The sequence below is a fragment of the Elephas maximus genome, chromosome 1 (assembly GCF_024166365.1).
Source record: "Elephas maximus indicus isolate mEleMax1 chromosome 1, mEleMax1 primary haplotype, whole genome shotgun sequence".
Classification (NCBI taxonomy): domain Eukaryota; kingdom Metazoa; phylum Chordata; class Mammalia; order Proboscidea; family Elephantidae; genus Elephas; species Elephas maximus.
This window is the reverse complement of record NC_064819.1, coordinates 13007906-13253550: the sequence shown is the minus strand read 5'-3', so window position 1 is coordinate 13253550 and position 245645 is coordinate 13007906. Positions and strand designations below refer to the sequence as shown.

The 245645-nt window shown below is 41.0% G+C and overlaps 5 protein-coding genes across 15 annotated transcripts; 3 read left to right on the top strand and 2 right to left on the bottom strand.

Moving 5' to 3' along the window:
* Positions 1-25551: 25551 nt before the first annotated feature.
* PARP15 (poly(ADP-ribose) polymerase family member 15) lies at positions 25552-90425 on the bottom strand. The gene is made up of 12 exons (XM_049878121.1): positions 90261-90425; positions 55672-55750; positions 54747-54867; positions 52788-52817; positions 48131-48340; positions 43685-43834; positions 41268-41330; positions 39662-39829; positions 35402-35608; positions 31535-31668; positions 27619-27793; positions 25552-27306 (listed from the first exon to the last, which is right to left on the bottom strand). The coding sequence occupies exons 2-12, from the start codon at positions 55684-55686 to the stop codon at positions 27017-27019; spliced, it is 1563 nt and encodes a 520-aa protein (XP_049734078.1). The 5' UTR covers positions 55687-55750; positions 90261-90425; the 3' UTR covers positions 25552-27016.
* LOC126072606 (E3 ubiquitin-protein ligase DTX3L-like) lies at positions 61129-77614 on the top strand. The gene is made up of 5 exons (XM_049878015.1): positions 61129-61357; positions 62300-62511; positions 72099-73652; positions 74063-74280; positions 75433-77614. The coding sequence occupies exons 1-5, from the start codon at positions 61174-61176 to the stop codon at positions 75500-75502; spliced, it is 2238 nt and encodes a 745-aa protein (XP_049733972.1). The 5' UTR covers positions 61129-61173; the 3' UTR covers positions 75503-77614.
* A 24439-nt stretch (positions 90426-114864) lies between the features above and the next one.
* On the bottom strand, positions 114865-123662 carry LOC126072600 (E3 ubiquitin-protein ligase DTX3L-like). Its single transcript, XM_049878001.1, has 5 exons — positions 123443-123662; positions 122278-122489; positions 118818-120371; positions 118196-118413; positions 114865-117047 (listed from the first exon to the last, which is right to left on the bottom strand). The coding sequence occupies exons 1-5, from the start codon at positions 123624-123626 to the stop codon at positions 116978-116980; spliced, it is 2238 nt and encodes a 745-aa protein (XP_049733958.1). The 5' UTR covers positions 123627-123662; the 3' UTR covers positions 114865-116977.
* Positions 123663-123722: 60 nt separating this feature from the next.
* PARP9 (poly(ADP-ribose) polymerase family member 9) lies at positions 123723-157125 on the top strand. 11 transcript variants are annotated; one of them, XM_049878038.1, is made up of 11 exons: positions 123735-123818; positions 124217-124385; positions 125927-126096; positions 128280-128391; positions 129191-129227; positions 131590-132347; positions 137894-137954; positions 142145-142525; positions 146440-146582; positions 147211-147385; positions 154031-157125. In XM_049878038.1, the coding sequence occupies exons 4-11, from the start codon at positions 128368-128370 to the stop codon at positions 154321-154323; spliced, it is 1872 nt and encodes a 623-aa protein (XP_049733995.1). In that variant the 5' UTR covers positions 123735-123818; positions 124217-124385; positions 125927-126096; positions 128280-128367; the 3' UTR covers positions 154324-157125. The 11 variants fall into 11 exon arrangements, 9 of the variants coding, with proteins under 9 accessions (XP_049734024.1, XP_049733995.1, XP_049733983.1 ...); XM_049878026.1 differs by lacking the exon at positions 123735-123818 and adding an exon at positions 123825-123990; XR_007516544.1 differs by lacking the exon at positions 123735-123818 and adding an exon at positions 148868-149088 and having other exon boundaries at positions 124075-124385; positions 154031-154110.
* A 5436-nt stretch (positions 157126-162561) lies between these two features.
* On the top strand, positions 162562-241657 carry KPNA1 (karyopherin subunit alpha 1). Its single transcript, XM_049877975.1, has 14 exons — positions 162562-162739; positions 188988-189121; positions 203614-203718; positions 211932-212031; positions 213960-214054; positions 220798-220929; positions 221898-221986; positions 222333-222432; positions 223004-223167; positions 224629-224707; positions 230947-231072; positions 232944-233071; positions 236708-236886; positions 238494-241657. Exons 2-14 carry the CDS (start codon positions 188993-188995, stop codon positions 238679-238681), a joined length of 1614 nt encoding a protein of 537 aa, XP_049733932.1. The 5' UTR covers positions 162562-162739; positions 188988-188992; the 3' UTR covers positions 238682-241657.
* Positions 241658-245645: the final 3988 nt, after the last annotated feature.

Genomic DNA, 245645 nt, shown 5'->3' with positions numbered 1-245645 from the left:
ACTCAGCATAATGCCTTCCAGATTCCTCCATGTTATGAAATGTTTCACATTGTTCTTTATCAATGCGTAGTATTCCATTGTGTGAATATACCATAATTTATCTACCCATTCATCTGTTGATGGGCACCTTGGTTGCTTCCATCTTTTTACTATGTAAACAGTGCTGCAATGAACATGGGTGTGCATATATCTGTTCATGTAAAGGCTCTTATTTCTCTAGGATATATTCCAGTGACTGGAATTGCTGGATCCTATGGTAGTTCTATTTCTAGCTTTTTAGGGAACCACCAAATCCATTTCCAAAATGGTTGTACCATTTTACGTTCCCACCAGCGGTGTATAAGGGTTCCAGTCTCTCCACAACCTCTCCAACATTTATTATTTTGGGTTTTTTGGATTAATGCCAGCCTTGTTGGAGTGAGATGGAATCTCATTGTAGTTTTAATTTGCATTTCTCTAATGGCTAATGTTCGTGAGTATTTCCTCATGTATCTGTTAGCTACCTGAATGTCATCTCTAGTGAAGCACCTGTTCATATCCTTTGCCCATTTTTTCATTGGGTTATTTGTCTTTTTGTTGTTGAGTTTTTGCAGTATCACGCAGATTTTAGACATCAGACGCTGATCGGAAATGTCATAACTAAAGACTTTTTCGCAGTCTGTGGGTAATCTTTTTATTCTTTTACTGAAGTCTTTGGATGAGCATAGGTGTTTGATTTTTAGGAGCTCCCAGTTATCTGGTTTCTCTTCTGGTGTTTGTGCATTGTTAGTAATATTTTATATACTGTTTATGCCATGTATTAGGGCTCCTAGCATTGTCCCTATTTTTTCTTCCACGATCTTTATCATTTTAGATTTAGTATTTAGGTCTTTGATCCATTTTGAGTTAGTGAGAGGTATGGATCTTGTTTCATTTTTTTTGCAGATGGATATCCAGTTATGCCAGTACCATTTGATAAAGAGACTGTCTTTTCCCCAACTGATGGACTTTGGGCATTTGTCAAATACCAGTTACTCATATGTGGATGGATTTATGTCTGGATTCTCAATTCTGTTCCATTGGTCTGTGTATCTGTTGTTGTACCAGTACCAGGCTGTGTGACTAGTGTGGCAGTATAATAGGTTCTAAAATCAGGTAGAATGAGACCTCCCACTTTGTTCTTCTTTTTCAGTAGTGCTTTTTTTACTTATGCGGGCCTCTTTCTCTTCCATATGAAGTTGATGATTTGTTTCTCCGTCTCATTAAAAAATTGCCTTTGGAATTGGGAGTGGAATTACGTTGTATCTATAGATCACTTTTGGTAGAATAGATATTCTTACACTGTTAAGTCTTCCTGTCAATGAGCAAGGTATGTTTTTCCACTTATGTAGGCCGCTTTTGGTTTCTTGCAGCAGTGTCTCATAGTTTTCTTTGTACAGGTATTTTATGTCTCTGGAAAGATTTATTTCTAAGTATTTTATCTTCTTGGGGGCTACTGTACATAGTATTGATTTGATGATTTCCTCTTGGATGTTCTTTTTGTTGGTGTAGAGGAATCCAACTGATTTTTGTATGTTTATCTTGTATCCTGACACTCTGCTGAACTCTTCTATTAGTTTCAGTAGCTTTCTTAAGGATTCCGTAGGGTTTTCTGTGTACAAAATCATGTCATCTGCAAATAGAGATACTTTTACTTCTTCCTTACCAATCTGGATGCCCTTTATTTCTTTATCTAGCCTAATTGCTCTGGCTAGGACCTCCAGCACAATATTGAATAAGAGTGGTGATAAAGGGCATCCTTGTCTGGTTCCTGTTCTAAAGAGGAATGCTTTCAGACTCGCTCCATTTAGGATGATGTTGGCTATTGGCTTTCTATAAATGCCCTTTATTTTGTTGAGGGATTCTGCTATTCCTATCTTGCTGAGAGTTTTTATCATGAATGGGTGTTGAACTTTATCAAATGCCTTCTCTGTATCAATTGATAAGATCATGTGGTTCTTGTCTTTTATTTATATGATGGATTGCATTAATTGTTTTCCTAATGTTGAACCATCCCTTCGTACCTGGTATGAATCCCACTTGGTCATGGTGAGTTATTTTTTTGATATGTTGTTGAATTCTATTGGCTAGAATTTTGTTGAGGATTTTTGCACCTACGTTCCTGAGGAATATAGGTCTGTAATTTTCTTTTTTTTTTTCTTTCTTTTTTTTTTTGTGGTGTCTTTACCTGGTTTTGGTATCAGGGTTTTGCTGGCTTCATAGAATGAGTTTGGGAGTATTCCATCCTTTTCTATGCTCTGAAATATCTTTAGTAGTAGTGGTGTTAACTCTTCTCTGAAAGTTTGGTAGAACTCTCCAGTGAAGCCATCCGGGCCAGGGCTTTTTTTGGGGGAGTGAGCTTTTTAATTACCTTTGCAATCTCTTCTTTTGTTATGGGTTTATTTAGTTGTTCTGCCTCTGTTTGTGTTAGTTTAGGTAGGTAGTGTGTTTCTAGGAATTCATCCATTTCTTCTAGATTTTCAACTTTGTTAGAGTACAATTTTTCATAGTAATTTGATACAACTCTTTTAATTTCAGTTGGGTCTGTTGTGATATTGCCCATATCATTTCTTATTCGGGTTATTTCCTTCCTCTCCTGTTTTTCTCTTGTCGGTTTGGCCAGTGGTTTATCCATTTTGTTAATTTTTTCGAAGAACAAGCTTTTGGTCTTGTTAACTATTTTGGTTGCTTTTCTGTTCTCTATTTCATTTAATTTTGCTCTAATTTTTATTATTTTCTTTCTTCTGGTGCCTGAGCGTTTCTATTTTTGCTCTCTATTTGTTCAAGTTGTAGGGATAATTCGTTGATTTTGGTCTGTTCTTTTTGGATGTGTGCATGTATTGATATAAATTGACTCTGAGCACTGTTTTACCTATCTCCCAAAGGTTCTGATAGGAAGTATTTTCATTGTCATTGGATTCTATGAATTTCTTTATTCCCTCCTTAATATCTTCTGTAACCTAGTTCTTTTTGAGCAGGGTATTGTTCAGTTTCCAAATGTTTGATTTCTTTTTCTTACTTTTTCTGTTATTGATTTCTACTTTTATGGCCTTATGGTCAGAGAAGATGCTTTGTAATATTTCAAAGTTTTGGATCCTGCTAAGGCTTGCTTTATGACCTAATATGTGGTCTACTCTAGAGGATGTTCTATGTGCGCTGGAAAAGAAAGTACACTTGGCTGCTGTTGGGTGGAGTGTTCTGTATATGTCTATGAGGTCAAGTTGGTTCATTGTGGTGTTTACATCTTCTGTGTCTTTATTGAGCTTCTTTCTGGATGTTCTGTCCTTCACCCAAAGCGATGTGTTGAAGTCTCCTACTGTTATTGTGGAGCTATTTCACTTTTCAATGCTGTTAGAGTTTGTTTTATGAATCTTGAAGCCCTGTCATTGGGTGTATAAATATTTAATTTGGTTGTATCTTCTTGGTATATTGTCCCTTTAATCATTATGTAGTGTCCTTTCTTATCCCTTGTGGTGGATTTAACTTTAAAGTCTATTTTGTCAGAAATGAATATTGCCACTCCTGTTCTTTTTTGATTGTTGTTTGCTTGATGCATTTTTTTCCATCCTTTGAGTTTTAGTTTGTTTGTGTCTCTAAGTCTAAGGTGTGTCTTTTGTAGGCAGGATATAGACAGATCATGTTTTTTTATCCATTCTGCCACTCTCTGTCTCTTTATTGGTACATTTAGTCCATTTACACTCAGCATAATTATGGATAGGTATGAGTTTAGTGCTGTCATTTAGATGTCTTTTTTTTGTGTGTTGTTGACAGTTTCTTTTTCCCACTTAATTTTTTGTGCTGAGTAGTTTATCTTTATATATTGTCTTTTCTTCTTAATCATTGTTATTGACTTTGTTTCTGCTGAGTCTTTATTTTTTTTCTTGTATTTTATTTTGATGAGTAGGATTGTTAGTCTCCTTTGTGGTTACCTTAATATTTACCCCTATTTTTCTAAGTTGAAACCTAACTTTTATTTCTTTACATTGCCTTGACTTCCTCTCCATATGAAAGATCTATGACTATGTTTCTTAGTCCCTCTTTATTGTTTTAATGTTGTCTTCTTTTATATAATGACATCTCTGTTCCTGTTTTGAGTATTTTTTTTCTTTTACCTTGATTTAATTTTGTGATTTCCCTATCTGGGTTGATATCTGGTTGCTCTGTACTGTGTTCTAGTCTTGGGTTGATATCTGATATTATTGGTTTTCTAACCAGAGAACTCACTTTAGTATTTCTTGTAGTTTCCGTTTGGTTTTTATGAATTTCCTAAACTTCTGTTTATCTGGAAATGTTCTAATTTTGCCTCCGTATTTGAGAGACATTTTTGCTGGATATGTGATTCTTGGCTGGCAATTTTTTTCCTTCAATGCTTTGTATAAGTCATCCCATTGCCTTCTTGCCTGCGTGGTTTCTGCCAAGTAGTCCAAGCTTATTCTTATTGACTCTGCTTTGGAGGTGACTTTTTGTTTATCCCTAGCCACTCTTAAAATTCTCTCTTTATCTTTGGTTTTGGCAAGTTTGATTATAATATGGCTTGGTGACTTTCTTTTAAGATTTACCTTATGTGGAGTTTGATGAGCGTCTTGGATAGATATCTTCTCATCTTTCACGATATCAGGGAAGTTTTCTACCATCAAATCTTCAACAGTTCTCTCTGTATTTTCTCTTATCCCTCTCTGTTCTGGTACTGCAATCACGGGTAGGTTATTTCTCTTGATAGAGTCCCATATAATTCTTAGGATTTCTTCATTTTTTTTTAATTTTTTCTGATTTTTCTTCAAATCTATTGGTGCCAAGTGTTTTATCTTCAATCTCACTAATTCTGCCTTGCACTTCCTCAATTCTGCTCCTCTGACTTTCTATTGAGTTGTCTAATTCTGTAATTTTATTATTAATCTTCTGAATTTCTGGTTGCTGTTACTGTATGGATTCTTGCAACTTATTAAAATTGTCATTATATTCCTGAATAGCCTTTTTAATTTCTTCAACTGCTTTATCTATGTGTTCCTTGGCTTGTTCTGTGTTTTGCCTGATCTCCTTCCTAATCTCATTCCTGATGTCTTGAAGAGCTCATATTAATCTTTTGTATTCTGCATCTGGTAATTCCAGGTTGTATCTTCATCCAGAAGATTCCTTGATTCTTTGTTTTCAGAGCTTGGTGATTATGATCTGCTTCTTTATGTGGTTTGATATTGACTGTTGTCTCTGAGCCTTCTATTACTTATTGTATTAGTTTTTTTTATGTTTGCTTACTGTATCCTAGCTTTTTACTTTGTTTTGATAAGTCCAAATTGGCTGCTTGAGTGAGCTAGCTTAATTATTTTCATCTTTGAAGCTCTAGTGTCCTGTCACCAGATGGCTAGAGCTGTTACCAGGTATGTGAATCTAGGAGTCCATTCACTTTTCTTGTATGGATTCAGCTCAGGAGTCCACATAGCTGATCATCAAGTGTGTGGAACAGCCTCTATCCTACAGTCTATGAGGGGCAGGGGTGATTGGTGTAAGTACAGGTATCTGGTTGCAGCATGGGGTCATGCCCTGAACAAGGTAGGGGGCTGACAACCATCCCCTGAGTATCTGTGAGGGAAGCACATTCCTGTTCCCTAGAGCACACAGGTGAGTGGGTTCTGCAGATAGACCATGGGCACCCAGTGCTTTTGGTTGTAAGGACTAGGAGGTACCAGTTATCCTTGAACCTCTGTCGCAGGTGGCTAGGTGACATAGGTAGAACCACCAGTCCCTTAGGCCCCTAATGTGGGTAAATGAGGACGCTTTTTAATGGGCAAAGCGATGTCAAACATCAAACACCCACCTCTCCACTACACAGCTGAAACAGTTGCAATCTGCCAACAATGGCCTATTCTCCTGAAATGGGTACAGAGGTGCATGCAGGGGGAAAGGTATTCAAAGTCCACAGACTATTTATGCCTGGACAGGAGCTGCTTCTGTTTTGAGCTCCCCAGCTTAGTGGAGCTGGCAGATTATCCTTTCCCCCTGTTGTGAATTTATTCCTTCTCCAAGGCTGAGAGAACGGCTCAGAGCGTGCAGCAGAACCTATCTCAGGTCCAGGGAAATTGACAGCCACTGAAGCTGGCTTGGGAACTGGGGGCACAATAAAATAAACGCAAGTACTTAGCTTTTGCCGAGAGTACTGTTCTTGTCTGGTTCCAGAGGTGTGAGTAGGCTATGTGGCTAGCTGTGTCTCCCTGAGGGAACTGCATCCAGAACTCCACATGCCAGCCCCACCACAGTCGCTCCAGGCAGTGGTGCCTGAGGGTTGCCCGCAATTCAGGTCTGGCAGTTCCTCTCCGCTTCTGAACCATGTCTCTCTCCCCTTGCCACTCAGTCCATTTCCTAACTTTGCCTTTGATGTTCAGGGCTCCTAGCTTGTGGTAAATATGATCGTTTCACTTGTTTTTCAGGTCTTTTTCGTAAGAGGGATCACCAGAAACGTCTGATTAGTCTGTCATCTTGGTCCCACCTCTACATATTGCCTCTTAATCACAATGAAACTGAAGTTTCAAGATGAAGAGATTCAGAGATGGATCAAAGAGACTTTATTGTTGTGGTAGTTGTTGTCAGTTGCCACTGAGTCAGCTCTGAGTCATGGCAAACTTATGTGTAACAGAATGAAATATTGCCTGGTCCTGCGCCATCTTCATGATCACTGGTACATTTGAGCCCAGTGTTGTGGCTGTTTTCTCAATCCATTTCTTTGAGGTTCCCTTCATTTTTACTCACCAGCTAATTTACCAAACACGATGTCCTTTTTTTTTTTTTTTTTTTCTAGTGATTGGTCTTTCCTGATGATGTATGTGTCCAAAGTAAGCAAAAGGAAATTTTGACATACTTACTGGACTTTTATGCATGACCCATACTAATGCTGAACAGTATTCAGATATTTTCTCCTGCCTCCAGCTTTCTACATGCAGTTGGTGCTTGTCACCTGGTTCAAATTGCCCCGGTCCCCAGTAAGTGAAGCCAGAAGGACTCAGGAGGGCCAATCACAGTCCTCAGCCAAGCTGTGGTGACCGTTTACCTCCAGGGCATTGCCTCCCTTTCATCCTAAACCACAGCCAAAATCAGCATCCCCTTCTCCCCAGAGTTGGGAGGTCCAGAGTTGGGCAAAAAATCTCTTTTTCCTTAGACCATCATTTTACAAGGAATAAAATAACAGTGAAACTGATCCCCTTTATTTATAAAACAAGTTTCACTTGGCCATTTCTGAATTTCTTTCAAGGATTCATTTAATTATCAGTATGTGCCTTGCCACCCACGCTCTGGTCATCAATTCTGAATGGACTGGGAAGGAGGACCAAGAAGAGGTCAGAATGGTAGAATCAGGACAGCAGGTCTCAAAAGCCAAGGAAAGAAAGTCCTACAACAAATAAGTAGTTGATCATCAGCCTCTGCAATATTTTGTCTTCTCTCTTAAGTTCTTTTAGCCTATTTACTCGTTGAATCCCTCCCCTCTGTGCCCCTCCTCCACTCCCAAAGTGTTTAAGGTCTTTTAATTCTCAAATCTCTGTGACTGTCTGCCTCCTACAACTGACTTCCTTCCAGGAGGCAGGTCTTCTCTCAGAGCCTGGGAGGCAGTGGCCTTCCAACAAAGAAGCCGCCTCATTCATCTGAGAGCAGCCATGTTCACCATCACTATTCCTTGGTCTTCCTTCACTTCATAGCCAGTTAGTATAGCACAACCCATGTCTGCATTTGAGGGGGCTAAACTTCTGTTTCTGTACTTCATCCAAGTTCTTCCTTTGGACTTCTCTATAAACATCTGTAACCTAGCATTTGCTCCCCATTTCTCCCATTGAAGTGTATACTGGGGACAGGGTTGCTTTCCCACCTATCAAGTCAGAAGTTGTGGGTACCACATGCCCACAACGCCACCTCACTCTGCTCCTGGAACTCAGGCCCATTCCCCTAAAATAGGATGTGGCTCCCTTTGCATGGGGCATCAAAATTTAAAAAAAAAAAAGTGGAGCAGACTTCCCGTTACCTCTCCCTATTACCACCTGAGCCATAAACCACTGAAAAGCCACTCAAAGAAATTCACCCCTCAAAGGGAGTCACCTTATGGCGGACACACCCCAGATTCTAGGCTTACGCCCTGTGCTTAGGTCCTTTTCAGGACCTTTATCTTCAAACCTCCACAGACAAAGTCTCCAATATCCCCCTCATTCTGCCAGTAAAATAGTCCCTAATGGTACATTTTCCCATATAGGAAGAATTTAGACTTACTAAGGCTGCTAACCAAAAGGTCAACTGTTCGAATCCACCAGCTGCTCCTTGTAAGCCCTCTGAGGCAGTTCTGCTCTGTCCTATAGGGTCACTACGAGTCAGAATCGACTGGATAGCAACCAGCTAACACCACAGTAGGGAGAAGACTTCTGCAGAAGAGTCCAGAGTAGACTTGATCTTTCCAAGTTTGTGTGAGGTGGAAAGTAAAGCAGAGTAAAGGTTCTCCCTAGTCATCCAGAGGGTAACCATTGAATCAGACACACACATGCCCATGTCTCAAGACAAACACTCTCAGAGAGTACAATCTAGGTCTGTATTAAGGAAGAAAAAAATATTATTTTACTAATGTATCACACCATAACACCAGGGACATGTTGTTAAATATTTAAAAACCATATCTCCAAAGAAAAAAAAATTTGCATGTTTGCATATGTGTTTATTTAAATCTCACTGATACAAAAGATGTGTAGCACACAATTTACAAAATATAAAATACTCTTCATTGTAAATTCCAAACAGAAAATTGATTCTCACAGAATGCTTTCAAAGATCTTTGCCAAACTCTTGTTACCTGTAGCCAACCCATGGTTGCAACTGATGAATGAGTGTAGTTCTAGCATAAGTGTTAGTTATCTAGTGCTACTATAACTATAACAGAGATACCATAAATGGATGGCTTTTATAAACAGGAATTTGTTTTCTCACAGTTTAGGAGGTTAGATGTCTAAATTTAGGGTGCTGGCTCTTGGGGAAGGCTTTCTCTCTCTCTGGGCTCTGAGGAAGGTCCTTTTCTCTTCTGAGCTTCTGCTCCTGGGTGATCTTCACATGGCTTGAAATCTCTTTTCCCCCATCTTTGCTTCCAGCATGATTGTTTAATCTCTTTTACATCTCAAAAGGGGTTGAATCAAGACACACCCTACACTAAACTGTGAGAAAATTAATTTCTGTTTATAAAAGCCACACCCTACACCAATCATACCTTGATAACATAACAAAGACAACCCATTCTCAAATGGGATTATAACGACAGGTCCTAGAGGTTAGGATTTACAATAGATCATGGCGGGGAGGGGGCACAATTCAATCCATAACAACACCTCTGGGCGGATTCAAACCTCCAACCTTTCTTTTAGCAACCTATGGCATTACTATTTGCACACTGGGAGCCTCACCCTTACCTGTCACTGTTGGGTGGATTCCAACTCACAGAGACCCTAAAGGACAGAGTAGAACTGCCCCATACGGTTTCCAAGGAGTGCCTGGTGGATTCGAACTGCCAACCTTTTGGTTAGCAGCCATAGCCCTTAACCACTACGCCACCAGAGTTTCCATCCTGCCCTTACACAGCCTTAAGCAAATGAACATGGCTGTGTTCCAGTGAGACTTTGTTATGGACGCTGAAGCTTGAATTTCATATAATTTTCATGTGGCACGTTTTGATTTTTTTCAACCACTCAAAAATATCAAGAACCATTCTTAGCTTGTGGGCACTACAAAAACAGGCAGTGGGATGGATTTGGCTGTAGGCTATAGTTTGCTAAACTTTGACCTACACTATGAGGGGAGGGACTCTAAAAACCATGAACCATAGATTTTGCCACTGTCTTGGAAGCCAGTAGTCAGCTTCAATCAGTTTTTGTTTTAACTAGCATTTCTCCCAGGCTACACGCGTTTAGGTTTCACTTCCCAAATTACTTACTGGCAGGTGGCTAGGGTCTAACAGTTCCCTTCTGCTCCTTGACTCAGGAACATTCCTTTTTGCTATTACTCTGTTGTAACATTCCCCTGGAGTGGAGTGGGTCATTTTGACCATTGTTTGCCTCTGAACTTTGAGTTATCTGGATTAACCCTCCTTCCCACTGATTCATATGAATAAATTGGGCATTCCTTTAGATTTAGTTATCCACCAGCTACTCCTTGGAAACCCTATGGGGCAGTTCTGCTCTGTCCTATAGGGTCTCCATGTGTCGGAATCCACTCAATGGCAATGGGTTTTTTAGATTTAGTTGGGGATTGGAGACAGGAAATGCAAAGGCACAGTTAGTTTTTTTAATTTGAAAAAACAAAAACATAGGTTATAGACCAAATGAACTAGCATTCACTGTCGTTGTCAGGTACCGTAGAGTCGGTTCCAACTCATAACGACCCTATGTGCAACAGCACGAAACACTGTCCGGTTCTGCAACATCCTGACAATCGATGCTATGTTTGAGCTCTTTGTTGTAGCCACTATGCCAGTCCATCTTATTGAGGGTCTTTCTCTTTTTTACTGACCCTCTACCATACCAAGCATGATGTCCTTGTCCAAGGACTGGTCCTCCTAAAAACATGTCCAAAGTATGTGAAACAAAGTCTCACTATCCTTGCTTCTAAAAAGCATTCTGGCTGTACTTCTTCCAAGACAGATTTGTTCATTCTTCTGGCAGTCCACGGTATATTCACCATTCTTCACCAACACCATGATTCAAAGGCATCAGTTCTTCTTTGGACTACTTTCATCATTGTCCAGCTTTCACATGCATATGAGGCAACTGGAAAAATACCATGGCTTGGGTCAGGCATGCCTTATCCATCAAAGTGACATCTTTGCTTTTCAACACTTTAAAGAGGTCTTTTGCAGCAAATTTACCCAATGCAATGCATAGGTTGATTTCTTGACTGCTGCTTCCATGGGCATTGATTGTGGATCCAAGTAAATGAAACCCTTGACAAGTTCAAACTTTTCTCCATTTATCATAATGTTGCTTATTGGTCCGTTTGTGAGGATTTTTGTTTTCTTTATGTTGAGGTGTAATCCATACTGAAGGTTGTCCTTAAGTGCTTTAAGTTCTCTTCACTTTCAGCAAGCAAGGTTGTGTCATCTGCATATCATAGGTTGTTAATGAGCCCTCCTCCAATCCTGATGCCACATTCTGAGTCAGATAGTCCAGCTTCTTGGGTATTTGCTCAGCAAACAGATTGAATAAGTATAGCGAAAGGATACAGCCCTGACGCACATCTTTCCAGACTTTATGCATTATCCCTTTCTTCTCTTTGAATCCAGACTGCCTCTTGGTCTACACACAGGTTCCTCGTGAGCATAATTAAGTGTTCTGAAACTCACGTTCACATTCTTCTCAGTGTTATTCTTAATTTGTTATCATCCACACAGTTGAATGCCTTTGCATAGTCAATAAAACATAGGTAAACATCTTTCTGTGAGTCGGAATCGACTCGATGGCACTGGGCACTGGGTAAACATCTTTCTGGTATTCTCTGCTTTCAACCAAGCTCCATCCGACATCAACAATGATATCCCTCATTCTACATCCTCTCCTAAATCCTGCTTGAATTTCTGGCAGTTCCCAGTCAATATACCACTTGTCTTAGTCATCTACTGCTGCTATAACAGAAATAGCGCAAGCGGATGGCTTTAACAAAGAGAAGTTTATTCTCTCACAGTCACCCAGGCTGGAAGCCCGAAGTCAGGGTGCCAGTTCCAAGGGAAGGCTTTCTCTCTGTCATCTCTGGAAGAAGCTCCTTGTCATCAGTCTTCCCTTGGTCTGGGAGCATCTCAGCACAGGAGCCTCAGGTCCAAAGGACTCGCTCTGCTCCCGGCACTGCTTTCTTGGTGATATGAAGTCCCCCTGTCTATCTGCTTTCTTCTCTCTTTTATATCTCAAAAGAGATTGGCTTAAGACACGATCTGATCTTGTAGATCTCATCGATATAACTGCCGGTAATCCATCTTATTAACATCATAGAGGTGGGATTTACAACACATAGGAAAATCTCATCAAATGACAAAATGCTGGACAATCACACAATACTGGGAATCATGGCCTAACCAAGTGGAGACATATTTTTGGGGGATGTAATTCAATCCATGACACTGTTGCAAGCATTTTTGAATGACTTTCAGCAAAATTTTACTTGTGTGTGATATTACTGGTATTAATTTTTATTTTTTATTTACTAATTTCCTCATTCTGTTGAATCACCTTTCTTTGGAATCGGCACAAATATGGATCTCTTCCAATCAGTTGTCCAGGTAGCTGTCTTCCAAATCTCTTGGCATAGATTAGTGAGTGCTTCCAGCCTTGCATTTGTTTGGTAGCATTGACTAAGAGAAGAAAAAAATAAAATTTTCTTTTTGCCAATGTATAGTTTCAATAGCATTCACATAACTAAATGGAAATACCCTAATCTTCCCACCTGTCCAGCTTAGGAAGACATAAATTAGCTCTATTTCTATAAGCCAGATCAATACACTGCAATGAAAATCTGGCTCTCGTTGTAGCAGTATTAAAAAACTTTTAAATATCTAATGTTTTAACTTTTTAATATGTATATAAAACAAAAAAACCATTGTCATTGAGTCAATTCCAACTCATAGCAACCCTATAGTACAGGGTAGAACTTCCCCATAGGGTTTCCAAGGAGCAGCTGGTGGATTGGAAATGCTGGCCTTTTGGCTAGTAGCTATAGCTCTTAACCACTGTGCCACCAGGGCTCCATATATAAATATATATATACCAAAAAATCCCACTGCTGTCGAGTCAATTCCAACTTATAGTGACCCCATAGGGCTTCTAAGGCTGTAAATCTCTATGGAAGCAGACTGCCACATCTTTCTCCCATGGAGCTGAAACAGATAGGGTTAACTGTGCTGGCAAAACAAAAGAGCTGTTAAAAGATTGCCCTCTAGAAGTTGGGTAAACAGGAACCACACCCTGTCAACCTGAAATAAGGTTAAAACAACCCCTGAATTACTACCTCCTTCTCAGTGTTTTTTTCTCAGTGTTTTTCTAGTCCTTTCCTCCTTTACAGGCTCCACATGTGCAGAAGAACAAAGTGTGACCGCTGTTTGACCTTCCTTAGCCCAGAAAAGAGGGCGATGTAGTGCAGAAAATCAGCGTGCCTGCACTATATCCTATAATAACTGATGCCAAGGGCTGCCTAGAGGACTCCATCTTGAATATCAGCGGGTTCCATCTTGGATTCCAGATGTGCTCACAACCTAATTAGTATGCACCGCCACTCTGAGAAGTACACGCCCTTTGAAAGAAACCCAGTAAATATTACTTTCTTGTCTCCACCGAACCCATATAAGCCCTAGCCTTGCTTCCCTTTTCGGGTCAGTCTTTTGGAGTGGCAGGAACCCCCATTGACTCCTTCTACTTGTCACAAGTGAAATAAACCTTTTAGAGCTGAACTCAAAATTGTCTCCTCTGTGTTCTTACAAGAGAAAGACAAGGACCTGTTGAGTCTGGAGGGCATCCGTGCCCACAGCGGTAACAGAGCTGCTAGTGGTTTCAAACTGCCAGCCTTTTGACTAGCAGTTGATCACTTTAACCACTGCACCACCAGGGCTCCTACATATATGTAAATATATGTGTGTGTGTGTGTATATATGTATGTATATGTATATCTTGTATTTTATTAAACATTTCCTAGTGAAAATTTCTGTTACTTGGTCAGAGGTTAGACATATTTATGATTCTTTCAGTAAGGTACTATTTTGCCCTTCAGAAAGACTGGATCAATTTACATTGCTATCATTAATGCATGAGCAGATCTGCTTTCCTAAAGCCTTGTAGGTTTGGGGCTTAATAACTTTTAAAAAGTTTTCCTAACTAGCCAACCAACTGGAAGAGATTGTATTTGTACCCATTCCAAAGAAAGGTAATCCAATAGAATGTGGAAATTATTGAGCAATATCATTAATATCACACACAAGTAAAATTTTGCTGAAGATCATTCTAAAGCTCTTTCAGCAGTACATTGACAGGGAACTGCCAGAAACTCAAGCTGGATTCTGAAGAGGACTTGGAACAAGGGATATAACTGCTGATGTCAGATGGATCCTGGCTGAAAGCAGAGAATACCAGAAAGACATTTACCTGTTTTAATGACTATGCAAAGGCATTCGACTGTGGGATCATAACAAATTATGGATAACATTGCAAAGAATGGGAGTTTCGGAACACTTTAGTTGTGCTCATGAGGACCCTCTACTTAGACAAAGAGGCAGCCATGCAAAGAGAAGAAAGGGATAATACATGGTTTAAAGTCTGGAAAGATGTGCGTCAGGTTTGTATCCTTTCACCATACTTATTCAGTCTGTATCCGAGAAGCTGTACTATCTGACAAAGAATGCTGCATCAGGATTGGAGGAAGACTCATTAACAACCTGTGTTATGCAGATGACACAACCTTGCTTGCTGAAAGTGAAGAGGACTTAAAGCACTTAATGGTAAAGATCAAAGACCACAGCCTTCAGTATGGATTACACCTCAACATAAAGAAAACAAAAATCCTCACAACTGGACCAATGAGCAACATCATGATAAACGGAGAAAAGACTGAAGTTATCAAGGATTTCGTTTTACTTGGATCCACAATCAACAGCCATGGAAGCAGCAGTCAAGAAATCAAAAGACGCATTCCATTGGGCAAATCTGCTGCAAACGACCTCTTTAAAGTGTTAAAAAGCAAAGATGTCACTTTGATGGGCATGGTATTTTCAATTGCCTCATATGCATATGAAAGCTGAACAATGAATAGAAGACTGAAGAAGAATTGATGCCTTTGAATCATGGTGTTCGTGAAGAATACTGAATATACCATGAACTTTCAGAAGAACAAACAAATCTGTCTTAGAATAAGTACAGCCAGAATGTTCCTTAAAAGCAAGGATGGCAAAACTTCATTTCCCATACTTTAGACACGTTATAAGGAGGAACAAGTCCCTGGAGAAGGACCTCATGCTCTGAAAAGTAGAAGGCTAGTGAAAAAGAAGACCCTCAAGGAGGTGGATTGACACAATGGCCGCAACAATGGGCTCAAGCATAACAATGATTGTGAGGATGGCCCAGGACTCATTTTAACTGTAAAATGAAACTTTACAGTTGGGTTAATTTGATGTTATTTTACCAGCAAGCATTTTGCCTGAAGATTTTTAAAATAACGATTTACCGATTGTGTTTCTTCTTATATAAACTGCCTTTTAAGCATTTAAGGGACAGTTGGCATTTTTACTTATTTATGTGAACTCTTTATATATTTTAGTTATTGAACTTTTGTCTTTATGTGCAAGCGTTTTCTCCATTCTTCTGAATTTTGAAATCTTGGCTTTATTGGTATTCATTCCACTAGAGCTAAACATATTTAAGGAATGAACCTGTCCCCCTTTTTTTCATTTCTATTTCATCAATAGTCAAAAACTGATTTCCCCTTGTGCTAGTCTGTTCATGTATATGTGATTGTGTTATTTTCATTTTTAAAGTATTTAATCTCTCAATCCACCTAGTTTTTTTTTTTTTTTTGTAGTGTATGGTGGATAGTGTAGGTTTCTAAAGTATTTTCATTATTGATATTTCTGTATACCAGAGGTCCACTAGAACAAATTATTCTCATGACCCCCTTTGTATCTAGAACACTCTTTGATAATCTTGCCCATTATATTAATTTTATGAACCATCTTATTTCTCATCAGCTTCTGGTCACCTGACTCCAATGATGGACTGTGCTGACTTGAGGCTGAGTGGCAGCCCTGATAAGGCTCAGTCTACTTGGGTTTTACTCTAGTCTCTCCAGGATTTTCAGTAGAGATCCTGGTATATTCTTTCCTGGTGAATCTTAAATTCTAATCTGTTTCTCACAAGACTGCTGAAGACCTTACTTTGCTTTCAGAGGTTTTCTGCTTCTCTTTTTTGACTCCAGCCCTGTGCACCACCAGAATTCAACAGATGTTCTGAGGTCAAAACTATATGCTTGACACCTTCCAAATTTTCACCCAAAGTCCTCTGTGCTCTGTCTCCCGGCGTCTTCTATGCTGCAAAGCCTGGGATTACCAGCCACCTGCCTGTGCCCAGAATCAACAAATGACCCCTCGTTATGTGACTGCAGAAGTCAGTTCTTAGAGGTTCTTTCTCTGTCATGGATTGAATTGTGTCCCCAAAAAATGCATGTCAACTTGGCTAGTCCATGATTCCCAATATTGTGTGATTGTCTACCATTTTGTCATTTGATGTGATTTTCCCATGCGTTGTAAATCCTACCTCTATGATATTAATGAGACAGAATTAGTGAAAGTTATGTGAGTGAGGCAGGACTCAATCTACAAGATTAGGTTGTTTTAAGTCAATCTCTTCTGAGATATAAAAGAGAGAAGCAAGCAGAGAGACAGGGGGACCTCATACCACCAAGAAAGTAAAGCCAGGAGCACGTGTCCTTTGGACCCAGGTCCCTGTGTGGAGAAGATCTTAGTCCAGAGGAAGATTGATGACAAGGACCTTCCTCCAGAGCCAACGGAGAGAGAAAGCCTTCCCCTGGAGCTGACACCCTGAATTTGGTTGGACTCCTAGTCTACTAGACTGTGAGAGAATAAACTTCTGTTTGTTAAGCCATCCACTTGTAGTATTTCTGTTATAGCAGCACGAGATAACTAAGATGCCCTCTCTGGGGTCTTCGCCCTTCCAGTTCTCATTGACTCAACAGCTCTCCCCTGCTGTAAAATAGATGATTTCTCTATTTTGTTCAAGTTTTTTGGTGAGAGTGTGGGTCTGTCACTAGGTAATCCATTCCATTTGGAAACAGAATTTCACGTCAACTTAAACATTTTCATTTTATGTTATCATGTTTTAAAACCAAGAAATGTTATTATTCCTGTTTGCCATGTTCCTCAGGAAAGTGACCCTGACCTCAAGACTCAGTTGTTTTTAGTTAAATAGATCTGTAGCACCTTCTACCAAAATCAAGCCAAACTTGTTGCAGTTGAGTCAATTCCAACTCATAGCGACCCTATAGAACAGGGTAGAACTGCTGCCTAGAGTTTTCAAAGCTGTAATCTTTACAGAAGATGACCGCCACATCTTTCTCCCTCAGAGTAGCTGGTGGGTTTGAACAACCAACCTTTCGATTAGCAGCCAACCACCGTCTCCTTCTCCTTTCATGCCTACTGCAATTTCAGTTAATTAATTTTGTAATTATTTGTTTACTGTCTCTCTGCTCTTAAAGGGCAAAAGGAAACCCTGGGTGGTGCAAACAGTTAAGCACTCGGCTACTAACAAAAACGTTAGCCTGTGCCAACATACCCAAAGGAACCTTGAAAGAAAGGCCTGGTTATCTACTTCCTAAACATCACAGTCATTGAAGAGTCATTGAAGCACAGTTCTACTCTGAAACACATGGGGTCTCTGGTAGAGGGCAAGAACCCTATACCCACAGTCTTGTTTATTGCTCTATCTACCCACTGCCATCCAGTCGATTCCGACTCATAGTGACCCTATAGGACAGAGTAGAACTGCCCAATAGTTTCCAAGGAGCGCCTGGCAGATTCAAACTGCTGATCTCTTGGTTAGCAGCCATAGCACTTAACCACTACACCACCAGGGTTTCCATTGCTCTGTCTAGCACCTGGTAAAATGTCAGATATATATTCAATAATTAATTGTTGAATGAATGAATATCATTTGTTGAATGAATGAATGATACTTAGGAATTTCAAGATTTTAACTGCGTGTCTATCAAGTTTTCATGCACTTTTGGAAATTTTCTTCTTTGTCTATTTTACTACATTGTATTTTTTGTTTTTATAAATTTAATAAATACATGCATTTATAAAATTTAATTTTGTAAATTTAAAATATATATTTTATATTGTAAGTATAAACACTTTGTTTTTATAAATTTTATAAGTTTAAGCTGTCTTCATTATTTTCCTTGCCTCATATATTTGTTGTTGGTGTTGTGTGTGGTAGTCAATTCCTACTCCCAGTGGACGTATATAACAGAGTAGAACTGCCCCATGGGCTTTTCTAGGTTTTAATCTTTGCTGGAGTAGGTCACCAGGTATTTGAGCCACTGGTGGATTCAAACCTCCGACCTTTTGGTTAGCAGCCGTGCATTTAACCATTGCACTACCAGGGCTCCTTCTGATATATCATTAAAGATCTAGTTGACTACTTTTTGACCTAAAAATATACTTGCAATAGGTTGCTATATCCTGTTCAACTTTTAAATTTTGATGTCACTTTTCTTTTTATTTATGCAAACCCCTAGCAACATATCAACTGGTTATGTGTGTGACAGGAAACCCTGGTGGCATAGGGATTAAGTGCTACGGCTGCTAACTGAAAGGTCAGCAGTTCAAATTCACCAGGCATGCCTTGGAAACCCTATGGGGCAGTTCTACTCTGTCTCATAGGGTCACTATGAGTCAGGATCAACTCAAGGGCAAAGGGTTTGGTTTTTGGTGACAGGGCAGTCTTTCTCCCAAACATCGCAGTAAGAGGGGGCAAACTCAGGAATTAGAATGAACGATTAGTTACGTACCTCCCAGGCCGTGTTAATATAAAAGGACCTTTTAACGTTTATAACTGAAATGTAGAAATAACCCAGAAGCTCTTTTAGTAAAATATGGTCTAAAGGTTATATTCTTTTTTATAGCATTCTGATTCCAGTGATAGTTTTTTAAACCTCTTTATACTAAATTAAATGCTTTCCTCTACCACTCATCTGTCAGTTTGTTGTACTGTGGTGGCTTGGATGTTGCTGTGATGCTGGAACCTATGCCACTGTGTTTCAAATACCAGCAGGGTCACACATGGTGGACAGGTTTCAGCAGAGCTTCCAGACTAAGACAGACTAGAAAGAAGATCCTGGAGGTCTACTTCTGAAAAAATTGGCCTTATGAATAGCAGCGGAACACTGTCTGATATAGTGCCAGAAGATGAGTCCCTCAGGTCGGAAGGCACTCAAAATATGACAGGGGGAGAGCTGCCTCCTCAAAGTAGAGTCAACCTTAATGATGTGGTTGGAGTCAAGCTTTCAGGACCTTCATTTGCTTATGTGGCCCAACTCAAAATGAAAGGAAAAGCTGCAAAAATCCATTAATAATCAGAATGTAGAATGTGCAAAGTATGAATCTAGGCAAACTGGAAGTCTTCAAAAATTAAATGGGACACATAAAGATCAGTATTCTAGGCATTAGTGAGCTGAGATGGATTGATATTGGCCATTTTGAATTGGACAATCATATGGTCTACTACTCTGGGAATGAAAAATTGAAGAGGAATGGTGTTGCCTTCATTGTCGAAAAGAACATTTCAAGATTTATTCTGAAGTACAACCCTGCCAGTGATATGCCTACAAGGAAGGCCAGTTAATACGATCATTATCCAAATTTATGCACCAACCACTAAGGCCAAAGATGAAGAAATTAAAGATTTTTACCAACTTCTGTGGTCTGAATGTGATCAAACATTATCAATGCAATCAATATGCATTGATAATTACCGGTCATTGGAATGCAAAAGTTGGAAACAAAGAAGAGGAAAACCAAAAGAGAAGAACACGCTTGGCATTTCTCAAGCGAAAGAACTGAAGAAAAAATTCAGGCCTCAAGTTGCAATATGGAAGGATATTACAGGGAAAATATTGAACGATGCAGGAAGCATCAAAAAAAGATGATTGAAGTTGTCAAGGATTTCATTTTACTTGGATCCACAATCAATGCCCATGGAGGCAGCAGTCAAGAAATCAAATGACGCATTGCATAGGGCAAATAGGCTGTAAAAGACCTCTTTAAAATGTGAAAAAGCAAAGATGTCAGTTTGAGGACTAAGGTGCACCTGACTCAAGCCATGGTATTTTCAATTGCTTCACATGCATGTGAAAGCTGCACCACGAATAAGGAAGACTGAGGAAGAATTGATGCGTTTGAATTATGGTGTTGGTGAAGAATATTAAGTATATCATGGACTGCCAGAAGAACGAACAAATCTGTCTCAGAAGTACAGCCAGAATGCTCCTTAGAAGCAAGGATGACGAGACTTAGTCCCATGTACTTTGGACAGGTTGTCAGGAAGGACTAGTCCCTGGACAAGGACATCATGATGATTGGCAAAGTAGAGGGTCAACGAAAAAGAGAAAGACCCTCAATGAGATGGATTGACACAGTGGCTACAACAATGGGCTCAGACATAGCAAGGATTGTGAGGATGGAGCAGGAGTGGGCAGCATTTCATTCTGTTGTACTGAGGGTCACTGTGAGTTGGAACACACTCAAAGGCACCTAAGAACAGATACTTTCCTTGAATGTCTGATAATCTTTCATTGTCTGTTCACAAGATTCTAAAAAGTTATTGGAAGCTCTGAGCTAGTGAGTGGGGTTTATCGATTTTGAGTATAATCAATATACATGATTTAAGGTGCCCCGGTGGAGCAGTGATTAAACATTTGGATGCTAATGGAGAGGTCAGCTGTTTGAACCCACCAGCTGCTCTGTGGGAGAAAGATGTGGCAGTCTACTTTCATAAAGATTGACAGCTTTGGTTGCGAGCAGCCATCTAAGATGCATCAATTCATCCCATCCCACTTGGAGCAAAGGACAATGACGAAAACCAAAGACCTGGAAAATACCAGCCCAAGAGACTAAAGAACCACATAAATCAGAGACTCCACCAGCCTGAGACCAGAAGAACTAGAGGGTACTCGGCTACCACCAATAACTGCCCTGACAGGGAACACAACAGAGAGTTCCAGAGAGAGCAGGAGAAAAGCGTGGAGCAGAACTCAAATTCACATAAAAAGACCAGGCTAAATCGTCTGACAGAGACTGGACGGACACCCAAAACTATGGCCCCTGGACACTCTGTTAACCCAGAACTGAAACTATTCCCGAAGCCTACTCTTCAGACAAAAATTAGACAGGACTATAACACAAAAAATAATACATGAGAGAAGTGTGCTTCTTAGTTCAATCAGATACACGAGACCATATGGGTGACTTCTGTCCAGAGGCAGGAAAGAACAAGAACTGGTTGAATGGGCACAGGGAATCCGGGGTGGAAAGGTGGACTGTGCTGTCACATTGTGGGGACTGCAACTGATATTACAAAACAATATGTGTATAAATTCTCGTATGAGAGATTAACTTCAGCTGTAAATTTTCACCTAAGCACAATAAAAAAAATAAAATAAAAAAAAAGATTTACAGGCTTGGAAACCCTCTGGGGCAGTTCTACTCTGCCCTGTAGGGTCACTGTGAATTGGAATTCAACTGAAAGGCAATGAGTTTTTTGCTTTTTTGGGGGGAGGGGAGCTATACATAATTTAGGAGTTCCTGTGTGGCTTAAACCCTTAAGCACTCTACTACCAGCAAAAACTTTGGTGATTCGAATCCACCGCGAGGCACATCAGAAGACAGGCCCGGTAATCTATTTTTGAAAGGTCACTGCTTCGAAAATCCTATGCAACACAGTTCTACTCTGCACATATGGGGTCACCAGGAGTCAGAGCCGACTAGACAACAACATACATGATTTGGTGGTCTGTGCACTATGGAAACTCTGATATCAGTATCTTTAGGTAAACTTTTCTCTTGACCTGGACACGTTCTGCAAAAAAGAGATTTCTGATCTCTTCCCTGGAGGGTAAAAGTCTGGCTGTCATTGTACTGGGAGCCAATGGGGGAAGAAAGTTTTTGGAGCAGGAAGGGGTAGTCTCAGAATTATTTACTATTTTGGTACAGGACCCAAGATCTACCTGTGCCTGGTGTCTTATCCAGAGACCTATTTTACCTTCTACAGGAAATAGTCTCCAGATTTCTGCCAGGTCAGTTGAAAGGCAGCCATTCTGGGTAAGGAGCAGGGAAGGGATCAAGGAACTTCACTGTTTCTCAAACAGTTTTCACACTGTCCTTTTCATTTTATTTTATCTGAATATACATGCCCTATTTTCTAAGTTAATTATGTTCCCTTGACTTATTTGATAGGACTAGTTAATAATCTTTTATTTTTTCAGTAAATCGCTTCTACTTCTCTTTCTGCTTCCAGCTATTCGGGGTGGAGCCCAGCAACAACTCAGATTCAGTTGTCAGAGAACTGACATCACTCTTGGCACCACCACTAACTACCTGAAGGAGATAGGTATGGCCCCCTTGGGGAATCAGCATTCTCTCAGTCAAAGTGAGCTCCATGATAGAACTGCCATGAAGAGCAAGGGAGCCACTCTGCTTTGTTGACAAGGGCATCAAACAAAGACCATTAGGTTGATTTGAAAAAATGCTGCTGCCTTTGTGTTACAATTCTTAGAGTTCAGTTCTTCCCTAAATTACATTTATAGTTCTTATTGTCTTCCAGGTTCTAATGTTTTATTTTTTGCCAGGTGTCTTGTTGATTTTTTTTTTTTTCCCCTTCATTTACACTGAAATTTCGTTTTTGTTGTTGACCTCAGAGCTGTTTAGGTAGTTGTTTGTGATAATGAAGATTTTCCTTATCTCAGTCTCTTTTAAATGGCTTGCTAGTACAGTTAATAGGAAAAAGAAACCACCATCCTGGACTATAAACCACAAAGGCCAATAGAGGAACACTTTCATTACTTGGCAGAAAGTTTATTCATGCATGGTGTAATCCTCTCCAGTGTGTTCTAGTTGTCTAAACCAAGTGTGAAGAGTGTATTGTGTGGTGAGGTGGCGCCAGGCTTGGGAGTGATGAGATGGGAATACGATGAGCACATAAAGGAAAGGCTCAGATTGAAGAGGTGGGGCTGGGTTTTGTGGAAGCCAGAATTATGTATTTGATGAGTCTAACTCATGGAATTATAATTTTAGGTAACAAGAGGCCTTGGGGAATTAAATTTATGTGTTGAAAATCCCCTTCTATACAAGGTAAGGAAAAGGTTGGAGGATATTTACATCCTGGGGACTGAAAACAATAATATACACCAGGAAGGAGGTGGGGCACGAAGTCTTTTAAGATGCAGGTATGTACACTCTGTGAGCTCGGAAACAAAACACTCTCCCTATATTTACAAATAGTTGTGGGAAAATCCACAGCCCATGGCTTGTAAATATAATAAATGAATCAATTAAGCTTGTAAGGCATGTTTACTGTAAGGGAAAATTTGTTCTAGTGTTTAGCAGATATTGAATCTGTCAATATTAGCTGTAAATAATCCCACCAGCCTTGTGGTAATTAACCCACCACACTGTAAATATCCCCTAACTTTGCATTCACATAATGTATCACCATGTGCACTGCATGGATTCTGATGGCTCTCTGCTATAGATGCCGAAAGAAATGGCAATACTTCTGTGGTATAGTGAATTTACCATTACATGGCCCTTTTAGCCAAGGTCTGGTAGCACCCACATAAGATCGACTATGCAAATAAGGTGCATGGAACCCTTGCAGGGAATCGTTCAGTTTTGCCATTCTGCTAGGCTTAAAGAAAGCCAATCCCAGAGGCACAGGTAGCCTCACTACCATCAAGAAGAAGAGCCAGGCATGGAGCGCGTCCTTTGGACCCAGGTCCCTGTGCTGAGAACCTCCTAAGACCCAGGAGACAGCTGTAACACCAGAAACTGCAAGAGATGGTGAGAAGCAGCGACAAGCATGGCAGAGTCCAGTAGCAGAGAAAGGGCAGCAGCGGAACTATGAGACCGGCACAGGATGGCACAGTGGGCTTCCCAGCCCACTGAGCAAAGTGGCTACAGTGGGTGTGCCGGGCCACTGAGCAAGAAAGTTGAGCGCCTTCAGGAAGGAGGCTTCCTGGCGGAGTGGGGTACCTCCAGGCACTTAACAGCAGAGCTAAAGAGCTTTGTAACACTTGCCCAAGCAGGCCGGAGCAGGGGCCCAGGCGAAGAGCAGAGGGCCTAGGCCGATAGGAGTACCCAGAGGCAACAACCGAAAAGCTGTCCTGATCAAAGAACTGTATCCTGACTTGTTCCTGTTGGCTCCAATTTGATCCTGATCCTGAATTGTACATAACTTGTTACTTCCCTAATAAATCCCATAATCGTGAGTATGGTCTGTGAGTTCTGTGTGTCCACTGCAACAAATTAATGAACGCAACAGAGAAGTAGAAAGTGCTATGGGCAGGAAGGCAGTGTTAGAATTGGTAAAAATATTGGAGAGTGGAATTTTGTCTGACCTCGACCTCTCAGGAATGAGCTTTTTGCTAACGTTGATGGTGATTCTCTTTCCTCCCCGTGAAGTTAGATGAGGTCTGATGCCACACCATTTTCATACTTCCTCTGACTGATTCAAGCTGAGTGTGTGGCTTCGTTCTTCCACAACTGAAGGAAAGGACTGGAGGGGAAAAAAAGGAACGAGAAAGAGAAAAAGCTAAAAGAAATAACAAGAGATGATATATGAGATAGTAAAGCCCTCCATGAAAGCAGTCCACCAGTCCAGATTATTAACCCATGGTATCAGTTAGGTATCACTTGACTGATCCACAGAAAAGGGACCCCTTTCTTCAGTAATTGGCAAAGTTGGAGAAAGACTTTCAACTTTGATTAAGTTCAAGCAGTGGGTTCTTGGGAGAGAGAACATCAACCCAACGGGAAGGAACAGACGTGATTTAGCTTCAGAAAAGGATGGAAAGACATGATTTAGCTTCAGGCTGAAGGAAGGTAGAATTTCTAGTAACTATAGTGTTAATTGGTTTATTTTTGTTCCGTAAGAAACCATCACAACTTTAATAAAATGGGTGTTGTGCACTCAAGATGTCTAAGTCTTACTAGTAAAGTAAGGATACAGAAAAATAAATCAAGGACTCCTTGTGTAACAGCATCTATAGAGACAGCAAGTCAGCAGTTGACACTGCCAAGTAAAAGCCTACCTAACCTAAGTAAATAGAATCCTTCCCTCCAACCTTCCTCAACAGAATTCAACATTGGGGTTGGGAGCTAAAGCTCAGGTTGTAACTGAGCATTATTTAACTTTGCTTTGTTCTCTAGGGTTATCTTTCCCTCAGGCACCTTAGGGAGTGGTGTCTTGTGGAAGGTAGGTTATGGTCTTTGCATCTCATGTTCCAATCATATATTTAGCTAGACGCACAGGCATCCTAGAAGGACAAGACATGTAGGTATAAACACACAATGAAATACCATGCAACCATTAAAAATGATATATATTTCATGACATGGGGAAAATGACACAGATATGCTGAAAATTCAGATTAATAAGATTATCACTTTTTTAAAAAAACTCCATACACATATATAATTAGAATAACTCAGCTATTACAATTATGTTTACTGATTAATAACATGAGAGAAATATTTATATTGTAATATTAAATGAAAACAGTAGATACAATAGTGTATAATTAATTAAAAAAAAGTATAATTAGTGACTGAATAAAAGGGGTGATCTTGAGTTTGTTGACTATGGATAGAGAAGGAACTAGGAGAGAGTACATGAGAAAATTGGCAGTGGTTTACTTAGTGTTGGAATTATGGGTGACGAAATTTGGTGAGAAAGTTATTTTCTTTGTTTTCCTGTATTCTTCGTATATAAAAAAAAAAACAGTGTAAACATTTTTAAATGTTTAAAAGTCCTCCAAAGTGAGACTTCAGGATAAATATGCTGCTACATATATTAAGAACTTACATAACTCTTAGATAGTAGAGGAACATATAGATCTGAAGGGTTTTCATCTATAAGACAAATGGGACTTGTTTGTGTCCTCCATAAGTCACGGCAGTAATCAATAGGTAAAAGACATAGAAGGACAGATTTCAACTCAGTGTAAAGAGGAGATTTCCAATAATTAGAGTGGTTGCATGATAGTGTCATTTTGCTCATGATGCTGAGTGCTGGAAGTGTTAAAACAGACAAGGAGTCTTCTTGCACTGAGGACAGGGGTGTGGAAGGAGAGGGAAGAGGAGATGATGAGACTAGTATGCTTTTCACTGTTAGCATGCTATACCATTCATTCACATATTCATGTGTGTGGTAGGCAGTCTTCAAGATGGCCCCAAATGGTCCTTGCCTGCTGATACCCACAATGTTGTGTAGTTCCTCCCACACTGAGTGGGCTGATTCATATAATCAATAGGATATTTTGGAAATGATGGCATATGAGTTCACAAAAGACATAAAAGACATTGTGGCTTCCAACTTGCCTTTCTCTTGAACTGCTTGCTCTAGAGTAAATTGGCCACCATGTCATAAAGACACTCTAGTAGCCTGTTGAGAAGCTCATGTGGAGAAGAACCTAGGACTCCTGTCTCCAACCAGCAAAAACTTGCCAGCTATGTGAGTGATTCATTCACCTTGGAAACAGATCCTCCAGCCCCAGTCAAGCCTTCAGATAACTGCAGCCCAGGTGATATTGTGACGACAACTTCACGAGAGACCCCAAGTTACAACAATCCAGTAACCCTTCACATGAATTCCTGACCCACAAAGAATATTTGGGATTTACTCCCTAATTTAGTAGTAATTTGTTTTGAAACCTTAGATAACCATACAGTACATTTTACCTGGTTTGTTCCACAAAAGATTTGAGGTAATACTTTTTGATTTGGTTATTCTGCTGAGCTATTGATAAGTATGTCTTAAATAGGCACAATCCCCAGCTGTTACAGATGCACAACAGAAGCCTATCCACTTCACAGCACAGTTTAGCGAGCCACAGTCTGATGTCTTCGCATATTCCAATAGGAATGATCACATCTTGGCTTTAACATGATTCATCATATTACTTTTCCCACAGAAAAAAGGAATGGGTTCTTTCCTCTCCAGATTCTGTGTCTGTGGATAGTTGTAGCTATAGCTACACCACCGACATTCCTCGGCTTCTACCCATAAATCTCAGAAGTAGAGGTAAGCTACAACCTTGCAGCAGCACAGCATTTTAAAAAGGCTCTTTTCAGTATTTCAGCACATAAAAAGGATAATTTCATCTGCAGAAGCAAATCAAAAGCAAGCACAAGGAATTTGCAAATTGTTCTTAGAACTATATGACTAAGTCATATTTAATGTTTGAAAGTTATGAGATATTCGGGGTAAGCGTGGTTATCGGAGAACACCACAAATATCTTTGGGTGATATGGGTCATCTGTGACAGAATCATACAGATCTGTAGGATCGTGAGGGTTCTTCGCTGGAGGGGCAAGTAATCCTGCACACCCACGTGTGGAGATTCCAGTAAGAACTCGCGCAACATACATATGCTTTCTCCCATTCTCATCTGGTTTGGAGTACACATCATTGGCAGAATAACTGGCATCAACAGCAAAATAGGTTCCTTTTCCATAGTGTGCCGCTGTAAAGAGAAAGACAAAAGCCTTCCTAAGCACATGGAATAAAAATTACATAATATGTAGAGTCACACCCAAATCTGACAAAATAAAACATTACATTCCTGCCCACCAAAGCCACTTTTCATCATTTCTAAAATTCACCCCATCTGGCTTCAGAAGGTTGCCAGTCTTATTTTAGAGTGAAACACAGTGAGCTCTAGCTGACAAAGACAATATGGTGCCATCTAGGATTCTGTGTTGCTTGGGAGTGAACAGTCAACACTAGAACTACCTGTTCACCTCATTCTCAGCCATCAGATGGCTCTCTTCCTTACCATTCTTCCCAGCATAACTTCGATTAAAGCCGTGCTGATTGACATGTGGCACTGAGCCTGCATCTGTTCCATGGAAGAGGAATCTCTCGTTAGTTATATGGCCATTCTTGGTGTCCATGTGAACTTTCCTTAACTGGTAGCTATCCCACAAGAATGTATTTTGAATCCGCTCAATCTGCAAATGACAAAAGGCAAAATATTTTGGAAATCACCTTGTTGTTGTCAGGTGCCATCAAGTTGATTTCCAACTCATAGCAACGCTATGTAACAGGGTAGAACTGCCCCATAGGGTGATCTTCACTGTAATCTTTACAGAAGCAGATCGCCAGGTCTTTCTCTCACAGAGCCACTATGTGGGTTTCAATCGCCAACCTTTTGGTTAACTGAGTGCTTAACCGTTGTGCCATCAGGGATCCTTTGGAAACGACCTTAGAGTTTGGTATATTGTCTTTGCTGTGGATCTAAAATAAGCAATATGAAGAAGGAGGAGAAAAAAAGGAGGATCAAATGCAAATGGCAGCAAATTCTGAGAGAAAAAGGGTATGTTAAATGTATTTATTAGCATCATAATTCAAGTTGAAGCTGAAGAACATTAAAAACAAGTCCACCAGAGCCAAAGTACAACCTTAAGTACATCCCACCTGAATTGTGAGACCATCTCGAGAACAGATTTGATACAATGAACACTAATGACTGAAGACCAGACAAGTCATGGGATGACATCAAATATGAAGAAAGCAAAAGGGCATTAAAAAGACAGGAAAGAAAGAAAAGACCAAAATGGATGTCAGAAGAGATTCTGAAACTTGCTCTTAAACACAGAGTAGCTAAAGTGAATGGAAGAAATGATGAAGTAAAAGAGCTGAACAGAAGATTTCAAAGGGTGGCTCGAGAAGACAAAGTAAAATATTATAATAAAATGTGCAAAGACCTGGACTTAGAAAACCAAAAGGTAAGAACACGTTTGGCATTTCTCAAGCTGAAAGAACTAAAGAAAAAATTCAAGGCTTGACTTGCAATACTGAAGGATACTAAGGGGAAAATACTGAAAAACAGCAGGAAGCATCAAAAGAAGATGGAAGGAATATACAGAGTCACTGTACTGAAAAGAATTGGTTGACGTTCCAAACAGTTCAGTCGAGATAGCATATGATTAATAGCTGATGGTACTGAAGAAAGAAATCTAAGCTACACCGAAGGCACTGGCAAAAAACAAGGCTCCAGGAATTGACAGAATACCAATTGAGATGTTTCAACAAATGAATGGAACACTGGAAGCATTCACTCATGTATGCTAAAGAAATTTGGAAGACAGCTACCTGGCCAACTGACTGGAAGAGATCCACATTTGTGCCCATTCCAAAGAAAGGTGATCCAACAGAATGTAGAAATTATCGAACAATATTAATATCACACTCAAGTAAATTTTTTTGAAGATAATTCAAAAATGGTCGTGGCAGTACATGACAGGGAACTTCCAGAAATTCAAGCCAGATTCAGGAGAGGATATGGAACAAGGGATATCATTGCTGATGTCCATCTGACATCTGGTATTCCCTGGAGGGAGGGAATACCAGAAGATGTTTACCAGTGTTTTATTGACTATGAAAAGGCAATCAAATGTGTGGACCATGACAAATTATGGAGAACATTGTGAAGAATGGGAATTCCAGTTAATTGTGCACATGAGGAATCTGTACATAGACCAAGTGGCAGTCATTTGAACAGAACTAAGGGATACTGCATGGTTTAAAATCAAGAAAGGTATGTATCAGGGTGGTATCCTTTTACCACACTTATTCAGTCTGTATGCTGAGCAAATAATTCCAGAAGCTGAACTCTATGAAGAAGAATGTGGCATCAAGGTTGGAGGAAGACTCATTAACAACTTGTGATACGCCAACGACACAACCTTGCTTGCTGCAAGTGAAGAGAACTTGAAGCACTTACTGATGAAGATCGAAGACTACAGCCTTCAGTATAGACTACACCTCAACATAAAGAAAACAAAAAACCTGACAACTGGACCAATAAGCAACACCATGATAAATGGAAAAAAGACTGATGTTGTCAAGAATTTCATTTTACTTGGATCCACAATAAATGCCCATGGAAGCAGCAGTCAAGAAATCAAACAAAATATTGCATTGGGCAAATCTGCTGTCTTTTAGACATCTCTGAAGTACTAAAAGGGAAATACATCACTTTGAGGACTAAGGCATGCCTAACCCAAGCCATGGTATTTTCAATTGCCTCATATGCATGTGAAAGCCAGAGAATGAATAGGGAAGTCCAAAGAAGAATTGATGTCTTTGAATTAAGGTGTTCCTGAAGAACACTGAATATACCATGGAGTTCCAGAAGAACGAACAAATCTGTCTTGGAAGAAGTACAGCCAGAATGCTCCTTTGAATAGAGGATGGCGAGACCTTGTCTCATGGACACATTATCAGGAGGGACCAGTCCCTGGAGAAGGACATCGCACTTGGTAAAGTAGAGGGTCAGAGAAAAAGAGGAAGACCCTCTGCAAGAAGGGCCATCAGAGTGGCTGCAACAATGGGCTCAAATACAGCAATGATTGTGAGGATGGCACACCACTGAGCAGTGTGTTGTTCTACTGTACACAGGGTCACTAAGAGTCAGAACTGACTCGACACACCTAGTAGTAACAACAATTATCATCTATACTTTGTAACAGTGTGTATTAATATCTACTTTACATAACAGAACTTATATATTTTATATCAAAATGCTTACCTATATATATTCTCTATATACATATGGTAGGACAAAAGCCAAGAAAGCTGCAGATATTGGAAAACACAAGTGAAGTTTCTTGCTCTTCTTGTACTCTCAACAACTCTTAATACCATGAATCTCCTCTTACTCAGTTCTGTCCTTTCTGCAAGAAGAGTCCTTCTTCTGGTTCTCCTTCCATCTCAGGAATTAAGTTCATCCATTCCCTATGTATTGTGTCCTACTATGTGTTAGACACTGTGATGGGTTCTGTGAATGCAGAGATGAATAGAATAGGATGCAACTCCTACCTTAAGAAGCTCACTGTCTAATGGTGGAGTCAGGCAGGTTATCAAAGTACAATTTTAGAAATGTTATAAGGTACGTATGTGCACAATTATATGGGAGAAGCTGCTACATTTTAAATTATTAGAATGCCACCACTCTTCTCTGACACAGGTAGAACAACAATAACCTTCTGATACACTCTTACACTTCATTGGCTAATGTCTTTATGCAGCATAGCAGACCTTTTGGGGATCTCCTGAAAATCCACTCTACCCCACCTCCAATGTGCACAAACTTCCTGTTTGGGGGGAATTGGCTTACACAAAAATTTAGGGTGGAGCCTAATTGGGTTAAAGCAGTCAGGGTAACCTCATGATGGGAATCACATACTGATTGGATCAGGTGACCCGGCCTCAGGCCTATCAGCACACGGCACTTCCCAGGCTTGGAGGTTGGTCGAAGTGGTCCATTCAATACAAGGCTCAGGACTTTTGTCCAAGGATGGTGGGACAGAGCTCAGTTTCTCTTCTGTAGGATGTAAATGAGGAAGCACAGAATCCCTCGTTATTGCCAGAAGCCATCCTACAACCACTAGGGAACTCCAGCCTTAAGATGAAGCGGACATGGCTGACAGCAAAGCCAGTTAATATTCTTTAGGCAGTTTGAGTGAATATTTTTGTGAATTACAACTGAAAGTGTCCTAACATACACATTTAACCTTGGACTCTCCTTCATTACTGCTAATGACCATGTGATTCGAAGTCTACAGAACTGGGGTGAATCCAATTGGAATGAATAGGAACATAATAAGGTATTAAGGAAGGAAAAGTTTTTTTTTTCATGTTAGTTCCTTCAACATTTTTTATAAAGTAATTTTTAAACACAACATTACCTTCTCTATTTTGTAGAAAAAACAAGTCTGATTGAACATGCCCATTACAGTGTTATATTCTGGTTGCCCAGGTTGGAGCCAGACCAAGCAGAGACCCTGCTGATTCATGTCAGTCCAGTGTCCAGCAACATCACCTGGAAAGTCAGCATTTAGTGAAAACACAATACCCAGTCCAGGCACTTCTGAAAACCAGGGCACTTCCTGTGCTCCTGTTTCCCATTCATCTAACGCTGGTCTATGAAAAATGGCTACACATTCTATAGTTGCCTTCTTTTATTAGCTTCAATTTTGTAAACACAGATGAAGTGAATGGTTCTGATGCCAATACGACACCTAATATCTTTATTAATGGTCTAGCTAAAATATTAGGCAAACTTAGACTTACTGTATCTTCATATTAAAATCTCCCTGGAAATTCCAGAAGAAACTGGTATATAAACATGAAAGCAAATTTCACTTCACTTATCTGTTCACTTTTATGTTTTATTTAATGTGACTCTTTATTATTTTTCTCTGGAAGCCTGACTGCCCTGCTAAAGATAGTTAAAGCCCATTGTTCTGTATCCCACCTTCAACACTAAGCAGAGAAAGCGCCATATACAGAAAATGGCAGGAATGCTTAGAGAATGCTTCCGCAGAAGGTGATGGTGCCCAGAGTTTTCCTTTTCTTTCCAATGATTTCTGGGAATTTCTAAAACGCTGAAGCTAGACATCGGATTGCCATGATGACATGACTAGTATAAATATGGCCAGGTTGCGTTAATGAGGAAAATTCCACAAGATGGTACAACACTGTAGATTTCTTCCTTAGAAAGAAAACTGCAATTCACTTATTTTTAGTGAAACGTATACCAGACCTGGGAGAGGGATCCAGGGTATTCCTTTCCTGTTCAGCAAGTCTGTGTAGGGAGTTAGGTTCTGGTGTCACAGCTAGGCACCTAACCCTAATCATTATACTTTTTAAATTCCATCTTCAAAGAGTTCTTCTGGAGAAGTTTCCCACCAATACGATGTGTAGTTTCTTCAAATTATATTCTTTCTTTTTCCCACTGTGCACTCCCTTCAGGATCTTTTGGCCTAGTGATTTTTAGTCCTAGGTCTTGGGGTCCTTTTGCAACTGCTGCTTGCTTTCCTCTTACTACAGCAGGCAACACTGTGAAGTGAATAACTGAAGTTTTTCTTCTTGCCCCTACCCTTTCCATGCCAAGAAGTTGCAGAGTAGAAAGCTGCCAGGGCTTGAAATCAGAAGACCTGATCAGTCTCACTCTGTTACCAGCCATGGGACACTGAACAAGTAATACTACTTCCGAGTAAGTCTTTATTTTCTTCTCTCTAAAGAGAAATTACAGTATCTGCTCCATCTACCAACTCACAGGATTATTACAAGGATAACATATAACAAAGGATGTGAAAGCACTTTAGGGAATGCCGAGTCCTTTATAAATATACGGTTATTATTTTAAAAGTGGAGGGTCAGTGAAAGAGAAGAAGACCCTCAACAAGATGGATTGACAACAGTGGCTGCAATAATGGGCTCAAATATAGCAACACTGTGAGGATGGTGCAGGGCCGGGCAGTGTTTCGTTCTGTTATATATGGGGTTGCCTTTGGCACAGCCAACTCAATGGCACATAAAGATACTAACAACATTTGAAAACCTGGTTAAGCTTGTTATTTTTTTACATCCTAGAGCTATTTGCATTTAAAAAGGGAGTAGAGGCTAAAGCTAAGAGTATTGAAAGGCAAGACTTCTAAATCATACCCGCAAGCCACACCAAATTCTGCTACCTACTCTGTCTGTGTACAAAAAGTGATCCGGGCTAGACAGTTTACAGATGAGGAAACTGAGTTCCAGGAAACTCATCCAGTGTCACAGGGAAGGTCACCATTAAAGTAAGGAACAGAATCTTGGTGTAGAGACTTACAGCCCAGTGCCTCATGGAAAATAACACAGTAGCTACCTTTCTTTAAGTTTTTGCCATGTGCCACGCACCTTCCTGAGCTCTTCACCATATATCTCTTTTAAAAGATAAGTGTCCCTCCACTTTCCCATTTCTGGCATTCAGGATAAATGCCCTCCCTTACCCTTCCCTGTGCACTACCATAGTCTCTTCTCCAGCAATGGGATTAAAAAACAAGAATCGTGGCCTGGCCCTCAGTCTTTGCTCTCCTCACCCTTCGTGCTCGCCAAGAATAATTCCATCCACACTCAGTGGCTTCAACTCCCACCTATTTATAAACCAATAACCAAACCCACTGCCTTCGAGTGGATTCTGACTCATAGCAACCCAGCAGGAGAGAGGAGAACTGGCCCATGGGTTTCCAAGGCTTGTAATCTTTATGCAAGCAGGCTGCCACAACATCTCCCCTGGAGCAGCTGGTGGGTTCAAACCACCAACTTTCAGTTAGCAGCTGAGTCCTTAACCCTGTGCCACCAGGGCTCCTAGATGCTATACTTGGGGTGTATTATTTTCTCCTTTCCTGCGTTCTTTTCCACTTCTTCTAGCCAATGTATCCTGAACTTTGGGGAGAGATAACCCTTCCCTGGCTCTTAGTCCATGTGCAGCAGATAGTGATTCCCTCTGCTTGCCATGTGGTACATGCGACTCTGGCCTGGCCAATCAGTGTTATTCTAGTTTCCTAGCTGCTGCGATGACTTAACTGATCCAATCAGAAGGAATCTCAGGGCTCGTGTGAGACTTCTGTTCCCAGGTATCAATTTCCTGATAGCCAGTATGTATCTCCTCTAGATATTCCCTCTTCTGTCAGACTTGACCATGAAAAAACATGGGCCTGATGCTGCAAGCAGCTGTTTTTCACCATGTGGAGTTTGAGAATAAAAACAATACAACTGAGAAGAGGGTGAAGGGTAAAGAAAACCTAGATGGGTCTAGATGACCTCATATGAGCCCCTAGATCAAACTACATCTAAAGCCATATACACCTGGACCTTTATGCCATTAAAAAGTAAAAGAGTCGATGAATTCCATTTTTATTAAGCTAATGTAAACTGGATTTTCTATTACTTGCAACTGCAAGAATCTTCACTATTATAACTGTTATTTTCATTTTTACTTACTTTTTGTGTGTGTACTATTTGTTGTGACACATTGAGGAGAATAGTTGACAGGGGACACGTGTAGAGAATGGAAATTCCTACTGGCAGCAGGTGGCACACAACAGTTCTCAGTTTAGTGAGGCCATGTATACCTACAGGGCTGCTAGCAAAATCACAGTGCTTTATGGGGTAAAAACTGTGATTCCAAGAGTGGGTTGGATTTTTAGTTATTTTAACAGCGGTGCAGAGGCCACAATATGGAGGAAAGCTGGAGGAACAGGTCAGCACAGGTACTTGCATATAATGTCTAAGCACACACCTTACAGAGTAGCAACCTGGAATCTGCCTGCTTGTGGTGTAGTACAGCCAGCTGACCCTGGTCATTCCCTTCCTGTATCAGCTTCTAATCTCAGGCTAACTTATCTAGAGATGGCTGGTCAATAAACCAGTGTTGGTCAGCTAGTTCATAGCTACAGGGGGACTGAAGGTCAATAGCAATCACTAAGTAAACAACAAGACCTTTGGATAGACTTCTCAAAGCCTAATCTCCTCCTTCTGCCTTCTCCTCTCTTCTATTTTCTTCCTGTTTATTTGCTGCTCCTGTCTCCCAGGTATCATTTTGCCCCTCAGAAAAATAATCATTCCACAGAAAACTGTGTTCTGTAATTCTTGTACTTTTCCCATACCTACGGGATGTTGTCTGTAAAGTTCAGAAAGTGATGGAAAAGTAAAATGAGCATTCACATACAAACATTTTCTAAGTGATGTCAAAGAGAATCACATGATTATTATTTAAATGAACAACTTACATGAGGTCCTGGAGAATGTGGGCTGAAAGGCAGGTGACATGAGGCTTTCTCTTTTTTTCATGCTGTTATAGAATACATTTAGCAGATGAGGTGGAAAGACAACAACTTTAACGATTTTTAATGATCCAGTGGAATGTTCCCCTACAAAATCTTCAATAGCACTGATTATGTCATCAGCCACCACGGCTGGGTTTTTTCCGGCATTTCCTGGGAAAAAAAGCATTAAAAAGTGACAAAAAGAAGTTTCAGCTGGTGTTGGTAATGTCATGAGATTTGGCAAATGCAGTTCTTGGCGCTGTGAGGGAGGAAAGCAGCCCCTGACAGGCAGGAGCTGATCTGGGACTCAAAGCTAGGTCTTAGTGTTCTCTGGTCGAACACAAACAATTTCACAGATCATCATCAAACATGGGCCCTAGTGACCACGATGAATTAAGACAAAAACAAGACTACCCCATAATGTTTTTTGTCTGGCCACAGACAAAAACATAGACATTGTACAAACTGGAAAAATAACCAAACATCCTCATATCCTGATTGACAGGAGCAACTTCATTACCTCTCGCAACTTTAGCCTCACTCCATTCTTCTTACCTTCTACATACCCAATCATAAAAGTATACCCACTTCCTGAAAGTATCCAGTCCAGAGCAGAATCCCTCTTCCTTAAGGCTGCCACATATCACCTAACAGAAGCCCAAATCCATTAAGTCCTTTCTAACATCCTCTTACTGAGATGCTTGCCTGGGTCCTCCTAGTGTGTGTTCCTGAGGACATCAGCAGTGCAGAGGAAAGAACACGTGATTTGTGTATAGAAGATCCAGATTTATGTTCTGGTCCTGCCACGTATTAGCTGCGTGATCTTGGGTAAGTCATAGAATCCCTTGAAACTTCACTATACTCAGCTATAAAATTGGAGTGATAATAGAAGGTAATAGATAATAGAGTTTAGAATGTGGTAGCTAAGAATATAGTGATTAAAAGCATAATGGTAAAAAAAAAAAAATCATGTAATGCTTTAAAATGTACAGGTTTTGGGACCAAACTGCCTGGTTTTGAACCTAGTTCTGTCATTTACTATCTGTATGACCTTGTGCTTTAATACCTCAAGTTCCTCAACTGCAAAATAGGGAAACTAATAGTCAGGGGTAGGTCTAGGTTTTGTAGAGCCTGAACCTTATACATCTCAGAAAAAGAATACAAAATGACATATAAAGTTATGTGTAAAAATGAATATAGTAAGAAAAGAAATCACAACAAAGGATAAACTTCAAAAAGCTGAAAATTGTATTCTCAACTCAACTTGCTTTTAGCTGGGTCCCAACAATTCTTGCAGCAATTCCACCATCATCCAACGTGAAGGGAAGTCTCATGAGAAGTCAGAGTGGAAGGAGACAGTGGTCTTCATTGATGGGGGTTAAAATACCTGACTTTTGAAGTTTCACTAAATCATATAACCATGTGAAGATGTTAGAGCCTCTCTCAGGGCCTTTAAAAAGGTCTGTGCAAGTGAAGTCCCAATGCCTAAACTTCATTAGCCTCAGAGTAAACTCCCTTTGCTGACCAGGATCTATGTCACAGGTGACTAGCCCTCCCAGTTTGCCCTCCACTGAGAGGGTGCCCAGGATGCAGTACTTTCAGTGCCAAAACCAGGAAAATCCCGGGCAAATTTGGACAAGGTGATCACCTGATATAAGGTTATGGTGAGGAATGAGTTTTTACATGTAAATCACTTGGAACACGTAGTAAACAATTACTACATAAGTAACCTCAATAAAGGATAGCAATTATTATTACTACTACTACAGCAAATATAACTGTCCCAGCTACTTCATGGGCGTTTGGTGATGCTCAAAATAGATACTATCTGGGAAACATTTTGAAAGTGTAAATCACCACACAAATGTTGTCTATTGAATCACTGAGAAAAGAGAATGTATCCTCAAAATCACCTTTATTCATAAAATCCTTCAGCAAAATTAATGAGCAATGATTCTGCACTCAAAATAGGGCAGAGAACAGGTATAAGAGACTCGGTGTGGTATGTGTTGGGCCTCAAATGGCCTAACTGCAAATTTCCCTCCCAAATCTGCTCCCCGAGGTGAGGCCCCTTAGCCAAACAACCCCTCTTATCACAGGGACTGGGCACAGTTCCTACTTATCCCTGAGTAGCAGGTTTCAGTTCCCTGTCAGCCTGTGGAATTATTCAAACAAGCCAATCATATCCTTCTGTGGAAACCAGGGGGGACCCCAACCTCTTGGTACTACAAAGCCTGCCTCCCACAGCCCTTCTTCACTCTGTTCCTCAGTGCGGCCCCTGTGTGGTATACAGTGTCCTCCTCCTCCAGGCTGTGTCTGTGAGTAGTAAACTCCTTTTAATCTCATCTGTCCAGAGTCAGGTGTCACATGTTTGGCCACTCCCTAACTAGGGTGGTAATTCACCAGTGGTGAATAGGAGGTGATTAAAACACACGGTTTTTCTCTTGAGCATGTCATAACGTATTCATAATTGAGGAGGCAAGATACAAGCATTTCACAGACCCTCACAGTTCCTCCTCTGGGACTTCGCAGTCGCTCTCCTTCTCCGCTACTGCCTAAGATTATTTGTTTGGTTCTTTTGCTGACTTTCCCTCCTTTTTTGCTCACAGTCAGAACGTAGGTGTTTTTCTCTGTTCTGGCTTCAGCCTTCTTCTGTCTATGCAGTCCCTTGGCAAGCTCATTCTACCTACCTAGTTGCAGTCCTTCTCATGATATGGCTGATTATAGTACCTACATCCATGGCCTCCACTTGGTGTGTCATTCTTGGTTACCATGTCCTGCATATATTACTAAATCACGAGCTCCTCGCGCAAACGGGGCTTAATCCACCCTGTTTCCCCAGAGTAGTAGAGTGCTGGTACCAGGTGAAAGGAATGAACCAACTAGAGTTCTAGAAACGATTGTAAACGTCTGATGGTAACAATGGAGAAGATGATTTCTAATCTGGGTCTTGAAAAAAGTAGTAACTGTAATTTGCAAGATGGTGGTGGGAAAGGACCCCAGATGAGGAGAATAATATAAACAAAAGGAGTAAAAAGGAAGACAAAGAAGATTATGAATGACAGGTGGTAATGAGAGCAGTAGGAAAACCAGGGAAGAGTGTGCTGCAAACACTGGATGGGCGTCCTGGGATTCATGCAGGGAGGGCCTGGAATGCCTGGTGAAGGCATTCAGTCTTAATCTGGAAAGCAGAATGAAGTCAACAGAGTTGGGCTAAGATAGTAACAATGACTCTAAGGCCAGGAGTTTCTAAAAGAACCTCTTAGATTAATAGTAACCTGTGGCTGCAGATACTGCCCAACCCCTAACTTCCCACATGCCCATGAAAATGACAGTGACATGAGTGTGAATTAATTACGGGGTCAGCAGCATCATTCTCAACTAAAAAGAGCAAGTTATGGTATGATATACAGATGATAAGGACAGTGTTCCTGGAAACTGTGAATAGGATGAACCCGAGCTTGTTCTTAAGGGTAAGGAATGTTCCTTACTCTTGATTTTATTCCCTGCGCCGTGCACAGGGCCTCAGTGATAGTATTTCAGTTTACTGAACGCATGAACTACGAGATAACTGAGACACTGCAGTAAACCAGGTGGGAGGTGTATGAAGGGTTCTGAGATGAGAAAGAAGGCTGAAACTGAACAACGCTCTGGAAAATTCATCAGGACTTGCTACCTGTAGGGATCTGGGGACACAAAAAAGCAAGGGAGACAGGCCAGGGGAACTGGGAGGATCATGGCACCACCAAGGAAAGGAAGCTAGAAAACTAAAGAACTCCATTGTGTCTATTTAGGGAGGAGGATGATGAGCTTGGATTCTGATGTCATTAAGTTTCTGGCAACAGGAAAACCTCACAGAGTAGATCCCAGAGAGGCATAAAAATGCTGATTTGGGAATGGGTGCAGAAATCGTCACTGACGCAATGAAAGCAAACGAATCCCGCAAAGGCAAAAAGAAAACAAAAAAAAAGGAAAAGTGAGAAAACCATGAAGCTAAAGACCAAACATGAAAAAAATACTTAGGGAACATATAATAAAGAAGAAAGATGGATGAAAGAGGCTGAGACCCCACAGATGAGGCCCTCGGGATCTAAATGATTGCCCATTCTCCGAGTTACATCACTATTGCTACCTTCAAATTGACTCAGTATTAATTTCATTAAGGGTGAAATGCAGTCTAAAAGAGTCTGATTTAGAATTTTAGGTTGATAAGAGACTACAGACCTGTTCCGATGGCTGGAAGGCAAACTGACGCGTAGTGCCTCTTTTTACACTCCCATAGAACGCTACAGACCGTCTTCTTCACATCGTTGTCCCCAATAACATGAATTATCCTCTTACACATTAAGCATCCCCCTTGTGTAACTATAAAATCACGGCGAGTCTGTGCAGCTGAAAAAAAAAGACAGACAATAAAGCAAATTGTTACTCGAAGCAACACTGTGATTACGGGAAAATGATAATAGCTGACATCAGAAAAAGCAGAGATTTCTGATCAAGCCCAGCTGCCCTCGCTCCCGCTGGTTTTCATTCACTGGACCTGGGAAAGATCCATTCTCTTTACAATCACATTCTTTTTTTTTTTTCCTGGATAAAGGTTGGTTTCCACATGAAGGTACTAGTGTCCACTTACATGTCCATTTATTTGTTTAAAGTTTTTGTTTGTATTTTTTTTACACTTTTTTAAAATTGTGCTTTAGGTGAAAGTTTACAGAGCAAATCAGTTTCTCATTTAACAATTTCTACACAAACTGTTTTGTGACACTGGCTGCAATCCCCAAGATGTGTCAACACTCTCCCCTTCTCCACCCCAATTTCCCTGTTTCCATTTGTCCCGTTTTCCTGTCCCTTCCTGCTTTTTGTCTTTGCTTTTGGGCAGGTGTTGCCCGTTTGGTCTCATTTACATGATCGAGCTATTTTTTGTTTTATAGGCCTGTGTAATCTTTGGCTAAAGGGTGAACATTGTGGGGATACAACACATTCTTTAACTCAATAAATACGTTGTAGAGTATTCTGGGTACTTTTCAAAAGCACTCTACCTGCATTACTAATTCACTTCACCCTCAAAACAAGCCTACGAGGGAGATAGTGTTTTCTCCATATCACAGATTAAACTGAGGCACAGAGAAGTAAAGTAAGTAGCACAAGATTGCCCAGGATGTGAACCCAGGCAGTCAGTCTCCATGGTCTGTAACTCTCACTCCACCAGGCCAGAAGAATAGTCTCTACTTATTCAGCCAGATTAATTTTTCAAGGAGGTAAAAGCTAAGTACTCTGTGGTGCAGAGATTGAAAGGATAGTAACTTCTCCCTCTCTCAGGGCCTTGGGAGATCTTGGGCACATGGAATTACCAGAGCAGTTGGAAGGCTCTGCCCAGTTGGTTCAGGCTTCTCTCAGTACAGCAGGGCCCCAGCAAAACGACAGGGGAGGGGAGTGGATCCCTGCCTGCCTCACCCTGCTGTCCTTGTGAGCACCCAGTTTTCCTTGTTGACCCTTGGATGTCCCACTTGCTTTCCCCTTTCAGGCAGCCTCCTTAGCCTTTTCCAACTAGCCCAACCCCGGCTTCATTCTCTGCTCTGCCTTCCAACCCCAGCTCTTCCAATATACTGTTGTTGTTATGTGCCGTCGAGTCGAATCTGACTCATAGTGACCCTATAGGACAGAGTAGAATTGCCCCATAGAGTTTCCAAGGAGCACCTAGTGGATTTGAACTGCCCACCCTTAGGATAGCACCTGTAGCACTTAACCACTATGCCACCAGGGTTTCCCTAGTTCCCATAGGTCCTCTAATTTTCAGCAGGTTGTAGCCAAAAGTAACATGTGACCATACCTTTTATAGCACATTCATTTTCCACAGCTGGTCCAGCACCTTCTAAAATTGCCTTGGACACCCCTAAATAAGACATGTCGATGGTAACAAGCATCAGTTAGAATTCAATGAGTGCCTCTTGTATATTCGACTTTTGTTCAACTCACCCTTTTGAACGCCATTAGACCACCCTTTCTATAACAATGTTCATTTGCTGGCTGATGGGTAAACAATTTGATCCATATTCTGATGGCACTACATAGTTGCTGAAAGTCCAGGGTCTGCAACTTTACTGTTACTGTTTGTACAGTGGTATTTTTACAGTTGTTTGAAAATTTTTGCATTCTACTCAATTAAATTATAAATATAAGTGAAAAATATATTTTTTTTTTTTACTAACAAGAAGCATGGATCCAAAACCGTAACAAAATACAGCATGGTACTTAAGTTCTTTAATTTTATTTAATTTTATTGTTTTCTTTCACAAGTAAACAAATAGTTGGCTGGCTTCAGGTCAATGACTCTTCCGATGCGACTAGTCACATCTAATGACGGCTAGGTTGAATGGCCGAAATCATGGACTTTACATTTTGACAGATGACTTGGAGTGCTAAATTCACCATTTATTAGCTAAAGTGTGACTAAGCAGTTCCTCATCCATCACACACAGACTGCTGTAATACCTCGCTCACAGGGAGATAATGCAATGAAAAGTGCTTAGCACAGAACCTGGCACACTGCAAGTACTGAATAAATGTTAGTTATTTGACCATCCCAAAAATTGTATGTATGTGTGTTGTATATATGTCATTGTTAGTTTCTATCAAGTCAGTTCCGACTCATGGCAACCCCAAATGTGCAGAATAGAATGGCTCCATAGGGTTTTCAAGGCTGTGAACTTTCAGAAGCATATCGCCAGGGCTGTCTTCCAAGGTGCCTCTGAGTAGGTTCGAATTGTCAGCCTTTTGGCTAAGTAGTGGAGCGCTTAACTGTTTGCATCACCCAGGGAAAAAGTTCTAAGTAAGCAGACATATGTTGGGAGGCTCAAAATTGTCACACCAACGGGGGCAGCCCAACGTTTTTTTTTTTTTCCATTTTTTTATGCTTTAAATGAAAGTTTACAAATCAAGTCAGTCTCTTGTACAAAAATTTATATACACCTTGCTATGTACTCCTAGTTGCTCTCCCCCTAATGAAACAGCACACTCCTTCTCTCCACCCTGTGTTCCCATGTCCATTCAGCCACGCTCTGTCCCCTCTGCCTTCTCATCTCCCCTCCAGACAGGAGCTGCCCACAAAGTCTCATGTGTCTACTTGAGCCAAGAGGCTCACTCCTCACCAGTATCATTTTCTATCCCATAGTCCAGTCCAATCCCTGTCTGAAGAGTTGGCTTTGGGAATGGTTCCAGTCTTGGGCAAACAGAAGGTCTGGGGACCATGACCTCTGGGGTCCTTCTAGTCTCAGTCAGACCATTAAGTCTGGTCTTTTTATGAGAATTTGAGGTCCGCATCCCACTGCTCTCCTGCTGTGTCAGGGAATCTCTATTGTGTTCCCTGTCAGGATAGTCATCAGTTGTAGCCAGGCACTGTCTAGTTCTTCTGGTCTCAAGCTGATGTAGTCTCTGATTTATGTGGCCCTTTCTGTCTCTTGGGCTCATAATTACCTTGTTCTTTGGTATTCTTCATTCTCCATTGCTCCAGGTGGGTTGAGACCAATTGATGCATCTTGGATGGCCACTTGCTAACGTTTAAGACCCCAGGTGCCACTCACCAAAGTGGGATGCTGAATGTTTTCTTAATATATTTTATTATGCCAATTGACCTAGATGTCCCCCGAAACCATGGTCCCCAGACCCATGCCCCTGCTACTCTGGCCTTCAAAGCATTCATTGGGTTTTTTTCAGGAAACTAATTTGCTTTTCAGCTCAACATTTTTTTTGAAAATTAAGGAAAACGGGTTTTGCCTTTGGGTCAGCATATTGTAGAGAAGTGAATCGTTACAGGAGATGAGATGTGTATGTCAACTGAGATATATAAAAAGGGATATAAAAGTAGAGGAACTTAAAACTTACTAAGTTATAAGTATGGCAGTTTTAATAGTTCAGAGCTGTAGAGGGAATGAGAGCAGACACTGACTAAGTGCCTACTGTGGTCCAACATAGTATGATGCCCTTTACATCAGTTATACCCCATTTATTCCTCCTCTCGGAGCTAGGCATTTGAAGAGAAACCGAGACTCAGAGAGCTTAAGTGGCTTGTCCAAGACCAGACAATACAAAAGGCATAGCTGGGATTCAAACCCAGTTCTTTGTGATTCCAGGGCCCATGTATATTCTACAACACTCTCTGACTACTCAGGGCAGTATTAGTCATAATTTGCTTTCCAGATTTTAGTCATGTGAATAGTTACAGTAAAGTAAATTGCTTAAAGAAAATACCTGATTTCAAATTAAATGTTCTAGTTGTTGAATTCACAATTACATCGGCTCTTTCATTGGTGATATCTCCAATAGCAACTTGGAAAGCAATGGCACCAATTTTCATTTCATGTGTTCCAAACTGAGTGCTAGAGACAGTCCCAAAGATACCTGAAAAGAAAGAAAATGGATTAAAAAAAATAGGCTGGCTCCTGGAGAAAAGGCAAACATAAGGACCTACTCTCTTCCCACTCCTCTTTCTTTCCCTCTGAGAGAATCCAGATATCACTATGTCTTCTATACTGTTATACTGCTGGGTTTTCTTTCTTAAGTTAAAAGGATGAGGCAGAAACACCTGTTTTGGACCAATCCATTTGTTTATAAAACAGAGATGGGAAAGCCTGTAGACAGAACAAGTTGGTGGAGTAGAGAGTGGAAGGCAAAGAACCTTGTTTTACACATGTTATGTTTATATGTCATATGTTTGTAGAGAACCAGGCGAAGACACCTAGTGGGCAGTGAATGCGTTGGAGTTCAGGAGAGGGTCCCACCTGGAGATACAAATTGGCAATCATGAGCACATTGTTGTTGTTAGTTGCCACTGAATCGGCTCTGACTCATGGTGACTTTATGAGCAAAAGAACAAAACATTGTCCGGTCCTGTGCCATCTTTATGATCATTGGTATGTTTGAGCCCACTGTTGTGGGTACTGTGTTAATCTATCTCATTGAGGGTTTCCCTTGTTTTTGGTGGCCCTCTTCTTTACTAAACATGATGTCCATTTCTAGCAATTGGTCTTTCCTGATGGCATGTCCAAAGTAAGCAAATTGAAGTCTTGCCATCCTTGCTTCTAAGGAACATTGTAGCTGTATTTCTTCTAAGACTAATTGGTTCATGCTTCTGGAAGTCCACAGTATATCAATATTCTTTATCACCACCACAATCTGAATGCATCAGTTCCTCTTCTGTCTTCCTTTCTCATTATCTATCTTTGCATGTATATGAGGCAACAGAAAATACCATGGTGGGTCAGATGCACCTTAGTCATCAAAATGACATCTTCGCTTTTTAAATTTTTAAAGAGGTCTTTTGCAGCAAATTTGCCCAATGATGAGCACAAAGATGATATTTGAACACATTAGATTATACTAGATCTCCAAGGGACTGAATATAGACCAAGAGGGGAAAAGAAGCAAGGACAAAGTCCAGCATTAAAAAGTCAGGGGAAAGAAGATGAACAAGGAAAGAAGACTCAGAATGAACAGTCAATGAGGGAAGAGAAAAAACCAGAGTAGTGTCCTAGCAGCAAATGAAAAGGTGTATCTACAACGAAGAGTCCTTGATGGAGCAGCAGAAAAGTGGGGTGCAGACCTCAAATTCTAGTAAAAAGACCAGACTTAATGGTCTGACTGAGGCTGGAGGGACCTCAGAGGCCATGGCCCCTGGACTCTCCATTAGCCCAAAACTAAAAACATTCCTGACTCTTCAGACAAAGATTAAGCTGGACTATAAGACATAAAATGATACTGGTGAGGAGTGTGCTTCTTAACTCAAGTAGACACATGAGACTATGTGGGCAACTCCTGCCTAGAGGAGAGATGAGAAGGCAGAGGGGGACAGGAGCTGATTGAGTGCACATGGGAAATACAGGGTGGAGAGAAAGAGTGTGCTGTCACGTTGTAGAGAGAGCAAGTAGGATCACATAACAATGTGTATATAAGTTTTTATATGAGAAACTGACTTGAATTGTAAACTTTCACTTAAAGCAAAATTAAAAAAAAAAAAAAGCTATATCTAGGAGGCAGGAACCACCAGTTATGTCCAATGCTGCTAAGAGATCAAGTAAAATGAGGGCTGAGAAGTGGTTATTGAGCTTAGCAACGTAGAGGTCATTGATGACTTTGACAAGGGCAGTTTTGGTGGAATGGTGGAGGTGAAAGCTTGTCCGGAGTGGATGTAAGAAATAATGAGAAGAGAGGAAATGCGGATGAGTATAGACTAACTCAGTCAAGAAATTTTGCTGCAAAGGAAAGCAAAGAGATAAAGAAGGAGCTGACGGGGACTTGGGGGCCAAGGGAAATTTTATAGTTGCCTGATTTTTTTTGTTACCGCAAAACAAAACAAAACAGAAAACACAATTATTTCAGTTAGATCTGTTCAAAGCCTCAAGTTAATTCATAGCATATCCCAGTACATGTGTGGATTTCTTAACCATCTGTGTGACCCCTAATCTGACTTCATTCATGCATCAAATGGTTAACAATCACTTTAAACGTCAAGGGAAAAGAAAAATCGCTGTTACATTTGTAGTTGGAAAACTCAACCAAGGCTGAACTCTCCTCTGGGAAATCCTGGACATGGGATACTAGTTCTCCTTTGGGGATTTTCAAAGAAAGTTGGTATGTAATTGTTACCAGCATAGGTGGTAGGTTTTTAACCCTGATGGTTCTTGTTTGTTCCAGGAGTTGTAGAAAAATCTGAAGTTTCTGAACTCTACGGCGTTTACCCACAAGCCTTAAGAAATGTCATGACATCTACGATAAAAATCAGTTTACTGGGACTGTAGTTTCATTTCATGTTAGAAGAAAACACATTTTGAAAAGTAATTAGAATTACAAAGACTCAGTAGAAGAATCCTGATCAAAGGGGAGCAGATTGAAAGAGAATTTGAAATTCTCAATGAAATGCTGATTTTCTGGAGCTGCTGAGGCTGCATCAACCCCCAAAACTACTGCCTGTGATAAGCTATCAACTTCAAATCTTAAACCAAAACTATCCCCTGAAATCTGCTTTGAAGCAAAAAACAGTTTATCTTAATTAGTAAAGTCTATCTGCTGTTGGCGAAGAATATTGAATACACCAAGAACTGCCAAAAGAACGAACAAATCTGTCTTAGAAGAAGTACAACCAGAATGCTCCTTAGAGGCAAAGATGGCGAGACTGTGCCTTACATACTTTGGACATGTTGTCAGGAGGGATCAGTCCCTGGAGAAGGACATCATGCTTGGCAGAGTACAGGGTCAGCGGAAAAGAGGAAGACCCTCAGTGAGGTGGATTGGCACAGTGGCTGCAACAGTGAGCTGAAGCATAACGATTGTAAGGATGGCTCAGGACCAGGCAGTGTTTCACTCTGTTGTGCACAGGGTCGCTATGAGTAGGAAGCGACTGGACGGCACCTAACAACAACATCTGCTTTGAGCATGTTCTTTAATGAATTATCTATGTGAGACTGAAACAGGCTGCTCAGCCATACTGAAAACCCTAATCAACACCCCTTACCCCCCTCTTTGTCTTGCTAACCACAAGCTTGTTTTGAGCAGGAAGTCGCAGCAGGTAGTGGCTCCATCCACTGACTAGCCCTAGCTACACCTTGAAGCATGCACAGATTGAAATCATATCCTTCAACTGACACCCCCGCCCCCCTGCAAATACAGGCATGGGAGGGCTAAAGGCAGAAAATTCCGGGTACCAAACCCAACCTCCTGGCGCCATTGGAAACAAAAAGCTCCCCAGCCCCCTTAGTCAGCGAGCACGTGGCCTTAAGGTCACTAGACCCCACGCGCTCCTTGTATGGGCAGACAATAAACTTGCCACTTTCTGTTTCCATTGCAATCACTGTCCGTCTTATTTCAATTGGCTAGTAGGACAAGAACCCGAGCGGCGTTTGGTTACAAGATCAAATTGACAACAGCAACTCAAAAGGTTGGATGGGAAACTAAGGGGGAAGTGAGTTTAAGATAATGGTGGTAGAATAATTTGGAAAAGGATAGCAAGAATGGTAGCAGATCTTGAAGAACGTAATCAGTGTCCCTGAATTGTACATGTAGAAATTGTTGACATGGTATAGCTTTGGCTGTGTATACCGCCACCAAAATAAAAACATTTTAAAAAAGTAATTGGATTTAGAGGTTATAGCTAAAAATTAAAATTTAGTGCTAAATTTGTATGCAAAGTTAGATTTCACAATGTCAAATTCTATTTGCCCCAAGTTCTATTTATCCTACTTACCTTATCTGACCATGGACATATACGCTGTTGGATGTAAGTTATTTACAACCCATAGTTACAAACCAACCCCCATAAAGCCTATTATATTAAAAACCTGAGGTACATACAATGCTTCATAATAACAAATGGGCACTCCTTTGTAATACACATCAAAACACTATTATTATTATTACTGTATTATTATATTAAAGATGTTTTAGTGTATCTGGAAGTATTTCTTTAATGTTTTTTATGCAGGGAAAGGTACACTATGTAGTATACACTAAGAAAAACACTTGACTAATGTATAATGTTACATACAAACCTCACAGAACTGTTTCGACTTCCATACAAATCCAATTTAAAGACAGATTTAGGAACGGAACTCTTTTGTAATCTGGGGACTTGTCTGCATAGGAAATTCAGAGTTCCACATTATCCTGCTCCCATGATAACTATCTCACCATTTGGTACTTTACCATTTCTGGGAACAAAGCTCTGGCTCTCCTCTTGGATTTCGGGGCTGTAAGGGTTCACCAGGGCCTGCGCTCCCACATATGGGTCTTCATCAGATGGGTTCACTACAACATCAACATGTCTGGTGAGGTCATTCTTCAAAACCCATACCCTTATTTCAGGAGTCGGTATTTTTATGAAGATTTTCTGAGACTTAGTATGACCTTCCAGCTCTGGAGAGACCAGGGTAGAGATACAAACAAATTTATTATGGAGGACCTTATACAACAGACTCTCATTTTTAAAAATGTTGAAGTCATTGTGGTTAAGAGAAATTTGAGAACAATGTTCACTAGTGGTCACCAGCGGCAGCAGGAAGAGGGAAAGGGGGGTTAACGGTGATGGAAGTATCGCATTGATTAAGGGTAGGGTTGCACAACCAATTATTGTAATTGCTGTCAATAAATTGTACACTTTGGGGTATGGGCAGGAGGGCAAACTGTCAAAAATTTTACCTTTCGGTGCAGGAAAGCAGTGGGATGTAGACCCAAAATTCTCATAAAAAGACCAGACTTAATGGTCAGACTGGGACTAGAAGGACCTTGGAGGCCATGGTCCCCAGACCTTCTGTTAGCCCAAGACAGGAACCATTCCCGGGGCCAGCTCTTCAGATAGGGATTGGACTGGAACATGGGATGGAAAATGATACTGGTGAAGAACGAGCTTCTTGGATCAAGTGGTCACATGAGACTATGTTGGCATCTCCTGTCTGGAGGGGAGATGAGAGGGCAGAGGGGGCCAGAAGCTGCCCAAATGGAGAGGAGGAGAGAGAGTGGAGGGAAGGACTGTGTTATCTCATTAGGGGGAGAGCAATTAGGAGTGTATAGCAAGTTGTATGTAAATTTTTTTGTGAGACTGACCTGATTTGTAAACTTTCACTTAAAACACAATTAAAAAAAATTTTTTTCACTTCTCTCCGTGGTCTCATTTTTATCATTCATTTCGCCCTTGATCTTTTGGGTTTTGTCTTTAGAATCCAGTGCATTCCCCAAAGAACTTTTAGCGACAGGCAGCCATCCTCTCTTCCTGCTTCTTTCCCTTTCTGTTGTTGCAGTTGCTCCGCCTCCTGTTTGTCCTGTTGGTGACTCCAATACCCCCAGCAAAATTTCTTCTTTTTCAAAATGGGCAACTGAGAGCTTAACATAACTAAGGCCACGATAAACCTAAAAATTGTTCTTCCTCTGCCTGCCTCCTTCACATACCTCTGTTAATGACTTCGTTTTGACCAAATGTTAATGACGTTGTTCTTTGTTTTAAACTGATGCAAATAGCCTTTTGTTCTGTCCAGGCTACCTGTGGCCTACAACCCCCACAGGAAAGTTGGACCAGGTATCAGATATGTGTATCTTCAGCCTAATAAAGAAATGTCTGGCAGGGAACTACAAAGACACTTGTAACCCTTGTGACAACATTCTATATAAGCTCTAATGTAAACTTGCTCTTGGGGACTCCATAGAGACAGCCGGTGTTGCTGCCGGGTCCCTGGTAATGCATGCGTCTCCTTAATAAACTTTCTTACTCTTTCTGACTTAGAGTATGTTTCATTGGCTCAGCAGCTCCAGGGCACAGACCCTAATCAAGTAACAATGGAAACATCTACTTTGGAAAAAAAAGTACAGGCATGCCTCAGAGATATGATAGGCTCAGTTCCAAGCCACTGCAATAAAGTGAGTCACGCTAATGTTCTGGTTTCCCAATGCATAGAAAAGTTATGTTTATACTATACTATAGTCTATTAAGTGTGCAATAGCATTGTGTCTCAAAAAACAATGTACATACCTTAATTTAAAAAATACCTTATTACTAAAAAATGCTACCCATCATCTGAGCCTTTAGCGAGTCATAACCTTTTTCCTGGCGGAGGGTCTTGCCTTGACATTGATGGCTGCTGACTGATCAGGGTGGTGGTTATTGAAGGTTGGGTGGCTGTGGCAATTTCTTAAAATAAGACAAAAATGAAGTTTGCTGCATCGGTTGACGCTTCCTTTCATGAAAGATTTCTCTGTAGCATGTGATTCTGTTTGATAACATTTTACCCACAAAACTTCTTTCAAAATTGGAGTCAATCCTCTCAAACCCTACTGCTGCTTTACCAACTAAGTTGATGTAGTATTCTAAATTTTTTGTGTCATTTCAACAACGTTCACGGCATCTTCACCAAGAGTAGATTCCATCTCAGAGAACTACTTTCTTTGCATAAGAAGCAACTTCTCACCCATTCATGAGATGGCAGCAATTCGGACCCACCTTCAGGGTCCACTTCTAATTCTGTTTCTCTTGCTATTTCTACTACATCTGCAGTTACCTCCTCCACTGAAGTCTTGAACACCTCAAAGTCATCCACGAGGATTGGAATCAACTTCTTCCTAACGCCTGTTAATGTTTATATTTTGACCTCCTCTCATGAATCATAAATATATTTAACAGCATTTTTTTTTTTTTTTGTAGAATGGTGAATCTGTTCCAGAAGATTTTCAATTTACTTTGCCCAGATCCATCAGAGGAATCACTATCTATGGCAGCTATAGCCTTACAAAATGTATTTCTTAAATAATAAGACTTGGAAGTCAAAATTACACCTTGATTCATGGGCTGCAGAATGGATGTTGTGTTAACAGGCTTGAAAACAACATTAATCTCCCTGTACATCTCTATCAAAGCACTTGGGTGACCAGGTGCATTGTCAATGAGCAATAATGTTTTGAAAGCAATCTTTTTTTTTTCTCAGAGTGGGCTTAAAATATTCAGTAAACCATGTTGTAAACGGATGTACTGTCATCCAGGCTTTGTTGTTCCATATATAGAGCACAGGCAGAGTAGATTTAGCATAATCCTTAAGGATCCTAGGATTTTCAGAATGGTAAATGAGCATTGGCGTCAACTTAAAGTCAACAGCTGCATTAGCGCCTAACAAGAGAGTCAGCCTGTCCTTTGAAGTTTTGAAACCAGGCATTGACTTTTCCTATCTAGCTATGAAAAGCCTAGATGGCATCTTCTTTCAATACAAGGGTGTTTCTCATTTACATTGAAAATCTGTTGTTTAACGTAGCCACTTTCATCAATTCTTAGCTAGGTCTTCTGGATAACTTGCTGCGGCTTCTGCTTTACCTTGCACTTTTATATTATGGTGACAGCTTCTTTCCTTAACCCGCGTGAACCAACCTCTGCTAGCTTCAAACTTTTCTTCTGCAGCTTCCTCGCCTCTCTCAGCCTTCATAGAACTGAAGAGAGGAGGGCCTTGCTCTGGACTTGGCTTTGGTTTAAGGGAGTGTTGTGGCTGATCTGACCTTCTATTCCAACCATTAAAATTTTCTCCATAACAGCAATAAGGCTGTTTCGCTTTCTTATTATCATTTGTGTGTTCACCGGAGTAGCACTTTAAATTGCCTTCAAGAACTTTTCCTTTGCATTCACAACTTGGCTAACTGTTTGGCACAAGAGGCCTAGCTTTCAGCCTGTCCCAGCTTTCGGCGAGCTTTCCTCACTAAGCTTAATCATTTCTAGCTTTTGATTGAAAGCGAGAGATGTGCAACTCTTCCTTTCACTTGAACACTTAGAGGTCATTGTAGGGTTCCTAATTGGCCTAATTTCAATATTGTCCTGTCTCAGGGAATAGAGAGGCCTGAGGATAGGGAGAGAGACGGGAACATTTGGTCAGCAGAGCAGTCAAAACACACACAACATTTATCAATTAAGTTCACCATCTTATACAGGCGTGGCTCATGACACTCCAAAACAATTACAGTAGTAACATCAAAGATCACTAATCACAGATTACCATAACAGATACAATAATAATGAAAAAGCTTGAAATATTGTGAAAATTACCAAAATGTGGTAAGAGACATGAAGTGAGCACATACTGTTGGAAAAATGGTGCCGATAGATTAGCTCGACACAGGGTTGCCAGAAACTTTCAGTTTGCAAAAAACACAATATCTGCAAAGCGCAGTAAAACAAAGTATGCCTGTACTTCTTTCTTCTCTATTCCAGCAAAAGCTAGTGCAGTTCAGGCTTTCTAATTTTTTTTTCCAAAACAAAGAAAAGAAGTATTTTATGTTAGAACACGTTCATCTACAAGTAACAGAAATTTTGGCTAGAAGTGGTTTCAACAATAGTCGCCCCAAATAACAGGACATCCAGAGAGTTCCAAGCTGGATAATGCCAGTCAGTGACTAAGAAAATGATCTTACTGTGGTAAAATATATATAACAATTTGCCATTTTAACCATTTTGGAGGGCGGAGCTGAAATGGAACTTTCTTTTTTTTCCCTTTTTTTATTACTGTACTTTAGATGATAGTTTACAGAACAAACTAGCTTCTCACTAAATGATTAGTACACATATTGTTTTGTGACATTGGTTACCAACTCCACAACATGTCAACACTCTCCCTTCTTGACCTCGGGTTCCCTACTACCAGCTTTCCTGTCCTCTCCTGCCTTCTAGTCCTTGTCCCTGGGGTGGTGTGCCTCTTCAGTCTTGTTTTGTTTTATGGGCCTAATCTTTGGCTGAATGGTGAACCTCCGGGGTGACTTCATCACTGAGCTAAAAGAGTGTCCAAGGACCATACTCCTATTTTAAAAATTTTTGAAGTCATTTTAATTAATAGAAATTTACCAAGTATAATTTTCTCCGAAAGCGTCATGTCTAGAAAAAAAGAGAAGATATAAAATAAAGAAATGAGCATGAGTTCCTCTGAAAAGGACGTAATTCCACTTCACATAAGGAGACTGAATTTCCTATTTGCAGAAGAGATATGAATTTCCTCTAGTCTCCTTCTTGACTCTCCCTCTCATCTAGACATATAACTAGACCATGGATACCCAATGGCAGGCCACCCGTAAAGTTTTAGCCTTGTGCCCGGCATATAGTAAGCACTCAATAAATGGTAGCTACTATGGCATAATGACTGTGGTGAGAAACCTGTAGGTATGGAGGCTCATGCATTTTCATAATTTGTATTAAAATGGTGAGGTTGGGAGGATTCATGGTTAATGAACAAATATTGGGAAAGACTTACTTATGAGTCAAAAACATGTGAATGTTTTATTCAGACCTTTTAATTTTATCAGTATCTTAGTTTAGGTTCTCTTAGAGGCAATCCCTGAGACAAGGATTTAAGTGGAGCAGTTTATTTGCAAAGTGACCCCTAAAACACTAGGGGTATGCAAGCATGAGGAGGAAAATTAAGACAACAAAAGGAAGACAGTGAATAAAGGGTGTGTTACGAAGCAAATGGAGCTGTACTCCATCGGGGGAACATCAGAAGCAGGTGTAGATCATGAGCCTCAGAGTTGGACCACCATAGGGGTAAAGGAGCTGGGATATTTTTCCAAGTTTTACCAGTCATTGGTTGAGGGCTCCCCCTGGGTACCTTGGGGCAGCAAATGAGGAGAGCATTTACAATGACTGCTACAGGGAGTCATTCTTCATAATACTTTGGTTTTGTGGCACAATTTTGTTGTTGTTGTTGTTAGGTGCCATGGAGTCGGTTCTGACTCGTAGTGACCCTAGAGGACAGAGTAGAACTGCCCATATGGTTTCCAAGGAGCAGCTGGTGGATTTGAACTGCTGACCTTTTGGTTAGCAGCTGAGTTCTTAATCACTGCGCTACCAGGGCTCTGGCACAATTTTAGTGGAATTAAAATTTATGGACTAAAATTAATTCATTATATGTAGCAGACAAGAAGTTGTACTGCTCAGATCTGCCTTCACTTTGGTAATGAAGGGGGAAAGATGACCATATGACAGCCTCCATCTGACAGACCTTTCAGGGTCCACCTCAGCTTTTGAGCCAAGGTCACATATTATCAGGGCAGTCCCTATCTGTGGCTGAGAAAGACCATTAATGTCCAACATGGGAGTCCTCTCCTGGGCAGTCTTGGGATGGTAGGAACTTTGTCAGGTTTTCATTGCAGGTAATGGCTGTGCCTGTCCAGCCCTGCTTCCTCACATTTCCTTTCACAATAAACCCTTGCACTCCTAACTCTGTCTCAGCTTCTGCTTCTTGGAGAAGCCAGCCTGTGACATTGTATTCTATGGAGTCCAAGGTATCGTTATTACCTGCCATTGTAAAAGGAAAAATGATGCAAATTAAACCAAGACATGCCATCAATTGATAAGGCCTTAGTTAAGAGATATTAAAATGTGAAAAATGTGCATTCTAAAATAGATTAAATGTGGAAATTAGTTACATTTTATTTGAACTACCTTCTCTAAACTGAACAACATATAAAGAGCTCTGGTAGCCTTGACTACCCGAGAGAAGCTGCAAGCTGGTTATCAGGTCTTTTTGAACTTTGGTTGAAAATCTCAAGAGAGCCATCTCCTAGGAGTAAACAGTTTCCATTTGGCTCTTACAGACCTTTTTGAGCAAAGTGACAATCAAGTAGGTCACCACTTGAGGCCAAATTCAGCTGCAGACATACTGTCTAAAAAGAGTCCCACATCTTGAAGCCAAAGGAAGGAATCAGAGGGGGCCCTAAGAAAACATGCCTGCTGGTGTCTCAGTGCTTCTGAAGCAGCTCCCTTTCTGACACATGTGCTGGGGTCTCTATGAGGTCTAGAGCCACACACCTGAGCACCTGTGTATCCCCTCTGTCCACTGAGGAAAGGCCTGAGCCGAGCTGTTGTGAAACGAGAGCGATAGCGAGGCAATCCTACCTGATATATCATCATAATCTGCTGCTTCAGCACCCTATGAGAAATGAAAATGGTTTAAAGAAAATTGAAATCAAAGTCTGCAGATCACTGTAACAATATCAACTAATAACACAAAACAGCAGAAATCTAGCTAAAAGCACTAAGTCGGGGTGAGGGTGCTTTTTCCTCTGTGTATCTGAAACCCTTGATATACTAAATATTAGCACACACAATGACCCTACCCACTTCCCAAGAGGCAGATACACTTCCATTCAGGATGAGACAAAGGGCTGCAGTTTAACAGTGCCCAAAGGTCACAGGCCAAAATGATCCAAAGACTGGCCAAGACTGATCTCCGATCTCCAAAGACCTGTAGAGTTTCTTTAGACAGAGGCCATGAAGACATGAACGCATCACCTACCCCTACCCACCCACCAGTAAGGACCCACTCTCAGTTGCCTATTTCATGGCACAAGCTTTAATGTGGAACTTTCAGCTTTAACAATCAAGGTGTCTCTTCTCTATTCCCTTGTTTTTATTCCTCCCCCTTCACTCTCCTTCTCTATTTCACAAAAGCCAAATCTGTGAATGAGTGGAGAGAATCAACATGATACTGAGGTGACATTTAAAAAATTATCCATCCTCAAGTTGACATTGCTGACTATATTAGCATATTCTTGATTTACCATTTTCCACATGGTGCAAATAAAAAAATAACAGGGATAAAACTTTTATTGGGCTACTAAGCCCAAATGAGAATGCCAGGTGTAACGGAAACACCAGGATTTCTTGGTGTTACAGGAAGAACTAATCACCTGCTGATCCAGGTTTATGATTTATATGCATTTATGCTTTTTACCATGAAAGGGTCCATCCTGAAGCCTTTTGATGTCTGTACTGTTGTTTGTGTTTCCAAACATAGACTGTCCTTCCCACTTCTAGGAATGAATAGAAAGAATGCAATGAGCAGCATCTTAGGGAACTGGGTAAGAATACACAGTCAGAAGGAGTCCCTGGATGGTACTCCTTCTGTGTTAAGTGCTTGACTACTAGCTGACAGGTTGGCAGTTCAAACCCACCCAGAGGTGCCTTAGAAGACAAGCCCGCTAATCTGCTTCCAAAAGGTCACAGCCTTGAAAACTCTATGGAGCAGTTCTGCTCCGCACACATGGAGTTGCCATGAGTTGGAATCAGCTTAATGGCAACTAAAAATGGCACACCGTCTGTCTTAGGCTGGGTTCTCTAGAGAAGGAAAACCAGAAAGTATGTAAATGTATACGAAGTAAATGGCTCACACGGTTGTAGAGGCTGGAATGTCCCAAGTCTGTGGGTCGGGCTGGAGGCTTCTCCTGATTCACACAGCCACAGGGGCTGGCAAAACCAAGATCAGCAGGTCAGAAAGCAGGGCTCTTGCTCACAGGCTGTGAAGACCAACAAATCCCCAAATCAGCATGCAAGATGGCAGGTAAGATGCTAGCTCAAGCCCCAAGAACCCAAGGTCAGATGAACAGGAGCCAGCTGCAGAATCCAAAGTGAGCAAAAGCCCACCAGAGCCTTACCAGAAAATCCACCTATATTAGATGCAGGCCACACCCTCAAGGAAACTCCCTTTCAACTGATTGGCAACTCACAGGAAATCCCATCACAGAGGTGATCACACTACATCAAATCTCATGATGGAAACGATCACATCATCATTCGACTGCCAAACTCCATCACAACTGCTGAGAATCATGGCCCAGGCAAGTTGACACACATGATTTCTGATCTCTAGTAGTTTTCAGTTTCACTGGTGAAGAATCACACATTGTTTTTCTGTTATTACTACTGTTATACCCTCTATCTTCTACAGGAGAAGTTCCAGTTGAAATCATCACAGCTCAGAGACGGGAATGAGCTTATGGGATGGAGCAAGGAAAGCTTCATGGAGAAGGTGACACTAGAGCCAGGCTTTGAAGGTTGAAGCAGACTTTTACATATTTAGCAAAGGACGATGATACAGAGTGGTGAGACTGAGCACAGTGACCTAAAACAGTGAGGAACCAGGCTCGTGAGTAAATGAAGACCACCAGAGGGTTTGAAGAAAGAGGAAACTGGACTGCACCTGTGAGGTATGTATATTATTGGGTTTGTGATAAATATCCTTGATCGAACTAGGAAAGGTGAATATCTGAATAAAAATCAGAAACTCCAGGAAAACTTATATTTTAATGATTTTCCATACAATAGATAGGAAGTTTTAGAAGAATGCTGATGGAAATGCTTAAAGATAGAGATGCTCACACATATTGCTATCTTTAGTCCTCTGAAATGATTTCCGGCTTTGCAATAGAAACATTTTGTAAAACTATCTACAACATTACAGCACTATTCTTACCTGTTGAGGAAAAGCTTCAGGTCTACTATAATCCTAAAATGTAAGTACAAGAGGCATATTTGCCTCCAGAAGGCACTGCTGTTTTCACCAAAGAAGGAAGACTTCCGTGTCTGCTTTGGCTGTCGGCTTCTGGTGGACTTTCCTTTAGATGTAGTTGCACTTGTTATTTTCGGACCAGGCTCAAAAGTCCAGGAATACACCGGGCAGTGGTAGTGACACCCATTTAACCCAAAGAAATTAGAAACAAGAGGCATATAGCCCAAAACATTCAACCTCTTCCATTTTACAAAACAATAACAAGAAAAGTCTTCCCAACTTTCCATCACTGTTTCCTTCTTTTTATAGGCAGGCAAATTTCTAAAGAGAATAGTTGACTCTCCTCCTATCCCTCTGCCCACTCTGACCATTATAGTCTGGCTCCGCATCTCACCCCCAAATTCCTCTGAAAGGGCTCATCAGTGGCCTCCAGGTGGTTAACCCCAATGAACTACCCTGTATCCTAATCTTTATCTGCCCCTGTATTTCACTCCTTGATTCCTGAAACTGCTTTCTTGGCTTTGCTGTGCCATCCTTCCTTGGCTCTTCTGTTGCTTGTCATTTTGCATTCATAGACCCTTCTCCTGGGCTCTTTTGCCCTGGGATTCCGTCTGATGGTCATTTCTCATCTCAAAAATACTCTCCAGGGCTGATCTCATCCACTCCCATGGCTTCAATTCTACCTGTACACATGACTCCCATATCTGCATCTCTAGGCAATGACTCTCCCGAGCATCACATTTCAACTCCACCTGGATGTCACACAGACCCCTCAAACTCAGCTTATACATAACTAAATCCATCGTTCCCTCGTCCTCATCCACCTCACCACAAAATAAAAAAAAAGCATGCTCTATTCCCCAGATTTCACTGTCCAGTAAATAATACGTCACTTACCCACTCAAGTGGGCAACCTAGAAATTGGCCTTGAACCATCTCTTTTCTCTCAGGTGCAACTGGTCCTACCATTTAAGTCACTTACAAATACGCCCCTACCCTCCTTGCTCAGGAGGCTGCCTCCCTTCAGCGCCTCAGTGCCTCTTGCCTGGGCTATGGCAGTACACTATTTAGAAAGATTTAAATGACTCTGATTTTACATCTCATCATTTGTAAGGTATGACATTTGTTGTCTAAATAGCATGACATTCAAAAAGTGAAAATGGCTCCCTCTAGCCCTACTCCCAATCCCCTCACCAAATTTCCCTTACTGGAGATAACCAATGTTATTAGTTATTTCCATATCCTTCCAGAGGTATTTTTACACAAAAGGTAGCACTGTATACCTACTCTTCAGCAGCTTGACTTTTCCCCTTAATGTATCCTAGAAATCTTTCCATATTAGTACACAGTGAGCTTCCTCATCATTCCTACAGCTCATGGTATTCTATTGCATAAATATGCTAGAAGTTATTTAACTGTTAGTCTGCTATGGATGGACATTGAGGGTGTCTTAGGTTGGGCTCTCCACAGAAGCAAAACCAGTGCAGCATATAAATGCACAGAGAGATTTACATAAAAGAAATGGCTCACACAGTTGGAGAGGCTGGAAAGTCACAAGTTCATGGGTCGGGCTGGAGGCATCTCCTGACTCACGTAGCCACAAGTGCTGGCGAATCCAAAATCAGAAGGTTAGACAGGAGGCCTCTGGCTCACAGGCTGCGGAGGCCGACAAATCCCAGGAACACCCCATAAGACAGCAGGTGAGTTACTAGCTCAAGTTCCAAGGATCAGAGGTCAGATGAAGAGGATACAGAGTGAGCACAAGCCAGAGTGAGCCTTGCCAGGAAGTCCACACACCCAAGGAAACTCCCTTTCAAATGACTGGCTGTTCACAACAGATCTCATCCAGGAGGTGATCATACTATATATATCATATCTCATTATTAAGTTTACTATGTCATTAAAAAGCCATCAAATTGCCAAACCACTGAGGATCATGACCCAACCAAGTTGACACACAACCTTAACCATCAAAGAGGGGGTTCCCATTTTTTACCTTTTATAAATACGGCTGTAATGTACAACCTCATATATAGGTAACCACAGGCAGGTACTACCATATTGATAGGGGAAATTCATAGAAATGGGAAAGCAGAATCATAAAGTAACTGTATATGCAATTATAATTATGATAAACCAAATGAAAAACCAAACCCATTGCAGTAGAGTAATTCTGACTCACAGAGACCCTTTTGGACAGAGTAGAAACTTGGGTTTCCAAGGAGCAGCGAGGAGATTTGAACCAGCGACCTTTTGGTTAGCAGCTGAGCACTTACCCACTGTGCCACCAAAAACAAACAAACAAAAAAACCCATTGCCAGTTGATTCCGACTCATAGCGACCCCATAGGACAGAGTAGAACTGCCCCATTGAGTTTCCGAGGAGCGCCTGGTGGATTTGAACTGCTTACCTTTTGGTTAGCAGCCGTAGCACTTAACCACTACACCACCAGGGTTTCCCCACCCTGCCACCAGGGCTCCATAGTTCTAAGAGTATTGGCAAATTGCCCTCCTTAAAGATTGACCAGTCTTACAGCAATATGCAAAAACCTTATCTCTGGCCCCTCTGCCTCATTCATCCCTGCTTGGAAATGTGTCCTCCACATTTTTGATAAACACCATTTTTCTAAGATGTAGATCTGGCTTGTCACTCTTCTAATATCCAAATCTGGAATGCCATGCTCCTGCTTCCCCTGCTCAAAACCCTTCCATTTCTCCCCACTGATCTTTAAGACCTTTCACCATGTCCACCTGTGCTGTCCAGTGTGGACCACCAGGCACATGTAGCTATTGAGCCTTGGAATGTGGCCTGTCCCAACTGAGACCTGATGTAAGGGCCAGATTCACACTGCATGGCAAAGCCTTAGCCTGACAAAAAGAAGGGACAATATCTCACTGATGCGTTTTTAACACTGATTACATGTTGAAATAAATACATTTCGGAGGTACTGAATTAAATAACACATAATTAAGATTATTTTCACCTGTTTCTTGATACTTTTTAAAATACAGCTAGTAAAATATTCTAAATCACAATGGGGTTGGCTCTTGTGGCTCCTGTTATATTTCTATTGGGCAGCACTCATCTTGACCCTTCCTCCCTGTCCCATCTCATCTCCTCCCAGCCTTAGGCTCTCCCTCCTGCTTCAGACCACAGTGATCCCTGGGCCTCAGATGCCCCCTGCCTGCTCCACACCCCTCACCCTCCTCACCTCACCCCCAACCCTCTTAGTAAGGCTCTGCTTGAAGCTTCCTCTTGGAGGTCTTCCAGAGATTTTAATTCTTTCTTCAGAAGTCCGCCTCCCTTTGCAGGCCCTGACCTCTAGGGCCTCTCACCATTCTCACTAGAACACACAGCAGCAAGCAGTTCAGTACTGTTGGCTGAGCGAAGAAAAAGAGGCAGAACAGCCCCGAGAGTCAGTTAAAGGGTAAAGTTGGCGGATGTCATAGAGCATTTGAACACATTTAAGAAAAAAATCTAAGTACTTTTTTTTAACCTGAATTCAGAATGTGAACTATATTTCGGCAGCAAACGACAGTAATAAGAACAACAAGAGTTCCAAAGAATGGCAAACACAGGAGAAACTTACTGTCTTCCACTTGGGCATCTGACCAGTTTACATCCTTGGGTGGGGAGACCCGGCCCTGGGACCCCGGCCGTCGCCCACTCCCCGCCCCAGCCTGCAGGACCAGAGACCTGAGAGTTGCAAGTCCCAAGAAACCCGCTCCCTCCAGCTCCCACCGACCCGGGACCTACTCACCTGGCCCAAGGCCACAGTTACAGTGGCGACAACAAAAGAGGCAGAAGAGGCTCTCCAGGAACAGGGAGGGGTCTCCGGGAAACGAAATTGAAACTCTGAGACCCAAGTCCCGGGGGCAGGACGTGCCTTCGCCTCAGGCCGGCCCTACCCCCGCCCGGAGCCCGCGCAGCCCGCCCGCCCGCAGAGCCATGGCCTCGGCGCCCTGCCCGCCGTCCCCGCTCGTCGTGCGGGTGTCCGAGCCCGGCCCCCGGCTGCGCAGGAAGCTGGAGAGCTACTTCCAGAGCCGGCGCTCGGGCGGCGGGGAGTGCACCGTGCGGGCCCTGGGCGACAGCGCCCCGGACACCTTCCGGGTGGAGTTCAGGGAAAGGGCAGGTGAGCTGTGGGCCGCAGAGGTGCGGGCCCGGGCTGGGGGTGCAAAGCCGTCCTGGGCCAGCCCCGCGGGTGTCCTGCTAGAAGCAGCCCCCGCTGACCCAGGAGAGAGGGCGGGAGAAAGGATGGCACTGTCTGGGGGGGACACGAACTGGGGCCTTCAGCTGCCAAGAGACTCAGCCCGACGGCAGGAGAGACCCCCAGTCCGGGATCTGGTCTGACCAGGCCTTAACGTAGATGCTTGCTAATATCCTCATCCCCAGGCCCCTTGTATTTCTCAGCTGTCCTAAGAAGCCACTTCCTGCCCCTGGAGGCAGGTCGGTAGCTGTCCTTGTGGTTTAGGCATGGATTACAAACACAGTGTGACAAAAAGAAAGTAAAATTTTCATTAATACATTTTTGTTAATAATAACGCATAAATAATAATGTCGGTGATGTATTTTTGAGGATTACAAAAGTAATGCATGCTCACAGTAGAAAAGAGAGAAAGGAATGAGAAGAAACCAAAACCACCTCTTCATCTCACCACCTGGAGATAAGCAGTGTGAACACTTCCTTTCAGCTTTTCTCTGTGAATGTCTGCAAACACTTGTATACTTACAAAATTCTGAGTCTATGGTTTTGATTCTTGATTTTTTTCACTTCACTTTGTAAATGAGCATTTTTCCCTATCATTGAAATGTGAGACGGGAGGCTCAGTTTCTGAAACGTGACTTTTAACAAGTTGATGATATTCCATTCTCATTAAGCTCTCATTTCTTCCTTAAAACTTAACCTGCTGACTTATGAGTTCTCAGATCTCCCGAGTTCCCCTCACCAGCCTTGTATACCAGGGTGCAGGGGGCAGGGCACTGATGCATGAGTAAGAGGAGCGGTTCAAATCTCTCCCATTTCTCTCTCTCTCCCTGTCCTTCTCTCTCTCTGTGTTAAATGTCTCTACTAAAGCTAAGGAGAGAGTGTTGAAAAAAGGAGAACACCGAATCTGCGTTGAAAACAAACCTGTGAGCATTTTCTTGGAACCCACTGAAAAGCCAGTAGAGAAGATCATGAGTCAGAGAACTTCCTTGGTGACACCATCAGGAGCAGGAGCTCTGTATGATGGGAAGCATCCCAATGAAAGACGTATTCCTAACACTGTGGATTCCTGTGTGTCAAAGGTGAGTGCTGAAAGGAGCTGGGCATGTTCCTGCACCTTGCTCTCCAGACCACACCTCATCATTATTCCTCCAACAGCCATTTGCTGAAGGCCACTGTGAGCCAGGCACTATTTTAGGCATGGAGACCTGGAGGTGAACACAACAGTCAAGGTCCCTGCTGTCATGCAGCTTGTATTGGAGTTGGAACTGGATACATGGAAAGACAGGGAGCAAGTAAACAAAACAATTTCAGAAAGTGATATATGCTATATAGGCCGATGAACTTCCATTCAGGATGAGACAAAGGGTTGCAGTTTAACAGTGCTCAAAGGTCACAGACCAAATGATCCAAAAACTGGCCAAGACTGATCTCCGATCTCCAAAGACCTGTAGAGTTTCTCTAGACAGAGGCCATGAAGACATGAACCTCATCACCTACCCCTACCCACCCACCAACAAGGACCCACTCTCAGTTGCCTATTTCATGGCACAAGCTTTAATGTGGAACTTTCAGCTTTAACAATCAAGGTGTCTCTTCTCTATTCCCTTGTTTTTATTCCTCCCCCTTCACTCTCCTTCTCTATTTCACAAAAGCCAAATCTGTGAATGAGTGGAGAGAATCAACATGATACTGAGGTGGCATTTAAAAAAATTATCCATCCTCATGTTGACATTGTTGACTATAATAGCATATTCTTGATTTACCATTTTCCACATGGTGCAAATAAAAAATAACAGGGATAAAACTTTTATTGGGCTACTAAGCCCAAATGAGAATGCCAGGTGTAACGGAAACACCAGGATTTCTTGGTGTTACAGGAAGAACTAATCACCTGCTGATCCAGGTTTATGATTTATATGCATTTATGCTTTTTACCATGAAAGGGTCCATCCTGAAGCCTTTTGATGTCTGTACTGTTGTTTGTGTTTCCAAACATAGACTGTCCTTCCCACTTCTAGGAATGAATAGAAAGAATGCAATGAGCAGCATCTTAGGGAACTGGGTAAGAATACACAGTCAGAAGGAGTCCCTGGATGGTACTCCTTCTGTGTTAAGTGCTTGACTACTAGCTGACAGGTTGGCAGTTCAAACCCACCCAGAGGCGCCTTAGAAGACAAGCCCGCTAATCTGCTTCCAAAAGGTCACAGCCTTGAAAACTCTATGGAGCAGTTCTACTCTGCACACATGGAATTGACATGAGTTGGAATCGGCTTAACGGCAACTAAATATAGCACACCATCTGTCTTAGGCTGGGTTCTCTAGAGAAGGAAAACCAGAAAGTATGTAAATGTATACGAAGTAAATGGCTCACACGGTTGTAGAGGCTGGAATGTCCCAAGTCTGTGGGTCGGGCTGGAGGCTTCTCCTGATTCACACAGCCACAGGGGCTGGCAAAACCAAGATCAGCAGGTCAGAAAGCAGGGCTCTTGCTCACAGGCTGTGAAGACCAACAAATCCCCAAATCAGCATGCAAGATGGCAGGTAAGATGCTAGCTCAAGCCCCAAGAACCCAAGGTCAGATGAACAGGAGCCAGCTGCAGAATCCAAAGCGAGCAAAAGCCCACCAGAGCCTTACCAGAAAATCCACCTATATTAGATGCAGGCCACACCCTCAAGGAAACTCCCTTTCAACTGATTGGCAACTCACAGGAAATCCCATCACAGAGGTGATCACACTACATCAAATCTCATGATGGAAACGATCACATCATCATTCGACTGCCAAACTCCATCACAACTGCTGAGAATCATGGCCCAGGCAAGTTGACACACATGATTTCTGATCTCTAGTAGTTTTCAGTTTCACTGGTGAAGAATCACACATTGTTTTTCTGTTATTACTACTGTTATACCCTCTATCTTCTACAGGAGAAGTTCCAGTTGAAATCATCACAGCTCAGAGACGGGAATGAGCTTATGGGATGGAGCAAGGAAAGCTTCATGGAGAAGGTGACACTAGAGCCAGGCTTTGAAGGTTGAAGCAGACTTTTACATATTTAGCAAAGGACGATGATACAGAGTGGTGAGACTGAGCACAGTGACCTAAAACAGTGAGGAACCAGGCTCGTGAGTAAATGAAGACCACCAGAGGGAACTGGACTGCACCTGTGAGGTATGTATATTATTGGGTTTGTGATAAATATCCTTGATCGAACTAGGAAAGGTGAATATCTGAATAAAAATCAGAAACTCCAGGAAAACTTATATTTTAATGATTTTCCATACAATAGATAGGAAGTTTTAGAAGAATGCTGATGGAAATGCTTAAAGATAGAGATGCTCACACATATTGCTATCTTTAGTCCTCTGAAATGATTTCCGGCTTTGCAATAGAAACATTTTGTAAAACTATCTACAACATTACAGCACTATTCTTACCTGTTGAGGAAAAGCTTCAGGTCTACTATAATCCTAAAATGTAAGTACAAGAGGCATATTTGCCTCCAGAAGGCACTGCTGTTTTCACCAAAGAAGGAAGACTTCCGTGTCTGCTTTGGCTGTCGGCTTCTGGTGGACTTTCCTTTAGATGTAGTTGCACTTGTTATTTTCGGACCAGGCTCAAAAGTCCAGGAATACACCGGGCAGTGGTAGTGACACCCATTTAACCCAAAGAAATTAGAAACAAGAGGCATATAGCCCAAAACATTCAACCTCTTCCATTTTACAAAACAATAACAAGAAAAGTCTTCCCAACTTTCCATCACTGTTTCCTTCTTTTTATAGGCAGGCAAATTTCTAAAGAGAATAGTTGACTCTCCTCCTATCCCTCTGCCCACTCTGACCATTATAGTCTGGCTCCGCATCTCACCCCCAAATTCCTCTGAAAGGGCTCATCAGTGGCCTCCAGGTGGTTAACCCCAATGAACTACCCTGTATCCTAATCTTTATCTGCCCCTGTATTTCACTCCTTGATTCCTGAAACTGCTTTCTTGGCTTTGCTGTGCCATCCTTCCTTGGCTCTTCTGTTGCTTGTCATTTTGCATTCATAGACCCTTCTCCTGGGCTCTTTTGCCCTGGGATTCCGTCTGATGGTCATTTCTCATCTCAAAAATACTCTCCAGGGCTGATCTCATCCACTCCCATGGCTTCAATTCTACCTGTACACATGACTCCCATATCTGCATCTCTAGGCAATGACTCTCCCGAGCATCACATTTCAACTCCACCTGGATGTCACACAGACCCCTCAAACTCAGCTTATACATAACTAAATCCATCGTTCCCTCGTCCTCATCCACCTCACCACAAAATAAAAAAAAAGCATGCTCTATTCCCCAGATTTCACTGTCCAGTAAATAATACGTCACTTACCCACTCAAGTGGGCAACCTAGAAATTGGCCTTGAACCATCTCTTTTCTCTCAGGTGCAACTGGTCCTACCATTTAAGTCACTTACAAATACGCCCCTACCCTCCTTGCTCAGGAGGCTGCCTCCCTTCAGCGCCTCAGTGCCTCTTGCCTGGGCTATGGCAGTACACTATTTAGAAAGATTTAAATGACTCTGATTTTACATCTCATCATTTGTAAGGTATGACATTTGTTGTCTAAATAGCATGACATTCAAAAAGTGAAAATGGCTCCCTCTAGCCCTACTCCCAATCCCCTCACCAAATTTCCCTTACTGGAGATAACCAATGTTATTAGTTATTTCCATATCCTTCCAGAGGTATTTTTACACAAAAGGTAGCACTGTATACCTACTCTTCAGCAGCTTGACTTTTCCCCTTAATGTATCCTAGAAATCTTTCCATATTAGTACACAGTGAGCTTCCTCATCATTCCTACAGCTCATGGTATTCTATTGCATAAATATGCTAGAAGTTATTTAACTGTTAGTCTGCTATGGATGGACATTGAGGGTGTCTTAGGTTGGGCTCTCCACAGAAGCAAAACCAGTGCAGCATATAAATGCACAGAGAGATTTACATAAAAGAAATGGCTCACACAGTTGGAGAGGCTGGAAAGTCACAAGTTCATGGGTCAGGCTGGAGGCATCTCCTGACTCACGTAGCCACAAGTGCTGGCGAATCCAAAATCAGAAGGTTAGACGGGAGGCCTCTGGCTCACAGGCTGTGGAGGCCGACAAATCCCAGGAACACCCCATAAGACAGCAGGTGAGTTACTAGCTCAAGTTCCAAGGATCAGAGGTCAGATGAAGAGGATACAGAGTGAGCACAAGCCAGAGTGAGCCTTGCCAGGAAGTCCACACACCCAAGGAAACTCCCTTTCAAATGACTGGCTGTTCACAACAGATCTCATCAAGGAGGTGATCATACTATATATATCATATCTCATTATTAAGTTTGCTATGTCATTAAAAAGCCATCAAATTGCCAAACCACTGAGGATCATGACCCAACCAAGTTGACACACAACCTTAACCATCAAAGAGGGGGTTCCCATTTTTTACCTTTTATAAATATGGCTGTAATGTACAAGCTCATATATAGGTAACCACAGGCAGGTACTACCATATTGATAGGGGAAATTCATAGAAATGGGAAAGCAGAATCATAAAGTAACTGTATATGCAATTATAATTATGATAAACCAAATGAAAAACCAAACCCATTGCAGTAGAGTAATTCTGACTCACAGAGACCCTTTTGGACAGAGTAGAAACTTGGGTTTCCAAGGAGCAGCGAGGAGATTTGAACCAGCGACCTTTTGGTTAGCAGCTGAGCACTTACCCACTGTGCCACCAAAAACAAACAAACAAAAAAACCCATTGCCAGTTGATTCCGACTCATAGCGACCCCATAGGACAGAGTAGAACTGCCCCATTGAGTTTCCGAGGAGCGCCTGGTGGATTTGAACTGCTTACCTTTTGGTTAGCAGCCGTAGCACTTAACCACTACACCACCAGGGTTTCCCCACCCTGCCACCAGGGCTCCATAGTTCTAAGAGTATTGGCAAATTGCCCTCCTTAAAGATTGACCAGTCGTACAGCAATATGCAAAAACCTTATCTCTGGCCCCTCTGCCTCATTCATCCCTGCTTGGAAATGTGTCCTCCACATTTTTGATAAACACCATTTTTCTAAGATGTAGATCTGGCTTGTCACTCTTCTAATATCCAAATCTGGAATGCCATGCTCCTGCTTCCCCTGCTCAAAACCCTTCCATTTCTCCCCACTGATCTTTAAGACCTTTCACCATGTCCACCTGTGCTGTCCAGTGTGGACCACCAGGCACATGTAGCTATTGAGCCTTGGAATGTGGCCTGTCCCAACTGAGACCTGATGTAAGGGCCAGATTCACACTGCATGGCAAAGCCTTAGCCTGACAAAAAGAAGGGACAATATCTCACTGATGCGTTTTTAACACTGATTACATGTTGAAATAAATACATTTCGGAGGTACTGAATTAAATAACACATAATTAAGATTATTTTCACCTGTTTCTTGATACTTTTTAAAATACAGCTAGTAAAATATTCTAAATCACAATGGGGTTGGCTCTTGTGGCTCCTGTTATATTTCTATTGGGCAGCACTCATCTTGACCCTTCTTCCCTGTCCCATCTCATCTCCTCCCAGCCTTAGGCTCTCCCTCCTGCTTCAGACCACAGTGATCCCTGGGCCTCAGATGCCCCCTGCCTGCTCCACACCCCTCACCCTCCTCACCTCACCCCCAACCCTCTTAGTAAGGCTCTGCTTGAAGCTTCCTCTTGGAGGTCTTCCAGAGATTTTAATTCTTTCTTCAGAAGTCCTCCTCCCTTTGCAGGCCCTGACCTCTAGGGCCTCTCACCATTCTCCCTAGAACACACAGCAGCAAGCAGTTCAGTACTGTTGGCTGAGCGAAGAAAAAGAGGCAGAACAGCCCCAAGAGTCAGTTAAAGGGTAAAGTTGGCGGATGTCATAGAGCATGTGAACACATTTAAGAAAAAAATCTAAGTACTTTTTTTTAACCTGAATTCAGAATGTGAACTATATTTCGGCAGCAAACGACAGTAATAAGAACAACAAGAGTTCCAAAGAATGGCAAACACAGGAGAAACTTACTGTCTTCCACTTGGGCATCTGACCAGTTTAGATCCTTGGGTGGGGAGACCCGGCCCTGGGACCCCGGCCGTCGCCCACTCCCCGCCCCAGCCTGCAGGACCAGAGACCTGAGAGTTGCAAGTCCCAAGAAACCCGCTCCCTCCAGCTCCCACCGACCCCGGCACCTACTCACCTGGCCCAAGGCCACAGTCACAGTGGCGACAACAAAAGAGGCAGAAGAGGCTCTCCAGGAACAGGGAGGGGTCTCCGGGAAACGAAATTGAAACTCTGAGACCCAAGTCCCGGGTGCAGGACGTGCCTTCCCCTCAGGCCGGCCCTACCCGCGCCCGGAGCCCGCGCAGCCCGCCCGCCCGCAGAGCCAAGGCCTCGGCGCCCTGCCCGCCGTCCCCGCTCGTCGTGCGGGTGTCCGAGCCCGGCCCCCGGCTGCGCAGGAAGCTGGAGAGCTACTTCCAGAGCCGGCGCTCGGGCGGCGGGGAGTGCACCGTGCGGGCCCTGGGCGACAGCGCCCCGGACACCTTCCGGGTGGAGTTCAGGGAAAGGGCAGGTGAGCTGTGGGCCGCAGAGGTGCGGGCCCGGGCTGGGGGTGCAAAGCCGTCCTGGGCCAGCCCCGCGGGTGTCCTGCTAGAAGCAGCCCCCGCTGACCCAGGAGAGAGGGCGGGAGAAAGGATGGCACTGTCTGGGGGGGACACGAACTGGGGCCTTCAGCTGCCAAGAGACTCAGCCCGACGGCAGGAGAGACCCCCAGTCCGGGATCTGGTCTGACCAGGCCTTAACGTAGATGCTTGCTAATATCCTCATCCCCAGGCCCCTTGTATTTCTCAGCTGTCCTAAGAAGCCACTTCCTGCCCCTGGAGGCAGGTCGGTAGCTGTCCTTGTGGTTTAGGCATGGATTACAAACACAGTGTGACAAAAAGAAAGTAAAATTTTCATTAATACATTTTTGTTAATAATAATGCATAAATAATAATGTCGGTGATGTATTTTTGAGGATTACAAAAGTAATGCATGCTCACAGTAGAAAAGAGAGAAAGGAATGAGAAGAAAACCAAAACCACCTCTTCATCTCACCACCTGGAGATAAGCAGTGTGAACACTTCCTTTCAGCTCTTCTCTGTGAATGTCTGCAAACACTTGTATACTTACAAAATTCTGAGTCTACGGTTTTGATTTTTGATTTTTTTCACTTCACTTTGTAAATAAGCATTTTTCCCTATCATTGAAATGTGAGACGGGAGACCCAGTTTCTGAAACGTGACTTTTAACGAGTTGATGATATTCCATTCTCATTAAGCTCTCATTTCTTCCTTAAAACTTAACCTGCCGACTTATGAGTTCTCAGGATCTCCGGAGTTCCCCTCACCAGCCTTGTATAGCAGGGTGCAGGGGGCAGGGCACTGATGCATGAGTAAGAGGAGCGGTTCAAATCTCTCCCATTTCTCTCTCTCTCCCTGTCCTTCTCTCTCTCTGTGTTAAATGTCTCTACTAAAGCTAAGGAGAGAGTGTTGAAAAAAGGAGAACACCGAATCTGCGTTGAAAACAAACCTGTGAGCATTTTCTTGGAACCCACTGAAAAGCCAGTAGAGAAGATCATGAGTCAGAGAACTTCCTTGGTGACACCATCAGGAGCAGGAGCTCTGTATGATGGGAAGCATCCCAATGAAAGACGTATTCCTAACACTGTGGATTCCTGTGTGTCAAAGGTGAGTGCTGAAAGGAGCTGGGCATGTTCCTGCACCTTGCTCTCCAGACCACACCTCATCATTATTCCTCCAACAGCCATTTGCTGAAGGCCACTGTGAGCCAGGCACTATTTTAGGCATGGAGACCTGGAGGTGAACACAACAGTCAAGGTCCCTGCTGTCATGCAGCTTGTATAGGAGGTAGGAATGGGCCACATAGAAAGACAGGAAACAAGTAAACAAAATAAAACAATTTCAGAAAGTTATATATGGTAAGAAGAAAATAAAACGGGGTTTAGCCTTAGAGAGAGACAGGGCCAGAGCAAGGAAGGGGAGGATGGAGGTGATGCTCCTCCTGACCAGGAGTCAGAGACAACTTCTCTGATGAGGTGACATTTGCCCTGAGACTTGAATGATGAGAAGGAGCCAGCCATGCAAAAATTCATTCAACAAATAGATGTTGAATGCCTCTTGTGTGCCAGGCACTGCCACGGGAGCTGGGGATACAGCCATGACCACAGCAGACCCTGCCCTCAAGGAGATTACAGTCTACTGAGGAAACAGACAATGGTAGGAAACAAATAGATGCATAGTAAAATGTCTGCAAGTGGTGAGTCCTGGGAAGAAAAATAAAGCAAAGGAAGTGACAGACTGCCATTTTAAGTAGGATGACAGGAAAAACCTCCCTAATGAGGTGGCATCTATAGAGATACAAGTGAGTGAGCAAGCTAACTCAGTGGATTTCTAGAGGAAGAACATTCTGGGCAGAGGGAAGGACAAGTGCAAAGGCCCTGAGATAGGAGTTACACCCTGAGCTGCAGGAGCTTCAAGGAGGCCACTGTGGGTGGAGGGCCATGAGCACAGGAGAGAGTGATAGGAGAAGAGCTGAGAGAGGTACCCAGGAGCTAGGTCTTATGGGGATGAATGTCATGGGGAGGATTTTGGGTATTAATTTAAATGTGAGGGGATTCATCAGATGGTTTCAAGCCAGAGGAGTGGGATGATTTGCTGCACATTTTAAAAGGATCATTCTGGCTGCTGTACGCAGAACAGAAGGTAGAAAGGGGCTAGAGTGGAAGCACAGAGACCAGTTAGGAGGGGCTCCCGTGGGACCATGAAAGATGACCATGGCTTGGACCTGGCTTGTCCGGATGGAGGTGTGACAAGTGGCAGGATTCAGGAAACATGCTGAAGGAAGGCCTAGGGGAAGGATATTATATTCAGAGGAAATAGCATGTGTAAAGGCCTTGGGGTAGAACAAAAATGATAAATTTTGCTTTCACCTTACATTCAGCTTGCCTCAGTCCTTTTTATTCTAATCTGATATGTCTGTCTTATATTGGAGCTTCTGAAGGCCAGGGTTTATAGGGCCTGGGAACATTGCATGTAGACAGGTGTTTAGTAAAAAAAAAAAAGGAAAAAGAAAAGGGTGGAGAGGTGTGAAGAAGAGAAAAAACAGTAGTAGGAAAAAATATCCTCTTCAGATTTTTGGTTCTATTTCAGGCTCACAGACTTTTTTTGAAGAATCTCAGCAACTTACCCAGAGAACACAAGCCTCTTCCCTTCACCCCACTCACTAAGTTCACAGGGATAGTGGCAACTCTGGAATCCAGACTTCTCATCCAGGGAGTCTGTTAAAAATGCTCCTGCCCAGGCCCCCTGCAGACTAGTTCCATCAGAATCTCTGGGGATGAGACATGGGCCTTGGCACTATTTTTGAACTCCTCAGGTGATTTTAATGAGCAGGCAAGGCTGAGAACCTCTAGACTGTAGCATGTTACGTCCTCTGTAAAGGTTTGCCAGAAGTCCCTCCCTTTAAGGGAAGACATCATGGTGATTTCTCTGGCCTCTAGGCATTTTCCTGAAGAGAAGACTGTAGGCTTGAATATCTCAGAGACCTTATTTGTTCCTTTTGAAATTACAGATCTTTCTTGCTGTAACAGCTGAGCTGAACTGTAACCTGTTGTCCAAAGAGCTGAGGAAACACATAGCCACTCTCTGCCCCAATGTCAAGAAAGTGGAGGGTCTTGATGGAATTGAGAAGGTGTGTGGCGACTTCAGAGATATTGAAAAAATACATCGGTTCTTGAGTGAGCAGCTGCTGACAAGTGAGCAGATGTATGGATCTTCCCGTTTAACAACAGAGAAGGAGCCCCTCAGTCGGCAGGACCACAACAGCTGCTCTTCTCCTGAGCAACAAACCAGGAAAGAAGAAAATAGCCACTGTTTTCAAGTTCCCTTGCCTTCCCTTGAATACTTCGAATATACTTGTCCTGATAAAATCAAATTCATAGAGAAAAGATTCGGCGTAAACATCAAAACTCAGGAGAGTTCTCCAAATATGGTCTATTTAGACTTCACCTCAAGTCAATCTGGCAACCTAGAAGTAGCTCGTGAGTCTTTTGTCCGTGAATTTCAGAAGGGCACAGAATCTCTGAAGCTTGAGAGTATGGTTTTAGCAGACAGGAAGCAGGCCAATGAAATCACAGAGGCATTAAACCACCGGTTTCAAAAGCTCCTCATAAAGGAGAAAGGAGAAGAGTTGACTCTCCTTGGGCCCCACGATGATATTTCAGCCGCCAAACATTTTCTTGCCGTCAGAAACTCTGAAAGCTCTGTCAAGACACCTGTGAAAATATCAGCTCCCAATGGCATGATGAATGGAATCGAGGTTGACACTGCTCACTATGAGCTTTTAGAAGCTGAATTACAGCAAGAGATACCAGTGATAGAGAGAAAGTACAACACTAGCATCAGGGCTTTTGGAAAAACTAAGGATGCTCAGAAAACCTGCATCCTGTTTGAACCCAAGGACAAGGAGATTGACCTGTCTGCGCACGCGTGTGCAAGCTTCATCGATGCCTATCAACATGTCTCATGTCAGCTGAAGAGAGAAATTTTTTCCCTGAAACTTTTGAGCAAGGACAGAGAGCACTTACATGGCACTAAGTTTGCTGATGACTTTAGAAGAAAGCATCCCAACATACACTTGTCGTTAACTCAAAACTCAATGAATCTGACTGGTTTGCCAAATCACCTTGCAAAAGCAAAGCAGTATGTCTCAGCGAGAGAGGGAATGCATCTGTTGGCTGGAGAAAAATGGAATGAGGACCATGGGACACCCATGGACATTGATAGTAATGACTCAGAAACAGCCTCACCTCCAGTCAAGGGCTCTGCCAGCTCCGGGGCCTCAGGAGTGGACAAGAAGGAAAAGGACACATGTGCCATCTGTCTGGACAACATTACTAACAAACAGGTGCTACCAGATTGCAAGCATGAATTCTGCACCCCTTGTATCAATAAAGCCATGTCATATAAGCCAGTCTGTCCTGTGTGCCAGACCCAGTACGGTATTCAGACAGGGAATCAGCCAGATGGAACCATGGTTGTCGCGTATTCACCACTAAGTCTCCCAGGTTACGCACCCTGTCGCACCATTACAATTACCTATAAGATGAGCGGAGGCGTACAAACAGTAAGTATTTCTGAGTTCCATGGGTTTCTATCCACTATGCTAGGATTATTACAGCAAAAGAGACTGTCCTGTTGCCTATTTAGACAGCGTTTCCCAGGGAATTATTTTCAAGGGCTTGAAATAGTGATAAAGGTCATAGTGGCTGCTTGTAAGTTAGGTATCTTTTTTGCCTGTTACTTAAGGCAGAGAAAGGGTGGAGGAGGATGAGCTAGGAAGGGGAAGTCCAAAGGGTGGATAGTGTACCCATCGTGAATTTGGGGAAACAGGAAAATAAGAGTTATCGGGAATAGGAGCAAACCTTCAAAAAATTTTTTTTTTTTTATTTTCTCTGTTTGCAAATGGCACATCTATACGGATTTTAAAATTTAGATGGGAGTGTTTTCATGTGACATTTTCTTATCTTCACACAGAAGGATCACCCAAACCCCGGAAAGAGATATGTTGGAACAAACCGAACTGCATACTTGCCTGATAATGTGGAAGGACAAGAGGTTTTGAGACTGCTTCGTAAGGCCTTTGACCAAAAACTGATCTTCACAGTGGGGCAGTCTCGAACTTCAGGAGCCTCAGATGTCATTACGTGGAATGATATCCACCACAAAACATCCATGTATGGAGGACCAAAAAAGTGAGACATCCTGAAATATAATGGTTGCTAAACCTAATTTAGAGATCATGAAATATGGCAGTTTGAGGATGTGATATAAGGAGACTTTATTCATAGCAGTGGGATTGGGTACAGTGAAGTATTTTGAGAGATTCTAATCTGGAATGATCCCCTCAAAGGCCATAAGGTCCCCTCACTACCCTCCCAACCATAAAGCATCATACAGCCATTACATTTTGCATTAAAGGACAGGGCGCTTCAGAACTCAAGATGAGTAGTGTAAATTATTTTAATTTGGGGTTTCATGCGTATTTGAAGGGTAGATCCTACAAATAGGGGCTCTGGTGGAGCAGTGGTTAAGTGCTTGGTTGCTAACTAAAGGTTGGGGGTTGGAACCCACTAGCTGCTCTGTGGGAGAAAGATGGGGCAGTCTTCTGTAAAGATTTACATCCTGGCAAACCCTATGCGGAAGTTCTACTCTGTCCTGTAGGGTTGCTGTGAGTTGGAATTGACTCAATAGCAATGGGTTTAGATCCTAGGAATGTTATTACTTTGCTTTTCTTAAAGATCACTCCTTCTTCCACCCTCACCCCCCATCAGTACATTGAGAACCTAGACTCACTTGGCTAATAGTACTCTAGAAAAAAGTCTTAGCTTTAGGAGGACTAAGATGGTGGAATCTGTATTACAGGCAATCCAGTTGTTCTGTATGCAGCTCAGTTAGAAATACTTCAGACCTTTGGTTCTCAAACAGGAGTATAGCCTGAGACCTTTGCAATTCCACAAATTTGAAAATCTTACCGTAGAATATGATGGTTGTTGTTAGCTGCTGTCGAGTTGGCTCTGACTCATGGTGACCTTATGTGTAACAGAACACAAAGTTGCCCATAACATACAGTACCTATAGCATAAGTTTAGGAGAGTCACTCCTTACCATGTACTGCTAACAAAATAAAAACCTTGTTGGAAGCTAGATGCTGGGCAGAAAGCTAGGCTCACTCACTAGCTGTATGACTCAGATCTGCACATTTTTAGTCATGGTAAGTCATCAGCCTTCAGGATTGCTTGTGAATGCTTGCAACCCTGAATGTTAAGTCCTCAAGTGACAAGGCTCTACTGTACAGATTCTTAAGAACCATTTGTGATGAAGCTAAAGGGATTTTCCTTTTGCAGGTTTGGTTACCCTGATCCTCATTACCTCCAACGTGTCAAAGAGGAGCTGAAAGCGAAAGGAATTAAATAAGAAGATTGCTGGAAGAATGTCTTGACCCACCTTTCAAAAGATATTTGAGGAGGCAGAGTAATACCAATCTAAAATATTAAGTTACAAACACGTTTTTAAAAATTTGACCTCAGGAAGTGGTTTGTCTAAGAGTAAGAAACCGCTAGTCTGTCATTTCTGGAGTGTTACTTCTTATGGGGAATCCCTGGTGCCACAGTGGTTAAGAGCTCAGCTGCTAACCAAAAGGTCGGTGGTTTGAATCTACCAGCCACTCCTTGGAACCTTTATAGGACAGTTCCGCTCTGTCCTATAGGGTAGCTATAAGTCGGAATGGCCTTGATGGCCATGGGTTTAACTTCTTATGGAAGACAAAAGCCCCAAAGATCTGTGTAATTTTGCCATAGAGATGTCATGGCTCATTCATGTGTCATCCTGGAAGTGGGAGGAATGTTGCTGTGGGTCTGAAGTCATCCTCTGTATTCTTCAATTAGACCTCTAGGTGTGAGTTGATGGTCCTCTTTTCATTGCCCTCTCTGTAGTGATCCTTCAGTGTTTTGCTTGTTTTCTCTTTAATCTCTACCAGTGAAAGTGAAATCCTAACATGAAAGGATAAAAAAACAAGGCTTTGGTTGTGGACAATTAGCCACATTCCTCCCCCCTCCCCACCCCATGGCAAGAGAAGTGGCCAGGAGCCGAGATTGGAGAACCTTTGGTAAAAAATGGAATAAGACTACTATTTTTAATGACACAGAGCCTGGTGTACAGTTGATGATTAATACATTTTATTAATAAATAAAAAAAAAAGAGGGGTATATGCTCCCCAAACCTTTAGCAGAGTCAGGAGCGAGAAAGCCATTTCTGGAGTCCTCACCACTGATTTCGAAAACTGAGTTTCTTACTCAGGAACACTTGGTATCTCAACTTTGACCGAGCCCCTAGCTTGATTCTTGCTCCCTCCCAATCCAAGGAACCTGCTAGATGGGGTGCACTTGCCCTGGTGTAGTGATGCGCCTCATTTTTCAGCATTTCTCCCTCTGGGTATTATTGTACATTTGTGTATACCCCACCTCCAGTTTTAATAGATAAATAACCTTACTTTAGTTCCCATAGCCATCATCTTCACAGTAACTGTAGCCCCCCATTGTAGTTTTTCACCCCTTGACTATGTCCCACCAAGTTACATTTTCCCATTAAAATCTTCTTTCCTGATACATTTTCTGGACAGAGAAAAGGCAGTGAGTTGGGCTTACTGTAAAGAACATATGACAAGTCCAATTTTACTTTTAAATGGTTCTCCAATCCAGAAGAAAGTTATAGTAGCAAATTATCTGGTTTTCCGTGTCTGTCTCCCTCCAAAACTGTTGAACAAGGCAACTTGTTCCTTTCCTAAAGATGCCCATATCCACACGTTTTGATCTTCTAGATGAGATATTAATAGCTAATATTTATTGAACACTTGTTCTGTCCCCTTTATAACAGCCTTGCATCTGTGTGATTTACACAAGTGGTATTCCCAAGTTGTAAATGAGAAAGTAGAAGCAGAGAAGATAAATAAAGCTCAAATGTCACATAGCTAATAAATGGAAGTGCTGGGATAGGAACCAGCTAGTGTGGCTCCAGGGCTTCTGCACCCCACAGCTCTACTGCCTCCCATGGGGTACTTCTCTGAGGAGCCGCTTACAGAGTTCCCATTACTCTGGGCTCCTCTCAGAAATGGATTCTTGCACAGTGCTGAAAGCTGATTTCCTCCAACGAAGCCCTATGTGAAGAACTGAAAACTCAGAATCTTCTCCTTTGTCCAGAGAGTTGAGGAAGCTTAAGGTGAATGATACATCATTCTTTTTCTTTTTTGTTTTTTTTTTAACAGATTATACATTTAGTTTTTGGTGATTGATTAAAGTCTTTATACTACCATTAATAGGTTATTTTATATCTACTGATCATTTAGTTAAATGTACTCAGAAAATGCAAACGTTTGAGTCCTGCTAAGCTTTGGATCCATGATTGCAATGCACGCGCATATTCAGGTGTTCCTGGCATGAGTGGTTGGTGAGCATCTGGGTGACTGCTTTTGCTCTTTGGAAGGTGGTATTATCTGCATTTCTTTAAATAAAGTGAAATCCATATTAGTAACAGATTGTCTGTGTTCTTTCCTCACTCCTGTTTTCCCCCTTATGTTGAGATTCTGAGTATTTTCGACAACAGGTGAAAGTATGCCTTGTGCGTGGACATCTTTGGCTGAATTTGTACACACGGTGTGTAGCTGTTTGCTAAGTCGTGTCACAGTAGAACTTAACTGCTGTAGACTTCATAGCTACCACTTTCAGCTGTGAAAACTACATTTCTCAATATCTTTCCTTCTTAACACAAGATAAAAATAGGCTTCAGATTTCAGCTCTACGAAGAGAGAAAGCATATGCAATATCAGACTGAACGATACAGTTGCCACTCCTTGGTCTTAGAGCATCTGTCTCATCTCTCCAGTATCAGTGCTGTATCACCCAGATGTCTCACTGAGCGCCAAAATCAGGGACACCCTCCTCTCCGAAGAGAAAGAGGATTAAAATACTAAGATATTTGATATCCCCCCACATCTTGCCCCAAAAAAGTAATCAAAGTAATCATTAGGAGAAAAATCAGACCTTTGTTGGACTTCCTTTCACTTGTACTTCAGTGGTGTTTTTGTTTTGATTTCCATGAGAGTACAGCCTGACTTGATTTTTCTGTTGATTGGGTCTGAGCCTCTAAATTGCAGACCTTGAGGCAAAGATTAAGATGCAGACAATTTGTTTGGGAGATGCAAGCCCAAGGCAGTGAAGGTAAGGACAAAAAGGGAAGAGAGGGGGTAAGATGTATTGCAGTGAGATGCTATGGGTCATCACCCTGATACTGCTTCACAAGGAGCTGTGAAAAGACAGCAACAGGTCATTCAGCAGCTTTATTTGTACATCCCATGAGCTGAAATGGGCCGCAGAAATCATCTCATTTAAAACCCTCACTTTTCAGATGAGGAAACTGACTTTTATTTCCTGGAGAAACAACAGACAATGTAAAGTATATTGTTTATTATGCAGTAAAATGTAGCCTGTGTAGCACCTTTGGCTTCTCGCTCCCCCTCTCCGCATCCCACACACCCATAAAGTCACCAGTAGTGCCTTTCCTTCACTGCAGTCTCACTGCCCAGTTGGTGTCCTCACAATTCTCTCACCAGAACTACTGAAATACCTCCAGGACTCTCCATCCCCATGCCCCTTCCTCCTCCCACTGCAAACTACTTTTGGAAAAACAGCTCTGATCTCATCACTCCTCTGGAGATATGCCTTCAGTGGCTCCCTGATGCCTAGGGCAGTGCTTCTCAAACTTGATCTTGCCCCAGACTCACCTGGATGACTCCATAAAGCCCACATTGCTAAGCTCCACCCCCAGAGTGTCTGACTCAGTAGGTGTGAGGTTGGGCCCAAGATTTTGCATTTCTAACAAGTTTCTGGATGATGCTGATGTTGGTGATCTGGTGACCAAATTTTGAGAACCATGGCTTCGAAAAAAAAAAATTCAAACTCCACAGCATGGTGTAGGGTAAGGCTATTCAGCTCTATGCATCCCCTCCCTAATGGGGTCAGTTTTGCTCTTCCCTGAAGCATGCTGGAGATGAACTTGGGAGGGACTCGGGCGAAGGTACAAGGCCAGGAGTGGCATGACTGGGCCAGTGGCTAAGGCTGAGGAATGCCTTAGCAAGAAAAAGAAAAACATCTGGACCTAGATGTGAGGTCCCTGGGAACGCTGGCTGCCCAAGGATGTGGGAGAAAAACAATGAGCCTTGGTCCCAGCTGGAACAGTATAGAAGCTTATGTTCTCTGCTAGGTGGTTACAGAGCGCTAAACTGGTCCAGCCGCTGCCCTGGGCCACGGTCCCGTAAGTAAGCTTCCCTAATAAACCATATGTCACGATCACTGGTTCCAGAGACTTTCTTCAGTCTCTTGGAGATGTGGCTGACCTCAAGTTCAGGTGCCACTGGGTTGTTACACAACACATGGCTATAAGTATTTCTGATTCTACTTTGCTTACCTCATGTTTCTTTCTTCCCACCAGCCTCTATGGTCCAATCACACTAGCTTTTCCAAAGCAAAGTATATACTTTTGCTCTTCTGGCCTTTGCTCTGGGTGTTCTCTCTCTCTGGAATGCTTCCCCACTTGGTTTCCTTTCTACTTTCAAAGATTTCTATGCATCCTTCAAGGTCTCACTCAAATGGCAGTATTGCAAAAACTCCCCCAACCTTCTCTCCACAGTACCATGAGTCACTGTTCCTATTCTTTATCTCTATTAAAGCAGGTATGACATAAAACCCACTCTCTACCCTGCATTCAGCCCTGGGAGTGGTACTGGGGCTGACCTGTAAGGACTGCACCAGCCCTACTCTTGTGCCCTCCGGTTGCTGGGTCAGCAATGTGAGGTACCAACTAGATTGGCGGGTAGGGGGAGAGCGGTTGGGGTACTTATTCCCTGGCTATGTCTCTCATCTGATGTCACTCTCCTATAGGCACAACTTTTACCAGGTTCAGCCCATGCTCCTCCCTTGCCTTCAGCCCAGAGTGGCAGGGTGGGGGTGGGGGGCTGCTGCTTCACTATCCCTTACTAGTTTCCCTTAACCCTTTGGCCACACCTGTGTTAGCAATTCCTTTATTAAACTCTCTTCAGTGACCTATTTTGTGGGTATCATCTGTATCCTACCAGGACTTTTCATGATACACCAAGTAACTGTGTACTAGCCTGTCTATCGTCTCTCCCTCTCCTCACTTCTACCCTCACCTCAGAGGGAAGTGATCTGTGTTTAACTCACCTTTGTAATCTTAAGACAGTGCCAGGCACATAGGGGTCTTTAATGCAAGTGGTTTAATTATATTAAATGTTTTGTCAGCAGTGGCATTACTAGGGATGGTGTCACCAAGTGTGGTACATCATGGTGTCACCCCCACATGGACTGCCACCCAAACCAGACCACACGGAATTCCTAAACACCAGAAAATATGACAAAACCAGGGACGTTAAAAACACCAGCAGCAACGAAATTAGTAGCCTGCACTTGTAGCACGTGCAGGTGAAGCCACGTGACCTGAAGCACCGTTGTGATTGGGTAATAATGACAGTTCTGAACAGAGCACGTAGAAGTTCAAAAAGTAAATCAGCACAGAGTTTTAGCCTTGTAGGTATGTTGATACACGTAAGCTGGGCTTATGAAAAATGTCTTTGTTGTTATAACTACAGGGATTTTAAAAAATAATAATAAATTTGTGCTGAAACACTGCACAAAATTTTCTAGATAGTCATTTTGGTGCCTGATTCCAGCCCTGTCTTAGGAGGAACAGAAACGGACCCAATATATTTTTCTGAAGATAGGTGTGTAGGGAAAGTGATGTGGGGTAGGAGTGGGATTCCTAGCAGAAAGGGGAATTAATACTGGCGGCAGGGGGGGAGGGGGTGTGTTTTTTTTAATGTGTCAGGCATGCTAAAGATTTTATCTTATTTTATCCTTATGATACTGCTATAAAGTAGTTGTGAGTATGGCCATTTCACAGATGTAACTGACTGGAGTTCTTCAACTAAAAAATTGCAGAGACTGGATTTTGACCTAGACTTTGACAGGAACTGGGTCTGTTTTTGATCCCAAGCCCACAACCTGCAACAAGTGCAGTTTTCATGAAAAGGAAAGCAAAAGAAGCTAACTGCACAAACGTGTGGTTGGGGTAGGATCAACATACAGGCTGGAGGAGCGGGGCTGAAGACGACTGTGCCAGTTGTCTTCCTGCTACTGAACTAACGGTCCTGGGGCCCCAACTCTGCCCTTGAAGCATGAGCACCAAGTCGCAGCTCTACTTGGAGTCAAAAACATCAGGAAGGGAGGAGTATATGGTCGGCCCAGAGACCTCGAGCCTGCCCTTCTCCCTGGCGCTTTTCTCAGGGAAGCACGGTGGGGCTCCGGAGGACCTATATCAGAGGGAGGACTTTGATGAGGAGGGGGCAATGGGGCTGCTCAGCTTGGGCCCCTGAGCAGTGAAACTCCCAGTGCCTACACTTCTACGGAGAGGCTTACCACACTGTGTTGTAACTGCAGATCTGGAGGAGAACAGAGCCTGGGCCAACTTTTTTTTATTGAATTTGGGCCTTTTTATTTTTTCTCAAATGTTACTTAACATTCCAAAAACCAATCCACTAAAACTTTAATAATATCGGTGTACTGCACTCAAGGGAAACCCTGGTGGCGTAGTGCTTAAGAGCTACTACGGCTGCTAACCAAAAGGTCGGCAGTTCAAATCCCCCAGGAGCTCCTTGGAAACTCTAGAGGGCAGTTCTACTCTGTCTTATAGGGTCCCTATGAGTTGGAACCAATGCGTTTGGTTTGTTTGTTTTTTTAATTTTTATTGTGCTTTAAGTGAAAGTTTACCTATCAAGTCAGTCTCTCACACAAAAACTTATATACACTTTGCTAACCCACTAAACCTTGCTACATACACCCAGTTGCTCTCCCCCTAATGAGACAACCTGCTCCCTCCTTCCACTCTCTCTTTTCATGTCCATTTCGACAGCTTCTAACCCCCTCTACCCTCTTATCTCCCCTCCAGGTAGGAGATGCCAACAGAGTCTCAAGTGTCCACCTGATCCAAGAAGCTCACTCCTCACCAGCCAAAAAAACCAAACCAAACCCCGCGCCGTCGAGTCCAACCCATATTGACCCTATAGGACTGAATAGAACTGCCCCACAGAGTTTCCAAGGAGCGCCTGGCAGATTCAAACTGCTAACCCTTTGGTTAGCAGCCTTAGCACTTTACCACTAAGCCACCAGGCTTTCCTCCTCGCCAGCATCCCTCTCCAAATGGGTTTGGTTTTTTGGGTTTTTATGCTTGTGGTTAGAATCCCATCTAAGAATGGTGGTCTTTGTTATGTTAATGAGGCAGGATTAATGTAGGGTGTGTCTTGAGTCAATCTCTTTTGAGATGTAAAAGAGATTAAACCTAAGAAGCAGAGGTGAGGGAAGATAGATATCAAGACACAAGGAGATCTTCCAGGAACCAGGAAGCAGAAACTGGAGAGACAGGGATCTTCCTCCAGAGCTGACACAGAGAGAGAAAGCCTTCCTCTAGATCTGGAATCCTGAATTCAGACTTCAGTGAAAAAATAAATTTCTGTTTGTTAAAGCCATCCACTTGGGGTATTTCTGTCATAGCAGCACTAGATGACTAAGACAGGGGCCAAAGCCCAGGTCTTAACTGAGCATCACTTAAACTTGCTTTCTTCTCTAGGATTGTATTTCCCTCAGGAACTTCAGGGAGGAAGGGAGATTTCCAGTCCTGTACTTAGAAATTCAGGAACCCTACTAAGATAAGACATATGTATATAAACACACAGTGAAATACTATGCAACCTTTAAAAATGAGTTATAAGATATTTAATGACGTGGGGAAAATTATTTATAAGATATTTAATAACATGGGGAAAATTATATAGATGTACTAAAAAATGAAAAATCGGCTTATTAAATAATAAGTAATGGTGATCATATCTTTAAACTGTATGATTATAGACAGATAGGAAAGATAATTAGCAGAATATCTCAGCCATTAAAATTATGTTTATAGAAAAAAATTAGTAACAAAAATACTTATTGTATTAATGTTAGATGAAAAATGGTAGATAGACTATTGTATAATTAGGGATCGAATAGAAAGTGTGGCCTTAACTTTGTTCAGTGTGAAACCTAGATTCCTGATCCACAAAGATTGTGTGAGATTAAGTGGCAATTTGTTTTATAGCATTATATAACAATGCAATTCATTTTTACCTTATTTGTTCCTCAACGCATTTGAAAGCAATATTCTTTGATTCAGCTGCTCCGTAAGTGTTTCTTAAAGAAATTGGCACAATCCCCAGCTGTTACAGGCGTACAACGGGGCAGCCTATCCACTTAACCGTAGGGTTTAGGAGCCACAGTTTGATGTCTTAGCATATTCCAGTAAGAACGATGACATCTTGGCCTTAAAGTGACCCATCTTATTTCTTCTCCCAAAGGAAAAAACAGTGTGCTCTTTTCACTCCTATAGATTTGGTGTGTGTGGATGGTTGTTGTTATAACTTGTCATTGACATTTCTCAGTCCCCCTCCCCCTCCCCCATCAATTTGCTCAGGAGAGAGGTAGCTACAACTGGCAGGACACAGCATTTTCAAAAGGCACTTTTCAGCACATAAACAGGGTAATTTCACCTGAAAAAAACAAGTCCAAGACAAAGAATCTGCAAAGTTTTCTTTTAATTATATGACAAATCCTATTTAACATTTCAAAGGAGTCCCCGTGTGGCACAAACAGTTAAGTGCTAGACTATTAGCCGAAAGGTTGGCAGTTTGAACCCACCCACGGGGACCTTGGAAGACAGGCCTGGAGACCTGCTTCTGAAAGGTTGCAGCCTGGAAAACCTCATGGAGCAGTTCTACTCCGCACATGCGGGGGCGCTGTACGTGGGAATTGACTCCATGGCAACTAAGGACAACAACAACGTTAGAAAGTTATGAGATATTGGGGGTAAGCTTGAGAATCAAAGAGCGCCACAAATATGTCTGGGCGTTGTGGGTCATCTGTGACAGAGTCAAGAGTTCTACGGGATTGTGAGGGTTCTCTGCTGGAGGGATAAGTAATCCTGCACGTCCACGTGTACAGACTCCAGTAAGAACTTAAGCAACATACATACGCCTTCTCCCATGTTCATCTGGTCTGGAGTATGTGTCACTGGCAGGATAGCTGACATCAACAGCAAAACTGGTTCCTTTTCCGTAGGCTGCAGCTGTAGAGAGAAAGACAAACGTCTAAGAATGTAGAAAGTTACGCAGTATGTAGAGTCACGCCCGAATCTGACGACATTTAAAAAACAAGTTCCTACACCCCAAAGCCAGTTTTCATCGTTTCTAAAATTCACTCCTACTGCCCTCAGAACGTTGCCAGTCTCCTTGAGGGTGAAACACAGTGAGTTCTACGCTGACAATGACAATATGGCTGCCATCTAGAATTCTACACTGCTTGGGAGTGAATAGACAACGCTAGAACTGCCTGTTCATTTCATTCTGAGCAGTCAGATGCCCCTCTTCCTTACTATGCTTTCCAGCATAACTGAGATTAAGCTGTGTTGACTGACATGTGGCACTGAGCCTGCATCTGTCCCGTGGAAGAGGAGTCTCTTGTTATTCTTGTCTTGCCCATTGTTGGTGTCCATGTGCTTTTTCCTTACCTGGTAGCTCTGCCAGAGATGGATATTCTGTGTTCTCCAAATCTGCAAATGACAAAAGGCAAAACATTTTTGAAAGGACCTTAGAGTTTGGTCTACTGTGTTTGTTGCAGATTTTAAAATAAGCATTAAGGAGGAGGAGGAGGAGGATAAAATGCAAATGAATAGCAAATTCAGAGAGTAGGTACCTTGCAGTCTTTGGAAAAAAGATTCCCTAAAGGTATTTATTAGCATCTATACTTTGTAACAATGCTTATTAGTATATATTCTACTTAATAGAACTTATAACTTACATCTAAATACCTATATATGTTCCCTGGTATTCTTGTAGATCCACTAACATTCAAACATCTACACAAAATTTTGTAATCATTCAATAAGTACTTAACTGGTCATCTCCAAATTTATTTCGTGAGGCTTCTGACCCATGACAATTCTTTCTGAATTACTCCAATTATGGTTACAATTCACCTCATAATTGCCTACCATTTACCAGCTGTCATTGAGTCGGTTTCAACTCATGGTGACCCCATGTGCATCAGAGTAAAACTGTGCTACATAGGGTTTTCACGGCTATGGCCTTTCAGAAACAGGTGGTAGGCATGTGCCTAACCATCTGTGCCACCCAAGGAGCCTCGTAACAGTCTAATCTAATGATTACTTCTCTCTAAGCCTCTCAAAAGCATTTCAAACCATGAACCATTCCCTCCTTGGTTATTTGTCTTTCTTGAATGTCTTCTTTTTTAAAAAAAAAAATGACACTCTATTGGTTCTCCTTCCTTCTAGAAAAATTAATTTAACAACCACTCAACAATCATCTACTGAATATCTACTAAGAAGCAAGAACTATGTTGAGTACCTGCACCAAGAAGCTTAAAATCTAGTGGGAAAGAATAACATGAAAACATATCACCACCCTCTAGAGTGGGGCCCTGGTGGCACAGTGGTTAAGAGCTATGGCTGCTAACCAAAAGGTCAACAGTTTGAATCCTCCACCTGCTCCTGGGAAACCCTAAGAGGCAGTTCTACTTTGTCCTATTGGGTCACCATAAGTCCGAATCGCCTTGATGGCTATGGGTTTCTGTTTTTTTTTTTTAGAGTAAAAAGAGATGGTTTAGGGGGACACACTGGAGCTAAGAAAGCATAAGAAAGAGATTCAGAGAATCTATGCTAGGAGAGAGAGAAGGAAATATAGAGGATGATGTTCTAGAAATAAGAAGAAGAGAGATTCAAGAAAAATGGAGTAGTTACAGGTAGTAGATATTGGGAAGAAGTCAAGTTTTAAAAGCAGAAGGAATGATTGTTTTGCTGAGCGTGAGGTCTTAAGGAGAGTGATGAAGGTCTGGAATGGGGTAATGCTTGAGGGAGATGAATGGAGGAAGCAATGAAGGATTCCTAACAGCCCGGAGGGTTCAGCTGAGGTTGGGGACCATGAATTAGTAATGATTTTATCTAAGGCCAGCAGAAGAAGAGCAGGTGGGTTATGGGATTAATCCAAACTTGGGGTTCTGCAAAATGACTATGATAGAAGGACAAAAGCAAAGAATGTTGGAGATACTGGAAAACACAACTGAAGTGAGTTTCTTGCTCTTCTTGTACTCTCAACAGCTTTTAATGCCATGAACCTCCTCCTCATCCTCCTCAAAGTTCTGTCCTTTCTACAAGAAGAATCCTTCTTCTGGTTCTCCTTCCATCTCAGGAATTAAGTTCATCCATTCCCTATGCATTGTGTCCTACTATGTGTTAGACACCGTGATGGGTTCTGTGAATGCAGAGATGAATAGAATAGGATGTGACTCCTACCTTAAGAAGCTCACTGTCTAATGGTGGAGTCAGGCAGGTTATCAAAGTACAATTTTAGAAATGTTATAATGTAGGTATGTGCACAATTATATGGGAGAAGCTGCTACATTTTAAATTATTACAATGCCACCACTCTTCTCTGACACAGGTAGAACAACAATAACCTTCTGATACACTCTTACACTTCATTGGCTAATGTCTTTATGCAGCATAGCAGACCTTTTGGGGATCTCCTGAAAATCCACTCTACCCCACCTCCAATGTGCACGAACTTCCCGTTTGGGGGGAATTGGCTTACACAAAAATTTAGGGTGGAGCCTAATTGGGTTAAAGCAGTCAGGGTAACCTCATGATGGGAATCACATACTGATTGGATCAGGTGACCCGGGCTCAGGCCTATCAGCACACGGCACTTCCCAGGCATGGAGGTTGGTCGAAGTGGTCCATTCAATACAAGGCTCAGGATTTTTGTCCAATGATGGTGGGACAGAGCTCAGTTTCTCTTCTGTAGGATGTAAATGAGGAAGCACAGAATCCCTCATTATTGCCAGAACCATCCTACAACCACTAGGGAACTCCAGCCTTAAGATGAAGCTGACATTGCTGACAGCAAAGCCAGTTAATATTCTTTAGGCAGTTTGAGTGAATATTTTTGTGAATTACAACTGAAAGTGTCCTAACATACACATTTAACCTTGGACTCTCCTTCATTACTGCTAATGACCATGTGTTTTGAAGTCTACAGAGCTTGAGTGAGTCTAATTCCAAAGAATATGAACATAATAAGACATAAAAGGAAAAGTGTTGTTGAAAAAGTTTTTCATGTTAGTTCCTTCAACATTTTTTATGAAGTAATTTTTAAACACAACATTACCTTCTCTATTTTGTAGGAAAGACAAGTCTGATTGAACATGCCCGTTACAGTGTTATATTCTGGTTGCCCAGGTTGGAGTTCCCGCGTCCTCATCCACCTCACCACAAAAAAAAAAAAAGCATGCTCTATTCCGTGGATTTCACTGTCCAGTAAATAATACATCATTTACCCACTCAAGTGGGCAACCTAGAAATTGGCCTTGAACCATCTCTTTTCTCTCAGGTGCAACTGGTCCTACCATTTAAGTCACTTACAAAAACGCCCCTACCCTCCTTGCTCAGGAGGCTGCCTCCCTTCAGCGCCTCAGTGCCTCTTGCCTGGGCTATGGCAGTACACTATTTAGAAAGATTTAAATGACTCTGATTTTACACTTCATCATTTGTAAGGTATGACATTTGTTGTCTGAATAGTATGACATTCAAAAAGTGAAAATGGCTCCCTCTAGCCCTACTCCCAATCCCCTCACCAAATTTCCCTTACTGGAGATAACCAATGTTATTAGTTATTTCCATATCCTTCCAGAGGTATTTTTACACAAAAGGTAGCACTGTATACCTACTCTTCAGCAGCTTGACTTTTCCCCTTAATGTATCCTAGAAATCTTTCCATATTAGCACACAGTGAGCTTCCTCATCATTCCTACAGCTCATGGTATTCTATTGCATAGATAGGCTAGAAGTTATTTAACTGTTAGTCTGCTATGTATGGACATTGAGGGTGTCTTAGGTTGGGCTCACCACAGAAGCAAAACCAGTACAGCATATAAATATATAGAGAGACTTACATAAAAGAAAAGGCTCACACAGTTGGAGAGGCTGGAAAGTCACAAGTTCATGGTTCAGGCTGGAGGCATCTCCTGACTCACGTAGCCACAGGTGCTGGTGAATCCAAAATCAGAAGGTTAGACGGGAGGCCTCTGGCTCATAGGCTGTGGAGGCCGACAAATCGCAAGAACAGCCTGTAAGACAGCAGGTGAGTTACTAGCTCAAGTTCCAAGGATCAGAGGTCAGATGAAGAGGATACAGAGTGAGCACAAGCCAGAGTGAGCCTTGCCAGGAAGTCTACACACCCAAGGAAACTCCCTTTCAAATGACTGGCTGTTCACAACAGATCTCATCGAGGAGGTGATCATACTATATATATCATATCTCATTATTAAGTTTGCTATGTCATTAAAAAGCCATCAAATTGCCAAACCACTGAGGATCATGACCCAACCAAGTTGACACACAACCTTAACCATCAAGGAGGGGGTTCCCATTTTTTACCTTTTATAAATAAGGCTGTAATGTACAACCTCATACATAGGTAACCACAGGCAGGTACTACCATATTAATAGGGGAAATTCATAGAAAGGGGAAAGCAGAATCATAAAGTAACTGTATATGCAATTATAATCATGATAAACCAAATGAAAAACCAAACCCATTGCAGTAGAGTAATTCTGACTTACAGAGACCCTTTTGGACAGAGTAGAAACTTGGGTTTCCAAGGAGCAGTGAGGAGATTTGAACTGGCGACCTTTTGGTTAGCAGCTGAGCTCTTACCCACTGTGCCACCAAAAAAAAAAAAAACCCTCTGCCATCGAGTTGATTCCGACTCATAGCGACCCCATAGGACAGAGTAGAACTGCCCCATTGAGTTTCCAAGGAGCGCCTGGTGGATTTGAACTGCTTATCTTTTGGTTAGCAGCCGTAGCACTTAACCACTACACCACCTGGGTTTCCCCACCCTGCCACCAGGGCTCCATAGTTCTAAGAGTATTGGCAAACTACCCTCCTTAAAGATTGACCAGTCTTAGAGCGATATGCAAAAACCTCATCTCCGGCCCCTCTGTCTCATTCATCCCTGCTTGGAAATGTATCCTCCACATTTTTGATAAACACCATTTTTCTAAGATGTAGATCTGGCTTGTCACTCTTCTAATATCCAAATCTGGAATGCCATGCTCCTGCTTCCCCTGCTCAAAACCCTTCCATTTCTCCCCACTGATCTTTAAGACCTTTCACCATGTCCACCTGTGCTGTCCAGTGTGGACCACCAGGCACATGTAGCTATTGAGCCTTGGAATGTGGCCTGTCCCAACTGAGACCTGATGTAAGGGCCAGATTCACACTGCATGGCAAAGCTTTAGGCTGACAAAAAGAAGGGACAATATCTCACTGATGCTTTTTTAACACTGATTACATGTTGAAATAAATACATTTCTGGTACTGAATTAAGTAACAGATAATTAAGATTATTTTCACCTGTTCCTTGACACTTTTTAAAATACAGCTAGTAAAATATTCTACATTACACTGGGGTTGGCTCTTGTGGCTCCTGTTATATTTCTATTGGGCAGCACTCATCTTGACCCTTCTTCCCTGTCCCATCTCATCTTCTCCCAGCTCTGTGCTTCAGACCACAGTGATCCCTGGGCCTCAGATGCCCCTGCCTGCTCCACACTCCTCACCCTCCTCACCTCACCCCCAACCCTCTTAGTTGATGCTTCCTCTTGGAGGTCTTCCAGAGATTTTAATTCTTTCTTCAGAAGTCCGCCTCCCTTTGCAGGCCCTGACCTCAAGGGCCTCACCATTCTCCCGAGAATACACAGCAGCAAGCAGTTCAGTACTGTTGGCAAAGGAAGAAAAGGAGGCAGAAAAGCCCCAAAAGTCAGTTAAAGGGTAAAGTTGGCGGATGTCATAAAGCATGTGAACACATTTAAGAAAAAAATCTAAGTACTTTTTTTTTTTTTTTACCTGAACTCAGAATGTGAACTATATTTTGGCAGCAAACGACAGTAATAAGAACAACAAGACTTTCAAAGAATGACAAACACAGGAGAAACTTACTGTCTTCCACTTGGGCATCTGACCAGTTTAGATCCTTGGGTGGGGAGACCCGGCCCTGGGACCCCGGCCGTCGCCCACTCCCCGCCCCAGCCTGCAGGACCAGAGACCTGAGAGTTGCAAGTCCCAAGAAACCCGCTCCCTCCAGCTCCCACCGACCCGGGACCTACTCACCTGGCCCAAGGCCACAGTCACAGTGGCGACAACAAAAGAGGCAGAAGAGGCTCTCCAGGAACAGGGAGGGGTTTTGGGGAAACGAAACTGAAACTCTGAGGCCCAAGTCCCGGGGGCAGGACGTGCCTTCGCCTCAGGCCGGCCCTACCCGCGCCCGGAGCCCGCGCAGCCCGCCCGCCCGCAGAGCCATGGCCTCGGCGCCCTGCCCGCCGTCCCCGCTCGTCGTGCGGGTGTCCGAGCCCGGCCCCCGGCTGCGCAGGAAGCTGGAGAGCTACTTCCAGAGCCGGCGCTCGGGCGGCGGGGAGTGCACCGTGCGGGCCCTGGGCGACAGCGCCCCGGACACCTTCCGGGTGGAGTTCAGGGAAAGGGCAGGTGAGCTGTGGGCGGCAGAGGTGCGGGCCCGGGCTGGGGGTGCAAGGCCGTCCTGGGCCAGCCCCGCGGGTGTCCTGCTAGAAGCAGCCCCCGCTGACCCAGGAGAGAGGGCGGGAGAAAGGATGGCACTGTCTGGGGGGACACGAACTGGGGGCTTCAGCTGCCAAGAGACTCAGCCCGACAGCAGAAGAGAATCCCAGTCTGGGATCTGGTCTGATCACGCCTTAAGGTCGATGCTTGCTAATATCCTCATCCCCAGGCCCCTTATATTTCTCAGTTGTCCTAAGAAGCCACTTCCTGCCCCTGGACGTTGGTGGGCAGGTGTCCTTGTTCAGGCATTCCACTTTTATTTGTAAAATTATGATCCATTGGTCTATTGAAGATTACAGAAGTAATATATGCTCACTACTCGATGGCAGTGTTTTTTTTTTTTTTTATAGGAGGAAAGGAAGGAATAAGTACAGAACCTAAGTGTCCTAAGGCAAAATCACCACAAAATTATAGTAAGACATAAAAGAAGTATTTTATTCCACATATGTTCCAAGAGGCAAAAGTGAGAGATGAACAAGCATGCTGCCAGAGCTATGCCTGCCTGACACTGAGGTATGTCACAGAATCATCAGTATATGTAGACATTACAAATGGGTAGAATCATTAAAAGCTTCACCTTTTCACAGACAGGCTAAAAAATGCTAAATCATTGTGAGTCAACATTTTGAATTGTCTTTCTTAATAATCATTGGTCCACTGTTCAGTAACAACAGTCAGAAGGGTCTCCATAAGGTCCAACAAATCTTATTATTTAGTAAATGCTAATAGAGAAAAATAAAAGTGGAAAATATGTGGGCCTTTTGTGCTCTTGGAAACCCTGGTGGCATAGTGGTTAAGTGCTACGGTTGTTAACCAAAGGGTCGGCAGTTTGAGTCTGCCAGGCGCTCCTTGGAAACTCTATGGGGCAGTTCTACTGTCTTATAGGGTTGCTTGGAGTCAGAATTGACTCGATGGCACTGGGTTTTGTGCTCTTAAGTATTTGTTTATGTGAAAGGTTTCCCGAAAGATGTTTTCCAAGATTGTCCTACCTGTCATTTTTATAGCTCAGGGCCCAGTTGATGTGTCCTGGTGAGTCCTTGTTGCTCCAGCTGAGTCACATTCTTTATACTCAAGGACAGGGAATAATGGCTCCAATTTTAAGTCCTAGATCACTCCCTCCTTTTGATCAGAAATTGGAGATAACACATCCATGATTAAAACCTGGACTCGGTCAAGCTCCTAGATGGCAGCCATGGTAGGTTCTTTAAACTCATGGTGCTGTGTTTCCAATGGATACCATCTGGTTCTTCACCAGGATCTTAAATAAGAGTGACGGTTCCATCAATTGCATTGCAGAAATGAGCAGAATCTATGTACATTTTAGTCTGAGCCTTTGTTTCACCTTTTAAGCATGTAAGACAATAGAGGATAAGTTTTATTATGCCAAATACTACCAGGATGCAGACTAGGAATATCCCTATTCCTTGCAATAGTGATCTAGCCCGTGTTCTGATTCCTGATAGTAACCAACCAAATTAATCTGATGTTTGTAGGGGTATTATACTATGTAACCAAGTAGCTTGCTGTCTAATTCTATGTGTATCTTTTTCTGCTTTTCCTGTGTTGTTTATCCAAATGCAACAAGAAATATTTGCTACAGCACAGGCTCCACCTTATTGGGCTTATAAAAAATCTAAGACTATTCTGTTATCTAATGTCACTTTGACTAATAAGGGCAGAGATTGCTGTTGTGTTTCCATTCCATTAGCAACTTCATCAGCTTTTTGTCCCATCCCAAAAACCCCTTGCATTGAATTGATTCCGACTCATAGCGACCCTATAGAACAGAGTAGAACTGCCCCATAGAGTTTCCAAGGAGCACCTGGTAGATTCGAACTGCCGACCTTTTGGTTAGCAGCTGTAGCTCTTAACCACTATGCCACAGGGTCTCCTTTGTCCCATAGTGATTGGTAATTTCTTCAAGATTTCTCCAATTCAACTATACCATAAGTAGGAATTAAAGCTCTTAGAAATGATGAACTGCACCCTGAGTGTTGGACCTGTGAGTTCTTCAGACTCTCATTTTATACTGTGTAGCAATTTAACATTACCTTTCCAATATTTGGAACCCTGGTGGCGCAGTAGTTAGGAGGTTGGCTGCTAACCAAAAGGTCGGCAGTTCAAATTCACCAGGTGCTCCTTGGAAACCCTGTGGGGCAGTCCTACTCTTTCCTATAGGGTCACTGTGAGTCAGAATTGACTCCACAGGAATGGGTTTGGTTTTGGTTTCATTCCCAATATTTAGTAGCATCACTACTATGAATATCTAAAGGTAATCCTGAAGCTCCCAAAGTGTATTGCCCACGCATTTGCCAGGAATCTAAATAAGAGATTGCCCATGTAAATTCACTGTCAGTTGGAAAGGGATCATCTAAACTAGTATATTGGATCCACCACACAAAAACATACATCCATTTGGAGCACACAAAGTTTTTCTAGAAGATACAGAAAGTACAGAAACATATACATGTGTCAACCAAGTTTTCATTAGAGAATTATCACAGATATTCTTCCTAGTTGTAATTCTATACAGGTACAAATCCAACACTATATCAAATTACCAGCACTCGTTACAGATTGTAACAATCAAACAAAAGCATTTTCATTCCAAGTATCTGTTCCCCTAACAAATAAAGGAATAACTATATAAACAATCAACATCATTTTAAATCAAAGTTAATTAATATAGATTAGCAACGTGATAAAGAGTACAACAAATAACAAAATATCTAAATCTGTGAATCATACAACATTGCTTGGTACCTCGGCTAAGAGTAAATGAGGATTGGGAACTTCAGGGACTCTACATATTGTAATCTTATTTATGGCTCTTAAATCTTGTACAAATCTCCACCCTCTATAATTTTTTTCTTTTTTACCAGAAAAATAGAAGTATTACAAGGACTAGTCATGGTATAATTAGACCTTGCTGAAGAAAATCTTGAATAATAGGTCCTAACTCTGCTATAGCTTCAGGCTTTGTAGATATTGAACTATTCTAGGCACAGGTTTTAAAAGTATCTGTTTGCACCTGAATAGGTTTAGCTGACAAGACTTTTCCTTCATCTGTGGTTGACTTTGCCCAAAGCTCAATGGGTACTTGCTCTAATTCCTTCTCTCCTCCCTGAACCTGTTCTGTAGTTTCTTCTACTTCCATTAATCTTTGAATAAAGCATAATGCATCTTCTACTTTTCTCTCAGTAACTGAGTCATCTAACAGAGGAAAGTTGAATAGAATTTCTACAGTGTCAGTAAACTGTATATGGCCTCCCCATTTGGATAATAAATATAGCCCTAATAGATTAACAGGGGCATCATCACTGAGAAGAAATGGATGTAAATCATCAGTGCATCCTAAAAATATTGGTAGTGGCTCTGAATGAGGCAAAATTTGTTATTCATTTCAAACTCCCACGACTTTAGAAATTTTGTAACTCCAAGAAAGGGGGTTTCATAGACATGGAGGATGTATTGCCGACATGGTAGAACCTGTGTCAACCAGGAAGGTACAAGGCTCCCCATTTACCTGGAGCATTGTTTCTAGCTGACTGTTAAGGACAGCCATGGTGAAGACCCCTAAATTCTCACAGCAGAGTCACCATGGTGGTAATGGCAGTGCTCTTTGTTTATTCTTAAGTTTTAAACAATCCCTCTTAAAGTAACCAGGCTTCTTAACGGTAGTTACAAATGAGCTTGTTTTTGGGTGTGTTTGGTTGAGGCTGTCCTTTGGCCACAACCCTATCATTACATTGCAGCTGCTGCAACTGTAAACCCATTAATATCTTTTTTGCTCTCTAGCCTTCAACTCACTTTTGCTATTCTTTTCTTCCTTAGTTTCAGCTGATTTGTAAGCCACTGTAGTCAATTCTGAAGGAGTCACATTTTCCCAATTCAGATTATGATTTTTCACTAAAGCTACTAGTTCAGGCAACAATTCCAAAAAAAAAAAACAAACAAAACAATAAAATACAGGCTGGTGTTCTTTTGTAACAGCCCTGAAACCTGAATTTTCTTCAAACAGTTTGGAAAAACGACCCATGAAAGTATAAATTTTTTTGTCTACAAGCCTGAATCCTTATCTATCATAGATTGAATTGTGTCCCCCCAAAATATCTGTCAAACTGGCTATTGTATGACTATCTACCATTTTGTCACCTGATGTGATTTCCCTATGTGTTGTGAATTCTATCACTATGATGTAATGAGATGGATTAGTACCAGGTATATTGATGAGATCTACTTGATAGTGTCTCAAGCCAATGTCTTTTGAGATATAAAAGAGAGAAGCAAGCAGAGAAACATGGGGCCTCATACCACCAAGAAAGCAGCACCAGGAGCAGAGCGCACCCTTTGGACCTGAGGTTTCTGCAGTAAGATGTTTACAGACCAAGGGAAGACTGATAACTAAGGACCTTCTCCAGAGCTGACAGAGAGAGAAAGCCTTCCGCTAGAGCCAGCGCCCTGAATTCAGACTTCTAGTCTGCTGGAATGTGAGAGAATAAACTTCTCTCATTAAAACCATATGCTTGATGTATTTCTGTTATAGCAGCACTAGATGACTAAGACAGAATTTGGTACCAAGAGTGGGGTGCTGCTGTAACATACCTAAAATGTGGAAGCAGTTTTGAAACTGAATGGATAGAAGACTCAGAAGCAAGTGAGGACTTTTAACACCAGAGACAGTGCAGATGCTGAGAAGCAGGAGGAGCCGGCACCAACAGAGGACTAGCAGCAGCAGAACAAGGAGAGTAAAGTCACACAGTGCGGGAGCAAACCCATGGAGCAAAAGAGCTGAGTGCCTTTGCTCAGGAGGATTCCTGGCAGAGTGGGGTGCCTATGGGCACTGATCAGTGGAGCTAGGCTTGCTGACCCATGGAGCAAGAGAGCTCAGTGCCTTCCGGCCATAGTTTACTGGTGGAGTGGGGTGCCTCCAGGCACTTACCAGTGGAGTGGCAGAGCTTTGGAACACTTGACCCAGCAGGGCAAATGCAGGCATTAGGCCTGAGGGCCAAGACCAAGGAAGCAAGACCTGAAGAGACAGGGGACACAGGAAACCAAGTTGCCTTAGTCTCAAAAGGTATGGCCAGGACCTCTGGAGTTTCAAAGGGTGAAACCATGGTCTCTGGTATTTCTAAGGGTGGAGTTGCCACTCAGATGGACTAGGAAAGTGGTGCACCTAAAGCTGAGGGAGTACAGTTGCCATCCCAGTGGGCCTGGAAAGTGGAGCTGAAGCTCAGGGCTGAGGGGCCCCCTCTGAATCCAGAGAGTGTGGCCAGTACCTAGAATATGGAGGGCTGGGCCATTGTGTAAATTGTCTCAGATAACAGAGGATTATTTGCAGAGCCTTGAGGGCTAATGTAATGAATTCTACTGACTTGCTTGGTGCCTTTTATCCCTTCTTTCCCTCCAATTTCTCTCTCCCATTTGTAATATAAGTACCTACTGTGTGCCTGTTCTGCCATTGTACTTTGGAAGCAGATAACTTGTATTCTAGTTTCACAGACAAAGGGGAATTTTTGGATTTTGGACTTGGAATTGATTTAAGACTTTTGCTATCATATGATGGGGAGAAAATGTTTTATATGTGAGAAGGACATGAATTTTGGGGGGCCAAAGGGTGGAATGTCATGGATTGAATTGTGTCCTCCAAAAATATCTGTCAACTTGGCTAGGTCATGATTCCCAGTATTGTATGATTGTCTATCATTTTGTCATCTGATGTGATTTCCCTGTGTGTTGTTAATCCTATCCCTATGATGTAAAGTAAATGAGATGGATTAGTGGCAGATATATTGATGAGATCTACAAGATTAGATAGTGTGTTAAGCCAATCTCTTTTGAGATATAAAAGAAAGAAGCAAGCAGAAAGACATGGGGACCTCATACCACCAAGAAAGCAGTGCTGGGAGCAGAGCCTGTCTGTGGACCTGAGGTTCCTGCACTGAGATGCGACCAGACCAAGGGAAGACTGATGACAAGGACCTTCCACCAGAACTGAGAGAGAAAGAACGCCTTGTCTTGGAGCCAGGCGCCCTGAATTCAGACTTCTAGACTACTGGACTATGAGAGAATAAACTTCTCTTTGTTAAAGCCATTTCCTTGTAGTATTTCTGTTACAGCAGCATTAGATGACTAAGACATTGTCCCATCAACTTTTTTTGGAAATATTCTTGGAAATGCATTTATTAATTTTTTAACTAAATCCTGAATTTCATCTCTTAAGTTTTTTCCTGTAACTCCAGTTTTTGTAACTAAACTTGCTTCTGGGTCCTTCCGCTTTGGCTTCAGCCATCCATCTAGCTGTTTTTTTTTTTCTTTTTTTCTTAGTAGCATATGTAACAAATTGCGTACATCCAAAACACCCGGCTCATAGATGCTAGTCAGAAAGGTAAATACATGTAAAAATATCTGTGATTTTCACGAGGGTCAGGAAAATCTTTTACAGTTGTCCCTAATTAGCTTTTAGACCAGGGTTTAGCTGTTACTTCCACCAGTCCATCTGCTAATGTAACCTGTCTAACTACCAAAGTTAAGAGTTCGGCTGCTAACCAAAAGGTCAGCAGTTCAAATCCACCAGCCACTTCCTGGAAACCCTATGGGGCAATTCTAATCTGTCCAGTAAGGTCACTATGAGTCAGAATCCAATCAACAGCAACAGGTTTGGTTTAACTACCAAAGGCATTAACGGAGGCAGAGACTCAGTTTCCAGTAAATTGCTTAAAGGAAAAGGTAATTTGGCTAAAAGAGAACTAGAAGTCAAATCAAGGTATAAAGAATCAGGTTTTTCCTTTTTCCTTCCTCTGAGTTTTTTCTGTCCGCTTTAATACCCATAGGAGTTCTATTCATTGAAGAATCAAATAGCACTTACTGACGTTTATGCAATGCTAAGATCTGCTTTGATTGCTTAGCAGTGTTTTCCTGAACTGAAGCAAAAGTACTCCTTTGCTTCCTTCTCAAGGATTGAAAATACTAATTAAAAAAGACTTCCAACTGATTTTGATTTATTTTAGATCCCTTTGCTTCTAATTTGCATCTTAAAAAAACTAATCTGGGCAATTCAACAGTGTCCCATTTAGGCCATTGTAACAAATCCTTTTCCTTTGTTAAGTCATGCCATTCTTCTAAATACTGAAACAAATTAGGCCCAAAATTCTTTAAATATAGGCCACGGGTGTGCTGGATGGTGGGCTGTTGATTTTGCTTTTCTCTTGCTTATGTCCCATTTCAAATTGGGAGAGGCAAAAAGAAAGAGTTTTTAAAATAGAAGACTATTTTCCAGATTTTCTCTAAGTCACAAAAAGAAACTTAACAAGGAACACTGTGGGATTTGGATAGTGCTTTGTTTGGCCTTTGCTGTGTGAGAATTTGCTTGTGGGTGGCAGGCAGCCTAATGCTCTAGCTTGTCTCACAACCAACTTACCCTGTCATGGGAAACTTTCATGTTTGTGATGAGTGCTGGCGACTACCCTAATGGCTTTTACTGGTTGACTCATGCCCAAATTTTGCAGCTTATAGTGACCCAGAGCTCTTTGAAAATAAAATTGCTTCTTTAATATTTCAAATGCTGGAATCTGACACGAAACTACAGGCCACTGAAAGAGTCACTAGATATCACTCTTAACCAAATGATGAAGCAAAAGTCTAAGAAAGCTTCTCCTTAATCAAAGCAACCAGTCTTCAGACAATACACTGAACAAAAAAGAATAAGCAAGGGCTCATTTTCTTGGAGCACTTGCCCTGTCGGTGTCGAAAGTGTGGGGTTCAGAAGATAGGCCCTCTCTTTGCCAGCGTCTGCTCTGTAGTCCCAGCTCTCCTCGAGGTCTACTGGATTCGTTGCTTCATAAAATACTACTGCAACTGTACCATTTAATTATCCTAGACTAAAATCACCACAAAGTTACAGTAAAGGAAAAAAGAAAGATTTTATTTGCCATATATCCCAAGAGGCCGAAGTGGGAGATGAACAAACATGCTGCCAGAGCTATGTCTGCCTGAGTCTGAGGAATGTTAGAGAATCATCAGTATATATAGACATTAAAAATGGGTAAATTCATTAAAAACTTCACCTTTTCACAGGTTGGCTAAAAAAAAAAAAAAATGCTGTATCAAATGTGATTCTACAGTTCGAATTATCTTTCTTAATAATCATTGGTATAAGTTTTAGTAATGACAGTCAGGAGAGTCGTCCTTGATCCAACAAATCTTACTATGTACTAAATGTTAATAGAGAAAGATAAGAATAGAAAATATGTGGGTCTTTTTTGCTCTATGTGAGTGTTTGTTTATGTGAAAGTTTTCCTAAAAGATGTTTTCCAACTTTGTCCTAGCTATTGTTTTTATAACTCAGGGCCCAGTTTATCTGTCCCGGTGAGTCCTTGTTACTTCAACTGAGTCACAATCCTTATAGTCAAGAACAGAGAATAATAGTTCCAATTTTAACTCCTAAGTCAAAAATCACCTTTTGATCCCACCGCCTGGAGATAACTAATGTGAACATTTGAGTGTACTTAATCCCACCACCTGGAGATAAGCAATGTGAACATTTGGGTGAACTTCCTTCCAGCCCTTTTTTATGAATGCCTGCAAACACATATATATAGCTCCAGGTTTCAGCTCTTCTCCTCTTCAAGAGAAAGCATATTATAATACTCTACCAAACTATAGTTGCCCTCCCTTGCTCCTGGAGTATCTGTCTCACCTCTCCAGCATCAGTTTTGGATTACCCATATATCTCCTGAGCACCAAAATCAGGGACGCCCTCCTCTCCAAAAAGAAAAAGGATTAAAATATTGAGACATTTGATGCCCTCCTGCAACTCGCCCCCAAAAAATAGCATCAAAGTAATCATTAGGAGAAAAATCAGACCTTTGTTGGACTTCCTTACACTTATACTTTAGTAGTGTTTTTGTTTTGATTTCCATATGGGAGTAGGACACTATTTCCTTTTTTATTGATTGGGTCTGAGGCCTCTAAAATACACAGCTGGAGGCAAAGATTAAGATGCAAACAATTTGTTTGGGAATTGCAAGCCCAGGGCAGTGAGGATAAGGACAAAAAGGGAAGAGGGGAAGTAAGATGGACTGCAGTGAGATGATATGGGTCATCACCTCCGTACTGCTTCACAAGGAGCTGTGAAAAGACAGCAGCAGGTCACTCAGCAGCTTTATTTGTTCAGCCCATGAGCTGAAAAAATTTGTTGAAGATCATTCAAGAACGGCTGCAGCAGCATATGGACAGGGAACTGCCAGAAATTCAGGCCTGTTTCAGAAGAGGACGTAGAACCAGGGATTTCATTGCTGATGTCAGACGGATCCTGACTGAAAGCAGAGAATACCAGAAGGATGTTTACCTGTGTTTTATTGACTATGCAAAGGCATTCGACTATGTGGATCATAACAAATTATGGATAACATTGTGAAGAATGGGAATTCCAGAACACTTAATTGTGCTCATGAGGAACCTTTCCATGGATCACGAGGCAGTTGTTCAAACAACAAGGGGATACTGATTAGTTTAAAGTCAGGAAAGGTGTGTGTCAGGGTTGTATTCTTTCACCATACCTATTCAATCTGTATGCTGAGCAAATAACCCAAGAAGCTGGACTATGTGAAGAAGAACGGGGCATCAGGATTGGAGGAAGACTTATTAACAACCTGCGTTATGGAGATGACAACCTTGCTTGCTGAAAGTGAAGAGGACTTGAAGCACTTATTAATGAAGATCAAAGACCACAGCCTTGAGTACGGATTGCACCTCAACATAAAGGAAACAAAAATCCTCACAACTGGTCCAATGAGCAGCATCAGGATAAACGGAGAAAAGATTGACGTTGCCAAGGATTTCATTTTACTTGGGTCCACAATCAACAGCCGTGGAAGCAGCAGTCAGGAAATCAAAAGATGCATTGCATTGGGTAAACCTGCTGCAAAGGACCTCTTTAAAGTGTTGAAGAGCAAAGATGTCACCTTGAAGATGAAGGTGCACCTGACCCAAGCCATGGTATTTTCAATCACATCGTATGCATGTGAAAGCTGGACAATGAATAAGGAAGACCGAAGAAGAATTGATGCCTTTGAATTGTGGTGTTGGCAAAGAATATTGAATATACCGTGGACTGCCAAAAGAATGAATGAATCAGTCTCAGAAGAAGTACAACCAGAATGCCCCTTAGAGGCAAGGATAGTGAGACTGCGTCTTACATACTTTGGACATGTTGTCAGGAGGGATCAATCCCTGGAGAAGGACATCATGCTTGGCAGAGTACAGGGTCAGTGGAAAAGGGGAAGACCCTCAAAGAGGTGGATTGACACAGTGACTGCAACAATGAGCTCAAGCATAACAACGATTGTAAGGATGGCTCAGGACTGGGCAGTGTTTTGTTCTGTTATGCATAGGGCCGCTGTGAGTCGGAATTGACTTGATGGCACCTAACAACAACAACAACATACACCTAGGAGTGGGATTGCTAGATTGTATGGTACTTCTATGTCTAGCTTTTTAAGGAAACACCATGTTGTTTTCCATAGTGGTTGTACCATTTTACATCGCCATCAGCAGTGTATGAGTTCTAATCTCCCCACAACATTGCCAGCATTTGTTGTTTTCTGTGTTTTGATTAGTGCCATTGCTGTCAGGTGAGATGGTATCTCATTGTAGTTTTAATTTTGCATCTCTCTAGAGGCTGATGATCACGAGCATTCTTCATGTGTTTGTTAGCTGCCCGAATGTCTTCTTTAAAGAAGTGTCTGTTTGTGTCCTTTGCCCATTTTTCAATTGGATTGTTTGTCTTATTGTTGTTGAGGTACTGAAGTTTTCTATAAATTTTAGAGATTAACTCTCTTTTGGCTATGTTATACCTGAAAATTTTCTGCCAGTCTGTAGATTCTCTTTTTACTCTTTTGATCAGTGTAAGTCTTTAATTTTCAGGAGGTCACATACATCTACTTTATTTCCTGCTGTTAGTGCATTTTTAGTTATGGTTGATGTCTTAGGCTTGGTTCTCTAGAGAAGCAAAACCAGTAAAGTGTCTATATACATATATACATAGAGAGAGAGAGAGGGAGGGAGAGAGATTTATATTACGGAAATGGCTGATGCTGTTGTATAGGCCAGAAACTCTCAAGTCTGTGCGTCAGGCTGGAGGCTTCTCCTGACTCACGTAGCTGCAGGGGCTAGAGAAGACAAGGTCAGCAGGTCAGACAACAGGCCTCTGGCTCACAGGCTATGAAGGCTGACAAATCCCAAGATTGTCAGGTAAGCTGCTGGCTCAAGTCCCAAGAACCAGAGGTCAGATGAACAAGAGTCAGCTGTAGGGTCCAGAGACAGCAAAAGACCACCATCCTTGCCAGAAAGCTCACCTGTATTGGACACAGGCCACACCCTGAAGGAAACTGCCTTTAAACTGATTGGCTACTCACAGCAGGTCCCATTGTAGAGGTGATCATTTTATCAGATCTCATCATGGAGGTGATTACATCACTATATGATTGCCAAACTATATCATAACTGCCAAACCTCTGAGAATCGTGGTCCGGCCAAGCTGACACACAAACATAATGATCAGAGAGAATATAAAGGGTGAGGAGAGCAAAGACTGAGGGCCGAGCCATGATTCCTGTTTTTTAATCCCATAGTTGGAGAAGAGACTATGGCTTTGCACAAAGAAGGGTAGGGGAGGGCATTTATCCTGAATACCAGAAATGGGAAAGTGGAGGGACGCTTATATTTTAAAAGAGATATATGGTGAAGAGCTCAGGAAAGTGTGTGGCACGTGGCAAAAACCTAAAGAAAGGTAGGTACTGTGTTATGGTTCCATGAGGCACTGGGCTGTAAGCCTCTACACCAAGATTCTATTGCTTACTTTAATGGTGACCTTCCCTGTGACACCGGATGAGTTTCAACCTCCTGGAACTGAGTTTCCTCATCTGTAAAATGTCTAGCCTGGGTCACTTTTTCTACACAGACAGAGTAGGTAGCAGAATTTGATGTGGCTTGAGGGTATGATTCAGAAGTCTTTCCTCTCAAAAAAATACTCTTGGCTTTAGCCTTTACGCCCTTTTAAGATGCAAATAGCTCTATGATATAAAAAAATATATATCAAGCTTAACCAGTTTTTCAAATGGTGTTGTTAGGTGCCATTGAGTTGGCTCTGACTCATAGCAACCCCATATGTAATAGAAGGAAGCATTGCCGGGTCCAGCACCATCCCCACAATCATTGCTATATTTGAACCATTGTTGCAGTCGCTGTGTCAATCTGTTTCTTAAGGATCTTCCTCTTTTTCATTGACCCTCCACTTTCAAAATAATAACCATACATTTATAAAGGACTTGGCATTCTTAAAGTGCTTTCACATCACTTGTTATATATGTTATCCTTGTAATAATCTTGTGAGGTGGTAGATTGAGCAGATACTGTAATTTCTCTTTAAAGAGAAGAAAATAAAGACTTACTCAGAAGTAGTGTTACTTGTTCAGTGTCCCATGGCTGGTAACAGAGTGAGACTGATTGGGTCTTCTGATTTCAAGCCCTGGCAGCTTTCTACTCTGGAACTTCTTGGCATGGAAAAGATAGGGGCAAGAAGAAAAACTTCACTTACTCAGAGGAAAGCAAGCAGCAGTTCCAAAAGGACCCCAAGACCTAGGACAAAACATCACTAGGCCAAAAGATCCTGAAGGGAGTGCACAGTGGGAAAAAGAAAGAGCATAATTTGAAGAAACTACACATCCTATTGGTGACAAACTTCTCCAGAAGAACTCTTTTAAGATGGAACTTAAAAAGAGTTTAATGATTAGGGTTAGGTGCCTTGCTGTGACACCAGAACCTAACTCCCTACACAGACTTGCTGAACAGGAAAGGAATACCCTGGATCCCTCTCCCAGGCGTGGTATACGTTTCACTAAAAATAAGTGAATTGCAGTTTTCTTTCTAAGGAAGAAATCTACAGTGTTGTACCATCTTGTGGAATTTTCCTCATTAACGCAACCTGGCCATATTTATACTAGTCATGTCATCATGGCAATCCGATGTCTAGCTTCAGCGTTTTAGAAATTCCCAGAAATCATTGGAAAGAAAAGGAAAACTCTGGGCACCATCACCTTCTGCGGAAGCATTCTCTAAGCATTCCTGCCATTTTCGGTATATGGCGCTTTCTCTGCTTAGTGTTAAAGGTGGGATACAGAACAATGGGCTTTAACTATCTTTAGCAGGGCAGTCAGGCTTCCAGAGAAAAATAATAAAGAGTCACATTAAATAAAACATAAAAGTGAACAGATAAATGAAGTGAAATTTGCTTTCATGTTTATATACCAGTTTCTTCTGGAATTTCCAGGGAAATTTTAATATGAAGATATAGTAAGTCTAAGTTTGCCTAGTATTTTAGCTAGACCATTAATAAAGATATTAGGTGTTGTATTGGCATCAGAACCATTCACTTCATCTGTGTTTACAAAACTGAAGCTAATACCAGGACAGGAACCATTCCCGAAGACAACTCATCAGACATGGAAGGGACTGGACAATGGGTTGGAGAGAGATGCTGATGAAGAGTGAGCTACTTGTATCAGGTGGACACTTGAGATGGTGTTGGTATCTCTTGTCTGGAGGGGAGATGGGAGGGTAGAGAGGGTTAGAAACTGGCAAAATTGTCACGAAAGGAAAAACTGGAAGGGCTGACTCATTAGGGGGAGAGTAAATGGGAGTATGAAGTAAGGTGTATATAAGCTTATATGTGACAGACTGACTTGATTTGTAAATGTTCACTTAAAGCTCAATAAAAATTATTAAAAAAAAAATTGAAGCTAATAAACGAAGGCAACTACGGAAATGTGCAGCCATTTTTCATAGACCAGCGTTACATGAATGGGAAACAGGAGCACAGGAAGTGCCCTGGTTTTCAGAAGTGCCTGGACTGGGTATTGTGTTTTCACTAAATGCTGACTTTCCAGGTGATGTTGCTGGACACTGGACTGACATGAATCAGCAGGGTCCCTGCTTGGTCTGGCTCCAACCTGGGCAACCAGAATATAACACTGTAATGGGCAAGTTCAATCAGACTTGTCTTTTGTACAAAATAGAGAAGGTAATGGTGTGTTTAAAAATTACTTCATAAAAAATGTTGAAGGAACTAACATGAAAAACTTTTTCAACAACACTTTTCCTTTTATGTCTTATTATGTTCATATTCTTTGGAATTAGACTCACTCAAGCTCTGTAGACTTCAAATCACATGGTCAATAGCAGTAATGAAGGAGAGTCCAAGGTTAAATGTGTATGTTAGGACACTTTCAGTTGTAATTCACAAAAATATTCACTCAAACTGCCTAAAGAATATTAACTGGCTTTGCTGTCAGCAATGTCCGCTTCATCTTAAGGCTGGAGTTCCCTAGTGGTTGTAGGATGGCTTCTGGCAATAACGAGGGATTCTGTGCTTCCTCATTTACATCCTACAGAAGAGAAACTGAGCTCTGTCCCACCATCCTTGGACAAAAGTCCTGAGCCTTGTATTGAATGGACCACTTCGACCAACCTCCAAGCCTGGGAAGTGCCGTGTGCTGACAGGCCTGAGCCCGGGTCACCTGATCCAATCAGTATGTGATTCCCATCATGAGGTTACCCTGACTGCTTTAACCCAATTAGGCTCCACCCTAAATTTTTGTGTAAGCCAATTCCCCCCAAACGGGAAGTTCGTGCACATTGGAGGTGGGGTAGAGTGGATTTTCAGGAGATCCCCAAAAGGTCTGCTATGCTGCATAAAGACATTAGCCAATGAAGTGTAAGAGTGTATCAGAAGGTTATTGTTGTTCTACCTGTGTCAGAGAAGAGTGGTGGCATTGTAATAATTTAAAATGTAGCAGCTTCTCCCATATAATTGTGCACATACCTACATTATAACATTTCTAAAATTGTACTTTGATAACCTGCCTGACTCCACCATTAGACAGTGAGCTTCTTAAGGTAGGAGTCACATCCTATTCTATTCATCTCTGCATTCACAGAACCCATCACGGTGTCTAACACATAGTAGGACACAATACATAGGGAATGGATGAACTTAATTCCTGAGATGGAAGGAGAACCAGAAGAAGGATTCTTCTTGTAGAAAGGACAGAACTTTGAGGAGGATGAGGAGGAGGTTCATGGCATTAAAAGCTGTTGAGAGTACAAGAAGAGCAAGAAACTCACTTCAGTTGTGTTTTCCAGTATCTCCAACATTCTTTGCTTTTGTCCTTCTATCATAGTCATTTTGCAGAACCCCAAGTTTGGATTAATCCCATAACCCACCTGCTCTTCTTCTGCTGGCCTTAGATAAAATCATTACTAATTCATGGTCCCCAACCTCAGCTGAACCCTCCGGGCTGTTAGGAATCCTTCATTGCTTCCTCCATTCATCTCCCTCAAGCATTACCCCATTCCAGACCTTCATCACTCTCCTTAAGACCTCACGCTCAGCAAAACAATCATTCCTTCTGCTTTTAAAACTTGACTTCTTCCCAATATCTACTACCTGTAACTACTCCATTTTTCTTGAATCTCTCTTCTTCTTATTTCTAGAACATCATCCTCTATATTTCCTTCTCTCTCTCCTAGCATAGATTCTCTGAATCTCTTTCTTATGCTTTCTTAGCTCCAGTGTGTCCCCCTAAACCATCTCTTTTTACTCTAAAAAAAAAAAACAGAAACCCATAGCCATCAAGGCGATTCGGACTTATGGTGACCCAATAGGACAAAGTAGAACTGCCTCTTAGGGTTTCCCAGGAGCAGGTGGTGGATTCAAACTGTTGACCTTTTGGTTAGCAGCCATAGCTCTTAACCACTGTGCCACCAGGGCCCCACTCTAGAGGGTGGTGATATGTTTTCATGTTATTCTTTCCCACTAGATTTTAAGCTTCTTGGTGCAGGTACTCAACATAGTTCTTGCTTCTTAGTAGATATTCAGTAGATGATTGTTGAGTGGTTGTTAAATTAATTTTTCTAGAAGGAAGGAGAACCAATAGAGTGTCATTTTTTTTTTTTTTTTAAAAGAAGACTTTCAAGAAAGACAAATAACCAAGGAGGGAATGGTTCATGAGAGAAGTAATCATTAGATTAGGCTGTTACGAGGCTCCTTGGGTGGCACAGATGGTTAGGCACATGCCTACCACCTGTTTCTGAAAGGCCATAGCCGTGAAAACCCTATGTAGCACAGTTTTACTCTGATGCACATGGGGTCACCATGAGTTGAAACCGACTCAACGACAGCTGGTAAATGGTAGGCAATTATGAGGTGAATTGTAACCATAATTGGAGTAATTCAGAAAGAATTGTCATGGGTCAGAAGCCTCACGAAATAAATTTGGAGATGACCAGTTAAGTACTTATTGAATGATTACAAAATTTTGTGTAGATGTTTGAATGTTAGTGGATCTACAAGAATACCAGGGAACATATATAGGTATTTAGATGTAAGTTATAAGTTCTATTAAGTAGAATATATACTAATAAGCATTGTTACAAAGTATAGATGCTAATAAATACCTTTAGGGAATCTTTTTTCCAAAGACTGCAAGGTACCTACTCTCTGAATTTGCTATTCATTTGCATTTTATCCTCCTCCTCCTCCTCCTTAATGCTTATTTTAAAATCTGCAACAAACACAGTAGACCAAACTCTAAGGTCCTTTCAAAAATGTTTTGCCTTTTGTCATTTGCAGATTTGGAGAACACAGAATATCCATCTCTGGCAGAGCTACCAGGTAAGGAAAAAGCACATGGACACCAACAATGGGCAAGACAAGAATAACAAGAGACTCCTCTTCCACGGGACAGATGCAGGCTCAGTGCCACATGTCAGTCAACACAGCTTAATCTCAGTTATGCTGGAAAGCATAGTAAGGAAGAAGGGCATCTGACTGCTCAGAATGAAATGAACAGGTAGTTCTGGCGTTGTCTATTCACTCCCAAGCAGTGTAGAATTCTAGATGGCAGCCATATTGTCATTGTCAGCGTAGAACTCACTGTGTTTCACCCTCAAGGAGACTGGCAACGTTCTGAGGGCAGTAGGAGTGAATTTTAGAAACGATGAAAACTGGCTTTGGGGTGTAGGAACTTGTTTTTTAAATGTCGTCAGATTCGGGCGTGACTCTACATACTGCGTAACTTTCTACATTCTTAGACGTTTGTCTTTCTCTCTACAGCTGCAGCCTACGGAAAAGGAACCAGTTTTGCTGTTGATGTCAGCTATCCTGCCAGTGACACATACTCCAGACCAGATGAACATGGGAGAAGGCGTATGTATGTTGCTTAAGTTCTTACTGGAGTCTGTACACGTGGACGTGCAGGATTACTTATCCCTCCAGCAGAGAACCCTCACAATCCCGTAGAACTCTTGACTCTGTCACAGATGACCCACAACGCCCAGACATATTTGTGGTGCTCTTTGATTATCAAGCTTACCCCCAATATCTCATAACTTTCTAACGTTGTTGTTGTCCTTAGTTGCCATGGAGTCAATTCCCACGTACAGCGCCCCCGCATGTGCGGAGTAGAACTGCTCCATGAGGTTTTCCAGGCTGCAACCTTTCAGAAGCAGGTCTCCAGGCCTGTCTTCCAAGGTCCCCGTGGGTGGGTTCAAACTGCCAACCTTTCGGCTAATAGTCTAGCACTTAACTGTTTGTGCCACACGGGGACTCCTTTGAAATGTTAAATAGGATTTGTCATATAATTAAAAGAAAACTTTGCGGATTCTTTGTCTTGGACTTGTTTTTTTCAGGTGAAATTACCCTGTTTATGTGCTGAAAAGTGCCTTTTGAAAATGCTGTGTCCTGCCAGTTGTAGCTACCTCTCTCCTGAGCAAATTGATGGGGGAGGGGGCGGGGGGACTGAGAAATGTCAATGACAAGTTATAACAACAACCATCCACACACACCAAATCTATAGGAGCGAAAAGAGCACACTGTTTTTTCCTTTGGGAGAAGAAATAAGATGGGTCACTTTAAGGCCAAGATGTCATCGTTCTTACTGGAATATGCTAAGACATCAAACTGTGGCTCCTAAACCCTACAGTTAAGTGGATAGGCTGCCCCGTTGTACGCCTGTAACAGCTGGGGATTGTGCCAATTTCTTTAAGAAACACTTACGGAGCAGCTGAATCAAAGAATATTGCTTTCAAATGCGTTGAGGAACAAATAAGGTAAAAATGAATTGCATTGTTATATAATGCTATAAAACAAATCGCCACTTAATCTCACACAATCTTTGTGAATCAGGAATCTAGGTTTCACATTGAACAAAGTCAAGACCACGCTTTTTATTCGATCCCTAATTATACAATAGTCTATCTACCATTTTTCATCTAACATTAATACAATAAGTATTTTTGTTACTAATTTTTTTCTATAAACATAATTTTAATGGCTGAGATATTCTGCTAATTATCTTTCCTATCTATCCGTCTATAATCATACAGTTTAAAGATATGATCACCATTACTTATTATTTAATAAGCCGATTTTTCATTTTTTAGTACATCTATATAATTTTCCCCATGTTATTAAATATCTTATAAATAATTTTCCCCATGTCATTAAATATCTTATAACTCATTTTTAAAGGTTGCATAGTATTTCACTGTGTGTTTATATACATATGTCTTATCTTAGTAGGGTTCCTGAATTTCTAAGTACAGGATTGGAAATCTCCCTTCCCTCCCTGAAGTTCCTGAGGGTAATACAATCCTAGAGAACAAAGCAAGTTTAAGTGATGCTCAGTTAAGACCTGGGCTTTGGCCCCTGTCTTAGTCATCTAGTGCTGCTATGACAGAAATACCCCAAGTGGATGGCTTTAACAAACAGAAATTTATTTTTTCACTGAAGTCTGAATTCAGGATTCCAGATCTAGAGGAAGGCTTTCTCTCTCTGTGTCAGCTCTGGAGGAAGATCCCTGTCTCTCCAGTTTCTGCTTCCTGGTTCCTGGAAGATCTCCTTGTGTCTTGATATCTATCTTCCCTCACCTCTGCTTCTTAGGTTTAATCTCTTTTACATCTCAAAAGAGATTGACTCAAGACACACCCTACATTAATCCTGCCTCATTAACATAACAAAGACCACCATTCTTAGATGGGATTCTAACCACAGGCATAAAAACCCCAAAAACCAAACCCATTTGGAGAGGGATGCTGGCGAGGAGGAAAGCCTGGTGGCTTAGTGGTAAAGTGCTAAGGCTGCTAACCAAAGGGTTAGCAGTTTGAATCTGCCAGGCGCTCCTTGGAAACTCTGTGGGGCAGTTCTATTCAGTCCTATAGGGTCAATATTGGTTGGACTCAATGGCGCGGGGTTTGGTTTGGTTTTTTTGGCTGGTGAGGAGTGAGCTTCTTGGATCAGGTGGACACTTGAGACTCTGTTGGCATCTCCTACCTGGAGGGGAGATAAGAGGGTAGAGGGGGTTGGAAGCTGTCGAAATGGACATGAAAAGAGAGAGTGGAAGGAGGGAGCAGGTTGTCTCATTAGGGGGAGAGCAACTGGGTGTATGTAGCAAGGTTTAGTGGGTTAGCAAAGTGTATGTAAGTTTTTGTGTGAGAGACTGACTTGATAGGTAAACTTTCACTTAAAGCACAATAAAAATTAAAAAAACAAACAAACCAAACGCATTGGTTCCAACTCATAGGGACCCTATAAGACAGCATAGAACTGCCCTCTAGAGTTTCCAAGGAGCTCCTGGGGGATTTGAACTGCCGACCTTTTGGTTAGCAGCCGTAGTAGCTCTTAAGCACTACGCCACCAGGGTTTCCCTTGAGTGCAGTACACCGATATTATTAAAGTTTTAGTGGATTGGTTTTTGGAATGTTAAGTAACATTTGAGAAAAAATAAAAAGGCCCAAATTCAATAAAAAAAAGTTGGCCCACGCTCTGTTCTCCTCCAGATCTGCAGTTACAACACAGTGTGGTAAGCCTCTCCGTAGAAGTGTAGGCACTGGGAGTTTCACTGCTCAGGGGCCCAAGCTGAGCAGCCCCATTGCCGCCTCCTCATCAAAGTCCTCCCTCTGATATAGGTCCTCTCGAGCCCCACCATGCTTCCCTGAGAAAAGCGCCAGGGAGAAGGGCAGGCTTGAGGTCTCTGGGCCGACCATATACTCCTCCCTTCCTGATGTTTTTGACTCCAAGTAGAGCTGCGACTTGGTGCTCATGCTTCAAGGGCAGAGTTGGGGCCCCAGGACCGTTAGTTCAGTAGCAGGAAGACAACTGGCACAGTCGTCTTCAGCCCCGCTCCTCCAGCCTGTATGTTGATCCTACCCCAACCACACGTTTGTGCAGTTAGCTTCTTTTGCTTTCCTTTTCATGAAAACTGCACTTGTTGCAGGTTGTGGGCTTGGGATCAAAAACAGACCCAGTTCCTGTCAAAGTCTAGGTCAAAATCCAGTCTCTGCAATTTTTTAGTTGAAGAACTCCAGTCAGTTACATCTGTGAAATGGCCATACTCACAACTACTTTATAGCAGTATCATGAGGATAAAATGAGATAAAATCTTTAGCATGCCTGACACATTAAAAAAAACACATCCCCTCCCCCCCTGCCGCCAGTATTAGTTCCCCTTTCTGCTAGGAATCCCACTCCTACCCCACATCACTTTCCCTACACACCTATCTTCAGAAAAATATATTGGGTCCGTTTCTGTTCCTCCTAAGACAGGGCTGGAATCAGGAACCCTGCTAGCTTAAGCGATCTGACAAACAGTGCTGTCACTAATGGGGATTGGGAGGTGCGGACCGCACTGGGTAACATTGTCAGAGAGGGTAGCACCAAAATGACTGTCTAGAAAATTTTGTGCAGTGTTTCAACACAAATTTATTATTTTTCTTAAAAATCCCTGCAGTTATAACAACAAAGACATTTTTCATAAGCCCAGCTTACGTGTATCAACATACCTACAAGGCTAAAACTCTATGCTGATTTACTTTTTGAACTTCTGCGTGCTCTGTTCAGAACTGTCATTATTACCCAATCACAACGGTGCTTCAGGTCACGTGGCTTCACCTGCACGTGCTACAGGTGCAGGCTACTAATTTCGTTGCTGCTGGTGTTTTTAACGTCCCTGGTTTTGTCATATTTTCTGGTGTTTAAGAATTCCGTGTGGTCTGGTTTGGGTGGCAGTCCATGTGGGGGTGACACCATGATGTGCCACACTGGGTGACACCATCCCTAGTAATGCCACTGCTGACAAAACATTTAATATAATTAAACCACTTGCATTAAAGACCCCTATGTGCCTGGCACTGTCTTAAGATTACAAAGGTGAGTTAAACACAGATCACTTCCCTCTGAGGTGAGGGTAGAAGTGAGGAGAGGGAGAGACGATAGACAGGCTAGTACACAGTTACTTGGTGTATCATGAAAAGTCCTGGTAGGATACAGATGATACCCACAAAATAGGTCACTGAAGAGAGTTTAATAAAGGAATTGCTAACACAGGTGTGGCCAAAGGGTTAAGGGAAACTAGTAAGGGATAGTGAAGCAGCAGCCCCCCACCCCCACCCCGCCACTCTGGGCTGAAGGCAAGGGAGGAGCATGGGCTGAACCTGGTAAAAGTTGTGCCTATAGGAGAGTGACATCAGATGAGAGACATAGCCAGGGAATAAGTACCCCAACCGCTCTCCCCCTACCCGCCAATCTAGTTGGTACCTCACATTGCTGACCCAGCAACCGGAGGGCACAAGAGTAGGGCTGGTGCAGTCCTTACAGGTCAGCCCCAGTACCACTCCCAGGGCTGAATGCAGGGTAGAGAGTGGGTTTTATGTCATACCTGCTTTAATAGAGATAAAGAATAGGAACAGTGACTCATGGTACTGTGGAGAGAAGGTTGGGGGAGTTTTTGCAATACTGCCATTTGAGTGAGACCTTGAAGGATGCATAGAGATCTTTGAAAGTAGAAAGGAAACCAAGTGCGGAAGCATTCCAGAGAGAGAGAACACCCAGAGCAAAGGCCAGAAGAGCAAAAGTATATACTTTGCTTTGGAAAAGCTAGTGTGATTGGAGCATAGAGACTGGTGGGAAGAAAGAAACATGAGGTAAGCAAAGTAGAATCAGAAATACTTATAGCCATGTGTTGTGTAACAACCCAGTGGCACCTGAACTTGAGGTCAGCCACATCTCCAAGAGACCGAAGAAAGTCTCTGGAACCAGTGATCGTGACATATGGTTTATTAGGGAAGCTTACTTACGGGACCGTGGCCCAGGGCAGCGGCTGGACCAGTTTAGCGCTCTGTAACCACCTAGCAGAGAACATAAGCTTCTATACTGTTCCAGCTGGGACCAAGGCTCATTGTTTTTCTCCCACATCCTTGGGCAGCCAGCGTTCCCAGGGACCTCACATCCAGGTCCAGATGTTTTTCTTTTTCTTGCTAAGGCATTCCTCAGCCTTAGCCACTGGCCCAGTCATGCCACTCCTGGCCTTGTACCTTCGCCCGAGTCCCTCCCAAGTTCATCTCCAGCATGCTTCAGGGAAGAGCAAAACTGACCCCATTAGGGAGGGGATGCATAGAGCTGAATAGCCTTACCCTACACCATGCTGTGGAGTTTGAATTTTTTTTTTTTCGAAGCCATGGTTCTCAAAATTTGGTCACCAGATGACCAACATCAGCATCATCCAGAAACTTGTTAGAAATGCAAAATCTTGGGCCCAACCTCACACCTACTGAGTCAGACACTCTGGGGGTGGAGCTTAGCAATGTGGGCTTTATGGAGTCATCCAGGTGAGTCTGGGGCAAGATCAAGTTTGAGAAGCACTGCCCTAGGCATCAGGGAGCCACTGAAGGCATATCTCCAGAGGAGTGATGAGATCAGAGCTGTTTTTCCAAAAGTAGTTTGCAGTGGGAGGAGGAAGGGGCATGGGGATGGAGAGTCCTGGAGGTATTTCAATAGTTCTGGTGAGAGAATTGTGAGGACACCAACTGGGCAGTGAGACTGCAGTGAAGGAAAGGCACTACTGGTGACTTTATGGGTGTGTGGGATGCGGAGAGGGGGAGCGAGAAGCCAAAGGTGCTACACAGGCTACATTTTACTGCATAATAAACAATATACTTTACATTGTCTGTTGTTTCTCCAGGAAATAAAAGTCAGTTTCCTCATCTGAAAAGTGAGGGTTTTAAATGAGATGATTTCTGCGGCCCATTTCAGCTCATGGGATGTACAAATAAAGCTGCTGAATGACCTGTTGCTGTCTTTTCACAGCTCCTTGTGAAGCAGTATCAGGGTGATGACCCATAGCATCTCACTGCAATACATCTTACCCCCTCTCTTCCCTTTTTGTCCTTACCTTCACTGCCTTGGGCTTGCATCTCCCAAACAAATTGTCTGCATCTTAATCTTTGCCTCAAGGTGTGCAATTTAGAGGCTCAGACCCAATCAACAGAAAAATCAAGTCAGGCTGTACTCTCATGGAAATCAAAACAAAAACACCACTGAAGTACAAGTGAAAGGAAGTCCAACAAGGGTCTGATTTTTCTCCTAATGATTACTTTGATTACTTTTTTGGGGCGAGATGTGGGGGGATATCAAATATCTTAGTATTTTAATCCTCTTTCTCTTCGGAGAGGAGGGTGTCCCTGATTTTGGCGCTCAGTGAGACATCTGGGTGATACAGCACTGATACTGGAGAGATGAGACAGATGCTCTAAGACCAAGGAGTGGCAACTGTATCGTTCAGTCTGATATTGCATATGCTTTCTCTCTTCGTAGAGCTGAAATCTGAAGCCTATTTTTATCTTGTGTTAAGAAGGAAAGATATTGAGAAATGTAGTTTTCACAGCTGAAAGTGGTAGCTATGAAGTCTACAGCAGTTAAGTTCTACTGTGACACGACTTAGCAAACAGCTACACACCGTGTGTACAAATTCAGCCAAAGATGTCCACGCACAAGGCATACTTTCACCTGTTGTCGAAAATACTCAGAATCTCAACATAAAGGGGAAAACAGGAGTGAGGAAAGAACACAGACAATCTGTTACTAATATGGATTTCACTTTATTTAAAGAAATGCAGATAATACCACCTTCCAAAGAGCAAAAGCAGTCACCCAGATGCTCACCAACCACTCATGCCAGGAACACCTGAATATGCGCGTGCATTGCAATCATGGATCCAAAGCTTAGCAGGACTCAAACGTTTGCATTTTCTGAGTACATTTAACTAAATGATCAGTAGATATAAAATAACCTATTAATGGTAGTATAAAGACTTTAATCAATCACCAAAAACTAAATGTATAATCTGTTAAAAAAAAAACAAAAAAGAAAAAGAATGATGTATCATTCACCTTAAGCTTCCTCAACTCTCTGGACAAAGGAGAAGATTCTGAGTTTTCAGTTCTTCACATAGGGCTTCGTTGGAGGAAATCAGCTTTCAGCACTGTGCAAGAATCCATTTCTGAGAGGAGCCCAGAGTAATGGGAACTCTGTAAGCGGCTCCTCAGAGAAGTACCCCATGGGAGGCAGTAGAGCTGTGGGGTGCAGAAGCCCTGGAGCCACACTAGCTGGTTCCTATCCCAGCACTTCCATTTATTAGCTATGTGACATTTGAGCTTTATTTATCTTCTCTGCTTCTACTTTCTCATTTATAACTTGGGAATACCACTTGTGTAAATCACACAGATGCAAGGCTGTTATAAAGGGGACAGAACAAGTGTTCAATAAATATTAGCTATTAATATCTCATCTAGAAGATCAAAACGTGTGGATATGGGCATCTTTAGGAAAGGAACAAGTTGCCTTGTTCAACAGTTTTGGAGGGAGACAGACACGGAAAACCAGATAATTTGCTACTATAACTTTCTTCTGGATTGGAGAACCATTTAAAAGTAAAATTGGACTTGTCATATGTTCTTTACAGTAAGCCCAACTCACTGCCTTTTCTCTGTCCAGAAAATGTATCAGGAAAGAAGATTTTAACGGGAAAATGTAACTTGGTGGGACATAGTCAAGGGGTGAAAAACTACAATGGGGGGCTACAGTTACTGTGAAGATGATGGCTATGGGAACTAAAGTAAGGTTATTTATCTGTTAAAACTGGAGGTGGGGTATACACAAATGTACAATAATACCCAGAGGGAGAAATGCTGAAAAATGAGGCGCATCACTACACCAGGGCAAGTGCACCCCATCTAGCAGGTTCCTTGGATTGGGAGGGAGCAAGAATCAAGCCAGGGGCTCGGTCAAAGTTGAGATACCAAGTGTTCCTGAGTAAGAAACTCAGTTTTCGAAATCAGTGGTGAGGACTCCAGAAATGGCTTTCTCGCTCCTGACTCTGCTGAAGGTTTGGGGAGCATATACCCCTCTTTTTTTTAATTTATTAATAAAATGTATTAATCATCAACTGTACACCAGGCTCTGTGTCATTAAAAATAGTAGCCTTATTCCATTTTTTACCAAAGGTTCTCTAATCTCGGCTCCTGGCCACTTCTCTTGCCATGGGGTGGGGAGGGGGGAGGAATGTGGCTAATTGTCCACAATCAAAGCCTTGTTTTTTTATCCTTTCATGTTAGGATTTCACTTTCACTGGTAGAGATTAAAGAGAAAACAAGCAAAACACTGAAGGATCACTACAGAGAGGGCAATGAAAAGAGGACCATCAACTCACACCTAGAGGTCTAATTGAAGAATACAGAGGATGACTTCAGACCCACAGCAACATTCCTCCCACTTCCAGGATGACACATGAATGAGCCATGACATCTCTATGGCAAAATTACACAGATCTTTGGGGCTTTTGTCTTCCATAAGAAGTTAAACCCATGGCCATCAAGTCCATTCCGACTTATAGCTACCCTATAGGACAGAGCAGAACTGTCCTATAAAGGTTCCAAGGAGTGGCTGGTAGACTCAAACCACCGACCTTTTGGTTAGCAGCTGAGCTCTTAACCACTGTGGCACCAGGGATTCCCCATAAGAAGTAACACTCCAGAAATGACAGACTAGCGGTTTCTTACTCTTAACACAAACCACTTCTTGAGGTCAAATTTTTAAAAAGGTGTTTGTAACTTAATATTTTAGATTGGTATTTACTCTGCCTCCTCAAATATCTTTTGAAAGGTGGGTCAAGACATTCTTCCAGCAATCTTCTTATTTAATTCCTTTCGCTTTCAGCTCCTCTTTGACACGTTGGAGGTAATCAGGATCAGGGTAACCAAACCTGCAAAAGGAAAATCCCTTTAGCTTCATCACAAATGGTTCTTAAGAATCTGTACAGTAGAGCCTTGTCACTTGAGGACTTAACATTCAGGGTTGCAAGCATTCACAAGCTAATCCTGAAGGCTGATGACTTACCATGACTAAAAATGTGCAGATCTGAGTCATACAGCTAGTGAGTGAGCCTAGCTTTCTGCCCAGCATCTAGCTTCCAACAAGGTTTTTATTTTGTTAGCAGTACATGGTAAGGAGTGACTCTCCTAAACTTATGCTATAGGTACTGTATGTTATGGGCAACTTTGTGTTCTGTTACACATAAGGTCACCATGAGTCAGAGCCAACTTGACAGCAACTAACAACAACCATCATATTCTACAGTAGGATTCTCAAATTTGTGGAATTGCAAAGGTCTCAGGCTATATTCCTGTTTGAGAACCAAAGGTCTGAGGTATTTCTAACTGAGCTGCATACAGAACAACTGGATTGCCTGTAATACAGATTCCACCATCTTAGTCCTCCTAAAGCTAAGACTTTTTTCTAGAGTACTATTAGCCAAGTGAGTCTAGGTTCTCAATGTACTGATAGGGGGTGAGGGTGGAAGAAGGAGTGATCTTTAAGAAAAGCAAAGTAATAACATTCCTAGGATCTAAACCCATTGCTATTGAGTCAATTCCAACTCACAGCAACCCTACAGGACAGAGTAGAACTTCCGCATAGGGTTTGCCAGGATGTAAATCTTTACAGAAGACTGCCCCATCTTTCTCCCACAGAGCAGCTAGTGGGTTCCAACCCCCAACCTTTAGTTAGCAGCCAAGCACTTAACCACTGCTCCACCAGAGCCCCTATTTGTAGGATCTACCCTTCAAATACGCATATTAAAATAATTTACACTACTCATCTTGAGTTCTGAAGCCCCCTGTCCTTTAATGCAAAATGTAATGGCTGTATGATGCTTTATGGTTGGGAGGGTAGTGAGGGGAACTTATCTTATGGACTTTGAGGGGATCATTCCAGATTAGAATCTCTCAAAATACTTCACTGTACCCAATCCCACTGCTATGAATAAAGTCTCCTTATATCACATCCTCAAACTGCCATATTTCATGATCTCTAAATTAGGTTTAGCAACCATTATATTTCAGGATGTCTCACTTTTTTGGACCTCCATCCATGGATGTTTTGTGGTGGATATCATTCCACGTAATGACATCTGAGGCTCCTGAAGTTCGAGACTGCCCCACTGTGAAGATCAGTTTTTGGTCAAAGGCCTTACGAAGCAGTCTCAAAACCTCTTGTCCTTCCACATTATCAGGCAAGTATGCAGTTCGGTGTGTTCCATCATATCTCTTTCCGGGGTTTGGGTGATCCTTCTGTGTGAAGATAAGAAAATGTCACATGAAAACACTCCCATCTAAATTTTAAAATCCGTATAGATGTGCCATTTGCAAACAGAGAAAATAAAAAAATTTTTTTGAAGGTTTGCTCCTATTCCCGATAACTCTTATTTTCCCGTTTCCCCAGATTCATGATGGGTACACTATCCAACCTTTGGACTTCCCTTCCTAGCTCATCCTTATCCACCCTTTCTCTGCCTTAAGCAACAGGCAAAAAAGATACCTGACTTACAAGCAGCCACTATGACCTTTATCACTATTTCAAGCCCTTGAAAATAATTCCCTGGGAAACGCTGTCTAAATAGGCAACAGGACAGTCTCTTTTGCTGTAATAATCCTAGCATAGTGGATAGAAACCCATGGAACTCAGAAATACTTACTGTTTGTACGCCTCCGCTCATCTTATATGTAATCATAATGGTGGGATAGGATGCATAACCTGGGAGACTTTGTGGTGAATAAGTGACACCCATGGTTCCATCTGGCTGATTCCCTGTCTGAATACCGTAGTGGGTCTGGCACACAGGACAGACTGGCTTATATGACATGGCTTTATTGATACAAGGGGTGCAGAATTCATGCTTGCAATCTGGTAGCACCTGTTTGTTAGTAATGTTGTCCAGACAGATGGCACATGTGTCCTCTTCCTTCTTGTCCACTCCTGAGGCCCCGGAGCTGGTAGAGCCCTTGACTGGAGGTGAGGCTGTTTCTGAGTCATTACTATCAATGTCCATGGGTGTCCCATGGTCCTCATTCCATTTTTCTCCAGCCAACAGATGCATTCCCTCTCTCGTTGAGACATACTGCTTTGCTTTTGCAAGGTGATTTGGCAAACCAGTCAGATTCATTGAGTTTTGAGTTAACGACAAGTGTATGTTGGGATGCTTTCTTCTAAAGTCATCAGCAAACTTAGTGCCATGTAAGTGCTCTCTGTCCTTGCTCAAAAGTTTCAGGGAAATAATTTCTCTCATCAGCTGACATGAGACATGTTGATAGGCGTCGATGAAGCTTGCACACGCGTGCGCGGACAGGTCAATCTCCTTGTCCTTGGGTTCAAACAGGATGCAGGTTTTCTGAGCATCCTTAGTTTTTCCAAAAGCCCTGATGCTAGTGTTGTACTTTCTCTCTATCACTGGTATCTCTTGCTGTAATTCAGCTTCTAAAAGCTCATAGTGAGCAGTGTCAACCTCGATTCCATTCATCATGCCATTGGGAGCTGATATTTTCACAGGTGTCTTGACAGAGCTTTCAGAGTTTCTGACGGCAAGAAAATGTTTGGCGGCTGAAATATCATCGTGGGGCCCAAGGAGAGTCAACTCTTCTCCTTTCTCCTTTATAAGGAGCTTTCGAAACCGGTGGTTTAATGCCTGTTTGATTTCATTGGCCTCCTTCCTATCTGCTAAAGCCATACTCTCAAGCTTCAGAGATTCTGTGCCCTTCTGAAATTCACGGGCAAAACACTCACGAGCTACTTCTAGGTTGCCAGATTGACTTGAGGTGAAGTCTAAATAGACCATATTTGGAGAACTCTGCTGAATTTTGATGTTTACGCCAAATCTTTTCTCTATGAATTTGATTTTATCAGGACAAGTATATTCGAAGTATTCAAGGAAAGGCAAGGAAACTTCAAAAGAGTGGCTATTTTCTTCTTTCCTGGTTTGTTGCTCAGGAGAAGAGCAGCTGTTGTGGTCCTGCCGACTGAGGGGCTCCTTCTCTGTTGTTAAACGGGAAGATCCATACATCTGCTCACTTGTCAGCAGCTGCTCACTCAAGAACCGATGTATTTTTTCAATATCTCTGAAGTCGCCACACACCTTCTCAATTCCATCAAGACCCTCCACTTTCTTGACATTGGGGCAGAGAGTGGCTATGTGTTTCCTCAGCTCTTTGGACAACAGGTTACAGTTCAGCTCAGCTGTTACAGCAAGAAAGATCTGTAATTTCAAAAGGAACAAATAAGGTCTCTGAGATATTCAAGCCTACAGTCTTCTCTTCAGGAAAATGCCTAGAGGCCAGAGAAATCACCATGATGTCTTCCCTTAAAGGGAGGGACTTCTGGCAAACCTTTACAGAGGACGTAACATGCTACAGTCTAGAGGTTCTCAGCCTTGCCTGCTCATTAAAATCACCTGAGGAGTTCAAAAATAGTGCCAAGGCCCATGTCTCATCCCCAGAGATTCTGATGGAACTAGTCTGCAGGGGGCCTGGGCAGGAGCATTTTTAACAGACTCCCTGGATGAGAAGTCTGGATTCCAGAGTTGCCACTATCCCTGTGAACTTAGTGAGTGGGGTGAAGGGAAGAGGCTTGTGTTCTCTGGGTAAGTTGCTGAGATTCTTCAAAAAAAATTCTGTGAGCCTGAAATAGAGCCATAAATCTGAGGAGGATATTTTTTCCTACTACTGTCTTTTCTCTTCTTCACACCTCTCCACCCTTTTCTTTTTCTTTTTCTTTTTTTTTACTAAACACCTGTCTACATGCAATGTTCCCAGGCCCTATAAACCCTGGCCTTCAGAAGCTCCAATATAAAACAGACATATCAGATTAGAATAAAAAGGACTGAGGCAAGCTGAATGTAAGGTGAAAGCAAAATTTATCATTTTTGTTCTACCCCAAGGCCTTTGCACATGCTATTTCCTCTGAATATAGCATCCTTCCCCTAGGCCTTCCTTCAGCATGTTTCCTGAATCCTGCCACTTGTCACACCTCCATCCGGACAAGCCAGGTCCAAGCCATGGTCATCTTTCATGGTCCCACTGGAGCCCCTCCTAACTGGTCTCTGTGCTTCCACTCTAGCCCCTTTCTACCTTCTGTTCTGCGTACAGCAGCCAGAATGATCCTTTTAAAATGTGCAGCAAATCATCCCACTCCTCTGGCTTGAAACCATCTGATGAATCCCCTCACATTTAAATTAATACCCAAAATCCTCCCCATGACATTCATCCCCATAAGACCTAGCTCCTGGGTACCTCTCTCAGCTCTTCTCCTATCACTCTCTCCTGTGCTCATGGCCCTCCACCCACAGTGGCCTCCTTGAAGCTCCTGCAGCTCAGGGTGTAACTCCTATCTCAGGGCCTTTGCACTTGTCCTTCCCTCTGCCCAGAATGTTCTTCCTCTAGAAATCCACTGAGTTAGCTTGCTCACTCACTCGTATCTGTATAGATGCCACCTCATTAGGGAGGTTTTTCCTGTCAGCCTACTTAAAATGGCAGTTTGTCACTTACTTTGCTTTATTTTTCTTCCCACGACTCACCACTTGCAGACATTTTACTATGCATCTATTTGTTTCCTACCATTGTCTGTTTCCTCAGTAGACTGTAATCTCCTTGAGGGCAGGGTCTGCTGTGGTCATGGTTGTATCCCCAGCTCCTGTGGCAGTGCCTGGCACACAACAGGCATTCAATATCTATTTGTTGAATGAATTTTTGCATGGCTGGCTCCTTCTCATCATTCAAGTCTCAGGGCAAATGTCACCTCATCAGAGAAGTTGTCTCTGACTCCTGGTCAGGAGGAGCATCACCTCCATCCTCCCCTTCCTTGCTCTGGCCCTGTCTCTCTCTAAGGCTAAACCCCGTTTTATTTTCTTCTTAGGGTATATCACTTTCTGAAATTGTTTTATTTTGTTTACTTGTTTACTGTCTTTCGATGTAGCCCGTTCCTACCTTCTATACAAGCTGCATGACGGCAGGGACCTTGACTGTTGTGTTCACCTCCAGGTCTCCATGCCTAAAATAGTGCCTGGCTCACAGTGGCCTTCAGCAAATGGCTGTTGGAGGAATAATGATGAGGTGTGGTCTGGAGAGCAGGGTGCAGGAACATGCCCAGCTCCTTTCAGCACTCACCTTTGACACACAGGAATCCACAGTGTTAGGAATATGTCTTTCATTGGGATGCTTCCCATCATACAGAGCTCCTGCTCCTGATGGTGTCACCAAGGAAGTTCTCTGACTCATGATCTTCTCTACTGGCTTTTCAGTGGGTTCCAAGAAAATGCTCACAGGTTTGTTTTCAACGCAGATTCGGTGTTCTCCTTTTTTCAACACTCTCTCCTTAGCTTTAGTAGAGACATTTAACACAGAGAGAGAGAAGAACAGGGAGAGAGAGAGAAATGGGAGAGATTTGAACCTCTCCTCTTACTCATGCATCAGTGCCCTGCCCCCTGCACCCTGCTATACAAGGCTGGTGAGGGGAACTCGGGAGATCCTAAGAACTCATAAGTCGGCAGGTTAAGTTTTAAGGAAGAAATGAGAGCTTAATGAGAATGGAAAATCATCAACTTGTTAAAAGTCACGTTTCAGAAACTGAGTCTCCCATCTCACATTTCAATGATAGGGAAAAATGCTCATTTACAAAGTGAAGTGAAAAAAATCAAAAATCAAAACCGTAGACTCAGAATTTTGTAAGTATACAAGTGTTTGCAGACATTCACAGAGAAGAGCTGAAAGGAAGTACAGCCAAATGTTCACACTGCTTATCTCCAGGTGGTGAGATGAAGAGGTGGTTTTGGTTTTCTTCTCATTCCTTTCTCTCTTTTCTACTGTGAGCATGCATTACTTTTGTAATCCTCAAAAATACATCAATGACATTATTATTTATGCAATATTATTAATAAAAATGTATTAATGAAAATTTTACTTTCTTTTTGTCACACTGTCTTTGTAATCCATGCCTAAACCACAAGGACAGCTACCGACCTGCCTCCAGGGGCAGGAAGTGGCTTCTTAGGACAGCTGAGAAATACAAGGGGCCTGGGGATGAGGATATTAGCAAGCATCTACGTTAAGGCCTGGTCAGACCAGATCCCGGACTGGGGGTCTCTCCTGCTGTCGGGCTGAGTCTCTTGGCAGCTGAAGCCCCCAGTTCGTGTCCCCCCAGACAGTGCCATCCTTTCTCCCGCCCTCTCTCCTGGGTCAGCGGGGGCTGCTTCTAGCAGGACACCCGCGGGGCTGGCCCAGGACGGCTTTGCACCCCCAGCCCGGGCCCGCACCTCTGCCGCCCACAGCTCACCTGCCCTTTCCCTGAACTCCACCCGGAAGGTGTCCGGGGCGCTGTCGCCCAGGGCCCGCACGGTGCACTCCCCGCCGCCCGAGCGCCGGCTCTGGAAGTAGCTCTCCAGCTTCCTGCGCAGCCGGGGGCCGGGCTCGGACACCCGCACGACGAGCGGGGACGGCGGGCAGGGCGCCGAGGCCATGGCTCTGCGGGCGGGCGGGCGGGCTGCGCGGGCTCCGGGCGCGGGTAGGGCCGGCCTGAGGCGAAGGCACGTCCTGCCCCCGGGACTTGGGCTTCAGAGTTTCAGTTTCGTTTCCCCGAAACCCCTCCCTGTTCCGGGAGAGCCTCTTCTGCCTCTTTTGTTGTCGCCACTGTGACTGTGGCCTTGGGCCAGGTGAGTAGGTGCCGAGGTCGGTGGGAGCTGGAGGGAGCGGGTTTCTTGGGACTTGCAACTCTCAGGTCTCTGGTCCTGCAGGCTGGGGCGGGGAGTGGGCGACGGCCGGGGTCCCAGGGCCGGGTCTCCCCACCCAAGGATCTAAACTGGTCAGATGCCCAAGTGGAAGACAGTAAGTTTCTCCTGTGTTTGTCATTCTTTGAAAGTCTTGTTCTTATTACTCTTGTTTGGTGCTAAAATATAGTTCACATTCTGAATTCAGGTTAAAAAAGTATATATGTATATATTTTTAATTTAAATTTGTTAACCTGCTTTTATGACATGTTACTATTAACTTCCCTCCAACTTTACCCTTTAACTGACTCTTGGGGCTTATCTGCCTCCTTATCTTCGCTCAGCCAACAGTACTGAACTGCTTGCTGCTGTGTGTTCTGGTGAGAATGGTGAGAGGCCCTTGAGGTCAGGGCCTGCAAAGGGAGGCGGACTTCTGAAGAAAGAATTAAAATCTCTGGAAGACCTCCAAGAGGAAGCTTCAAGCAGAGCCTTACTAAGACGGTTGGGGGTGAGGTGAGGAGGGTGAGGGGTATGGAGCAGGCAGGGGGCATCTGAGGCCCAGGGACCACTGTGGTCTGAAGCAGGAGGGAGAGCCTAAGGCTGGGAGGAGATGAGATGGGACAGGGAGGAAGGGTCAAGATGAGTGCTGCCCAATAGAAATATAACAGGAGCCACAAGAGCCAACCCCATTGTGATTTAGAATATTTTACTAGCTGTATTTTAAAAAGTGTCAAGAAACAGGTGAAAATAATCTTAATTATGTGTTACTTAATTCAGTACCTCCGAAATGTATTTATTTCAACATGTAATCAGTGTTAAAAACGCATCAGTGAGATATTGTCCCTTCTTTTTGTCAGGCTAAGGCTTTGCCATGCAGTGTGAATCTGGCCCTTACATCAGGTCTCAGTTGGGACAGGCCACATTCCAAGGCTCAATAGCTACATGTGCCTGGGGTCCACACTGGACAGCACAGGTGGAGATGGTGAAAGGTCTTAAAGATCAGTGGGGAGAAATGGAAGGGTTTTGAGCAGGGGAAGCAGGAGCATGGCATTCCAGATTTGGATATTAGAAGAGTGGCAAGCCAGATCTACATCTTAGAAAAATGGTGTTTATCAAAAATGTGGAGGACACATTTCCAAGCAGAGATGAATAGAGGAAGATAGAGCCAGAGGTAAAGTTTTTGCATATTGCTATAAGACTGCAAATTGGTCGGTCGTTAGGGAGGGTAATTTGGTAGTGCTATCAGAGTTATAATTTTTTATAATTAAATTTATAATTGCATATGCCTTATGGTTCTGCAGTTCTAATTCTAGGAATTTGCCCAATCAGTATATTAGTACCCAAGTGAAATGACCTGTGTACAAGATTGTTCTTTACAGCATTGTTTATGATAGCAAAAGCTTGGGAACCCACTAGGGGACTAAGAGTTCAATAGCTTGTAGCGTACCTGTAAGATGGAATACAGTGAGCAGCAGGAAGAATGAGGAAGCTCTCTATGTGCTAGTATAGAAAAATCTCTAGGAGATATTCAGTGGGTAAAGAAAGATCCAGGAGAGGGTGTATGAGACGCTACCTTTTGTGTATAAAATATACTTCTGGGAGGATACAGAAGAAACTGGGAGGGGAGTTTAGTGAGGTGGTTGGGAGTAGGGTCGGAGGGAACCTTTTAGCCTTTAAATTTGAATCATGTAAATGTCATACTAATCAAACAATAAAATGTAAAGTCTGATACATTTAAATCTTTAAGAAGAATCTATTGCCATCTCCTAGGCATGAGGCGCTCAGGCCCTGAGAGAGTCAGCATCAGTGAGCAAGAGGGTAGGGGCATATTTGAAAGTGATTTAAGTGGTCAGGACCCAATGACCAGTTGTATATAGGACAAAAGAGAAGACAACCAAGGACAATTCCTAGGTATCCAGCTTGAGAGGGTAAATGGTGTATCCCTCACTGAATTGTAAAATCCAGGAGATAAAGTGTCTTCATCATTTAGTGCTGCTATAACAGAAATACCACAAGTGGGTGGCTTTAACAAAGAGAAGTTTATTCTCTCACAGTCCAGCATGCTAGAAGTCCGAATTCACAGCACTGGCTCCAGGGGAAGGCTTTCCCTCTGCCGGCTCTGGAGGAAGATCCTTGTCATCAGTCTTCCCTTGGTCTAGAGCATCTCAGCACAGGAACCTCAGGTCCGAAGGACATGCTTTGTCCCAGCGCTGCCTTCTTGGTGGTATGAGGTCCCCATGTCTCTCTGCTCGTTTCTGTCTTTTATATCTCAAAAAAGATTGGCTGAAGACACTACCTAATCTTGTAGACTTCATCAGTGTAAGTGACGCTAATCCATCTTATTACATCATGGTGATAGGATTTCCAGCATATAGGAAAATCACATAAAATGGTGGAGAATCACATAAAATGGTGGAGAATCACATAAAATGGTGGACAGTCACATAAAATGGTGGACAATCACACAATACTGAGAATCATAGCCCAGCTAAGCTGACAGGTAATTTCGGGGGGACATAATTCAATCCATGACATAGAGCATGATTTTGGGGTGTGGGGGAGTGGAGATGAGGGGACAGTGGGTTCAGTTTTGCAGAAGCTGAGTTTGAGGGGCCTGTGTGACATCTAGGTGAAGTTGAAATGTCAGGCTCAGGAGAGCCATAGCCTGAGATACAGACATGGAGTCACGTTTGCAGTTGGAAAGTTGAAGGTATGGGAGTTGATGAGCTCAACCCTGGAAAGTTCATGGAATAAGATGAGAAGTGCATATCAGGCAGAATCCTGGGGCAAATGATAAAGCTTGGACAATGGAAACAAATCCAGGAGAAGAGTCTGTATAAACGCAAAATGAGAGTGGCAGGAGAGCCAAGGAAGGATGGCATAGCAGAAACCAGGAAAGCGGAGTTCAGGAATCAAAGAATTAAATACTATAGACAGGGGGCAGTGAAGGTTAGGATTCAAGATAGTCCATTGGGGTTAACCACCTGGAGGTCACTGATGAGCTATTTCAGAGGAGTGCTGGGGTGAGGTAGGGAGCCAGATGATAGTAGGCCGAGTGGGCAGGCGAACAGGAGGAGAGTCAACTGCTCTTTCTGGAAATCTGGCTGCCTGTAAGGAGAAGGAAACAGTGTAGGAACCAGTGATGGAAAGTTGGGAAGGCTTTTGATGCTGTTTTTTTTTTTTTTGGTTTTGCTTTTAAAATTCCCTAACATGTCGCTTACTGCATCCTTTCTATTCATTTCTAGAAGTGGGCCACCACATTGAATGTTTTGGACAATGTGCTTCTTGTTTCTAATTTCTTTGGGTTAAATGGATGTCACTACCCCTGCCCAGTGTATTCCTGGACTTTTGAGCCTGGTCTGAAAATAAAAACAAGTGCAACTACATCTAAGGCAAAGTCCACCGGAAGCCCACAGCCAAAGCAGACATGGGAGTCTTCCTTCTTTGGTGAAAACAGCAGTGTCCTCTGGAGGCAAAAATGCCTCTTGTCCATGCATTTTAAGATTGTACTAGACCTGCTGCTTTTCCTCAACAACTAAGACTAAATACTGCCCTGATGGAGACCTGGTGGTACAGCTGGTGGTTCAAGTCCACCAGCTGCTCCGAGGGATAAAGATGTGGCAGTCTGCTTCCATAAAGATTACAGTCTTGGAAACCCTATGGGGTAGTCCTGCTCTGTCCTGTAGGGTCGCTATGAGTCAGAATTAACAGTGATGGGTTTGGATGCTGTAGATAGTTTTACAAAATGTTGTTATTGCAAAGACATTAGAAACCATTTCAGAGGCCTAAATATGTGTGTGGGCAACTATAAGCATTTGCATCATCATTATTCTAAAAGGTCACACTCTTTAATTCCTACCTATTGTATGGAAAATCATTAATATACGTTTTTCTGGTGCTCCTGATTTTTACCAAATATCCAGTTTTCTCATTTGATGAGGGTTATTTATCACAAACTCAGTAATACATACTCCTCACAGGCAAAGGTCCAGTTTCCTCTTTTTTCAAACCCTCTGGTGGTCTTCACTTACTCATGAGCCCAGTTCCTCGGTGTTCTAGAAGACTGTGCTCAGTCTCACCACTCTGTATCATCGTCCTCTACTAAATATGTAAAAGTCTGCTCCAACCTTCAAAGCCTGGCTGTAGTCTCACCTTCGCCATGAAGCTTTCCTTGCTCCATCCCATAAGCTCTTTCCCTCCTCTGAGCTGCCATAATGATGTCAGCTAGAACCTCTCACGTGGAAGATAAAGGGTAAACAGTGGTAGTAATAGCAACACAATGTGTGAATCTTTACCAGTGAAACTGAAAACTGCTAGAGATCGGAAATCACGTTCGGTCTCCTGTCGCTGTATTCCTACCAAATTCCCCTACATGCTGCTTATCGCATCCTTTCCATTCATTCCTAGAAGTGGCCCAGCATATCTGGGCACATCTTCCTCCACTCAGAAACACAAAAGGAATTACAGACATTGAAAGACCCTAGGAATCTCGAGGATGTACTCTTCTGTGGTAAAAAGCGTAAGTGTATATAAATCATAAACCGGAATCAGCACGTGAATAATTCTTCCTAAAACAGCAGGAAATCTGAGGGTTTTGTTTACACCTGGCATTCTTTTATGGGTCTTGTGGCCCAATAGAAATTTCCTCCATGCTATTTTTTATTTGTACCATGTGGGAAATGGTAAATCAGGAATATGCTAATCTAATCAACAATGTCAACATGAGGATGGATCATTTTTTAAATGTCACCTCAGTATCATGTTGATTCTCTCCACTCATTCACAGATTTGGCTTTTGCAGGATAGGGAAGGAGAGTGAAGGGGGAGGAATAAAAACAAGGGAATAGAGAAGAGACACCTTGATTGTTAAAGCTGAAAGTTCCACATTAAAGCTTGTGCCATGAAATAGGCAACTGAGAGTGGGTCCTTATTGATGGGTGGGTAGGGGTAGGTGATGAGGTTCATGTCTTCATGGCCTCTGTCTAGAGAAACTCTACAGGTCTTTGGAGATCGGAGATCAGTCTTGGCCAGTCTTTGGATCATTTCAGTCTGTGACCTTTGGGCACTGTTAAACTGCAACCCTTTGTCTCATCCTGAATGGAAGTGCATCGGCCTCTTGGGAAGTGGGGTAGGGTCAATGTGTGCTAATATTCAGTACTTTAAAGATTTCAGATACGCAGGTGAAAAAGCACCTTCGCCCTGACCTAGTGTTTTAACAGGGTTTCTCTTGTTTTTGTTTATCATACTATATTGTTACGGTAATCTACAGTCATTTGGTTTCAATTTTTTTTTTTTTAAACCATTCTCATTTCTCATAGGTTGCTGGAGCAGCAGCTTATGATGAGAAGAAATCAGGTAGGATTGCCTCACTCGCCCTGTGGTTTCAGAAAAGCTTTGCCCAGATCTTTCCCCAGTGGCAAAAGGGGACTACAGAAGGTGAATGTCTCCCTGACAAGTGCTCAGATGTGTTATTGCAGGAACTGTGCAGACTCCAGCACGTGCTTCAGAGAGGGGGCTGCTTCAGAAGCACGGGGGCGCCAGAAGGCATGTTCTCTTAGGGCCCTCTCTGATCTTTCCTTTGACCTCAAGATTGGGACTTTTCTGACAGTAGCTGTACAGTTGAAATTGTCCAGGAGTGGTGACCCATTTATAGTCCCCTTGCTCAACTATTAGTGTCAAAGGGAACCTGCCTGATTCTATGGGGTGGCCCACTGAGGTTTTCAACCACAGTTCAGGCCAGTATGATCTGACTACTAGCTTGCTGCTTCCATTGGGTAATTAAGGCTACCAGAGCTTTTGTTATACGGCTCCACTTAGAGAAGGTAGTTCAAATAAAACGTAACTAATGTCCACATTTAACCAATTTTAGAATCCATATTTTTTTACATTTTAATATCTCTTAAATAAGACTACCCCCTATCAATCGATGACGTGTCTTGGTTTAATTAGCATTATTTTTTCTTTTAAAGTGGCAGATAATAATGATATCTCGGACTCCACAAAATACAGTGTCACAGGCTGAGTTCTCTAGGAAGCAGAAGCTGAGACAGTTAGGAGTGCAAACATTTATTGTGAAAGGAAAAGGGAGGAAGCAGGGCTGGACAGTCACAGTCATCATGTGCAATGAAAACCTGACAAAGTTCCTACCATCCCAAGACTGCCCAGGAGAGGACTCCCATGTTGGGCATTAACGGTCTTTTTTAGGCACTGATAGGGGCCACCCTGACAATAGTGTGACGTTGGGTCAAAAGCTGTCAGGTGGGTCCTGACAGCTGGAGGCTGTCCGATAACCATCTTTCCTCCTTCATCACCAAAGTAAAGGCAGATCTGAGCAGCACATCTTGTCTGCCACATACGGTAAATTACTTTTAGTCAATCAGTTTTAATTCCACTAAAACTGTGCCACGAAAGTAGAGTATTGTGAGAATTATTTATGGTAGCAGCCTCTGTCAGTGCTTTCCCATTTGCTGGCCTGGTGCCCCCAGGGCAGCCCTCAACCAGTGACTGGTAGAAGTTGGGTAAACACCATAGCTCCTTTACCCCTGTGGAGCCCTTTGGTGCAGTGGTTAAGAGCTCAGCGCCTGAACAAAAGATCAGCAGTTCGAATCCACCAGGCGCTCTCGGAAACCCTGTGGGGCAGTTCTACTCTGTCCTTTAGGGCCTCTATGAGTCAGAATTGACTCCACAGCTACAGGTTTTTTGGTTTGTTTATTTAATCCCTGTGTTGGTACAACTCTGAGACAAACCATGTACACTGGCTCCTAAGGTTCCTCAGTGGAGTTAAGGTCCATTTGCTTCTAGTTTCTTCTGTCAAGTTAGTTCCAACTCCTGGCAACTGCATGTGTGTCAGAGTAGAAGTGTGCTCCAAAGGATCTTCAATGGCTGATTTTCTATAAATGGATTGCCAGACCTTTCTTAAGAGGTGCCTCTAGGTGGACTCTAACCTCCAACCTTTCTGTTAGTAGCTGGTAATACACCCTTTGTTCATTGCTTTCCTTTGCCTGTCTTACTTTCCCATTCCACCACACCCAACTCTACCTGGTGGTCTTTAACTCCATGGCAACTGGTTTCCCAAATAAACTGCTCCGCTCAAACGCATGTCTCAGGGTCCGCTTCCAGGAGAATCCAACTGCTGAAAAATCAAGAGTTATGAATAAAACCTCCCTATATTTTAGACTCATAATTAAATCCTTTCTAATACTTGTGCCTTAAGCATGGGTCTTCCCAAAGTTGCCATTTTTACATAGATTTAAAAAAATGTATGAGCCTACCCCATACACACAGGTTTCTCATCACCATCATTGTGTCATAGTAGCTACCATTTATTAAGTACTTACGACATTCCAGAGCCCTATCGATGCAGCGGTTAAAGAGTGCAGCTGCTAACCAAAAAAGTCAGCGGTTTGAATCCACCAGCCGCTGTTTGGAAACCCTAGAGGGCAGTTCTACTCAGTTCCATAGGGTCACTATGAGTTGGAATCGGCTTGATGGCAATGGGTTTGATAGTACATGCTAGGCAGAAGACTATGCACTTTATGGGGCACCTACCATTGAAAACTCTCGGATATCTGCTGTCTAGTTATGTGTCTAGAAGAATCATGAAGGGGACTAGAGGATATTAATCTCTTTTCTGCATATAGGAAAGGCAGTCTCTTAGTGTGAAGTGGAATTACATCCTTGCTCATTTCTTTATTTTTTATATTCTCTCCTTTTCTAGAAATTGACATTCTCAGTGCAAACATTAGTTGGCCAATTTCCATTACGCCTAGTGACTTCAAAATACTTAAAAATTATGAGAGTCAGCTGTGTGAAGTCCTCCAGGATAAGTTTGGTTGTGTCTCTACCCTGGTCTCTCCAGCCCTTGAAGATCACACCAAATCTCTGCGAGTCTTCAGAAAAATGCTGATACCTGGGTTAGAAGTATCGGTCTGGAAGGATGACCTCACCACACATGTTGTTGATGCTGTGGTGAATGCGGCCAATGAGCGCCTCCAACACATGGGAGGCCTGGCCCTGGCCCTGGTGGAAGCTGGTGGCCCTGAAATCGAAGAGGACAGCAGAAGCCATATTGTCAGACATGGTAAAGTAACAACTGGTATGATAGCCATCACGAGAGCAGGCAGGCTTCCCTGCAAATGGATCATCCATGCTGTTGGGCCTTATTGGACAGGAAGGGACGAACAGAGATGTGTTGAAGAGCTGGAACGTGCCATTATACATATTCTAGATTATGTCAACTGTAAAAACTTGCACATTAAGGCAGTTGCAATTCCAGCCCTAAGCTCTGGGATCTTCCAGTTTCCTCTGAATTTGTGTACACGCATCATTGTTCAAACTATCAGAAGTTACTTCGAAATTAACCCAGTGGCTGGTAATTTGAAAGAAATTCACCTGGTGAGCAATGAGGACCCTACTGTTGCTTCCTTTAAAACTGCTTCAGAAAACATCCTAGGGAAGAACGAGCTGGAATCCTTGGTGAGTCAAGAAGCCGCCCCTCCTTTGGATACTGTCTTAGTTATCTAGCGTTGCTATAAAGTAGGTACCACAAGTGTGTGGCTTTAAGAACCAAAAATTTATTTTCTCACAGTTTAGCCTAGAAGTCAAATTCAGGGTGCTGGGTCTAGGGGAAGGCTTTCTTTGCCTGTCAGCTCTGGAGGAAGGTCCTTGTCTAGTCAACTTGTTTCTTGGTTCCTTAGAGATGTCCATGTGACTTGGCGTCAATCTTCCCCTATCGCTGCTTGCTCACTTGCTTGTTTAATCTCTTTTATATATCCAAAGAGATTGAGTCAAGACACATCCTACACTAATCTTGCCTAATTAACATAACAAAGGCAACCCATGGGATTATAACCACAGTATAAGGGTTTTATAAGGGTTAGGATTTACAACACATATTTTTGGCATACACAATTCAGTCCATAACAGATACCATGGTCGTGAACAACCCAACTCTCCAGATTGTCAAGGACCACACTGAACTGCAGAACGTAAGTCTTTGTTTCCATCCTCTTGTACTACCAAAGGGTGTCCCCGACTGTTAGTTACTAATTAAGTACTTTTTTGAGTATATACCATGTCCAACACTTGTAGAATGCATCTTGATAAGGTTAGTTTTGTGGACTTCAGAGCCAGATCATATGGAGTTGAATCCTAGCTCTGCCATTTACTAACTGGGTGATCTTCAACAAGTTACTTTACCTTTTGTCCTCAGTTTTCTCATCTGTAAAATGAGGATAATAAGGTCTTAGGTCTGTTGTGAGACTGACAGAATCAATATACATAAAGTACTTAGAATGGTGTTTGGCACATATAAGTATCATTATTTGTATTGCTATTTTACTTAGACACCATGAGGAAACAGAACAATCTTTGATCCTAAAACAAACAAGCAAACAGAAAACCCAAACCCATTGCTGTCCAGTTGATTCCCATTCATGGCAACCCTACAGGACAGAGTAGAGCTGCCCCATAGGGTTTCCAAGGCTGTAATCTTTATGGACGCAGACTGCTTCGTCTTTCTCCCATGCAGCACCTGGTGGGTTTGAATGGCTGACCTTTTGGTTAGCAGCAGAACACTTAACCACCGCGCCCAAAGAACTTAAAGTGTATTATATTCTTTTTAGGTAAAAAAAACCTTTATTTGAAAAATCTAATTGTGCAGACAAACCATCCATACACTTCTGAAACAACTTATAAATAGTAAAAAAAAAAAAAAGAAAAAAGTCAATACAAAATGAATTCATAATATTTAACGGTATATGAATGCGTTATAACAGTGGAGTGTAGTGGGCCAAGAAAGATCACTTCTGAGGGTGTTTTTTTTTTTTTTTTTTCCAGTTAGAGTATATATTTAACAGTGTTATATTAGAAATGATACTCTGTCAATACATGGAAATAAATAATACATTTTAAAAATAAAACCGAGATTTAAACCAAAGTCCGTGGTAGCTTGGTCACACACACAAAAGGAAAGGTACTCTCACTTCTCCCTGCACACAAAACTGGCACAATTGATGTGTTAGGTGTGTTGAATGGGAAAATGAATAATAGACATCTTACTCTGATTTTTCTTATCCACGAAATGAAATATTAATCATAAAAAGCCTGATCTAAACTGCAGGAAAAAAACCACCCCAAAACTAAATCCATTGCTGTTGAGCCAATTCCGACTTACAGCAACCCTATAGGACAGAGTAGAACTGCCCCATAGGGTTTCCAAGGAGCAGCTGGTGGAGTTTAGTGGCCGACCTTTTTGGTTAGCAGCCAAGCTCTTAAACACTGAAGGCTGCCAGAAACTGCTCTACAACTGGATTGCCAGAAGTAACCTGATATCAGATGATCTCAGTAAAAAGGCAGGGGTGGGGGGTGGGGATGGAGGGTGAGGATGGTGGGGGCAGGATTCAGTCAATCTCTTTAAGATTAGCCAATTGTTGATCTTTGAAGGGTGTGAGTTTTTAATCCGAACTCAATTTGTGATGAGTATGAGTATGAATTGGCAGGAAACCCTGGTGGCATAGTGGTTAAGTGCTACGGCTGCTAACCAAAAAGGTCGGCTGTTCGAATCCACCAGGTACTCCTTAGAAACTCTACGGGGCAGTTCTCTGTTCTGTAGGGTCGCTATGAGTCGTAATCAACTTGATGGCAGTGGGTTTGTTTTCTGGGTTTTATGAATTGGCAGAAGGAAGGCCTTCAGGGTGGTTAAAATGACTTGATCAGAAAGAGATTGACAAATACCGAGTAAACTTGACCAGAGCTAGGAGACCCCGGTAGGCTTTTAACTCGTATTCTGAGAGCATGGGTCTGTGGTGGGGCCTGTGGAGAATACAAAACATAACACAGCTTTTAGCCAGGGTCCATTGGGCACAAAGGTGAGGGCCTTGGAGGGAGGAGAGGGAGCCAGGGTAACAGTAAGCCTAAGTATTTGGGGGCTTGTCTAGGCAGAGAGCACCTCTAGGACAAGGACCATGGCTTTTTCATTTCTGTGGTTCCAGCGCCTGGACTGGGCCTGCATCTAGGTGTGCAGCAAATGACCGATGAACAAGCGTAGGAGGCAACAGGGAGCAGGGACTTATGTGGAAGCAGAGAAAGAATGTAAGGGTGTATGTGTGTGTTCCTCACCCCCCTAACAGTGATGTCATTTTAATACTCTCCTGTGGCCACAATCATATAAACTTAATCCTAAGTGAAAAAATACCATTCGTAAGGATATAGTTTGCCTGCAAGACCATTAAAGAAAAGACTGAGGGGACCTCAGGCTCTAGGCCCCAGAAAGTGAAATATTTATCTGAGAAGTTACTAATAGGCCAATTTAAAATTGAAGTGGAAACATCCTAATTGCGTAACCTATCCCTTTAACTGAAATTTTGTTGTATTTATTGCCAACAGGAACCTGAAAATGTTTAAAGGGTGCCAGGCCCCCCACATTGCAAATTCTGGTGTACTTTGAAAGTTTTTTTTGTTTGAAAGTTAAGCATCCATTAACATCCATGAGAAACACCTAAAGTATCCGTAGAGGGAGCTGAAGGCATCAGGATGGAAAATCTGAGTGTGTGAATAGGAATAGCACTTTATTGTGAGTTTAGTGTAGTAGGTCTTCCAGAGTCAGGGCCATAGCAAACAGAAATTTATTTTCTCACGGTTTAGGAGGCTAGAAGTCCGAATTCAGAGCCCTTCAGTTTCTGCTTCCTGGTTCCTTGGAGATCTCCCTTTGTCTTGGCATCTATCTTACCCCATCTCTCCTCTGCTTCCTTGTTTAATCTCTTTTATATCTTAAAAGAGATTGACTCAAAATACACCCTACACCAGTCCTGCCTTATTAACATGACAAAGACAGCCCATTCCCAAATGGGACTATAACCACAGGCATTGAGGTTAGGATTTACAACACATATTTGGGGGGGGGGGGACATAATTCCATCCATAACACTTGACCACTTGTATGCACATGAACTTCTGGGTTAATATGTGGTCTGATTTGTAGATGGGGACAACAGTGGCTTCATCATGGGAGTGAGGAGAGAACAGCTACTCCTTTATACAGTGCCTGGCAGACTCAATACATGGCAGCTATTTTAAGTAATGTCATCTCTTACTTGGCCCTCAGAGTTGTGCTAAAGGGCATTGCATTATTTTCATTCCCCCTACCCCAATCCCCCCAATCTTCCTGATGGCTTTGGCTCCCTCTAGGGAAAATTTACGTGTTTCTCAAGGGTGTTAATGAATGCTTAAAAGCACACCAGAATTTGCAATATTTGGGGCCTGTGTATCCACAGCCAACTGGAGGGCACCTAAAAACAATGACAATGTTATCTAATTTATTTCCAAGTTCTTGGAGGGGGAAAGTAGAGGAGTGCCCTGTTGTGACCTCCCGGGTACTGAATATAATAAAACTGAGGACTTTTTGCTCTGGAAATAGCAACTGCCAATACAGTTTATGAAGAAAGTGTCCTACAGATTAGGGAACTTCATTGTTAAAGTTCAGATGCAAAGCATAAACTAGTCTTTGTCTCATTATTTCCCATCTTTTCAATGAAGTAATTACTACCAATTGAATCAGCTTTGAACAAAGACACTGGTTCAAAACCCTAGGAGGAATGAGCGATTGCAAATAGATGTTGCGTTAAACAGTCTGCATGGCCTTATGTACAAATCTTTGTCTATGTACTGTCATATAATGATAATTATAACAATAGCTAACATACATCAAATGCTTACCATGTACCAGGCACAGTTTTAAGCACTTTACAGAAATTAACTCATATAAAACAGATGATTTATTCAATCTACGGATAAACTTTGGTATGTGTATAACTTTTTAAAAATAATTTATATGTTGTTAATTATAAGAGCATCTGCCTATATTTTTCTTTGACGATATAGCCATAGCTTCTAGTTCAGTGCCTAACGTGTAATGAGCAGAGCAGTAAAAGCTCTTGAATAAATGAATGGTTATATTTTGCCTTGGAGTATACATTCCCCTTCTTTTTCATGCCACATTGTGGCTTTCTCTTCATTTTTCCTATACTTGTTCACCCTACATGTTCTAACACTGGTGGTGTACTTGCTGTTCCCCAGGACTTTCTCAATGGCTGCTGTCTTAGTTATCTAGTGCTACTGTAACAGAGGGAAACCCTGGTGGCATAGTGGTTAAGTGCTATGGCTGCTACCCAAGAGGTTGGCAATTCAGATCTGCCAGGCGCTCCTTGGAAACTCTATGGGGCAGTTCTACTCTGTCTTATGGGGTCACTATGAGTCAGAATTGACTCTGCAGCAGTGGGTTTGGTTTGGTTTTTTGGACTATAACAGGAATACCACAAGTAGATGGCGTTAACAAACAAATTTATTTTCTCACAGTTTAGGAGGCTAGAAGTCCAAATTCAGAGTGCCAGCTCTAGGTGAAGGCTTTATTTCTCTGTCAGGTCTTGAGGAAGGTCTTTGTCTCTTCAGCTTCTGCTTCGTGGTTCCTTGGAGATCTCCACCTGTCTTGGCATCTATGCTATCCCACTTCTCTTCCCCCATCTCTGCTTTCTTTATTGTCCTTATCTGCCCTTTTTATATCTTGGAAGAGATTAACTGAAAACACACCCTACACTAAGGCTACCTCATTAACATAACAAAGACAACCCATTTCCAAATGAGATCATAACCATAGGCATAAAACCCCAAAGCAAATCCATTGCCATCTAGTTGATTCCAAGTCAGCAACCCTACAGGACAGAGTAGAACTGCCCCATAGGGTTTCCAAGGAGCAGCTGGTAGATTTGAACTGCCTCCTTTTTGGTTAGCAGCCAAGCTTTTACCCCCACTGTGCCACCCAGGCTCCACATGGGGTTAGAATTTATGACACGTATTTTTGGGGGACACAATTCAAACCATATTAGCTGCTTTAGGTTCGTGAAAGGGAGAATGGGGACCAATAGAGGGCATGAGGTCAGGTGTGATGTTTGCAGGCAGAGAAAGGGATTTTGATGACAAGGGATGAAAGCCCCACTTATGGCTCTCTGTTGTTTTGCTTCTTGTAGACTTTCAGCGCGGAAATGGCAAAGGATAAGTCCATGTTGTCCAGTGTCAACAATTTCAGTGGTGAGTAAGAAATTCAAGAGCCTAGAAATAGGGTCCCCCACCAAGAGTCTACTCTTGATCATCTGAACTAATGGAGGGGAAAAGAAGAATAAATAAGCCAAATATATTTAGTTGTGCACCTGCTCAGATACCAACCTGCTCTGTACCTGACCATGATTCTATTCTTGCTTGATCCAGTTTCATGGGATGAGCAGAGAGGCTAGGTTGCAGTAGGTAATCCACACAGTGGGTAACTTACTGAAAAATAAAATTAAGAGATGCCTATAATTTTTTTCTAAGAAAAAGCTCTGCCATTTCTGCTATGAACATGTAAATTGGATTTACTCGTTAGTAATTACAGAAAACACATCCAGATAAATGGGTAAACTCAATCTTCCCAAGCCTGACTAATCATTGGAATCATGATGGAAACTTTAAAAGACAAAACAAACAAGTATATACATAGGCCCCAGCTCTAGAGATTCTGATTCAGGAACTCTGGACCTGGGCCAAGCATGTATATGTTTGAATACTTCTTGGCAATGCTGGTGCTGAATCAGGTTCAGAGATCACTGATTTAAATCAATCCTCGGTGTTGGAGGCTGGTGAGGGATTAACTTTGTCTCATAACTCCACTCCTTTAATGGAAGTTGAGTGTATTGAGATGGAATTGTTTCATGACATCTAAGATATGAACTTTGGAAATAGTCTTTTAACTTACAGTATTCCGTGCTGTTAAGAATTCTGGGCATTCAACGAGCAATAGGAACTTTTGGGACATTTCCCACTTGGGTCAAAATGATTTGCATCTGCTTTTTAATAAAAGAGCTCACCCATGGATGTTCCGTTGTCACGCAGTACTGGAAGTGAAGAAGGGAGAACTTTATAGAGTTCTGGTCTGGAAGTGTGCCTCTTATGAGCCTGTTTCCTTGTCTATAAAATGATAACAGACTTTTGTTAGGACCATGGAAGATTCTGTATGCAAACGTTTTCTGGAAATTGCAAAGCATTAAACAAATGCCAGGGGATGATAATGAACAAGGGAGTGGACAACTCCCCAGGTGTCCCAGAGGAGGCGGAGAATCCTCTTGACTGGAAAGGATTAAGAATGGTTTCATGGATGAGATTATTCTAAACTGGCCTTTCATAGTGACCCTAAAGGACAGGGTAGAGCTGCTCTATAGGGTTTCCAAGGAGCGCCTGGTGGGTTCCAACTGCCGATGTTTTGGTTAGCAGCCATAGCTCTTAACCACTACGCCACCAGGGTTTCCTAGCTGGGCTTGACAACGGCAAGATTTTCAATGTCCAGAGTTGGTGGAATTCGGTACCCAGAATGAAGAGGACTCACAGGAGCAAACCAATACTGTGTGTATTTGGGGGACCACAAGGAATCTAGAATACCTAGATAAATGGAATTTTAGGTGAGGATGATAAAGGAAAGGAGCCTATAAATGTCTATATGTCATTAATCTGAACAATGGGGGCAAGCATCACCATTCTTGAGGACATCTCTAAAGGAATCATTTACGTTAATAATGATGATCTCAGATCATCAAGGAAAGGTTAAACTGCTTAGGAAGGCAGGCAGGTGTGTTTCCATTGGAAATATTTAATGAAATGTTGTTGTTGTGTGCTGTTAAGTTGATTTTGACTTAGTTTGCTAGATCTTTTCTCCTGCAGAGCTGTTGCGTGCTAACCATTCAGTTAGCAGCTGAACACTTACCACTGTGCCACCAGGGCTCCATTTGGTGCACTGGTTAAGAACCTGGCTGCTAACCAAAATGTCGGCAATTCCATTCCACCAGCCGCTCCTTGGAAACCCTACGGGGCAGTTCTACTCTGTCCTGTAGGGTCACTATTAGTCGGAATCAACTCGACAGCAACAGGTATTTAACTAATAGTTAAAATTAAATATATTTTGGTGCTAGAAGGGTATCCTTTAGTGATCTGAACAATTTAGTTGTCTAGGAGAACAATTCATCTATCTTGCTAATTATGAATGGCTGAAGTATCACCATGTATTGTTTTTATTTTTCCTGAAAGGTCATATAAGTTCCTACAGGGCCCTGGTGGCACAGTGGTTAAGTGTTTGGCTGCTAGCCAAAAAGTCGGCAGATCAAATCCACCAGCCACTCCTTGAAAACCCTGTGGAGCAGTTCTACTCTGTCCTGTAGGGTCTCTAGAGTCGGAATTGACTTGACGGCAATGGGTTTGGTTTGTTTTTTTTTTAAGCAGACAACAAGGCTTAAAAAAAATATGCCTCCCATTTAAGAACCTTCATCACTTCTCACTGTCACTAAAACACTGGATTTTATTTTTACTCAAAGGGAGGCCATTGTCCCCCTCTTGTAGGTCTGTCCTACGTTTTTCAGAGCTCCTGGTATGTCAGGACGAGTTGCCATTGAGTCATTTCTGACTCATGGTGACCTTGTGTGTATCAGAGTAGAACTGCGCTCCATAGGATTTTCAGTGGGTGATTTTTTTTTAAGTATATTACCAGGCCTTTCTTCCAAGATGCCTCTGGATGGATTCAAACCTCTAGCCTTTCGGTTAGTGGCTGTGCACATTAACTGCTTGCATCACTCGGGGACTCCATGGCCACCACTTACTAGCCCTATAACCATGGGCAAGTTACTTAATAACTGTTTGAATCAGCTTCCTCATGTGTAAGATGAGGGTGTTTATACTACTTATCTTACAGGGCTGTACGGATTGAATAAAATAATTCATGTAAAGTACGTGGAACAATGTCTAGGTGATAATAAGCGCTCAAATTACTTTTTCCCCTCAAAGTATGTTTCTAAGATTCATCTGTGTAACTAATATTCATTTCTTCTCGTTGCTATAATAATATTCCATTGTTGAAAGACATCTTGTTTCTAATTTTTTGCTGTTACAAACAGGAATGTGAACTTTCCTGTACACATCTCCTGATACACAGGTCTAAAAATTTCTGTAAGGTATATAATTATTTTAAAAAAACCAAACCCGTCACGGTCAATTCAATTCCAACTCATAGAATTGCCCCATACGGTTTCCAAGGAGCGCCTAGTAGATTCGAGCTGCTAGCCTTTTGGTTACCAGCTGTAGCTCTTAACCACTGCGCCACCAGGGTTTCCGTATGATTGTAGGAGTGATTCCTCAGTTTTACACCCGTCAGGAATGTATAGGAGCTCCAGTTGCTCAGCATCCTCCCCAACACTTGGTATTGTGAGACTTATCAATTTTTGCCAATCTGGTAGGTGATTTTTAATCTCCCTGATTATCAATGAAGATAAATTATCTTTTCATTTATATAGGCCACTCATGTGTCCTTTTTTTGTAAAATTTTTTGCCTTTTTCTTAATGATTTGAAAGAATTCTCTATATATTCTAGACACTTCCCTCACTTATGAATTTTTCTCTCAGCTGGTCTATCGCTCTGTTTTTTGTTGTTTTTGCAATTTGGGTTATAGCCACCCTAATCCATCAGAAATTCTTCTTTTAATGAAGGGGGAAATACATGTAGGTGAGATGGAATCAGGTCCTGTTTCCTTTTCTGCTGGGATATATTATGTCCAGTAGCAGCAGCAGCCAAGCCTCGAATGTTCATTACGGAGGTGGGGACACAGCCAGAAGTCCAAAATGTCCTGTCCCACAGAGGTGAGATGTAAGAAAGAATCCCAGGTAGTGAAATTATGGATATTTCTTTTTTCATTATACTTTGATAATTTTCCAGTTTTTCGACAATAAATATATTATTTCTATAATCGGAAAAAAAATTTTTTTTTTAAATAAGAATTTTCATTCTTTGAACTCTGTGGCTTCCAGAAATATTTGATTTTAACTCGGACAGTAGCAAGAGGTTAAGGAAAATCCTATTCATCAGGAAAAAATAGTTGGTTAACATGCTGGGTGAGGTCACAGGCGAACTCATCTGTGAACTGACAGATGCAACACAGCGAAGAGCAAAACATGATAAAGTCCTGTGCCACCAAAAGGTGGGCAGTTCGAATTCAGCAGCTGCTCCTTGGAAACCCTGTGGGGCAGTTCCACCCTGTGCTGTGAGATTGCTACGAGTTGGGATCTACTTGATGACAATGGGTTTGGTTTTCTGGTATTGACTGTTGACAGTGACGACAATAGCCTCAGGGTAAGCACTTGGTCATGATGTTTTCTTCCGCACTGTTTCAAAACCTGTCTTCTGTGGTTCCTTATGATAATTGTTCCAGCCTCCCAGTGGACTAGAGAGGAGAAAAGAGAAAATGGGCTCAAAGCTAACTCTCCTGTCATCAATCTGATGGGATCCAACAATGAAGAGATGCGTGAGGCTGAAGCGTGGATCTGGGGGCTACTGATCTTCCAGGGGCAGTACACCATTGAGAATAATCACATTCTCTACCTTGGGAAAAAGGAACATGACATTTTGTCTCAGCTTCAGAAAACCTCAAGTGTCTCCATCTCAGAGATTATCGATTCAGGAAAGGCAAAGTTAGAAATTAAAGGAGCCCAAGCTGACATCATTGAGGTGGTTATGAACATCGAACATACGCTATGTGACGTTCAGGAGGAAGTGGCAAAAAAAAAGGAGCGAGATCTTTGGAGCTTATTAGGTGAGTAGCTTTCCATTAAATTAGAAAAGTTAGCTCTGTTAATTCTTCCTTCTTTCAGATATGGGTGTGCATGTATGTATGTGGGTAAGAGATGGAATGGGAGATGAGAGAGAGAAAACTATTCTGGTTCTATATGAGGTCATAAACTTTTCCGAACCATTTTTGGCTCTTTTTCTACCATCATGGTTATTTATCAGTAAATAAAAAATGAAAAACACCACTAGATTGGATTTACTTATGATGGCATGGAGTGCCTAACAGACAATTACATGGAAGCCTAGGATAGCCCAAGCCCAGGTCCTGGGGGGAAAAATAAGTACATCCCTCATTCCACAGATGGAATATTTAGATGTAGACACCCTCCACCGGATTGACTTATCTATAGAGTTTTGTTGCATTTATTTGTTGCCAGCAGCATTAGGAACCCTAAAGTTAATAACTTGGAGTTTTCCCACCAAGGAAATTATTCATTGGTACTGTGAGGTACCCCCAAGTATAACCCACTCAGTGGAGCTAAACCCATTACGATGACTTGGGGGAATCTGAGTCTGGAGCTATCCTTTCAAGATAAACTCTAGTGCTAACTAGGAAATTACACCATTTATAATGCCACCCTGGGAGATAGAGTCTTACTTCATTCATTTATTCGACTAATGTGTATTGCACCCATGACATGGGCCAAGCATTTTGCTGGTGCCAGGTATACAGTGATAAACAAGATAAGACATTGTCCCTGCTCAAAGTCTAATTAGGGAGACTGACAAGCAAGCAGTGTCTCTATGATCGAGGAAGGTCAAAGTGCCCTATGAACATGTAGGAGAGGCACCTACCCACACTTGGGGGGCCAGGGGAAGGCTTCTTCGAGGAGGTGTCATAAATGTCATAAAGTAAAGAATAAGTAGAAGTCAGCCAGGAAAGAAAGTTAGTTTCAAGAAATAAGACTGTAGCAGGATCTGGATTATACAAACCAAAAAACCCATTGCCGTTGAGTCGATTCTGACTCATAGCAACCCCGTAAGACAGAGTAATGCTCCATAGGGTTTCCAGGGAGCAGCCGGTGGATTCTAACTGCGAACCTTTTGGTTAGCAGCCGTAGCGTGCCATAACTCTTAACCAATGTGCCAACAGGGCCCCAGATTATACAAGACCTTAGAAATCACATGAAAGATTTCAGAAAATTTCTTGAAAAATATGGGAAGCCTGGAAGAATTATAAGCAAAAACAAGAGAAAAAAATCAGACTTGTGTTTTAGAAAGATCACCCTGGTTGTAATGTGAAGAATGGATTTAGTAGGAGGTACAAAAATTCAGATGCAAAATTTCAAAGGACACCTTCTTTTCACCATGTGTTTGTAGAAATCATTCAGACGGAAATGGTCAAAGTGAGGGGGTTTGCAATAAAGGTGGCATCTGCAGTCCCTGGAAACCCCAGTGTCCAAAAACATGGACACAAATAATAATACACAAGAATGAGACCCCAGATTATGATTTCCACTTAGTTTGGGAACCCTGGTGGAATAGTGATTAAGAGCTATGGTTGCTAACGAAAAGGCTGGCAGTTCGTATCCACCAGGTGCTCCTCGGAAACCCTATGGTGCAGTCCTACCCTGTCCTATATAGGATTGCTACGAGTTGGAATTGACTTGATGGCAATGGGTTCGGTTTGTTTTTTTTGCAAGGCAGCGAATGTGGATATTTAACAGGAGACAAAGAAACGTTGATCTCCTATAAAGCTTGTGATATTACTTTGAGTTACCCACGTTCGTAAGATCGACCCGTTCTCCCAGCTCTTGGCATCTAGAGTCATGTAAGTTCCTTGTTCTGCCGCAAGGTGGCGTATTTGATCGCTGGTGACTATGTGTGAGTCCACAGCGGCGTTTCCGAGGGACAGGCTCATCTTCTCTTGATCTGATTAAGATCTTCATTAACAAAGTGGATAAATTTGAAATGAATTATTACTCTAGGGGAATCAAATGTCCATCAGAACAATAAAATTTAAAAAATAGAAATTAGGCATCTCCTGCCATTTATATTGCTCTTTTAACCCTGCCTCCTGAGTGCCTCTGACAGCAGGAGTTTGTGGATTTTTGAGATCCCCCATAAGCAGCCTGGTGCCTAGCGTGGAGGAGGAGCTCAGCGGTTGAACTCAAGTGAACTGAACACTAATGTATTTTATAAATGTGAGCTGTTGCTCTCCAAATGTAATATACAGTCTCTTCCTTGGAAGCTTCCTGTCTTTGAAATTACTCTCCTTTCTCAGGGTTACAACTTGGCCCTCTAGCGAATTTCTCTAGATTTATCACTTGCTCTTTGTGATTAGCGGAGCCCTGGTGGTATAGTAGTGGTTAAGAGCACGGCTGCCAACCAGAAGGTCAGCGGTTCGAATCCACCACCCGGTCATTGGAAACCCTGTGGGGCAATTCTGTTGTGTAGGGTCACTATGAGTCAGAATCGACTCGACGGCAGTGGTTTTGTGTGTGTGTGTATGATTAAAAGGAGCCCTGGTGGTGCAGTGGTTAAGTGCCGGGCTGCTAACCGAAAGGTGGGTGGTTTGAACCCCCCAACCCCCCTGTGGGAGAAAAAACGTGGCAGTCTGCTCCCGTAAAGATTTATAGCCTTGGAAACCCTGTAGGGCAGTTCTACCCTGTGCTTTGAGGTAGCTGTGGGTGGGAGTTGACTCGATGGCAGTAGGTTTTTTGTGATTAAATTGAGCCCACTCAGTTAGATAATCTGCTGGAGATGAGTTGATTTTAGTATATTTGGTCTTAAGTCAAACTGAAAATAAACCGAGAGAAAGCAAGCCCCCCCACACACACCTTTTTTAATTTTCTACCTGTCCACCCATATATTTGGTTCAACAAGGAGCTCTCTGGACCAGAACAGGTTGTCCCTTGAGTTTTAAAAAGAAAGGAAAGAGGGAGGGAGGGAGAGAGAGAAGGAGGAAGGAAAGAAAGAAGGGAAAAAGGAAGGAAGAAAGAGAAGAAGCAAGGGAGGAAAAAAGGAAGGAAAGATAAGACAAGACACCAAAAAAACAAACCTGTTGCTGTAAAGTCAATTCTAACTCAGACAAGACACCAGAGACTCTTAATCTCCAAACTGCTTTTCTTGGCTGGGTGGCGTATGAATGATATTGTTGTTGTTATTTGGCTCAAACTCGGGGTAACCTTGTGTATAACAGAACAAAACATCATCGGGTGCTGTGCAGTCCTCACAATTGTTGGAATTTTGAGCCCACTGTTGGAGCTGTCGTGTCTTGTGAAATATAAGTACCAAGTATTCTGCCTTATGAGTGATATAAAAAAAATATATGTACCAAATATTCTGCCTTGCCCCGTTACAGAAAGCACCGGTGAGAGCCAGGTGTATAATTTTGGATCTACTTACTAGCTGTGTGATATTGGGCAAATCACTTAACTTCTCTGCATTTTTCTTCTCTTACAGAATCGTGTTAGTTATTTCAGTGGTGGTGGTGTGTGATCAAATGAGATACTAGTGTAAAATCTCGTTGAAAACCTTGAAGTGTTAAATAAATATATGGTTTTCCATCATTCTTTAATGTTTTCTTACGTTTGTCTCTTTTTTACTGATATGCATCCTGGGTAGAAATAGAAATATTATGAATGAGCAACAAATTGTATATTATCATTACGGCATTGGGGAAGTGTATTAACTTTTTTCCCTATGTCCCCTCAGCCTCATAATCACCTGAGAACTAATTTACTACCCTTCTATTTTATCCTATGACTTCTCACGGTATGGTAGTTCTCTTTGCATGTCCTAAACTGTGTGAAGCATGCAGTTTAAACCGGCTGATCTCTTCCTCCAACTTTCTAGAATTTGCTTCATCAAATTTCTTGGCAAATCTTTCCTCTCTCACAGAAAATTAAGGCAAACTTTTATGTTACTCATTTTTAGGACAATGGACTGGCCAGCAACCAAAAAACCAGGATGAAAGGAAAGAAAATATCAATCCCGTGAAAATTCCTCTAACGTTTTCGACTCAAGCACTTCAGGATAAAAAGAAACAGTTTGAAAAATGTGGTTTTCAGGTTATAAAGGTGCGCCTGATTATAAAGGGTCTGACTCATCTTGCTATTCATTTACTTGTTTGTGTGGCTAAAAGCTCGCCTGCTGATATTCTGAGCCAGCACCTTGCTGGCCTGGAATCCCCAGAATGAGACTGGGAGAAGGGCAGGTGTGAGGGGTATAGATGGAATCAGGAAGTGAAAATGATGTCAGGATGTACACCAGGGTAGATACAAGACCCAGGAAGGAGCTGTCTGCCTATCTTGGAGCAAAATAAATAGAATAGCATTGATCATACTGTATTATAATTGTTTACCTATTTTTTTAATCCCTCGCTAAACTACGAGCTTTAAGAGGGCAGAGACTATGTCCATATTGTTGACCATTTCATTACCAAGTGCCTGGTACATTGTGATTGCTCAGTGAATTTTTATTAAATGAATTTATCAAGGAAGGGACAGGGAGCTTTGAAGAGATAGAAGCCAAACTGGGAGAGGACTGGGGAAAGGAGAGGCTCCTATATGACCTGATATGAAAAGCAAATTGTACGCAAAGTAATTTGCACAGAGGCACCTTTCCTTTTGAAGCAGTGTAACAGGCAATTTAATTAGCAGTTCTCCAGCCCCTTTATCAGTTTTCATTTCCTTGGGTTACATACAGGTGGAGAAGATAAACAACGAGGTTTTGAGTGCTGTCTTCCAAGCAAAGAAGAAAATGATGGAAGGGAAGGCACGCAAGGAGCCTGTAAGCCACAGTTTGTTTCAGCGAGTCCCACGCCAGTTCTGTAATGTGGTCTGCAGAGCTGGCTTTCAAAGAATGTACCAGATGCCCTGTGGTAGGTGTCAGTCCCTCGCAATCAGGGCTCCCTATGTGGGAACTGGTGCCCAGACGTCAAGAGATGACTCACCAACATTTGTTGCTCTGGGGAGGGGATCAACTGAGATTTAGAGGCGAAGTCATTTGGAAAGGGTCATGTTTTTATTTTTCCTTCATATCTTTTGTTGATGCTGGGTTTTATGGTGATGAAAGTGTGAGCAATAAGATCCCTGGTAGGTCACCGGTTTTCTCCTTTCTATGTTCCTATGTTCTACCTGCAGAGTGTACCTTCCTTGGAGTTTTTTTATTTTTATTTATTTTTTTGGCTTACTTAACTTTCACCAAAATTACTATCAACACCGCTGAGCCATCCTCATCCCTTAATTTCCTGAATTTAATGAAGTTAGTCTTTTCTAGCCTCTTCATTTCCTGCAGCCAGAGAGTGAATGAATTGGGTATCATCCAGCATGTGAAGTAAATAACATTTTAAGAGCCTTCTCAGCCATGGGGGTTCTATTGTAGCTTCCCTGTCTCTTTTCAGTTGTAAAAGAGTATTGCATACTTAATTGCTATCTTGTTCCCTTTCCTTTTCAGCCAACAATGAAAACATTCTGGCTTTAGATCTTGCCAAAGGCAGCTGAGGAGTTTAGCAATAATCACAGGAGGAGAAGGGGCGGCGGGGTGGGGGCGGGGAGTGTTGCCTAGCAGTGCAGCTTGATTTTGCCTGGTCCAATAATGGTGTAGCTCCTCATCTTTACCTTTCAAACTATGTAGCCTGATCCTTGCTGTGGATCTGATAGTCTTGGTTTCTAGAAAGCAAAGGGTCTAGAAATCATTTTCTCTTTGCCCCAGAGAGAGCATAGGTGATACTTGGGGTAAAAATTGAACATAGACAATCTGGGGGGAAAAATAGATAAATGAATTCCCACCAAGAAGTCTTTGAGTGTAATCAGGAAGTTTATGATCAGTTCCGTTCCTTCACTGGCGGTCTTAAAAATCCACAACTGTATTTGCTCCTGAAGCTGTTGTGACTGGCTCCTCTGCATCCCCTCCCCCGCCCCCAAGTTAAACCACTCTTGCTAAGATCATCCCTATTCTATTTTCTAACTCCAGCAAGTGCTCTCGTTTCGGTCCTGTGGTAGACACTGCTAACTGCCTACCTAACATCTATACACATCTTCTTTCCTGAAACATCTAAGACACACACCATCTTTCCAAGGAAGACAGTCTCAAAGTTCCATCAAGCCTTGTCATTAGCCTCAAGTCCAGGTAGCCCTCTCTATCTTAAAGCTTAGAGACAACACATTCTAGAGGGTACGAGAAGGAACAGGAAAACTGCAATAAAAACTCCCATTCTGAAAGGGAATAAGGAGAACACACAACAGTCACTGCAGTCACTGGCCCATGCCACTCATCACATCCTGTTCTGGGAGTGGAGTAAGCCCCTGGTTTTGCCCTCTGGGAAGATCTCATGTGTGGCCATCTTTGACCATTTCTGAAGCAGGCCAAGGGAAGATGCTCTAGAAGCCCACTGCCAGCTGATGTTCTTCCAAGGATCTCTGCATAGCCTCAGGGGCCACTGACGGCCAGCCTTGTGGTTCCCTCAGCAACGCCAAAACCAAACCAAGCCCACTGCTGTTGAGTCGATCCTGACTCAGCGACCCCAAGGCTGTAAGTCTTTAAGGAAGCAGACTGCCACATCTTTCCCCCGTGGAGGAGCAGGTGGGTCCAAACCACCGACCTTTGGGTTAGCAGCCGCACGCTTTAACCACTGCGCCACCAGGCGCCTTTCACCAATATAGTTCCTTTAAAAACCCAGTGGGTATGGGGTCTATTTGCTTCTGGTCAAGTTTTTGTCTTCAGTAACCCAACCAAGATCTTGTCTTTACATAGTCTTTAAACCTCTGGATTCTGGTCTTTTTACCTGCTGGCCTCTGTGCTCTGCCCATCTCCCTAGCTAGACTATAGACTCAATGAGGAGACACTTAATGTGACCTGTGCCATGGGCTCATCTCTCTGGGTGGTAAGAAATCTTAACTGACGGTGCTTGAGAAACCCAGGAGATACAAACTTATCTATCACTGAAGCTGTTTTGCAACCTGTTTTTACCTATTTTTTATTTGGGGTACAGAAGCTCTTAGCTTTTTTAGCCCCACAAGTTTACAAATACAAATTGACTCTCAGTCTATTTAGATGGCTGCTAATACTCAGAGGGAATCTCTGTTAACAAAGCTGTATTTTTTTCTATCCCTGCTTGCAGTCTAACCAGTTCTGTTCTGAGTTATCTCTTGCTTGTAGGTCTTGACTGAAATGTTCCTTTATTGGGTTCATTCATTCATCCCAGAAGTATTTATTGAGCACATTCTGTGAGCCAGGCTTTGTGCCGGGTGCTAGGGCTACAGCAGTAAGCAAAATACGTAACATTCCTGACCTCATAATTTATAATCTAGTGAGTTCATCTATTGCACATCCTTTAAAGGTTGATGTTTTCCTGAGTTCTGAAGGACGCTTTTTCTCTTTTTCCTCTACCATCTACCCCTGGGTGATTATTCTTATTCCCATGGCTTCAACTCCTCTCTGATGGTGACTTCCACATTTTTCACTCTAACGCCTTTGCCTGTCTCCTGCCTTCTTCTTGTCAGCTGCCATCTAGTCAACTCTGACTCATGGCGACCTTATGTACGACTGAGCAAAACGTGGCCCAGTCCTGCATCATCACAATCGTTAGCGTGTTCAGGCCCGTCACTGCATCTGTAGGGCCAGTTTATCTCAGTGAGGGTCTCCCATGCCTTCACTGGTCCTCTGCTTCACCAAATATGATGTCCTCCTCCAGTGATCAATACCTCCTGATGACATGTCCAAAACAAGTGAGTCAGACAATGTTTTGTTGTGATCCGTAGGTTTTCATTGGCTAATTTTCGGAAGTTGATCACCTGGCCTTTTCTTCTAGTCCGTGTCAGTCTGGAAGCTCCACTGAAACCTGTCTACCAGGGGTGACCCTGCTGGTATTTGAAATACCAGTGGCCTAGCTGCCAGCATCAGAGCAACACGCAGACCACCACAGCACGACAAACTGACAGATGAGTGATAGTCTTCCAACTTACAAGTCTGTATTTCTGACCGTCTTTTGGACATCTTCACCTAGATGTCCCACAGGGCCTCCAATTCAGCATACCTCAAACTGAGCTCCTCTTTTCTTTACCATGCTTTTCCCTAAGAAATATGCTCTTTGTCTTCTGACACACCCTAACCTCATTAGTACCATCACAATGTACCTACCAGGTCTCCTAAGCTAGGAATTTTGTTACCATTCCTGCCCTTCTATATCCAGGCAGTTACCCTGTCCTATTGATTCTCATAAGGTCTCAACCTAGCTTCACCTATTTCTACTTCCTTAGTTCATCTTCCCCTAGGCCTAGACTACTACCAGGTCTTTCCCTCCTTCAAGCCCTACCCTATTTAAATCTGTCCTTTACTCTGCCACCAGAATTATCATGCTAAAAAATTACATTTTTGCTTAATATCTCTATTCCCAGTTGCCTACAAGATAAAAACCCAAACTCCTTAGCAAAGCAGATAAGGTCCTAGCTACATGTTATTTCACCAACCTAATCACCCGCTATGTTTCTCAACACTCTAGCCATGAACTTTAACACGTATATACTTTCATGCCTCTATGCCTTCATAAGTACTATTCCCTGTGCCTGGAACGCTTGTCCTCCTCACTATAGCCTGCAGACTTCTTTCTGCAAGACACAGCTCAAACGGCATCTCCAAGTTGACACCTTCCCCTACTTCTGTAGGCCCAGTGAGTTGCATCTTCCTCTGTGCTCCTGTACTTCCTCCATTCTTTTGTTACAACATCTATAACAAGTACAAAAATGTACAGTCCCACAAAACTCAGGAGTGAGACTTGTTTTCTTTGTGGCTCTATAACGGAACTTTACCTAGCTATCATGCTGTCATGTCCATAGATGTGGAAAACTCCATCTTGACAGTGCAAGGTGAACTCAGTCCTTTTCAGAGTCTTCTTAGTGCCTTCAAGTTTCAATTCAGTTCCTACAAGATTTCACCCCTTTTCCTTTCCTTCTCCATGAGGGTGATATAGCTGGTGGGAAGGCTTTGTGGCGTTGGTGGTCTGGTTCATGGCCTCCATTTGTCCTTTGCCTCCATCTGTCTTCTGCCTACTTGCTAGATAAGCCACTCTGGGCTTTGGTTATTAGCACTCACCTGTGCTTAAATGGAAACCCTCATGGTGTAGTAGTTAAGTGTTATGGCTGCTAACCAAAAGGTCAGCAGTATGAATCCACCAGGCACTCCTTGGAAACTCTATGGGGCAGTTCTACTCTGACCTATAGGGTCGCTATGAGTTGGAATCGTTTGTGCTTAAATTTCCTGTGCCCTTTCCTCTTATGTAGGGTCTACACAGGCCATTCTGCCTTTTTCATGCCAGAGGAATCCCTTCCCAAACCACATTTGCACCGCTCCTGCAGCACAGAAATTTTTGTGCACATCCTGTAAACTGAGATACAGGGTCTTGTGGGATAGTACTAGACTGTTTTCCTGGACATCTTCCTCAGTTATTTCTATTCTCCACTCAGGTTACATGGGGAAGCTGCTCCCAGCAGAGACGGGCAATGGTCCCTTCTGCTCTGGGAGTCCCACTAGTTTTTCTTAGATTTCTGTTGTGTCACCTCATCTTGAACTCCATGGCTCTCTCTGGGGATGGAGGGAGTGCAGCAGAGTGAGCCCTTCTCAGTGTCCCCAAGAGCTCTAATCATTTCCCCTCTGATTCTTCTCGATAAAAGAAAAAAAAAAAAATTTTTTTTTTTTTTTTAATAGGCTGGAATAATTTTATCTGCCTTGAGATGAGAAAACTACCCTTCTTCCCTCCTCTATCATTTATGGTATAAACTTTGTGTTCTAGCCCTGTGGCTCACAAAGCCCTTTCTCTCTCAGAAAGCCTGACTCTGAAGACCATATTCTCTGCTGTGAATTAAAAGCAATGATCTCTGCCTGTCACACTTTTTCTCTCTCTGTTACACACACATTTTCCAAGGTAATAAGTAGCAAAAGCTTAATAGGTAGAGGAACAAATGGTAAGAAGAAACTCCCAGGAAAGAAAAACCATTGATTTTTATCTCAAAACTCTACCTTGCCACATAAAATTGTCCTATATTATCTCTTTAATATGTGGAGTTCCCTTTGTGAACTTTTGAGGACAGGGATCATGTCTCAGTCATTTTTGAAGCCCTAGAGCTACACTGTCCAACATGGGAGCCACTAACCTCATGTGGTTATTGAGCACTTCAAATATGGCTAATCCAAGTGGAGATGTGCTCTAAGTGTAAAATACATACTGGATTTTGAAGACTTAATACAAAAGAGAATAATGTAAAATATCTCTTTAATTACTTTTTTTGTTGATTACAAGTTGAAATGATAATATCTTGAATAATTGGGTTAAATAAAAAAATTAATTTCACCTATATCTTTTTACTGTAACATGACTACTGGAAAATTAAAAAGCACGTATGTGGCCAACATTACACTTCTATTTTTAACGCTGCTGTACAGCCTGAAATGGTGTTCAGTTAGGTCCTGAGTAAATGTTAAGAGAGATGGGGGAAAGAAGGAAGGGAAAAAGGAAGAAAGGAGTGAGAATATGGCATCAAAGAAGTTATTATTTTTTCCCCTTTTAAGATTTTTTTTTAAGTAGGGGTAGGAAGAGCATTGAACAAGGATTACCTTGAGGTCCAGAGTTTGGCCCTCAGCCTGTTGGGTATTGTTAGTACTCTAGAGAAGATAAATTGTAAGCATTTATGCCAGAATGGAGCATATTTATTTCCAGTGGTTGGAATACTTGCGTCTTTCTTGGTATCACAGTACCCAGGATGCTTGATGGGTGGCACATTGACTGGTGAGCATGGCTCTAGCTCAAAAGCATGTGGAGATTCTTTGTGGGGTTTCTGCTAGGCCATGGTGAGAACTGGTGACTTATCCGTGCCCCACAATAAAGAATACCCCTCTAGTGACCAGAATATGGATGTTCCCCAGATCCAGAGTCTTTCTTCCTAAACATTGCAGTGTGCACATTGACACTATTTTTATAAGCTTTACTTTTCCTCTATTTTGCCATATTTTCTTGATATGCTGCCCCTGAGTTAGGGAGACACACTGTCTTCTCTTATTAGGTGTTGATTGCATTAACCCAATTCTGAAGAGTTCTAGAGGTGCCCCTATGTGTAGCAGGTAGAAGTTGGGCATTGTTCTAAGAGAACATTATGCTGTCTTTGTCAGCAGCTTAGGTGATAATGTTGACTTGAGTCACAATCTCTATAAACCTCAGATTTGTCATCTGTTAAGCGGAGATACTACCCAAATCACAGATTAACTGAAGATAATCCATGTAAAAATGCTTTGGAAACCATAGATTTCACTAAAAAGCCTAATGGTGTAGTCAAATATAAGCTCTTATTATGTTGATGATAATCAATGATAAATTGCCTCAAGAGAACATCTTTGTGTATCTGCGACAGACACAGGGACTTGGGACCAGGAGGAGGCAATTATTTGGAGGACCTTAGAGATAACACACATTTAGTACTCAAATAGGCAATATGACTTGCCAGATCATAATAGTATTTTTTTTTTCTTTTATCAGACTCAAAATATGGAGCTGGCATATACTTCACCAAGAACCTCAAAAGCCTAGCAGACCAGATCAAGAAGACCCCTGCCACTGATAAACTGATCTATGTGTTTGAGGCTGAAGTACTCACAGGGTCCTTCTGCCAGGGTCGTCAGTCAAATATTGTCCCCCCACCATTGAGTCCTGGAGCCATAGATAGCCATGACAGTGTGGTTGACAGTGTCTTCAGCCCTGAGACCTTTGTTATTTTTAGTGGCACGCAAGCTATGCCCCAGTATCTGTGGACTTGTACCCAGGACAAGTAGGGTGACGGGAGTACTCATCAGGACAGATGATGCTTTCCTCAGTCACACTGGGGGAGATCCCCAAGAGGCAGCTCTGTTTATTAACATCCATATAATTGTAACAATTGGCATGGCTTTGCTCTAGGGGAACTAATCAAATGATTAACTAACCACTAGTGATTCAAAGAGTGATCTGAATATGCCAAATGTGTTATCTCTAAGACTGATTGGGGTATTCCAGGGACACGCCACATACTAGCATCTTAGCGCCTTCATCTTTGCCTTCATCTCTTGGGCTTCGGGTGGGAACATACCAACTAAAGCACTCTTAGGACCATTTCCTTTACTATAGGTAAGAGCAAAAAAAGTTTTTTATGTAATGAGATTTTTCTAGTATGTAATCCAAGCCTTTTATTTTTCAAAATGATGATAGTATATTAGGTCAGCAGGATGATTTTAGATTTTCCAGGGAATCTTATAAAGTATTTTAAATATAAAAATAAATCACCTTTGTGATGGAAAATTTGATGATTATGGTTGATGGTTGTATAACATGATTAATGTAATTGATAACACTAAATTGTACACCTGGAAAACATTGAATTGGCAAATGTTGTATTGTATATATTTTTAAAACAATAAAAACATCACCTTTGAGTTACTGGCTCTGAAAAATTAGGTGTAAAACAAATTATTTGAAGTGGAAGGACATCAAAAGGCAGGTATTCTGCCAGTGTTCTTTTTGATATGACAAAGCCATATAAGACAATGCCACTTGGTACCATAAGGCCAAATTATTATTTCACTGACTATTTATTGATCACCAGATGTGTTTCAGTCACTTGCTGGGTGCTGAGGATATGGCGCTGGAGACAAGACAAACGTCCTTATAAAGCTTTTAGCCCAAATATTCAGAAAGGCAGATACAGACAACTTACCAAGTGTGACTAGGTATAACCAAACGGAGAGAGGACTAAATTAGTCAGGGGTTGGGGGGATGGCCTCCTAAACAAAGTGAGATTTAAGCTGAGACCTGAAGGATGTGTAGGGGTTAGCCAGGTGAATCAGGGATGCAGCAAATCAGAAGCAGAGTGGGAGATACATTACCTTTCATGGCAAAAGGGACTTTGCAAATATAATTAAAATTACCCTTGCGATGGGAAGATGATCGTGGATTATCTGGGTAGGCCCAATCTAATCCTCTGAGTCTTTACAAGTAGAGAACCTTTCCTAGCTGGGTCAGAGAGATGGCCGCACGAGAAGGATTTGATTCCTTGAGCTGGTTTGGAGATGTAGGAGACTATGTGCAAGGACCACGGAAGGGCTTCTAGGAGCTACTGGTGGCACCCAGTTGACAGACAGAAAGGGAATGGAGACCTCAGTCCTTTAACTGCATGGAATTAAATTCTGCCATCACCTAATGAGCAAGGAAATAGATTCTAGAGCCTCCAGAAAGGAATGCAGCCCGCCAACGAGTTATTTTATCCCAGCGAGACCCATAAGAGACTCTGATCTACGAAAACAGAAGACACGTTTATGTTGGTTTAAGGCACTAAAGTTGTGGTAATTTATTACAGCAGCAATGGAAAACAAACACACTTTTCAACAGCAAAAGAAGCCAGGAGTATTTTCAAAGGGCTGAGAGATATTAACTGTTAACCTGTTATTGTTAGGTGCCATCGAGTTGGTTTTGGCTCACAGTGACCCCATGCGATACAGTAGAGCTGCCCCATAGGGGTTTCTGGGCTGTTCATCTTTACGGCAGCAGATTGCCAGGTCTTTTTCCTGCGGAGCCACTGGGTGGGTTTGAACTGCCAACATTTTGGTTAACAGCTGAGTGTTTAACTATTCAGGCCACCCAGGGGTCTTCACTGTTAACCTAGAATTCTTTAATTAACTAAACTTTTCTTTTGCCTTCATTTTTGAATATGGACACTCTCAGGCCAAGAAAAACTGAACTGAACAACAATAGAGTCTTACTTAAGGAACTTAAAATCTGAAGAATTTATATCAGGAATGGGGGGAAACAAAGAAAAATCAAAGCTACAGGAAGGCATGATGAGCAAAGAAACTGGCAAGTATGGATAAAGATAAACAATCATTGCCTTTATAAAACAATAATCATAGAAATGTCTAATTTGGGAAATAAAATAAGACTAAGATAAAATACTGAAAAATGAACCATGCAAAATGATGGGTGGGCAACTACACTTAAAGGCTTTTAAAGTCCTTATATCATTCAAGAAGCAAATAGAGCTATTAAGTTCAGTGTGTGGGTTAAAATTTAAGAGCAACCAATAAAAGAGGAGAAATAAAGTATAAGATTTACAAATACTAGACAAAAAATGGAATTTAGAAAGGAAGTCAAATGAATAGAATAGAAAGCTCTGCAAGACCTGTGCCCATATGGAAGCTTGAGAAATATATGTATCATGTATATGTTCTGTAATATTTATGATGTACCTTTTCACATTGCAGGTTTTATGATGTCAATATTTTTATGATAATTTAAATTTCTTTCAGCAAATATTTGCAATTAGAAGTTAAATATCATTTAAAAGTTAGAATTAACGTGGTAAAGAATACAATTCATTTGTTATCTAGGTTTCCATGTCCAAGTCAAAACTGCTATTTGATGGTAGAATTTGTGCTCACTGGATCTTCTTTTTGGTTTCTGAATAGCATATGACTATATGCATAGAGGAGGCCTGATGGCGCAGTGGTTAACCACTCAGGCTGCTAACCAAAAGGTTGACGACGGCTCGAACCCACCCGCCACTCCACAGGAGAAGAACGTGGCAGTCTGCTTCTGTAAAGATTACAGCCTTGGAAATCCTTCAGACCACACATGGGGTCTGCAGACATGGGGTCACCGTGAGTCGGAATCGACCCAACAGCGACGAACGACAACAATGGTGGAAGGGGATGTAAAAGCACGAATGGAGACTGAGGCTTACAGGTCCAGGATGAGACAGACAAGTACTTTAAAATCAATCAAAAGTTTTATAGTCTCTCTCAAAGACAGTAATACTCATTTGAAAATAGTGCCTGATGAATTAGCTTGGGCATATCACATGAATGGGCATACATTATTGTACCATGCCTTTGATTGCTCTATGAAACCAAACCAAAAAACCAAACCCACTGCCGTCGAGTGGATTCCAACTCATAGCGACCCTGTAGGACAGAGTAGAATGGCCCCATAGAGTTTTCAAGGAGCACCTGGCGGATTTGAACTGCCGACCTCTTGCTTAGCAGCCGTAGCACTGAACCACTACGCCACCAGGGTTTCCTCTATGAAACAATAAAGTTATATTTTCTGATTCAGAAAAAGTGTTCCCCCTAGCTCTTAGGTACTTCAGTTTGAAAAATGGAGTTTCAAATTGTCTTCTTGGTATCCATGAAGATTTTTTTTTTAAAACATTTTACTGTGCTTTAGGTGAAAGTTTACACAGCAAATCAGTTTTCCATTCGATAATTCATACACAAATTGTTCCATGACATTGATTGCAATCTTTATGAAGATTTTAATGAAACCACAAAACTATAAAACAAGATTGTTGATATCCAAATACAAACTTGACTTGGCTCATTTAAGTGTTTTCAGTGCAAATGCTAATTTTGCATTCAATCTCTAAACTTCTTAACGAAGAAAATGAAAAGATTTCATCTACTAAATGTCCTGCGAAGAGTCCCTGGGTGGTGCAAACACTTAAGTGCTCAACTGCTAGCCAAAACTCTGGTGCTTCAAACCCACCAGAGGCACCCTGGGAGACAGGCCTAGCAATCTGCTTCTGAAAGATTACAGCCATGAAAACCCTATGGGGCGGCTCTACTCTGTACACATGGTGTCGCCATGAGTCAGCACCAAGTCCATGGCAACTAGAAACAACGAACGTCCTGCACACCTTGTAAACAACACTGCTAAACGAGGAGTGTGGTTTGCTTACATGTGACATGGCAGCTTTCATAATGAAAGTTTTGGTCACTTTAGTTTCTTCAAAATGTGGAAAAGCACTTAATCACATTTTTCACTTCATAGAAATGGAATGAGATTGTCTTAGTTATCTACTGCTGCTATAACAGGAATACCACAAGTGGATGGTTTTAACAAAGAGAAGTTTATTCTCTCACAGTTTAGGAGGCTAGAAGTCTGAATTCAGGGTGCCAGCTCCCAGGGAGGGCTTTGTCTGTCAGTTCTGGGGGAAGGTCCTTGTTATCAATCTTCCCCTGGTGTAGGAGCTTCTCAGTGCAGGAACCCTGGATCCAAAGGACGTGCTCTACTCCCGGTACTTCTTTCTTGGTGGTTTGAGGCCGCTCTCCTCTCTGCTCGTTTCTCCCTTATATATCTCAAAAGAGATTGACTCAAGATGCAACCCAATCCCTTAGATTGAGTCCTGCCTCATTAACATAACTGCCTGTAATTCTGCCTCATTAACATCATAGAGGTTAAGAGTTACAACGCATAAGATAATCACATCAGATCACAAAATGGTGGACAACCACACAATACTAGAAATCATGGTCTAGCCAAGTCGACACACATTTTTGTGGGAGACAATTCAATCCATGACAGAGATAATCTCCTTAGACATGTGCCTACAATATGACTATCATCATTGCTGGCCGTAGAAAAGACGTTAAAATATTTGTTTGCCATAAAATCACATTTTCAAAGTGTGCAACAAGAAGAATATCCTGCTCCAATTTGGAAATACATTGAGAATGAGAAAGGGGACAAGGATTACAGTAAAACAGAAACATACATACTGTTTTCTAAAACTGTTTGATAATCCTTGAAGAGGCCATAACGAGCCTAGAAAAAGGATGAACGGACTGCACCTGAGTTGTTCAATGTTCTGTGTAGATTGCAATAAAAACTCACATAGAAAAAAAAAAAAAGACTAAATTTTTTTGTAAGTAAGATTGCTTCATAATTTTTAAACTGACTAATTTGGACTCCAAGTTTGATTTCACAATTCAAATCACCTCTATGCTTTAAAATGATTTTGCCTGGGGAAAAGAGAGTTAACTTATGATGACATTCAACGTATTTCAGAGTGTTTAAAAATGATGGGCATTTTAGACATGGAGAACCTACATGATTATAGATGCAAAGGACCCGATTGACAGACAAAAGCTAGTTTACCAAAGCAAGCTTGTAGATACAAAGTGGATGGACATTTTGGAAAGCTGGAAATGAATTCCTACAAGTTAAAAGAACTGCTGTGTTATTAAGTAAAATCCTAAGTATTTTATGCTCAAACACGTTTGTTGAGAGAATATTTAATGTCATTGCATTGTACTGACACCAGGAATCAGTGCAATGTAGGCATTATAAGAGCAGAGCTGCAAGTCGAAATTAATTTTATGTCTGACTGTATTCAGTTTTACCACTACACAAAAGAAAAGAAAGATACCCTAAAGGCTCCAGGGAGTTCAGAGATGCATTAATAGAAAAGGCAACTAAAAGAGTAAAAATATCCTACTGTATCTTGGGACAGAAAGAAACATGTCATTGTTACTTTTTAATATAGGTAGTATCTGTTTAATTAGTCCCATTGTATTTACATTCTCTTTTTAAAAAGTCTCACATTTATGTATCTTAAGAACACACAATAATATAGCCTATAAAATTTAAATATGTAATGGAATTAAAAAAAGAGTTAAAATAAATTTCTGTATTAGAGGACAGAAACATCATAAAAATATTGTTATATGTTTTTCACACATATTTCTTTTGTTTAAATAATAGCATTTATGTAACAGAAAAGAAATAAAACTATATAATTTCAAGTAAACATCTATTTTTCATGTTTTTAAATAAAAATAATAATGCATGTGTATGATTGTTTATTATATATTATTTATTTCCACACCAGACTGGCAAAAATTAAAAAAAAAAATCAGGCATTTCTAAATGTTAGCAAAAATATGTAGAAAAGACAGTATTATAAACTGTGGGAGTATAAATTGGTACAACTACTTTGTGAAATAATCCAGCAATACCTAGTGTATTAGTTTTCTACTGCTGTGTGACAAATTACCACAGGCTTAGTGGCTTAAAACACATTTATTAGCTCACAATATCTGGGTGTCAGAAGTCCAGGCACAGCTTAGGCGTTTCCTCTGCTCAGGGTCTTACAAGGCTGCAATCAGGTATCAGCCAGGCTGTGTTCTCATCTGGAGGTGTGACTGAGGGAGAATCTGCTTCCAAGTTCTCTGATTGTTGGCAGAATTCTTTTCCTTCTGGTTGTGTGAGTCAGAATCGACTCCACGACACTGGGTTTGTGGTCGATGACTGAGGGCCCTGGCTTTTTATGGCTGTTGGTTGACCTGGAGGCTTCCCCAGAGTCCTGGGGGTCACTTACGGTTTCCTGCCAGGAGACCTTTTTCAGTTCACAACATGGCAGCTTGCTTCTTCAAGGCCACCAGGCCAGTCTCTAGCTCAGTTAGTAAGACAGAGTCTCCCATAGTGAAACACAGTCATAGAATAACATCCCATCACCCTTGCCATATTCTATCCGGTAGAAGTCAAAGTTCCCGCCCCCCAATCAAGGGGAGGGGATTATATAAGGCAACACCAGGAAGCAGAGATAGTTGGAACCATCTTAGAATTCTTCGCAGCACATCTAGTGAAAATAGTCAACCTCCTAGGATCTAGCAGTTTCCCTGTATAAGAATGTTCATAGCAGCATTGTTTATCATAGCAAAAATACTGTTTTATAATTTTTTAATTTCTCAAAATACAAAAAGATGTACTAAGAGAGTCATTAGTTTGTAAAACACCATGTATGATAACGTTTTTTGTAAAAGTAACATGGATGTAGGAATTCTGCTTCCAGCAATGGCATACTGTTGCTGTATTAGACCAACTCTCAGAGAACAACTAGACAAAATATACAAAAGATTAAGGCACTGAAGAGCTACCAAGGCAGTGAAAACCTGTGAGTTCAAGATCTGGAAAAAAGGGGAAGCTCAGCTTTCCACTTGAGATGACAGATTCTGAAAGCAGTGGCTGAAAAACTGAGCAGAGCTTTTGGCTGTCCCTTGGGGCTGGGGAGGCATGGCCAAGGAGAACCAAAACCAAACCTCTTGCTCTCAAGCCAAGGAGAAGAGGCCCTAGTAACTATACCCCACACTTGGCTGGGACCCTCAAGGGCTGTACCCTAGCTAGGAATAAGGATGAACTGGAAATCAACTAGCTTCCATAAAGATGGTAGTCCAGCTCAGAATAATCCTAGTTTCCAATTGGAATAGGTGATCTGCCCTTAGCTTAGCTGTGGTCAGGCATCCTTGCTCCCAAGTCTCTCCCATAAACACCTTCCACTTCCTCAGCACCCCTGCTCAAACTTCCAGTCTGATCCGTCTAAGTGCATCACAGTGGGTAAGCTGATAGGGAAGACAGAAATCCAGGACATACAAACATTGCCTAACCTAGGATTCAGGTGGTATGGTCCTCCCGTCTTTCCCTCACTTATAAATGTAAATAACCTACCCCATCTCTTTTTCCTGGCTTCTCCGCCTATCTTTTAAATTGATTTGATAAAACATGTCGTCTGTGAGACTTCCTATTCCATGACCTCTGCTTGGTTGGCTTCCATCTTTCTTCTTTTGAAGCCACTGCTTTACTTGCTCCCTCAAAAGAAGAATTCCATTATATATTTTTTCCCTTAAATTTAACCATAATATTTATGTGCCCTAAATGTTCGTTTGAGAGCACTTATTGAGAGCAAAACAATTATTTGGGTTTCATATAATTTCTTACTCATATATTATCGGGCAATGGGGATAGGAAAGAATTAGAAGTGGAATACACAGGGACTTCCTGCAACCATGCAGCACGCGAACGCCTTAGACCTGAGGCCACTCACTTTTAACACTTTTTAAATGCCCCCTGGGGCTTCAATACATCATTCATCCAATAAACACGTATTAGGTACTTGCCATGTCAGAAGCTAAATATGGAGAGGTGAATGAGGCTTCATCCGCCCTGAAAAAGTTTAGTGAAGACAGATTTGTAAACATAACTTTGCCATACAAAGTAAGAAGTACCGTCTCTGTCACGCCTCCACGAATCTACAACCCGCGCTGTGGACAGCGAACCCCCTCCCCTACCCCAGGCTCCTTACAGACTGGAGACGGCGAGCGGCGCTCAGTGCCACACTGGTGGAAGACTACGTCTCCCAGCAGCCTCTGCGGCAGGGCGGCGGAGCGGAGCGCGCAGGCGCGGGGACCGGCCCCCGCACGCAGGCGCAGTGCGAACGCCGGCTGAGCTGGTCTCGCTGCTCGGTGCGCGGCGGCGGAGAGCGAGGCCTGGTGAGCACCGCCGCGGCGCCGGCCGGCTCTCCGAGGTTGTGCGCAGAGGAGCTACAGCGGACGGGCGGGCGAGCGGCTCACCTCAGCAGTGGCACCGGGATCGGTTGCCCTCAGCCTGGTGAGTGCTGGGGCCTCGCGGCCGCGGCCCCTCCCCCTCCCTCGGTGCGACCCGCGGGAGGCCCCGGCGTGAGGGCGTGCGCCGGCCGGGCTCGAGCTCGGCTCCCGGGCCCGGGCGTTGGCGGCGCGTCCGTGCGTCACGGGCCCGGCTGTCCTCACTAACGGCCGCGCGGCCGGCGCAGGCCAGGGTGGGGGTGGGGAGCGCGGGCGCGATCGCCGTCAGGAACGCCGGTCGAGGCGGGGCTGGAAGCGGCGCCGGGGACCGCGGGGCGCCGAGGCGGCGGGGCGGGGTGAGGCCGGCCGGGGGCGGCGGCGGGCAGCGCGGAGCGCGGGGACCCGGGCCGGGGAGGGCAGGGCGGCGAGGACGAACCGTCGCCAGGGCAGGAAGGGGCCGTCGTGGGGACCGACGAGTTGGGGCCCAGCCCGGAGCGGCGGCCGGGCGGCCTGGGAGGAGGCAGGAACGACTGCAGTTTACAGATGTCATAACAACCGGGGCCCGAAGCGGCCGACGGGGCTGTGGTAATTATAGGAATGACAGAAGTTCGCGTGTGCGTGGCGTGTGCGACTCGAGGGAAACAGCCAGGTGTCAGGTTCAGCTCAAAACGTGAGGAAACTCAACGGTGACTTAGGGAAATCGTCGCGAAGGAACGTTTTAGGGTCGAACGGAAGGAAGTACTTAACGAGCCCCTTTTCAATGACAGATTGCAAAACAATTGACTTTTAAGATTTAAATTTAGAATCAACGACTGTGAATTTTTTTCTGTAAAGGCTGCTAAATGATGTTTTTCAGTCTTTTTCTTAAATAAACGGTGTCTTCAAAGCCCCCATTTCTTAGCAGGGGATGGGTAGGTGGTCCCGCCGTCGGGCGCCCCCCACCCCCCATGCTTCAAAGCTTATTTTTGGCATTGTTGTTTCCTTAATTTGTTCTTCCTTCTGTAATATTCTGAAAGTAATTCTCACATTACTTTCCCCCGATTTTAAAGACTGAAGAAATGACATTTTCTCAAAGCAAAGTGAGAAGGAACTCTATTTTATTTTTACTGAAATAATTTAGTCTTGGAAGGCCCTGTTTTATGTGCGATTCATGTTTTTGACGTGCAGGACATGAGAGAAAGTAGAGGAATGACTATTAATTGAGCGCCTTTGAAGGCGTAGTGTTAAGTATGTTACATGTATTAAAACATTTAATGTTGTCAGTAACTCTGAAGTAAATTTTTAAAAAGTAAATATTAATTTGTCCTGTTATATAGACAAAAACATCGAAGGTCGGGGAAGTTAAGTAACTTACCTAAGGTCATTCAGGCCTTGTTGGAACCAGCCTTAGAGCCCTAAATCACTTCCATTTTAAGATTTCTTCTCTAATACTCACGGGTTTTGTTTTATTTCATTTATTCAGCTAATATTTATGGAGTGATCATGTGCCTGAGATATAGTCGTCATCAAGACACTGTCCCTGTCCTCATGGAATTTATACAAGACACTGTCCCTGTCCTCATGGAATTTATAATGTAGCAGGAAAGACTAACAATATAAAATACTGACTGCAGGGCATTTTATTAGTCGTTGTAATTGAGCAGAAACTGTAAAGCACTTTACTAAATAGCAAAGGAAGTTCAAATGCAGGCAGACAGTATAATCCTTGAGGAGTTTACAGTCTAATAGGAAATCAAAACATAGAAACCTAGAATGAACCAAATGACAAAAATAAACCTATTCCATGAAATCAGTATACTTACATAATGTTACTTTAGCTTCTCAAATAAATTTTTTCATAGAACTATGATATAATATCATGTACCTTGACTTTTATCTAGGATCGACGTAGAAGAAAGGACATGAAAATAATCTTAACTTCGTTGCTCCTGGAGACACTATTTCTTATTTATTCATCGATCTTCATAAAATAGAGACCTTAGAGACAGATTCTTACGAGCTCAGTACCAGGCTTTTTTCTCGGTCATTTTTATTTTTAGTTTTTTAAACAACTGCTTTTTATTAGATCATGATTGTTTTAATGCCGTTCTGTTTCTCTTTACACTTTGGCTGTCAGGAGGCTCAGAACTGAGTTGTGTTGAATTTTTGTAATTTTCCTTAGCCTCAACTGTGTTATGTATATTTTTTGCGAGGTAGCCTGGAATTATGCTCAGTTGTTTCCTGGCCTGTTTTCTTTGTGTTCTCTTATGCCTTCACTATTTTCTTATTTTACCTTTCCTCTTCCGTTTGAGGGCAGGAATTACATCTTATTCTTTTTATCTCCAGTGTTTTCAGCATATTGCTGGTTGAATTGTTGTTGTTAGGTGCCATCGAGTCGGCTCTGCCTCCTAGTGACCCCGCCCGGTCTTTCACCAGCTTTAGAGTCATTGCTGTGTTTGAGCCTGTTGTTGCGGCCACTGAGTCAGTCCGTCCGTCTTGTTGAGGGTCTTCTTCTTTTCACTGACACTTTACTTTACCGAGCATGATGTCCTTCTCCCGGGACTGGTTCTTCCTGATAATATGTCCAAAGTAGGAGAGATGAAGTCTGGCCATTCTTGCTTCTGAGGAGCTTTCTGGCTGTACTTCTTCCAAGAAATATTTTATTCTTTTTATCTCCAGTGTTTTAGCATGTTGTTTGTTGAATTAATGATTAAATAAAGTCTTGATGATTTTCTGACGTCTTGCCTTTAAATCTGTCAAATTATTTTTGGAAGTATGTGTGAATACTGTGTATAAAATCAACTTTTGATTGACCATGCAAGTAAAGATGACCTAAAGATAATCTCGTTACTGTCTTTGTTTTGTTTTAAGATCTCGGTGTACTTTGCAGGATATTATGAATTCAGCCATAATGGAAGAAAATATCAGAAATGGTGAACACTTCAGTTAGGTGATTTCAGCTGATTTCACTCTTGTTACAGTAAGCAGGAGATAGATGGCCCCAGGCCAGCTGGGGACCAAATAGGGCCTGTGTTAGAAAATTTTCAAGTCAAACATTGAAAGAGCAGAGATGAAGACTGGTGGAAAGTACAGGTGTTGTGTTTTTTTTTTTTTTTTTTTTTTTTTATTGCTAAGATATTGCAATGCTACAGAACAGACCTAAATGAAAATACAGTTCTGACTTAGTGTTGTTGACTAATTGGAACAGTTCTTGAGAGCAAGCAGTAATCCAGAATGTGGATAATGGGGGTAATCTCCCACACATAACAAGAGTAATGCTGCCTTCCTATGCAATCAGTCTGCTTACTCATCATGATTGGTTTTCTAGCATGAGGAGGGATATGTGCTGAGTTGTCCATGAGTCTCTGTACTCTGACCAGCAAGGCAGGTTAGGGTCAGAGTAGGGATTTGCAGCTAGGGAACAGAAAAGCAGGCAGAAGCTGCTGACATCAATTGAGCACCTACTATGGGTCGGGCAACACATCAGATGCTTTCAGTTAATTATCCTTGTAAAACCCCTTTGTGGAGGTAGATACAGGCACAGGGTGGTTAGGTAACTTGTGCTATTTCACAGAATAAGTCGGGGAGCTGGGATTCAAACATTGGGCAGTTTGTACTGTGTTCACATCAAATAGTACAGTTTGACTTTATTAGCAGTTCGGTCTCCCTAGTAGAACAAACTAGATGTAGTTTGTTTTAACACCGTGAAATAATACTGTGAAGATCTAATTTGCTAAAAGCTGGAAGCATGTTCAAGATCCTTGTTTTATCTCTATTAAAAAAATATGGTTTTAAATTAGAATAATATCTGACAAGTAGCTGTCACCAGTCCAAGTCTCTGTACTCTAAAGGCTACACTCTTCCTTTCTTTTAGCTGTTTCCTCTTGTGCTTTCGTGTTTATAAATAGCTCGCTTCTGTTGATGTTTCTTGATATATCAGTTTTAGACATTATAGGTTGACTTTCCTGTAAGCAAGATATTCCTTAGGGTACCACGCATACCTACCACGTATACACCCTGCCTCTCCCATCCTCCTAAGTCTCACAGTTTTTTTTAAGTCAGTATTCAGTGTTTACATTACTCTAACTGTAAATATTCACAGCTGAACCATATAAAAAAAAATTTTTTTTTTGAACCATATAGTGTACTATAATATCATTTTCTGTCTTAACTATTTGTTTTTTTCCTGGAGTTCATACTTTTTTTTTTTTTTTTTTGCTTTATTTTCTGAGACAGCTATCCACAAATCTTCTGTCCTCTTAATACAATCTGAACTGGTTACTTTTTAGGTCTGTTTCACAGCTGTTATCCTGGGAATTTCCTTTATGTCATCCTTCAAATTCCCTTTGCCTCTCTCTTGTATTGGATCTTCAGTTTCCTGTTGCCTATGTTCTTCCTTGGTTTATTCATTTCCTTGGAGTACATCTTCCAGTAGTTTCTTGAGAAAGGGTACATGGGTAATAAACACTTTCTGAGATCTTGCATGACTTTATTTTACCTTCATATACATGAGTAATACCATTCTGAGATCTTCCATGACTTATTTTTCCTTCATATTTCATCAGTATGGCAGGGTATAATCTAGACTGAAAATCATCTTTACTCTAAATTTTGAAATCATAGCATCATTATTTCCTGGCTTATAATATTGCTGTTGAAGGTCAGAGTCATTCTGATTTTTTGTTATTTGTATGTGACCTTCTGCTTCCTTCTCCCAATCTCCAGAACCTTTTAGAATCTTTTTTTTAAATGCTGAAATTCCATGATGATATGCCTTGGTGTGAGTCTTTTTAACTTGGCACTCCGTAAGTTCTTAAAAAAAAACCCATTGCCATCGAGTTGATTCCGACTCATGGTGACCCTGTAGGACAGAGTAGAACTACAACTACCCCATGGAGTTTCCAAGGAGCAGCTGGTGGATTCGAACTTCTGACCTTTTAGTTAGCAGCCAGGTTCTTAACCACTGTGCCACAAGCTGGGAATTCATGTTCTTTAGATCTGGGAAATTTATTAGTACGTTTTTTTGGACCTCAGATTAAAAAAGAGTTTAGAGATAATTATGCTTCTCAGTTCTTGATATCATCAGACTGTACAAGGGCCTTTACATTTTTTCATTTCCGAGCAGCCCTACTTCCGTTACCCCTTCCCACAGCGACCTACATCATTGTGGTTAATACATTCTTGCTTATATATGTATCATTTAAAATATAGTAGAGTGTGTGTGTGTGTAGTTGTGTATTGTGCGGTAGACCTTGTCATGTTCCCTTTTTTTAACTCAACATTGTTTTGGGGATATTTTTGTTTTGTGTATATATAAAATTGTGTCTAGCGTATAATTCCATGATGTGCACCCACCGCATTTTAGCTTTCTGCCTTCCCAGGTACATTGTGGTAATCACACTGTCACTTGTGCATCCTTGTGTGAGAACTTCTCTGGGACACACACCCAAGGAGTGGGAGTCTAGGATCATGAAATGGGAGTACTAGTTTATGTGCCTAAGAGCATCGCAGGAGGTTCTTGTTCACATTTTTGCCTTGCCTTCATCCACCTTTCTAATTTTGCCAGTCTAATGGGTGTAAAGCGTTATGTATCATTGTTTTAATTTACATTCTCTGGCTACTAATCAGTTTGAGCATCTCCTGTATCCGTTCAGGCTTTCCCTTTTGTTAATTGTCTATTTTGTCCTTTGTTCATCTTTCTTCTGGGTTTTCTGTCTTTCTTACTGGTTTGCAGGAATTCTTTTTCAAGGTTAGATTTGACTGGTCTGTTGATTTCAGGTTTAGAAAATACCCTCTCCCAGCTGCTATGCTTCCTGTTAATTTTGTCCATGGTGTCTTTCATTGAACAGACACTCTAAATTTGATGCATTGTTTGTTTGATAATCTCTTCCTTATCAATTCCTTTCCTTTTTTTTTTTAGTTTTGTGCTTTAAGTGGATCATCAATTTCTTTATTCTCTCTTTTCTGGAATTTGTGTTATTTGGATATTGAAACTCTTAGGTTGCTCTTTTAATTTTCTTTCCTGTTTTCCATCATTTAGGCTTTTTGTTCAGTTACCTGAGAGATTTTCTCAGTGTTACTTTCCTACACTTCTATTGAATTTTTCATTTCTATCCATATTTTAGGAGCCCTGATGGTGCAGTGGTTAAGAGCTCGGATGCTAGCCAAAAGGTCAGCAGTTTGAATCTGCCACCTGCTCCTTGGAAACCCTATGGGGGCAGTTCTGCTCTGTCTTACAGGGTCACTGTGAGTCGGAATTCACTCAATGGCAGTAGGTTGTTGTTTGTTGTTGTATCCGTATTTTAGGTCTCTTGGAGCTTGTTTTTATGCCATAACTAGTTGCCGGTTACCGTCAGGTTGATTCTGACTCATGACGACCCCATGTGTATCATAGTAGGGTTTTTAATGGCTGATTTTTTGGAAGAAGATGACCATCCCTTTCTTCTGAGGTGCATCTGGGTGGACTTGAATCTCCAGCCTTTCAGTTAACCTAGCCTGTTAACTGTTTGCACCACTCATGGACTCCGTTCTCATAAACTGGTTGTTGTCGAGTTGATTCCAACTCATAGCGACCCTATAGGACAGATTAGAACTGCCCCGTAGGGTTTCCAGGGAGTGCCTGGTGAATTTGAACTGCCGGTCTTTGAGTTAACAGCCGAAACTCTTAATGGTGAAGCCACCAGGGTTCTTATGCTAGATGCTATAATGCCATCGAGTCCGTTCCGGCTCACAGTGACTCTATAGGATAGAGTAGAACTGCCCCATAGTGTTTCCAAGAAGTGCCTAGTAGATCCTAGCTGCTGACATTTTGGTTAGCAGCCGTAGCACTTAACCATTATGCCATCGGGGTTTCCTCTTATGCTACAGTATCTTTATATTATTTCGGGAATGCTGTCATCCTTTTGAGGATATTGATGAAATGTTTTCTTTTGCCACCTCCATCGCTTTGTTTCCTCCAGGTTCCTTTGTTTGTTTCCCTTGCTCTCCTTCCTCTATAGAAGCTTTCCCCAGGTGTCTGGTAGTCTTAGAGCTGGCAGTTCATATTTAAGAGTGCTGTGCCAGAAAATGATGGGAGGCTCTATAGGTGTGGTTATTGAAGTGTTGACGGGGTAGCTGGTGGCCGATTATTGGGGGCATGCAGATTTTTTTTCTCTTGGGCTGGTCATTTTCCCTGAGAAAGAGAGCCTCTGATCTCATGAAGATGGTGCAGGATTGGGTAATGTTTTGTTCTGTTTTACGTAAGGTCTCATTGAGTCAGAGTGGACTCCACGGCGGGTGACAACAGCGCATCTCGTGTGGAGGATACGCGCCTCGCTGCCATGTTTCGCGAACTCACGTTAGAAAGGGAACTGGCGTTCTCACTGTTAATAATGTTCTTGTAAGCTGGTTTCCAGTATGGTTCTTCAGCCCCATTCTCACCTGTGCTGATGTCCCCCATTCTAGAGTCTCTTGAGTTTAATTTCTTCCAAGTAATCCTCTCAGTTTGTGTAGGGTCTGGCAGGGAGAGTTGCCTGGCTGTGCAGAATGGAGGAGGAAATCTAGGAGTGTTTGAAAATTTTTAACTAACCTTCCAGTTTTTTAGCCTCACTGCTCACTTTTTGTTTGGTCCTCACTCTACCTTCAGAGTTACCCTGGGGCTCATGTTTGTGAGTCTCCTGCTTATTGGCAGTATGAATCAGCTTGTTTCGTATTGACTTCTCTTTTTGCAGGTTCATTGGCTTCAGAGAGTCCTCCAGTTTGCTAAATAAAATACTTTTTGACCATCTGGTTTTATAGCTGACGAACGGGTTTGTCATCTCTCATCTGTGATTATCTCCTTTTCTGTTCTGTTCATCCTCATGGCTTATACCTTTTAAAATATATATTTTTATAATTTTAGTGTGTATTAATCTACCATGTCCACCATTTAATTTCTTTACACAAACTCTTTCTGATCTGTTTGTTCTTTTCACAAGCATTTGAGTGACTGCTCTGTGTTCAGTACTGTGCTAAGAATTGAAGATTAAAATGAAATTTCTGTCTTTGAGTTGTTAACACGATTTGGGAGGAAAGATGCACCCTAAGTGTGCTAATTCTGAATTTGAAAACCATTATAAGTGTACATATCATAGGTATATTACAGGGCTTCTTTTATTCAGTAATGGCTATGAATTGAATAAAGGCAGTTTTTTTTTTTTTTTGCAATTTTACCCCTTTTATACGCTTTTGGAAATAAAAACCCAAAGCAAAAACCTTCCAACTATTAGGCAAGAGGTAGTTTTTCTGTTTCATAAACACCTTTAGTATTTAATCAGAACCTCTGATGAAATAATAGCAATGTTGAGTTGTTAAAATTCTAGCCAAAAGTAAAGAAATCCAGTGTTTTAGGTAGGTATCGATATTGTAGTAAATACATGGTTTCAGCTCTACTTTCTGAAAGCTTTTCTTAATATATAATTAGTATATTGCTTACTCTAAAAAATTTAGAAGAGAGAAAAATAATATTAATTCTGGTTACTTGAAAATTTTATATTCTAATATTTTTTGAAAGTGATGAAATATTTCAAACATACAGAAAATTAGGAGAATAATATAAGGAAGATTTTTGTTCCTAGCGCCCAGATTTTTCATCTTGAAAATTTTTGCTTGTTTATAATTTTTCATTATAACAATCATACTACAGTGGACATTCTTATGTAAATTACTGGTTTTTTCTCCTGGAGTAGATGCTAGAAGTGGAATTACTGAATCCTAGGGTGTGAATTCCCAAGACCCAGGGTAAATATTTTCCCTTAAATGTTTGGATACTGGGAGAGGCTTTGGGGAACCTCCCAGGTTGGAAACTCATAGATACTGAAAAGTGGAGTCAGAACTCAGAACCAGAGGTTATAGTAAGTGTTTTGAAGGAAGAAGATCTGAAGCTGGGCCATGAAAGAAGTTGGAGAAATCTCAAATTTAGGACCAAGTTAAGAAAATAGGAATTTTTATAGCATCAACAGTGTAAGAGCTGTAAAAAATAATCAGAGATGAGCATCTCTGAACCATGTGTCTCACCGGACATTATGGCCTGGGTTTTCAAACTTTGCCCCCATTGAACACTGGGGTGTTGTTACTACAGTAAATCCCAAACCAGACCAAATCCATTGCTGTCGAGTTGATTCAGACACATCACGACCCTGTAGGACAGAGTAGAACTACCCCATAGAGTTTCTAAGAAGCAGCTGGTGGATTCGAACTGCCACCCTTTTGCTTAGCAGGTGAATGCTTAACCACTGTACCACCAGGACCCCTACTAAAATAAAAGCATTCTTTAATTATTTTACAGGAAAAAGATGGGCATAATATCTTTTTTTTATATATATATAATTTTTATTGTGCTTTAAGTGAAATTGGAAACCCTGGTAGCGTAATGGTCAAGTGCTATGGCTGCTAACCAGGAGGTCGGCAGTTCGAATCCGCCAGGCACTCCTTGGAAACCCTATGGGGCAGTTCTACTCTGTCCTATAGGGTCACTATGAGTCGGAATCGACTGGACGGCACTGGGTTTGGTTTGGTTTTGTTAAGTGAAATTCTACAGATTTTACTTTCATGTAAAAATTTATAAATACCTTGCTATATATACTCCTAATTGCTGTCCCCCTAATGAGACAGCACACTCCTTCCCTCTACTCTCACTTGTGTTCATTCGGCCAGCTTCTGACCCCCTCTACCCTCTCATCCTCCATTCAGACAGGAGATGCCAAAGTAGTCTCGTGTCTACTTGATCCAAGAAGCTCATTCCTCACCAGTATCACTTTCTATCCCATAGTCCAGTCCAATCCCTGTCTGAGGAGTTGGCTCTGGGAATGGTTCCTGTCTTGGGCTAACAGAAGGACTGGGGACCATGACCTCTGGGATCATTCCAGTCTCAGTCAGACCATTAAGCCTGGTTTTTTTACGAGAATTTGGGGTCTGCATCCCACTGCTATCCTGCTCGCTCAGGGGTTCTCTGTTGTGTTCCCTGTCAGGACAGTCATCGGTTGTAGCCGGGCACCATCTAGTTCTTTTGGTCTCAGGCTGATGTAGTCTCAGGTTTATGTGCCCCTTTCTGTCTCTTGGGCTCATAATTACCTTATTCTTTGGTGTTCTTCATTCTCCTTTGCTCCAGGTGGGTTGAGACCAGTTGATGCATCTTAGATGGCCGCTTGCTAGCATATACGACCCCAGATGCCACTCACCAAAGTGGGAAGCAGAATGTTTTCTTAATAGATTTTATTATGCCAGTTGATTTAGATGTTCTCTGAAACCATGGTCCCCAAACCCCCGCCCCTGCTACGCTGGCCTTTGAAGCGTTCAGTTTATTCAGGAAACTTCCTTGCTTTTGGTTTAGTCCAGTTGTGCTGACCTCTCCTGTATTGTGTGTTGTCTTTCCCTTCACCTACAATAGCTCTTATCTACTACTTAGTGAAAACGCCTCTCCCTACCCCCTCTCATAACCATCAAAGAATATTCTCTGTTTAAACTGTTTCTCGAGTTTTTATAATAGTGGTCTTATACAATATTTGTCCTTTTGCAGCTGACAATCTCACTCAGCATAATGTCTTCCAGATTCCTCCATGTTATGAAATGTTCCATGGACTCATCATTGTTCTTTATCGATGTGTAATGTTTCATCTTGTGAACATACCGTAATTTATTTATCCATTCATCCGTTGATGGGCACCTTGGTTGCTTCCATCTTTTTGCTGTTGTAAACAGTGCTTCAGCAAACATGGGTGTGCATATATCTGTTCGTGTAAAGGCTTTTGCTTCTCCAGGATATATCCCAAGGAGTGGGATTGCTGGACCATATGGTAGTTCTATTTCTAGTTTAAGGAAGCGCCAGATCCATTTCCAAAGAGGTCGTACCATTTTCCATTCCCACCAGCCGTGTATAAGTATTCCAGTCTCTCCACAACCTCTCTAACATTTATTATTTTGTGTTTTTTGGATTAATGCCAGCCTTGTTGGAGTGAAACCCAAACCACGAGGCGCTCCTTGCAAACTCTATCGGGCAGTTCTACTCTGTCCTATAGGGTCGTTATGAGTCGGAATCACCTCGATGGCAGTGGGTTTGGTGGTTTTGTTGGAGTGAGATGGTATCTCATTGTAGTTTTGGTTTGCATTCTCAAATGGCTAATGATCGTGAACGTTTCCTCATGTATCTGTTAGCTACCAGAATGTCTTCTTTAGTGAAATGTCTGTTCATATCCTTTGCCCATTTTTTAATTGGGTTATTTGTCTTTTTGTAGTAGTTTTTGCAGTATCGGGCGTAATATCTTCATTTTTATTTTTTTCTCTAATTTTTATTAAAATCTTTAACACTTGAAAAAAATTTTTTTTATTTATACAAATTATTCACTGTAGATAACAAGTGAATAATTTGTATAAATAAATTTGAAAATAGCTACTTATACTTAAACCTATAACTTGCTTATTTTGTAGTCATACTTTTTTGTGGTTTTGGCTTTTTATATTGAATACACGTCATATTCTTTAGTAGAATTATTAAATTTTTTTTTTAATATGATAGATAAAATAAGTCTATTAGCATTTAATGGTATTCCTCAAAGAGTATTGTGGATGTTAAACGTTCAGAACTTGTTTGAGATTTACTGACTGGATAGGCTGACACAGTACACCGTGACTGTCCACAATCTTGTGTACAATAAGAATATAAAAAGTTCTCTGCTTTGTGTGTTTTGAGTATAGATTGGTGGAGAATGGAGAGAGAGATACTGAAAAAATTAAGATAAAGAGCTATTTTAGGACCAAGAAGTTCATACTTGATTTGAGAAGTGGTAAAGACTCATTGTAGGTTCTTCAAACATTGAAGTAATGCAGGGAAAAAGGTTTTGAGGTTAATCTGAGAGCTGTGTGAAGGATGAATTAAGCAGTCAGATTAGGAAGGTGGTTTAGAGCTGTTGCAGTTATTTAGAATAAGATTACAAGGACCTATCTATTCACCTGGTGGCAGTGTGAATAGATAACCAGAATAGATAGAAGTAGATAAGATCAAATAGTTTGGATGGAATAATAAGCAAAATTTTATAACTGAGTAACTGGAAATGAAGGACAAAGTGGAGGATCTTTTGGAAGAATAGACCATTTCTATTTTACCACCAATAGTTTGTATCTTGTTTTGAAGTTTGTTGTTTTTTGGCTTTGTTTTCCTGGAAGACAAGAGGAAGATTAGGCACAGTGGCATTCATTTTAAAGACTTTGGTTTCTAAGAGGGTAATTTGAAAAGTTATTGGCAATAACTTAAAATTTTAAGTAACTGCTAAAAATACTTCCTTAAGGTAAACTAAATTTCTGATACTGTTACTTTGTTGTTCCTCATAAACTTCTATAGATTTTAATCCCTTTCTCTGGCATCAGTTCAACTTAAGCATACGTTTTCAGTAGTATTTTGCCTTGTTTTCCGACAAACCTTTTGTTCCGCTATAGCTGCAGATGCATGTGAGCATTTGCTTGGGAGTCTTTAAAAAACAATAACAACAACCGGAGAACTATTAATCAGACTCTTTGGAAGGAAAGTTGAGGCATGTGTTTTCTAAGAAGCTTTCCAGTGTGACAGATAGAATCCTACCCTTCCCCTACCCTGCGCTCCCCCCACCCCCTAAAAAGAGGAAACTGTGGCCAGTCTGGGTGGTGCAAATGGTTTGGCACTTGGCCATTAACCAAAAGGTTGGTGGTTCAACCCCACCCTCAAGGAGCTCCGGAAGAAAGACCCAGCATCCTGTTCCTGAAAGGTCACAGTCATGAAAACCCTATGGTGTCCAGTTCTACTCTGACACACATGGAGTTTGCCATGAGTTGGAATCAATTTAGCAGCAGTTGGTTTGGTTTCAGATTTGTAGCCAATTTATGAATACTGTGTAAAAATCTTTAAGAAAACATTAACAGAATTTAAAAAGGATGATACACTGTGACCAAGTGAGTTTATCTTAAGAATCAAATTTCAACACCAAAGACACAAGGTAATTATGAGCCCGAGACACAGAAGGGACCACATAAACCAGAGACTGCATTGGCCTGAGACCAGAAGAGCTAGATGGTGCCCGGCTACAACCAATGACTGCCCTGACGGGGGGTGCAGCGGAGAGCCCCGGAGGGAGCAGGAGGGCAGTGGGGTGCAGACTCCGAATTCTTGTGAAGAGACCAGACTTAATGGTCTGACTGAGACTAGAAGGACCCTGGAGGTCACGGTCCCCAGACCTTCTGTCAGCCCAGGACAGGAGCCATTCCCAGAGCCAACTGTTCAGACAGGGGTTGGACTGGACTGTGGGCTAGAAAGTGATACTGGTGAGGAGGGAGCTTCTTGGATCACGGAGACACACGAGGCTGTGTGGGCAGCTCCTGTCTGCAGGGGAGAGGAGAGGGCGGGGTGGGGGGTGTGGACACGAAAATGGAGGGTGGAGGGAAGGAGGTGCTGTCTCATCGGGGGAGAGCAGTTAGGAGCATGTAGCAAAATGTATATAGATTTTTGTATGCGAGACTGACGTGATTTGTAAACTTTCACTTAAAGCACGATAAAAATTTTAAAAAATCAAAAGTTCGTTCAGTATTAAGAGACCTGTTACTATAACTCACTATGTGAGTAATTGAAAGGGGAAAACACCGTTTCAGTAACTACCAAAAAGGCACTTGGTGTAATTCAGCATGCATTTAAAACAAACAAAAAAAAAAATTTCAGTGAAGTAGATATGAATGTGTGGTACTTAGATATGATCTTTTTTTTATTTATTTAAGATTTTTTATTTTCTTCAAACCATGTAGCAATTCATCTCAGTTTTTTTTTTTCTAATTGTTCCTTAGGTGAAAGTTTACAGAGCACATTAGTTTCTCATTAATTAGATGTGATCTTAAAAAAAGTAAAATAATAACTGCAGTACAACTCCGAACCCAGAACCAAACCCATTGTCTTGGAGTCGATTCCGACTCATAGTGACCCTACAGGACAGAGCAGAACTGCTCCATCGGGTTTCCATGGAGTAGCTGGTGGATTCTAACTGCTGACCTTTTGGTTAGCAGCCACAGCTCTTAACCACTGTGTCACCAGGGTTTCCGCAATACAACTGGAGCTGTCATAATTGCTGGTAAGAATGATGGTACGGCCACTTTGGAAAAGACTTTGACATTTCTTATAAAGTTAAATGTCTACTTACTTTGTGACCCAGTAACAATGTGACAAATGAAAACATTTGTCCACACAGAAACTATATGTGAATGTTTATAGTGGCTTTACTCATAATTGGCAAAACTGGAAACAACCCGAGTGTACATCAGCTGGTGAGTAGATGACCAAATTGTGCAGCAACCATGCAATGGAATACTACTCATCAATAAAAGGAATGAATTATCAATACATGCAGCAGCGTGGATGAATCTCAAGTGCATTGTGCCAAGTGAAAGAAGCCAGACTCAAAGGGCTACAACTGTATGGCTCCATTTATTTAACATTCTGGAAAGCGAAAACTGTAGGTACAGAAAACCAATCAATGGATTCCTGGGGTGGCAGGTATATGGATTTACTAGAAAGGGGCCTGACAGAACTTTTGGGAGTGATGAAAATGACCTTTATCTTTATCGTGGTGGTCTTTATATGACTCTTTGTATCAAAATTCAAAGAACTGTTTGCTTAAAAACGGTAGATTTTACCGTATGTAAATTATAGCTCGATAAACTTGGACTTAAAAAAGCTAATATCATGCTTAGTGTCAGAGCAATGTAACAGGGGAAAAAAAAAACAACTATGTCTTCATAGATCAAAATAAAAAATGAGATAAATGCTAGCTCTAACCATTGGTTCTTAACATTGTTCTGGAAGTACTAGTTAGTAGTTAAAAAAAGGAACTGAAATGGGATGCAGACATTAAAATGAAGAAGGCAAAAATTATAGTTGTTTTGAAGGTATTAAGTATCAAGAATGTCAACTGAAAGTATTAGAAACAGTTCAGTTGCTGGTTTAATTCAGTTACTGGTTTAAAAATTAAAAACTAATATGTAGTAGTAATTTTTCTATATAGAGTAGCCAATTAGAATATAGTGGAACAATGGTTCACATTTATCATTGCAGCAAAAAAGATAAATGAAAATGAATAATTGTTGACCAAGGAGACAGTGTTGTAATGATATTGAATCTCCTTAATTGATAAATTGAATGCTGTCTAAATAGCAATGAAAAAAAAATTTTTTTTTAACTCAGACAGAAAAGACTCTCTGGACCAGTGGTTCTCAAATTTTTTTGGTCTCAGAACTTCTCTTACTCTTTTAAATTATTGAGGATCCAAAGAGCTTTTGTTTGTGTCTGTTAATATTTACTGTATTAGAAATTAAAACAAATTTTGAAAACACAGTAATACACAAGCATATATGCCATTAAGTGTTAGAGCAGCAGTTCTATCACCATCAGGCCTCTGGAAAACTTGATGTATAACAACTTAGTAGAATTATGAATATAGTTTTCACTGTGGACCCCTGAAAGAATCTTAGGCACCCTTGGAAATTTCAACTATGTTAGTGGCATATCAGATCAGTGTGGAAAATACGGATAATGGCAAGCCATTTGGGGGGGGTGATTAAACATTCTTACCTCTTTACATCAGTACAAATTCTAGATGAATCAAAGATAGAAACATACAAAATAAAACCAAGTAGGGAACGATTTTCTAAGCATGACACAAAACCCAGAAAAGCATCGATTACTTTGATAGTACAAATATTTAAAATGTCTATTCAGCAGGAAATAACCATAAACAAAAGTTGAGAAATAAAATGTTTTAAAATATGACAAAGGGCTTTACTATATAAAGAGCTCTTGGAAATCAGTAAGAGACAGACAAATTGACATAGGAAATTAACAAGATATTAGAAAAATAAAAATGATAAATTTATAAAAAGATGCTGAACTTCACATGTAATTTTAAAATGCCTGCCCAAACGGAAACATTTTTCACCCCTGTTAACAAATGTAAAAGCTTAGTAAAGTCCTGTGTTAGCAGTGGTGAGGGGAACTTGTACACTCGGGTGCACTGGTGCATTAGTGCAAGATTTCAGGGTAGTTTCACAATAGCTGTCAAAATTGTAAATACATGTAACTTGAGATTCCACTATTAGAATTTGTTCATGGATGTAATTGCACAAATATGCATAAATGCATGAAAAAAGTTTTTTAACATTGTGATAATACAAAATTGGAGACAAACTTAATTGTCTTATCAGATCTGATTATGGTATAAAAGTTAAATACTTTATTAGTTATAGGATGATTCAGTGCTGTAGGCATTGATATGGAAAGCTGTTTAAAGTTGAAAGAAGTGCAGAAGTGTCTGTATAATTATCCCATCACAGTCAAACCACGTGGCATGGAATCAGTTCTGATTCATGGTGACCCCATGTGGCATCAGAGTAGAACTGTTCTCCATAGAGCTTTTAAGGATTGGTTTTTCTGATGTAGATTGCCAGGCCTTTCTTCCAGGGTACCTACAGGTGGACTTAAACTGCCAGCCTTTTGGTTAGCAGCCAGGCACATAACCATCTGTGCCACCAGGGACTCCCAGTCAGTGTACAATAAAAACAAAAGGATGTATGTATGCTTGTATGAATTTCTGAAATTGAATTGATGTGGTTACCTTTGGAAGCCAGGGGAGGGAAGAACCAGAAGAGGTACACTTCAGTTTTTCTCTTTGTACACTTACGTAGTTTTGGATTTAAAAAAAAAACTTGTGAGCCTTTTTATAATTAAAAAAAAAAAAAGCATTTCAGAGGCACAAGTGCACAATATGGATCATAGAAACTGCTCATTGGAGGCGTTCGTGAGTTCTTGAATACCACAATTTAACAAAATAAATACAAAAGGAAAAGAAAACCAAATGTTCCCCTACCCCGTCGCTTCTCATGTCCACTTACTCCTGTTAAAGAGCAACTGTCCTGATAAAACTGAACTTACTGCTATCCTCATCAGTTGCACTTTACAACTTCTGTGCGTTTGTTTTGTAGTCTTCTCTCTGTTTTTGTTTGTAGGTCTATCATTTCCACCCTCAACTGCTGAAATCCTATCTACCCTTCACAACCTAGCTGAAACACCATCTCTTCTGTGAAGCCATGCCTGATCACCTTAGTCAGAAGAGATCTTTTTTTGAACCCTTAGAGCTATTTATAGCCATTTCTTCATTACACAGATATAAAAGTAAGTTATATAGGGACCAGGCGGTGGGAAGTATGATTTCACGTTACTTTTCTTCACCCTATGAAGCCGAGCTATCATTATTTCCCCTGCCTGAATGCGGAAACTGAGACTCAAAGAAACCTGGTGACTTTCTTATATCATCCTGCTAAGTAAATTTGAACACAGGGCTTCTAGGCCGAGGCCCCTTCTCTGAACTTTCTTCCTGTAGCGTTTTAATAAAAAGAAGTGAATAGTTAAGGAGTTCTGGTGATGCAGTGGTAAAGTACTCAGCTGCTAACTGAAAGGTTGGCAGCTTGAACCCACTAGCTGCTCTGTGGGAGAAAGGTATAGCAGTCTGCTTCTGCCTTGGAAACCCTACGGGGCAGTTCTCCTCTGTCCTGTAGGGTACCGTGAGTCAGAATCCCAGAGGGCTTCTCAGGCTATAATCTTTACGGGAGCAGATCACGAGGTCTTTTCTCCCATGGAGGTGCTGGGTGGTTTGAACTGCCTGCCTTTTTGTTAGCAGTGGAGTGTTTAACCATTGCATCACCATGTCCCTTTAGTCCCCTTTAATCTATAACATTTCCTCACTTTGTCTTTCACGTCCTTGATACTTAAAAAAAGAATACAGACCAATTATTTTGCAGACTTCCTCAAGTTAGGTCTCTTTCATGGTTCTTCACGCTTACATTTATGGTATATAATTTTGGCAGGAATGTCACAGAAGTGGTTGGCGGTGTTCTCAATACATCGTATCAGGAGACACATGATATCTGTTTGTCCCGTTACTGGTGACGGTAATCCTGATCACTTAGTTAAGGTGGTGTCTGCCAGGCTTTGTCACGGTAAAATTACTATTTACTTTTTGTGATTAGTAAATGTATGGTGAGGAGTCACTTTGAGACTTCGTAAATATACTATTTCTTCTCAGCTTTCACTCACTAGTTTTAGCATCCATTGATGATTCTTGGAAACCCTGGTAGTATAGTGGTTAAGAGCTACGGCTGCTAACCAAGAGGCCAGCAGTTCGAATCCAGCAGGCGCTCCTTAGAAACCTTATGGGGCAGTTCTACTCTGTTCTGTAGGGTCGCTATGAGTCAGAATTGACTCGATGGCAGTGGGTTTGGGTTTTTGGTTTTGATGATTCTTGCCTGAATAAGTCGTTAGGATGATGGTTGCCAAATGGTGATTTTCTCATTCCATCATTTTTTTCCTACGTTGCTTTACTGTCTTGCCCAACTGAAGGAACTGGGATTGGGATAGGCCACTGAGTTGATGGTGTTGAATTCTTATCCCCCCAAAAAAACCCAGTGCCCTTGAAGTTGAATTCTTAGTGGGGAAGAAACTAACATACAAGCCTGAATAAGTAGGTAAATTGTTAAGCCAGGTGAGTTCCGGTGGGAGCTAGTATTTGGCATAGGAAAGACATGGCCAAAGTGATTTGAAGTAGAGCAGACATGTGTAGTATGGTTAGAGTGGACAGTATGCAGAAAAATATGGTGCTGGTATCAAGGAATTACAAAGAGGAGATGACATGATGTAGGGGTTAGGACGAAAGTCCAGGAGGGCAATAAACATAATTTAGAACTCAAAGTGACTGGATAGCGGAGATGATCAGATCACGGGTACTAAGATATGCCAAGAGAATGGCACACAAGCCAGCTAGCAGCATGACTAACTTGATGCTGAGCCGAGGTAGATAGGGTAGGGACTCCTTGGGTTCTCTTGGCTTAGACCTGGAATTGAGATTGGGACATGGGTGGAATTTATCTCTTAAATGAGATTGGGTATATTTGGTAGGGTAAAAAAAGCAACATTCAATTCCCGACATTGCCTTTCCTTAATTGTTTGCCCTTCCAGCTCCACCTTGAATATGGGCTTCCAAGTTCAAGTCTAAGTGGTTCTTGGTCCTGTTGTTACACCTTACTTAGGTCCTGCCCTGTTACTATGCTCAAACAACTATTAGATAGTACATTAAAAAAATATTTCTTACAGATGGAGCAGAAGGGAGAGAGACAATAACAAAGAAGAGATAATATTTAAAAATGTACCAAGAAATGAGCTTATAAAATTATAAAAGCAAACGTATTATGTGAAAGATGGATACAGGGATCAGAAAGTATCATAATTGTCAGATGAGTTGATCAGTTATGCCAGATAACATTTAAAGTTATGAGGACACATTGTTTTTATTTGCTTTCTTTTTAAAGTGACAGATTATAAAGATGGGAGAGGAAAATACATTCTACTAAGTCCTTCAACTCATTATTGTAGGCTTTTTCCTTTCTTTGACCTAAAACTTTTGATTCTTGAAATTATAGTGTCATTGCAGCACTGCTGTCATTATGCTGTATTGGGATATTTCAGAGCCAAAATGCTGCCTGCTTAGAAATCCACCACTTTTCTGTATATCATTTCTCAGCACTCTTAAATATGATTTCTTCAGAATTATTCACAAATTATTTTATTTCATCTGCCTTGTAATGTTAATTCACTATTAGTAAGACAAAGCACTGCATATCTTTTGATCTTCTGCATGATGAATTTATAATGGGTATTTCTTTGATATGTTAAACTATGTTTTAAAGAAAGTAATTCTCAAAGATTATTCTTAGTTTTTGAAAAATAAAGTGACTCTCAACCCAGACTTGCATCAAAATCATCTTAAAAGTAACCATTCCTGCAATTTCTGTCAAGGAGCTCTGTGGACCCGTTCTTAAGTGAAATTGGTGTAAGTTATGTATTAAAACAAACTAGAAGCATCCATTTAAAACCTGTGGAAATGGTCCTAAGGATATACAGCAAATGAAGAAAAATCGACAGAGTCAGAGAAGTATGGGACATCACTAAGCACACCAACATTTGTGTAATGGGAGCACCAAGAGGAGAGAAAGAAGAAAGGAGCAGAAAAGTATTTAAAGAAATAATGGCCAAAAATGTCCCAAATTTATTGAAAAGCAGTAGCCTACACATCTAGTAAACCCAGCAGACTCCAAATAGGATTAATACAAAGAGATTCACAGATACACCATGGTAAAAATGATGAAAATCAAAGACAAGGAAAATATGAAAGTAGCAGGAGAAACTCATCATTTACAAAAGAACCTCAATAAGATTAACAGCTGACTTCATAGCAAAAAGCAAGGAGCACCTGAAAATGGTTAAGCACTTGGCTACTAACCAAAAGGTTGGTGGCTCGAACCCACCCGTCAGCTCCACAGGAGAAAGACCTAGTGATCTGCTTCTGTAGAGATTATAGCCAGGAAAACCCTGTGGGGTAGTTCTGCTCTGCCACACGGGTCACTGTGAGTTGAAATCGACTCAATGGCACCTAACAACAAAAACAATTGTAAAAGACGGTCTAAGTGTATATTTTTACATCCTTCACTGATTTAAAAAGCAGTTGTATAAAATATGTATACAACGTGTTGTTGGTCCTATAACCTATGGAAATATAATGTATTTGTAATTACCTGCCAATAACAGCACAAAGGAGGTGAGTGAGAGCAAAGCTGTATTTTACTACAGAAGTGACGTGACTACAGATGGTGAAGTAGTAATTCTAACAATATATTGTTTGGTCTGTAACATTAATAGATGTAATATGTGTGACAATAATACCAGAAAAGAAGGTGAAAAGGAATAGAGCTATATAGGAGAAACATCTTTATATCTTACTGAAATTAAGGTAGTATAAATATGAACCTTATTCTGACAAGTTGAGATGTATATGGTCAGCTCTAGAGCAACCACTGAATATAATTTAAAAGATAAAAAAGTGCAAAAATTAGTAAAGAAGTTTAAATACTTCTTCGGAAAATATTCACTCAGCGTATGAGAATGCAGTAAAGAATGAATAGAGGAACAAAAGTCATGAGATACATAAAAAATGAAAAGTAAAATGGCAGTTGTAAATCCAACTATATCAGTAATTAACAAAGTGTGAATGGATTAAGCAGTCAGTAAAAAGGTAGAGATTGTTAGACTGAATAAAAAATAAGATCCAACTATATGTTGCCTGCAGTAGACACATTTTATACTCAAAGATACAAATAGATTGAAAGAAAAAGAATGGAAAAAGAACTAACATGCAAACAACAGCCACAGGAAAGCTGGAGTGGCTATACTGATATCAGACAAAAGAGACTTTAAAACAAAAAAAATGCTACTAGAGATAAAGAGACGTTTTATAATGTAGATAAACTCTTTAATCTATTGGGAAGATGTATCAATTATAAACATATATGTACCTAAAAGCAGTGTCAAAATACACAAAGCAAAACATGGTAAAAATGAAGGGAGAATTAGGCACTTCTACAGTAGTACTTGGAGACTTAAATACCCCACTCTTAATAATGGATACAATAACTAGACACAAGACCTACATGGAAATAAATGGAAGACCTAACAGACATCTGTAGAAGTTTCCACTCAACAACAGAGTATACATTATTCTCAAGTGCACATGGAACATTTTTCAGGATAGACCATATGCTAGGTCATAACGCAAACATCAAAAATTTTTGAAAGGATGGAAATCATGTAAGTTCTCCAATCACAGTAGAATGAAACTAGAAATCAATAACAACAACAACAAAAAAATTGGGGGAAACTCACAAATATGTGCAAGGTAAGTAAGACACTCTTAAGTAACCGGTAGGTCAAAGAAGAAATCAAAAGGGAAATAAGAGATTAAATTGAGATAAACAAAAATGGAAGTATAACATACCAAAATTTATGGGATGCAGATAAAGCAGTGTTCAGAGGGCAATTTATAACTGTAAGTGCCTATACTAGGAAGAAAGATCTCAAATCAATAACTTAACTTTCTACTTTAAATTACTGGATAGAGAGCATACTAAACTTAAAGCAGGCAGAAGGAAGGAAAATAATAAGATCAGAGCAGAAATTAATGAAATAGAGACTAGAAACAATAGAGAAGATCAGTGACACCAAAACCTGCTCCTCTGAAAGATCAACAAAACTGACGAACCTTGAACTGGATCATCCAAGAAAAAAAGATTCAAATTGCTAGAATCAGAATGAAAGAGGGGACATTACTACCAACTTTACGTATGTAAAAAAGACTATAAAGAAATACTGTTCTTTTTTTTAAAAAATTTTTATTGTGCTGTAAGTGAAAGTTTACAAATGAAGTCAGTCTCTCATACAAAAATTTATATACACTTTGCTATATAGTCCTGGTTGCTCTCGCCTTAATGAGATGGCACACTTCTTTCCGCTCTCTATTTTTGTGTCCATTTGGCCAGCTTCTGGCCCGTTCTGCCTGCTCCCTCTCTCCTCCAGACAGGAGCCACTCACATAGCCTCATGTGTCTACTTGATCCACGAAGCTCACTCCTCACCAGTATCATTTTCTATGCTATAGTCCATCCAGTCCAATCCCTGTCTGAAGAGTTGGCTTTGGGAATGGTTCCTGTCTTGGGCTGACAGGAGGTCTGGGGACCATGACCCCCGGGGTCCTTCTAGTCTCAGTCAGACCATTAAGTCTGGTCTTTATGAGAATTTGAGGTCTGCATCCCACTGCTCTCCTGCTCCCTCGGGTTCTCTGTTGTGTTGCCTGTCAAGGCAGTCATCGGTTATAGTAGAAATACTATTTTTTGTAGTATGGTATGTAGTAAAGACTGAAATTGACTTAAGAAGAAGTAAGACAGTCTGATTAGATTTATAACAAGTGAGGGGATTGGATTAGTTAAAAAAAAAAAAAAAAACTACCCACAAAGGAAAGCCCTGGCCGAGGCATCTTTACTGCTTAATTCTGTCAAACATTTAAAGAAGAATTAATGCTAATTCTTCATAAACTCTTCCTAAGAAGAGATGAGAAAACACTTCCCAACTCATTCTATGAAGCCCATAATACTCTGATGCCAAAACGAGATGAAGAAATCGCAAGAAGATTACAGACCAATATCGCTTATGAATATGGACACAAAGATTCTCAACAAAATACGAGCAAACCAAATCCGGCAACATATAAAAAGAATTATACACCATGGCCCAGTGGGGCTTATCACAGGAATGCAAGGTTGGTATAACACCTGAAGGTCAGCTAATACCTCATATCAATAGAATTTTTTTTTAAACATATGATCATCTCAGTAGACACAGAAAAAGCACTGATAAAACCAAACACCTTTTCATGATAAAAATACTGAACAAACTAGGAATAGAAGAGAACTTTCTCAGCTTGACAAAGGGCATGTTCAAAAATCCCACAGCTAACTTTTTGCTTAATGATGAAAGACTAGATGCTTACCTCTTTAAGATAAGGAACAAGACAGGGACGTTCACTATTCTGTTGAACATAGTGTTGGAGGTTCTAGCCAGTGCAGTCAGTCAAGATAAAGAACTAAAAGGCATCCAGACTGGAAAGGAAGAAGTAACTTTGTATTCACAAGTGACATGATCTTGTATGTAGAAAATTCTAAGGAATTCACTAAAAAAAATTACTGCAACTACTAAATGAGTTCAGAAAGATTAAGATTGTATACTTAATGGCTACACAAATATAAAAAAAATCAGTTGTATTTCTATACACAGGTAATGAACACTGAAAATTTAAGAAAATTCTGTTTACAGTAGACATCAAAAAGGATAAAATGCTTAGGGATAAATTTAACAAAAGAAGTGCAAAACTTATACTTTGGAAACTATAAAACATTATTAAAAAATTAAGATCTAAATAAATGGAAGTATATCTCGTGTTCATGATTCAGAAGACTTAATATTATTAAGATGGCAATACTCCCCAGGTTGATCTAAAGATCTGCAGATTCAGAAATTCCAGCCAGCTTCTTTATAGAAATTGACAGGCTGGTTCTAAAATTCATATGGAATTGCAAGGGATCCAGAATAGTGAAAATAATTTTGAAAATGATGAACAAAGTAGGTCTTACGCTTGCTGATTTCAAAACTTACTACAAAGCAGTGGTAATCAAGAGTGTGGTATTGGCACAAGGATAGACACATAGATCAGTGGAATAGAACTGAGAGTCTGAAAATAAAACCATATGTCTATAGTCAATTGGTTGCACAGTGGTTAAGAGCTAACCAGAAGGTCGGCAGTTTGAATGCACCAGCTACTCCTTGGATGCCCTAGGGGGTAGATCTGCTCTGTCCTATAGGGTCGCTGTGACTTGGAATCAACTCACTGGCGGTGGGTTTATACCAAAAAAAAACTAAAAACCAAACCCAGTGCCGTTGAGTCGATTCCGACTCATAGCGACCCTATGGAACCGAGTAGAACTGCCCCATAGAGTTTCCAAGGAGCACCTGGCGGATTCAAACTGCATACCCTTTGGTTAGCAGCTGTAGCACTTAACCACTATGCCATCAGGGTTTCCTAGTGGGTTTATAGTCAACTGATTTCTGTAAGTATGCCAGTAACATTAAATGGGGGAAAGAATAGTCTTTTCAAAAAATGGTGCTTGGACATGTTGATAAAAACATAACAAAACAAAGAAACCAAATCCATCGCCATCCAGTTGATTCCGACTGATAGTTACCCTATAGGACAGAGTAGAACTGCCTCATAGGGTTTCCAACGGACAGTTGGTAGATTAGAACTGCCAGTCTTTTGGTGAGCAGCCCAGCGCTTAATCACTGTGCCACCAGGGCTCTGGTCATGTTGATAGCCTCATGTAAAATAATGAAATTGGACCCTCTACAGATACACAAAACCCTACCCCACTGCTAACCATATAAAAAAAGTAGTTCAGAATGGATCAAAGACCTAATCAAGGACTTTGGATTGGTAAAAGATTCTTAGATATGACACCAAAAGCATGAGTAACAAAAATGAGAAAATTTTTATTTCATCAAAATTAAGAACTTTTGCGCTTCAAAGGATATCATAAGGGAAATGAAGAAACAACCCACAGAGTGGGAAAGAATAGTTGCGTTTCATGTATCTTTTAAGGGACTTGTGTCCAGAACATATAAGGAACTCTTACAACTCCATAATAAAGAGACAACCCAGTTAAAAAGTGGACAAAGGATCTGAATAGATATTTATCAAAGGAAGATACATAAATGGCTAATAAGCAAATGAAAAGACACCCAACTGCATTAGTCATTAGGGAAATGCATATCAAAACCACAATGAGGTAACCACTTCACACCCACCAGGATGACTAGAATCAAAAAGTCAGATATCAAGTGTTGACAGGGATGTGGAGAGATTGCAGCCCTCATACAGTGCTGGTGGGAATGGTAAAATGGTACAGCCTCTTTGGAAAACAGTCTAGCAATTCCTCTGATGAGTAAACATAAAGTTACCATATGACCTATAAGTTTCACTCCTAAATATGTGTCCAACAGAAATGGAAACATGTCCACACAGAAGTTTGTTCACAAATGTTAACAGTAGCATTATTCATAATAGTCCAAAGTGGAAACAACCCAAATGTCCATTTACCTGATGAATGAATAATTAAAATGCAGTATATACACACAATGGAATATTATCATAAAAAGGAATGAAGTATTGATACGTGCTATAATATAGATGAAACATTACGTGAAAATATTTTGAAAGAACTGAAAGAAGCCAGACATAAAAGGCCACATATTTTACAATTCCATTTCTATGAAATGGCCAGAATAGGCAAATCTGTAGAGACAAAGTAGATTCGTGGTTGCTAGGGCTGAGGGGGTATGGAGGGTAAAGGAGGTGATAGCCAAAAGTGTGGGGTTTCTTTTTGAGGAGATGAAAATGTTCTAAAATTGAATGGTGTTGGTTGCACATGTCTGTGACTATGCTGACAGCCATTGAATTGCATACTTTAAATGGGTGAATCGTATGGTATGTGAATTATATTTCAGTAGTCATTACGTGGAGCCCTGGTGGCACCAATGGTTAAGCATTCGGCTGTTAACTAAAAGATCGGCAGTTCAAATCCACCAGGTGCTCCTCGGAAACCCTGTGGGACAGTGTTGTACTCTGTCTTCTAGGGTTGCTGTGAGTTTGAATCGAATCAGCAGCAACAGGTTTGGTTTTTAAAGTCATTAAATAAATAACCATCCCTGGAATCCCTGTGGGGTTAGGATCTCAAGCATGTATACTTTTAAAATGCCAAGTGTTTTAGAATAACAGTTCTTCAGACAGTCAAGCTCATCTGTTTGTAACCCCTCCCTTAACCTTGTAGAAATCATGACCACCCCAGGAAAAGAGAACTTTCGCCTGAAAAGTTACAAGAACAAGTCCTTGAATCCTGATGAGATGCGTAGAAGAAGGGAGGAAGAAGGACTTCAGTTGCGCAAGCAGAAAAGAGAAGAGCAGGTAAGTCCTTGATCTTTACTGATTTACTTCAGAGAAACTTAATTTTCCATTTTAAACCTGAAACCAACTTTATTTTTTAAACAAAGTGTATTATATATACACTTTCCACTATAAAACTAATACTTGGGCCAGGGATGCCGGTGGTGGTGGAGGTATTGGAAAGTAGAATAAAAGAACTGGGAAATCTTTCATGTTCCCAGTATCTCAGTATAAGCCCTGAAGCACTGTTTAACATTCCTGGCCTGTTTCTTTTTAAATTTTTCTAAAGTTGCAACATCCTTAAGATCTCACATGTGTTTGTTGATGAATTCTTAAATGAGTAATAAAACATTACTTTTCTTTGTAAACTTTAATTTGAAAAATTTCAAACATGTACAAAACAACTAGATAATGAACTCCATAGCCCATCCTTTGGATTCAACAGTCGTCAGCATGTCATGCTTCATGTCTGTCTGTCTGTTTACATTTCTTTCTTCTGTAGTGTTTCAAAGAAAATTTCAGACAATGTCATTTCCCTCCTAAATAATTGTGTGTTACATATAAGGACATTTAGGACAATGATTTCTGGTCATTTTTTAGCCCAAGAACACCTACAGAAATACCGGGGGCATATTCTCACCTTAGTGCCATCCAAAAATGCTTATGACAGATGGTTCATCACTTTTGGCGAAGAAATTTAAAGACAGGGGGCTTAAGTGACTCTTTGTTGCTACAGAGGGGATTTCGAGACTGAAAGGACTATTTGATCCCACACTATAAAAACTCCATAATGGCAAATGAGTAAGTTAGCAACCCCTCACACTTGAGAAATAAGGTAATCTGGCATAGTTTTTTTGCAGCTATAATGGGAAATGCTCAACACTCACCCTTTTTTTTTTTTTTTGAGAAATACTATAGTAGGAAATCCAGTTAGTTGAAGTCCAAGAGTGCATTACAACCTTAGTGTGCATGTGGTTTTTTTTTGTAAGGCCTGCAGATGTTTGAATGGAACACTTTTTTATGATTATTGGCAAGGAGAGTTTGTAATATTGTAGTAGAGTTTATATTGACTAGAGTAAGTTAAGTTATGAGTTCTTGACATTCTGCTTTATAATCTTTGAAAAGAACCACTTATTCATAGACAGATGTGTTTTTACTGGCTTCTTCTGCCTCTATTTTATGCAGTATGTTTCACCGTGATGGGATAATCAGGTGTGGCATCTACCTGTTCCGAAGAGAGTAGAACCTTTTCTTTGAATGAGCTTTTATATTAGCTTCTATTTCTGGGGTAAATTTCCTTTCCTTTTATTCTCAGAAGTCACAGTAATCTTGTTACATACTTACAATCACATATATAAATGTGAACACACACGGGTGTAGGTCTGGGTATAACAGTCAGCCTCGTGATCACGTCTGGCGGAAAGCCATTTAAAGATGCAGTAATGACGCTCTGCCATTGATCCGTATCTCCTTGATGACTGCTGATTTCATGTGATTAAACTTCATTGTGGAATTTGCAGAAAGTAACATTTCATGTTCACTTACCTGACTGAAGGCAGATGACGATGCTCTTTATCCTTAACCTGTCAAGTGGCGAGGACAGCCTCACGCGTCTGACTAAAAACATCTGTAGCTGAGATTCTCCAGCATCGTTGTGTGAGATCCGAAACTCTGCCAGGGCTTTAGCGCACATTTTCCCGTGATAGCAAAGGAAGATACATAAATGGCTAATAAGCAAATGAAAAGGCACTCAGCTGCATTAGTCATTAGGGAAATGCATGTCAAAACCACAGTGAGGTAACCACTTCACACCTGCTAGGATATTGCTCTGCTTAGAATCTTAAACTTTTTTGTTGTGTATGTGCCTTTTTACAGAGGGAGAACTGGTAAAATGAATCAGACTTCAACTATCACGTAAATACACAGTACATGTTTCATGTCTAATTTGTAAACTAGTAAATATCAGTAAACTATGCAGATTCATTTAGACACTGTTTATCCTTCCACAAGTACTTTGTCATCTCTCAGGAAAGGTGGTGGTGCAGTGGTCAAGTGCTCGGCTGATACCCGAAAGATTGACGTTTCAAACACATCAGCTGCTCTACAGGAGAACGATGTGGCAGTCTGCTTCCATAAAGATTTACAGCCTTGGAAACCCTGTGAGGCAGTTCTGTTCTGCTGTACGGGGTCACTATGAGTCAGGATTGACTCGACAACAGGCAGACTAAAAAAAATTTTTTTTAATGGGAGCCGATGCTGCTAAGTATACAAAGGGTAACTATCTTTTAGGGCCATTCTTCATCAGGCTAGCACTTAATATCTGTTACCTAGGCAGGACTGTATAAATGACCTCTGTACCATTGGCACTGCCGGAACTCGAAGTTATCTTTGGCAAAACACGTTACTAGTTGACTCTACTCTGACTGAGCCAGTCCTTAAAATTTTTCATGTACAAAAAGATGAACACATTAGATTTACTGTTAAAAAATTGTGAAAACAGACTCTTGTGGGAGTAGGTAATATAGTAGTGCTAAAAAGTTCATAAAAATCATAGTGGTGAAGGATGGAGTCTTGCTTGATGTTGGTATGAGAAATACCTTCTGGAGTGTGCAAGTTGGTAAACTTGTGGACAGCTAACTTTTCCCATCAGTTAAACTTGGTTGATAAAGTTAGGCAGTATGCAGCCTGGGGTACTACCTAAGGGATACTACCAGGATTATTTTGGCATTTTTTACATGGAGACCTCATCCTATGTTTTCTTTTCTCTTGCTCTAGTCAGTATTAGTGGCCCTGCGTGCTTGCTGCACGGCTGTAGTCCTAGGACTTCGCTTTGCAGAATTTTCTTGTTTCTTGTGATGATCCTCTAATCCTATGTTTTCCTTATTTTAGGTTTAATCCCTCTTTTGCTAAAGAATATTCCTTAGTAGCTTTCTGAGAAAAAGCATGTGAGAGACATTTTTTGAGACCTTGCTTGGCTGAATATGTCATTATTCTACATTCATACTTGAATTTTGAGGCATATTGTTTTCCTGAATTCTAGCTTCTAATCTACTGCAGGTTCTTTGCAGTCTTTTTTTTTTTTTGGGAAGGTTTTAGGATCTTTATTCCTAGTTCTGGAATTTTATGATGATTTGCCCCTGTAAAAATGGCATGGGGGCAGTGTCTGATCTCCTCCAACCCCACAAGGGGAAGGAGAACCAAGATCACCAGCACAAGGCTGACTCCCATGAGGTGGAGCCCAGACAAGCCTCCTCTGTCCACCATCTTTACTAATTCTGACAGCAGCCATCTCTCACACAGCACCCTCTACTTCTCTGCTGAGTTCAGTTATTCATTGCAGTGGCCACGTAGAGCTCAGAGACTACTCAAAATTATGGGGTTTATTATAAGGGAAGTAGCAGTTTCAATTCAGGCTCAGGAACACTCAGGATACAGTTCTCCCATCAGGTCAGCCTCTTCCCAAATGTGCTTGCAGGCACGCCTCTCCCTGGCCCTCGGCCTCTCCCCAAAGGCACTCAACTTTCTCCCTGGGCCAGGAAGCCCACTGCACCATCTTGGCTGCTGGGTCTCTCCTGCCACCACTTCTCACTTCAGGGTTCAGCTTGCTTTCTTTCTCTGTCTCTATTGCCTGCTTCCAGGACCTTGTCAGTGCAGCGATCTCAGGTTCAAAGGAGGCGCTCTTCACTCTTGGCTGTTCTTCCTTGGTGGTGGTAGGATCAACCTCTCTGCTTTGAAATTGGCTCTTTTAAGGCGAAACTGACCAGTCCCCTTGGTGGGCCACAATTACCCTATCATACAGTCCCACCAAGTTACCTGGGCTAGAAAGGCCGTATTATGTAATTGATTATACCACAGCCGCCACCTCCCCCTCCCCCCCTTTTAAAAAAAATTTTTCATTTATTGTGCTGGGCTTTGTGAGAGTACTTTTAATCTGGAGAGTCAGTTCTTGGTAATTTTTTTCTATTAATTCATTGAGAAGTTTCTCCTTACCTCATGTCCTGTATTTCAAATGCTGGACTTCTAGACTGGTCCTCATAATGTTCTTTTTTTCAAACCATGCTCTTGTTTTCAGCCCACTGCCTCACCTCAGCCTTCTGTTATACCTCGAATCTGTACTCGTGAGCCTTTCCAGGGCTCTGCAGGGTTTGTGGGCTTGCTTCTTAACAGTATATCCCACCATGGGCACTTAGGTTTGATCTTCCTCCACTCCGGTACACCATTCCTCCATCCGCTTTCCAGTATTATAGATATGGTTAAAGGTACACATGTCTCCTGATTTTAACAAAGGTGCGAATATGTTTTTGTTTCGTGTTCTTTTATAATTGTGGAATGGTACTTCTGAGACGAGAATAGGAAGGCCTGATTCTGTTCTTTTTAATCTGTAAATCTTCGTATAGAATGTAGATCCTTATTGTGTTGATTAGCCTGCAACTGGCATGAAAATTTTATTGACTTCTGGTCGGGAAGAAAATGGTGTAAATATGATATATTTTAATTCTTCTGTTGTTAAGAGAGCTACGCAGTTCTAGAATAGTGGAAAATATACCAATTAATTAGTCATTATGAAGCATGGATGACAGTAGTTAACTATTTAGTGTTTGCTGTGTGTCAGACACTGTCGTAAGCACTTCATGAGTAACTCTTTAATCCTGTAAACTATTGAGTTGTAGAGTATTATTTTATTATTCTTGGTATACTACACTATAATTGTGAATGTCTTTAAGTGCCTTTATGACCCGGGGCAAGAGAAAGTAAAGTACAATATGTGTATAAAAACACAGAAAAGGAAAGATGATCAGTTTATTGCACTACTAGTTCTTTATCTGAAGCCTTCCTAAGTGGTGGCCGCAGTTTCAGTGAGAAGACAGTCATTGGAAAGAATAACAGCCTCTGTCACTAGAAGAACCTTTGAAATCACCTATACCAGTAAAGTTCAAATCGTGGTCTCTGGAGTCTTGGGGTTCTGCGTTGTGTTTCATGTGTTGCTTCTCTTTCCCCATGAAATGTTTGAAAACCATCGGAGCTGTGCTGTCCAGTGTGATAGCCATTAGCCTCTTGTAGCTGTTGAGTGCTTAATGTATGGCCACTTCAAATTAAGATGTTGTATAACTAAAATCGATACTAGATTTCAAAGACTAAGTATGGAAAAAGAATGTAAAATGTCTCAGTTTTTTTTTTTTTTTTATGTCGACTACCTGTTGCGATAAAACTCTGGGTATACTGGGTTCAATAAAATATATTATTAAAATTAATTCCATCTGCTTTTTTACTTTGTTAAATATGGCTACTAGAAAACTTAAATTATGGTTGTGGCTTACATGATCTTTCCACTGGACAGTGTGGACACAGGTCATCTGCTGTATGACAAAACTGGAAGTCTGGGTGATTTACTCAAGAATATGTGGAGGTTGGTGGGACCCAAACCCTTGCACATTTGGCCTAGTGCTCTTTCCACAGGATCATGCAACGTCAGGTCCGCCTGGTAGAAGTTGTTTGCTGTACGCAGATCTTGTTTGTTCTGCAGAGCATTTGGTGGTCAGAGCATGGTACTGAGGTCATCAGTCCACTTGCTTGTAACTGCTGAATATTCGGGGACATGGGTTGTACCCGTAAAGAAACTAGTAGTGCAGTTCTTAATGTGTAGACTCCAATTATTTGATGAAATGTCATTTTAAAGATTTTCACAGCTTAATTATCCAACATGCTTTGACATTTTTACTTGAATAATTGCATAACTTGCATATTTGCTTAATAACTTCTCCTTGACAAATTCAGTATGCCATTTGACCCTATTCTTCCAATTTTTTTTTCAAATTGTGCTTTTAGTGAAAATTTGCAGCTCTAGTTTTCTCATACAAAAATGTATACACACATCGTTATGTGACCCTAGTTGCTGTCTCTGTAATGTGACAACGCACTCCTCTTTTCCACCCCGGATTTCCCGTGTCCATTCAATCAGCTGCTGTCCTTTTCTGCCTTCTCATCTCACCTCTAGACAGGAGCTGCCCATTTAGCCTCATGTATCTACTTGAACTAAGACGTGCACTCTTTACGAGTATCATTTTATGCCTTATACCCAGAACCCAGTGCCGTTGAGTCGATTCTGACTCATACTGGCCCTGTAGGACAGAGTAGAACTGCCCCATAGAGTTTCCAAGGAGCGTCTGGTGGATTTGAACTGCAGACCCTTTGGTTAGCAGCCACAGCACTTAACCACTAAGCCGGCTGGGTTTCCTTATGTCTTATAGTCCAGTCTGATCTTTGTCTGAAGAGTTGGCTTTGGGAATGGTTTTACTTCTGGGTTAACAGAGAGTCTGGGGGCCATGTGTTCCAGGATTCCTCCAGTCTCAGTCAGACCATTAAGTCTGATCTTTTTACTAGAATTTGAGTTCTGCACCCCACTTTTCTCCTACTTTGTCAGGGGCTCTCTGTTTTGTTCCCTGTCAAGCGGGTCAATGGTGGTAGTCAGGCATCATCTAGTTGTACTGGTCTCAGGCTGATGGATTCATCATTCTTTATCGATGTGCAGTATTCCATTGTGTGAATGTACCATAATTTGTTTATCCATTAATTCATTGGTGGGCACCTTGGTTGTTTCCATCTTTTGGCTATTGTAAACAGTACTGCAGTGAACATGGGTGTGCATATACCTATTTGCGTGAATATTCTTATTTCTCTAGGATATATTCCAAGGATTGCTGGGTTGTATGGTAGTTCTATTTCTAGCTTTTTAAGGAAGCGCCAAATCGATTTCCAAAGTGGTTGTACCATTTTACATTCCCAACAGCAGTGTATTAAGTTTTCTAGTCTCTCCACAACATTTATTATTTTGTATTTTTTTAGATTCATGCTAGCCTTGTTGGGGTGAGACGGTATCTCATTGTAGTTTTGATTTGCATTTCTCTAATGGCTAATGATCGTGACCATTTCCTCAAGTATCTGTTAGCCACCTGAATGTCTTCTTTGGTGAAGTGCCTGTGAATATCCTTCGCCCATTTTTTAATTGGGTTATTTGTCTTTTTTGTTGTTGAGGTTTTTCAGTGTCTTGTAAATTTTAGAAATTAGACGCTGATTGGATTTGTCGTAGCCAAAAAATTTTTCCCAGTCTGTAGGTTGTCTCTTTACTCTTTTGGTGAATTCTTTGGATAGCATAAATGTTTGATTTTTAGGAGCTCCCAGTTATCTAGTTTCTCTTCTCGTGTTTGTGCATTGTTAGTAATGTTTTGTATACTGGTTATGCCATGTATTAGGACTCCTGGCATTGTCCCTATTTTTTCTTCCTTGATCTTTATGGTTTTAGGTTTTATATTTTGGTCTTTGATGCATTTTGAGTTAGTTTTTGTGCATAGTGTGAGGTATGGATCTTGTTTCATTTTTTTTGCAGATGGATATCCAGTTATGCAAGCATCATTTGTTAAAGAGACTGTCTTCCGCATTTAACGGACTTTGGGCCTTTGTCAAGTATCAGCTGCTCATAGGTAGATGAATTTATGTCTGGATTCTCAATTCTGTTTCATTGGTCTATGCATCTGTTGTTGTACCAGTACCAGGCTGTTTTGATTACTGTGGGAATATAATAGGTTCTAAAATCAGATAGTGTGAGGCCTCCCACTTCGTTCTTCTTTTTTATTAATGCTTTACTTATCTGGGGCCTCTTCCCTTACCATGTGGAGTTGGTGATTTGTTTCTCCATCTCATTAAAAAATGCAGTTGGAGTTTGGATCAGGATTGCATTGTATCTGTAGATTGCTTTGGGTAGAATAGACATTTTCATAGTGTTGAGTCTTCCTATCTATCCATGAGCTAGGTATGTTTTTCCATTTATGTAGGTCTCTTTTGGTTTCTTGCAGTAGTGTCTCGTAGTTTTCTTTGTGTAGGTCTATAATTATGTCCCTGGTTAGATTTCTTCCCAAGTATTTTATCTTCTTGGGGGCTATTGTAAATGGTACTGATTTGGCGATTTCCTCTTCAGCGTTCTCTTTGTTGTTGTAGAGGAATTTTGTATGTTTATCTTGTATCCTGATACTTTGCTGAAATCTTCTATCAGCTCCAGTAGTTTTCTTGTGGATTTTGTAGGGTTTTCTGTGTATAAAATCATATCATCTGTGAATAGAGATACTTCTTACCAGTTAGGCTGCCCTTTATTTCTTTTTCTAGCCTCTTGTTGTGGTTAGTACCTCCAGCACAATGTTGAGTAAGAGTGGTGATAAAGGGCACCCTTGTCTGGTTCCGGTTTTCAAGGGAATGCTTTCAGGCTCTCTATCCATTTAGAATGATGTTGGCTTTGTATAAATGCCCTTTATCATGTTGAGGAATTTTCCTTCTATTCCTATTTTGCTGAGGGTTTTTATCATGAATGGTGTTGGACTGTGTCAAATGCCGTTTCTGCATCAATTGATAAGATCATGTGGTTCTTGTCTTTTATTTATGTGATGATGACATTGAGTGTTTTTCTAATGTTAAACCGTCCCTCTATACCTGGTACGAATCCCACTTGATAGTGGTGAATTTTTTTTTATTGATATGTAATTTTCTTTTTTTTTGTGGTGTCTTTATCTGGTTTTGGTATCAGGGTTATGGTGACTTCATAGAATGAGTTTGGGAGTATTATGTCTTTTTCTATGCTCTGAAATACCTTTAGTAGTAGTGGTGTTAACTCTTCTCTGAAAGTTTGGTAGAATTCTCCAGTGAAGCCATCAGGGCCAGGGGTTTTTTATTGGGAGTTTTTAAATTACTTTTTCAGTCTCTTTTGTTGTAGGTTGGCTTAGTTGTTCTACCTTTGTTTGTGTTAGTTTAGGTAGGTAGTATTTCTAGAAATTTGTCCATTTCTTCTCAGTTTTCGAATTTGTTAGAGAAATTTGTCCATTTCTTCTAGGCTTTCGAATTTGTTAGAGTACAATTTTTCTTAGTATCCTGTTACGGTTTTTTAATTTCAGTTGGGTCTGTTGTGATATTGCCCATCTCATTTCTCATTCAGGTTATTTGCTTCCTCTCTCGTTTTTCTTTTGTCAGTTTGGCCAGTGGTTTATCGATTTTGTTGATCTTTTCAGGAACCAGCTTTTGGTCTTGTTAACGCTTTCAGTTTTTTTATGTTCTCTATTTCATTTAATTTTCTAATTTTTATTATTTGCTTTCTTCTGGTGCCTGAGAGCTTTTGCTGTTCTGTTTCTATTTGTTCAAGTTGTAGGGATAATTCTTTGATTTTGGCCCCTTCTTCTTTTTGGATGTGTGTGTGTGTGTGTGTGTGTGTGTTTTTGCTATAAATTGACCTTTGAGCACTGCTTTTGCTGTGTCCTAAAGGTTCTGGTAGGAAGTGTTTTCATTCTTGTTGGATTCTATGCATTTCTTTATTCCATCCTTAAATGTGTTCTATAACCCCGTAGTTTTTGAGCAAGGTGTTCAGTTTCCATGTGTTTGATTTTTTTTCCTTGCTTTTTCTGTTGCTGATTTCTGCATCTTTGGGTTTATAATCATAAAAGATGGTTTGCAGCATTTCAGTGTTTTGGATTCTTTTAAGGCTTGCTTTATGGCCTACTATGTGTTCTGGAGAATGTTCCATGTGCATTGGAAAAGAAAGTATACTTGGCTGCTGTTGGGTGGAGTGTTCTGTATATGTCTGTGAGATCAGGTTGGTTGATTGTGGCATTTAAATCTTCTGTGTCTTTATTGAGCTTCTTTTTGGATGTTCTGTCCTTCACCAAAAGTGATGTGTTGAAGTGTTTTATTGTGCAGCTGTCTGTTTCCCTTTTCAGTTCTGCTAGTTTGTTTTATGCAGTTTGGAGCCCTGTCATTGGGCACATAAATACTTTCTATGGTCATGTTCTTCTGTTTATTGACCCTTTAATCATTATGTAGTGTCCTTCCTTATCCTTTATGGTGGATTTTACTTTAAAGTCTGTTTTATCAGAAATTAATATTTATACTCCTGCTCTTTTTTGATTGTTGTTTGCTTGATGTATTTTTTCCCTTCCTTTGAGTTTTAGTTTGTGTCTTTAAGTCTCAGGTGTGTCCCTTGTAGGCAGCATATAGACGGGTTGTGTGTGTGTGTGTGTTTTTTTTTTTTTTTTAATCCATTCTGCCATTCTCTGTGTCTTTTTTGGTGCATTTAGTCTATTTACATTCAGCAGAATTATTGATAGTTTAGTGCTGCCATTTTGTTATTTTTTTGTGTGTATTGTTGAAAGTTTCTTTGTTCCATGTAATTTTTTGCACTGAGTCATTTTTCTTTATGTATTTTCTTTTCATCCTTTTCATTGTTGTTGACTTTGTATATGCTGAGTCTTTATGTTTTTCTTGTTTTTTATTTTGTTGTGTAGGATTGTTAGTTTCCTATGTGGTTACTTTAATGTTTACATCTATTTTTTCTAAGTTCAAACCAATCTTTTATTTCTTTATATCGCCTTGGCTTCCTCTCCATATGAAAGACCAGCGACTATATTATATAGTCCCTCTTTTTAGTTTTAATGTTTTCATCTTTTACATATTGATGTCTCTGTTTTCCTGTCTTCAGTGTTTTAGCTTTGATTTATTTGCGACTTCTTTATTTGGGTTGATTTCTGGTTGTTCTGTCCTGTGTTCTGTTCTTGGGTCGTCATCTGATGTTGGTGGTTTTCTAACTGGAGAACTCCCTTTCGTATTTCTTGTAATTTTGGTTTGGTTTTTACAAATTCCCTAAATGTCTGTTTATCTGGAAATGCCCTAATTGTGTCATCATATTTGAGAGACAGTTTTGCTGGATATATAATTCTTTGCTGGCAGTTTTCTTCCTTCAAGGCTTTTACATGTCATCCCATTGCCTTCTTGCCTGCATGGTTTCTGCTCAGTAGTCCGAGCTTAGTCTTCTTGACTCTTCTTTGTAGATAACTTTTCGTTTATTCTTAGCCGCTGTTAAAATTCTCTCTTTATCTTTGGTTTTGGCAAGTTTGATTATAATATGTCTTGGTGACTTTCTTTTGGGATCTACCTTTTGTGGAGCTCAATGAGCTTCTTGGATAGATATCTTCTCATGTTTCACAATATCAGGGAAGTGTTCTGCCAACAAATCTTCAATGGTTTTCACTGTATTTTCTATTATTCCCCCCCATTCTGGTACTCCAGTCACTCCTAGGTTATTCCTCTTGATAGAGTCCCACATAATTCTTAGGGTTTCTTCATTTTTAAAAATTCTTTTACCTGATTTTTCCTCAAATAAGTTGGTGTCAAGTGCTTTATCTTCAGTTTCACAAATCTGACTTCCATTGCCACAATTCTGTTCCTGTGACTTTTTATCGAGTTGTCTAATTCTGAGACTTTATTGTTAATCTTTTGGATTTCTGTTTGCTGTCTCTCTGTGGATTCTTAGAGCTTGTTAAATTTGTCATGCTCTTGTATAGCCTTCTTAGATTCCTCTGTTGCATTGTTTGGTGTTCCTTACCTTGTTCTGCATTTTGCCTGTTCTTCCTGATCTCTTGAGGAGCTTTGTATGTTAATCTTTTGAATTCTACCTCTGGTAAATCCAAGAAGTTCTCCTCCTCCTGAAGGTTTCTTGGTTCTTTTTTTGGGGCGCTTGTTGAAGCCGTCACGGTCTGCCTCTTTACGTGATTTGATACTGACTGTTGTCTCTGAGCCATCAGTAAATTATTATATTTATTTTATGTTTGCTTACTGGTCCTTCTTGTTTTGATGTGCCCAAATAGGCTGGTGTGCCCAAATAGGCTGGTTGTGTGAGCTGGTTTGATTATTGGTACCTTCAAAGCTCTCACGTCCTGCCACCAGGTGGTTAGAGCTGTTACTAGGTATTTGAGCCCAGGATTCTGTTTACTTTTCTTGTATAGATTAAGCTCAGGTGTCCAGGTAATCACTCACCAAATGTGCGGTGTAGTCTCTCACCTACAGTCTTAGATGGACAGGGGTGATTGGAGTAGGCACAGGTGTCTGGCTGCAGTAGGGGGTCATGTGCTGAGCAAGGCAGGGGGCTGACGGTTGCCCCCACGTATCTGGGAGGAAAGCGTGTCTCTGTTCCATATGGTGCATAGGTGGGTGGGTTTTGCAGCTGGACTGTGGGCACCTAGTGCTGTTAACTGCAGGGACTGGGAGGTACCACTTATTCTTGGACATCTGTCATGGGTGGCTTGGTGGGATGGGTGGAGCCACCAGTCCACAGGCCCCTGATGTGGGTAGGTGAGGACCCTGCATAATGGGCAGAGCAGTGTCAAATTTGTCTAATCTTCCTCTCCACCTTATAGATGATACAGTTGCAAATAGGCTTCAGGTATATACCCTGTTGTACTATGCTAATGAGGGCCTGTGTTGCTGATAAGGGCCCACACAGGTCTGTGCAGTGGTGAAAGGCATTCAAAATCCATGGACCCCTTTTGCCTCTGTCCGGGCAAATTGGCTGTGCCTGCCCTGAGTTCCTGGCATAGGGGAGACGTCAGAGTATTTTTTCCTGTTAATTTGTTTCCTCTCCAAAGCCTCGTGGTATAGAGGTTGAGAGCTATGGGTGCTAACCAAAGGTTGGCAGTTCGGACCTACCAGGCGCTCCTTGGAAACTGTATGGGACAGTTCCACGCTGTCCTATAGAGTCACTACGAGTCAGAATTGACTTGATGGCAACAGGCTTTTTTTTTTTCTTCTTCAAAGCTGAGAGAATGGCTCAGGGCGTGTGATGGGTCCTACTTCCGGCTCAGGGCATGTGATGGGTCCTACATCCAGCCCAGGGGACACGGCAGTCACTGAAGCTGGCTTAAGACCCAGTGCAGAGTGGGGAGGCAGCAGCCAAATGGGAGAGAGGGTCCTCCCAAAGGGGGTGTTTTTGATCCACGCAGTAGGTTGGATGCATGTACTTATCTTTTGCTGACTGAGCACTACTTTTCACTGTTTCTGGAAGCTTGAGTAGACTCTCTGCCACTCATTCTCTCCCGATGTGGAAAATGTGTCCAGCGTACCACTGTTTGCTTCACCACGCACGCCAGCCGATGTGGCCTGCAGGTTGCTGGTTTCCATTGTGTTAGGCCTGGCAACTCCCCACTGCTTCTAAACTGTCTATCCCTCCCCCAGCTGCTGAGTCTGATTCCTCAACTTTGCCTTTGATGTTAAGGGCTCCTAGATTGTCATATATAATGAATTCACTTGTTTTTGGGGGTCTTTGTTGTAAGAAGGACTACAGGAAGCGTCTGACTCCTCTGACGTCTTGGTTGTGCCCTGTTCTTCCTGTGGCTCTGTGAGAGAAAGATCTGGCAATCTGCCCCATAAGATTACAGCCTCGAAAACCCTGTGGGCAGTTTTACTTTGTTACATGGGATCGCTATGAATCAAACTCAACACGACAACACTTAACAACAACAGCAGCTGAGTCAGTACCCTTCTGAGTATTCTATTGGATGTCCCACATAGTAGGGGGTCTTTCTACTGAAGCTGGTGGAAATACGAACTAGTCTAGAACCTGTGTGACTTCCGGGAATTGTTCTGTATGCTCCTTGGAGGTGGTTACTTTCCCAGGTTTGGGTCTTTTCCTCACACTCATGTGTTGATCAGTACTGAGCTGAAGACTCAAGGGGGACCCTCTGCTGATCTTTGGTGTTTTCTCTTTGTAGATCACTTCTCTTCATTATTCTGGCCTATAAAGTCTAGGTATCTTGGTTTCCCTAGTTCTGAACTCTGTGTCCTCAACTCAGGGAACCTCCAGCCTCTCTTTTGGCTCCCCTTCCCTGCGCCGCAGCCTAGAAACTCGGTCCAGGCCGTAATCTGAGGCAGCTGTAGTGCTGATCTTGTTTCTTTTTTTCTGTCAAGGATCATTTTCTTGTGCTGCTTGTTGTCCAGTGGTGAACACCCATTGTTTTATGCATTTTGTCTGCTTTTTTAATTGCTTAGGATGGGAAGATAAGTTAGTTTTACTCCATCGTGGTTGAATGCCAGGTCTCTTAAGAATGTAATGAAAGGCACCTTAGTGGGCTGCCTTTGGAGAGAAATGTTATTTTTGCGTACTCAGATTACTGGGTGTTGGAAAGCTGATGTCCAAGCAGTGGTTGTGTGTCATCACTGGTTGCTGAGTATGCTGGGAAGGTTGGTCCAGAAGCTTCAGTCCACCGCCCTTAATGGTTAGGAGGGAAGTATTAAGTCCTGCTGACATCATTTTTATCGTAATTTTTCTTGATGTATTGGTAAGAATATTTTATTGCCTGTTTCACATAGAGAGAAGAGGGAAATGAACAAGCAGCTCCATCCTCCTTTTCCAACCTTGCCAGCTTTTTATGCCTTTTAGTGTCAGGCCTCTCTTAGTAAGTTTTACCTCCTCTAATGTTGATAATAGTGTATTGCTATAGTTAATAGTCTCAGATTATTTATTTATAAGACTGGAGAAATATGAAATAGTCCCTAATCAGGAATGGTTGGAGGAGGCACAGTCTTTAGATTTTTTTAAAAACGGTTCTCAGAGTTCCAGCCCTGTTGCCTTTTAAAGGGTGTGCATAGCGCTTGGATGTTAAACTCTAGTGCGTTAGGATGATGTAACAGTTTTTTCTTTTCCTTTTCAGTTATTCAAGCGCAGAAATGTTGCTACAGCAGAAGAAGAAACAGAAGAAGTTATGTCAGATGGAGGCTTCCATGAGGCCCAGATTAATAACATGGAAATGGCACCAGTAAGTGAGATGATGAAAGGAACTCTTTTTAATTTTTTTGTGATGAAGACATGAGGTATTGATCTCTTTTTTACTTTAAAATAATATTATTGTGGATTTTACAAGCTACAGAAATTGCTTGGCATTTTATTTTTAAAAAGAAGCAGTAGACTTAATCTCATGGTTCATTAAATGTTTATTTTTATATTTCAAATGTGCAGTTAAAATTAACTTAATTAAAAGGTTAATTTAATGATAAAAACTTACGATAAATGTGAAATTATTCTTTACACATTGAATAGCAGGAGAGACCTTAAAGGAAATCATAATTTGTTATTTATTTCAATTACAAAATTGGACATGTTTGTAGGATTAAAAAAATTTGTTCCACAGCACAAGTACTGTAATTTTTTGGCTGTAATCCGTTTTGTAACTTTTAAAAAATAATTTTTTGTGGCAAAATGTACATAACAAAACATTGCCATTTAACCATTTTTAAGTGCACAGTTCCCTGACATTAATTATATTCACCACGTTGTGCACCTATTTTTTTCCACATGTGAGTGGGAATGACACCATTTGCCCTTTTGTGCCTGGCTTATTTTACTTACCATAGTGTTTTCAAGATTCACCTGTGTCATAGCATATATCAGAAGTTTTTTTCTCTTTATGACTTAATAATATTCCGTTGTATGGATATACCACATTCGTTTATCCATTCATCTGTTGACCGACTGGTTGGTTGTTTCCACCTTTTGGTTATTTTGAATAATCTGCAATGAACATTGCTGTGAAGTTGTAACTTTTTTTAGGTTACATAAAATGATAAAAAACGATGCTTTTTTATGTTCACCAGACCTGTCTAGTTGAGTTTTTTCAATTTTTATAAAAGATCTTATATATACATGGTTTTACCAAGAAAAAAAAAAGAACATTCATAGTGAAAAATTTTTTCTTTTGCTTCAGTCATCCAATTTCTTTCCCCAGTCACGATCACTGTTATAAAATTCTTATTTATTTAGAATTTTTATGTATATTAGAAAACAAATTTTCTTTCTCCTCCCTCACTTTTTTACAAACAGCAGCATATTTTATAGTTTTTTTCTTTTCTTCACTTCATAGATCTTCAGTTTATGTGGATGAATTAATTCTCTTTGAAATAGAATGGATGTAGATGTTATGGAGCCCTGGGTGCTAACCAAAAGGTCATAGTGAAAGGTCGGCAGTTTCTTATCCACCGGCCACTCCCTGGAAACCCTGTCGGGGTAGTGGAACTGTCCTATAGGGTTGCTATGAGTCAGAATCAACTCGACGGCAGTGGATTTGGTATTTTTAATAGATGTTATTGCCAGCACTTTCATTTTATGGTGAATTCTTCCAGGCCCTTCAGAAAGTCAAGCTTTCCAGTATTTTTTAAAAAGTGGATGTTGAGTGGATATAAAGGTTTTATGGACTTTTTTGGTCTCTAACTTTCTGCTGTGTTTTCTTATTGAATAGCCTCGCTCAACTGTTGGGACTGTCCCGCAATATCTGCTGTGACATCTGATTTATCCTTTGGAGGTGTTTCTTTGTAGCTATTCCTGCATTTGGGATCCTCAGAATGTTAACCTTTCAGGCTCTATACATTTATAAAAAGTGACTTAATTGATAAAAAGGTGACAGCGTTTGTAGTACATTCATGTTGAACACTGCGAATGTAATGACATAGCCTATAAATCTGAAGACTTTAAAAAAGATAAAGAGATATTGATTGATTATAGAGTTACAGAAACTGGAATTATCTAAACCAGTTGCTGAGAATTTTGTTCTGAGAGCCTGATTAGCTTATAATTACCCCGGAGATTAATGTTCTCATTTGGTTAAAAAAAAAAAACAAACCCTAAAACTTATTCATTGTAGCCAGTGTAAAATCTCCAAGGTTGAAAGTGTATTGAAATGAAAAGAGGATACTAAAATAAGTTTGTGGGGGAAAATTATATCATTCTGGAGCACAGATAAAAAAGAACAAGAATTGCCCAGTATCCTTTAGTGTTGTTTATTAGTCTGGTTTTAAAAATAAATATCTCTAAATTGGAGCCCTGGTGACGCAGTGGTTAAGAGCTTGGCGGCTGACCAAAAGGTTGGCAGTTCGTATCCACCAGCCATTCCTTGCAAACCCTGTGGGGCAGTTCTGTGCCGTCCTTTAGGACCTCTGTGAGTCAGAATCAACTTGATGGCAGCGTTTTGGTTTTTAGTTTGTCTCTTAATTGACGGAGATTAATTAATTCATTATAATTTGATGGTAATACATATTCTTCAGAGCTCTTTAACTTTACTCTGTAGTCAGTAGACATTCTGTTTGTTTTTGCTACCTAGGAGGTTATAAAGGTACTCTCAGAATGCTGTTTTTATAGATGACAAGTTTTATGAATGAATAAAATATGAATTCTAAATGTGAATATTGATTAGATTGTGTTAACTCTTTCACTCAGTCTTAATCACCCCTTGATGAACTGAGCCTTTAAATGTAACTCAGCATTCAGGGTTTTCAGAGGTAGTCCATATTTTGTCTGTTCCACTCCATGCACAAAGCAAGGGAGTCACATCTGGGCTCAGATACTCTTTTGTCAATTAGCGACTGTGTAATTGTTCCTGAGCTTGTTTCCTCATCAGCGGAATAAAAGTTGTACCACCTACTTCTTTGTGTCATTATGAGGTTTAAGTGGTATAGTAGAGTAGCTTGTACAGAAAGGAAGAAGGTAAATAGACTTTTTCAGGGAAAAAGTCTCCAGGAGAAAAGAGGGACTTGATAATCTACTTGCTATAATGGCAAATTGGGGTGGGGAGTGAAGATGATCATGTAAAATACAGCACAAGAAAGACAATTAGTAATTTCAAGAATATAAGAAAGGAAATACATACTATTGGCTCTATGGAAAATAATATACAGTTACATGACTATCAACATCGTCTATTGGGTTTCAAATTTTAGAATCGATCCTAGACAAAGCACATAAAAATAATATAACATGTTATCAACTTTAACAATGTAAATAATATTAGTATAGATGACAAATTGGGGTGGGGTAAAGAAGAAGGTAAGGCATATAAAAAAAAAAATAAAACCAGTGCCCTCGAATCAATTCCGACTCAGTGACCCTATAGGACGGAGTAGACAAAGTGAGGTATTGAGAGTCTGTCTGTAGTTGGTGGTATTATTTTAAGCTATATAATAACAGAAACTGAAAATAGTGATACAACTCTGTTGGTGATGAATTGGTGATACGAGGTACTCACTTTTCATAACAGAAGTCTTGTAGATAATGTTTGAAGTGGTTAAATTGAGAAATGGTCGTCCATTTAGAGTATAGAGGTAACTATCAGAATAAGAGTTAGCAGTGATTGCCTCTTGAGAATAGGAAAGTAGGTAGAACAGAGAACTCCTCTCATTGTAATTCCTTCTGAACTATTTCAGTTGATTTTTTTAAGAATTAAAAAAGCATTTAACAATATAACATGTACAAACCACCTCAGTAGGCAGTGCCTGAATTAAGTGGTAGCTATTCAGTCTTGTCATTAATGTTAATAATGAGAGCCCTGTTTTTGATTAAGGTCAGCAGTACTTCATCTATAATCGTGAAATCCAGAAAGCTCTGAAAACCAATAGTTATATTGTAAGTGTATGGCAGTTTCATGTGGTAAGAAAACGAAACCTAAACTGATGTGAGGTGACACATACTCTTCACATTTGGTATGAATAGCCATACTTTTTGTTGAAGAAATGTTAGTATATTTGTTTATGAGTGTTCCCCCGCACTCTTCTGGAACTGTTATGTATATGCATTATATTATCTTCTGAAAACTAAATAATTCTGAATTCTGTAGCCGTTCTGGCCCCCAGAATTTCAGCTAACAAATTATGGATCTGTAGTAGTAAGGAAAATGTCTGGATTGTTCCAAATGTATGGATTATTCCAGGTACCTCCTAAATCTAAATATCAAGTTATATATTTTGGTTGTATAGGTGAAGGTTGATGATATTTAAAAAAAATTTTTTTTGAATTACATAAATAAGAGAATATAGATTCCTTGTATGAATAAAAGCTTAAGTATGAAGGAGAAGTACCTCTCCCTGTCATTCATACCCTTTCTTAGACGTAGTTTTATCAGTTTGGTATATACCCTTCCAGACCTTTTTTGTCTAATTACACGTGCACACATGCTTGCATCGCTCTTTAAATCATCTTTCATAGGTAATTATATTTGAATTAAAACCAAACCAGTGCCACGGAGTCAGTTCTGACTTAGGCAGCCCCCTGTGTTGTGGACTAGAATTGAGCTCCGTAGAGTTTTCAAGGCTGTGACCTTTCGGGAAATGGATGATCATTTGTGCCATATTTGAATTATTATGAATTTCATTTGCTTTTAAAAACCGATTTGTTACGCATCTCCTTCATATCTTACTCACTAGAAGAGCATTCTTATAGGGAAACAGGCAAGAGTGTTTTCTGCTGGTGACTCCTTCAAATTGCAGTAAAACACTGGAACTTCAGGGAAAAATGACAAAGAGATTGTGTTCCCTGAGAGGCAGAATAGTTTGATGGTTAGGAATGTGGACTCTGGAGCCAGACCATGCATGGTAGCTGTATAACTAACCATGGTAAAATACTGAGCTGCTGTGTTTTACGCAAGGACTGAATTCACATAAAGCACTTAGAACTGTGCGTGGTCCACAGTTGGTTATTCTGCTAAGTTGTTACTAGTTCAGAAACATGGTGCTAGTATAAATTTACTTGGAAAAACTGAGATTTTCATAATCTCTGTAGTTTATGGAGTTTTACATAGTATATGTTGGTGCCAGGACTCAATCAATAGTCTTCACAGTAAATTTAATAACTTAATTTTATAACTCATTCACTGTCTTTTTCTTCTACATCAGATTTTTTTCTGAGTTAGTCTTGATTTGTTCATGCTGTGTAAGCTTTGCTAGCATAAGCCTTGGAGTGAAGTGAACTCTTTCAAAAAGAGACTTTTGGGGAAGACTGATAAATTCTTGTAAAAATATACTTAAATAAGGAAAACAAAATATACTTAAGTAGATACAACCAAAAAGAGAGATCCTTATTTATGCTAAACAGACCAAACTTTAAAGTAAAATCATAATTAAAATTTATTCTTTCTCTTTTAAACTGACCCTGTTTTTCTTTTTAAATCCCTAAACTTAACTCACTCTGACCCCCGATTTGAGAATCATATCAGTTCTGGGCTACCTTGAAGGGAAGTGGGTAGTCTTAGAATTTTCTAAATCTAAAACTACTCTCTTCTAAAGGTAGGCTCTTTCTCTGTAACACTACTGAAAATAATGAAAATGACAGTCTTGTTTTATCCTTGCCTTGGATCCTCTGACCTTGAAAGAAAGAAATCATACACGTACCTTTGAATATTCAGGAATCAGTCTTGTCAGTTTGAAAGTATTTCTTTTCTCCTCTTTTAAAAAGAAAAAACATTGTTCTGCCCTGTGAGAATTCTTGGAAACCCTGGTGGCATAGGGGTTAAGTGCTACAGCTGTTAACCAAGAGGTTGGCAGTTTCAGTCCGCCAGGTACTCCTTGAAAACTCTATGGAGTGGTTCTTCTCTGTCCTATAGGGTCGCTATAAGTTGGAATCGACTCAATGGCAGTGGGTTATGAGAATTCTTAGGTGTTGGGTGTTTCTTAAGGATCCCTGGTGGCACAGTGGTTAAGAGCTTGGCTGCTAATTGACAGGTCAGCAGCTTGAACTCAGCAGCCGCTCTTTGGGAGAAAAGACCTGGTGATCTGCTCCTGTAAAGATTGCAGCCTAGGAAACTCCATGGGGCAGTTCTACTCTGTCCTGTAGGGTTGCTGTGAGTCTGAATCAATTTGACGGCATGCAACAACGGGTGTTACTTACCAACTGCCCAGTGTTTACAACTCAGTGCAACTTTCTTCACCATTTCATCTTTTTGACTATAACCCTTTATGAGATGATAACTCATTGGAACAGGTGGCCTTGAGAAGACAGTTAACTGCTAATAATGGGGGATGGACTGTAGTGGGAAACAAGAAAGTTCTAATAAAGCAAGAAAATAGTGTGACACAACAAAACTTTTAATAAAACAAGAAAATAGAAATTTTAAATAAATTTTAGAGTCTGATGTTGAATTTGGCAGTAGTTGGAATCTATGTTTTATACAAGACCACTTCATATTCATTCAGCAAATGTTTGTTGAGCAACTATTGTATGCCAGACATTAGTGATAGAGAGGTAAAAAAGACAGGATATTTGGCTTTGCTTATAGTCTACTCAGGGAACCCAGGCAATAAATAAGCAAGAAAAATACCTGATAATAAGAGCTGGGCAGTGGTGGCTTTTTTTAGATTTGGAGGTCATGAAAAACCTCCTTTTATAATTTAACATTTAATCTTAGAATTGAATGAAAGGGATAGCCAGCCATGTGGCAAGCAAGGAGAGGAAGAACAGTTTAGGCAGGTAGTTCTAAGATCATAAGGCAAGAAAACTTGGTGTTTTTTGAGGAACAGAATAGTGGCCAGAGGGACTTCAGTGTAGTGGGCAAAAGGTATTAAGATGAGGTTGGAGAGAGAGACAGGAGCCATATCTTGGATACCTTTGTAGAAAGTTGGATATTTTTGTAAGTGTTAGGGTCATTTAATAGGGAGTATCTTGTGATTTAAGCCTCTATTCTTTTGGAGAAAATAAAAAGCAACCAATACAACTTTCTGAGCATTTCAAAAGTTTCATACTATATATCCTAGAGGAATAAGAGCTGTCACATGAATAAACATATGCACACCCATGTTCATCGCTGCGTTGGTTGCGATAGCAAAAAGATGGGAACAACCTAGATGCCCATCAACAGAATGGATAATCAAACTGGTACATAAACACAATGGAGTATTACACAATGATAAAGAACAACGATAAATCTGAGAAGCATCTACAACATGGATGAATCTGGAGGGCATTATGCCAAGTGAAGTAAGTGAGTCACAGAAGGACAAATATTGTATGAGACCGTTGCTGTAAAAACTCATGAGAAGGTTTACACACAAAAACAGTCTTTGATGGTTACGAGGGAGGGGAGGGTTGGGGATGGAAAAACACTAAATAGACAATAGATAAGTGGTAACTTTGGTGAACGGTAAGACAGCACAGCTTGTACAAGGCAAGGTCGTGGAAGCTCCACAGACGCATCCACACTCCCTGAGGGACTGAATTGCTGGGCTGAGGCCTGTGGGGACCATGGTGTCAGGGAACATCTAGCCCAACTGGTATAACATAGTTTATAAAGAAAATAAATGGCCTCCAGACATCCTTTTAGCTCAGTAATGAAGTCACTCCTGAGGTTCACCCTTCAGCCAAAGATTAGACAGGCCCATGAAACAAAACGAGACTAAAAGGGCACACCGGCCCAGGGGCAAGGACGAGAAGGCAGGAGGGGACAGGAAAGCTGGTAATAGAGAACCCAAGGTTGGGAAGGGAGAGTGTTGATATGCTGTGGGGTTGGTAACCAGTGTCACAAACAGTATGTTGTACTAACTGTTCAATGAGAAGCTAGTTTGTTCTGTAAACCTTCATCTAAAGTACAAATAAAGAAAAAAATTATTAATCTAAGTTGTTAGATATAATTGTTAATGTTCTGGTTTTACATTTTTCTCTTTGAAGGTTTGTTCCTTTACTCTTAAGAGGGATTATGAGGCAAATTATTTTTCAGAGAAAAACCTCCCATCTCGATAGAAATCAAAGGAAAAGTGATCTGTTCTTACTGAAATTGTAGTATCTCTGTGTCAGAATGTGAGGAGCGCTCAAATTCCTGATACTTCATGATCTCTGTTCTTGTGTACACCTTTTTCTTTTTGTCATTATATTTTGTTGCTCACAATCACTTTAGCTGGTGCTCTAGGTTAATTTTTTTTAGACCTTAAATTTCCAATGAGAAAAATAAGCCACTTGTCTTAGCATTTACTTACTAAGATTATTTTATTACCATTGTGAGCTTTTTAATGACAGACAAAGAATTTGGCTTCGAGTGTGCTCATATGCTCACCCATCACATAATTAATAATTTCATATATTTCTATATGTAAAGATTATCCTACCTTTGTGTAACTCTTTTAGAGAAATATACTTAATAACTTGGCCACAGTTTATATTATCTTTGTATTCCTCTGAATTAAAGTTAACATTTTGTTATACATTTGCTTTTTGTGATTCCAGGGTGGTGTCATTACCTCTGATATGATTGAAATGATATTTTCCAATAGCCCAGAGCAACAGCTTTCAGCAACACAGAAATTCAGGAAACTGCTTTCAAAAGGTGAGCTTTGCGTACTTTGAGTGTATTTTTTCATATATTTACAAAATATTACTTTCCCATAGCCTGTTTTGTGTACCATGGATAACTTACTTTGCAGTGTGTCTCTTGACAGAAAGGACACAGATGAGTAAACATACAGTTATGAGTCATGCCTAACATCCGAATTTATTTATTTGTAGGATCTTACTGGGACAAAAAAGTATTATTTTTGTTTCTGAACTATCTTATAACAGACCTTAGAGCGATAAGAATAGTAATTAGCATTTGAAGTTAATTCAAACTGAGAAATTCCACCCTTTCTTAAGAAAAACTTTTAAAATATCACTTGAAAAATCAGTGATTATTGATTTAAATGTTAGCAGTTCACCTGTGAACATTAAGTGTGAATTTCTTGGTGGGCAGGGTAACTACTGTTTTTTGCCTGATTAGTGTAGAATGGAATATGATATTTCATCTTACCTGGGCTGAATAAAAAGAACTCTGAACCATATTAAAATTTTGGTAGTAAATATTTAAACCAGCTGATCCCCCGATAGTCAGTTAAGGTTGTATGGAGTCGTCGTCGTCAGTTGCCATTGAGCCAGTTCCAGCTCATGGCGATCCAATGTGTTACAGAGGAGAACTGCTCCCTAGGATTTTCTTGACTGTAATCTTTATGGAAGCAGATTGCCAGGCCTTTCTCCTGCGGTACTTGAGTTCGAACCATCAGCCTTTGTTAGCACTCGAGTGCAAACTGTTCGCACCACCTAAAAACCTCCTAGAGCCATTAGTGGGGGCGGGGGGGAATACACACACAGACACACGTTGAAGTTAACTGGAATAAAAAATCTACCACCACATACACAAAAAAACTGTTTTTGTATGACGGCCTATTAATATTTGAAGACCGTTATCACGTACACCTTCCCTACCCACAAAAAAAATCTTGTCACTTTTCAGCATGCTGAGCCTAATGAGTTTCTCACATAATGTGGCTTCAGTTGCTTTTTAAAAAATCAGTTGCTGAATTTTGCTTTATCCTATTTTTTATATTACTAACTTTGGCTTGTTCTTACGTCTGTATGTTATTGCTGTTACCCAGCATGTTAAATAATTCATCTTTATTGTAATCCTCAAATATACTTGTTTTGCTTATCTGGATGGTTGATAAAAATGTTGAACCAGGCAAAGGACCTGGCATTAGAGCTCTTTACAAATTAACATTGAACTGTTAGTCACCTCTTTCAGTAAGGCCGTTGACTTGGCTAAAAATCTCTCTAGTGGTACTGTAATCCAGCTGCTATTCTCTGGTATTGCCTTGTGAATGTCATCAAAAACTGTTAAGCTCTTGCTGAAATTAGCATACTGATTATCTACGGCATTCTCTGTCTGTTCACCCAGCAAGTTTTTATTTAATAACTTTATTTATAAGATATTACCATAAATGAAAATAAGGTTAATTTGGCCCGTCATCCATAGCGAATTCCTTCTGGGCCCTAAAAATTAAATCCAGGTACATACAGAATTCCCTAATGCAGTTTCTGAAGACAATTTAGGTTAAACAAAACAGGTAGATAACAGCTCATGCACAGAAAAAGGGCTAGAAGAGAGTATACCAGAATACTAACAGAGGTTGTCTTTGGGTAGTTTTTCCCCTATTTTCTAAATTTTCTAAAAGAGTGGAAGTCATAATTTAAATTTTTAGGAATTTTGCCCATCCTTTACACTCATGGTAAGACTTAGGTACTTTGTGAAGCCTTTCGAACTACCCTTGTCTTAAAGTGAATGAACTCAGTTTCAGTGCTACATTATTTTTGTGGATTTCCAACATGGAAGAGAGAAAATGGAAAAGGAGGGGAGGATATTGTGAATTAATTTTGAGCTATAAAGTCCTTGCATTGAAATCAAAGAATTGTTTTTCTCTTTCCTTTTATTTTATGGGGAAACAGAACCTAATCCCCCTATTGATGAAGTGATCAGCACACCAGGAGTAGTGGCCAGATTTGTGGAGTTCCTCAAACGAAAAGAGAATTGTACACTGCAGGTGCGAACTGTTTTGATCTCTTGCCTCATACCTTACTTACTTCCTATTGCAAACTTACATTCTGTACACAATTTTTTTTTTTTAACCTATTTTAATCTATATGGAGGGTTTATTTATTTATTGTTTCAACAGTGATACTGCTGACAACCCCATTGCAGGCTGTTTTATATCTTTATTAACATTCAGCCCTTTAAACTCCTTATCATTTTTAATCACTTGAAGTTGTTTTATGATTATGGATAGTACTTACGAATAGAGAAATATGTACAGCAGATGAGCCATAGATAGGAAACTATGTGTGGGCTACATAAAATTTGGTTTGAGGGATTTTAAATTATACTTGTTGGCTTTTCTTAAGGTATGTAATGGGCTGGGTCAGTGACTTACTAATCTCCAAGCCTGATTCTGTTTATTCACCTCTCCCGTCCCAGAAGAGCTGATGAGGAGATAGACTTGTCAGGAACGCGTATATATTCTGCTATGCTAATTTAGTCTGTCAATACTATACTATATTGAGGTTCCACAAGGAAATCCTACAACTTCTGGATTGGATGATTTTCATAGTGAAAGCAACCAATTGTCAGCTGACTCTCATCTTGGAAGTTATTCAAAGATTTTAAAATACTATTTTTTCCTTAATAAAACTGGATTTCAGTAACCCAAAGAACCAGACCCATTGCCTGTCAAGTCGATTCCGTAGAACTGCCCCATAGAGTTTCCAAGGAGCAGCCAGTGGATTTGAACTGCTGACCTTTTGGTTAGCAGCCAGGCTCTTAACCACTGCACCACTAGGGCTCTGGCTTTCAGTAATCTAGTGTTTTTTCAGTATCTAGACTTTCTCAATATAACCAGCGGAATCAATACCTGTATTATTCTTGAAAAAATACTGGTGATCTCTAAATTCTCACAGGATCTAATCCGAAGGGCCTGTAGAGAGATTGTGCAACTATAAAAACTGGTTAGGCACCAAATAGATCACAGAGTGGGATTTTTTTTCAAGTAAATATTTGCCAGTAATAAGTTAATCGTAAAGATAACAACCCCTCTCCCCATTTGTTTATTTTCCCTAAGACTGGTGCCATGGTAGAAACTGGGACATTTTTGTAAATGACAGCCCCTACCCCAAAGTTTCTTAACTGTCCAGAATGTTGTAGATAACTCATAAGACTTGATGTTTTGTCTTGATATTTCTCTCCTTTCCTTCTACCCTTTTACACATTCTTTGTTGCGGTGATGAGTTCTTTCCAGAGGAAAAACAAGAAACCCAGAAAAGGTAGAGTACTTCATGTCCCATCAGGTTTTCTTCTCCAGTTTGATATTTTCCAGTCTCCACATTCATTTGAATTAAGATTCTGTTTTGCTAGCTGCCTCCTGGATTATAATTCTGGTCCCTATTTAAGGCCAGGATCACCAGACACCTGAAAAATATCAGGTTCACCTAGAGAGCAAGAGGAGAGACTTTTCTCAGAAAAAAGGAAATCCAGACAACCAACACTGCAGAGAGCAGAGCCTGAGCCCCCAAGCAACCTGCCGAGAGAACCAGAGGAGCCAAATGAGGAGCCTTACTGCAGTTTATTATTTGAAATGCTTTGTAGGAAGAGGGAGGTAGGAAAAATTATCACTTTGTTCATGCCGAAAAAATGTTTCTGTCCTTTCTCAGGGAATGAGAGTAGCTGAGAGAGATCCTGAATTTATTTCTGAATCTAGCACTTTTTAGTAGGTGGTTGTAGAGGTCCAGATCCTTAACGCATTAAAGAAAGATGGTATAACTTCCCAGACCTGGAATGAAAAAAGCCAGAGAGCTGACTCTTTCCCGCGTCTACATTCTCCAGTGCTCCTCAGAGACTATAGTACGTTCGTTTGGACTGTGCCCTCTCCTGGCGAGCACACGTAAATCCTGCATCATTGAATTCAGTGCTGTAATCCTGGAGCTTGTCTTTGAACGCATTTGAAGATGAAAGCACTCAGAAACCTAGTTTACTTCTATCTAAATTCCCAGATTCCACCCTTGTACAAACTAGTAATTAAGCTGAAAGATTGAGAAACAATTCTTCTGGAGGTGGCCTTAGCTTGGCAGGGGACAGGGACCATGCTAATAGATATGTTGTACCTCACTCTGAGAAATAACCTGCCTGTTTATTACTTAAAGATTGTCTTCTCCAGCTTTTCTTTTGTGCACTTTTAAGCACAGCATGGTGTTCCCTCTCTGGTGTGACTCGTGGGTAACCTTGACCAACCCAGAAGCTGGAGGAGCAAGTATACTGAGGGACTCCTTAGAGCCAGGGGGCTTCATGCTCTGACACATTTTCAAATAATTAGAGTAATGTGTTCTGGAAAGCTCGGAAGGCACTCGTTCTGTTTTCTGGGAGAGCACTAGGATGTAAGCTGGCTGTGATACTCCTAACCGCTTACTGGACATTTTGGAATAGAACTTTTGCCATTTCTCTTCCAGAAAGAGAGTTATAATATGTGGTGTCAAGAAGAAATTTGATGGCTCAACTTAACAGTAAATCCTGTGGGCAAACTTAACCCCTTCATTCTATAGCGAAAGAACTGTGAGTTCTGATGAAGGGTCTTTTCACTTCCTTTTTGGCTTTCCCTAGACCCAATTAGTGAGGTGCCTCAAACCAGAGCCTACTTCGGGCAGTGCTACCTGGGTATTCACTTGCCCTCAGATTGGACACAAACCATGACTAGAATCTAGGATTTTGGATACCAGCAGTGCCATTTAGCTAAAAACATTTTCCAGCTCAGTGATACCTAGATCTCAAACATCCTTGAGCCCTTGGAATGAGACTGGTCTGCCTTATGGTGTGTTCCCTGGGCCCACTTGGTTCTTTAGTCCAGCCCAGCATCTTCGTACTGTTTTTTGTAGTGCTAAGATTTTGCATTCTGGAACCATCTTACGGAAGCTTATAAAAATAGCCAGAAATAAGTAAATTTCTTCTGAGCTCCACACATAGGCTGATACTCTTCTTAAAGTTGTAAGTTTGAGTTAAGTTGGCTTAGTTTACCCCTTCCTGCCTTTCTTGCCCCTTTAAAAGTTTAACATGATAAACTGCAGTAAGCTTCATCCTCATAGGTCTTTTCCCATCTCCGTAGATCCCTATACCTTTCCTGGAAGGTTGTTCCAATGACTCAGGCACTGTTCTCTGCAGCGTTTGTTATCTGGGTTTATTTTTTCTGATGTGAGCCTCTCTTTTCACTTGCTCTCCAGGTGAGCCTGGCATTTGCTAGGAACCAGAGTGGAACCGGCAAAATGGCCAGCAACAGAGTCCTGATCCAAATGGAGAAAGGGAACCAGGCGTACCTCAACCTGGAGTGGGAAACTTGATAGGAGGTCAGAAGTACTTCAGCTTTGGATTCTCGTTTTCCTTATTTAAGGAACTGAGCACCGGAAGGTAGATTGAGAAAGAGGAGAGAGAAAACATCAAATCTTCATGTCCCCTTCAGATTTCTCAGTTGTAGTTTTATTAGCAAGTTCTGGACAGTGAAAAATAATAATAGAATTAATATTTATAAGCAATCCCAACTGTACGACAGGTTATTTCCTTGCATGATGCCGTTCTTGGAACACCAAGAATGTAACAGTTTAAAACAACAAGGAGGAAGTAAAGCTTATAGTTATTTTGGCCGCCATTGATCTCTTCAGCTGATAACCATTTCTTAGTTTTTTTTTTTCATTTCTTCATGTTACTGATTTTCTCTTCAGTCTCATGGTTACTTGCTTATATTTCTCCTTCTTACTGTTTCTGTTGTAACTTTATAAAATAGTTTTTGTCATCAATCCTGGGTTTTCCCGTTTTACAATTCTCCTTCGTGTTAAATTCTAGCCTGGGACCCAAGGGTGAAGCATTTTTTAAAAAGACTAGAAAACCCAGTGTGAAAGTACAGTCCAAGAGGAAAGGGAAGTTAGGTAATGAGAAGTACAACCAATTTATAAAAACATACTTACATGTCAAATACATTTGATAGTTGCTTTTTCAACACTGATAGGGACCTGCTGGGAGAATTAACACACACACACTCACATACATAAATATACATATACACGAAGGTGTAGAACATAGCTCAGTATAGCGTGATGAATTTTGACAAGGTGGAAACACTGAAGTGACCAGCTACTCAGCATGTATGTGTGTGTTTTAATGCCCTGTTAATGCGTAAATACAGCAGTGTTCCCAGTGGTCCTCTGAGTAGAGCTACTCTTCTGTGTCTCTCTCTGGTAATGGCAAAACTACTTTCTGGTTTTGTTACCGAGAGAGAGGCCTTGGATCTTCTTTGCATTCAGAGAGTACCTTTATTCTGTGTTTCTTAGTAATAAACAACGCTGGCACATTCTTGTTTTTCGGAGATATCCTAACTTCCAGTTTTCTTTCACCTATGTTCAGGCTGTTATTCACTTTTCATTTTCCTAACCATTCGTTGTCCATCTTTTCTATTTTGCTTCTTCACCTTATTCACTTGAGTGGCTTTTGGAATTCCCTCTCATTTCTTCTGAGACCTTTGGCACTAAACCTCGTGAGACAGATAGCAGTTTGAACTCTGACTCCAAATAGTATTCTCAGTAGCTTCATCTCACTGTTAACTCTTTAAAATATCCTTTATATGCCTGGTTTATTACTTCCTTTTTTTTTTCTTTTTTGCATCAGAATCTCATTGTAACACTTTTTCTCTTTGAGATAGGTATGCATGTGTGCTGATGTTGCTCAGCCTTTCCAGGCTGCCTTTCTTCACAGTTTCATGTCCTTGATTCATCTCTGCCGTACTTGGTGACTGTGTATTAGACTCTCAAGTCCACCTTCTGGTAGGGCAGGTTGCTCTTCACTCACATCACATGGCTCTGTTTTACCAACTAGTTTTCCTGATAAGCAGAAGAACTACATTTTAGGTGAACCGCCTTTTCTCTTTAGCATCCACTAAATAACCTGGCATATAGCTGTTTGAAATGTCTTGTCCTAGATATCAAAACTGCAAGCATGTTAAAGATCCTTATGCCAGAGTCACAGGCACGTTTTGGAAAGGATCGACTGTGCTTGGGAGCGCACTAGAGGGTTAGTGATGTAGTCCGTCTCTTTGTCTGTGTAACATTCCTCAAATCGTTAGTCAGATTGTTGAGTCTCCTTTCTGATAGCTTCCTCATTCATAAACTGGAAAGGCTAGACATCGCCTTCGAGTTTTTATGAGGATCACCTGAGAGTATGTGAATAATGCTTTCAGAACATAAAGCTCTGTACAGATGGGAAGTTGTAATTAAAGGTTTGAGCATTGATTTCAGTAGTAATTACAGACATGATGTGTGATGTTTTTACCTTCATGACCTTCAGTGTTTTATCTACAAGTTTCCTAAAGTTCTAACAAAAAATTACCAGAAAAAAGAAACAGGTGCCTTTTGACTATGGTGCTCTTAGGCCTTGCTCCTGGGGCTCCCTGCTGCTGTAATATCAATGTCCTGTTAGGCTACCAGACCACTTCATCCCACTCACATATGTTACATTTACAGTTTTCTTTGAATATCCCTCCTTTAAGAGTCTTCTGTGAATTTGCTATCATCTGCAGAGCTTTGGACTGTGCTTATCAAATTGTCTTCCCATCTCTTCCATCTTCCTCCACCCCCAGTGAGTAGTGATTTAGTTTTCCATGTGACAGCTGCCTTGTAGTTGGTCCAGAAGCTTAGGAGAGCCACAGCTACATCTTCTGATGACTTCCTTATTGATCCAGTGCAAAGGGCAAACCCCTATACATTTTTTTTCTGCATATGTACTTCATTAAAGGATAATTAGGAGACAGAAGGGGGAAAGGAAACAAAGTTCAATTAAGAAATCTTATTAAAACAGAAAGGTAAGAGTTCATCTTAGGCTTAGCATTTTTCACTTTTAAGCTAAGGAGTCAAGTTACAGAAGAGATATACAGAGTTAGCAATATGCTGCATTTTTTGTTGGCCTTCATTCTCCTCTTATCTCCTGTTTACTAGAGCTGTGATGCTACGTCAGCCTTTACTCAGTTCACCCTCTTTTTTCCTGACTGTTAAGAATGCACCTAAAACCTTATCACCTTGGCTTGGAGCTGTCTTGTTCTTTGGAAGCTCTTAGTGCTCTGAAGTTGCCATTTCTATTAACTGTATGCCTGTGAACTCCCTTCGGCCTACTTAGTGTTTAAAATACCTTTTACCTTTTCACTGTGCCTTTACTTTATACACTTTACACTAGCACACTCTCCCCATTTTGCTGAGCCCATCCTATAAAGATCATTTAATTTTATTTTTTGTATCAGATAACAGGTGTGGTGCAAGTCCAAAAGGTACATAAGGCTTTACAGCGAGAAGTGTCTTTCCCGCCCTTGTTCCCTAGTCATACAGACTCTTCCATGGAGATAAATATTTAGTTAATATGTATATTCCTTTTTAAGCCTTTTAGAAAATACAGTGATGCCATATTCACGTACACTGTTCTGAATTTTGTTTTGCCATTCCTGCCTTGGGAGATCACTTTATGTCAGCGCATGAAGTGTCCCCTCATTCTTCTTACGGTTGGACTTCAGCTCTACCTTGATTTGAAATTTTAGACGCCCTGAGCATTCCTTTAGGCTGAGGTGTTTCTTCTGGGAATTCTTTTGAAATTAATGTATGATATTCAACCGATAGGTTATATGCTAATCATTTCTTCATATATGGAAAATTTTATTGTTATAAGTAAACAAGTTAATTCTAATAAAATAATGAAAAATTATTTTTATTTTTATAGTTTGAATCAGCTTGGGTACTGACAAATATTGCTTCAGGGAATTCCCTTCAGACCCGGATTGTGATTCAGGCCGGAGCTGTGCCCATCTTCATAGAGTTGCTCAGCTCGGAGTTTGAAGATGTCCAGGAGCAGGTAAAAAACGGGATAAGTAATGAGAGACAGATGAAAGAATCAGATCTCTCCCTTTGGTCTCGTATTTAGGGCCTGAGTTTCACCAGTTGGCCATGACATCACAAGGAGTGTTCTAGAAATCTAAACTCAAAGTAGTAATTTCAGAGAATATAAGCAGAATTTCTCCTAGACATGTATAACCATTTTTTCCCTTCCAACTCTGAAATTCTTTAATCAATGTACCTTTTTAGACTATGTAAGCAGTGCATGGAGGACTCTCTAGTGTTGATTGAAGCAGTTAGTCTTTGCAACTTTTGTGGAGAAAAGGACATAGAAAACACAAATTTCTTATTACTGCCAACTTTATCAAATTTATAAATCACTGCTAAATAAATGACTTTTTTAACAGCTTATTGAGATATGATCAACATAAAGTGCTGTATCTACTAAGTATACAATTTGACGAGTTTTGACATACGTATATATCCATGAAATCATCATCACAATCAAGATAATATATCTGTTACTCTCAGAAGTTTAGTAGGGTTATCTGCATCCTGATTCCTTAAATTCTTTATCAGCTCTTTTCTCATGTAAGCAAACTTAAATGGCTGAGTAAGCCATTTTAGTTTCTGTTATATATGAAGTGCTATGTGAAATGTTACTTAGGAATGGGAGATAAAGGATATGTATAAGAATATGTGTATGTATGATAACCTTACTACCATGAATACTCTCACTCTTCCTTCTGTTTATTGTACACATTAGAATATTGGTAGTCTTCCTTCCCCAAATCCCACAAGTGTTTTATTTGACTTCCTGGTGAGCGAACTAGAGGTGTTAATAGTTAATGTCCATGTGTAATATGTTGATTAACTGCTGCATAATTTTACACAGAGTTGTTGTGGTATGTCGGTTTTTTTTTTTTTTGAAAGAATTGTGAAATAATTAGACTCTAAAACCGTCATTAATGAAAACTTTTTTCACAGGCAGTCTGGGCTCTTGGCAACATTGCTGGAGACAGCACCATGTGCAGGGACTATGTCTTGGACTGCAATATCCTTCCCCCTCTGTTGCAGTAAGTTTCTGTTTTTTCCTGTCGTTTCTTTTTGGAGTAATGAAAATGGAAGTTCCTCAGAAAGGAGTGCATTTTTGGAAATCACTTTGGATTTCCAAGTGTTACTTTTCATTCTGGGTATTTTCTTGTTAACTTACTCAGATCGTTTCTTTAAGCACGCAGTCTTATTTAAATGCCAAAATTCTGAATTGGTGGAGTTAGAAATTAGTGAAGTTTCATTGTTCTGGGAAAAACTATTTGAGGGCATCTCTTTATTCAGTAGCATTAAATGGTTTATTATTTTTCTTAAGCAGTCAGAGAATTAGTGTTCATTATATAGTTTACAATTGTACCATCATGCTTGTAGGTTATTTTCAAAGCAAAACCGCTTAACCATGACGCGGAATGCAGTATGGGCTTTGTCTAACCTCTGTAGAGGGAAGAGTCCACCTCCAGAGTTTGCGAAGGTAAGGATTATGCTTGTGGGAAATTGACGGAGAAAGTGTAACTAGAAGAGCATACAGCCAATTTTAATGTGAATGGAAAGAAAATGACTTTGGATAAAATTTAAAATATAAGAATTTTATCTGTTTCTAGAGAAACTGAGCTTTTTGTTGTTGTTTTTGTTTTAATTTGGGAAAATCTTTCGCTGTCTGTACAAAGCCCTGAGTTGATCTTAAAAGCTCTCATGTTTAAATTCATAAATGGTATCTAAAACACAGCATTTCCTGGTTTTAGCACTTGTGAAAGTTCCTTTACCTCTTTGGTCTAAAGGGCGTGTTCTGACAAGGAATTTCATTGCAAGAATTGATGTATGTGAAATTTTGCTTCCTGAGATTTGTTTGCATGGGCTCTGACTGCCTCATCACAGTAAACTGAGGGCTCACTGACAGCATTAGCCACTTGCCGCCCTGTCTCTAGAAGTGTAAATCACCCCATAATCTACTAAGCGTGTGCCTGACTGCCTTCTTCTGGAGTATCTCAGCCTGCTTCTGGCTATTGAATTTTCTTAAAACTCATATCATTTTCCTTTTACAGGTGTCCCCCTGTCTGAATGTGCTCTCCTGGTTGCTGTTTGTCAGTGACACTGATGTACTGGCTGATGCCTGCTGGGCCCTCTCATACCTGTCAGATGGACCCAACGATAAAATTCAAGCAGTCATTGACGCAGGAGTATGTAGGAGACTCGTGGAGCTGCTGATGTAAGATATCTTTAAGAAAGGATGTCTGCTCTTTAATCCCTATATAAGTTTTCTAGTTGTGTGCTTTGGGCTGCTTTCTTTCATTATTTGTTTACTTGTTTTGATGCCCAGGTCTTTCTTTTAAAAATTCTTTTTATGAGGCTTTTAAAGTACCTTGCTCTTCTCTGCTTTTAGCAGTCCTTAAGCAGAAATATAGGGTCGCTATGAGTCGGAATCGACTCAGTGGCAGTGGGTTGGGTTGGGTGGGTAAGCAGAAATATTTGGAAGATTGATACATGCAGTTCTAGCTCATAGTGGGTGACCATACACCAACCACTGGACAACCAAAATCATATTGCCACTAGAAAACAGTCATTCCTTATGTCTCATTGAATCTTATTTTCTTTCGATAGATCTGTTTGTGATATCTTTGATTATAGAGTACATGGTTTTCTGTATTAATCAAATCTATAGATAGTAATAGGAGAAACAAAATAAAATTTAGATGATATACTGGAAAAATGGTGCAATTACAAGCCACATGAAATTTAATTGAAGCAAGTACAAAGTAGATGCAAGGAGACCCTGCCCCAGACCTGCCATATGGAATAGATTCAGTAAGCCTGAGGTGCAGAACACAGAGCCCTGGGATTGTAGCTGGCCATAGAGTGTGGGTCTGCAGTTGAGTGCTCTCGTGAATCAAATGCAGTCTGATGCTCCAGGAGCTACAAGTACAGCATTCAAACTCTGGGAAGTAATCCTTTGTACGCTTTAGTCACCAGATGATTGTGTTTTTTAACCATCATCAGATCTTAACATAAATGTGAAGGAACTGACACAGTTTTGACAGGAGTGATCAATCTCATTAAAAGGGAGAGAAAATAGGGCCTATAAGGAAAGGTTAAAGGGTATTGACTTATTTGGCCTGAAAGAGCAAGACTTAATATCTGTCTTCAAGTATATAAAGGGCCTTGTGGAGGGTTTTGTTTTTTGACCAGCAAGGCAGGTGAGGTTTAGTAGAAACAGTTCGTTATTTGAATCCTGCAACTAGGTCAGCTGTTGACTTACCATTTTCACTTGTGTGAAGATTAGACAATATGTAAAACTTAAAAGTGTTGTATAAATGTTATCAATTGCTCTCCACTATCTCAGCAACCATAGAGGACCAAGTAAAGAGAAGTGAAACCTATAGTTAAAAAAAAAAGGAGGGGGGAAATGTGAAATTCAGGTGATGAGGTGTCTGGAAAAGATGACTAGGAAAGATTTGTAGTTTTAAATCCAAAAATACTAAATAAGAGGAAAGACAGCTCTTCAAGGAGGCACCAAACATTGCATCGGAATGATAGGATCTCCTCAATGGCCACCGTGGAGTACCTTTCCGCTCTATAGTCCTATCACAGTTACTTCTTCTGGATTTCAGTTTGAAGGAAGAGAGGCTAAGGGTAGAACTATGAGGAATGACATTTGTTTTTCTGGTTGCAGGCATAATGATTATAAAGTGGTCTCCCCTGCGTTGCGGGCCGTGGGAAACATTGTCACGGGGGATGATGTTCAGACACAGGTAGGAGTAAATGGTGTTTTTGCCTTAAAAAATAGTACCTTGAACCCCCCGGTCATGCTTCTGTTGTAACATTTAACTACATATTACTAGGGGGAGTTGGCATGGGTCCTGTGTTTCATTATTGTTTGTTAAAAGTGGTGGCTCCCTGACCTGTTGGTTGTAGCGGTTTTCTGTTACTTGTGTTATGACCTTTTTTTTGGGGCAGGCAGGTTTTTATTTTCCATTATTTCTTTTCTTTCTTTCAACATTTTTTTGTTTACATAGCAAATTAGGTTCCCATTTAACAGTTCTATACATATTGTCCAGTGGCCTTGGTTACATTTTCCACTCATGTCGACATTCTCATTATTTCTGTTCTGCTTGTTCCATTTCCATTGATCTAGCCTCACCCCCCCAACACGCACACGCACACAGGCACACACACACACATCCCTTCTCAGTTTTGCTTTAGGATAAATGTTGACTGGTCTCATATACCAAACAAAAAACAAAAAAAAAAACCCCAACGTGTTCCCATCAGGTCGGTTGCCACTCACAGAGACCCTATAGGACAGACTAGAACTGCCCTGTAGGGTTTCCAGGGAGTGGCTGATGGGTTTGAACTCCCAACCTTATGGTTAGCCACCAGGCGCTTAACTGCTGCACCACCAGGGCTTCTGGTTTAATATAGATGATTTATTTTTTTTAAAGGAGCCAGAGTACTTACAGGTGATACTGTTCATTTTATGAACCAATCTATTATTTAGCTGAAAGGTGACCTCCAGGAATGGTTTCTGTTCAAAGTTTAAAGGGTATCTCAGGGCCATAGTCTCGAGGATAACCTGATCCACTACTTAACACTTGAACTGGTTCTCTGTGATAATCAGAAGCTTTCACTAGCATTTTTCTCTGTCATCTTCATCTCATCCTTTGTGATAGTGACCTCCCTTTTGTACACATGTGGGTCTGTTGGAGCCCTGGTGGCACAGTGGTTAAATGTTCGGCTGCTATCCAGAAGGTCGGCAGGTCAGATCTGCCAGCTGCTCCTTGGAAACCCAGAGGGGCAGTTCTTCTCTGTCCTGTAGGGTTGCTATGAGTTGGAATCGACTTCACGGCAGTGGGTTTGTTGTTGTTTTGTTTTGTTTTTTTTGGTAGGCCTCTTTAATACGAGGAAGAGTCTTCAACTTTACTTTCCTCCTAGCTCCTAATGTTACCCCCTACCCCACTCAACATCTGTACCCGGATACAGTACTCACAGTGGGTTGTTCTAGCCATTTGTATTCTTGACCCCTCAGATGCACTGACAGCTTTTTGAATCCTCTTTTAGGCTTCTGTTCTGTTAAAGTATTTTGGTTCTCCTGTCTTGTTGACCTTTTGTTTCTCCTACACAAACTCTTTTTCCTGTTCCTTCCTGATCGTGGGCGACCTCCAGGGGTCAGTTCTTCAGCCTCATTCATAGACCTGATTTACGACTTTGAGCACCAATCTGTGTGCCCGTGGACTGGGAATTGGGAATTAGGTTTTACCCGTAGCTCTTACTGAGCTCTGGCTTTGACCAGGACATTTAATGTCTTTACTTTTCTCATCTCTTAAGGAGATTGAATTTATTCTCTACAGACTCTCCCAACTCTAATATTTACTTTAAACTTATCATGTCCTCAAAAGAATTCATTATTTTCCTCTGTGTATCTGGACCTCTGCTTTTCTGAGTGAATGGCACCAGCAGTTCCCCAAGCCAGAAATCTGACCATCAGCTTGATTCTTCCCTCTCTTCCACCTCTCTTATCAGTCACTAAGTTCTCTTACTCCATCTGTGATCTCTTCTTGCCACTGTTCAGTTCAGACATTTCTTTATACCATCACCAGGATGATGCTTTCAGAATGCAGATTTGATCATGTCAGTGTCTTTGAAGGCTCCCTGGTTGTTGCTAACTAATAACTGGAAGGTCAGTGGTTTGAACCTACCAACTGCTCTGCGGGAGTAAGATGCGGCACTCTGCCCCTGTGAAAATTTCAGCCTAGGAGACCCCACGAGGCAGTCCTACTCTGTCCTGTAGGGCCGTTATGAGTAAGAATCTGCTGAACGGCAACGGGTTTGGTTTGGGTTTTGTTGTTTTTGAATACTTTTAAAGATCCATTAAAATCTAATACCTGCACGGTGGAACGATGTATAGCAGAAGGAAGAAGCTCCTTTATATATAGTCTTATGAAAAGATCTCTCGGTTATATTGTTGAAAAGGAAAAGGCAGAATAATGTGTAGAATACTGCATGCTACCATTTGTGTGAAAAGGAGACGGGGAGATGGAGAAGAAAACAGTACATATGATTGTATCTGCAAAAAACTTCTCTGGAAACATGCACAGGAATCTGCTAACGTTGGTCGTCTCTGGTAGAGAACTGGGTAGCTGGGCCACAGGAATGGAAAAGAAGCTTTTAACTGTATAAAAAACTTTATAATTTCTGGAGTTTTGAACCGTAAGTGTATTTGCTGTTCAAAAACACAAAACAAAAAACTTCTCGACCCTTTCCTCTATGCTCTTGCAATCTTTATTCTTTGAATTAGCTGTGTCTGCTCTCAGCTCTGAGCATCAGCACATGCTTTTTCTCTCTGCGTGGAACACGTGCCTCCATTCCCCATCCTTGTTCTGACCACCACCTCAAACAGCCACTCTCTGCAGCTAATGTCTTCTCATTCTTCAGGTCTTGGTGTTAATGTCATTTCCTCCAAGAAGCCTTGTTTGACCCCAAACTCTAAAGTTAGGTGCTCCTTCTTTTGTTTTATATATCATAGCACTTATCACATTGTATTGTAACTGTCTAATTACTTGATTGTGCAGTCCTGGTGGCACAGTGGTTGAGAACTTGGGTGCTAAACAAAAGGTTGGCAGTTTCAGTCCAACAGCTGCTCCCTGGAAACCCTTTGGGACAAACTACTCTGATTCTTATGAGTTGGAATCGACTCCAAGGCAACGGGTTTGGTTTGGTTTAACTACTGGATTGTAAGCTTCTGGAGGAGCGCTGTATCGTTCTTCTTGATTACTACAGTCGTCTCCATAAACTAGTGGTTACTGGCTCAGCGTATCAGGGCTCAGAAAGTATTTACTGAATGAAGTTCTGAATCTGTACATCTAGTCCTGACCTCCCTGTTTCCAGGCGTCTGTTAGGTTTTTTTTTTTTGGTTAGGTACTTCTGCTTGCGTGTCTCACACTGGTCTCTGTCACAGTTTATTTTCTTCCTCCGCAAGCAAATTGCAAGTCTTGATTTTTCCTGTTTCTGTTAATGATGTAACCGTTTACCTGTTGACTCACACTTGAAACATTGCAGTCATATTTGGTGTCTCCTTCTCTGACACTTTCAATAGCAAGTCACCAGGTCTTGTTGATTGTTTTTATTTTTTTAAATAGTACTTATTGAGTTTTTTGGTGAAAGTTTACATAGCAAGTTAGGTTCCCATTTGCCAATTTCCACACAAATTGTTCAGTGTCACTTGTTTACATTTATCACAATGTTTCAGCACTCTTTTTAATTGTGTTCAGTTTGTTCCCTTTCCAGTACTCTAGTTTCCCTGCCTCGTTATTGTCTCATTTTTGTTTTTGAGTAATTGTTGACCATTTGGTTGCATATTGATCGTTTTTAAGTGGAGCACTTATCTTATGGGTAATATCCTTTATTTTGTGCGCTGCTCTGCTATTTTGCTAAAGGTGATCTCGGGATAGGCTCTGTCCTAGGTTTAGTGTGTCTCAGGGCAGTAGTCTCAGAGAGTCCTGTATTCTCTACTGTTCCAGATGGTCTAGCTTTTTTTTTGTTTTTATAATAAGAATTTGAGTTCTTCATATTTTCCTCCCATTCTGTCTGGGATCATCTGTTATGACCCCGGTCAGAATGGTCAGTGTTGGTATCTGGGCACCATCTAGTTCATTTGGTCTCAGGGTGGATGAGGTTGTGGCTCGTGTAGACTTGTTTCTTCTCTGAGCTTTTGGTTACTTTCTTACTGTTTTGCTCCTGGTGAGTAGAGACCCATAGTTAGGTTAAGACAAGCTTTAATACCTTGTTTTGATTCCTCTTTTCTCATACACAGGTATTGTTGATGGACTCAACTAATTTGACTTCCTGTGGGATAGAACTATTCCTGTTCTTCCCAAGCAATTTAACTCTCTCAGTTTATTCTCCCTAATGAGTTGGAATCAACTCAGTGGCAACGAGATTATTAATCTTTCCTAAAATAAGCTTGGAAACCCTGGGGGCATAGTGGTTAAGTGCTACAGCTGCTAACCGAGAGGCTGACAGTTCAAATCCACCAGGTGCTCCTTGGAAACTCTGTGGTGCAGTTCTACTCTGTCCTGTAGGGCCACTATGAGTCGGAAACAACTCGATGGCAGTGGGTTTGGTTTTTTTTTTTAAATAGCTTGTTCACATAATTATTATTCTTTCTAGTGTATTATTAAGCTTTGGGTATAGAACCCTTTCTTATAGCCTCACTTGTTCAGTCTTGTCTTACTTTGTGTTAGCTTATCACAGCATCTTCTAATTTCTAGCCTTTCTATTTGCAACGCCTTTCCTGTTTTTTGCTCATGAATTCCTATGTATTTTTCAAGGCCCTGCATGAAGTCGTCTTTCTTTACTACCGCTCCCTAAGTATTCTCTTTAACTTCTGTTAATTTTCTAGACTGCTGCTTTTTTTTAATTGCTTTGTTGCATCTCTTACACTGTTGCTTATCTTGTTTTAAAGGTTTCTTTTTCCCATGATTATAAAAATAGTACATTTACATTGTAGCAAATTTAGCAAATGGAGGAAAATGTGAAGAATGTAAAAGTCTCCCATAACTCCACTACCTAAAGATACACTCAACATTAACAGTTTACTACATTCCTTCTAGTCTTTTTATTGTTCACATAGATTTTTTTCTAACATGTTTACTGTGGTCTGTATAGTTCTATGTGTTACTCTTTTCATAGTGTTCACTTAACATTCTCCTGTGTGTTCTATAATTTCTTCTGGGTAGATATCCTGGGAGTAGAATTATTTGTGTCAAATTGTGTGGATTTTTTTTTAAAACCTCTTGATATATATGACCAAATTGTTTTTAGAAAGATTGTGCCTATTTTAACTACAAGTTTTATTATTTTTTGATGTGTTTTAATTTAATAAGCAAAAAATGACTTCATTTAAATTTACATTTAACTACTCAAAGTTTTCTATTAAAATGTTAGTTTCTCTTATGAATTTGCATGTTCAGGATAGCATCTCTTTTATTTGCAAACATGGTATTCATGTTAATTTTCTTATGATTTTTGACATGCAGAAATTTTTATTTGATTATTTTTATTTTCCCACTGTAATTTCTTTTATTGTTTTTTATGCATGGTAAGTCCTCCACCATTTTTAGATCAGCTATTATATTGTCTTCTGCTTTATGGTTTCTTTTTAAATATTTCCCCTTCAGATCTGTTGCAAATTTATTTTGGTGACTGTATGAGATTAAGACTTAATTTTAAAAAATGATTTTCAACTAGATAACCCCTTATTCTTGAATCATCTATTAAATAAAACCACTAGTCATTAGAGGAAGAAAGGATTAACTGTAATCAAATACTTAATTCTTTATAAATGCCTACATATGTTTCTGGACAAGATATCTGTTCCTTTGTGCAGTGATGACTCTGAGCCCACTGTAGACTGTTTTCATCATTTTAACTTTGTGGTTTTATTTTCTGGTAGAGTAGGTCTCCTTTATGTGTACTTGTCTTCTCTCTCACCTTTGTAAATTGGGGTCATACCCTTTTCATCTCTGTATCCTACAAAGCACCTGGTGTACTTCATTAAGCACATTGAAAGTGCTTATTAAGTATGTGTTGGTTCATTGACTGCCAGGTAAAGATTTCTCAGTTGATTTACAAATCTCAGACCACTTTTGATTTTCTGGTCGCTTGATATATTTATCCATCCAAAAGACATTTTAATGCTGTAAGATTGAAAGGTGAATGAGTAATTCTGTTCTGATTACTAATACTAACATTCTTCATTGTGCCTTATTAAGTACACTTTTAGCAGTTGTAAATGTGTACAATGAAACTGGTTTGATAATCTTAGGAATTTATTCTTTATAGCAGTGAATCCTTTTATCCCTTTGTAAGGCTTTTGTTTCTAACACTTAAAGTGGAGGGGTTATTTCTTTTCCTAAAATAAGTTTTCAGAGTTAAAGGTTTACTTATATTTGGATCATTACAATAAGTAAAATTTTCAAACTTTTCCTTTTAGGTAATTTTGAATTGCTCAGCTCTGCAAAGTTTATTACATTTGCTGAGTAGCCCAAAGGAATCTATCAAAAAAGAAGCCTGTTGGACAATATCTAATATCACAGCTGGAAATAGGGCACAGATCCAGGTAATCCCTTAGCCCTTGTTGTTTTTTCTATATTTTTATTGGTAAGTAAAATTTTTTCAGTCTATAAGATATTTAAAAAAAAAAAATTTATGATTAAAAAAATAGTTTTTTAAAACATTTTTATCACTATTGCTTTGAAGACCCCTACTTTCCAACATTGTTGTCTTATTTTATAGTCTATTTCTTACTTTTTTATCCTAACTTATAGATGCTAAGTCTTTTGAAACTTATATGTAGGCCTTGGTTTTTCCCTTTGCCTATCTAATACTTGATTATTTGTCAGGATCCAAGAAATAGTTTCTTTTATTTTTGAAGTAAAGTAGAGGGGCAGTGAAAAAGAGGAAGACCCCCAGTGAGATAGATTGATATAGTGGCTGCAGCAGTGGGCTCAAACATAGCAACGATGAGGTGGATGGCACAGGACGGGGCAGTGTTTCACTCTGTTGTACTGTGGGTCGCTGTGAGTCGGAACCGATGCAACAGCACCCAGCAACAACAGCAGCAGCAGGCAGCAGCATTTTCACAAGTGTTTTGCTGGACTTTATATTAAACAGATGGGCTTTATTCTTGCTGAATAAAATATTTATTTTCCATTAGACCTTTGTTTTAGATTGCTTCGATTTTTTATGAACCCTTGGGGCCCCATTTTTGTTTAAATGGTTATCTGCCTTATACTTTTGTCCTTGAATCATTAGGAGAGTAACTCAGGTGAGTCCGAAAGTTCAGTTTAGACACCATGATCCATGCTGGAACAACGGGTTAGAAAAGATACCAAAAACACAGAATCCTGGGACTTTGAGCTGAGTGGAGTTGTAGAGATCATCTAATCTAACATTCTCATTCAAAGATCAAATTGAAGCTCAGAGAAAATGATCTTCTCAAAGCCACCGCTAGTAAATGACAGGGCTGGGGCTAGGTGTCTTTCCACTAAACTTTGCTGTCTTGTCTTCATTGGCGTTATGAAGGTTCTTGACCAGGAAAGCATGCTTAGTCCTAACATTGAATGTTGAGTAGGGATTGAAATTGGTGGCTACAGCAGTTTACAACACGCATAGGAGGTGATTTCAGCTGCCTTTGATTGGCTGACCACACCAGGCTCTTCCCAGTTTCTTCATACAGGAAATGATATGTTTTAGGTTCTTGAGCCAGGGTGAAACATGAAAGTGATCTTGGGAAAAACTATTTTGGTATTAGTGTGTGGGAAGGCTTGAGTAAAAATACTCTATTTTTAGAATGCTATTCTGGTTGTCTAGTTGAGAGGCGGTGGTTTGGAATAGGATTGCAGCAGTGGTAAAGGAAAAGGTGGATTCGGGACATTTTAAATTGAGAATGAAAAGAAGACTTGGTGACTGATTGAGTTCAGAGTAAATAAATATCCTTGTAAACTAAAGAGGCTTAAAGTAGACTGGATGTAGAGAGCAAAAGATGTGTCTGAGGTAACTAAAAAAAAAAAAAATCTAGCAGACCTAAAACAAGCTGCTGGCCACCCTGGGCTGGAGTGCCAGTGAGAGATGAGGACTGGAGCATAAATCGCTCACACGCAAGAGTGGGTATGCTGTGAGGAAGTGAGACTAGCAGAGAAACAAGACAACTGAACATTAGTAATTTCTTACTGTGGGTGGAACAAGAGAGGTCTACAAAAGAGAAAAGAGAGGAGAAAACTAGGAAATTACAAAGTCACAAACTAAGGAGGGTGATACCGAGTAGAGCGAAAAGGTTAGGGATATAGGAACTTCACTCCTTTCGTTTTTTTTTTTTAAAGGAGAAAGGATGTCATTAGTGAAGCTAGCCTGAAAGTTACAGTTAGTGTCGTAAACATTTTTACAAATTTTGTAATTTCTCTTTCCATTTACATTTTTCTTTAATTTTAGACTGTAATAGATGCCAACATTTTCCCAGCCCTCATTAGTATATTACAGACTGCTGAGTTTCGGACAAGGAAGGAAGCCGCCTGGGCTATCACAAATGCGACCTCTGGAGGATCAGCTGAACAAATCAAGTAAGTACTAGCCAGGTCGTGTCCTTACAGGTGCCCCCAGTAATACCTGGAGTGGAGGACCAGCTATATTTGAGGATGAGATGAGTGAGGGAGGATCTTATTGATAAGAATGCCCAGTTCCGGCCCTCTGGAAGATTTTTCTCAGTTTCATAATTTGACTCAAAAGAATATTTAATTCCTTACACCCCTCCCATTCCTTGTTGAAAACACTTCTGGGATGTCAGAAGTAAGGCATTGTTGAGGTTTGAGGCAATAAAAATACTTTACAGGGTGGCTCCAGCCTACTCTGGAGCTTCTTGGTTAGAAACATCTGGGCAGTCTAGAAGGTTACTTATAGAATCCTTAGATTCTGACTCTTAAGAGCTAACTCCTGCTATTTCTAGTTTAGATGTCTAAGTAAAGAATCGGACCAGACTTAAAAAAGAGGTGTGTCTTCCTATACAGGACCAAATTCTATGTAAGCAAGTGCTTCCACAGTATTCAGTAAACAAAGAGGTATGTGTTGGCTTGAGACTTAAATGGCCCCCTTGCCAGCAGCTTAGTGGCCAGAGAAAACATAGACGGGGATCAGTTCCCCAAAGGAACATCAACATATAATTAAATGCTAAATTGTGGACGTTCAATATTTCAGATAGAAACATAGACTAATAATGAAGAGAAAAATGGAACCGACTCTCTGGCTGCCTTAAACCTTTCTTAAGGGAAAGGCTGTTTTACATGAGTGTTAAAGGAACCATTAACTCCTTCCTGTTATGTATCGTACTGTCAGGGCACCGTGGCTATTTCTCATGTTGTTGCTTTGTGGGGTAAATGAAAAAAAAAAAAAAAAAAAAAAAAGGATGATAAAGTGCTGACATAATAGAGGCACTCAGTAAGTGCTGAATTTAGTGCTGTGTTTGGAAATAAAAAAAAAGTAAAGAAGCCCTAACAAATTGTAGCACACTGATCAGGTATGAAAGATAAGAAATACGTACTTGACATAGTAAAATTGCAAACAGATTAACACATGCAATAGCTGTTTCAGTAAAGTTCATCGTGAACAGGTTATTCAAACAGTACTTCAAGAGGTCTTCAGAAACACATCTGTATGAGATGAGGTCTTTTTCAGCTTCCTAAGATCCTGATTCTGGGGTCCTATGATTTGAAGTATGATACCTACCGCCAGATGGCAGTGGTATGGAGTAATAACAAATAGTTTATTTTCAAGCCCTGTGTTTAAACTTAGATATATGCTGTTTTATACCAAATATGCTTTCTTAATTGAAATAAACTGTATACATACCTTTTGTTCTGAAGTTTCATCTTTTTAAAATTTCAAAAACATTTCTAAAATACTACGATATCTTTTATCAGAAAGTATTCAGAAGTATTTTGGAGAAGAGTAGAAAGGCTGCTGTATTCCTTTTAAAATTCAGCATAGCTGTTTATAATAATGAGGTTAATTATCAAACTCCTAGCAGTTTCTTCTTAACTTTCTTAAAGGGACTCCTAAGTATAAAATTACTTATGAGATTGGCTTTTTCAAATCTGAGAAATTAATATAATTTTAGAAAATTTTCAGTCACTTTCCAGATACTGTGTTCTCACAGACTAAACTTCCCTACCTGGAAAGCCTTACTGGCTGTGTCTTCTGCCAGATTGGTCAGTCAGCCAGCCTCGATGGCCAGTGTTAAGGCAACTCCATTTTTCTGAGGGATAGTTTTTGGGATATTCAAGCATTTATAGTCAAAATTATTTTTACACTTTCCACACACCAAAAATAATTCGACCTTTAATACTTTTTTTTGTAGCACAAAGTTCCTGTTGTCATGACAACTTTTGATAGTAGTCTGTTCCAGCAGACACTTGCTATCAGCAGTGAACTACCTGTTACGTTGTATGTAGCCCAGAGGGTTCACGGGAATTACTACTAAACAGAAAGATGAAATCGTACTTTCAGTCTGATTTTTTGAAGTTATATTTTTATAATGAGACTGGCAGTGTTCAGGTGGTGGTGTAAAGAGAGCAAATTTGTGACGTGTTGAATGTTTTAATAGATTTAAGAGTTGTCAACTCCGTGTCTAGGAGCCCTGGTAGCACAGTGATTATAGCGCTTGGCTGCTAACTGAATGGTTGTCAGTTCGAACCCAACAGCCTCTCCTCGGGAGAAAGGTGTGGCAGTCTGTTTCCGTTAAAGTTACAGTCTTAGAAACCTATGGGGCAGTTCTATCGTGTCCTATAGGGCCACTGTAAGTTGGAATCGACTTGATGGCAGTGGGTTCGGTTTGGTTTTTTTAAACTCAGTGTGCTCTTGTTGAAATCACAGCAAGTTTCCTGCTAGCTCAGCGGGTATGAAAGCTAAACTTACTTGTCCCTACTGACTGCATTCCTTTTTTGTTCAGACTTTCTTTTGGGAGGGAGGGGAGTTAACACTGGATCTGCATTTTAGTTAATGGAAACCACTTTTGTGAAGTTGATGGTTCAGAAAATACTACTAAAAACAAGTTTAATGAAACATACAGCAGTTGCCTACTGTGCCGTATTTTAAAAGCATTTATAGTTAAAAAGAAAAACTTACTAGTCACCTTTGTACAAAGCATGTCGGGGAAGTTTATTTTAAAAACTGGTAAATAAAGGGAAAGACTCAGGATTTATCATACCCTTTTAATATGTAAGCTGTATCTAGGGGGTAATCGAATAATTGATGAGGTGGCGTTTTTATCAGTATTTTCAGATAATCAACTAAGAAATGTTAAGATTAGAATATTCCCATTTTTCAGTCCCAAGGAAATAAATAATGGAATACTGTTGAGAACCTTCACCCATGAAGCAGCCTTTCTAAAAAAGACTTGAATCTGATCAAGTCTCTGAATTTATCAGTTTACAGGAAATACAAGGGACAGAGACTTTTGTTAAATGACACCATTCAAAATCCAAACTGTAGGAAAAAACCAGTTTCTTGTAAATTGTAAAACAAAATTAAAAGAAAAGAGAGATCATATGAAGGAGAGATTAAGAGATGGGGGAGGATATTTAGAGATTAAGTAAATTAACAGATCAAGTGCAAACCTGTGGATCTCATTTGAATTCTGATTCAAACAAGCAAAATATTAATTTTTTAAAAAAGAAAAGGAAATTTGAATACTGACTAGCTGTTTATATTATGGAAAAATTGTTCATAGTTTTAGGCGTGGTAATGATAGTGTGGCTCATTGAGTTGTGTGTGTGTGTATGTTTTAAAAGAACCCTTACCTTTCAGAGATACAATGTCTGGAAATGACTGCAGAATAATCCTGGGGTGAGGAGAGTGCGTAGTGGTATAGATCAAACAAGATTGGCTGCAAGTTGATAGTCACAGCAACTGAGTTTGTTACCTATACTTTTTAATTTTGTGTACTTCTGAAATTTGCCACAATAAAAAAGTAAACACCAAGATGAACATCTATCAAAAATGTACTATTGTTATGAGTTACTTATATTCAAGTTTGGAGAGTATTCTAGTTTCTTGGAGTCCAAAAATTGTGGCGGGGAAGAGGAATGGAGATGGTGCCAGAGAACTGGCTTCTGTGATGAATTTAAAGATGACCCCTCCACCAATTTCATAAATGTTTTAAAAATTAAAGCTTTCACTAAATATCTTCTTTGTATTAATTTTAGGTACCTTGTAGAACTAGGTTGTATCAAGCCACTCTGTGATCTCCTCACCGTCATGGACTCTAAGATTGTACAGGTTGCCCTAAACGGCTTGGAAAATATCCTGAGGCTTGGAGAACAAGAAGCCAAAAGGAACGGCACTGGCATTAACCCTTACTGTGCTTTGATTGAAGAAGCTTATGGTAAGATAGTGTGTTTACTGTATTTTTATACAAATAACAGTGCTTCTTAAACTTTTTTGAGGGGGCTAACTGTGCCCACCGCCCCTCCCCCCCAGGTATTATAGATGTTATGCTAATTTTTTTACATGTTACTGTAAAAACTAGCATATTACACTTATGAGAACTGGGGAGGGGTGGCGGGCATGGTTGGGCCCCCTCTCCCCCCAAAAGTTTAACACACACAGGTATTTGTGTAAAAATACAGTAATAGGTTTTCCTGAAAATTTTAATTTGTTTTTATGTTTGCTTTTCTGACCTTTCCACATCTGAATTAGCATAGTCATACAAAAAAATGGTTTTCTTATGAATGATAGTGTTTAGAAATTGGAACTGGAGAAAAAAATGTATTTTGTTTGTGAAGAGAAGCCAGTACCCTTCAGTTTAGCTTTTTTTACACGGAACTCTTAGAATCTTCCCAGCTCCCTGACATGACTTGCTCTTGTGGCCGCCCTTGCATTCTTACCAGTCTGTTAGTCCCAAGAACTTCTGTATCTACCTTACGCCCGACTCTACTGCTTTTCTCTCGCAGAATTTACAGTTGTGGCTTTGAACTGCATCCCCCAGTTCTCCTGTGTCCTGATTCTTAAGAGTTTCATGTTGAAGAGTCACCGTCTGTCTTTTCAGCCCCTGATTCTAATCTCAGTTTCAGTTCCACTTGTAGTTATTGGTTCACTAATGCATTAACCTTTTTTTAAAAAAAGTTCCCTCAGTGATTTTAATATGTAGCCAGATTGAAAACCACTGCACTAGAATTTGTATATTCACAAGACTGGAATTAAGGGCCACAGGATATGCTCATCTTCAAATTTACTAGATAATGCAGACTTGTTTTCCAAAATGATCTTGGCAGTTTACCATTTTTAAAAAGCCTCATTATAAAAGCTGTGCTTGCTTAGGGTAAGAACTTTTGAAAAGTATATTAAAAAACTGTTAACTCTACGACTCAGAGCTCTTTCTCCACAGATACATTTGGATGTATATTTTTTAACATGCATGTGTATACATTTGTTTTTTCCTCTGAGTATTTTTAAGATTTATTGGTGGTGTTGCTGTTAGGTACTTCTGGCTACAGCTAAAAGAAAGCATAGCTCAGACGGACTTAAACGTACTAGTAAAGGGGATGTGTTGGTTAATTGTTCCAGTTGGACTTCTTTGTTTAAGTGATAGAAGTTGATTCTGATTTAAGGAAATATGATACATTTTTTTGAAAGGATACTGAATAGTTCAGAGGCTAGGTAGATAGAACCAGAGCCAAGAATTAAGCAACAGATACCATCCAATAAGAACACAGCTGCTCCTGGCTCTGGGCACCGGGTGATGCATCGCTGGTATAGAAGCTGCTGCTTCTGGGGACTGGATGTTGCTTGCTTCCGTGTTTGAGATGTCCGTTTGTAATACTAGCCTGCAGGTGCAATCCCAGCAATAATTTCTGTGTTATTACAAAATACTTATGCCATAGAAGCAGAGAGCCTTTCTTTACATCAGGGGAGGAGACATATGGCAAAATACTGTCTCACAGGAATTTCCAACAGGTTTTTAACAGATTTTCCCCTTATTTTTCATTCTAGGTCTAGATAAAATTGAGTTCTTACAGAGTCACGAAAACCAGGAGATCTACCAGAAGGCCTTTGATCTCATTGAGCATTACTTCGGGACCGAAGATGAGGACAGCAGCATTGCACCCCAGGTTGACCTTAGCCAGCAGCAGTACATCTTCCAGCAGTGTGAGGCTCCTATGGAAGGTTTTCAGCTTTGAAGCAATACTCTGCTTTCATGTTCCTGTGTCAGACCAGGCTACCCAGTCGAGTCCTCTTGTGGAGCCCACAGTCCTCATGGAGCTAACTTCTCAAATGTTTTCCATAATACTGTTTGCGCTCATTTGCTTGCCTTGCGCACCTGCTCTCTTACACACATCTGGAAAACCTCTGGCTCTCTGTGGTGGAATACCCTTCTAATAAAAGGGTAACCAGGATGGCCCACTCTCTATGGAAAATCCCTAGGCTTTGGAGATCTGCATTTATATATTTTAAGAGTCCTGGGACTATACACTTATATTAATGTGGCTCCCTTTTTTGTGGGGGAAAAGAGAGGACTCCTCATTCCCTTTAAAGTGGGAAAAAATACTGACAATAAAAGATGAGACTAAACCTTTATCTTGAATTTCACACAACTACTTGCAACAAGGGAGATGTTTAGACCTGTTGTGTGTACTTCAGAGTACTTTTCATGAGTTCTTCCACAGTGAACCCTTGGATTACCCAGTGGCTTTTTCCGGCCAGATTTGCATTAATTCTTCCTGAGATTGGATGGTTTTCTTTCCTCTCTTGGCGCCATTCTTCACAGATATTAAAGCTAAACCATCCACTCCCTCACCTTCAGCCTTCAGTGAATGTGCTTACTAGTTGTCAGGAATGCTGAAGCATTAATTAACACTTTGACTCTTAAATGTGATCCTGGTTTGCAGATTCCCCTAGAGCAGAGAAGAGAGGGGCACATGTTAATTTGTATTGCTGTTGCTTCTCTTCGTTCTTCTGTGTCTTAGGATTTGGGAGTGGTTCAATTCTAATGCTGGTATGGAGATTTAGAATCCTTAGTAATCAGAAACTATATCCTGTAATTCAATTAAAAAGTTAAAAACAAACAACCAACTCCAGTCTCCCCAAGCTCAGCTGGTGTGACTTGATGCTGTGTTTCTGCATTAAAGCAAATGTTTCAGGCTTTGTGGTCCTGACCAAGGGCCTCATTAAATTGGAGTTCACCCTAGGTGCTTTTTCCCTCTATGAATGCGGGATAAATACACACTTTTACAGATTACTTTTCTCAGCCAATTGCAGCTTGATGCTAATGTGTTCATGCTGCGTCCATGACCCGTTTAATGTAGCATCTCTTATCTTAAACCAGTGACCATCTTCTCAGCGTGACCTCTTCACCCAGATTAGGAGAGTGATCTTCTTCTTATACCCTCATTGTCCCTAGTCATTTTACTTCATTTCCAACTAGAACTGCCCCCTCCCCCTCAATAAAATAATAACAGTTTTCACCTTCTGGCTCATTTAATGATGACTACAGTCTGTACCTGCAAATGGCGCTTCCAGTACTGTGTTCAGTGATCCACATTTGTGCTTGGACTGGAACAAAAAATAAGCTTAATTGCCAAGAGAACTGCAAATGAGTTCAATACAACTTCTCGGTGCTAGTTGGCCATCTTGACTCAAGGTTGGGACACACCATCAGAGAAGATTTTTTTGTTGGTGAGCTGTTCAAAATGAATTCTGAAGGAGAAGTTGATCACTTCTGCTTGAGAGCATACCCTTTAAACCTTTTTAGACTTGTCCTCTTCTAGAATTCATTATAACCCCAAAGTATAAACTGTTTGGAAATTGCCCCTGACAAGCTATCTTTCATCTCTGGGAAATCCTGCTGAATGTTAGGGATATTCAGAGCTTTCATACCTCATCATGATGTTATTTAAGCAGCCAACTTATGTGACCTGATTTAAACTTTAAAAAAAAAAAAATCCACTTCATTCAAACTAGAAAGATTCAAAGACAAAGGACATTGATCAGCCAAGAGTGTGACGCATTCTTCGCATCTAGTCTGTAGTTGTGTCTGTGCTCTGGGATGGATACCGTCTGATGTCTGTTATTCACGGAGCAGCCACAGCAAAACTAGTCAGCTCCCATCTATAACTGTTACCTTTTCTAGTGCTGCTTTGTGCTGAAAGAACATTTTAGTTTACTGCACTTGACCTGTAAGAGACGTTGATTCTTTGTAATTTTAGGGATAAATTAGGTGGTTAATTTAAAGAAAAACTCAATGTTGCCTTTACATCACATTAAAATATAACTTCTTTCAGAAGGGTGATAGAAGCACTGATTCATAGTAAAAATCTTGTTTTTAGCTTTGACTTTTTTTGTGGCTGAGTTTTTTTAAATTGTAAATTACTGATAACATGCCATTTCTATAGGATGTTATAAGTTATGTACCTTCCATTGGATAGTTTAAAAATTTTCAATTTCTTTTATAAACCAACTAGAATGGAAAAAATACAATGCACACAAAGTTTTCTTCCCCAAGTTAGTAAGAGTAGTGTATGTTGGGAAGTTTTGCCAGCAAGTGCAGGTGTCTCAATGAGGGAATTAAAAAAAGTCCATTTAACTGACGTGGCCTATTTCCTGTCTACACAGAGGGCTTATCTTGCTTTGTCCTGAAGAAGATCATGAGCCATGAGATCTGAGCTAAGATTTTTTGCAGTGATATGATTTTCCTGAAATATAAAAATTGGGACTTGCTGAAAAGTTAAATCCTGGCATAACTCAGATGTGTTGGAACTCATTGGTACTGATAAAACAGCCTTTTGGTAATAGAAATGGCATTTAAGAAGTAACTGTAAATCATATTTTTAATTTTCTGCCTAGCAGATTCTGTTTGGTTTCAATTTATTGAATACTGTATTACTAATTTCAAAACTGAGGAAAACTTTTGCCAAAGGAAAGTGGCTTTGTTTTTCCCTTTTTTTTTTTTTTTTCCCTTCTCTAAATATTGAAGGAGCCCTGGTGGAGCAGTGGTTAAGAACTACAGCTGCTAACCAAAAGGTCACCAGTTTGAATCCACCAGCCACTCCTTGGAAACCCTATGGGGCAGCTCTACTCTGTCCTGTAGAGTCGCTATGAGTCGGAATCCACTCCAAGGCAATGTGTTTGTTGTTTTTTTTTTTTTTTTAAAAAACACATGCTAAGTATATATTCTTTATAATGAGAACCTTGGTGGAGAAAAAACACTGACAGCATTTGGGAAGTATATGAAGGACCAGCAGCTAGGTGTGATGGAATTGAGAAATAACCAGGAAAACAAAGGTGAGATTTAGGAGGCAGATTTTTCCATGAAACACTTTCAATCTTGTTCTTGTCTCCAACTAATCAGGATCCTTTTTACTTCGTAACTTACCTTTGTCAGTTGTGCTGTCTTTTAACCCTGGATGGTTTCTTCCTTATACAGATAAAGCTTTTTGGGCTCTGGATCCTTTTCCTCCCATTATTGTCACAGAAATAAACATGGGCAGTTGTCCCATAATAAATCTGAATTGTTTCAGGTTGCTGCTGATTTTTCCTAAGCAAAAATAGGTAGTAAATTTTATAAACTGAAATTTGTCAACTAAATCCTCCATTGCACTTGCTGGCCCACAGGCCACTTTGAATTCACCTCTCTGGGGCCGAGTAAACAGTTCAGTTGTTCAGCCCCGACTTGGGGGTGAATTACAAAAGGGTTTTCCTTAGGTTGAAGAATTTCTTTTCTTTCCTGCTGATGAGTCTTCTGAAACTTTTCTTCTATCAGTAGGCAAGTTGTTAACAGCTGTTCTAGGGTTTGGGGGTTTTCTCATGTATATTTAAAATTGTGATGTCTAAGGGTAATGTTTAGTAAAGAAAAGGGAGCTACTTTCAGAAAGGGACATCGTTTGCTTTTCATGTTTATACACTATATGCTACCTCCTACATTCCAAAATCGCTCATGGCAGATAGGTGCGGCCCCTATATGGGAGTCGCACATCTGAGTTATTTGCCATCCTAAATTAATAGGGTCATTTCCTTCTGTTGTGAAGTAGGCAGATTTAAATATTTTGGTCTGCCTTTTTCTGTCAAAAATGACACTGAACGCACTGGTACAGTAAGTCTGCTGTAACAGAATAGTCTGTAATACTTTATTGTCAGAAAAGGATAGGTTTTAAGGAGGAGTATCAAGACATCAGAAGAATGTGATAAAGTAAAATAAGTATCTGCTAATTGCTGCTTGACAAAATATATCTGGAAGCTTCAAGTGAGAAGAAAGGACGAGGGTAGATGAGGTGTGCCATTTTGCTTTCAACTAAGGGTAGACAGTAGCCCCAGTGTGTTTTATGTAGGTGACAAAGTCAGCTTGTTTTTATTTGGACATCTGCTGTGTGCCTGTTGCCTGGCTAAGTAAGGAAGGGCTGCCACTTTTTCTGATTTAATCCTCCCACTGCATTTTGAGGTAACTGTCACTAGATGACTTAAATCAAGATTTAAGTTTTGTCCTGAGGTCACAACTCTTAGATTACTGGCAAGGGAGGGGGCGACCCCTGCCAAGGGCAGGGCAAGTTCTGTGTCTTGAAGAAAGCAGGAGTCATAGGATAGGGGTTCTGTGCCCAGGAACTCCCAGAAGGGCTAGCCCTTTTTGTTGACCCACTTCTTCTCCGGACTTTCTTCCTCATCAGTAACACCCTTCGGATGACTACATCAGGTATCAGTTATTTTTAGGTTACATAGTCTAGTATGTAGACCCTCTCACCACAAACACCTTCCTGTTTATGTGGTGCTAAAATTCTGTATGACCAGAGAGGTGCAACAGAGGTTAAAAAAAAAAAAAAAAGCTTCCTATACAAATGAGCAAGTGATTTTGAGTTTAGTAACATAATGGCTAAACTCACAAACATGTTTCTACTCAATACACACAAATGTAGAAGAAATTCGCATGGAAGGAAAGGCTCTGGAATGAATTATTGCCTTAGAAAACAGCGCCACAGGTGTGAACTTAACACAGCAGACTTCCTCCTAAAGGAGCATTGTCCCAATGAGTATTAAAAAACAAAACAAAACCTTTTAATGTATTGTTATGTTCTGCTTTTTTCAAGTTATTTTGACCACTCTGTGTCCTATTTCAAAGTGTTCTGACACTGGTTTGGAATGGTTCTGTTGGTTCTTTGTACACGAATGGGTCTGTGAGGTCATGGGCGAGTGCCATGCACAGCGTAGACATTCAATAAAGAATGAATGAATGAAGGCAGGAATGTGCATCTGTGTGATGTTAGTAAAGGATACTTGATTACAAAGGAAAGTTCAAAAGAATTCCTTTTATGCTGTTGTTGGAAGCAAGTGTCCGAACAGCTGTTTATATAGTTACCTTTCAGAAGACAGAATTGACCTGAAGTCGACGGGGGGAGCAAACATGGTCAAAGCAGAGGTCTAGTGTTTAAAAAACAAACTAACAAAAAACTGCCTCCTGAGAAAAGTCATGGGCTTATTTCACAGGCTAAGACATAACCAACCCCGTGTGTTTACATACACCAAAATAGCCCACCACCCTCTTGTCATATTTTGAAGGTAAAAAAATGTTTTTTCGCCAGTTATATGCAACTCATGTGGAAGCTGATGGTTGTCTCGGGCTATGAAACGGGGATTTTTCTTTTTTGCACATTTACGTTTTGCTGCATTCCTTTATTCATTTCTCTGACAGATGATGAGTGGGAACAGAAAGATGCTGCACTTCTTTACTCCGTAATTGCTTCTCTTCACCAGTTTTTTTTTTTTTTTTGAGGGATTCCACTGACCAAGTGTTTTTTTCTGAAGCCAAAATGAAACAAAGTCTTAAAGCAAAATATAGCCTTAGTTCCTGCAGACTACACTATGTGTTGGTTTTGTAAGTTTATTAAAGCTAGTTTTAAAGGTAGATTGTTGCCCCTATTTTACTTGCTATTTTGAGAAAGTCATTGTTTTCTCTGATTTTAAATTCAGTGTATGGTCATTTCTGTGATATTGAATGTTTTTGCAAGGAATAAATTAATCTCTAAATTTAACCCACTTAACCTTAAGGCAATGGAGTGCAGTGGGTGTCCACAGTAAGGATCACTGCTTTGTCTAAACCACTCGGGCCCAGTGGTTGTCAGCCATTAAGACAGTGTGATGGATACGGAGAACATAGAAACCTAGAAGCCCGCAGTGGTGAAAAGGAAACAGTACAGGCCTTGTGAGACCTGGGCAGGCTGGGGTACAAACTACCATCAAAACAGTTTTCCACAAGTAAGTTATGAGTCCTTTTGGGAAGTCACTAGTGACTATAAGCACTGGTTTGCTGCTTTATAGATCAGTTAACACCTGCTAGTTATTTTAGTGCCCCCTTCACTTTCAAAAGTTACAGTTTGGATGGCAAGATATGAGCACGCCATATTTAGCCAAACTGGATTTTCATACATTTAGATTGCTGGTGGGTCTAAACAACCGGATGTGTACATAGGTCTGTTATGCTTGATTTGAGGACTGGTTTGGTAGCCAGAGTTGGTATGAAGTCAAGACATTCCATAGTACAGGAATCACTCCCAGGCAATGGATAGGTATGACATATTAAAATAAACAAAACAAGAAAATGCCCCATTTGTGGCAACATGAATTCTATGTAGAATGCTTGCAAATTGTAGCTTTTACTGGGGGGCAAGGGGAACAAACCTTTCAACTTGAGAGACTGAATTCTAAGGCTTTATGGGAGATTTTCAAGAAAAGTTGATTTCTACGGGGAGAAAACAACCAAATCACCTATTTGGTGATGATAAAGGGCAGCCAAAAAAAAAGGGGGGGGGGGCTTTAAGAAATTTTGCTTGGAAACCCAAAACGCAAATTTGATGATTGTTTCTGCGGTTTTGGGTTTACTTGTATTAGTAGTCCCTGCTTGTACACATTCCGCAGTTACTGATGCCCCCTCCTAAAGAAGTAAACGATGACATTCTTAGACCTAGTTCATAAGGACTACAATGTTAGGACTGTATGTTAATATCAAAATTTCACTATTGAATCAACAGGATTTTTATTATATTCATAGCTTTTTCTTTACACAAGTTCCTGATGGTGACTGTAAACAAAAATTCCCAGACCCAAGAAAGTAGATTTTAGTAATGTTAATTTCTTCAAATTCTAGGAAAGCCTGAAGAAAAA

Excerpts from the sequence above, each read along its gene's own strand:
- PARP15 (XM_049878121.1), bottom strand. Across the intron at positions 52,818-54,746 it reads GGGGATACACAGGTGCTCAG|ACATGACGCTTTCGGAGAAA; the intron begins GTGTGTGGCTCT and ends CTTTTTTTCTAG. Across the intron at positions 41,331-43,684 it reads AACATTTAATTTGAAATCAG|GGGTGTCCAAGGCAATTTTA; the intron begins GTATTTTCTTTA and ends TGTCTTATTTAG.
- LOC126072606 (XM_049878015.1), top strand. The coding sequence starts at position 61,174 with ATGGCCTCGGCGCCCTGCCCGCCGTCCCCGCTCGTCGTGCGGGTGTCC. Across the intron at positions 61,358-62,299 it reads GGAGTTCAGGGAAAGGGCAG|CTAAGGAGAGAGTGTTGAAA; the intron begins GTGAGCTGTGGG and ends TCTCTACTAAAG. Across the intron at positions 62,512-72,098 it reads TGGATTCCTGTGTGTCAAAG|ATCTTTCTTGCTGTAACAGC; the intron begins GTGAGTGCTGAA and ends TTGAAATTACAG.
- LOC126072600 (XM_049878001.1), bottom strand. The coding sequence starts at position 123,626 with ATGGCCTCGGCGCCCTGCCCGCCGTCCCCGCTCGTCGTGCGGGTGTCC. Across the intron at positions 122,490-123,442 it reads GGAGTTCAGGGAAAGGGCAG|CTAAGGAGAGAGTGTTGAAA; the intron begins GTGAGCTGTGGG and ends TCTCTACTAAAG. Across the intron at positions 120,372-122,277 it reads TGGATTCCTGTGTGTCAAAG|ATCTTTCTTGCTGTAACAGC; the intron begins GTGAGTGCTGAA and ends TTGAAATTACAG.
- PARP9 (XM_049878067.1), top strand. The coding sequence starts at position 128,368 with ATGTACTCTTCTGTGGTAAAAAGC. Across the intron at positions 137,955-142,144 it reads CAGTGTCAACAATTTCAGTG|CCTCCCAGTGGACTAGAGAG; the intron begins GTGAGTAAGAAA and ends TAATTGTTCCAG. Across the intron at positions 147,386-154,030 it reads AATGTACCAGATGCCCTGTG|ACTCAAAATATGGAGCTGGC; the intron begins GTAGGTGTCAGT and ends TTCTTTTATCAG.
- KPNA1 (XM_049877975.1), top strand. The coding sequence starts at position 188,993 with ATGACCACCCCAGGAAAAGAGAACTTTCGCCTGAAAAGTTACAAGAAC. Across the intron at positions 220,930-221,897 it reads TTGAAGATGTCCAGGAGCAG|GCAGTCTGGGCTCTTGGCAA; the intron begins GTAAAAAACGGG and ends CTTTTTTCACAG. Across the intron at positions 231,073-232,943 it reads GAAATAGGGCACAGATCCAG|ACTGTAATAGATGCCAACAT; the intron begins GTAATCCCTTAG and ends CTTTAATTTTAG.